The sequence below is a fragment of the Dryobates pubescens genome, chromosome 4 (genome assembly GCF_014839835.1).
Source record: "Dryobates pubescens isolate bDryPub1 chromosome 4, bDryPub1.pri, whole genome shotgun sequence".
Lineage (NCBI taxonomy): Eukaryota > Metazoa > Chordata > Aves > Piciformes > Picidae > Dryobates > Dryobates pubescens.
This window is the reverse complement of record NC_071615.1, coordinates 24,154,559-24,409,869: the sequence shown is the minus strand read 5'-3', so window position 1 is coordinate 24,409,869 and position 255,311 is coordinate 24,154,559. Positions and strand designations below refer to the sequence as shown.

Below are 255,311 nucleotides of genomic sequence, written 5' to 3'. Positions count from 1 at the left end.
TGTTTCTATGAAATATTCATGGGATTGCAGTGATTTATTGTCGTCTGCTTCAGAATAACCTGCAATGGGGAAAGAGAAAAATCTGATAAACACTTCATGCAAAATAGTTTATTCGTTATTCCCAGAGTAACAAGTTCGTAGACCTGTATCTGTTTGACTCTACTGCCTGTAAGGGGTAGAGAAGTCTTTTCCTTAATCCAAGGTTTTACAGGAGATGCCTAGTGAAGGCAGCGTAAATATGCTAATGGCAGAGACAGTCGTTTCAGATGCCCAGACATAGGTGCCTAGTGCCATTTTGAGACACTTTATGTTGCTCAAGACATCTGCACAAGGCTGTTAGATATGACATGGGACCTATAAGACACTGTCAGTTGCTGTAAGGTCACCTAGAAGCCTGGCTCAAGCTTAAGTTTCAACATGGTACCACACATATTGCCTGAATCACTTCTGATATAACTGTTCAGGGAATACATTGTCTTTTAGAGACACAAGCAGAGGATGAGCACCCAATTAGGAGCTACAACAGCTGAGCCGCTTTTTACATTCCAATAGCTGTATCTCTAACCTCAAGCAAACACTGAAATGTTTCCACTTCATACTTCCTTACCTCACCTTCTGCACTTGGGTTATAGGTCTCTTTGTGTGTGCAACTTCTTTGTGTAAGAAAATATCAGAGGGCTTGATCCCAGTCCAGCAGAGCTCCTGATATGCCTGCTCATGAACATTAGCATGCTGGACTGCAGCACTCTAATCCTTACTCAGCTGAAGTCAACAAGATCACCCAATTTCTTTGTTGTCTGTTTCTGTGCGGTGTTTACTCAGCCCTTTTGTCTGTTACCTACTGCCTCCACTCTCCCTCAGTTCTCACTACATTTGGGTGTGCAACACAAAGGAACATTTGGTGGGCACTGGTGCTGTTAACCTTTCTACGCCAGGACAGACAGATGCATCTACACGAGCTGTTGGCAGGATCTTGCTGTGAGTGATCTGACCAGATTTTTAGAAATACCAGCGTTGTAAATTTTATAAGGTGAAGACAGGGGGACACAAAGCCCAAAGGATGTGGCAGTCTGCCTCTGATGTAGTCACAGCTCAGCAAAGCTTGTGGGCTGACCGGGCAGTAAACCTGGATGAACATCAGTGATTGAAGTCTTGTAAAAGCTAATAAGCAACATCCGCAGGGTGTTCTGCTGTATGATCATCCTGCCAAAGAACACTCTTTCAGCCAAAAATGTCAGTGAAACCATCTGGGACTAAAGGCAGCATATAACTCTGCACATCAGCCTGGTATATTCAAAATGCAGGCAGCAGAGAGAGCTGAAGGTGGGATTTTTGAAATGCTACATGCATCAAACCTCTCTTAGGAGTTCATGTAATTCACTAAAGAGATGATCCATGTCCGTATCATTCTACGATTTGTTTGGAGGAGATACTTTGTTTTTGAAGAGCAACATTTCCCTCAACTGTCTCTCATTTAGAAAACACACACAGTGACCCCTCTTTGGAGCACCTGACCATCAGTAATAGCTGTATCATGATCAGAACCTATGCTGATGTTGAACATGTGCAACAGGAAAAAAAGAAATGAATGTATCTGCTGCTGAGCAACACTGCCACTGAAGTGATTCATGTCTATGAGGCAGTGAAAGCACTTGGTGCTCTAAATGCACAGCTCTGATCCCAGTGTTTTACTCCTTGAGCCCAAGGACTGGGTAGTTGCTGATGTTGCCTAGGAGGTTTAAGACCTTTTTCTCTTGTTATAGGTAAAACAAGGTAAAATGAACGCATGCCATTAAACAAGTAAGCAAACATGACTATTCTAGAGAGAAATATTGAAAAACACCTTTTTAGAATGTCAGTTTAAGTTATCCAGTAGTTTCACAGTGGTATTAAAAGAACAAAAAGATTTACCAGTCCCACAACCAGGGCACTGACCCCTGCTTTCTGCTGCTAGTCATCAGACTCCACTGACCACAGAAGTGAGTGGCATCTGGCAATCTCTATTAGCCCAATGGCAAAGCGACAGAGAGCATAGCTCTTGTCTTGTTCATCATGGAGTGACAACTTCTGCTTGGTTTTGGAGTGATCTGCTTAGTTTGGAATGCAGGACAATTAGATAAGCAAGCACTTTATTTATTTAGCAATTCATTTCTTTAGCAACATGGTACAGGCAAGCTATTGAGAGATTTGAGAAATAAGGAATTTTCCCTCAGAACTGTAGAGTGATTCATATATGGATATCAAGTAGATATTCCTCTTAAATACAGAAAGACTTGCACCATGAATAAATCCACAATGTAAAGAAGAAATAGGTAGTTACTAGTGACAATGAATAAAAGAGAGGAAAATGGAGAAATTCAGTGACAGCTGGCATCAATAGATGTGCCAAAAGCTTATGAAGGCTCCCTTATATGTTAAACTGACTGTCTCTTGAAATATTAGCAACTATCCAGAACTGGGAAAGTGTGAAAATCTCATTGCTGTATAAATTATCTGAGACACTCCTGCCAGTTCTAGGCTTGCTGTGAGGATGAGAGACATTGGTAATCATGACAGTGACTGTGTTCAAGTGTCATGTGAATATTCTTGGGCAATTATTCAAATCAATCATTTCTTGTCTGGGTAGGAAAGATTCATCACTCTTAGTACCTCTTGTCATTCAGTTACTGAACTGATGATGCTATGCTATTTCTGCTCTTCTGTAATCATTTAATATGACAACACTAGCACGCATCTAACTACTGAGGTGGACAGCTGTCTGGCAGAAAATGAGAGAACATGGGCCTGGATCCCATGAGAAACATTATACAGGTTCTGAGATCATTTCCTTTCTGCACTGAGCAAAACACAACTCAGAGGTGGATTTGGAAGTGGCAAGAGAAATGCTGACTGTTGCCACTGGGGGGACATGGGAGGGATAATCACTTGAACACAGGGAGAATATTATACATTTAATCAGTCTTCTTCCATATGGGATGGATTTGAGGTCTGCTAACCACATCTTGTCATTAGAATCCTTCCATCTTCAGTGCTTGGTGTCCCTGTCATTGAGAATAGCCTACATATTTGATGAAGTTTCTGCCTCTTTGATGTCTGAGTCAGTCCTGTGTGCCTTGAACCTACCTTCACATCTGTTGTTCTCCATAAAGAGGGGCTCCTATCACCATAACTTCTTTTATCCTCCCATTCTTGCTGACAGGAATTCCTTGAACATGGGACAGTGTCCTGCTTCTGTGAGTTACTGTCGGTAAGAGTCATGAATAGTGTGCAACATATTTGTGCATTCATCAGACTGTTGCAACCCAAACTGTGAATTTGGACCTTTGATTTGGCCTGATGCAGCTGGTTCTTACCTTGTTATTTATGTACTGTGAAATACAATTTATCAATTCACTTTTTTAATAATAATGTGTCCTATCTATTCTTTCTTCCTTTTCCCATAAACTATGCATGTGTAAAGGCCAGTTCCAGTTTGTAGTTACAAGAGGATGGATTAAGGCTGCAAATGTGACTTTGCCAAATCTTAAGCACCTGATTTTACAAACTAAATAAAATACCTCTTATGTATTACTGCTAAAAGTACCAGGTTGCTGTAAGCTGGGTTTCGGTACCATAGGGCTTCCTGCTACTGCTCAAGAAACAAAACTAACGTCAGCAAGTGCTTACTTGAAATGGCTCTTGTTCTTTAATAAAATAACAAAACAAAGTCTTCAGAGATGAGTAAGTTCCTGTTTTCTACATGTAGCTGATTGTAACAAAATAAAAGAGCGGTTAACACTTCAGGCTGGTGACAACAAATATGAAATGTGATTCACCTTGGCTTTCATAGGCTCTGCCTCTCTTTCCAAAGAGTTTCTCTCCTTTATTCACGAGCTCTGTAGGGACAGGATTTTTAACAATTCTTTCTGCCAACTTGTGGTTAGCAGAATGTTTGCTTTCCATTTTTGGACATGCATTTTGGGATGCCTAATTTGAGAAGGTGACCATGCCACTGGTTAGCTCAGGTGTTGAAGTTTAACTTGCTGATATCTGACATTCGCTGAGAGGAGCTGTCCTTTGGAGAGTCTCTCTTCAGCCATGTTTTTCAGGTCTGAAATCCTGAGGGATTATTCAGATTGGTACTGACCCATCACACAAGAGGGAATTTTTGATTGTTTTGTTTTGTCCTTTTAAAGAGTATTTCTGCTGCGGATCATCTTCACTCTCTGAGTTCCCCTCTGCACCTCTAATTACTTATGATGCCCTTCATTCATGTATGATTTTGGGGGTACATGCCCTATTTTTAAGGAAGCTTTAGGCAAGAAAACGTTTTATTTAGTTAGAATAGCATAGCATAGCATAGCATAGCATAGCATAGAATTAACTAGGTTGGAAGAGACCTTTGAGATCGAGTCCAACCTATCATCCAATACCATCTAATCAACTAAACAATGGCACCAAGCACCCCATCAAATCTCTTCCTAAACACCTCCAGTGATGGTGACTCCACCACCTCCCTGGGCAGCACATTCCAATGGCAAATCACTCTTTCTATGAAGAACTTCTTCCTAACATCCAGCCTAAACCTCCCCTGGCACAGATTGAGACTGTGTCCTCTTGTTCTGCATCTCCATAGCAAAGGTATGAGATCCAGGCATAGAAGATTCCTGCTTCACTTGACAGTTGAGTCAGTGACAGCAGTCCACGCTGCTGCTCTTTGTACTTGCTTTTCATACAGTGTGGGTTTTGTTCCAGTGTAGCACAGCCTAACATTCATCACCTTCATCTAATAGTGCATGGCTTTGAAATGAAGAGGCATTATACACGCTTCTGAGACTGCACCTTCCCACTGATTGCAGCTGAGGGCCGTGTCCTTTCTGAAAACCAACAGGAAACATCAAACCTAATGCTAAAAACTCCCTTGCTTTTCACTGCAGTCTTGCTTCAGACAGGTTCCTTCCGTGTTCATCAATTTGCTGTTCTCATGCAATTACAAATGTTGTGGTTCATGAAAGTGAGGGAGGGTGTTATGGCTGATTCCTTTGCTCAGTGATACCCACAGCCTGCCTCCTGGGAAAGTGCTGGTAGATCCACCTTTCTCCTACCACTCCTCCAAAAGGTCTTGTCCTCAGACAGGTAGACTGGCTGACACCAGTTTCAAAGTGTTCAAATCTTTCTTGTCAAAGTGACCATGACCAAATGCCCCCTTTCCCTCCTTTTCTGAGGGCTTGATCATGACTGAGAAGGAAAATGGGCTGTCCTGATTTTCTGGGTGACCATGAACCAAGCCAGGCAGAAAACAAGCATGACCACTGCCAATCCTTGTGTGGCATTACTTTGAAGTGGGAATATTTGGCCCTGTGAATTCATAGAATCATAGAATCAATAAGGTTGTAAGAGACCTCAAAGATCATCAAGTCCAACTGTCACCCAACACCTCATGGCTACTAAACCATGGCACCAAGTGCCACGTCCAATCCCCTCTTGAACACCTCCAGGGATGGTGACTCCACCACCTCCCTGGGCAGCACATTCCAACAGCTAACAACTCTCTCTGTGAAGAACTTTCTCCTCACCTCAAACCTAAAATTCCCCTGGTACAGCTTGAGACTGTGTCCTCTTCTTCACAGCTTACTAGAACTGTGATCTCCTTGGTGGCAGCCCTAGGTATTGCAGGAGTTGAAGAGAGTAGTAAATTGTGAGGTTTACACCTTATTTCATCATTGAAGCTGGCTCCTCTTGTTGGAGCCTTTCTGCCGAGAAGTTATGTTGCTAGGAGCTCAATTTCTAACCAACACAGGGAAAGAAACAGAAAACAAGACAAAGAATAGGGCTTCACTGTATTGGGAACACAGGACCTCAAGGCTGTAACACAAATTAACTACTTGTTTACTGGAGAATTTATACTCTCTGGAGAGTCTCCAGGCAACAACTCCCTGCACAATATTCCGCCCCCCCTACCCCCTTCTTTCTTTCATTTTCCCTCTTTTTTGTTTGTTTGTTTTGTTTTTCTGTAATAATGTTGTTGTTTTGTTGTTTGGTGTGGGGGTTTTGTTTGGTTGTTTGGTTGGTCTGGCTTTTTCTTTTAACCAAAACCACACAACATTTGTTTGTGTATTTGGGACAGGGGCTTTGGCTCCTTGCATTCATCTCAGAGAAAGGCAGAGCAGCTCTCAGATGGCGTGGTTTCTCTGCTCTCACAAAGCATCACTGTCTGTGAGTGTGCTCTGCCTGTCCCCCCTGATTTTTGTGCTGACAGAAAAATCACCTCCAGCCAAAGCCACTCTGTCTCCTCATAGTTACGTCCCCCTGTGAACCACAGCTGCTTTCCCCCTGCTCCCTCACCTACAGGTGACATATCCTCTCTCATTTAGATTGCTAAAATTATTTCCATGGTGTCAACTTCTGCTCCATATCTCAAATTATATAGAAAATTAAGCTCCTTCTTTTGTGCCATTTAGATTTACACTGTAGATTTGAGAACTATCCTCTCTCCTTGCTCTTTGTATTTTCCACAGACAGTACCACTGCAGCAGCAGCTCCTAGTGACTGCATTGGATGTTCAAAAAATAAAAAGAAATCACAGGCACACTGACTCATGTGGTGTTATGATCAATGAGGTGGATAATAACAAACACACATTACTTCAGGCACCCACTAGGTGTCTTTCCTTTTTCTTCAGAGAAAACCTAAAGAGCCCACTCTGTGGAGTATAGAAAGGTTGCATCAGAAGAACATCTGCATAGGAGCATAGTGATTAGCTTGAGTAACACCAGTATAGACATGAAGAAGCTTTAATCTTCCACACACAAAAATGATGCATCATGCAAAGGCATACCTACACTGAAGTTAGACTTGATGGCTATATTCCTCTTCTTCTGGTAATTTTTATGAGACATAATAATATTTGGTCTAGCAAAGAATGTGTATGCAAAACTCATCTGAGCTATAAACATCTGATTATGGACAAATTTGTGCTACAGATTATTTCTTCAAATAGAGAGTAGATTTAATGTGTAAGTATGATAGTTATGGTCCCAGGCTCTCAGCTGTGCCTTTGATAGTAGGATCATTAACTCCTAGTAGGATTTCCCACCAAAGTGAGCTTAGTTCTCTAGTCACCAAGCAATCTGTTCACAGAAACAGTTTTCATTAGAATAAAATAAGGGACCCCAGGCAGGTCTCTCACTCTGTGCAGCCACAGACAATAATGCCCCCTACTGATAATTGAACAATTCAAGTGGAAAGTGATGTCTCAAATAGCTGGCAAAGGCGACAAGGCTGGCACAAGCAGCAAGAACCTGTGTGAGCAGCATAGCTGCAGCTTGATCGTCCATACAATTTAAATGACTGGGTAGCATGGACGAAAGACTGATTCCAAGGCCTTGTTTTTTGGGGTGAAAGAGCCCCAGTAGCTGAAAGTTGAGGTTTTGGTACCCATTTCAGCTGCCACAGAAACCCATGGACTGTCCCTTCCAGGCCAAAGTAATTGTGCTCCTGTGTGGGAGTTGCAGGAGCACCATGCAGCACAGCTCACACTGAGAAACTTGCAGGTATTATAGACCCTGCTCACCTTAATTCTAGGGAAATTAAGCCAAGATGGCAGTGTACAAGTAGGCAAATGACTCCCTTCCTATTTAGGGCTTATGTAAATCTTGAGTCTGATTACCAGCCCAGCAGTTATAATCCTCTAGAGCCAAATGCTGTCAGTAATTTCATTGCCTACAAACCACTGCTTGTTAAAGATTTACTGAAATTTGGTGTTTGCCACTTGCATTGTTCTGTTATGATGCATTATTAGCTACAGTGCAGGTGTTTCCAGTGCTTCCAAGGAGAATTATTTTGCCTTTTATCTTGCACATTCATATCCATAGTTTTGGAATTACAAATCTATTTCATTTTATCTGGAAAGAAAGCTCAATTTTTTGAGCAAAAAGGCTTCTGTTTATCTTCCACCTTTTCCCAGAATCAAGGCCAACTATCCATTTGTATCTCCTGAGGGATAGCCTTAACTCAGAAGAGCTCTAAATTACGCTGCTGTTGAGATGCAATGGACATTGTGGCTTGGTGGAAGTTGCTGCACCTCCATGTGCACACCTTCAGGAAGCCTTAAATCACAGCTAGGAACCATGTCTGTATAAAAAGTACAAGTATGGAGTTTACTTGTCCCACATGTATCCATGCTCAACAAGTGATGAACAGTCTCTTCACTCCCACAGGAAAGCTACTTGCTCTCTGGGGACCAAGACAGGGAAGGTGGGTCAATACAGTCCTGTGGAGTGAGAACCTCAGGGCAAGAAATAAGACCTAGCATGGTTCTGCCTTCAGGTGAGTTATTTCCTACTGTAGATACAGCATCTCCTTGCCTATAGACTTGCTTACAGAGTCAAGATACCACCAGCAAAGCTTGCTGTGGCAACCACTTGGAAAAACTGAAATCTGAAAAGAGAGGTTGGGTTTTACTACCACTACTCTAAAAACAGGTCTGTGTACCAGAATGCCCTTGGGAATGCACTCAGACAGTAAAATCCAGTTTCTTTATCATGTGCAGTAAACACTATGATGTTAAACCCCTCAGTGGTTTCTTACGCTTTTATTGCTAGAATTGATGTCAGCAAAATAGCATGGAAAGTGTATTCAAGGGGTTATTACACACTCTCCATTGCCAAGAAGGCCAATGGCATCCTGGCCCCTGAACTCAGCACTGGTTAGGCCACCCCTTGAGTACTGTGTCCAGTTCTGGGCCACTGAGTTTAGGAAAGATGTTGAGTTGCTGGAACATGTCCAGAAAAGGGCAACAAAGCTGGGGAGGGATCTGGCGCACAAAGCCCTATGAGGAGAGGCTGAGGGAGCTGGGGTTGCTTAGCCTGGAGAAGAGGAGGCTCAGAGGATACCTTATTGCTGTCTACAACTATCTGAAGGGCGGTTATAGCCAGGTGGGGGTTGGTCTCTTCTCCCAGGCAACCAGCAATAGAACAAGAGGACACAGTCTCAAGCTGTGCCAGGGGAGGTTTAGGCTGGATGTTAGGAAGAAGTTCTTCATAGAAAGAGTGATTTGCCATTGGAATGGGCTGCCCAGGGAGGTGGTGGAGTCACCATCATGGGAGGTGTTTAAGAAGAGACTGGATGGGGTGCTTGGTGCCATGGTTAGTTGATTAGATGGTGTTGGATGATAGGTTGGACTTGATCTCAAAGGACTCTTCCAACCTGGGTAATTCTCTTCTCTTCTCTTCTCTTTTCTCTTCTCTTCTCTTCTCTTCTCTTCTCTTCTCTTCTCTTCTCTTCTCTTCTCTTCTCTTCTCTTCTCTTCTCTTCTCTTCTCTTCTCTTCTCTTCTCTTCTCTTCTCTTCTCTTCTCTTCTACTTTGATCAGGCCACATGAGGTTGTATCTGGTACCCTGTATGCAAAGGGAATCTACTTTTGATGGAGACTAATGTATGGTTAATCTGCGTCATTAGCATGCAATAATTAGTGAGTAGGGTTTATGATGCATTCCAACCACGTCTTACACGTGCTCACAAATGCACATCAGTGTGCAAAATGCAGGCATCTCTAAGACAGAGGGTGAGATAAACAAATGTAAGCAGAGGTTTTGGCCATGGGATGAGGGCTACATAATAAGCACCTCAATTTGCAGTCCAATAACATAGTATCTATGCCTCCCCACAGTCTGTACAATGTGCATATATTAAAATCTCTTCTCTTATATGCCTACTTTTATGTCCTTGAATATATAAGGACTTTCTAGGGCTCTTTCAATTGCATTATTCAGGGTCAGTTAAACAGTTGCAGCTCAAGGATGTATGCTCTGGTCATGGCAGAGCAGGACACCTCATTGCTCTCAGTTTTGTGCATCTGTAACCATGGCAACTTTGTGATTGCAGCTTTTCCCAGACTTCATGTAACCTGGTGTGGGTAAAGGCATGTTTCTCCACATAGTGCAGATGTCACGTACAGGATCTCTTAGGATACATTTTTAATAACTCTGTTCTCTTAATTACTCCTTTTGATTTCCCTGGTGAATTACTGTTCTTGAGTTTCCATGACTCATTGTGAAATCAAGTGGTATCTGTGGTGTCTTCAGTTAATGTTCAGGAAAAATCATCCTGGACCTCAGCACCTTCTCGGGGGCAACACCTGCCTGAAAAGCAATGCATCCTGATACTTTGTGCTTGTGGCTCCCCACCAAATGTGATGCTTTACAAGTGAAGATTTCCTTCATTTGGCTGCTGGCCTTTACAACCCATGCTGGAGAGCATAGTCGTGCTGTCTGAAGTGGCCTCTTAGTGCAGACCTGCTCTGGCGGCAGACCAGGTAGCCTGCAAAATGTGGTCTGCCATAGCATTTCATGCTAGGGAAGTGAAAGGGCTGCATGTTGGTGACCCCAGCAGGAGTGTAAGGGAGATGTGTGTTGTGGTACAAGGAAAATGGAGACTGTCATCACCCTCTTGGCAATCTGTGCCCCTCCACAGCTGTCACACATTTGCAGACATTGACTGCTGTGCCTGAGTGACATGGTGCCAGAGCAACAGTGTCTCAGAAGAAGTGACTTAGCTAGGCAGTATCCCCTGTAAGGACACTCTTTTTTTTTGATTGCTGTATTACAGCACACTGTACTGGGAACAACCAGCTCTGGATTTAGCCATTTATTTGATGGATAATGTTTTTAAGACCTGTAATTCCTCCCTTTAAAGGCAATCACTTCTGCTGATGTGTTAAACCCGCCCCTGGGCAGAGGTCCAAATGGCACAAGCCCTGCACCTCACACAGGTGAGAGGAACAGCACCATCATGAGCACGTTTTACAACCATGTTGCATGGGACTGAGCTTCATCAGCTGGAGGGCCTGTGCCAGACTGAGAGGGGTCGTCTTGCCCCCAGTGTCCGTTGGAGGCTTGCCCTCAATTTGGCCTTCAGGAAATGGGAAGCTATCCTGCACATTAGATTCATCAGCATTTAAAAATGCATTCTTCGCTGTGCTCTGCCACTTAAATTACACTAAACACAAACGGTAACAGCATGATGTTGCTTTTTTCACCTGGGCAGCAATATATCTTGTTTTCATTAAGTCATCCTTAAGTTAGCTGTCACCATAAATAGCAGAGCAGTTGAGGTGTGTTATTAATCACTGTCAGATGCTTAGCACATGAAACAGTGCAGCGGAAAGCAATTGGATCATCTCCTCGCCTTCATGAGCAGGCTCAGATGTGATGAGGGGGATTTATGGTTAAAAGGTGAGCTATGGAAAGAACACACAGTACTTGTTAAGTAAGGACAAGAGAGTTAGGACCAGTACTGCTGCATTTCTGACAGAGGGCAGCATCGAGGTTTTTATTACACAAGAACTCCAGCAACCCAGGCACGTCTTAGTTCTCTGATACTTACGCAGTTCAGAAAGAAAATTAAAGAAAACTGGGTTCCAGTTGTGACAGAAGCAACAAAAATGTTGCTCTTTGCTACTAGTGATGGTCAAAGAATTCCAGGTGTAGATGACCCCAAAGCAGTGCTACCATTGTAGTCAGGGAAGGGGAAATATTTATGCACAAAACATGAGTCAGATGACCGTGCTTAGTTGTACTTCCTGCAAAAACTTGGGAACCTCTTGCTGTTTGACTATCAGCCTTGCAGAGCTAATACAAGTTTGCAAGAGAGTGAACATCTCCTGCCCACACTCCTGTGCTCCCCCTCAGCCCACTGACATGCTCCTGCAGCCTCCCTCACCTCCTCTTGCAGCTGGCCTCACACTTGGAGCAGATGTGACAGCAGCAAGTGTTCGGATGAGAGAAGTGGCTCAACTGGCTGCCAGGAGCATCTGTGCATGCTGCCACCCCAGCAGAGCCTCTTTAATTTGGGCTTCTTCTTGGGCCTCTTTCCCTCAGCAGCTCTTTCACCCTTCTTTTAACAGCATTCCCACCTCCTGAACCAGCCACTGGCAAGCTTTTGTGCTGTGCTTCGAGGCTACTAATGTTTCTCATCCTGCTGGTGGTTGCTGTCTGCTAACTAGCCACCCATGCCTGCCCAGCTCTCTCCCATTGCATCCTCAAACCCTACATGCATATGATACCTGTGTCACTACCTGCTGTACATGTACATGCCAGAATGGAATGCACTGTACCACTACTTTTGTCCCTTGTGTCCTTCAGTGGCTGTTGTGAGGCAGTTGTGCAGAGCTTTGGGCTGATGAGCCCTTGCAGAGCCCCTCCTGGGAACCACCCTGCTCCTGTGCCTAGCAAGGGGACAGTAGTTTGCAAAGAACTGAAGTCACTTCTGCCTGTGCTTCCTCATGAGAAAGACTTGTTTTTACCATTAGAAATTTCCATGGGAAATATTTTTTCCATCACAAGAAATACTCTTGCTGTTCACAAATGTTTACTTCACAGGGAGACATTTCTTTGCAGTGAGAAGTCTGGCACTCACAGTTTTCAAAAACTGTGCTATCAACCAGATTTTTGCTAACATTTCCTTTTAAAGTTGGCCTTTTTTTGGTTGGGTTTTGTTTGTTTGTTTGGTTTTGGTTTGTTTTGTGTGTGTGAATATTTTGGCAGGAGGAGAGCAGGGTAGGGTTTCTTTGCTCACAGCTTCATGGAAAATTCTGCTTTCTGGTCTGCCCCTTGTCAGGGTTGTGCCTCCTTTACCAAGGCCATGAAAGCCTCTAGAGCTGGGTACTGTCTGGGCAGCCTTGCAAGAGAAACAAGTTCTGTAACTCCCAGCTGTCATTCCCCTGTTTTGGAGGACTATGAAAAGAAGGGGTCAGAAAGGGCAGAGAAAGTATCTGGAGAGCCACTGATTCCTGCTGCAGACACTGGTCTCCTGTTTTGGCTTTGGTCTTGAGTCATTGTCTCACCAAAGTTCCCTCGTGTTTTTTTAATGAAACTGGAGAGCTGCAATGGCATCTCTGCAGCTGCAGCAGGAGAGGATGCATCCTCGACAAATGGCTAGGCTCAGACAAGGTGCAAGCAGAAAGTGTTGAAGGGAGGATTCAGCTGGTGCAGTGTTAATGATGAGATAGATACCATCTCTCTCTCTCTGTCTCTGTTCAAAATGTGTCTCCCTTTCATTTCCTTGCCATCAAGGAATCAATTCCTTTAATACCTGAGTAATGCATTTTATAATTAGAAGCAGTCCTTAATTTGGAAGTTCACGACAAAGCCTGTGTCTAACTTTCTAGTGTTCCCAGCCTGTTGCTCCCCTGGGCTCTGACTGCATCTCCATTTGTTACAGAAAGGAGGCAGCCACTGTATGAAATTGCTAGGAGAGCATGTGCACCACGAACTTGACTGGACATTCAAAAACTTACCCACCTAGGAGGTATTTCTCAGTTAATGTGCATGTGTGTGTTGCCTGCTGCCATGGGCATCCTTGTATGCATTGTCATTAAAACATTGGGAAAGAGCTGCTGCATATTCCATCTTTGCCCTGTCTCATTGATATTTGTTCATTCTCTAGTGGGCTTAATGCTGCCATCTGCACAAGGGAAAAAAAATCAAATAACAAGACAAGGAAATAATATAAGAAGAATGTGATTCTTTTTAAACCATTCTTGGGAGTGAAGACAAGGATTTATATGTCCTGAGTCTGTTCTGGGAGCCCTCAGCACAGCAGCTGTCAGAAAAGGTATCAGGAATGAGGTAGCTGGCTGGAAATATTCAAATGCCTTGAAATACATCTATAAATCTTCTCACTATTTTTTTCTGCAGGGGCTAGAGAGGAGGAAAAAAGAGGGATCAGAACAGCAAACGGATCAAAAGGCCAACCTTCAGAGAAGACATCAGCCCCATGCTGATTGTTGGCAAGATGGTTGCATCTTTGGGGGTCGCTGTGGGTAGTTTATTTGTCTAAAATAGGGCTGACCATAACAAAATATTTATGTGCTTCTTGAGTGGCATTAAAAACATTTAAAGGCCTTTGCTCATGCAGAGTGAATATTTTCAAAGGAGCACAAGTTCTGTTGGCTTGCAAGATGATATGAGCACCTATGTCACCCAGCTGCTTTTGGAAATACTTCCCACAGCACAGCCAAGGCAGGCTGATGGATATAGTTCAGCTGTCCCAGCAGGCAGGTGGTGTATAGCCTCTCCAGGCCAAAGGATATTTGGACAATGAAAAGGAAATGAGAGTGTTCCTGCCTCACCCAGCCCCTCATTGACATAGGAGGAATGCAAGCAACAGCTTTACTTGAAAGTTGAATTGGACCTGATTGGGCCAGGGACCATGGAAGGAAGTTCAGCCAAGCTGTCAGGTCTCATGCTGAGGATGAGGGTCCTTGAACCACTCATTGCTCCTCTGCCATTGGTTGGGTCCAAGCAGCAGGGTTGCTCCCCAGCCATGCAGCCAGACAGCCTGATGTGGGCACTGCCAACTGTCTGTGGTGCTGGAGGCTGCTCACCATGGAGGGAGAGGCTGCTGTGCTCCCTGTCTCCTTGCACCCACTGACTCCCTCCCTGCATGCTACCACCCTCCCTGCATGCTGCCACCCTCCCTGCATGCTGCCACCCTCCCTGCATGCTGCCAGTTACTGCCTTTTTGTTGTACTTTGTGTCAGACCCTATCCCATGTCTGGTCACTTCTCATGGCCCAAGGGGTGTCACTGTCCTGCCATTGCTGTGCCTTTGATCACTACCTACCCCAAAGGAACTTTGAGCAATTATGTGCTCACAGCAACGAGACATTTTGCCTGTAGCTGCCAATAGCTTCCCTACTTTTGTCTTTGGGAGAAGGGGCACAAAGTTGTTGTGAGGATATGCAGGGAGAAAATTTGAAAGGCCAAAGCCCAACTGGAAATTAATCTGTCTTACACTGTTAAAGACAAGAAATGTTTCTACAACTACATTAGCAACAAATTAAGAACGAAGGCAAATCTCTATCCTTTTTTGGATGCAAGGGGAATTGTATTGATCATGGAGGCTGAAAAGGCTTAGGCATTTAATACCTTCTTTGCCTCAGTCTTTACTAGTAGGATACCTAGCCTTCTGAGATGGAACACTAAAGTATCATAAACCTAAAAATAAAGGTGGCAAATGTTTTCACTTTTGTTTCTAACATCCATTCTAACTGTCACAGGCTACCAAACAGCAACAATCCCATTTCACAGAGTAAACCACAAATTTTAAACAGAAGTATCCATGCCACTTTTTGAGATACTGTGATAGATTCCACATTTTGTAAACCCCAAACAATTGAAGCATTTACATTTCATATCTTTTATCTCACCTCGAGATGGCTGTGGCATTTATTGAGTGCTGGTAAGATAATGTGTGGTTGTGTAGCAACTGGAACAAACTGGGCTGCCAAGGAGCTATAATGTCAGAAGAAAACAAAACAGCACCGTCAGCAGATGATCCCACTCCTGGAAGACCAACCTTCAAAATTCATGCTTGGATAATGCAGAGGCTGAGACCAGCATGGTCCAGCATGGCCCAGACCAATGCAGGGCCTAAGTGTGTACAAGCCTTTAGCAATGAGTCACAGATCTGTGTGTGAGCTACCTCCATGCTGAGGCTGAAAAAGATTTGAAGGTTCCTCCCTTGACCAGCCTGCACACGTATCTGCATGTTTCATCCTGCCTGGCATTCAAGTGATGAGCTCCAGCAGGAAAACAGATAAAGGTATTAAGCCAACTTACTGAGAACATGCTGCTGCATCACTCTGCAGCTAATGACAGTGATCACCTTCAGTACAATAAACCTCTCTCTGCTTCTGCAGATACATCCCTCACATGCTCAACGGTGTGGGATTGCACCAGGCTTTTTCTCTGTGTCCTGCTGAAATAGGCATGCTGGCATGACTGGGAGATACTCAGACACAGTATGGCTTAAGGTAGTGGAAAGAATGGGACAGAAGAAGGAAAAAAAGTCTAAAGGGAAACATATGTTGTCTTTACCATCAGCTACAAGTGGAACCTTTAAATTATGGAGATGTTGAAGCTGGCAGATGTAGAGGAGTAGATTGACTTGGTAATTATTTAGACGGGTCCTAGTTACTGCTGAGGACTCCCATGTAGTCATTTTCTAACTGGGTAGAGGGAGAAATATACTCTTTACATATTTATTCCTATTACCATGGCCTGTCAATTATAAAAATTTATTCCTTCCTTCCTCCAGCCTCAGCTTTATCACTTCATTTCTGCTGCCACGACACTGTTATGTATGTGAAAACAGGAAGGTAAGGCATGCTTTTCAAAGCCATACATAATTCATCTTCCTAAGTTCTGACAGTTCCCCCCATGTAGAAGATAATACCATCTCACACACCACCACAGCATTACAACGTGCTTCTCTCAGGTTTGATTCAGGACAGCATCTTAGTACACACATCATAACATCTTTAAGCAAGTTGAAAGTGTTACGAGACCAGGAGTTAGGGTTTTCCACAGCTTTATAGACTGCTGCATTGAAGAGTCTGGTCCATCAGGCTCATGTGCTGCTGAGCACATATTTAAGCCCACTGAACCTGGGATTTCAGTAGGTGTAAATGCCCCACTTTGCTGAGTCAGGTCCTGATTTTAAGGCATATTGACCAAGATCTTTGGAGATGTGGGCAGGCTGTTGTCTCACAGTTCAGTGTAGCTCAGTTAAGCCTGTGCCTGGATGCAATAGAGGCTTAATACACAGCTATTATTTTCTGGTCTAAGAGGAATTGGCTTATGATGCTGTTTTCCTCAGGATTTGTGGCTATTCCAGATGGAAGTTTCTGTCATCTGTTGTTGGTAGAAATTGAATCCTCTCCCTCTCCCTCTCCCTCTCCCTCTCCCTCTCCCTCTCCCTCTCCCTCTCCCTCTCCCTCTCCCTCTCCCTCTCCCTCTCCCTCTCCCTCTCCCTCTCCCTCTCCCTCTCCCTCTCCCTCTCCCTCTCCCTCTCCCTCTCCCTCTCCCTCTCCCTCTCCCTCTCCCTCTCATCTGTTGTGACAGTGTTTGATTCCTCTCTCCAGTGCTTCACAGCTGTTTCTTATACCCACTACATACAAATGTACTTACAGATCTAGATGTGCTGATCTCTAGATCTATATAGTTCTATAGATTTATAGATACATACATAAGAGTAAGCTCTGATTATGCATTACATTTCCACATGGCTTTTTGCATTCCTTGGACTTGATAATGTGCAACATGCAGCAACTCACTGTCAGTGTAGGGGGCAGACACTCAACCCAGACAGAGCTCAGGGCCCCAGCAGGGATCATCACAGACATACATGATGTGATGCAGCCTGCTCCAAATTCCACCCTATTCCTCCCTGGCCACCACTTCACTGTTTAGGGACCATATGGGAAAGCAGGTGCTTCTGGCCCAGCAAAACTGCCTGGTTTGAATCCCAGTGGTGCACTGAATTTCAGCCTTGGGTGAGAGCCTCACTGAGTTTTAGAAAAGAGCAGCAGCCTCATTTGGTTCTAATAAATGAAGGGTGGATTTATAGGGCAGAGTTAATGAGACAAGGGCATGAAGCACCCTTCATTTTGACCTCAGTTGAGAGGCTGTGCCTCAGGCAAACCTTCCCCATCTCTTCATTCCCAGCTCCCCATCTGCCAGCACAGCTGCCCCTTGTGCCTGCTACTCCGCTTACACTGCACCCCAGGGTGTGTGTTCTCCAGCTGGTGGAGGACTCCAAAATTTGTTGTCACATGTCTTATTTCAGGACCCACGTGAAAAATGAGGCAGTTGAAGCCCCACTGTCTTGTGTGCTACAGTCAGAAAACAAAGAATGCCTCTAGTAAGCCCTGAATGACTGGGACACCCCTGCTGCTCTGAATCAGGGCCAGGGTCCTGGGCAGGGGCTTCACCATACAAATGCTTTTCACAGCCTCGTCTCAAGCAACTGCAACAATATTGAGCCATCTGTGGATTTGCCACCTCACTGCCCACCTCTTTTTCCAGATCATTAAGGCACACTTCAGACACGAGCAGCCTTCTTATTGAATTTGTGAGTCGCTCCTACAGCCTTCCTAACGAAAATGATCTCAGCTCCTTATTTTCTGCTTCCATCTCTGTTTCACCATGCTTTCTTCCAAGTGACAGGACAATTTCCCAGTCATGATTAAACAAAGTGTTAACAGTCAGGGTCCCTCATGTCCTCCACAGAGTCAGGGCTTGAACTGAGTCAGGACTCGAATTGCTTCACAAGCCTTTGGAGAGGAGCGAGTGCTGCTGCTGCGCTTGCTGGCTTCCCAGTCATGCTGCAAGTTTTCTCTCTTTGCTGTGCTTGTCAAGGTCATGCCATGCAATCTTCCAGAGACTTGAGAGGCATCTGGAGAAGTTTCCCCATTGCTGCTGGTCTGCTGTGTGACTTTTGGCAGGAAGCTGCACTGCACTTGCAGTCTGCGATAGGCTGCAAGAGGAAACAGCAAAACTGGAGCCACCTTCACACTGGGCAATTAATTCTGTTTATACAAACATCCCTCCCCCACTGTAGTTTTTACTTACCTGGTGCATATTAATTTTTCTTTCTTTCCTCTTCTTCCAAGTACATTGTGGGACCAGGATTTTCACATCCTCTGCCCCTTGCTTTGGCTGGTCAGATGCCCTTGTGGCAGGGCAGGCTGCTTGCTGGGTCAGCACACATGGGGTTGCTGTGCAATAACCAAGGCAAATGTGCTAGGGCAGGTCTGCACTACACACTTGGGTTTCCACACACGCTCCTCTGTCACTGGATGAAGGTCTTGGCTAGAGGAGTGGATGTTTGCGGCCCCAGGGCATCAAGGTGCAAAGGACTCTGAGCCAGCTGGGCTGTACTTTTTTTGGATCCAATGAATGGAAAATATTAGCCCATAGACAAAACAGATGCTGTGAGAAGGAGCACAGTGTGACATGCCTGCTGCAGGAGCCAGGGCTGGAGCACCACACTTCCCACAGGGCTGAGCTACACCAGCTATGGGCTGTCAGAGAGCCATGCCAGCGCCATCCTCACCCAGCCTGTGCTTTTACTGCTTCAAGTCACCTCAGCACATTTCAAGGAAAAGCTTAGAGTTGAGAAGTCCTCTTTGCCTTCCCACCACCTGCCCTGGAGGCCGGGAGAGGGTTTGGTATATGCCTGCCTGCCTCTCCAGTGATAACCAAGAGGCAGCTGGCAACTGGCCTCCTGCTCTGAAATTAGCTCTATTTTATAGGAAGTATCCTGCTCGTTGCTGGCAGGTAGTAACCTCAAAGCAGAAGGTGTACCACTCAAGCAGCATAGGGATGATCTTGCCATATGATAAGTATAGAGCTGGAACCTGCACCATACTGGAGGCAATAACCTAGACCAGCCCCATAGAAACATGGGGAGAAAAATTGTGGTTAGAGGCATGCATCTTGGGTTGATTTTCCATAGTGCTTTTCATTCCCTGCTTAAAATAAACCCAAAACTTACTAATTCAGAGCCTCCAGTTCTCCATGTCATCTGCTTGGAAGCCAGAATATCCGACAGTACCTGGAGTCAGCTCTCCTACCACCTGCTCCCACTGGGTTTTCCTCCTCTGGCCATGCAATAACCTTCAGTTTTCAGCCTGCTCAAACGTGATTCATTATTGATTGGCTGTAAAAGCAGAGCCACCTCAATGGACTTTTGGAGCTCCTCCCTCTCACCCATTCCCTTGCACACCCCAGCCTGGCTGAGCAAAGCGCAGCTCCAAGGTTAGCTGTGGAGCGCAAAGAAGAGCCATGATGCATTGCATCCCTTGACCCTCACCTCTAATCTCCTCTGTGGATACCCATCTGAATGCCAAAACTGGTGCAAAGTCCTTGGGAGGAGGTACCACTTTAGGGACAGTCTTGTATCCACCTTGCATGTTGGCTTAGCCTCCCTCATGCCCTGGTTTTACCAAGCCAGGCTCTGTTCAAAGTCCAGCGTTCTCCCACTTGCTGACACATCCATATTAAAGCCAGAAGAGACCATAACTATAATCTGGTTTTATCTCCTTGAAACTCAGCTTTAAATCTTCATCCAGCAATTCCTGCACTGAGCTCATGAACCCTGCCAGAGGTAGCACCTGACTTTTCAGAGGTCCAGCCCAGATTCAAATCCCTCAAATATTTTTTTTTACAAAAATCTTTGGAACCTCTTGGAAAGTTTGTAAATAATCACTGTGAGACATGCAGATGGGAAACACAGCTTTTCACCTCTCCCACAGCACTGCAGCCATCATTCCAAGCTGCTGCACAGGCTGATTGCATGGCCCCAGTGGATACATGCCAGCCCCCATGACAAACACTGCCCCTTCCAGCATAGAGTTAGTGTGCAGCAGAAAGAAAACAAATCAGCAAAAAGTCCCAGAAGATCAGATCAGGATGTTTCCATCCTCATACTTTTGAGGATGGAAGAAAGCAGCAGTTCACCAACCCCAAGCACTGTGCAGCTGGTGGGGCTGCCACACAGGTGCCATGCAGAGCCCCTCCAGGGCTCCTTCTCCATATTCAGAGGCAGACTCTGTGCCCCATCCCTGTGATGTGAGGTGCCTACACAGCCAGTGCTCCTGCTGCTGGTGCTACCACCCTGCTGGGGGATCACGGCCTGAGGCAAACCTTCCTCATCTCTCTGGGAAGCACAGGCTGTCCAAAGGAAACCTAAACCCTGAGCTTTCCAGCTGGCCTCTTATTTGTAGTCCTAGAGAGAGGATTCAGATGCCTAAAAATAACCCAGAACTTCATCATCAAGGAAGTCGTATTTTGAGATGTGTAGAGTTTCATCAAACACCAATGCTTCCTCCTAAAGCCAGAGAGGGAATAAAAGCCCTCTAATTTATTTTCTCTGTCCTCACATGAGCTGCCTTTTGGACCTGGGATGTGTTTTAATCTGAATACATTTCAGGATGCAGTGTTTTTTCCAGGACTCAGATGGTGGTCTCATGCTTCACATCCTGCTTGCTTGGGACAAGGATACACAGCTGCCACTGATGCCCTCTGCTCCTCCTGCGTCAGAGAGCTGTGCTTTGTTTCTCTTCCCAAGACCAGCCAGGGATGTTTAAACAAGCAACATACATTCTATTTTATTGAAGTAATGAAAAACCAAACCAAAACAAAGCAAACAAAACAAAAACCCCAACCCAACTCCAAACCAAAACCCAAAAGGTCCTCTTGTTTTATAAACCTGAAGCTTTTGTCTTCTGCTTTCTGACAGAGTGTCTTCAGCACAAAGCAAACCTAGAGGAAACATGACAGAAGATATACTGGCAGTTTAAATACTCCGCTCAGTTTAACGCTATGAGTTGTTGCAGCTCTGAAATACTGTTTCTGTTGGATATACCAAACCTTGCTTTTTAAACAGATTTATTCCTTTCTCACTTTTTTCCCCAGTGGCAGGTCTCTGTGCTTTGTATCCAGAGTCCAGGGCTCACTCATCCTACGAGAGCTGATGTTCCTCAGCTCTCTAAGTCCTGGATGCACCCAATGTTTCCACCAGTTATCCACTGCAGCTCCAGCCCTGGTGCACATGCCAGTTTCAGGAACAGATAGCTGCTTGCCTGGGCTGCAGCAGCTTTTTCTTTAGAAAAAGCTTTCCTAAACTGAGATAGAATACCCATCCCTTCTTTTATGCTAGTAACTTTTAAAAGCATCAAAACAGAAGGCTTTTGGGGCAGAAAATTTCCTGTCATTGGCCTACTGATGCTCTGGAAGGTGGGTTTGCTATAAGCAAGGGGTGTTGGGAAACAGATAGTCCTTTTAACAAATATTCCAGTCACTGTCTTGAAACAATTCAGTTCTGTCACCTGGTCTTTGTGCAGATGTGCAATGTCTCCAAATGCAGAGTTTCTTGGATTATTATATAGTCTTCAATGGGGTTGCTGCCTGCAGAGAGCTGAAGATATCTGATCCATACACCCTGTGTAAATATACACATGCACACTCGTGGGAACAACTCTGTAGCCACAAAGTCCCATGAAAGCAGATGGCAGCACAGTAAAATGACAATAATCAGAGCAATTTACATAAACAAGCAACTCCAGTTCTCACTAAGAATAAATTAAGTAAAGAGATGCAAGATGCAAGCGTCTCCCCAGCTCCAGGCACTCCTGGCATCCTGATGCCTGTGCCTGGGATGATGCTGCAGCCCCAGGTAATGCTGGAGCCTGGGAATCTCAGATTTGCATTCATATATTAAATATGGGCTGGAGTGTGCACCCAGTGCTTCCATGTGAGCCCATGTCCAACAGTAACAGAAAAAAAAATTTGCTTTTCTTAGATTTCAAGATTTTAAAGTTGAAGCTGAGCCTCAGTGCTAAGTGAGCAATTAACTGTGCTAAGCAACTATTGATGCGCCCCAAGCACAGATGCCTTGCCAGCAGCCCCCAAGCCTCCTGAATGCTCAATGAAGTTGGTAAGAACAAATTTAGCCCCTTTCACCTGCCCTTTGGCTGTGTGCTCTGGCCCAATTACCCAGCACAGGTAGGCCAGCAAAGCATTCACCATCCCCAGCCCTCTCCCACAGGAGATCTTGAGGCATATGAGTTAAGAACATTCAGAACAGCAGGGATGATGTGGCCACGCACGGTACACCTCAGCCCATCTCCCTTGCCACTCCTTCCATGGTTTACCTTGGTGAGGCTGCCCAGATTTTTGCCCACTCTCTCTTCTTCCCCTCTCAAAGCAGGTTGCACTCCCCTTGGATCTCCTCTGCCTGCTAGGAATGTACACGGTCCCTCTGTTATCTCCTGCTGCCCCCTGCTCTGCCAGCCCAGACACAGAGCCAACAGCCAGAGGAGACAGCTGAGCCCCAGGCAAGAGTTATGCCATGCAGCAGCTTTACCATTCAGGCGTGATTTTGAAATGATGGCCTCAGCCAGCCCTTGGCTAGACAAGGCTGCTGTACCTGAAAAGATAAAGGGTTAAGTCCAGACGTTCATTTGTCCGCCTCTGGCCTGCAGAGCTCCCCAGGGGCTTGCCAAGGCAGCATGCCTCTCCTCGTGATCCATTAGCTGTCCTAAAGGACTCACTTTGTAAGAAGGGGGGAGAGGAAGGAGGAAAATCCATTAAAGCTGCTCGTTGGACCACAAGTGTCCTCAGGGACCTCCCCAGGGGAACCCTCTAAGGGCTCTCGCAGCAGAAACTCCAGAGAACCTCTTCCCAGACAGCACAGCCTGCCTTCCCTTTTCTTTTCCTTTCTCACACCTTAATTTTAAAGAAGTTTCACCTGGGTGGTTTACTTATTTTTGTCACAATTTCTTCCCATATGGTTTAGTTTGCACCTCCACAATGAAAGCCAGCTTCCCTGGTGTTAGCAGGCAGCAAGTCTGAGCACCAAGCTACAAAGTTTTCTGGTTTTCTGTCGTCCCTGTGAGCTTAGCCAAGCTGAAGGTTCCTTGTAGCCTTGGTGTCTCTCATCCCAGAGCTACAGGAATGGGGAGCTGCAGCAATGGCAGAAAGTGTTCATTGAGTATTTTTTTTCCTTCTTTTGTCATCAAGCTGCAAAATGTCTTAGCATCAAAAGATGTCAAATGAGAAACACTGAAATACATATTGAATTTTTTGGTTTTGTTTAATTTTGGTTTTGGTTTGTTTGGTTTTTTTTTTTAATCTGCAATTGCTGCTCATGATTTTCACAAGTAGCAAAATATGCCCTTGCAAACCCAAAGCTGCCTTACTCCTGAAGTAAGGGGAAAAAACGGGTCAGAGCAAGTGAGCAGGTCTGTGACTAAACGTGTGCAATGTATTCTAAGAGTATCTTGCAATCTGCAAAGCAGCCCGTTCATTAGCATGCAATTACTCACTGCAACATTCTTGTGTGGCAGGGATGTAAATGCACTGGGACCTCCCCAAAGTGTGGGACTCTAGCTCTGGGATAAAATCCCCAATGGGTTGAGCAGGCTGACTCCCTTCAGCTTCTGCCTTTGCAGTCTCTTATTCCACAAGGCAAAACCGGCTGTGGTGATTTCACTCGGGAGGAGTGTCAGAACAGCACGGCAGGCTGCAAGAACAGGAAACAGCCCCTACCCCTTGGCCTGAGCAAGATGTCTAGAGATGGCATGAGGAAAGTGCAGGCAATCCCACCCTCAGTGAAGTCTCAGGGACTTCACTGGTTTGAGGTGGCACCCTTGTATTTAGAAGCCCTTGAAAGATTTTGCTTTCTTGAATTTGTTTAGCTGCTCAAAGCTCCCATCACCCACACCGTGCTGTGCCAAAAATCTCAAAGGGCAACTAAGTGATGAAATACCCCTTTTTTCTTCCCTGCCTCTTTTAAATCTGCTGCTGAATTAATTTATATTATGGCTTTCAATCTGTGGTTCTGTGTTATGTTTTTCAGTCTGGTGAGAAGAAATTAAAGTTTCTTCCCATTTCCCTTGCTTTTGCAGACCTCTCACATACTCACACTTGCCCTACAGCCATTTCTCCCAGGCTGATACATCCCAGCCTATTCAGCCCATCCTCCTGTAGGAGCTGTTCCCTGACTTTGCCTGCCTTTTTTTTTTTGCCCAAGGTGCAGTGCTAGCCATGTTGATCTACCTGAAGCACCCCACAATGAGGCAATGGAAGGACAGGTAGAGTCAACAACGCACAGCATTACTCTCTGCATAGAAAATCTCACTGTTTTCCTTTTGATACATGCTCAGCCATGAGGATGATGCTGCTGGATGTGACCATGAATAATATGTCACTTCCAGACTGTCCAGGTCCAGTTCCCAGCATGACCAAGCAGCCATAGTAGGGATACAGCTGAGCATCGCTTGGCACATCTTAGAAAACAGCAGAGGTGAAGAAGGAGCAGTGTGAGTGCCTCAATTTTGCAGCACATGCCCAAGAGCACCCAAAAGACAAACACAGATCTCATACATGAGGAAGGCTCAGGAGCAACCACAGAGGAAATCTTACTTCACATGATGAGAAAAGGATGCTTCTCTCCAGGAGACAAAACAGGCTGGGGCAGGGTGGGTGCAGCTCTTCCCTCTCAATGAGGAGCACTGCCCTGTTGCGCACCTACCTCCCCTCTTGCCCGGCTGTTCTTGAGCTCATCAGCGTATTTGAATTTACTTTAATTACTGCCTTTACCTCCTGCATTTGAGAAGCTGCCCACCCCCACTGCTTGAGTAAGGAATTGTATTTTACCATCATTAAACCAGGCAAGCTGGCTATATCCCATACGTTTCCACATCTGCCTGTCTTTAAATGGGGACCAGCCATGAAGCACATTGAGGACCAAACTCATACACAGTCTATCCCATACCTGGGCCTTCAATGCTGGAGACAACCTTTCTCTACTCAGGTTGTGTCTTAGTCCTGGCCACACACCACCTCTCACAATTTTGTGTCTTTTCTGTCTGTTCCCTTGATGTGGAACTGAACAAAACTAGTACAAATGCAGGCCACAGCAAAATTTGCACAGAGGTTTGCTGGCATTTTCTGGTAAGTCAAATATGGAATATGCCTGATGTTTTTCAGAGCAAAAAAAGTCAACTCCTCCCCCTCCTCCCCAGTATATATATATATATATATATATATGTATGTATGTATGTATGTATAAAAAGCATCCTGGAAGCTTTTAATGACCTGTATTCTTCCATCAAAGACACAGCCACCTAAGTGCATAAGCACAGATGCACAGCGTGCACAGCATGCACAGCAAGGAGGAGATTACAGTATCTGCAGGATCTCCCTCCTCCCTCTGGATTACTTCTAAAGCTCACAATATGCTTCTCATCCTTACAGCCTTACATTTGCTGCTATGGGTATTGCCTGGCTGTGACATCTGTGTCACTTACATCCCTGCAGTCCCCTGTTTGAAAGCAATAAGAGTGAAGGGCTGCGTGTTCCCCCCATCCTTGGTCAATCCTGCCTCCTGGTGCCCTCCTGTGATGAAAAAGATCATATTACCAACTCCTTCTTGGATGGAAACCTCTGACCTGAGCAATGGTCCTGATCCCTCTTTCTCTTTTATGCATCTTCTCCCCTTTCCAGCCTAATATGTATCCCATTCTATGATACTTTGGTGGAAAAGCCTGTTGACGTGAAGAGTGTGAACCACAGCCACGGTCTCTGTGCTTGCAGATGCATGGATGTCTGGGAGTATGCCCTGCGCGCGTGTGCTTTTGTGTACATGTATAAACACATATGCATACCTGTGAGTCGATCAAAGTATTGCCCTGGTGTATTTATCATTTATTATAATTCATGGCATTTTAAAAGATAGCATGGTGGAGTTGCTAATGCAAATGCCATATGCAAATAATTAGTGTCACAGCAAGAGTGATAGAAGACAAGGGATCCAACTCTCAGCAAATCTGCTGGCTTTACATTTTACATTAGGTACTCGCTCCATTTGCTGGAGCAGGCACAAGGAAAATAGCTGTCAGTAATACTTTGTGTGGAAGCAGATGCATCATGCAGAACTGCAAGCAGGCTGATGCAGTAGCTTTTATTACCCAGATTAAGGATGGCAGGCAATTTATTTGCTAAAGGTCAACAGCAAATAATCTTTCCTCTGTGAAATGAATTTAGGCAGCTTGAGGTGGGGCCTGAAAGTAATTAAGTATATTATTAAAGCAGGGGAGGAGATTGTAATCATACATGTGTATATTATGTACATAGATATATAGGAAGGCAAATAAGTCTGCAGCTACCTTTGGAACCAATATTCAAGACTGAAATGCAGTAAGGCTGGAAATTAAATGCTTATCTTCCTTAATGGGTTAATGGGTAATCCTCGCCTTTAATCAGCTATGTTAATTATTTCATTGCACTGAGTTTTTACATTTCTGAAAAGCAGAAAAGTTAATTTTGTTGTGGTTCATGGCTTCCCAGACTTACCTGGAGCTGAGTGCAGCAGGGATGAAGGCAGGCTAGCTATGGACTGCCTCACTTCCCTTGCAGGCACCCTGCTGACAGGCTCCTCACCTCTCACTCTGGGCTGATCCTGCCTGCCAGGGCAGTGAGATTCCCAAACCATCTGGCAGCAGTGGGATACTTATTCCATGCTGGATGCTGTCTGTTGTCAAGTAGATGTTGTCTGTTGTCAAGATCTAGAGTATCATACCAAGCGATAGTGTGGTAGACATTCACTGAAAAAGAAGCAGCTTTTAAGAAAAAAAAACCACCATCAGGAATCTTTCATAGAACACAAAGTGGTATTTGCCTCCCTTATTTAGAGGCCTGGTTTATATCTTGAGAACAGAAAACAGTAGGGTTTGTATTTGGCTGTAAGAAAGAAGCAGATTGAAACATGCTAGCTCCATACAAAATGCTTTCATAAGAACAGCAGCCATGAAGGAAGCCTGATTAAGTGCTCTCCATGACATCTGATTGCAAAAGGTAATCTCAGTTCACACTGAGGAAGTGACACTCATGGGCACAAAACACCAGTGGAACAAAAGGTCATCAGGACACAGGGTCAGGGGAACCACACCTAGTACAGGGATGCGCCTCAAAAATGTTCCAGCTCCCCCTTCCCACCCCACCAGCCTCCTGCTAACCTCCCCATTTCCATGTACTATGGCAACAGAAATTCTTGCCCTTTGGCTGAGGAGGGTAAAAGAGGGATAGGTTTTTGTTTCTTTTTATTTTTTTTTCTTTGTGGAATAGCTGATCTATGAGCACAGACATTGCTGTGTCGAGATCTCTTCAACTCTCCAAGACATCAGCTCCTCTGCAGAGCCCACGTTGCTGCTGCTGTTACCGGCAGCACTGAGGGCTGAGCCCTGACTGCCAGACTTCCCTGACTGCCAGACTTCAATGTGTAAACTGCTACCGCTTAAATTAAAAAGTTGATTTATTTCTTCTGGGCCTGTGGTATAAACTGAGGTCAAATCAGGAAAACTGAGTCACCCAGTTTCCCCCCTTCACCCCTGGACAGAAAAGGCTAAGGTTTCCCCAGTTGTTATGAACACCAAACACACAGGCTCATCTCCTTTCCTATTCATAATTAATTGCCTCAAGCAGACCCTTACCTTTCCTCTGACCAACAGATGTGTGAGCAGACCTGTCACAGGATGCCAGTGCTGTACATCTGTGTCAGTGCACACAGCAGATCTGTCTTCTCTTTTGGTGGGACTTACTGCAAGCAGGCAAAGGAAAGAGCTAGCAGGCAGCATGCAAGGTGTATGAGACTTGGGTAGGTAATGATTTGGGAAGCATCATGAAACATCTTCTCCACACTCATTCTATGCAGAGCTGAACAAAAATGTTCTGACCAAACATTTTTCTATTAGAGACTGCCTTTTTACACAAATTAAAGTGTCCTGTGTACTGATTTCGAGGGGAAAAAGAAAGAAAAAAGAATCAAGAAAAAAGGATCAAGAAAAAGGAAAAATAATTTTAAAAGGAAAAAAAAAAGAAAAAAGTAAAGAAAAAGGAAAAATAAAAAAGAAAAAGCTTTTCTTTGTTTAAGCAAAGTGTTCTGACCTTACTAAAACATCACAGATGTGTTGTTTTATTGAAAATCTTTCCATTAAATCAATGAAATCAAAATACTATTGCAAAGTAAATTTCAATTCCAGGGGATATTTCAAAACTTATCATTTGCTTTTAGATTAGGAGTGGCATAAAACATGGAAACCAGAGGAATGGACAATTTCTATATTAGATTACATGATTTGTATTAACTGCTTCAGGGCTCTATTGCAGGATAGGGTTAAAACTCAACCTAATAAATTGAGATAAGATCCCCACCAAATAATGCAACAGCTGGCACAGTGCTCAGAGCATTAAAGAAGGTCACTCAGAATTATGCCGATCCACACTGGTTTATATAAAATGCAGTGTCTCAAACTAACAGGATGCCTTTGACGAGATGACAAATTTTGCTGAAAGAGCTAAAAAGCCTTGGACTTTGTACTGTGTGACATTGGCTTAGAAACTAGAATGGCAAGAGATCAATGTGTCAATATTAAATTAAATTAAGCAACTACAAGCTGGTCAATGTCTACATCTCCAAATAAATAGTGAATCGGAATCATCTTCTCTCGAGTGCATTGTATGCAGGCCACTTTGGGCATCATTTGTTTTTGTCTCCATTTCAGCAACTGTTTTTCATAGCTTCTTAGAAGAAAATCTAATATCACTGCTGACAGTGCTTGTGGGCAACGCAGATGCTGGGGGATACACCAGTAACAAAGAAGATAACACAGATCAGCATCACCAGACAGCATACACCAGAGCAAACAAGACTCAGCTGAGCAGAACCAAGCATAAAGCATGTGAGGACCAGAAGATGTTGACAAGGCAGGTGACCCCTGCTGCGTCTGCCCTGTGAGATGAACTCACCTGGTAAGGGTCTTGTTTGCAATTTAATACCCTAGCAGATCCTGGCAGAGTCCCACAGACATTTGCATCAGCCAGCCTGGAACTTGCTCTACGCTTGGATGCCTCTTGAGTTCTTCCTCCTATTGTTTGTGGACCTGCCTGTTGCTCTATTAAAGGCTCCCTGTAGCTGCAGGGCTCTCTTTAATCCTGGTTTTGAGGTACTGTACACCCTAGATGGAGGTAGGACTGACCTCCTTTCCCACCTCAATATGTAGCTTTCCAGCAGGTTTCTCACACTCAGCTTTCCCCTCTGGAACAGAGGACATAGGTGCTCACCTGCTCATCCCTGGGGCCCAAAGACAGAGCCCTGCTCTCTTTGGGCTGCTGTTAACCCAGGAACTCTGGGGAATGTGCTTTCAGGCACAAAACGTCCTTCCTTCGAATGTTACAAATAAATCTTTGCCTTAATAGCCTCATATTTGTGTGCTATCCTTTCTGTCCTCTCAGGATTTTATATGCCAGATAAAAGATGAGAGGTCATTAAAGTGAGGAAGTAATTAGCCCATATTTACACTGAGGGGTGCAAATAAATTATGTTACTCAGATATAAGGCATCCATTTAAAAAATACTGGCTAATATTCTAGCAAATTTCTCAGGTTCTAGAGCTGGCAGAAGACATTTTATTTAGCACAAACTCACCCAAATATTTGACTACATCCAGGTAACATCACCACCGTGTGAGAGGTGACCATCCTAACACCATCTGCAAAGCTGCACTGAGGGCTTTGCTACAGACACTCTTCCAGGTACCACATCTCATAAGGGGAGCAAAAATCCTTCCACAGATGCCCATAAGCTTTGGCCCCAGAGACTGCTATGTGCTAACATATGGTGCAACCAAAATACACCCCCTGTATCCCAGAGGGAACTTACTGCCAAGGCAGAGGAAGGATATTTAATCTGTTGTCCATTAAAAGCTGAGCGCCTGCTGCTTCCCTCTTGTTTCTGGCACTCCTGGGATCTCTCCTTCACCCAGCTCCTATTTTCATGAAGCTTGTAGGAACTTGACATTCTTGTACTTTCCGTTCCTCTGTCAAATTTGGCCAAGGCCAGACATTTCCAACGTAATAGCAGGGAATGCAAAGGGAGAGAGCAGCGGTGTGATGGCATAGTTGCATTTCCTTACGAAGTAAGGCTAAAAATATCAGTGACCTTTCCAAGCTCCATTTTTCCATGGTTTGGAGCAGAGTTGTGAAATTTGGCAGATGCAAGAAGCCCTTGGGGTGTGCCTTCTGCTGTTCCTGTGAAAATCTTCCGAAATTTGTGCTAGGTATAAGCCATTGGGAAACGAGACCATACCTTAAGATACATACAAGAACTTGAGTAATTCGGCAGAATTCTCCAATAATTTTGTCCTCCCTGAGTCTTGTGCTACTTTCCCACTCTGTGCCCCTGCCTGGCTCTGAGGTCTCTATCTGGACACCCCCAGTCCCAGTATGGATACTGAAATTGAAGGCAGAAGCACAATTTCTTCAGAGCTTCCTGTTTTCACCCTGCTAACACCCACAGAGCAAGAGGATGCTCAGAGCAATTGTGTGAAGAGACAAGGACATGGAGCAGATGGTTAACCAGGGTGGCCCTGAGTCACCAGTGGACAGCCTTCCAAACCCTTTTCCATTTGGAGAGGGCAGGCTTGCCACTGTGTTCCTCTCAGACCAAGACTGTGTATGCATTAATCTCAGGCTTGTGAGTGCATGAGTGAAATAATTTCAGTTAAATGGTTTTGTCGTGCACAAAGTTGCAGGGAGGTAAAGCCTTGGTCTGAGATCTGCCTGTGTGGCCATGATGAAGAAGAGAGTGTTTTACTTCACAATGGGTTAGTTCTTCACAGAAAGAGTGATTTCCCATTGGAATGGGCTGCACAGGGAGGTGGTGGAGTCACCAGCACTGGAGGTGTTTAGGAAGAGACTGGATGGGGTGCTTGGTGCCATAGTTTAGTTGATTAGATAGTGTTGGATGATAGGTTGGACTTGATGATCTCAAAGGTCTTTTCCAACCTGGTTAATTCTATTCTATTCTATTCTATTCTATTCTATTCTATTCTATTCTATTCTATTCTATTCTATTCTATTCTAGCTGGACAGGTAGGAGTGGCTGATCCCTGAGGGGCCTGGAAAAGCTTGTCACAGCTATGAACACTTGGGAGTGACTGAGGAGTTCATAGGTGGCAGGCAGGCACTGAGGAATAGAAAGCTGATGAGGAATTGAATGACAGTTGGGATTATGTGGTCAAACAAACAATGAAATTGGAATGAAAGGTAAGGGACAAGCTAGGGAAATGGGAAAATCCTGAATTCAGGAGTGGCTACCAAATGGGATTTTCATCCTAGGCACTGACAATGGCGACAGTCCCATAGTAAAATTAGATTTGGATTAATGCACATTCAGTTACATTGGTAATTAAAGGCTGTGTATTGCAGGGGCTGTTCAATTAAAGTTGCACAATCCATGTCCTTTTAAACAGCTCTTAATTTCTGAGGGGCTGACTTTGTGATGATGCTCTGTCAGCACCATTTTCTTGACTGAACTCTAATTCTCTAGCACCAGTACAATTGGTATGTACAGAAATCACAAAGCCTGGCATACCTGGAGCAGGTGTAAAGGAATCATTAGCAAAAAGGAGTGGCAATGCAATGCATTCACCACATTCTCCAAGCCTCTCTCCTGAAGATGTCCACTCATGAGTAAAATGTTGCTTCAGCCTGGAGTGACTTCAGCAAGGGCTGGCAAGCTCCACAATCATCTCTGGCAGACACACTGCCCATGAACATCATTTGGCAAAGCTGTGGCACAGCTCAGGAGCACCCTGGCAGGAGGAAACAGGGACACTGTGATACCCTCAGCCCCACTGCTAAGGCTGCCACAGCCCTGGATGTTGGCAGGATTGGTCGAGTATCTGTAGCAAGCAGAGGAAGACTTTACCTTTGAGATTGAAGTTGGCCTTACACTGCAGGCAGGCACATGAAGTTGGGTGTTTAAGTCCCAGCTGTAATGTGGATGTAGGACAGGCCTTGTGCATCTCACACAGTGGCTGCCTCCATCACAGTGTGCTCTGCGGTCATGCTCTCGCTGAGCTGGTTGGTAGAGCTCTGTAGGGAAACACCCATCGGCTCCTGGTCCCCGTGCATATGTCTCCACAACCCACTGCACTGGGCTATGACATTGGCATGCATCTGTCACCCATCTTTCCATGTCCTACTGCAGACTGCAGATTGCATCCTAGCAGAAATCTGCATCCTATTTGTGATAATGCAAAGCCCTTCTCCTCCTGTTCACCACTGTGGAACAGCCCTGCTTCAGCTGCTTGTGAAGGAGAGAAATCCTAGCAAGGCTGAATGCAAATTTAGCCTGTCCAAATAGCATATGACTTTTCCAGGCATCACTGGCAGAATCCCACTGATTTTCAGAAATATCTGCTCTTTTAATAGCCAATGGACACATTCATTTAAAGGCATAAAACAGACTCAAGTAACTGAAGTGACCAAGATGTCAGCTCTTAGTAGCCAAAATCTGGATTCAGTCACTGCAAGCTTTCCCATGAAGGTAAGTCTGCAATCTTTGATTTCTGTGATGCTGAAGACCTCCAGTCAGCTGCCCTGCTCTCATCCTGGTAATGAGTTAGGAATTGTCTGTGGCTCACAAAAAATGTAAAATCACATTTCCTCTAGACCTTTCTTAGCAACAATGCCTTTTACCTACCCTGGTTCATTTGAAAAGACATTAAACTTGGGGGTGGCTTAAAGGGAGAGCCTTGATGCCACCTTGCCAGTCTTGGCACAGTGCAGCTTTCCTTTGAGGAAATGATGTGAAGTCTTTATGGTTGAGTGTCAGCCAAATTTGCCTGGTCAGCTGCTAACACTGACAACAACCTATTATATACATGTGAATTACATGTAGGTGGCTAAGAGTCTGAACGACTTTTTGAGCAGATGGCAAAGTGTGCATTATAACAAATGGGAAAACCAGGCAGATACAACTCTCATCTGTTCTACAGAGGTTATACCTGTCAGGGACTTCCTGTTTCTCTGGGTCTGCAATGTCCTTTTGGATTCAGAGTGGCAAGGCAGAATCAGCAAAGTCTAATACTTTCAAGCCAGGACCTGGTAGTCTCGTGGCATAGACAGCTCTAGCTGCTTTCCACACCACTGCCAGGGTGAGCTGGGCCAAAGGGAGCTAGGGAGACACTAGATCAGTTTTCCTGGTGTCTTCAGTGAGGATAGGGTTGGCTCATGACCCACCATCCCCTGTGGACCATGTGCTTCGCCCATGAGCTCATCTTCTTCTGACTAACGCTTTGCAACCTAAAAATACAGGCTAATGTTTTAACAAATGCAAACTGCCTCCTTCCCCACTTCCCTGATAGGGAGATTTTACAGGGTGCTGAGAAGATAAACTGATTAAAACTAAATTAATTCTGATTAAATTAAGGGAAAGTCATGCAACCCAGTCAGTTCATAAGAATTCAGAACAAAAGCATTAAAAAGAAGCTGCTTAGGGTGTAAGGAAACAAGCAATCTGGATCTGGGAGTGCTCTTGCCCAGGCATCATTCTGCTGGATTCAGCTGCAGAATTTGCACAGCTTGTAAGTCAAGTCTCAGGAGCAGCCAGGGACACACTGTGCTTACTTATCAGCCCTGCCGTATGCCTGGCTCTGGGACAACCTGCAAACTCCCTGGGGGACAGCTTGATTGGGAGTGCCTGGTGGTGGGACCTGTCACTTAACCATGCAGGTGCTGTGCCCAGTACCCTGTGACATCTTGTTCTGATGACCAGGCAGGCTGAGACTGCAGCAGGCGGCAGGTGGTATGTGTTAGGGAGCAGGGCAGCGCACAGCCAGTGGGTGTTATGTGTTCCTTGCCTTCATCCTTGCTGCCCCAGCAGTGTGACCGTTTTTGTGCACAGCATCCATTGCACAGGAGGGTTTGCAAGATCTGGGTCGCAGCCTGCAAGGTCTTGGAAGACTCCCAGGCATCTTTGAGATAGCACTTAGCACAAGTAATGGTGTTTTAAAGTAACAATAATAACAATCAGGCGAGCTATATTCATCTCTAATGCTATTAAAGCTATTCCATGAAACAACAAAGCTCTCCACAGGTTATCCACTCCTCCAACCTAGGGATTCAGATGATCATCTGCTTTCATATGCAGCAAGGCAAGCTTTTTTCTCAGCATGTGAAGTTAGGAGAAAAATTGCTTTAGAGACAAAATATTCACTGTCCTAAAGAGCACAGAGCCACAGATCCTGTAGTTCAGTATGTAACACCATTAATGTACATGTGCCCAACTTTCTTTTCAAGATACCTGTACTTGCATTTGTCTCTGAATTTTTGCCATTTTGTTGTTACTCTACAAATTGAGAGACTTTTCAAACTTCACAGTGAGCAATACTTCCTTCCAAGGAGGCATTCATCTCATCATAAGATGAAACAGTACATATGTAAATGCACATCAACACACAAAAACTGAAATAAGACATTAACATCTACATTTTGATGCACTAATCTGGGCCTAGTTATGTTGACACAGATGGAGTGAATTATTGGAGGAGAAAAAGCACATCTGTTAAATGTTATTGTTTAATTAAGCGATTAGCAGCTGAAAGACAAGAGGCTTTAAATTATAGCATTTTATATCTGTCTCAGCCCATGGTAAATTTATGCCTTCCCTCACACTTGGAGATTGTTGCAGTGTTTAATGCAATTGGTGTAACAACCCACTGTGAAAAAGACCAGGAAAAAAAAGAGCCCCTCTCTCTGTCTTGCAGATGGGGAGGTGAGCTATTTGCTCTTTAGCTTCTTAAGATACTTGGGGAACACACTGATCTAAGGTTAACATCATACCTCTGATTTACTTCATTAGCCTGCATGGTGGAGCCTCGCAGAACCTCCTAGGAAATCTTCATCTGGAGGTGAGTGCCCTTGAAACTGCCAGTCATTGCTCAGGGCTTTGAACCTTGACATTTGTGTACCCCTAATCGTGGAGTTTTGGGTGTACAGAATTGCTACTTGAGTGCCAAGTGTTATGTGCACAGCCTAAGAAAGTGGCAATAACCCTTCCTTCCACCCACAGGCTCTCTCTGGAAATCCTCTTCTCCTGTTCCATTTTACAGGGAATAAGTTTCCTAGCTGGAGAGAAATTTCTTCCTGTAAGATGGGACAAAGCATCTCTGTGAGACATTTTACTAATGGATCTCTTACCACACAGAGGGAAAGAAGCATGATCTTGCCCAGCTGCATGCCTGGTCTGTGTTGCTTGGTGCCTGCCATCCCCTCTTGCAAAAGGGACTGTCCCCACTTGTGCACTGTCTCCACTTGCAAAAGGGACACCACACTCTGCAGCCCTCACTCGTGGCCTCAATCCTGCCTTCCAATGCCACATGAACGGCTTTAGAAAGGTGAATGAAGACAAAATGAAGGAAGCTCTTCATCCTGTTCTGGCATGATGAGGGTGTGTGCTATTCAAGGAGAGCAACCTGGGCACTGTAGGATGCTGCAATGAGCTGCTCTGCTCTTCCTGCTATTAGTCAGACAACTGTCTACTGGCCTAGGTGATGTCTTTGCAGGTTTCTACACAGCATCCAAATCCATTTCTCAGTTTCAACCAAATTTTACAGAGGTCTAGATCACTTTGCGACATTAAGCATCCATAAGCAGTGCAAAACCAGACATCCATAAAGAAGAAAGAGACCCTTTAAGGTGGAAGGGTTAAACACCATCAGCCTTATCTTTGCCCAGAAAGCCAGGCTTCCTTGGTCCTGCTGCCCAGGCAATACCTGGTGACCGTTGTGATAGCAAGCATAAGGGTCAGAAGCAATGCCATAAACAGCTCATTTCTGTGCTATTTACACCATAACTGCCAGCAAAGTGACACATGATAAATAAAAGTAAGAAATGCTTTCAGATTTAAAAATAGAAATGTTTTTCACTTTAGTTGCTGCAGGAGGAAGGTGTGACTCTGCTCTCACTTATGCTGGTATAGACCAAAATTAACTACACAGAAATGAATGGAATTACTTCTATCAAAAACTGTGCAAGTGACAGCAGAACTGACCTCTTTTCTTTTAAACTTTCTCCTACCCAGTACTGCATGAACACCTTTTTTATGTGATGTGGTAATCTTTTAGGGCTGACTCCTGCCACTCAAACCAAAGCCAATGCCATTCAGGAACTGACACGGATACAGCTCAGAGTGACAAAGCAGTCTCAGTGATACAAGAGGTGATCCTTGTGCCAGCTCAAGGGGCCAGGGCAGAGCACTGTAAAGTGCCTCAACAGAGGGCCATTGCTTGCTTCTGCTTCACCAGAAAATGTTAAAGCACAGCACAGGCACTGGCAGCAGGGAAGGTGCTCATGCCACTCTCCAAGGATTCTCCTTGCTGGCAAGAGGAGAAACACTGATGGATTCCTGATGGTAATCCATTCAGCTGTCCTCATCCAGAGCCACTGACTTCGGCCAGGCAGGATCAAGCCTCCATGGGATCTAAGCAGTTTGGCAGAATCCATGGAAACTTTCCAAGGGGTGTGCCAGGGGAAAGATGTGGCATATACCTCCTAAAGAAAGCAGTGGTTCAAAGACAACAAATCCTTTCTCCCAGGGAGATGGATCCCAGTGTTCTGTTCTCTGAGGTGGCAGCAATTTGAAAACTAACCAAAACCCTTGCCGCTATCCCGGAGTACTGCATTGAATAATTGGAAAATGAATAATTAAATTAAAAGAGGATTATTTCCCACAGGCAAGCAGAAAATTGCTGCCTGCAGGACAAAGGATGAGGGCAACACTTCATTTTCTGCAGTTCTCAGCAGTCAGCAGTGAGGTGATGTGAATAACATCCACACTGGGCAGGAAGAGCCCCCCTGAATCATGCTGGGTTTTTGGCTCCCAGTGCATCCCAAAATTGTCTTTTGCCAAATGCAGGGATGGTGATTTCTGAAGAATGAGGAAGCAAATCAGGAAATAGGAGGCCTTTTTCATGAATGTCAGCCTTGGGGTGTGGGGACATCTATCTCCATACAGATACCTGAGGGATTTGCATGGATCAGTGACTCAGAGTTAGCTGCTACACATATTTGTAGGATACATTTCTGCACTTAGTCCTGAACATTTATTTTATTGCTGGATATGAAATGAGGAGTCATGCTTTGTTCTGACACTTTATAAGAACAGTATTTAATAGCACTATTCTTTTTTTTTTCCCCCTTAAGATGTATATATCTGTTCAAACAGATGACACCTAAGAGTCTGTATTTCTCAAAAACTATAATTAAAAATGAACAGCTCTTCACACAGGATAACAATACCATAATATACTTGCTCTCCTCACAGAAATTTAAACAAGCCAACATGCTGAGTGAAGAATGATCCTATATTTACGCAGCATTTATTTTCCCTGAGTAGCTTCAAGCCCTTGGTATGCCAATACCCAGACTGTATGAGACAATGCAACAGACTCAACACATCCAGTGGGGAATAAACTGTACTTGTCAACCCTTCCACGCTCCCAGTGCCTCAAACTCTCCTTGCCTTGCAAAACCTCTCTCATCCAACCACCATATCCTTTTGTTGTCCCACTCTCTTCTTTGTACTTTTTGTATCTGGAAGCCCTCCTTTTCTTCTCTATTTAAGGCTACGTCCGACAGCCCTCCTAAAACCCTCCCTGTCTTCCTCATATTTCTCCAGTGAAACAGTTTCTTCACTCACCACATCAGTGCTGGCTATAAAAGGTCAGGGTATTTTGCCAAGAACAGCATCCATCTTTTCATCTCTTTGTGTCCAGAAACTTAGTAGTCCTCAATACAGTGGTCATAGTTGTGACTGAGCTGTCACAAAGGACATGGCCGTGGTGGTATCACGGGATTCAGAAACACACGCATGGCACTGGGAGGGGTAAGGCTTCAACTTTTCATCCCCTTTCCTCCCTCCACTAGTAGATCCATACTCATCATCACATTTCATCATATATACCTGAAAACCGTGACCCTGTACAGGAGTCCAGAGTTGCAACAGCAGATTTTTCATTATCCACCTTGCATGCCAAAACAGATGGACAGAGTAAGTTCAGAGCAAAGCTGCAACAGAACAATTTCTGGATGCCAACCCAGGGCCTCAGTCCCAAAACCTACCCTCTCCCTTTCACACATACATCTCCAAAATGTTTTACTCACCTATTCAGATTGTGGCTGTGTGTGAGGCTAACCTTTGCACCAGGTTGTGCACTGAGCTCCACCACAACTGGGAAGCTCTCCTCACCTCTATGGAGAGTATGCATGCAGACTGCATTGTAAGAGAGGACATCTTTTGTGGGATGTGGCTTTTGAGTATGGAAGCAACAGAATGATGCTGCAACCCAGAGCCAGTGGGGCCAAGGTAGAGGAGAGGCAGAACTGACCTGGCTGGCCATGCAGGCAGCTCCATCATGCCCCTTATACAAAGGTCTATCAAACTGGGGCTAACTCTCAGGAGCAGAGAGCAGCACAACAATTTATCCCTCCATGTAGAACCATGACTAGCAGCACAGTAGAGGCTAGTGGAGGAGAGATACCAGCACGTACCTTTTAGTTAACGTTTGCTAAATACATCTCCAGTGTTTTTAAAAATGTCTTTGCTGTGACCCATTCCAGAGCCAATCATCACCAATCCAAGAATAACATTTGCACTCACAGTAGTTCAAGCTTGGTATTCAAGCAGTACCCAGCAACAATAGTCCTTTCTCTGTGTATGCAGATACTCCCTTAGCCTAGCTAACAGCCACAGGAACACAGTGGGTGACATTCCCTCCTGTCATGAAGCCCTCCTAGCCAAACCACTGTAAAGCATCTTTGTCCTGCCTAGCTCCAGCCCCAGTCCCAGCTCACTCCACCACTCTGGCAGGGGCTAAAACTGCCCAAGGGATACTCTAATCCCAGCCATCTGGCAGTGGTCCCTGGGGGATGGTCATCTATCTCTGAACTGCCAGCAGGCTGACAGCTAAGTGCTCCCCACTGCTGGAAAATTTCCCAGGTGGCCGGCTGCCGCCAGCCTCCAGCCTCTTCTTCCCACCGTCACAGAGGAAAGGAGCCAGTTCAGGAATGGGGGAGGAGAGAACTGAGCTTAGACCCTCCACTCATCAGGAAAATCTAAAGTACAAGTTTTGCAAAGATGTTACACCCCTATCATTTAATCAGTTAGTACGGGCTCTTTTCATCTGCAAAGTTCTTTACCATTGGCCTGCTATAGCCTCCTCTCAGTAACCACCATACAACTGTGCTGGGACCATTGGCAGCAAGCAGAGCTCATTCCTCTCCCAGACAGCTCAGGGCCTGCAAGGGTACCCTTGCAGAGTAGGCAGGGACAGTGCTATTATTCCCTCTGACAGACAGGGAAACTGAGAGGAGGCACGATGGTGAGATTTGCCCAGGGCTTTCCTGCAAACCTGCACTGCAAATGCATGGATTACTCAGCCCTGGGCTCCAGCCAGTCAGCTCAAACTACCTCCAGTGCTCATCACTGCAAACCACTGACAAAAGCATAAGTGCATCAGCACTGGGTCAAGCCAGGATCCTGTTTCCCCTTGTATATCATCTCTGGCAAAGGGTGTGCGCTGGCTGAAAAACTCTGCCAATCAACAGGGCTGGTATGGAATATCACCATACTAGCATGCCTTGAAACACAAGCAATTTCTTTCTATCTCGGTCACCTCTCATAATTATTACAGCACTGAATCATACTTTTTGGCTTGCACAGCTTGCATTGTGCAGGTCTGTTTGAATTGAAGAAAGGAAACACTTTGATGATCTTAATCAGAACTTCCCTCTAAACACACATTTCTGTTCCTGCCACGGCTGGAGCAAATGCAGCACTCTGCTACCTGAGAATTCATGTCCAAAATGCACTTCCAACCACAAAGGTCACCAGAAACAGAGTTAAAAATATAACCCTGCTCTCAAAATGTTAGCCAGACTAAATAACAGATTCCTCTCCAGTTCTAAGAGCAAGGAGGTCTCAGATAGGTGGTAGGGCATCAATGAGAGATCAATGAATTTCAGCATGGTTCCAAATCCCCTGAGGTCATGAGGAGCTTTTCTGTGAGGTCCAGATCAGGTCATCAGAGACCACAGCAAGCTCAGCCATATGGATCCAAGATCAAAACCATGTCACAAGAGCATATGTCAATGCTTCGAGCAGGCACTGAAGAGAGAGTTATTCACCATATGCTATTGATCCTCTCTTCCACCTTGTGAAGATGTTTTATGCACCTTGCATCAGAGGTAAAATTCACCTAAGGAATGTAATAAACAGTATTGCCACAAAGACAGAGTACAAACTTTATACCACTGGCAGATTGAGAGTCATCTGTTCCCTAGAGATTTCCTCCTGCACGCACCAGAGTAGTCCAAGTGTGAATAAATTTAACACAGATGATTCTAATCTTTTGCTTCTGGAAAATGTTGTCCTGGCACATCTGAGAGTCAAGCTATACATCTGTCACTCCCTCCAGTTAAGACCTTGGGAATCTGTATTTATAGTCCTAGGCTTTGTATAGTTAAAGTCTGTGCCAAAGCTTGCTTCAGTGACTGGAAACCTTGTGGGGGGAATCTTTAGAAATATAAAACCAGAGTTTTGAATAGAATACATAAAAATATTAGAATATTTTGGGGGAAAAATTAGATTAAAAAAAAAAGAAAGAACTTTTTGAAGGAAAGCATGTCTAAACCATAGGCTTTATAATCATAAATTCTGAAATCAGCTGTGGATGTGTTCTCCAAAACTGGTCAGAGCAGTGAGATTACCTGAGCAAAATGTATCACCTGCCATACACAGCATTCTGCACCCCTCTAGCATTTCAGCCTCTGAGTTGGGTCAGAGGGGGTTTTGCATAGCTGATTCAGCTGAACTCTGATCCTGCTATAGCTCACCTTTCTGTTAAACAAATGCTATTCTGCAACCTCACTATATGCTGTTATTAAGGAACAGGGTGGGAACATTAATTAAAGCAGGGAGATTTTTTTTCCCTCCCTTTTTGTGCCAAACATTATTTCCTGAAATAGTTTTTGGGTGATCATGTTGTGTGCAAAAGGCATCAGGAATCCCACGAGCACTGCCCAGCTAGCTCTGCTAGGAACCCAGGTGGCTACCTCTGAGCGACACAGTTTGCATTGTGCTGCATAGCTAAGGACACTGGAGCCAGAGTTACAAAATTAGGGGCTCCTCTGCCCAGGTCAGAAGAAGCTTCATCCATAACTTGGGAATCCCAGGCATAATTTCCTCTTCTGAGAGAGCAGGAATATGTGTGTCCTAGATATATGCTGTAACAAATGACAGCTTTTATCCCAAGGAGGCACTTCATGCCCAAATTAGAGCAGGGACACTTGGCAAGAGACACAATATTTGGTGGGAGAACCATAAACTGTCAAAGGAAGTTCTGCTGCAACAGCTGTGAAGAGCTCCAGAGATGGAGGCTATGGAGCAAGGCCGCTGCTAGCTTCAGCCATCAGGGTCAGAGTCCAAATTCCTAACTTCCCATCTCACCCGAATACTGGATTAGCAATTTCCTTATAAATTTTGTGTTAACTTCTCCTCTTTGTGAGGCTGATGTTGTGTACTTGCTCCTTTTACACGCCATGATGCTGTAAGATCTGTTTAATGCATTTCACAGAGTCTGATGCTAGCAACTGGCTTTTATATGCTTCACAGAGTCATCTTGCTACATGCTTGGGCAGATTCATGCCCCAGTACTGCAGGAATGACTGTTTGCAGCACATAGCTGTTAGTTTTTATAACATAAAAATGTTTGTTCACTCTTTTGGTAACTTCATGAAGTTACAAACCAGTGAAATTGAAAGCTTTACACTGCACAAATTTAGGCTGGATGTTAGGAAGAAGTTCTTCATAGAAAGAGTGATTGGCCATTGGAATGGGCTGCCCAGGGAGGTGGTGGAGTCACCATCACTGGAGGTGCTTAGGAAGAGACTGGATGGGGTGCTTGGTGCCATGGTTTAGCTGATTAGATAGTGTTGGGTGATAGGTTGGACTCGATGATCTCGAAGGTCTTTTCCAACCAGGTTAATTCTATTCTATTCTAAATCCAAAGCACACTTCCAATGTGTGTAAATCAGTGTAGCTCCTCAGGTGAAGTTGGGTCTGTTCATACTGGGTGAGGAGGTTGTATAACTGGAAGCATAACCCCTGAAAGGCCTGTGTAAGACACCATCCTGTTTTTTCCCTTTGCACGTGTATTAGCTTTGCCTCTTTGCAGATGATTGCACATTAAGCTGTGTGCTGGCCCTTCACACATGGCAGCTAGCACCAATGTTCATCAAAAAGCATCGTGTGAGGCCAGTGGGAGAAAACCATGGAGAGGTCAACAAGAATTTGTCACCACTTTAGTCCCATCGGAGCTGTTTTGACACTGGGGGTGTTTCAGAGGCTGTGACTGGCCACTCTGCACAGGCAGCCACTGATTCCTGGGTGGCAGGAATGGCTCCTGCCCTTTCCTGTGGCTTTAAGACACAGGTGTATTGCAAGTGCCTGGCTGCAGTTCTTAATAACTTGTACTGTGGGCTCTCAGAGCAGCTGCATTCTTATCCCCAGCCACTGAAAACCACTTGTATTGTTGAAGTGGCAGATTTCACAACTGGCATTTCCCCATAACCGTAGGTATTTGAAATGTGTAGCAAAATAAGATGGCATGCTGGAATGGTTCTTACAGGTTCCATGTAGTGCTTAGACAGGAGACAAAAAAACACCAGATTGGCTTTGTGCCACATGAGCAGTTGATGCAGTTCCTTCCTTCTCTCAGGCAGGATGCAGCCACTACACTCACAAAACCATGATGCTTCCTTAAGCATTGTTCTTGAAATGTTCATGTCCTTATACATGAAATACTGCAAGACTCATAACCTACTTAAGGCTGGTAATGCAAAGAGGGAAATAATTGTCCCCAGGAAGTGGGTGGCTGCTAAAAGTTCCACTGGTGTGAATAACCAGCACAATTACAGGGACAGGCAGCCATCTTCAATGAACTGGTAATGGGACACTGAGCTTTTAACTGTTAGATCAAAGTGTGAATGTGTCCCAGAGCAGCGCTGACTCACATTATTTGATGTCCTATGGGAAATGTGTTAGTTAGGCTTATTCTAGCTCCCTAACTCATCAGAACCATTGAAGCTGAAGGAGCTGGGGCTTCTGACATACTGAGACGCGGATCTACACCTTTGGAAACTTGACCTTGCTTGTCTCCACCACAAAGGCCACTACTGCCACTCATGCAGGCTGTCTCAATTTTTGGCCAAGGACAGAAACAGCATTAAAGCGAGGATCTCATTTTAGCACTCATGTCAATTATTTATTCATGAATGGTGATTTATTCATCAAGATGTCTGCCTTCAACTGTGATTTAACAGCATTTCTAAACATGAGTTTCATTTAAGTAACAAGAACTTCGCTCTGGTCCTTCGTCTATCTAATAAGGACCAGCAGGGGTCCTTATTAAATAAAGACTGCAAATGGACTGATCTGAATTCTGGCTTTAATAGGCAATATTAATAGCAAAGATTAATTTCCTCCACTGCAGGAATGAGCATTAGGATGAGCATTATGAGGAAGTCAGGCTAAATGATTGTCATCTCTAAGCCTCACTATCTCTTTAGCTAATCATTTTCCAGTAACAAACAATTCAATCCGTACAAAAGGCAGATAACACACAGCAAAATTGAATGCTCTGTGGGCCTTTCTGGACCATAAATGTCTGTGACTGGTTGCCTAAGAGTGTGTGGAACCAGTAACAGAGAGCTCAAGTGGCCTTCCCACTTCTATACTTGTACTGAATATAAAGTAGTTTATTCAGTGGCCAGAGAAATATATTACAGGTATCTCCAATTTAGATGAAAATTAGAAGCCTTTCTACAGTCACCCAACCATGAATCACCAGAACTTTACACAGTGATAGCCACATGCTGCAGGGAACTCGATACAGCAAGTCTGAATTGAGAAAGGAATTCTTAGTCTGAGCAAATTCACTCTGTAAGATGAGAACTTTCTATACAGTGTTGCTGTTTTACATTTGAACAGGTCACACTGTAATCCTGGACATTGATAAAAATGGAATAGGCAGGGGTCAATCTACCTAGAAAGTGGCTAAAGACCTAATTAGCTTGTCAAAAAGAAGCCGCTCAGTCACATAGAATAGAATAGAATAGAATTAGCCAGGTTGGAAAAGACCTTCGAGATCATCAAGTCCAACCTATCATGCAACAGCATCTAATCAACTAAACCATGGCACCAAGTGCCCCATCCAGTCTCTTCCTAAACAGCTCCAGTGATGGTGACTCCACCACCTCCCTGGGCAGCCCATTCCAATGGCAAATCACTTTTTCTGTGAAGAACTTCTTTCTAACACCCAGCCTAAACCTCCCCTGGCACAGCTTGAGACTGTCTCCTCCATGAAGGTATGCAAAATATCCCAAACCACATAGTACTCTATTTTCTCCTCTTTGGATATTGTTTACTAATTAATCATTCTGTAAGTCTGGGAGAATGACACTGGGCTGAAACATAATATGTGTTGGCAATGAGTATGCACCATGGTCTGCTGTATGCTTTGCATGCCTTTTTATATACCAGTGGTTTTCTTCATCTTTTCATTTTTTCATTTTTTCTTTTTTTCCCCCTCAAAGCCTGACATACTACCATGACAGTTTTACAGTGAGACACCAGTCCAACATGCTGACATCACAGGCACAGCAACAACTCAGCCCTTTCACTTGCTTTACAAGTATGGTGTGTTAGTGTTAAGCAATATTTGAAGCAATACTAGGCAAAATAGTTCCCAGGAAGACCTGGATTCTGACATTATGCAGGCAAAGAACTACCTGATAGAGAGATAAATCCTAATGACATTGCTCACCTAGTCAAGCTGTGAGACTGAAGTGTAAGAAATGGCCCATGAAACAGTGTGCTCTTTATTCTTTTCAGTTCATTTGCTCTACTTCTATGCTGGCAAGAGATGTTTGGTAACAGTAAGTAGTGTAATAGGGTAAGAGGTTTGCTTATTTGGCATCTAGTGAAGATAGAGAAGAAAAAGCTGTGCCAATAATGACTTGTTACAAAGGGCTGAGGTGGACAGTGGCTCTGCTGGAGCCACAATGAAGTCCAAAAGCAATGGCATGTTTGCAATATCAAAGGTCTGCACATCTCACAAAGAAAATGGTGCTTAATGTGTGGAAATGGACAGTTGAAGGGTTCAGCTCAACCTCCGCTGTTATACAGTCCTTCATCGCTACTTTACAATGTCCAATATGCAATTCACTCAGCTTCCCCCTGACTGCCCCTGTCCCCCATCTTGCCTTGTTCAGAAATGGAAATACTCTGCTGGCTTGTCTGCTGTAGCAGCTGCTCCTCTTGACATTTCACCACAGGCAGGGATACAGACCCTGAGAGTAAGTTCTAATGAAATAGCTAATATAATTCTTCCTCTTCTTTCCCAATATTTCATATGAAATAGATACTCTAATTTAGGCAATCATTCCTCTGAGAAGTCTTCCAAGTTTAGTGGAGATTCAAAACTAGTTTGAAATAGCAACAAGCAAATCGGGATTGCTTCAGGCTTTAATTTTTTTTCCCCCCAACAATTTATACTGCTTGTTAGAAGAAGGTAAATGTGTTGGGTTTTTTTTTCTACCAGGTATCCTGCAAAGCACTTCAGTCTATTAGCTATTTGATCTCACTCTTTAGATAGGTGGCAGGGTAAATAGGCAAAGATACAGAAATCTAAATTCTGGTGCTGTGACTAGGGCTGTGTCTATATGACAAATCACAAAAAGAGAGCAAGGTTTGGGCCCACTGAATGCATTTGTAACTCAAAAAGTCCCAGGGACAAAGTGTCTTTACAGAAATTATTAATATTGCATTTCTATGATAGAACATCCAATCTGAGGCTTCATTTGTTGAAAGGAGAAATAAAGAGCCATGATCTGGATAGGAAAATTCTTACAGTGATTGCGACATGAAAAAGTGGCTTACTCTTGGCAGGACATTTCTCTGAGCTGCTCATTGGGAGTGTTTTAATCACAACCAGTGACCACTGAAAGATCTGTGAGGGCATCCTCCATCAGTTCCCACCGCCCGGCAAATACACAACCCATCAAAGCAAGACCAGATCTCACATAGAAAAGCTTCTGCCATCACCATCACTGGATCATGTGTCCCTAGGTGGGAAAGGGGGAATGTAGGGATGGCTGCAAGGAATGAAGAGGGTGTATGGAGGCTTCCATTACACATTAGGAAGAGCTGTATGAGATGTGGAAGTAGAGCTTCCTGATATGCAGCAGTGAAATAGAATAGAATAGAATAGAATAGAATAGAATAGAATAGAATAGAATAGAATAGAATAGAATAGAATAGAATAGAATAGACCAGGTTGGAAGAGCCCTTCAAGATCATTGCGTCCAACCCATCATCCAACACCATCTAATCAACTAAACCATGGCACCAAGCACCCCATCAAGTCTTCTCCTAAACACCCCCAATGATGGCGACTCCACCACCTCCCTGCACCCAGTTAGGTCTTTCTGAGCTCCACTGAGACCACTGGCTAGCAAAACTATCACCATCACACTAGGCAAATTTGTCAAAACAAAAAGAAAGCTGAGTGTTAAGCAATGAGACCTGGGAACACAGATTTCTGTGTCCGGTTACACTTTTTTTGTGCTTCTGTCTATCACCTGAAGAAATGTGGGAAATACAGGAAGCAGGAACTGCAAATGCAGTCAAGCTACCCTCTCACCTGTGACAGACCAAATCTGAGTCCTGGTTGTATGGCTCAATAATTTCTTTAGGGAATGGTATGTCACAGCAAGAGTTAATTGAAAAATGGTAGTTAATTGACACGTATACTCCAACTCAGCCACTAGGAAATGTTTGTTCCCAGCACTGGAAGGAGGCAACAGTATCCTCATCCCAGGTCATTTTACAGCTCTATTTAATTACCTGCATTTTCTCCAATAGAAAACATGCCTCCTGCAGCATCTGCTTTGTCTCATGCCTGTGTACAGTTTCATACCCTGGTTCTGGCATAGCCTCCAGGAAACTCCATCAGTGCAAGCAAGTTACATCATGCAGTTCACAGAGGCACAAACCACCACCGCTTGGCCAGCTCCATTAATATCACCACGCAGTGTGCTGATACTGCTCTGTATGCATGCCTGTTTGTCAGATTGCAGGAACAGCTTTGCCATCGTTAACTAACTAAGCAGAGTATTGATGGGATGCAAGATTCAACTCATCAATTTATCTGCTTAGCCAAATCCTGTGAGAGAGCTGAGGTGGAGGAGTATGATCAGAATTCAGCATACATGGAGGGAAGACAGATGCATATCTTCCTTATTCTGAACATACTCTATTATCCCACTGGGGAGGATGGAGCTATGGAGATACCATTATGACTCTCAGCTAAAGTTGAGAGATCTATTCTAACAGCAGCAGAGTATGTCATGAATATAAGAACACATTGACCATGAAGTCACTAGCTCACCTGAGCAATTTTGCTGTCCTCTTTAAATGTCAGGTTTCATTTTGTTGTACACTAAACATTATATGATCCCACAAGTTTAGTCACATTTTGGAATACCAAAGATATGGTATGATGCTGCATCAGGGGAAGTTCTGATTGCTCATTAGGAAAAAGTCCTTCACTGAAAGGGTAGTCAGTCAATGGAACAGGCTCTCCAGGGAAGTCATGGTACCAAGTCAGAGTTTAAGGAGTGTCGTGATGATGTTCTTTGTCATATGATTTTACTTTAGGTAGTTAGGTGAGGAGCAGGGAGTTGGACTCAATAATTCTTATGGGTCCCTTCCAACTTGAGATAGTCTGTTTCTATATCAGACAGTCAATAACTATGGTCTTGCCAACAGTTTTAGAGGTAGAAGAAACTTCAAAAATTGGAAGAGGGTAAATGGAGTCATGAAACATAATGTTGATTTCTGTCATATCAGCTTTGGTGTTTGTGAGACTTCCCCTGAAAGCAAAACATGAAGGTTACAGGTTAGCTAAATCTTGTAATCTAAGAAAGTTGGGGGTTTAAGTAAATGGAAAATAAAGGTGTTTTGTGCTTTGAGAATCCTGAAATATATTATTCTATGAACCAACTACAGAATATGAACATAATTTGTTAGCATATTCTTCCAGCAAATATGTTTGTCCATCCTGCTTCAATTCTAGCTGTAAAGGAATTTTTGTTGTTGATAGTAATCAAAACGTTGTGCTTATATGCTAGCAGAACACTTCTTGATTTTACAGTGAGTTTTCAATAGTTTGGACAAAAGTCTGAATTTGTAACTGCTGGTAGTGAGTGCCTGATTTTGACACATACCTCTTTCTTAGTCAGCAAGTCAAGCATCATGAAATGAGAAATTCATTGTAGAACAAGGTATTGCACACTGTGGGAAGTGTTCTGTGACTAACAAAGGATAATTTGTTTAGTCTGATTATTTTTGGTTTTTTTTTTCCCCTCTAAGTTAAGTGACTTTTCATTTCTTTTGGATTCAGGAAAGGATATTTTATTTGAGTGCATATCTCTTGTGTGTACTGCCTGAAATTGGATAGGCGCTTGTCTGTGGACACCAAAACCAAAGGTCAGTTTGCCTAACAGTGGGATACGGGCCAGGTCTTGACTATGCTTTTCTCTCTCTCCTAATATTATTCTCATGTTGGTGCCAGGAATTAGGCTATTCATCTGCTGTAGGTAAACATCAGTTGATAAAAAAGAAAATGTAATTGCACAGATGAAGCTATGATATGTCTTGGGAATAGTGAATGCCTCTTAATTGAGCTCTAGTGAAAGCAGCAGTTGTGGCATTATTTTTATTCACCTTGTGGAAAATGATTTGACTATATTTCATATAATTAGGAACAAGAATGGATTTGGCATCACTTCCAGCAAATGCCCCTGAACATTAATCTGCTTTATTTGGCATCACTGCTGAAGCTTCTCTTGTGAAGAGTACAATGGCAACAATTAACTTGGCAATACAGAACAGAAATGGGAAATTGTCTTGGCTTTGACATACACACAGTGAGAAGTGTGACCTGTTAGCAACAAAGCAGCAGTGTCTTGAATTTTTTTTCCATCTTGAGAAGTTCTAACTAATCTATTATTTCTCCATGTATCTCAAAACTCCACTCTTCTTTTTTTCATGCTCTCCAAGATGACTTCAACAAAAAGACACAGGGACCCTATTTAAAGAACCTGTAGCTAAATATATTGGATTTAACTGGACATTGTTGAATGACAAAAAAGATTCTTTCTCTTTCCAGAGCTAGACCAATATTGAATTTCAACAGCTGTCAGTTCAGAATGTGAAATCAACAGAAGCAAGGTCTTTAGGTTACTGCACTAGAAGTACATGTCTTTTTATTTCAAGTAATTTCCTATGATCTATACATACTCTAGTTGCTGGGTTCTGTTAATTCTTTTTCACTGAGTGTTCTGGAAACACACCAAAATCCTTTCCCACTACCTTTATCCACTAGTTAAAAATACAGCACTTACAATGCATTTTAAGATTTCTAGGCCAGGTGCAGTGACAATTCATCCATCTGTAGCTTTCTTAGATCTAGTCATCAAGCTAGACAATGGTGTAGTGAGAGCTGGGAAAACTAGTCCTGCAGGGAGGATGTTTCAACGAGGAGACTTCTACTGGAAGCAGAAAGAAATTAAGTATTAACCTGGGATCTTAAATACTGCAGAGCTTTAGAGTCCTGGAGAGATGTGAGGGAACTCGACAAGGGTAAGCGCAGAGAGATCTGGTTTAGCTGAGAAAGAGATGAACAACTCTGCAAGGAGGAGTGAGTGAGGAGGATCCTGTGTACTCAGGCACCCTTAGACTTAAATCCAAAGAACACTATCAAGTGTGAAGGAAATTTAAACAGGGAAATGTTTATTTGCATTATGTGGGGCTTGTTTGTTGTTTTAGTTTTGGTTTTATTGTTGTTGCTGGTTTTTTTAATAGAGCACTATATTTCTTAGGCCAGATGTAGGACCTAAGAACACAAAAAATGCCTTGCACAAACTCATATTCTGTCCCTAAGAGCTCCTGGCAGTGAGAAATGCCATCCAGGCAAGTGTGCTCATTAAATTTTGGAACAGCCTGTTTCCTGTGTCCTTGACAGTTGGAGTGGTGAGCTAGGAACCCTCAAGCACTCGCAGCACCGGAGCTCAAGGCAGACATTTGCTTGGGCCACTCAGTAGCCCAAGGAGGGCAGCTGTGGGCCTGGGGCATATGACTTCTACACAAGGTCCCCTTTCTTCTAGGGAAGAGAAAGAAAGAGGCTGTGATCAAGCAATGTGTGAGAGAGGATGAGAAAAAGGCAATGCTGAGGTATGCTAGGTGTAGGTAGAGCACCTGAAGAGCCTCCTGTACTGTAGTGGGAACAAGACATAAAATCCTGGTGAGAGCCATGCTAGTGTTTACGACGAGTACCTGGGGTTCGCAGGATTGTATTTCAGTCATATTAAAAATCTTTCCAAACACAACAGCTTTGGGGAATGCTGTCAAGTCTGGCCCCATGCTTTCTGAAATCCTGGGAAAACAGAAGTGGCTCACAGTCTGTCCTGATCATTAACACCCCCCTCCCCACAGCCCCCAAACAGCCTCGAGCAAATACAAGGCTTCTCATAGAAACCCTCCTTCCATTATCTTGAGCTCCAATCTGTGCTCTGTCCTTTTCTTCACCAGCAGAAAAGGGATATGGTAAGTAAATCCCATGCAAGCTGTTCATATCAAAACGAACAGCTGATCTCGTAAGATTGCTGCTCATGATTAAATATCTTGTATAGTAAGAGGTAGCCGCCTGCAGCTCCTGGGTTGACTGTAGATGCAGCCCAAAGATGAGCACGTTGCAGCAATGTAGCTGTGAAGCAACAAGTAACTGACTGGCAATAGTAAGGCCACTGTGGGGAACAAACACTGTTGCAACCTTCCAGCCAGATTTCCTAGAAACTGCTGATCTGCGATTGTACAACAGGAAATCAGCTAGAGCTTCCACGTGCACACCAACAACTGGCAGGCACACATCTTCTATGAGGAGTGGAAAAGACTACTCTACCTAAGCAAATAAGTCTCTTTTGTCAGACGTAACTTCTGCCATGTCATCAAAAAATTTGTTCTTCATTAACAATCTGTGGAGGTTTTCAACAGCACCAGCCTCACCAGTTGAACCACAGAAAGGGGACAGGTTATTGTCAACACAGCTACAGTATCACTCATTTTTCCTCTTTTGTCCCCACCCCCCTCCCATTTACAAAGCTGAGAGGAGCAAAGGGCAGGTCAAATGGCACTGCACCCCGGAGGATCTGACCCTCGCTCTGGAAATGCCTGATATGGAAGCAGTGGCAAAACCAATGCCAGTCCTTCCCACTACTGCCATCAGCAGGGAACTGAGCAGTGCCCTGCAGCTGTGGCTGGTCCCTGTCCCATGTTGTGTTCCACTCCTTCAGTTGTATTCATGCTTGCCTGCTTCAGCATCTGCACTTGGAAGATGACACAGGCCACAACGCTGCTTCTTACCCAGCCCTGTGCAGGACATTTCAGCTCATTTAGAGGACACAGCCTCAAGCTGCACCAGGGGAAGTTTAGGCTCGAGGTGAGGAGAAAGTTCTTCACTGAGTTGTTAGCCATTGGAATGTGCTGCCAAGGGAGGTGGCAGAGTCACCATCCCTGGAGGTGTTCAAGAGGGGACTGGACGTGGCACTTGGTGCCGTGGTTTTAGTCATGAGGTCTGTGGTGACAGGTTGGACTTGATGATCTTTGAGGTCTCTTCCAACCTTATTGATTCTATGATTTTCCAGCACTCTTTGATAAAGTAAACATTTTAGTTTCACGCACACATGCCATTGTATCCTACTTTTTAAACTCAGAGGGCCTGGAATTCATCCTTGGCTCAAAAAATTTGAATACCCACCTTCTGGCAACTAAGTTTAAAAAAAATATGGCCTCATTCTTTTATGTCTTCTCTTGTGTCAGACACTGCACAGCCCTCTGGAAAGTGACAGTTAATATTTTGCATATGCTGCAACATAAATTTTGCGAGCAGAAAACGAGGTGTCACCCTTAAACATTAATTTCCTTCTCTTTCTCTAAAAATCTGTGTAACAACAGCTAGCACAGCTTAAACATGTACCTTACACTTTTACCGGTTTCAACCACAAATATTTTTACCTCTGCTATACCTGCAGTAGAAAAATAGCAATGTTCTTTCACAAAGGGAAAGACAATAAATCACTGACTTGTAAACTGCACCCAAGCACCAATGAAATGTAAATGGCTACAAAACAGAAAGTAGAAATATATTAAATATTAATAAGAAAGAGGAACAACCCTGAAAAATGGTAAGACTGTGTATTTAATTCCATGAGACAGAAGTGATGGAGCATGGTTCTGTGTTGGTAAAGGGAAAGAAGTTCTTGACAAACAAAATGGTATCTGACCACATAACCCTGTCCTCTAATGGCCCTCTAATGGAGATAGAATAGATCAAGTGAGTGTCAACAACTTTTAGGAACTTTAGACATCACTGAGTACAGATGAAAATGTAATGTAGTCTGCATATGTTTTAGTTCTTATATCTCCCCTGAAAGAAAGCAATCAAGCCTCAGCCTGCCATGGAAAATGTAGTATTCAGATCTTTGTGACTAGTATGTGTAGAGAAGAGAAGACGCATATCAAACCTACATCTGTGACAGGGGTCTTGGAATCTCTGGAGACAGATGAATGAATGCATATGAAGACTGACTGAAAATCTTCTAATTAAATCTTTGCTTTCCCCAGCAGTTTTTTACCCTCTACAGAGCATTTTCCCTTTTGAAGGAAAAGCTCACCAAAAAGATTTTAGCCAATATCCTCAATGTCCAGTGCTTTTTCTCCACTCTTCTTTTGCTTTTAAGAAATAAATAGGCTATTCTTGAGCAAAGATACTGTGTATACACTAAAGACTCCCCTGGAGAAAGTTCAGCCTGCTGGCCTACTGTGAAAGGTAAAAGGCAAGCCATTAATGGTTGCAGGATGACATCAGAAATATGGGCTATGAGAGAGATTTTCACCTTTGAAAAATAACTAGTCCTGAACAATAGCAGGTAAATAAAAAAGCCCTGGGTAGCTGCTTGGATGAACTCTGTCCTGGCAGTCAACATAATAAGGAAAACAGCAGTACTGATCAGTAGCCCACACTGGCAGTGTAGGTGAAACAAACAAAGCAGAGCTTCAACTTCAAACTTTTGAGCACATCTCCTGAGCTTTACAGCTAGTGGTACTATCAGCATTGTACCATCAGCAATTTGTTTTACTGCTTAAGAAAATTAGGAATAAAAAATGCAAATGCACTTTTGACATTTTCATTACTTAGGGATGTACAAAATCATGAACAGTGGTGGTAATGAAATGTCTTATGAGTGTCTTGGAACATCACAGGAGGACCCAGGAAAGGTCCCCTAGGAAACCAGAGATACACTCCAAAGCATGTGTAAACTTGGCCAGCTGACAGCCACTCAGTTGTGCTCTGAACGTTGCTGCCAGAAGGTTTGTGATTCAAGCCCGGAGTGTAGTTGATAGGATCCATTGTGGAAAGCCTGAAGGAGGTTGGGATAGGTTTGTTCCTGGTTGAATAAATGTTCAGACCTCTAAAAGAAAGAGAAGACTCATTGCTAGCTATCTAAAATCAGAGGGAGAGAGGGATGAATAACATCTTCAATTAATCTAAAAATTGATCTTAATTCCAGATTCTGCTGGTCTAAACCCCATCTAATCCTTGTGCCTACTGTTTTCCATTGGCTGGCACCCCAGAGTTTTCTGTGTAATTATTCCTGAGATGGAAGTAAGGCACAGAGCCATCAGTGGTCAACACTAAGTAGTTAGATTTATGTTGAATCTAGTCCAGACAAAATTGGGCCCTGTGATTAGACTGTGCTTCCAAAGGGCTTATGAAAGAAGATGCCTGCAGATCCAGTGCTTGGCCTTGCCTCTGAATTTTAGACAACATTTTAAAAAATGGCATTTCCTGGGAAATACAGTTCAGCATCTCTCCTACACTTCACACCTAGCACCTTGAATCTCTCATTGGGTTTGCTCAGGAGAGAGCTAAGACTGTACATGTGATCCATGAAGGGAATGTGGAGAAAACAACTACGTTGGCTCTCCTTGGCAGTGATTCCTAACCCTCTGCGGATAAGGGCAGAACAGAGGAATTTCCCTTCCAACTATGGGAGACACAACATGACTGAACTTCTTTCTAGTCACACTTTTTCTGACTCCCTTAAAGCAAGCCCCTGCATCCATCAAAGCCTGAAAAACAGTCATAGAGATTTCAGAATGTTGTCTATGACTCAGCAGTGAGTGATCTGTGGATCAAATATCCTAAAGGTCAAATATTTAAGGACTGGGATGCTTGGACTGGAAAGGGCCTGCCATATATGAGCTTTCTTAAAGAGTTTTCTATGGATTGAAGAAGCACTGTTGCTCCTGAAGTCCCATGGCTTGGTATGAGGTAGAGCAGACAGGTGTGGCTGTAACTCCAGCACAAGTAATAAATGCATTTAGCAGCCAGATTAGCATAATTGCTTGCCTAGTCAGCTAGCATGCGAAGTGCACAAACAAGTACCATAATAGTTTTATTACATGTACATGCTTGTGTTTCTCTGAGATGTGATAAACAGATCAGTAATTTTAAAACAAGCAGTAAAAAAATGCAATGAGTAATTTAACAGATGCATTAAGAAAATGTTGTCTTTAAGAAATCTTCTCCTAGCTGCATCCAAATTACATTTTATTGAGGTGAAAGAAGAGATATTGTGAACAAAGGTACTACCAGTCACAGAAGTTTACATTTAAATACCTTTTGCTTTGCTCCATTATGAAACACACTGCACTGCAGTAATCCATACTTTTCAATGTAAACCCCCCAGGTGTGATTCCATCTGGTGATTTAAAAGGGTGATTGGTTGAGAAATGTCCCCACCCTTTTTTCCCTTTCAAACAACAGATTAAGTAATGTGCCTCTTATTTTTCAAGTAGAGTATTTAGTTCTTGCTGATAAGATTGCCTTTTGAAGACCCTGAGTATTAGTGAATTATAAATGTTTTAAATACTTTTCTAACAAGCTGCTATAATTTCACAAATATTACATGAGCTAGCTAGCCAGTTTGTTAGTCAAAAAAAACAGGTAAAACATCTTTGATGTTACACCAAGATGTGCTCGGCTGTTAAATGAAGTAAAATCATCTGTTGGAGTCTGTTCATTTTAGGAATGGTACATTGTGTGTGTTACAGGGAACAATGGAAGCAGTGAGAAAATGGGACTGAAGTAGTCTGTCAGATCCTCAGATTGATTTATAGTAATGCAGCTGCATTGACATGAGAGTAAAACACAGCAGAGCAAACCACAGCAAAGCATATACTCGCTGTAATATGGACTCATTTATACACTATAGTAACATTACATAAAGTCTTGATAATTCAAAAAACAGTCCTACAACTAATGTGGTTTAGTGCCATGAGACAAAGGCAGTGAACAAACAGGACACAGTCTCAAGCTGCGCCAGGGGAGGTTTAGGCTGGATCTCAGGAAGAAGTTCTTCAAAGAAAGAGTGATTTGCTATTGGAATGTGCTGCCCAGGGAGGTGGTGGAGTCACCATCACTGGAGGTGTTTAGGAAGAGACTGGATGGGGCGCTTGGTGCCATGGTTTAGTTGATTAGGTAGTGTTGGATGATAGGTTGGACTTGATGATCTCAAAGGTCTCTTCCAACCTGGTCAGTTCAATTCAATTCAATTCAATTCAATTCAATCCAATTCAATTCTTAAAAAAAACAAACTTTTTTTTTTTTTTTAATTGCTCTGAGTTTCCAGTCCTTGGACTGGTGGAGTGAAAGGAGTTGAAACAGGGTACATTTTCCCTTTGTATGCCTGAAGAAAGACTAATCCCAGTCTTTCTCTGGAACAGAGAGCAAACACAACAGTGACTTCATGACACGCTCAGTTTCAGTCCTCAAAGGATCTGGTCCCTTCGATTCTCAGTCAGACTGTCTGCAGCAAAGGGTGAGCCTAGGACTTCAAGAAAATGTCAACACTTGCAGAGATGTCAGTGACTAATATATCTCAGCTATATAACAGCTACTGTAGGAACACAGAGAAATCCATGTGCTTGTTTTGAAGACTGACAGACCTTCCACATGAATGTTCCAATTTCATGAATGTTCTATACTATTTTTCTAATATCCTAGTTGTAATTGGACAACAAATGTTATTTACCAGTGGCTGAGCAGGAGAATCTCATTGTTTAAACATGGAAGCAGAAGTTAAAGTTCTGTATTCAGCCATGTTTGAGGCTGCCTTTTATTTGCAGTTAAACCTGGAGATTTTATATATATAAGTGGCTTCAATATTGTTTCTCTTTGTAAAATGGGAAGAATGTTAAGGAGCATATCCACACTGCTTGTAACAACACAAAGATTGGTTAAAACATAGTAAATCTTTTGGCCGTTCAAATAATCATGCATCATATAAGCACGGTTATTTTTCAGTTTGAGTTTCCAACCACTACATTATGTGACCAGAAGCTTAAGATGACACATTTCTATTTCTTCTCTTTCCTTTTTCTAAGATACATTTTCTGTGTAAAACAGTTCTTTCTTTATCTCTCCCAGAGACCACATTTCTGGAGTGTCAGAAGCAAAGTCATTTTCTTTCTTTCCAGCCTGAACTGAGAAATTCTATACTAGTAACTTTGTAAATCAGAAATCTGATTAACTAAACACATAGCATTCCTTTTAGGCCACCTAAAGAAAAGGAAGATTGAGTACAAAAAGGAAGACTGAATGAAAGAGAAAAAATTCCAATAAAATAGAAGGATTGTAGACTGGTCTTTAAGGCACAGGCCAGACTGAAGATGAGGTGTAGGTGGATACAAACTCTGCAGCCCTAGTGGAGAACCGTGGGCCAGGGCTGGAGCTGTGAATTCTTGGGAATGCACAGCTTAAATCTGTTAATCCTGGAAAGCTGCTCTGCCCTTTGCTTTTCATTCCAGAGGCTGAATTTAACTATACCACTTCAACTATTGGCTTTTACTGCACTGAGGAGGTTGTTTTGACTGCATTTGCTGTTACAAGCAGATGTGTAAGTATTTGGTATTCATCATGATGATGATGATTTAAAACCCAAACAAAACCACCCTGTCCCCAACCCACTAGTTGACATGAATTTTTAAAAATGCTTAATTTCAAAACTAAAATGTTGCACTTGTAAAAATGACACCACCTATCCTTTTAGGTAAAAATCATTTATTGCAAAGAAACACATTTTGATATGTATAACATGATTGCTGCTGTTCCATAACTACAATTACCCTCAGAGGTGCAATTCTCAAGCTTTCCTTCTAAGAAATTGCTTATTTTTAAATCCATGGCATTACACCATTGAGATGTGGTTTTACAGGTCTCCACACTGCATCTTGTTAGTTCCTTCCATGTACAGAATGCAATTAAATAGTCTTATAAGTTCCTGGAAGGAATTACAGGTATGTACTCCTAAGGATGCTTCACCAGGTAATATAAAATTGAACATATCTAAAAAATAAGTAACAATGATAACACTATAACAAACTTTCAAACATTTGCTTTTCAGGCCATGGTGATCTTATTTCATCCATTAAAGAGGCATGGTGGAATATAGGTCATATCCTAGCCATTAGCACTTACGCTTCAGTAGCAGACACTAGGGCTGAATAATTTGATTTCAATGTAAATGAATTGTGTAGTTCTTTCCTGTAGCAGCAAACATATGACTGATTTTCTACACTTCCTACCATTTTGTGTATTCAAATCCCATATTTCATAGAGAAATTGGAAGAACCCTCTCTGCCATTTATTTTCAGACAGTCTCTCCCTACAGATTTCTTTTTCAGAAAGACAACTTTTTTTAAACCCTGCCTTCCCTTCTTCCTCCTGCAGTATTGGCTGCCTTTATTTTTCTACCTGGCAAGGTGATGGGGGAATTTGAGAATCTGGTTCAAGCAAAATCTGTTCCTCAGCCAGTATGACACCTGCATGAGTAAACTCTGTCCCCCACAAAGGTCTCCTAACCTTTCCCAGAACAGAGAGAGAGAGAGAGTACTTCTGAGTTAAATTCCTGACTGCTATGAAGTAACATATTAGCAATAAGGATTTCTTTTTTGTCTGAAACTGACTCACTTTCTCCTACCCCAGATCTCCTCGAAGAGTTACTGGGAATCTCTAAATAATTTGGGCCAAGCCCAAAACCATAAGTGAAAAGGAATGTAAATCACTAACCTTAGAACCACTCCCAACTTTGCTATGTTTAATTAGTTTATCACCTAAAACTCTAATGGCATGTCCACAGACCTCGTGCCTCTGCCTTTCTACACAGATTCAGACATTTATATCCTGCTGAACTGAGGCATTAGGATGCCACATCATTCACCATTCCTGTGCCTGATGTTCTTTCAATGTTGTCTTCCTTTCTGAGGGAAGACGGAACTTGTGAACTGTGTTGTCAGCTCACCAGAACTAGATGTGGGACAAGGGTATCATACAAAAGGTGAAATTTCTGCACTACTTCTGTGCTAACCAGGACTTGGAGAGGCTGGACACTGGGTCTCAGTCTGATATTTTTGTGCCCTCCCCCCCCCTACACCTTGTCCGAGGTAATTCAGGGTGTGCTACATCACAGGTTTTGTGTCAGCACAAGGGTTCTCTGTCACTTGCATTGCTGAATCTGCTATTTATGTCAGGAGATGGATTGATTGCTTTGACTAAAATCAAGTGAGAAGTTAGGGGATGTGATACGTGCTTCCTTCACAGTGGGCAGCAACTCTCTAATCATCTTTTGCACTGACCGGAAACACTGCTCTCCACCCATAGCAGGAAGCACACACCCTCTTCCTCTACAGCACTAAAGCACCCCTGACCTTGCTTTGTGTCTCTCCTTCTCCAGTGCAGGCTGTGGGGGGGGTGTTTATGCCACTCTCTCCTTCCTGGAGGGTGGACAGACACTTTAGAAATACCTGCAGCACAGTGAAACAACTATGTGGTGGTGGAAAAACATAGAATTCCAGATGTGGTCTGAGTGCCAAGTAGAGGATGATAATCACTTCCCCCATCTCCTTGTTCTGCTCCTGATGTCACAGCCCAGTATGCTGGTAGCCTTCATTGCTGGCTTAGGCTTATGCAGCTGTCCCTGTGGGCCCTTCTCTGCAGAGCTGCTCCCCATCCCAGAACCCTGTAGAATGTTAGTCTGTCCAAGATATAATTTGTCCTGCTTGAATTTCATTAAGGTCTTGTTATCCCATTTCTCCATCCCTGAGTCCCTCTGTGTGGCAGCTCTGAATGGCTCCAAATGGCATGCCTTGACAATATTGGCTAGTCCCACCAGTTCACCCTCCCATCAACTTGATGAGAGGGCACTCTGTCATCTCCTCTAGGCGCTGAACATTAAACATGTCAGGTCCCAGGACAGAGCCCTACAGTGATTTACTTCTCACCATATTCCAGATAGAGTACAGCCTGTTAACTGCTGTTCTCTAAGCCATACCAACCAAACAGTATTTGACTTATCCAATCCAGACCATAAATGCCTCAATTTGCATACAAGATTGTAGCAGATGATGTCCAAAGCCTTGCAAAAGACAAGGTAAATGATCCTTCATCTACAAATCCAGCCACATTATTACAGAAGGCAATCAGGTTGGTGAGGCATAATTCACCCTTCGTAAATGCATGCTGGCTGTTCCAAATCACCTTCTCCTTCCTGTGCCCTGAAATGTGTTCCAAGAAGACATGGATTTCCACACAGACCATTGTGAGGCTGAGCAGCCAACAGTTTACCTTTGAGCTTTGTTTTCAAGGTGGGCCAACAATTGCCTTTCTTTAGTCATTGGGGACCTCTCCCAGTCCCCATGACCTTTCAAAGATAAAAGTGTGCCTTAAAGTGACATCAGCCAGCTTGCTCAGCACCCTTAGATGCAGTTCAGTTGATCCATGTATGTTTACATGTCAAGTTCTCCCACATTCTTCCTGACTTGATCCTCACCCAGTGCTGGTGGTTGTCCTTGGATCCTAAGCACAGAGAGCTGTAGGACCCTGAGCCAAACATGGCTCTGGGTACCACAGCCTCATCTGTTTCCATTGTTACTAGATTTGCCCCATTGGGAACAAGCCCACATTTTGCTTTTTCAGTCTTTTACTCTTGGACTTGTGGTAGAAGCTTACCTTGCCCTTGAGATCCCTTGCAAATCTTAACTCTAGTTGAGCTTTTACAGTGTCAGGGAAGAGACTGTATGTGATTCCTTTGGACATTTGCAGATGGTGAAAATGTACGGAATGTTCAAATGCAAGCACTTAGGCTATTAAGAAATGCAATATCTGAATGTCCTGCATAAGCTTCAGTATAAATTGTACTCCTCTATATCTGTCCAACGGCAGCTGCTTTGCTCTGCTTTGTCAGGGAAACTGTTAATAATTTAATAATGAAAGGGAACTAATGAGGCCTATAGATTCCAGCCTCATGTTCAGATTATCCAGTATCTAATGAAGTGTGAATTTTGACTGAAGCTTTTTCCACCCTGAGGGGAAAAAACCACTGTCGTCCTTGTAGATCCTCCTGTGACTAATAAAGGGTGAGTTCACACTGCAGCTTTTGCTGTACAGGGAATACAGGTAAGGTTACTCTCCAGTACTGAGCCCTAGTTTCACAATACTTATGAAAACATGTCATTCAAGAGATATCTACTCCTTTAATTCTGATTTGACCAGAAGGTTTGGGAATTACTAGGGGGAATGGGAAGACTGACAAAAGCTGGGCTAAAGTCATTATTTGAGCATCATGTATTTTGAAACATCCCAACATTTTCTCTGTTTAGTACTTCGAACACATCTCATTGGAAAGGTGCAAGGTGTTAAGCACTAGCCTAATTTATGAAACAGGTGGTCCATAATGATTCTTTTGAAAAACATATCCCTTCTCAAATACTGTGACATAGCAATTTCATAAACTCACAGCTCACAGGATGTTAGAGGTTGGAAGGGACCTCCAGAGATCATCAAGTCCAACCCCCCTGCCAGAGCACACAGAAACACATCCAGATGGGTCTTGAAAGTCTCCAGAGACAGAGATTCCATAACTTCTCTGGGCAGCCTGTTCCAGTGCTCTGTGACCCTCACAGTGAAGAAGTTCTTCCTCAAGTTGAGGTGGAACCTTTTGTGCTGTAGTTTATATTCATTGCCCCTTGTTTAGCTTAACTCATCTCCTAACTAGAGTATCACTATCACACTTTTCATTAATCCTCTTCTAATTCAAATAGAAGAGACTAGATGTACACAACAAAAGTGACTCTATGGCAATGGCACTAATGTAGGATCTGAAGATCAAGCCTTTCTCTGTAGATTTCTTGTGGAAACCTCTGCGTCTTCCTGTTTGTGAGTTAGTACATCACATTTATATACTCAATACTTTTCACAGATGGCTTACATTGTTTAGAATCTTGTATAAAATAAGGTTGTTTCTAACATAAGCCAGTAAGATTTCTGTAAAAGCAAACATTATTTACCATTTCTTTCTAAGCTTGGCTTTAGTGAAGAGGAATGTCATCTCATCTGATTTGCATGCACTATGCCATGAGCAACCCCTCAAATAGGTGCCTGAGACAGCTGATGTCACCTTTCTTAGACGAATACAGTCAGGATAATGACTGACAGATGAGGCATATTTTGCTGTAGCATAGCTAATGTGAATTAGCAATCTTGTTTTAAAAGTGACATGAGGACAAGGCATGGCATTTTTATTGCAAGGTAAGCCAGGTAAGGCTAAATAAAAGTAGCAGCACAGTGCTGAGCTCCCCTAGAGCCTAGCTGCAGCTTGTTTGGTTTTAAAGGCATGTAGCTACCACATTAAGATTTCACAGTGAAAAACCTCACAAAACCAAAACAAGACCCCATGGTACTGAAAACAAATGCCAGTATAAGTGACTGCATATGTGACAGGGAATTTACATTAGCCTGGTGAGGGAATGGTATCAGTCTCCCCCCAGCAAGTGGTCTAGTGTAAGCAGCAATAAAACTGCCTGAAACAAGGCAAACCAGCCTGTACTGAATTCCAGCCTACTGTGATTGCTACACTCCTTCCAATCCCTGTTGTCTCCCCTTAAGTGCTGCATCTCTCCTTGACCCTCTTCTTTTTAATCTCATACATATTAATCTACAAAGACCCATCACACTGAGTAAAGGAACTGTTGTATTATGCAGACGACCCAAAGTACAGTATCTCATAGCAGTTTAGTGCAGGTGAGAATACTAACTTTTTCTTTTTTCTAATCTGCAGCTATATCCTTGTCCTGGTTTGACCTCCCAGCTCAGAATGTAGAATTTATCCCAAAGGAGTAAATGAAAACACGTGCACAGAATTGGAAGTTAACAACAGTAATATTTATGAAAGTAAACAAAGTACAAAAGGTATTAAGGTAAAAGAAATACACACATACAAAACCAGAACTGGCAACGGACTAGGCCTGCTGATGGTCTAGGCCCTACTACGCAGCAAGAAAACAGCTCCCACCCGCAAAGCCTCCCGCCCACGCAGCCAAAACGAAAGCAGGAGTCCAGAGAGCCAAGAGAGCCTGGAGCCAAGAGAGCTAACTCTGGAAGCTCTGTCTCTCAAGTAGGGATTATACAGGAAAAAGGATGGAATAACATATTACAATATCTGATGCCTCCCTCTTGGGATGAACTTTCTACGCCCCCCAGGAGGAGTTCCACCCTATGGTATAACAGTTAATCCTTAACCTACAATAATCCTTTTCAACCCACTTGGACCACATAAGGAAGCAGACACACAAATACATCAAATGGCTAAGTATGTCTTTGTGCAACAGGTAATGTGATTTCTAGCAAATGTAAAAAAATCCTTCAGGCCAAAATATTTTGCAAAGGGAGACTTAGTGACACTGAACTGAAGCATCATTACAACTTTCATACATATATGGTCTTTGTAAGATGTGCCTTCTCCAACATACAAATGAAACTCTAACAGGAAAACAAGTGGAAATCATAGCTATACTAGAAAGAGACAGAATGTAGACAAGTTTTGCAGCACAATAAGTATTAGGTGTTATCTGATTGTAGTAGGCTCAGAAATCCAAGTGGTACATGCTGCACACTGGTACAAACTCAGACTTGAGAAACCAGTGATAATCAGCCAGTCAGAAGTGATGGGCTGTTTTTTGCAGCCTCTTGCATTAGATCCATAGTGCAAATTCTGCGATCAGTTATGTTTTATCGATGTCAAATTAGTGTAGGAGTGGTGGATCAGGCCTACTGAACAGTTCAAATGACATAAAAATGAAGAAATTCTCATACTTGTTAGACAGCAGTGATCAGAATTAACATAGCCTGAAATCTTAAGTATTTATCTCTTTTGAAACCTTGAAATATGAAATAACAGGGTCCTTTTTATTACATATGATCACACTATTTCACTTTAGTAATTTTCTGAGGTGTATTTTTCTAGTTTAGTTTATTTAAAAATGATTGGTTTCAACCTAAGAAATTCCATATTAATTCAGGAGTCCCTGATATACATACACACACACATACATATATATATATATCTCCTATTCATGCAGGAATGTTGTTCAAAGTTTGTCAAAGCATGGTGAAAGCCAAAGAGCATTTTATCAAACTTTCTTAAAACTGAGCTTCACTTTAGTGAGGTTTTGTATTCTCTCTTATCTTGCTTGGCCATTTCTATTTCAAAGGAAAGTGTGCTTTTCAAAGTTCCATTTAAAAATCTTTCATTTCCCTGGCTCTTCAAAGATTTTCTTTCCTTGATTTTCGGGGGAAAGTTTTGCATTATTTCAGTTGCTCCAATTAACCATTTTGCTCATACCCCTTAGCACGTAAGAGCCTTCCTGCATTACAGGTACAGCCGTTTCCCTCCAAAGCACCTACCAGGCTCATTCCCTGGCCTTTTTCCTTCTGTTAGCCCAAATGTCATCCTTTCCTTTCATTGCCCCTACTTCCAGCCGACCTCCACCATCTATATAGATCCTGTCCTCTTCACCACAGGGGAATTCCATGGCAGTGTGCCTTGCTGCTCACACACCATCGCCAGCACGGTGAACAGCCCGGGACACAAGGGGCACCGTCTCTGTGATCTCACTAACACGCTATTATTTCTAACCTCCCCACTTGCGGTGGGACCAGTCAGGAATCACGGGTGGCTACTCCACTGCATTACTTAGACTTTCAGTTCAGTGTGCCCTCCAAAGTGGGGCAGCGAACTCGTAGCAGAGCGGCCACCACCCAGGCGGCAGGCCAGAGGGCTTTGCCCTCTCCTCAGTCCTTCAACGGTTCGCCCTTCCCCTCCCTTACTTTTGACATTTCCAGGGGGAATTGCCCAGGATCTTTAGCAAGCCAGAGCCCAAGGCAGGCACAAATAGGACACAACCCTGCCCGCCAACTGCTGCCGATCGGCCCATCCCCTGAACTGCCCCGTCCTGCCCTCCCCTCGAGCGGCCTCTCCCCTTCTTCCCCCATTGGCCCGCCGTGACGGCAATGGCGTGGCCTCCCCGCCGCGCAGGCGCAGCGCTGCTCGCCTCGCGGGATCGCCCGGGTGTCCGTTGCCCCGCCTCGTACCGCCTCTCTCTCCCCCCCCTTTATTCCCCCTCCTTCTCCGCAGCCGCCGAGGCCGTTGTTGTCAGTTGCGTCTCGGAGTTGCCGCAGCGGCTGGGCCCGGTGGAGCGTAAGCCAACCAACCGGCCAGCCTGCTAGGCGAGAGGCAGGAGTCGCCCCAGCCGTCGCCCCCGATCCCCCGCGGTCCAGGCGAGGTTCCCCACTGCTCCCTCTGGAGTCTTCGGCCCTTTCCCTCCCTTCCTGCCTTGCTCCCCGTCCCCTCTGCCGCTCCCGAGGGCAGTCGTGGGTGCTGCCCATGCAGGGGGCGGCGTGGGGCCCGAGGAGACGCCACTGCTGCAGGCAGTAAGTTGCCGGCGGGGTTGGGTCGGGTTCAGCGCAGGCTGGGTACGCTGGGCCGGGGAGGAGGGAGATGGCCCGGTGGGGTGTGGTGGGCTCCATTTCTCGCCTTTTTCCTCCTTTCCGTTTCTCCCGGAGCCGGCCTCGCCCGCCGAGCTCCTCCCGACCGGCCCAATGGCGGCTTCGGCCCAGGGGGAGGCGGTGGGGGACGTTTCCTGGCCGACGAAGGTCGGTGTGTTTGTGCCGCCCGGGGCTGGAAAGAATAGATTTGGAGGCGGGGGAGGGAGAAGGGATGGAAGTGAGTGTTTCTGCGGGATCGGCGGGCTCCCGGCGGGAGCTTCCTTCGCTCCCCGGCGCGCCCCACGCTCTGCCGCTCCGAGGCAGTGGCGTGCGACACGTCCCCGCGGCAGGTGCGCGCGTGGCGGGGCGTGCGTGTGACCGGCCGCGCGACTGCCATCTGACCCCGCGCGTGTCTCTGCCCGCGCGTGTCCACCCGCTGTGCGCGCCCTCGGCGCCGCCCTGGGCCAGTGTGTGCACACCGCGGGGTCAGCGCCGCAGAGTCACCTCGCAAGCTCCGCCGCGTGTTCGCTGCCGCCAGGAAAAGCAGATAAACAAGCGAGGCGAAAGCCCGCCCGGTAAAGAGTCGGTCCGGTCACGGCGCGTGTTGGGGAGATGAGGGTGCCTCCTCTCGCCCCCTCGCAGCCAGGTGCACAGCCAACAGGTCTGCTCGGAAGGCACGCTGGCGCTTTCGGACTCGCAGAGCTGGAGCTGACAGAGGCTAGGAGCTCGAGTATCACTTCTTTGTCAGTCGTGGATTGCTTTGAATTTAGTGCCTGTATAGAAATTGGTCGGAGGAGTAGGTAAGTCATAAAATCATAGAATTGTTAGGGTTGGAAGGGACCTCACGGATCATCTAGTTCCAACCCCCCTGCCGTGGGCAGGGACACCTCAAACCACATCAGGTTGCCCAGAGCCATGTCCAGCCTGGCCTTAAAAACCTCCAGGGATGGGGCTTTGTTCTTTTTTCTAGGTACATTTTTGGCACATAGATAGTACTCTACTTCTTAAATTTATGGAAGATGACTTTTAAAACTGTTTGTGGTTGATACATGGTCATGGTAATAGCCGAAGGACAGATGTGTGGTTGGTTTGGGTAGGGTTTTTTGTTTTGGTTTGGTTTATCGTTGGTGGTTTTTTAATACCTAGACTGAATAAAGTGTTGGAAAACATCCACCAGGGAAAAAGTCTGTGTTGGCCAGAGGATGCTTGGCAACAAATGTGACCTATTTTCAGATTGGATATTTTTATTGGTGAGGGAGGCTAGAACACCTGTGAAGGCGAAAGCTTTACATGGCATGTAGGTATATAAAAAGCTTTGGGTTTTTGCTTGGGCATAGATTGTTTCTTACTTAGCATCTCACTTTTGAGAGCTTGTTAAGAGTATGCAAAGAAGTGGTTTCCTCAATAGCACCACTGCAGTTCCTGGGGTAGAAGTATGTTGTGTGATTTACAGCCATCTAGCATGAATGAGTTGTCTGCGTATCTGGTTGCACCTACCCTCTGTAGAGCAGTCATTACGTGGTCATATAGGCAGCTTTCTAGGGTTTGACAGATAATATTTAGGTCTTCAGGCTGTAGGAAAGGACCAGTTTAATGAATCTCAGCAGAACAAAATCTGTATGGTGTTTACAAGCTTATGATGTTAGAATTAAGCAGTTCTTGTAAGGCATGCACCATTAGGAACTGGATTAGTAAATGGTGTGTGGGGGGGTATACTAGCATATCACAGACAGGGGGCATTTGCCTGGTAGTTATTTTTGTACAACTGCTGATCCTTAGAAGGCATCTGAGAAACTTAACTAATGGTCATTTCTACCTAAACCAATCAAATCGTGCCTTGTGGAACACCTCAAAGTGTTAAATTACATAGACCAATATTTACTATGTGGAAAAAATTTCCAGATTTGTGGTCTTAATGATAAAATCTAAAGAAGAGAAAGTCCAGCCTTGTCTCATATTTCCCATGAATATTATAAATGACCAAAAAAATGCAGAAATGGTGGCATGATCTTTCAAGTGATTAGCAAGAAAGGTGACCCTGAATGCTGGAGTAGTGCCTGGCAGGCAGAATATGGTTTAAGATGCCATGTTCACGTGGCTATTTTGAAGCAATCTTTGTGATCCATACCTGGGGCTTGCAAGGAAAGGAGAAGGTGGCATCTTAAGTGAACTTAGTGATAAACTGTGTTACTTTTTTTTTAATTTTGTTTGTGTGTGGGTTTGTTTGTTTAAATACAGTTGAGAAGCGGAAAAGTGCAGAGTGTGTTTTGGATACTGGAATCTCTGTACAGGTTACTGATGTTTCTTGAATCATCTTGCTATGAGAACTAGTGTTTGTGGGGTGTTTGCACTGTAGTTTGCTTTCTGATTGCTTTAAACAAATAGCGTATTAAGACACTACTGCAGATATACTTGCAGTAGTCACCTTCCTTCTGTGTGGTTCTGACCAACCTGCTCTTTTCTAAGGCTCTAATGCCTGCCTTTGATAACATATTTGAGTAGTTCTTTTGCAGTCTAAACTTTCAGTGTGTCATTGTCCTTTTTAATCCCACTAGCAACTGTAATGCCAAGCTAGCACCTTTGTTTTGCTTTATTGCCTACCTTGCTCTCAAGAGCTCAGTGTCCTGGTACAGCAAGCTGGATTTCCTCAGAATGTGTGTCTCATGGTAAAAAATGTACTTTTCTTGGATTCTGTCTCTTTTCAAAACTCCACTGAAATGCTGTAGCTGTAAAACTTCTTGATGAACTTCTGTCCATTCCTACTTAATAGTGTTTTCTAATTATGTTTTAAAGTAAGAAACCAATGACAGGGACAGTGCCTTTTGTATACAGGGCTGAATTGCAGTTTATGATGACTATTCTGATACTGAATTGCATAATTAACTTTAGTAACCTGGTTGCACGACTTTCAAGCACTTAAGGAGAATACTACAGCTTCTGTAATAATGTAAAGCAGCTATTGTTTTAATACACAATACAATGTGAGCGCTTAAGAGGATTTGAAAAACTCTATATTCACGGTTATAGGATAACTTACCATGGCAGAGCTCTAGTACACTAGAGTTAAGAACTTAATGAGGAAAAAGTTCTGTATAGTTTTTACTCTTGTGAAATATAAACCAAAGCATGTTCAATTTCTGAAATGCTGAATCTCTCAGTTGTGCAGTGATCTTCTACAGTGGTGTTAGGGCATGAACGTTGCACTGAATCTGACGTACTGCTTTTACTCTTCAGGTAACAGTCAGTGCTTTCTCCAGCAGTCTCCGATCTAGTTGCTGGCTGGATGTAAACCAACTTTACTTGAGAGATGATAGCCTGGACTTCCACAATTTTAGTTCATATTGAAGCATAGTGAATTTCGTGTGTCTGCCAGTTCCTAAATAGTTATAAATGACAAAGTATTGAAAATGAGTAGCTGTAGGTGGGGTTAGATGCTGTTTCTTAAGGTATAGGTAATTTGTATTCTAGATGGAACACCTCCAAAGCAGCATGTCATAAAGCTTAAGTACTGAATTGATTTATCAGAAAAGATTGCTAGACGAATAAAGCTAGCTAAAACTTGAACTCGGAGGTGATTCTGAAGTATTTAGTAGAATTTATTATTGCTCATAACAGGCACTAACCATGTGCACACATTTGCATCTAAATACTCACACCTGAACATTTGATGCTTTCACCTCCACTTGATACAGAAGTGTGGCCAGCATGTTGTGGGAGGCGATTCTGCCACTCCACTCTGAGACCTCATCTGGAGTACTGTGTTCAGCTCTGGAATCCTCAGCACAAGAAGGACATGAACCTGTTGGTGTGGGTCCAGAGGAGGGCCACAAAATTTGCCATAGAGCTGGAATGCTTCTGCCATGAACAAAGACTGAGAAAGTTGGGATTGTTCAGCCTGGAGAAGAGAAGGCTCCAAGGAGACTATATTATGGCCTTTCAGTACATAAAGGAAGCCTATAAGAAACATCAGGATTTTCTTTTTGGCAGAGCCTGTTGCAGTAGGACAACCACTGATGCTTTTAAGCTAAAGGAAGGGAGATTCAGACTAGATAGAAGGAAGAATTTTCTTATCCAAACAAAACATAGTGGTGGTGAAACACTGCCACAAGTTGCTCAGAGAGGTGGTACAAGCCCATCTCTGGAAACATACAAGGTCAGGTTGGAGAGGACTGATCAACCTGATCTAGTTGAATATGCCCCTGCTCACTACAGGGGAGGTGGACTAGATGACCTTTAAAGGTTCCTTCCAGCCCAAAGCATTCTATGCTTCTGTTAATAAAATTCACGTTTGTGATTTTGAATTTACAAAACAGATGATGTTAGGTGCTACAGAAGTGGTAACTTATTAAAAGGCTAAACCAGGCTGAATCAGTGATGGAATGTTTATAGAGTTCCCATTAGTGGTCTTTGCTACACTGTTTGGTATGAGAAAATTACGTGGTAATATTAATAAATAGACACTTGAAAAAGATGAAGCAATTCTGAGAATGCATGAACATGGAGTAGGTGAGGTGATTCCTCTAAAAGAGTCCAGATAGATGTAATAGTAATCTGATGTGGTGGTTTAGGCTGGGTGCTGGCCCAGATGCCACTGCGCAGGCCACACCTGGGAGGTCCCAAGGGGTGGGCCCAGCCCAGGGGGTGGTCACAGGGACCAGGTATTCCATTCCCATAATGCCCTGCTCCCCTATAAAAAGGCCATGCGGGGTCTTCACTTCCTCTTTGGTCCCCTGCTGCTGCCTAGGTAACATGGCGTGAGCTGCCTCCCTTGGGCCTGCTCAGGCCCAAGGCTGGGTGGGGGGGGGAAGAAAGAGCCTTGGGGGGGGGTTTGGGTGTACCCCCAGGTGGGGATGGGATGTTCTTGGGTATGTTCTGGGATCTCTCTCTTTGTCATGGTGCTTGTGGGTCTCTGTAAAACTTTCATTGTTGTTTGTTATTGTTTTCCTATTTAAACTTTCCATCACTTTTTTGCAATCCGTTTGCCTGAGTCGTTATTTCTGCCTGTGGTGGGGAGGGGATCTGCCCCAACCCATTACATCTGAGTTGTCTGTTTCCGGCAGGAAAGTTTCTGGGGTAGGTTTTCTGGAAATGAAGATGTAGTGTCCTGTCTAAAACATAGTAATACCATCATGAATTGCAATAATATGACTTCTGTCTGATGTGCAAAGTGTTTCTTAATCCATTTCATGTTCTTAGTTCTTTTGAAGGGGGTGGAAGAAATGAAGTAACTCCTTAAGCTTGGAAAAGTATGGTTTTGGATTAGGGAGTCCCAATTACTGAGAGCCATCTCCATTACTTATAAGATGGTTGACTGAAAAGCTGGTTGGTTTCTGTGATCTTCAGACTACTTTGATACCAGATCTTGACTGGCTAGATTTATGAATGCCTGCCACTAAGATACCCATTTTAATTTCCTGTAGCCGAGGACAAATTTTTCCTTCAGTGGGAAATGCAAAGCATTATTTCAATTGAAACTATTTTTCTTTTAATACAATGACATCACAGGGTCTAAACAAAGTTTTGTGACTGGTCTACAGGTAAAAAAGAAAGTACTAGCAGATAGCAAATTTGGATTGAGTGCTTTTTAAAGACGTTATCATATACTACTTTGTAGAAGATAATTTAAAGGATGTGTCCATTTGGGAAGGTCTGGTGCTCTTTTCTTCCTCTGTGGTGATAATGTTAAGAGCAGCTTTCAGTTTTAAGTGGTGTATTGCTGAAGCATCTGATAAGTGAACAGGGTGGTGGTGTGTATTTGTATTACTTTTTTTGTTTAGCTGCATACTGGACTTTTGAGAGTAGGCACAAGAGAAAAACAGACATGAAATTAATTGCTTTTAGAACTGTGACTGGTATGAGGACTTTAAATGGCGTAAAGCTTTTGCTGAGTTTTAAAATCCATAGGGCAGATTGCATTTCTCTTGTGTAATACCTCTTAGAAACAGATAGTGCCTTGTGAACTACAGTGATGATCAGCATGGCTATGAAAGTATCTTGGGCTTTAAATGCATTTCACAACTGGAGTCAGCTGGAACCAATGCCAGTGATTACTAATGATGGGTTTGGCAATGGATCATAGTTCAATCACTCAGCACATCTGTCCTCTTAATAGCTTTGGTGTCTAGTCTGTAATCGTAATCTTGCTATTACTACTGCTTTACAATATATGCTGTCTGTATCCTCCCCCCCCCCCCCCCCCCCCCCCTTACCTAGTTTTTCTGGAAGAAAAAGGAAATAAACCTACTTGACTTTTAAAGTGGGGAGCCTTGAAGGACCCATTCAGATCCAGTGGCTTTTTCACTTGTCTTTATTGAAGATGGTTCTCACAAAGATGTCAACTATCTAGTGGAGTTTCGACAACAGTTCTCAAATTTTGGCTAGCTCTTTACTAGTGTCTGCAAACCGCTTATCACAGCTTTGCAAACCTATATGAAAGAGGAAAGCTTGAACTTTCTGTGCTTGATGTGACTGTACTGTCCCTCATGAAAGTAGATTGGTAGACAGCAATCTATAGGTCTAAAGGCTTAGGAAATTCCTTTCTGATAACCATATGTATTCTTTAATTGGTGACACCCTAAATTGAGCATCCTGTTTTCTAAGATTAATTTTTTCCATACATTGGAGCTGCATTGAAGTCTTGCCCTTAGATCTCAGGTGATGTGGTCTGTTGTAATTTTCTGTTACAAAATCATGTTAGTAACTTTTATTTCTTCTCAAGTCTATAATACTACCCCTCCTTGCCCAACCTTTTATTTATAGGTACAGCAACAATGTTTTAAGTCAAATGTTTCTGCATCTGGCTGTTCACTGAATAATGGACTTTAGAGTTGAAGCATTCTTGTTAACATTTTGGTTTTGTTTCTGGATTCTAAGGAGCTGTAAAACTGAACTATGCATCGGTAGCTCTGGTGCCCATGTTACAGGACAAAATAATGAAACACTAACATTTCACTGCAGGCTTCCTATAATGTTTAATGGCAAAATTTAGTCAGCAATTGGCAGCTCTCTTTTTGGAGCAAAATTTCGAAGGCTGTTTAAAACGAGGGCATACCATTAAGTTGTGCAGGTTAATTCTTCTATTTATGTTCGGAACATAGAACAGCTTGTTAACTCTTCATCTTAGGTGTAGCGGTGCTGAATGTACAGAGATTTGCTGATACATCTTGACATTTTAGTAAAACACTATGAAGTGGGGATGTAGGAGGTGACAAGGAGGCCCCAATATGAAAGTAAAAGTGCAAGTGTACCTTGAAAAGAAGTCTACTGTAGTGTTTTACTGTGGAACTTGCCAGACGGGGGGACTGTTTCTGGGGTTTGCCATCAGTGAGGGGGAAAATTGTGTGTGCGCTGTGGTGCTCTCAAGCAAAGGGCAAAATAAAGCATTAGATACCATTGTGTATGGTATCTGTGTAATGGCTGAGTTGTAACACTTCTACCCCCTCATGATTCTTCCTTTCTTCTCTCCCCCAAATGCTGCATCTGCAAAATGCTTTGCTGTAGGGCAAATTGAGTAATTTGAATGGTAGTTGTAAAGACTTAGGCCACAGGAAGGTGAGGGAGGGAAGGGCTTTGCTGGACTGTGGCATCTGTCTGTGGAAAATTAAGGAGAATATAAATTCTTGGGATCTTAAGTCTCATTGTGTCTTGACTGTTAGGTAAGTAATATTGGGTGGCATGAAGCTTTAAAAGCTTTAAAGGTTCTGGAGGAGTTGAATCACGACTAGTTTGTAGAGCATGTGGTATGCATTAAGTGTGTATGTTCTTCACGTTTCACTCCTGCAATGCTTTACAGATTCTAGACGGTTTGCTCTCCCTTATAAAAGGAAAGGTGATTGTAAACACTGTAGGGGAAAGCAGATTGACACAGTGGCTCATAGTAACACAGATTGTTCTTAAAGGCTCATGGATTAGACTGTGATTATATCTTACAGTATTATAGCAGATAAATTGCTAAGGAAAAATGTGGGAAATTATATACTGAGTTGATAAGTCCTTCAGTTTGCTTTGGGATTCTGATGATTTGTGCAAATTGTTTTCAGAGTAGAAGGCTTCCTTCTGGATCTTAGATCATTTTGTGTCAAATTCAGGTTTACTGTTTCTAGGAAGAATAGCAGTGTGGGTTGTACTCTGAACATATAATTACATAGTAAATAAGTGATTGGTATAGATGCTGTTACTCATCTTAGACAAAGGAAAGCAAAAGGAGAAACAGGGTGAACTTGTTTAATCTATCTTGTCTATCTTGTGGATGTGTGTAGCCACTGAGTCATCCTAAACTCCTCTAACAGAAAATGAAAATTTTTTTGAGAAATTATTCATTTGTTCTATGTAGCTATCTGCTTTAGGGTGCAATTTGTTTTATCATAGACTCTTATGTCTTGACTTGTTTCACTGAAACAAGAGATGCTTCAGGACATTGAGACTCTTGAACATGTCCAGAGAAAGGCAATGAGGCTGGGGAGAGGCCTTGAGCAGAGGAGGAGAGGCTGAGGGAACTGGGGTTGTTTAGCCTGGAGAAGAGGAGGCTCAGGAGAGACCTTATTGCTGTCTACAACTACTTGAAGGGAGGTTGTAGCCAGGAGAGGGTTGGTCTCTTCTCCTAGGCAATCAGCACCAGAACAAGAGGGCACAGTCTCAAGCTGCACCAGGGGACATTTAGGCTTGAGGTGAGGAGAAATTTCTTCAGAGTTATTGGCCATTGGAATGTGCTGCCCAGGGAGGTGGTGGAGTCCCCATCCCTGGAGGTGTTCAAGAGCACATGGCACTTGGTGACATGGTTTAGTAGTCAAGAGGTGTTGGGTGACAGGTTGGACTTGATGATCTTTGAAGTCTTTTCCAACCTTACTGATTCTATGACTGCATCTGGGTCAAGGCAATCCGAGGCACAAATACAGGCTGAGCAGTGACTGGTTGGAAAGCAGCCCTGAGGAGAGAGACTTGGGGGTGCTGGTGGACGAGAAGCTCAATATGAGCTCTCAGTGTGCACTTGCAGCCTGGAAAGCCAATCAGCAGGTCAAGGGAGGTGATTCTCCCCCTCTACTCAGCTCTGGTGGGACCCCACCTGGTGTACTGCATCCAGTTGTGGAGCCCCTATTACAAGAGGGATATGGATGTGCTGGAGCGTGTCCAGAGAAGGGCCACAAGGATGATCAGAGGGCTGGAGCACCTCTCCTGTGAGGACAGACTGAAGGAGTTGGGGCTATTCAGTCTGGAGAAGAGAAGGCTCCGGGGTGACCTAATTGTGGCCTTCCAGTATCTGAAGGGGGCCTACAAGAAGGCTGGGGAGGGACTTCTCAGGAAATCAGGTAGTGATAGGACTAGGGGTAATGGAACGAAGCTGGAGGTGGGGAGATTCAGGCTGGATGTGAGGAGGAAGTTCTGCACCATGAGAGTGGTGAAGGCCTGGAATGGGTTGTCCAGGGAGGTGGTTGGGGCGCTATCCCTGGAGGTGTTTAAGACCAGGCTGGACGAGGCTCTGGCCAGTCTGCTCTAGTGTGGGGTGTCCCTGCCCATGGCAGGGGGGTTGGAACTAGATGATCCTTGTGGTCCCTTCCAACCCTGGCTGATACTATGATCTCAGTCTATCGCGAAGGTAGTTGTGAATGGTTATCTGTGGACAGATGAGTCCCAGTGAAGATTACTTCAGTTTTATATGTCTTTTAGGCTGATGGTGCAGGAAAGCTGTTATTTTTTTGCTTGATAGTATAATTGTGGGTTTTTTTCAAATGGAACCTTGAATCATAATTTTCTAAGAAAGAAGCTAATACATTCAAGTAAGATGAACTAGGCTGGTCATGCAAGTAATGCTTAATACAATGACAATTTTTGAACAGGATTAATTGCTTAAAGAAAAACTAGTGCCTCTGCAGCATGCTGCTTTTCTAAACAGATCTATTAATCCATCTTTTAGAGATGAGTGAATCACCATATTGTTGTTAAGCCTCTTAATAGGCTGCATGTGTTATTAGTAAACGGCTTCTGTAGATCTCCGCTACAGAGGCTGTTTGCAGTATTTTGTGGGATAGGAAATGTAAGCTTCTCTGGGAGGAAGTATCTGTTCTGAGTCTATTTACTGGTAAATGTCTCCATTGCATAAAGTGAGTATTGGGAGTGTTGCTAAATTCTGGTTATAATTAAGGAAAACCACATTTATTTATTTCTTATACGTATAAACGTAGTTAGCCACATAGATTTAAATGCTGCTAATGAATAAGTAAGCACATTGCTTAGAAACCTTAAACACTCTAATACTGAAAAATGAACTTGTAAAGGACTTGAGATAATGTGAATTAAAAGAAAGACAGAGAAATACTTTCTGTGGTATAAATGTGTCTTAAATATTGTTCTTCAGGCTATAATTTGGCTTGCCAGCAAAGCATCCCCGGTTGAAATTTTGATTGTTCCATCCTGCAGTTTGCAGTTCCTTCATTTGGTAAACATATTCAAGAGGTCACATTGTAAACTGGATTCTGCAATGATCTATCATTAATGCTGACTCTATGTAGAGCTTGATGGTAGTAAAGTGTGTTAAATCTGGAAGTTTTGGGTGATACCATTTATAGTCAGCCAGCCCCAAGTATTTTTTACTGATGTAACTAGGGAGACAGCTGCAAAGGTGAAGTCACAAAGAGGCTTCAGCCTGAAGGTTGGTACTTTGTTAAATTGCACTCTTAGTTGATCTTTAAGTGCTTTCAAAATGTTGCCACCTTACTTTAGAGAGAAACAGAGAAAAAACCTTCTCTGAAATGCATTGGTGTAGCAACTGCAATCCTTTAGGTAGCATATTTAAATTATAATTGAAGTGTGTCTCTATATGCACAATGACAGTTTTGCATCCATTGCCTGCTACTGAACAACTCTTAATTTTGGTATGTTCACTTTGAACCCTGTGTGCATCTACAATTCTTGTCTTTAGCTGTGAGGTTATTCTCTGAAGATTTAGTTTAAAACCACAGAATTAATATTAGTTGGTCTGTTACTCTAATTTTATTTCAGCTAATGGAGCTGCAGCATTAGTAAGTGTAGCTTATCTTCCATTTCTGTAAGCTTTTTTTTCCCCCCTGTTGATTACTGTCTGATGTATTTTTCTGTGGCTTAGACATAACTGATTTTTGCTGGAATTTTGTTGACAGGTTGATGTTTGTGTATTCTGTTACTGAAAGAGAAATCACTCCTAATTTTATACAAAGATAGTTGAGAATATGCCACGTGAACAAAATAATTGGTATAAATCTTCTCTTACTGCTGACTGTTGCAGTTACTTAAATTCAGACAAGTTACAGTCTGTTACATCTGCTTGGGTTTTCTCTCTCCCTTTTGCTCTGTTGGAGATGAAATCTCCTTGAATGTAAGAAAGAAAAGCTAAGTCAAAATCACCTGAAAAAAATGTTTTACCTACATCTTCCAATAACAAAACTTTGGTTTTGCCATGCATTACAAAATCTCTGCCTTATCTGCGAGTGCTGTTTTTGAGTGTAAACCACATCTCCTCTGAGTAAAGGTGTTTAGTGATCGGGCTGGATTTGTAGGATGTGATGAATATGTGTGAATACAGTTGTAACTCTTGAGGTTTGACTTAATATTCAAGAAAGAAATGGTCCTTGAGCCACTGGAGTTTGTGGTGTTGCTAACTTCAGTTGTCTCGGGAATGATTTGTTGGGGTTTTTTGACACAACTTTTATGTTGTATTTTGCGTGTAGGGTGTTGTTTGAGACCTCTTTAAAAAAACACACTGTTAAGTAGTTGAGCATAAGGTACTGATTAGAGGGTGCATTATGGATAAACCAGATTTGTAAGAAGGGGTAATGTTCTAGCAGCGCTTGTATATACAACTACTTTAACTTTGTGCTTGTTTTTATTTCTTTCATCTAGAAGCAGCGAAGGATCTGATTAGGGTGCTGTGGAGAGAGCAGCTCTGTAAAGCATGTTTATGTGGGATGGGTTTTTGAAATTCTTGCAGTCCTTTTAGGATTGAGACTGGAGTCACACATGGGCAGAGTAGTGTCTCCCCTGTTGCTTCATACAGGTTAAGGTTAGGTGGTTAGCGTGTGTACATGGCTATCCTGCATTTTGGCAGTTAGGTCAGTATGCTGGGACAAACTACAACTATACTAAAGCATTACACATAAAAATGTCAGTGCTTCATAGAAGTAAAATCCCCCAGACTGGCTTAAGTAGTACAGAACAAGCCAGGAAGTGTGTAGAGAAACGTGAGAAGCATTCTAAAGCTTGTGGAATAACCTCTATTAGGAGTGGCAGACTAAAACTTGAACAAGATTGAACCGAAGCTAGGAAGGGAGGAAACTAAAACTGAGTTGCTTGAGGCAAGGTAAATAGAGTATGGTGGTTCTTGTTTTTGAACAGATGGTGAATGAGAAGATGCACAAGTTATCAGGAGATTAAAAACAAACAAGAGGAAGTGGTTCTTCTCACAGCACATAGTTAAGCTACTGAACTCCTTGTTGCAGGATGTTCTTGATACTAAAAGTTTCACATGCTTTAATCAACCACCTTCCCAGTTTCACAGGGAGGGATAGAATAAAGCAGCATTAAACAGAAAGGCACTACCCTCTGATGTAAAGAAGTTTTTAAGTATTTTGAAGAGGAGAGTTTCATTACTTCGTGTTACATTTGCTTTTGTACTATGTTCTTCCCTATGCATCTTCTAATGTGTCCTTACAGGTAGGTGGGTGATTGACATGGGCATTAGATTTAACGTCGCACACTCCAGTCTAGTTTTGTACTTTCTGGAATACGGATTGGATGGTATTACATGGTTAATCAGGAGTGTTAGGGGAAACTTTGTAAGATGAGGTGGGGATGTGTTGGGACACAGCTGTATCAACCTAATTTTGATGCTATGATGTCTTCCGTTGAAGTGGAGTGGGTTTTGGAAGAGCATCTGAAGCACAGTGCTTAGTAGCCAAGCAAAAAGATAGAGTAACACAAAGTCTAATGCAGTTTTTAAAAACTCGATTATTATCTTTAAAGAAAAACAAAACCCCAAACCCCAATATTTATATGGTTGTTATACTTACCCTGTTCCTTGTCTGAGTTAGGAGGTTTCAGAAGCTGATTGATTTAATTCAAATTTTACAGAGGTGGAGGTCTCAAACTGAATTCGCATGGGCTTTGTTGAAGTAGACGGCTGGATACGGAAGAGATTATACCATGGCTCCAGCAGAGAGAGGCAGTAAGGTGAGCTTATATACATAAGAGAATCCTCATAGGACCCCCAACCTTGTAATTGAATCCTTATGAAACGAGATCCATTAATTTCACTGTCTGTGAAATAACTTGTTTAGCAGGGAGTGTTTTTAATCTAATGCTTACATTTCAACTTCAGGAACAAAATAAGGAGCTGTTTGTTTGCCAGCTTCCTTTTCAGAGAGTCTTTTTGAAGTTCAGTTTTGAACCTGTGAAAATATATTCTAAAGTGGTATGGTTTTCAGTGTTTTGTTGAGTTGGCAATAAACCATCTGATTTTCATATTTCTAGCTACTTTGCACATATAGTGGGGAAAATGGTTAGCTTTTTGATAGCTACAGATTTTTATTTAAGCCTCAATCCAAGTTAAAGATGCATTAGAAGTCTTTGGGAAGCTTTGTGTGGGCAAAACAATGTCAGGGGACATAAGACCTTCAAAACCAGGCTTGAATATGAAATGTTTTACATGCTGGATCTTGTTTACTTAAATGTCACTTTAACTGGTAAGCAGGAGTTCAGCACAAATAAATTGAACTCTCAAATTCATTCCCCTTCTTTCCCACTCTTCTTCCCCTTCTCCTGACTCATTTGCAGGACTGCTGAGCATACAGAGCCTTCATCCAAACTTTTTACCACCAGTTTAACAAGACATTTTATTTATCACTAAGAATGCATCCAACCCAAATGTTTCATTTCAGCCTATAAAGCTGTGTTCATTTGTTGTAATTGCAGTATCGATTCATAGTGCTCAACCTAATTAGAGGAACAAAATTAACTCTTGTATGTCAGTCTGGGCTTCCCTGAACAGGAAGCTGTTAAAAGGGCAAATATAAAAATCCAAAGTCATTCTATTAGAACTTTGTATTAGAGCTGTTTCACGCTGCAACAGGAAGGAATATGCTAAAATGAAGATAAATGAGGCATGTTCCTTTTGTCAATATGCTGATTCCTAATGTAGCTGCAAAAGTCCCCAAAAGACTGACTTCAAGTATTTCTTGCAAGGTTTCTACCTTTGAGAACATGAATGCCACTGATTTGCAGAGACATTTTCATGATTACACTGTTGAAATTCACTTTTTCCTTCAAGCATACTGATAGTGTGATTTCTGTTTGTTACTACAGCATGGCTTAGCAAACCCTTTGCAGAAAACTAAAGAATTTCACCAGTAGTATGTAATAATATGCCGCTGTAACTTCAGGGGCATTTCAGAACAATAATTTTGCTTATTTTTGTACAAATACCTAATCTTGTCTGTTTATTTTTAGGCACCCTTGGCAATGACAGTGGACTATTTATTTGCATCAGACACTCTTATATGAAAGGATCACGTTTCCAAAGAGCTTAAATATTCCATCTTCTGAAACAGAATGGCAGGCTTCAAACGAGGATATGATGGGAAAATCGCAGGATTATATGACTTGGATAAAACTTTGGGCAGAGGCCATTTTGCTGTGGTCAAACTTGCTCGGCATGTCTTTACAGGTGAAAAAGTAGCAGTAAAAGTAATTGACAAGACCAAACTGGACACGTTAGCCACTGGACATCTTTTCCAAGAAGTTAGATGCATGAAATTAGTGCAGCATCCCAACATAGTACGACTGTATGAAGTGATTGACACTCAGACGAAGCTGTACCTTATCTTAGAGCTAGGTGATGGAGGAGATATGTTCGATTACATCATGAAGCATGAAGAAGGTCTGAATGAAGATCTGGCAAAAAAGTATTTTGCTCAAATAGTTCATGCTATATCATACTGCCATAAGCTGCATGTAGTTCACAGAGACTTAAAACCAGAGAATGTTGTCTTCTTTGAAAAACAAGGACTCGTGAAATTGACTGATTTTGGCTTCAGTAATAAATTTCAGCCTGGAAAGAAGCTCACCACAAGCTGTGGATCTCTTGCTTATTCTGCTCCTGAAATTTTACTTGGGGATGAGTATGACGCACCAGCAGTGGGTATGTCCTCTTTCAATTCAATTAGTAACCTAAACTTAAATACCACGATGCTGTGTACCACTCTTTTGTTTTAAGGTAATAGCATACAAGGAAGCCAGCTAACTGGCAGAAAATGAAATTATAACCTGCATGAGTTAATGCTGGAGCAGCTCTGTTTGAATGAGATTGTCAGAATTGCTTGAAAGTACTTTATGTATGAAATGATGCAATAGTATACACTGTTAATTTTCTGTTCACAAACATGTGAATGCAATGCATGTATTTGTTCCTGTAGACCTTATGGTCTTTGCTTAAATATTTGAATGTCATTTTATGGCTTTAACTTTGAATAGTTACTTTACTGTTAGTTTTCTGAATTTGAAAGTGCTTTTTCAAGGGCTCTAATGAGGAATTTTAGCTTTCAAGGCTATGTGTGGTTTTGCAAATCCACACTGATACCGTGATGCTTGACAAAATGATTTGGTTTTCAGGTTAAGTGTTTTTGATAAGTTCATTCTGGTTTTATTAGTGGCAAATGAGAGATTCAGACTCCTGAGTTATGTGTTCTATATATTTTGAGAATTTTCTGAAGCATGTGTGAGTGATTGCAACAGCCTCTGAACCCAGATAGAAAAGGTCATTTGTTAAATATTCTGTGCAGTGCCTTAGGTGAATTATTTCTTGACAAATGGAGTACTAGTCAAATTTTGGAGAATTGGCAAAAAAAAGGATGTTTTGATACTGCTGTGCAATCAAACTGAAGATGCTTGGAAGAAGGAAGGTTTATGGGGATTAATGGGGAGGGGGCATGGGGGCATTAAGAGCATTATGACCAGATGGTCTGAATTGAATTATTGTAGTTAAAGTGCACTTTGGCTCTCTTAATGATAAATATAAGAATGGTGGCATCATCTAAAATGTTTCTTAGAGGACTTTAAGTGATTAGGAAGGTAAACTTATGAAGAGTACTAGAAGAAAAGGCTTAAGTGGATTTACAGAGAAGGAGATCTGGCTAATAAAGAGTAGATTGAGAACAGGAGAAACATTACAAAAATGCTTAAGAATGCAAGGATGTTCTGTTTCTGAAAATATTTAATACCACTCCAGTAGTTAGGTTTTGCATTCTTGTTCCCCAGTTACTGTCTGTTACTGGATGCTTGAACTTCTGTCCTAGCTGACAGATTGCAGTGCTTGTATTCTAATGTTTTTTTTAGTGGCACAATTTTCATAGCTTTAGAGATTTTGTGGTGCATTACAAAGTACTGTCAATGCAATAGGTAGAGTAAAAGTATCAACATTTACTATGAGTAGCCAGTAATGACCTTAAAAAGTCTGGATTTTCTAACTGGGGGAAAAAAAAAAGTAAACTACGCTATAGGAATTTTCTAAATATGACTTGAGTATTTTAAATGCAGTAAAAACTAAAGAGTTCTGTAAAACCCTCCTTCCCCCAAATGGAGCCTTGAATATGACAGTTCAAAAGTATGTTTAGGAAGTTTAATTATGCAGCTGAGCAATCAGCTTGTGCAAACTTTTCTTACCCTTTAGTGGTAAAATTTCCTGCTAAGATGAGGTCTGACTTGTGTATTAAAAAGGGTGTAAATTCAGACACTTTCCAAAGAGAAATTAGTCAGGTTTTGATGCTGGTAACATGGAGGGTGTAGTCTGAAATACTGGTGAAATGCTCTGAACTTGTTTGGCTTTTGGGCAAATAGATCTATTAACATTGCAATAATTATGACTGAGAAAGGCAAAGAGTTTTTTGCCAGTCAGGATGAAATTATAACTGAACCAATCTAAAAGCTACTTGCTTATGAGAAAGGAGGTCATGATTTCTCCAGTGCAACTACATAGTCTTCCCACTTTGAGTGTCTGACCACTTGAAAACCAGCTCAATTTACTAAAATGACAAAAGGATTGCCCTGTTTATACTCTGTGCACATTAAGGTACTTGTATCTCATAATACTTTAAAAACTCCATGCATGTTTTTGCATATCCTTTTGTTTTTAAGTACTTGCAAAAATTATTGCAAGAGAAATTATTTGATCAGGCTGAGGGGTTTTGGTAAAAAGCTTTACCACAAACATGGCTTTTATGATGCCTTATGAATCATGGGTATATAAAAGAATTTGTATTTCCGTGCTACAAAGATTAAATATTCAGGACAAGTCTTTTATTAAGTTATATGTTTAATAAATGTAATTGAAAAGCTTGCCTTATGAAAATACAACTGTTCCAGCTAGCTAAGGGACTAATCTCCCCTTTCTGATGCTACTTAAAAGTTTTTCACTTAAAAAGATACTAGTTAATTTAGGTCTCTCATTTCCTTTTTGGTTTACGTCTGTAGTTAAAATGATGCAAGAGAAATATTGAGCAGTGATCATACATTATACTTTGTCCCAGTGCTGTTAAAGTTTTGTTGCTTGCTGTTTCCCATGGGATTTGTTTCATACTTTATTAAAATTTATTGCTGTCACAGGAAAGTGAGAGGACTGTTGTTGCACATCAAGGTAGTTTCATAAATCAAATGGGCGTATTGTTTTAGATCAGGCAGCTCTGTCTAGAGCAACGGTGTAGTTCAGCAGACTCCAGCAGTATTCAAAAGTGGATAAAGAATAGAGCATGCTTCTGGTAATACTTCTCCTTTGGTAGTCTGCAAGCTTCAGTAGAGATTGGATCACTACATGAATAGAAATTGCCTCTTTCTAGGTGATAAAGTTTAATTGCAGTTTTTTAGATTAGCTGATTCTTTCAGAGGAGACCAAGTTCTACTTAAACTGCTTGGCATCTCTACAAAGTTAAGTGCTATGTAGGCTACAGTGATTCTGGAAACCATTGACACGTCTGATAGGTTTTGATTATTGTACTTGGATATTCTCTATGTGATTTTGTAGATGCATGGAAACATTTGCAAGGTAAATTCATCCTTGAGGGAGTAAGAAATGGATTGTAAGAAAAAAATTGGATTGTAAGAGTGGAATTGTGTATTTAATGCAATTGGGCACCTGCTAGCACACAAGTAACATAGGTACCATCACAATTATTAAGCATTGCAGGCTCTTGTCACAGCAATAGCAAGAGTGGCAAGATGTTCCTCATAGATGATGTGCCGAACAAGGGTATTAAGGTTACTGTAGCACAGTGCTACTCAACTGGCAGTTTGTAGTCCAAATCCAACTTGCTGCCTTCTTGGAAGTTACAGAGGCCAACCACTTGGAAAACATCCAGTGCTTCAGTAGTTAGATGCTGGTTTTCTTGCACAACTGAGACCTGGATATTTTCAGCCAATATAGTAAGATAGTAATGAAAGTGTGCATTAATTATCTAGTAGTTTCATTTTTTGGTTTTTTTTTAACTGTTAAAGAAAATGGAGGATTTGTCTTGCATCCCTTTCACTTGATGACACTGCTTTTAGACTCACTTTCGTCTCTGTTGGAGTGATCCCACATTTTTTCTTCCTGCATCAAACATTTGCAAGGGCTTCTTACTTGCATGTGGTGGACTTGCTGGACTGTGTTTGGTCTTTCAAAGCTTCAGCCATGTTTACTTGGTGCTTGAGCATAGAGCTAAGTAGTCCCAATGACCCTATCTGGCCTGTGAGGAGCTAGTTTTGATGTTTCTGCATGTGTAGAGCACTTAATTCACAAAGGATGAGTAATGTGAGCATAATAGCCCATGGGTATGTACATAACCTTTTACAGTGTAAAAATGCTGAATATATAAGATTTGACAGATTTGAGCTTTAAGAAAAGTGGTAAGATACCTGCTCACTATACATAGTATTGAACCTGACAGCAGTTTGGATTTCAGTATGCTCAAAAACAGAGTACAGCCAAATTTGGCAGAAGTTATTAGCAAGAAGTCCTACAAAAGCTTTTCACTGTTGTTTTGAAAATCTCCCTTTTTAATGTTGTATTGCAACACCTTAGAAGATTTATGATTAGATGAATCAGCTTGAAGATCTGAAGGTGAAGAAAGCCAAAAGTATAATATTTAGCTGCTCTGGCATTCTTCTGTTTCATTTGCATCGTTGCAGAGGTACCCTTCTCAAGTGCTGCACTGTGTTGCATGGTTGAACATTTTATCAGCTACCTTGACAGAACTGCGATCTTTTCTGCAGGCTGCTCCCAGTTTAGCAGAGCTGTTTGTTCAGTTAGCACTGAACTGAAGAGCTTTTTCAAAGGAGGTGAAGGAAGGATACAGCTTGGAGTACTGTTGTGGAGGAAGATAATTTGATCTGCCCCTCTTTTGAGTTAGTAATTTTGGGTTAGATCAGCTCAGTCGAGCTCACTTATCTTCACCTTCCCTATGAGATACATTCATTGAGTGTCATTGCTAGTTCATTTTAGGAGAATACGATGTTCTACCTTTCAGATTCCAATGCTTTAAGTGAAACAGAAGGAGTTACACAAGTGCCTTGGCTATTTCTGTGCTGTGCTCTTCTGTGTACTGCCTTCTCCCTGTTGTGCTACCTCACACTGCTAGAAAAACTGAGTCAGATTTGAAAAATTATAATAAATGAATTTTTTTTACACTTTTAGAAGTGGCAAATGTAATGAATTGGTTATAGAATGCTTTTAGAAAGTTTCAGTCTTGAGAATATCCATACTGCAATAAAAAGATCACACTCCATAGCAATTTGTATGCAGGGAGTAAAATTTATTTTTAATGGAAGAAGAGTCCCATTGTTACATAGTATGCTATCCTTTCATTCTGTTCTTTTCCCCTCAGTCTAAGTACTGACAAGAAAATACTTTTAATTCCTCAAACTGTGGGTGTGAAGTCATGATGTGACAGGGCTGTAATGAAGTTGTAGTAAGGTGGGGGGTTGGGCCCTTCTCCTGCTCAACTTGAGACAAGACAAGAGGGCATGGCCTGGAGCTGCACCTGGGGAGGATTAGGTTGGCTGTTAGGAAGCACTTCCTCGTGGAAAGGGTAATTAGGTGCTGGAATGGACTGCCCAGGGAGGTGGTGGAGGTGCTGTGCCTGGAGGTGTTTAAGGAAAGATTGGATGTGGCACTTAGTGACATGGTCTAGTCAGGGTGGTGGTGTTAGGTTATAGGCTGGACATGAAGCTGGAATAGACCTCTGAGATCATCAGTGATTCTGTGATCCTGATGACTTCTCAGGAAATCTGTGCTGGCAGATACTTGTGAAGTATAATTTATGTTCCATTCTGGATCCATTATGTACAGATTTAACACATTCACTAGTAATCTGCTGGGTGAAGCAAAGAGTGATATATGCAAGTGAAATTACAGAGGAGAAGCTGTCAAGGTAGTTTTCAGTTACTACCATATCAGCTAAACTGTAACTTCTAAGTACAGGGATGTTTCTTAGTCATCTTGCTGTGTTCATGGGAGAACTGTTTTCATAATACTTCTAATTGCTGTTGTGGAGCAAGATTTCATTATGATAAAAATACTTTCTCAGCCAGGAATATTAATTCCATGTATCTTGCAAACAAATACTCAGATTTCTCATGTTCAGCCCATGGCTGACTAATTTGGCAATGCAGATCTGGTGGGACCTAATTGAGTGGTGTGCCACTTAGTTAAAAAACAATGCTCAAGTTTTGCATTCTTGTGTGAAGACATTAAAGTACAAATGACACATTCTACAACTAAAACCTTCAGGAAAAGACAATTTAGCAGAAAACAGGAAGGATTTCTTAGACAGTAGGAACAAATTGCCTGTAGTAGCTATATACAACAAAGCACCAGAAACATGCAGGGAAACATGTACGTAAGCTGTATGTGCTGTAGACTTTGTCCAATGATTTTGAGAACATGTGTTAAAGAACTACTGCTTATAACTAATACTGGTTTTCATCCTGGCTAATTATGTTCTGGAGTAGTACTATTGGAATTCACGCAAGACGTGTGTGGTTTATTTGTGGTTTTAACGTAGATTCAGTAACTTCTGACTTCATGAAGCAGACTAAACCAGGCTATTCTGGAATAAAGGGGTTTGTTCAGCAAGACTTTTTTCACTGTGTCCAGTTCTGGGCCCCTCAGTTTAGGAGAGATGTTGAGTTGCTGGAATGTGTCCAGAGAAGGGCAACAAAGCTGGGGAGGGGTTTGGAGCACAAGCCCTATGAGGAGAGGCTGAGGGAGCTGGGATTGCTTAGCCTAGAGAAGAGGAGGCTCAGGGGAGACCTTATTGCTCTTTACAATTCCCTGAAGGGAGGTTGTAGCCAGGTGGGGGTTGGTCTTTTCTCCCAGGCAACCAGCACCAGAACAAGAGGACACAGTCTCAAGCTGTGCCAAGGGAGGTTTAGGCTGGATGTTAGGAAGAAGTTCTTCACAGAAAGAGTGCTTGGCCATTGGAACGGGCTGCTCAGGGAGGTGGTGGAGTCACCATCACTGGTGGTGTTTAAGAGGGGTCTGGATGAGGCACTTAGTGCCATGGTTTAGTTGATTAGATGGTGTTGGGTCATGGGTTGGACTTGATGATCTCAAAGGTCTTTTCCAACCTGGTCTGGTCTATTCTATTCTGTGGTGGTGTGTTGTGTTAAATATCCTTACTGAAATGTGTGAGTTCCTAACAAATTAAGAACAGCAAGTACTAGTTGCCAGATTGAATGAAAATAGCATTTACTTGCAAAGGTAAGGCTAGGTACCGATGACCATGTCTGAGTCAAAATAACATGTATAGAACAGACTGTTTCTCACAGATAATGAATTATTGTCATAATTAGCTTAAATGCCATTTGCTATGTATGCTCTTTTATTGAGACAGGTGGAGTAAGGAAGAGCTTTAAGCATTTGAGCTTCTGCAGGCCTGGAAATACTTTTCTTGCTCTCATTTTGAAGTGCAAGTATAACAGCAATATAAAAGGCACCATTCAAACAATTCAGTAGTATGATACCAGCTTTTATTTTATACTGTAGTAGGTAATTTTTCATCACTGTTTCTAAATGAAGTCTGTTTGGCTTGTCATATGGATTTTTACTCTTAAACTGTCTGGTTTCTTTAGACAATTATTTGAAGCTATGCTATAAATGTGAGTGCTCCTTCTGTTTTCCCAGCCTAGGCTGTGATTAGGATCTTCAGTTTCAACAGGTATAACAAGCATGCTTACCACTTACTGTGGTGTTATTGGCCTGAGCTCAAGGAAGGTTCAATCTCAAAATTCCAATCCAAATAAAGCAGTCCATAATGGGGTTTTGTATCCAAGTTCAAAACAACTGTCGTCAAGTATTACCCAGGTGCTGCCAAACCCTGAACAAGGCCACAGTGCAGAGATGTTGATATATGTAGGTTAGATTTTCCTACTTATCTCTTCACAGACTTTGGTATTGAAGTGCTGGTGGATTGAGCCTCTTTCAAGGCTTGTATTCAACAGATTTCCATGATCGGGTTTTCCACAAATCTGCTCTGGAGAGGTCATAGCAGCATCACAGTAGTGATGCCATTGTCTTTAATGTCTTAAGCTGGTGCTTAGAGTACTTGCCCCTTGTGCTGGAACTTGAGGTCCGTTTTCATCAGTTATCCAGTCTGTTGGTAACCTCTGCATTGGCAAAATCACAGATAATATGTAAACATTTTACAGAGGCAACAGGAAGTTTGTGTTGTGAGTGGCTTGTGTTACTAGCTAGCTAATGTTCAGCTGTTAAACGTTGCCATGAGAAATGTTAAAACCTGACTGAATTTGCTCACATGGCAAATCACTTCAAAAGCAGACTTACTGTAGAAAGATGTGCTTATCAGCAGACCAGTATACATTGTGTAAAGTTACATAGCTCTACATTTAAAGGGTGAGGGGGAATCAAACTTTTCCCACCAAGGTCTAAACTAAATTACTTTAATAAGCAGACTCCAATTACGTTATGTAGTTAAATGCAAATATGTCTGTTCCAAAAGAAGCATGGAGTTTAGCTGCTTAAAATCCCAAATTCACATGGCATATGTAAAATGTGACAAGGGTCTGAATTCTGAGGAATGGCAGAAATCTGAGCAAAAGGTAAGCTATAAGGATCCCCTGTGTCACAGAAATTGCAGCTTTCTGAACTTTGTAGTGCTTATTTTAGGAGTGAATCAGGAGCATTTAGAAAAGAAATTAATGGCTCCTGAAACGCTGAAGCCCAGCTCAGTGGTTAAGCAGATGAATATGGATATCCTTTGTGCAGTGTACAAACTTGAACATAACAGATGTTTGACTGCCCTGTTTTTAAGGCAGGCATAGCATCCACAGCTAATGACGTAGTTTGGTTTCTATGGCAGTGACTTCATGTTATGTAAGGAAGTTGCATATACACAGCCCTGGTTGTCATGGTTCTGGGAATCCTGCCTGAACAGCCCTTTCCTGATCAACACTATTTAATGGCTTTAAAAACAATAAAATATCCTCTGCTGCAACTACCTACTAGTGCTTTTAGAAGTCCTGATGTCTTTTATTTTACTCTTGTCACAGCAATGGCAGTTTGAAATTTCTAGTACCCAATTTAAAGGCTGAATTGCATCATCGTCTTCACTGTGCTTTTGAAAGAGACCTTGATTTTGGCTACTGCAGTGTACAAATGTACCTTCCTTTGCTGTAATCATTTTAAGTCCTACAGGTAATAAGCATGCTAAATGCATGCAGCATGCTAGGCCTAAAGTCTGCTTTATGACCAATTTTCTGAAGAAAGCAAATTATGTGACTCTTGGGATGGAACTAGAGAAGTAAGCAGTTCCCATAAAGCTGTCAATGGTTAGCTACTAAAAGCAGTAAAAACCCTTGAAACTGCGAAAAATAAGTTGTTTCAAGGTGAGTCTATGTAACCCTTGTCTTCCCTTTGTTCCCTCAGTCAAGAGTCTCAGATCTGGAATTGGCACTGGCACCTGAGCTCTGAGCTTAAGGGGGAATGTAGCTGAAAATGTATGCTGAGTCATTGCTCCAAGCCAAGGAGTTTTGCTTACAAACCCTACTTCTTTATCTGACTAAAACATCCAGTAGTAAATCTATTGTATCATCTACAAGTTTTGTCTAAAACTTGGGTTTGGGTGTGATTGTTGCTTTTTTGTTTGTTTTGGGTTTTTTGAGCATTAACACAGCTAATATATTACTAGCATAGCTAATGTAGTATCTTAAAATGGTATTCCAGAGAGATGAAGAAGGAGCTAAGTTCTTTTCTGTGCATATTCTGTGTCAAACCATATTTGCATTGAACTGAAGGTGAGATTTATTTGTTTGATTTGGTTTTTTTGGGGTGGTGTTTGTTAACAACAGCCTATTTAACAGGTCTCAAATAAAGCAGTCTTGCTTTGCATTCTGATCCTGTCCATGCAGTTCTGCAGTCTTTTGTGGTTTGTTTTTTGTTGTGGTGGGGTTTTTTTGGTGTTTGGTTTTTTTTGACTCTGGAACTTGTGCAACCCTTTAGTGAACCAGTCAGTGAATGGGTAAAAATGTAAATAGCTATTATCTTTGCTTTTAAATGTGTATTTACAGCTTTTAATAGTGTGTGGAAAAGAGAAAGCTGACTCAGCTAGGTGGTTTTCTCCTGAGCTGACATAAGGTATAGCAAATTAAAACATACTGTAAGAGCTGCCTTTGCTTAAGAAGAAAAGTATGTTTTTGCAGTTGTGTGGAGATCTAAAAAAAAGCTTCTCCCTTTAAACTTTCAAGTTGTTCTTATTCCCCCTTTCTCCATTTATTAGCTTGTCTAATAAGATATGCTACTTCTACCCAGAAACTTTGTTTTGATGAAATAACAGGTTCTAATTTTACTGTTGTTCCAGCATCTATCTTTGTTTTGTCAAAGTTGATGCTTTTGACCAAGTCTGAGGCCTTTTCTGTTTGAGTGAAACCCGGTTTTATAACAGGATCTGGGCACTCATTGGGATTTAGAAATGAATGATCAATGTGCCCTGCTTGTGACAGTGATCTTTCCAGCAGAAGAAGTTATTCCTCTTTTTTTTGGTATGTGAGCAGAAATTTGCAGTAGGAGGGTAGCAGCTGAGAGGACAGCACTCAGCACAAGAGTGTTGGGCAGCACGTACTGACCAAGGCACTTGATCCAGAGGACAGATGAGTTTTCTCATTATTAATAGGAAAGAATAAGAGAGCAGTGCTGATTCTGGCAGCACAAACCAGTATGGTAAGGAACATTCTTGTGTGTGGCTTTGTGCCTTGTTTAGGGAAACTAAAATCTGGTAAATAAGTGCTATAATACAGTAATCTCTGATTCTTCTTTGCTAATTTCTCAGAGACAGCCATGCTTAAAGATCTTGCAATTTGCCTGTCAGTCAGATGGCACTGTTTTGGAAAGCAAGCATTTTCCCAAACGAGCCATGGTTATTACATCAAATGACTGAACAGAAATGTATTTTTAAAGGAAAGAAAGCATTTTTATTTCTGATTGTTTTGCAGTGTATTTTCTGAATTTAACTGCAAATTATGTAGCTCAAATAGAGAAGAGTGGAAAGTGCAGATATAGGGTTGATTTCTTTTCCCTTTATGTATAAAAAAATGGCTTAAAATTTATATATCAGGTACAAACATTAGCATTTCTTATATATGTCCTCCAGTGTCATTTAACTAATACTTTATATATTTCAAAATATGTGGGTATTAACCCATTATTTTGGAATGTGTGCTCTGAAGACTTCACCTTCTAAACCTTGGGTTTTGAATTGTGCTGAAGGCTTTCAACCCAAAATGTTTAAATTGACTTGCATCTTGGGAGTGTAGGCTACCTTTTTAAATTTAGAAGAGATATTTGCAAATAAGTAGAGGGGGTGATACCCTCTCACATAGGTAATGTTTCCGATGTCAAGCTATGAGTAGCTTCAAAACATGCAAAATATTGTAATGCAAAGTCCACAGGATTTGCTCTGAAATGACTGCTTTTTGGAGAGAGATCTGTCAGTAAGCTCCTGATTTTTATTGCATAGAGTGGTGTTTGTGTCTTAGAAAACGTGCCAGTGTGAGATGGGGAAGGACAAGATACCGTTGTTGCTGTTCTTATTTTGTTGAGGATTTCATACAGCTGCTGGCTGAATAATTGCAGTGGTTTGAAATACCAGTGAATAATTCAGTTCTTACAAACTAGTTCCATTTTTCCAGTACTCTTTCAGGTTTTGTCCATTTCAAATGAAGTTACTTTGAAAATTTGTTTAAAGCTTCCTGTTTTCCGTTAGCTTTTTTTAATCACTTCCTCTACACTGTTTGGTGTGAGTAAAAAATAGTTGTGGTTTGTAGCTGAGTGGTTTAAACCTTGTGCTGGCTTCAATAGAGCATTCAAGTTCTGTGTGTTTACACTATCAACGTTATTTTAATTCTTGCTGTGCTGCATCATGCTTGCTGTGCTTTTCCAAAATACCTACAATGTGCTGTTACATGAACTCATCTGAAATAATTCATGCTGGAAGGGTGCATAAAGCATTTTACTGGGTGGAGGGGAGTACCAATTAGAATACTAGGGCTGGAATGTGCTGCTCAGGGAGGTGGTGGAGTCACCATCCCTGAAGGTGTTCAAGAGGGGGTTGGATGTAGCACTCGGTACCACGGTTTAGTAGTCATGAGGTCTTGGGTGACAGGTTGGACTTGATGATCTTTGGTCTTTTCCAACCTTATTGATTCTATGATTGTATCACACATTAAATTGTAGGCAAAAGTGACAATCTAGGAGGGCATTAATATCCAAAAGATCACTTAATGTAAGTACATAAATTCACATATATTATGTGCTTGCAGAAACTCAGGTTTTACAATCTGTTTTGTGGTGGGAGAGAAAATGCACCAAAGGTTTTGTTCACTTTCAGAATGAACAGTAGGGCAAAGATGCAAGTATCTTTATAAAATTGAAGCTGTACCTCTCAGGTGAAATTACCTCTGAGTTTTGTGAGAGTCTTTCAAATCCTGTGCTCCAGAACATTCAGCTTTCTGGCATTAGGCTATCGAAGTGATAATGTACTTACTGAATCTTAAACATGTGAATAACCATGTTGAATTTGCAGGTATGCCTGATGTGGTGTACTGACCTCTAAATGCTCAGTACTTACAGGGTTGAGGGTGAGCATAACAGAAATCAGATAACTGTCCGAGTTAACAGCATGTGTTTACTGCAAATTAGAGCTCTGCAGGAAATTACCCTGTAGTGTTCCTCTTCCTCTGTCAGCTAAACCATACGACCAACGGGTTGTAACTGGCAAAATGAGTAACTGTTACACAGATGAAGGTGTGTGATTTACATTATTAACTAAAATTGTAGCCATCCTTCAGGTTTAAATATATGTCAGATATTTTGAGTAGGCCACAGAGAGAAAACTGGATGGGTAACTTAGTGTGGTTCCCTTTTACAAGCTCTTCCACCACAGACTTGGTGTATTCTGCTTCTTAGAGGAGCTGACAACTGCTCTCCCCGCTTTCCTCAATTCCCACAGTTCAGCTGTCTGGTTTTACTGTGCACAGATCTGTGAAATGCTGGAGTGCAGAACCCCAAATTGTCACTGAAATTTTCAGAGCATGGCCTTTTCTCTAACTGCACACTGGAGTTATTTATTTATTCAATCTGAAGTATTGCTCAAATTCAAGCTTCCTGCATTGCATGCAGTGAGACTGAAACAGTTTGCCTAGAAAAGATTGGAACTAAGTATTACCTTTACAGGAAGTAGAAACGAAAGGGTTTCATATCCAGCAGCGCTGATTCTTCTCTTTTGGTATGTTATTATATTGGGGAATAAGAGAGTGTGCTGTAGAGATCACTGCCAGTTGTTGTGTTTGAATGTTTTTAAAAAGCTAAAACGCTTCCCAGTTCATGGTATGATTGGTGTAAGAAGGTGTTTTTACCTAAATGACTTATTTACTGTTAGAGGTAGCAAAGAATTTTTTTAAAGCAACACTGATGAAGGAAAAATGTATCCAGTTCAGCCTCACAGAATTAAGGGTCTGTCTTTGTAATGTCTCTGCCTCATGGAGTAACATATAAACAATATTGATTAAAGGGATTTGCATTAAGAAGCACATTCTTCATCTTTGTCTGCTGGTGAAGAAAACGGTAATGAATTCTGAGTGACCAGATCATCTTCAGCTTTATTTAACACTTTGCTGTCAAAGATGTCATGCATTTCAAACTGCGATGCATCCTTGAAGTCATGGCATTCTGATTATTTTTCCTCTAAAATTACAAAAGTTGTCAAACAATGGAACTACAGTATTTTATACTTCAGCAGAACTGCAAATTCCATAAGTAATACTGATAATCAAGAGTGCAGCAATAACTCCAGTATTCATCTCAAGAACATTTCAGTTTTGATGGTGAAGGATGCCCATTTCCTCTGCAGTTATTTTAACATGTGTACTATATATTTTCAGATATATGGAGTTTAGGGGTCATCCTCTTCATGTTGGTTTGTGGACAACCACCATTTCAAGAAGCAAATGACAGTGAAACTCTGACTATGATAATGGACTGCAAATACACAGTGCCACCTCATGTGTCAAAAGAATGTAAAGAGTAAGTAGAGTACTAAAGAACTTGGAAGTGTTCACAGAAGTGGATTCTCATTACTTTGGGGGGGTTGCCTGTACCATCTGAACAGCCTCTTTGTCTGTTAATAAGATGTTATGCCTACTGCTTTTGCTTATTTCTTCCAGCTTAGTTGTAACATAGCTATTTCTTCCCATTGATTGAGTAGTTTCTTGGGCACCAGTATTGCTTGCTTTTGGTTTTGTTTTACTCCTTTTAAAAATTTTATTATCTTTCTTCTTACTAAAGATGAATCCCATCTTTTTTTCTTTTTGCCAATACTACTTTTTTTTTTCCCCTTCACACTTGGGTGAAACTAAAGTTTGATTTTATACAATGCATCCCTTTGTGTCTCAGTTGTCTCATATTTCATAAACTCTTGAAGAAGCTGCTTACTACTGACTTGGCTCTGGCTACCAGTCTTGCAGGACAAATTGTTGCTGAGAGTATTTTTTTGGCAAGGGTTTAAAAAGTTAGTGATTCCTGTAGATTTCTGTTGAAAATTCAAGCTGTCAAAACCTATCACGGCGAGTTTTGCTCACAGCATGCTGAAATTGCAACTCCAAATCGGCATTCTAGGCAGTCCAGGGTAAAAAATACCCTGTTTGCAGTTAGCATATGCCACGTGGGAATCATGACTCATTTCAATGTGTTGTTTTTCTGCAGTCTTCACTGCAGCTTTTTTATTTGTTTAATATGTTCCAGTATTTCCCATAGTTCTCTATTGGTTAATGACCTCTTCAGTCCTTTTAATGTGTATCTCCACTGCATCACTTAGACCATTTTACAGAGTCTGGCTGGATTCTTTAATCTGCAATAGGGTATCTTTTAATTTTTAGTATTGAAAGTTCAGAGGCCTTGTATGAATGTTTGAAAAATGCATTTACAGAATTAACCAGGTTGGAAAAGACCTCAGAGATCATCAAGTCCAACCTATCAGTGAACACCATCTAATCAACTAAACCATGGCACTAAGTGCCTCATCCAGTCCCCTTTTAAACACCTCTAGTGATGGTGACTCCACCATCTCCCTGGGCAGCCCATTCCAATGGGCAATCACTCTCTCTATGAAGAACTTCTTCCTAACATCCAGCCTAAACCTCCCCTGGTGCAGCTTGAGACTGTGTCCTCTTGTTCTGGTGCTGGTTACCTGGGAGAAAAGACCAACCCCCACCTGACTACAGCCTCCCTTCAGGTAGTCGTAGACAGCAATAAGGTCTCCCCTGAGCCTCCTCTTCAGGCTAAGCAGCCCCAGCTCCCTCAGCCTCTCCTCACAGGGCTTGTGCTCCAGCTCCCTCCCCATCTTTGTTGCCCTTCTCTGGACACGTTCCAGCAACTCAACATCTTTCCTAAACTTAGGGGCCCAGAACTGGACACAGGACTCAAGGTGTGGCCTAACCAGTGCTGAGTACAGGGGTCCAGTCAAAAACACTAGAGCAGCATCTAAGATTCTGTTATTTGACACAGAATGAAATTTGTTAATGCTGTGGTCATAACAACCATTCCTTTCTTCACCTGTCATCCATATAGTCCAGGAATCTAATGCATAATAGGATGCCATAGCTGGTTTTCTTGTCATTAGTATCTAGCATTTCCAGTAACATGGAAAAATTGCTATCAGTGCTCTTAAACGTTTGAAGAGCTTCACATACAGGAAAAGGTTTAAAATACAAATACAGGAAGAGGTTTAAAATAGAGCTCATACCAGGGAGTTGAATCAGATCTCTTGAGATGCTGCGTGCTGGTCTGAGATCAGAAACTTCTTTTGCAGCCTTTCACTTAATATATTGGCTAATGCTCATTTGATGTCTACTTTCTCTACATGGTGCATCAACAACATATGATTGGTTACCACGTCCTCTGCAGGTTAGATTTTTCTTAAGGAAAAGGCTCTGGGGATGTTTAAACTTCCTGCTTGGGATGCATAAGCAAGTGTAAAGTAGGAGGCACGTGTGGTACACTTGTAAAGAAAGGAAATCAAGGCTCCAATGTCTCACACTGCTTTTCCTTTTAGCAAAAGCAGAGATCACAGCTACTAGGTATATATTTAACAGTCTTTTAAGCTCTGTTTTTAATTCCATACTTCATCTCAGATTAAAATAATAAGAAAGCTGTGTTTTGGGTTGTGTGGCCTTGCAGTGGCACAGTGTAGTACAGTTAGGGCAGTTAGAAGTGTTGTGTGAGAACCACAGAACTTTCATCCCACGTGTTGGAGCAATGTGCTGTGCTAATTTAGTCTTCTTTCTCTGTTTACTTCAGGGAATTTATGCACTTCCTTTCCAGCACTCGTAAACACTCAGTATCAAGCCAGGGATACTTAAGAATCAAATCTCTAGTAGCTATTTAAAAACAAACTATTTCTGCTTATTTTGCCATTCCATGTTGTTGTTGACAGCAGCACTAATAGAAAATTCTATTTCTGTCATTTTACAGACCAGCCTGTAGGGCCATCTGTGACCCTTGTCCTATGTGGTGGGTTGAAATTACCATCCCCCTACCCCCAACTAATTTGGAGAACTGACCCCAAAATAAAATTGCCAGGCTATAGCTCAGTTTGGGATGGAAGGAAATGAAGCTCTATTTACAAGCAAGTGAAAATCTAGAAATATGAAATGCAATGAATATATACAAAATATACAATATATGTACAATAGAGAGACATTTTACAATTTATAACCAACACAGAAACTCCTCAGACCCTCTCCATTACCTCACTCCTCCTCCTCCCCATTACCTCACTGTGGCAAGGCCATAGAAGGGGGAGAGAGAGAAGAAAAGAGAAAAAACTGTTTGCCTCTACTGTATAGAACAGAATTAACCAGGCTGTAAGAGACCTTTGAGATCATTGAGTACAACCTATCATCCAACACTATCTAATCAACTAACCATGGCACCAAGCACCCCATCAAGTCTCTTCCTAAACACTTCCAGTGATGGTGACTCCCCCACCTCCCTGGGCAGCACATGCCAATGGTCAATCACTCTTTCTGTGAAGAACTTCTTCCTAACATCCAGCCTAAACCTCCCTTGGTGCAGCTTGAGACTGTGTCTTCTTGTTCTGGTGCTGGTTGCCTGGGAGAAGAGACCAACCCCCACCTGGCTACAACCTCCCTTCAGGTAGTTGTAGACAGCAATAAGGTCTCCCCTGAGCCTCCTCTTCTCCAGGCTAAGCAGCCCCAGCTCCCTCAGCCTCTCAATTAGTAAGCCAATTAATTATATAGACCTTATAATTTCTTTTGTATCCAATGGTGATATATTTTATTTTCAGTCATTGCAGTCAGGGACTAGGCTAAAGTTCCCCCTTCAAACAGTAACATCCTCCAAGGCCTATTAAAACCAAGCAGCCCAGAAAAGCGAGGTTTAGAATGCAAGTGTAGTAAATGCAAAGAGCAGTGCTTATGATATTTATAGTTTTTAATAAGTGAATTGTTTCAGTTCAGCAGTGTTTGGCATGTGATGGTGAATAAACAATTCTTTACTGTAGAGACTTGTAAAGATCTCTGTGGGCCAAAGGCTGCACATTTCTTCCTGCTGTTGCTCTTCCGACGGCATTTGGTTCAGATCTGGGTTTTATTTCCAGCCTGATTACACGGATGCTGCAGAGAGACCCAAAGCGAAGGGCGTCTTTGGAAGAGATTGAAAACCATGCGTGGCTCCAAGGAGTTGACCCATCTCCTGCAACAAAGTATAATATTCCTCTTGTGTCATACAAAAATCTGTCTGAGGAGGAACACAACAGCATAATACAACGTATGGTTCTTGGCGACATTGCAGACCGAGATACAATAGTGGAGTAAGTTGTCTGTTTCCTATATGCAGGGTTGTTTTGTGCGTTGTATCACAGAATATAGCTGGTTGGAAGGGCTTTCCAACGTGATCCAGACCAACCCTTGACCCAGCACTGAAGGGTCCACACTAAACCATGTCCCTAAGCACCAGGTCCACACGCCGCTTGGACACCTTGCTGGCTTTCATTAAAGAATGCTATGAGAACCTGAGTGCCCTGGTGTGTGAACACCAAGGCCTTCAGTTAGCAAAGTACCACAATCATGCTCTGAGAGAAGATATTATAGGATAAGGAATAAAGTAGATGCAGCCTTAGGAAAAACTTAAAGAAAATGTGTTGGAACAGTGTTTGATTCCTGCAGTAGTTTGCCATTTTGAGTAAAATTAACAGCTTTTGGAAATCCATGCCTCTGAGAGGGTGTCCCCATCCAGCTGTAGCTGAAATTTTCCCAGGCTTGCTGGCTTTTTAATAAAACCAAGACATGTTTGTCAAAACATCAAAAGTAAGCAGTGCAGCTTTAGGCTCTCTTCCTGCTAGGAGAAGTACAGCAAATTGTGAGAGATGCATGTCCAGCTTTTAGAGGACCATTGATGTATGGTTTATTTCATGTTTTGTGCTTTCCTCAGGGCATTGGAAACTAACAAGTACAATCACATCACGGCTACTTACTTCTTACTAGCTGAAAGGATCCTGCGAGAAAAACAAGAGAAAGAAATTCAGACCAGATCTGCAAGCCCTAGCAACATCAAAGCTCAGTTCAGGTGAGAATCTTGGAGTGTAAATTTTTAACCTGGCTTATAAGAATTGCTCAAGCACTTCTTTTATTTTTTACTTTGGAAAACACAGCAGCTTATTCATTTTAAATTTGAAATGTCTTTAAAGTGATGCAGACCCCTCAGAAGCTGTTCAGAAATCAGCTACTACTAATATTTTTCATTTCCTACCATTTTCAGGAAATGCCTAATCAGTTTGAAATCTGTATCTGAAGCAATAAGTTTTCACATCTGCTAGGATAGGGCACACTCATTGACCTTCAGCTCCTCATACAGATTGTGTGTGGGGGAAAAATTAGTTGCATAATCCATAAACATGTTAATGGAGAATTAGTTACAAATGAGAAAGTGCTCTGAATTTGATGTTCTGTTGTTAGCTTTGATCTTTAATGGGCCAAGCATCCCCTAATTCAAGCTTAGAGCGAATGTCTGTAGGTTATATTCTTTTCATGTCAGTTGATATGCCCCTTGTCTAAGGGAAACAGTTTAATTGCTTTAATCACTCTTTTAAAAGATACTGCAATAGTTGGGGTTTTTGGTGCGGTGGTGGTGTTTTTATTCCAGTTTGACAAGAAGATGATTGAAAAAACCCCACATGTTGTAGTAAGGCTCCTTGAGAGTTTTCAAAGCTTTAGCTTGTGACACAGCAAAAAGAAAGGGGGAAATGGGCTTCTGGCATCTGCTGGTACTGGTATGTTCACCAAGTCCCTTTGCTCTGCAGCCAGTTACCAAGGAAACCCATGTTTTCAGGTAGCATAGGCTTTAAAAAACCAAAGCACACGTGTGGCTTCTGCCTGTATGCTGCTATTGGAGGTTACGCATTTGGAACAGTTACTTTCTGAAACATTTTGGTTTTAATTTCCTAAGTGTTAGACTCTAACCAAGAGATCTGCTGGTATCGAAAAAACCTTGCCTGACCCAACTTGACAGTCTTTCCAGTGAAGATGGACATTGTGCAGAGGCACTACCATTCATTCTTTTTCTACTTAACCTCTAGCATCTCTAAAAGTTGCCTTTTAGGTTTTGGTAACTGTTACCAAAACTGACAGTTGTTAGTAGCTAATCCCATTAATGAGAGGCTTTCATAGGAGTCTCTTCTGAATACCATTCTATCTACCTGAATAGTAAGAAGTTGTTTTTATGGACCTTACAGTGGTTCTCAACATCTCCAGATGACTGCTGTGTATTAGAGTAGATTAATATGGTTGCTTGGGCAAGAAATTTTGTCATGTAGTTACAAGTACTTGGAGAACCTAAATGGCCTGGAGCTTAGACTTAGCTTACCTCTCTTTAGAGGTAACTTTCACTCGGAAGTTCTCCTTTAATGGATCATCCTCTTGTGTCAATTTCTTCTTAAAAAGAAATCCAGACCATCAGGTGTCTCTCGAGCTATGTGTAAGTTATAAAACACATCATTTTAGAGGAGGACTTGGAGTTTACCTTCAAATGAAAATTCTAAAACTACAAAGTCTGCTTGAGAATAGTTCTGGTGTTTCCTTTGTGCCAGTCCCTCTTTCAGTGGAAGTGCTGCTCTGTCATACGAGGAACTGGAACAAACAAGTTCATTGCATCCAAATCCTGATACAAATTTGTAAAGTTGAAAGGAGTAGTTGCAACCTGCCTTGTGAGGATGACAAGCACATCTGCATAAACTTGGGAATTCTTGCCCTTAATGGTCCCAGGTCTTGAGTGTTTATATGGAATGACCTCAGCAAGGTAGTGCATTTCTTTGATACTTTTTTTTCCTGAGGCTTCAAAAGATCTAGTTAAAAAATAACAATTAAGCTTCTCTTCTCTCCCGTTGTCCCTTCTGGCCTACTGAGAAGAACGGGAGAGGGAGAAAGGCAGAGGGGCAAAGATGGGCTGCTATGAGAGAGACACATACTAGAGTGAGGAGGCTTATTGCCTGGAAACTACAGTGCTGTATTTACCCTTTGTTGTGACAGCCACAGAACTCTCATTAATATTTTTTTGGCTGACAAACCAGTCTGTTGTTAAAGCATAATAAGTTCTTGAAGGATTTAGGTCTTCATTTTCTGTCACTTTTGTCATTATGTTTCTAATTTATTTAAGTCCTATTTGTTAATCACAGATGGTGGCTTGTGTTTAAAATACCCAGCATAGCACAAGTCATCAGAGAACTAGGTCAGCAGTTCCCAGTGTTTCTGGAGTCAGCTAGGGCCTAAGGGAGGATGCCAGTGTCAAACCAAGGAGAACCACAGTCTAGGCTTCATTTCTTGTGTGGACAGCTTGAGCTGGAGCTGTTGGTTGTGTGACCTCCTTCCAGGCAGAGCTGTTCCTTAGTGGTAGGGACCAGCAGCTCCCAGAGCCCAACAACACAGGAAGGAGCCTGTGTGGCTCCTCCTAGAGAACAGACTATACCAGCTTACATGGGTGTGTTAACAGCCAGGTCCTACTGATTGGGAAGGTAGCTGTCAGTTGTTACCTGTGAAGACAGGCATCTCAGGCTTCGGGGTCCTTTACAGAGGGAGCTTTGAGTGCAGGTGCTTCTATTAACTGTAAGCACTTAACATCTTTAGAATAAGAATAGCAAAGAGGTTTCTGGCCTCTTCTTGTTTATTCAGCTTGACCTCTTAACAAAGCAGAGATCAGGAAGCTGGAATGATCCTCCTGCCTTCATATGCAGGCTGTCCAAACATACCTAGGGTCACACCTGGTGTGAAATGTCCTCTGCTTCCTCTCCCGCTTTCCTCCTATATCTTGCTTCTAAACTGCACCACGCAGTCCTGTAGCCCTCTCTTTTAGCACACCCAAAATACTGTTGGGAATACACTACCCCTGTGTGAGCAGAGGTCTCTGCTACAGCCTTTCAAGAATATGATGGAGCATTTAAGGTAAATGATGGGAAAACTTTTGAAATTAAAGGTAACTCTTTGAGAGGTTAGAAACAGTTCCTTCTTCCCCACAAGACCTATGGTTCTTAGGCTGAGTGAAGCAGCTGAAGAATTACTCAGTGTTAAGGTCTTAGTCCATAGATATTTTGGATTAGGCCATCAAAATAGACTGATAATTTTTTTGTTCTTCATTTACCCTGGGAAAATTATGATATGTATTAGAATCTAAAGCACAAATCAGGAGATCCCAGCTTAGATAGTGAATACAGGAGAGCAGCTGCTAACTGTTAAACTGGTTGACACTCAAGTGTGTCTTCCGTTTTGATTTGAGCTGATGCTAAGACATGGTCAGGCATTTTGAACTTGGATTTAGAGTTTAATCAAGTGTTGTAGTCTTAACCAGCTCCAGTCCTGAATTCATGCAGCTGTATTATTCCACTTGCTTAGCTAAGGACAAATAAATGTGTGTACTTAAAAGGTCTGAATGAGACTTACTGAAAATGAAAGAGTGTTTCTTCTGACTCAGCTTTTTGGTCTCACTCATGCTAATTCTGGCCTAATTTTTATATTAAGACTACTGAGTGAAGAAGAATAACAGAAGCTTCAGATTAAAAGTAGTTTGCAATACTGTCTTTAAGTTGTGTCTGAAGCAGCTAGTGTCATCTTCTAGGTACTGGCACTACTGGTGGTAGTGCTATACCTACTTCAGATTATTTCTCTGAGATGCAATTAGAGGGTTGTTTAATTGCTTCATTTTCTGAGAGCAGTGAAATCTTAAGATTTCATTTGACAGTAACCAACATAATTTCTAAGCTCTGCTTTTGTATATACAGTGTTCCTGTCAAATAACAGCATCTGTAAAGCAATGCAGGTTCTGTTTCCTTTCCCTCAGTTACTCCATGCCATTATTTACAAACATGCCACTCGGCTGCTAATCTGTGGCAGCATTTGTGCTGTTGTCGTGCAGATCTTACATCATCTTATGTGCTGTGAAATGCTTGCCATCATCTCACTCTTGTAATAATTGTTTATGTAGGCAATCCTGGCCAACAAAAATTGACGTACCCCAAGATCTGGAGGATGACCTCACGGCTTCTCCTCTCTCCCATGCAACTGTTCCTCAGTCACCAGCTCGCACAGCTGAGAACGTTCTCAACGGCCACAGAAGCAAGGCCCTCGGTGAGTCAGCAAAGAAGGAAGATATCCCTGAATTAGCTGGACCAGCACTTGCAGCAGTCCCATCGGTGAGCTTGAAACCCACTACAAGTGGCCGGAAGTGCTTGTTCAGAGTAGAAGAAGATGAGGAGGAGGATGAAGAAGACAAGAAACCCATTTCTCTTTCCACTCAAGTTGTTCTGCGCCGTAAGCCTTCAGTTACAAATCGTCTTACTTCAAGAAAGAGTGCACCGGTCCTCAATCAGATCTTTGAGGAGGGTGAGTCAGATGATGAGTTTGACATGGATGAGAACTTACCCCCAAAGCTCAGCAGGTTAAAAATGAATATTGCTTCACCTAGCACCGTGCACAAACGCTATCACCGGAGGAAAAGCCAGGGACGAGGCTCTAGCTGCAGTAGCTCAGAAACCAGCGACGATGACTCGGAAAGTAGGAGACGCCTGGATAAAGACAGTGGCTTCACATACTCCTGGCACAGGAGGGATAGCAGTGAAGGGCCACCTGGCAGCCAAGGAGACGGTGGTGGGCAAAGCAAACCAAGTAACGGAAATGGAGGAGTAGACAAAACGAGCCCAAGTGACAACAACAAAAGCGGGGGGAGTCCCTCCGGCAGCTCTGGCGGTGGCACCAACAACACTTCAGGTTCTACTCGGAGATGCGCTGGATCTGGAAACTCAATGCAGCTGTCGTCTAGAAGTGCAGGGGATGTAGTTGAAAGCCTAAAGTTAATGAGCCTTTGCCTAGGTTCACAGCTTCACGGCAGCACTAAATACATTATTGATCCTCAAAACAGTCTGTCCTTTTCCAGTGTAAAAGTGCAGGAGAAATCGACATGGAAAATGTGTATAAGCTCTGGTGGCAACACAAACCAGGCCTCTTCGCTGGGCAACCTAAAGCTTTTTTCTGAGCGGATGTCAGACACAGCAAACGAGCTGGAGCGGATTAAGAGCAGGAACTTAAAGAACAGTGTGCTACAACTACCTCTCTGTGAAAAGACGATATCTGTGAACATCCAGCGGAACCCAAAGGAGGGGCTGCTGTGTACCTCCAGCCAAACCAGCTGTTGTCACGTCATTTGACGATGACCTACCTGACTTTAATAGCTCAATCTACTTGACACTATCATTCTTCCTGTTCAGAGCTGTGAACACCTTGTCATGGACCCCCTTTTGTTGTCTTAAGGTTTTTAAGTGGGCTTTGAGCAGTTATTTATTACACTTTAATTTTGTGTTTGCTTGACAATGCATGGTCTTTGCATGCTGCTAGCCAATATGTCTTTTCTTTTTCAACAAAACAGAACATTTTATTGTGTAATTTTTACATTTATAATTTTACTATGGAAGATCTGGATTAAATTAAAATAAATATCTGGATCCTAATGTAAATGGAGCACTTAGAAGTTTCCTGTTCTGCACTTGAACTAGAGAGAAGCTTTTGTTTGCTTGTGAAATGTTAATTCCTGTTCTGACCTTCTGTGATAACTAACAAAAATACGTGATAACGTGGTATACTTCCGTGTGTCTGAAACAGAACCAAAGCAATAATGTTTTGATGCTGAAAACTCTTCAGGGAGCTTTCAGATGTTCCAAGGCTTGTACAAAGCAAAGATGCACTGACAATTCGTGATCTTGAAACAGGATTTTGAACCCACGCCTGTTTGTCTTAAGCTATGATGTGGATAAAGTCGCGTCACAAAAACCAAACCGAAAAGCTCTTGTTTTGTTTTGCTAGGGGCAGTTTACCTTTTTTCTTCCTTTTTTTTTTCCTCTTTTTTTCCCCTTAAGAAAAAATAAAAAAGACAAGTAGGTTTGTAAGGCAGCTTTCTCCCATAGAGAGATGTTAATATTACAAGCAGACAATCTTCTTTTTTAATATAACAAACTACTAAGTCTGCTTCTGAGTTTTTACAGGCTCAGTGAAAACCAAGTATTTGTATGGGTTACTTTTGTTACTTAGTATATCAAGACAAGTGATGTTTCACCTTGTAAACCTTTCCCTCTTCTCCTCTCCTTCCCTCCCTGACATTTCTAAAGGAACAGAAATCCTTTAGGTAATTGGATTCACACTGAAATTCTTGTCATTTGCATTTTCCACATGATTTCTCTTTTAAGACTTAAAATACTCCTGTTCCCCACATGTACACCACTTATTTTCTCTCAGTAATCATGCTTTTTCATGAAGTCAATTTAAAGTAGCATATAGGAAAGTATTTATTTTACAGCTCTCAGCCTTACTGTCGGGTTTCCCGTTGCCATGGCAAGGTCTTGATTTAATTGAGTGTTTCTGTACAAAAGGATACTTTTGACCAGATGAAATAACTGTGTGGAATTTTATTATCTAGAATAAACTATATTGCAGATTCCTAGTTTTGGGAAGGGCAAGAATGTTTTTATTTTTTCATGTTGTGCACTGGGTCTTCTAAGCAATGCCAGTGAAACTGGTGGTATTATGTAGCAGCACCCTGGGCAGACATTGGATGTCTGAGAGGAGTTTCCACCGTTGAGCATCTTGTAACACTTGCAGAGTGGGGCAATACGACGCCTTTCATGTCCGCTGCAGAGAGAGCAGAGCACCAAAGAACGGCGTGACGCTTGGCTGTCACTTCTACAGCTCGTGACAGCTCCTCTTGGTTAGTAGAGGACTTTACTAAGGGAGTCCAGAGTGCGTGGGGTATTCTTACTGGCTGAACTAGGCAGGGATTTTACAGTCTGCTTCGTAACAAGGCAGAGGATAAGTGTTTTACTCCTCTAAGTTCTAAACTCTAGTTGCAGTTTAGTCAGCAGTGTATTTATAAATGAGAAGCTACAAGAAATAGACGTGTGGGTGAAGCCATAGAACATATTATTTGCTTGAAATTTTTGAGCAGGGATCTTATCAAGGGCCAGAAACGTGATGTGTGGTTCACAAAGAGTGAGCGTAACATCCAAGTAGGAGACAAGTTTATAAGGGGCATTGGCAATAAACTTATTTGTTGCAGCTTTTTTTTTCCAAGTATTGTAAATACTTTCCTGAATATTATGTACAGCCTTGGAATGGCACCTTTTGACTAACCCCAGGTGTATTTTGTTTCCAATGTTTTTATATACAACTGTATATATGGTGCTCACTTTAGAACAGCAGTGTTGACCATTTATGCTGCATAGTTGTATTATAGCCTTATAGTTGTGTGTGGTTGGTTGAACCTTTGGGCGTACAAATGTTAGTCTGAGTGGTGTCCCTTATCCATTTGTTGCTAGGTGAATGATTGTGCATGTGGTGTATGTTGTATTATGTTGTCACATAAAAGGAAGGGCGAGAATAACCACTACATTAAGGTAATATTGGACCAAACTATCTAGAGCAAGTAAAGAGTTTCTTGTACCCCTTAAACGTGTCTTTAAAAGTTGCATTATAGTTCCAGTAGTGTATAAATTAAATATTGTGGGAAAACAATTAGTCTTGTATTTTTCTGTATGTGTGTATATAAATATATAAATATATACATATATATAAAATGTACCTCTAGCCAACTTACTTAATCTGTATTTAAGATGGGACAATCCTGACACAGAATTTTAAGAGTAGCAGTATAAATAAGCAGAATTAATGAACAGAAATATAAAGATTTCTCACCAAGAAAGACTCCGTGTGCGTGTGTGCGTGTGGTAAGAGGGTACAGATTGCTTCCAGCAATGTTGGGCTCTTTCATTGTATAAACATTCATGGCGTGTGACAGAAATGGAAAATGCAGTTAATAAAAGTGATGTCCTGATTGATGCATAACCTATGATTTGCATGTCAGTGCAGTTCATTGCTCCTGGGGTTCGCTGTTCACAGGGCAGCGCAAGCGTCAAGCTGAGTCCCCAGGCTGCAGCTCGGAGGAGGTCAGACCTGGACACGCTGGGATGGCATCCTGGCCTGCATCAGGAATAGTGTGGCCAGCAGGAGCAGGAAAGTCATTCTGCCCTGTACTCAGCACTGGTTAGGCCACATCTTGAGTACTGTGTCAATTTAAGAAGGATATTGAGATGCTGGAATCTGTCCAGAGAAGGGCAATGAGGCTGGGGAGAGGTCTGGAGCACAGCCCTGTGAGTTGAGGCTGAGGGAGCTGGGGTTGCTTAGCCTGGAGGAGAGGAGGCTCAGGGGAAACCTTATTGCTCTATACAACTACCCGAAGGGAAGTTGTAGCCAGGTGGGGGTTGGTCTCCTCTCCCAGGCAACCAGCACCAGAACAAGAGGACACAGTCTCCGGCTGTGCCAGGGGAAGTTTAGGCTGGAGGTGAGGAGAAAGTTCTTCACAGAGTGGCCATTGGAATGTGCTGCCCAGGGATGTGGTGGAGTCACCGCCCCTGGAGGTGTTCAAAAAAGGATTGGAGCCATGGTTTAGTTATCAGGAGGTGTTGAGTGATAGGTTGGACTTGATCTCTGAGGTCTTTTCCAACCTTATTGATTCTGTGATTCTATGGATCACATTCTCAGTCATGCAGACATTGAATGGCTCACACAGTGCTCTAAATCAACACAAAGTAGTAGAAATGTAAGCTCACACTTTGTGCCTGGATGTATGGTAGTTTGCAAACTTTAAGTTCTCTTGCATAGATCAAAGTCATGGTTGGCATCTGCTAAAATAGCTTTTTGTTTGAAGGTTGAAATAGCTTCAGAGTGATTGAAATGATTTCATAACCTTTACAAGCTGCTGTTCAGCTGGAGAACATTTTTGATACACTTGTCCAGCTTACCATCTTACTAAACCCAGTGCTGTTCTGGCAGCTCATGCCTGGCAGCTCTATGTTCTGTACTCCAATGGGCTTCAACATGTCAGTCTAAGTATTTGCTGTGCATGTGCCCAAGTCAGTCAGGTGAGCCTTGGCCACGTGTGTCTGTTACAGTCAGGGGAGGGATGTCATCCACTCCTGCAGTAACCCCTGAGGAAGGTAAGGAGCTTTTACTTGTCCTAGGTTGTTCTTTTTGGGTTGTGTACCAGTTGGCTAAATCTGCCTAGGTAGTGTGTAAACTCATAGTTGTTTTATGTGAAGATGTGTGCCAGTTATGTTTCACCCATATAGATTGACTGATTTTAATCCAGACTACCTATTTCTGTTCTTCTTTGTAATGTAAAATGGGTAATAGCAAAAAAAACACAACCCAACAATGTTGGCATCAGAGCTGCTACACATCAGAAGTGAGTGGTGTGGCATGCTCTCTGTGAGCCAAAGGATAGGTGTCTTAAACAGTTGCCACCCAAGCTTCCTAAGATCTAAAACCACAGTGCAAGACACAGCTCTATCTGCTTTTTCTGTAGCAGGATTGCTAATTCCACTTTACTGCATCTGTTTCACAGTGGACCTTCTACACTTGTGTTCTCTCTGGCAGCTGGAATACATCTGCCCCCGAATATTTAGTCTAAAATTATCAGTATAGAAACACCTGAGCTCAAATCCAAGTGTGTTCTCTCACTGTCACCACTTACACACTCCTGTGCCTTAACGTGTTGTCAGGGGAGTAAATGCTGCATATCCCTCTGTGAAAAGGGTGGGGAAGGGGTAGAGCAGTGCTCACCACTGCTGGAACACGTTCTGCCCATTCTGCCCCACCATAGAGTACTGTACTGCTTAGAGTGGGTGGTATATGGTATCTCTGCATGCATATTACTACCCTCAGAGGTGTCTCTGGTGACCTGTGGTTGGAGCAGCTCAGGCAAGGATTTCAGGGGATGGCACCATGCCTGTGCCAGGAAAGATGTAAAAATCTTGTAATATCCTCCTATTTTTTTAAGACCACAATGCTAAGCCACTACATCTTGGGAGTTAGTACACAGAGGTCAGAGTTCTTTAATGTAATTTTCATTAGCAAATGAAGAAATGTGCTGGCCAGGTCTAGAGAAATCCTAATATGGAAGGCCAGCAATAAACAGAGAACAGGAGTGAACTGGAATGTCCCAAACCCTGGAGACAACCAAGCTGCCTGCCTGCCTTTCCCACAATTAAACTTATGCAGATGAATCAGAATGGATCTGTCACTAATTTCAAATTAATGTTTGCTTTTAGTAAAAGGTGTTTGAGTAATAATGAGTTGGCATGACTGAGCTTGGGAAAGCATAACAGTAAGGCACTTGTTTAGTTGCCTGCTGACTGAAGCCAGCCATGTTCCCTCATAGAAATCATGCAGGTCCAGTGTTGGGGGGAGAGAACGCTTTGCTGAAGCAAGGTCTTTGTTTCTGTGTTAAGCTGCTCCCTCCTTAAATATCTAAGCCTATGCTTCAAGAGTAAAATTGTAAATGCTTCAACAAGCTGGCTCAGTTTGGCCTATCAATTGCTTCATCTGGGGAATCCTGAATTAGTGACAGGGTAAAAGTCTGTTATGGGGGGGGGGGAATAATCTCTATTTACTTTCTTAGATATTGGAAGGATTATGTCATATGAAAAATGCCATTATACCTGACAGAGGAGTCATGGAGTTTTTGTAAGACCTTCACTAGCCTCTCAGACATGCCATGTCAGATTTCCTTAGCAATTAATTTTAGCAAGCCCTTGTGTAACATCTTTCTGTTTCTTCCCTCCTGCTAACTCTCTTGAGAAATACAAGGCAGGCAGGAGGGAAAGATCTGGTTTTCACTCTGGGCTTATGCACCACATGCACTCAGCTTGAGTGTGGCAAGGCCTGGGAGACATTTGGCTTGGCACTGCAGACCTGGAAGCAGGCTGGATGAGTGCCCTTGCCCAGGGCCAGGATCACCCTCACCACACCAATGACAACAGATGCTGTTTCCTATCAAGCAGCAGAGTGCAAAGAGATCCCTTCTCTCTAAGGACACCAACTATCAGCGTCAGCTCCAGCCTGGTGCTGGCAGTCACCCCTTGAACTCCTCGATGAGGTATGCAAGAGCTTTCCTGGAGAAAGCACAGGGTGGTCAGAGGATAGTCCTCACTGGCTTTGCTGATTTCAGTAAGGAAGTCAATTCAGTGAGTGCAAGTATTCCTGAATGAGACTGATTCCCTCAGCTGTGCAGAGGCTAGAATACCTGGATTGCCTGTCTGCTTGCTTACACAGGAACCTTTTCTCATCTAGCCAGTCCAGTATTTTCCTCTCCTACTGTCTTAAGTTCACACAAGGTGCTACAGTTGGGCACATGTAGTAGAGATCTTGAGTCAGCAGATGCCTCCAATCCCTATAAAACAAAGGATTCCCATACTCTTACAACTCTGGAAGGTAATAATTCTTCCAAACCTACCAGCTTTAGGTGGAGAGTCCATGTAAAGAACAGTATTATCCCTGTTACTAGAAAAGGAAATGCAGCACAAGTAAAGGGGCTTGCCCAAGGCAAGGGTAACAGCTCCTGTTACTTCTGTCGCTGGTTACTTAAAGATTTTCCTGGCAGTCCACAGAAAATAGAAGGGAAGGACCACAAGGATAACTACTGAATCAGTTTTGCAGAAGACTACTACTTTTTTTTATGGGCTTACAGGTGAGACACAATTCTTAGAAACCTGAGGCAATTGCCATCAACAAAACACACCTGTTCTAGATCCCAGACCAGCTCAAATTGCCAGACCAAGAAGATGCCTTCAAACTGGCTATGACAAGCTCACAAGAATGTGTTGCACCAGGAACCCACCCCACAGATTTTTCTTCTTTTGAACTGTTCACTCAGAACACTGACTAGGCAGAAAGAGCATAAGCTGAACAGAGGTGAGCTACCTCAGAGGGCACGTGGGCAAGAAACTGCAAAGCTGGGGAGCTTACACAGAGAAGAGGCTAGTCTCTCAGTCTGGGGAATCACTACAGGGCTAGAGGAAGGGTGATGCATTTTCCTCAGAGATCACGTCTGAATGCTCGGGGCAGAGCTTGGGAAGCTGCAACCTTGCCATGACTTCAGGAGCAGGCTGTGAAACAGCAGCAGCCAGCGAGATATCCCTGAAAGAGCAGTTGTGTGTGGGGACATAGTGGGAGAAGCAAAACCAGAAGCAGCTGTAGCACAGTTTTGCTCCTCTTTCCAAGGGAGGGGAGTAGTTTCTTACTGGGTCATGATTGCAGTTTCAGAAAAGCTAATTTTGAATTCCAGACAGAATACATTATTTTGGCTCAGTTCTATTACTCTCCTGTGGGGGCCTTGTGGCAAAAGTCTGAAATGTGCAAAGTAGGCAAATACCTTAATTATTGTAGCAGCAGATTTCTCTAAACAGAATTCCAGCAAGTACTGCATAGATCTTAAGTTACACCTACTGAAAATGAAGGTCAAAGGAGAAAATAAACTGTCTCAAGGTTGCAGGAGCAAACACCCTAGATGTCAGTTCTTTTACTGTCAGAAAACAATGAAACATTACTAAAACCTTTTCTGTGTGCCTGTGAAATCCAAGAAAACTGAATTCACAAGTACTGGTATATCAAGGATCAAGTTTAATTGGTCTGTTACAGTCAGTTCATTTAACCACAAGGTCTGCTCATACAATACTGCAGTGCAAGAGCCAGGGAAGTGATAACAAAAAATCTACTGTAAATAAATATGCTTCATAAATTACTGACCAGCAAACTGTTGCCTTCTGACTGCTTTTTACCAGCTTTTGAAAAGCTTTTAGCTGGGGCCTATTTAGATAAGTAGCATACAGGAGTATACAATGCATACCTTTATAACACTTAATGTTCAACTGTTTCTCAGATCATGTATTTCATTACACAATCTATAAAGTATTTGAACTCATTTGCTACGTACAAAGAGGAGCTAACAAGCAAGACTTGCAGGACTGATCAGCTATTGTAATAAAGGCACAAAAGGGGGGGGGGGTGGAACCCAAAGGAATGGTACACTGTGAATTAAATACCAGTCTAACCTCTTTTTCTTTTCTTATACAGTTGCATTTGAAAACTCCAGTTAGCTTCTGGAGGCCCGCTCACAGGATCTGTTTTCAATCACTTCAAGCACAGCGAGTCTGGCAGATTTCAACCTGACCTAGCATAAGCTGGAGTACTTTATTAGGTGTTAACTTCACAGAGAGTTGCATATAAGAAACAAAGGGTGCAGGAGAAAATACCTTTTTTTATGGTGTCTGGCAGTATCATATAAGCAGGTGCCACCTACTGAATAGATGGTAGAGTGCACAATCTGAGAGCTACACATCATCATTAATACTTGAGGAGTGCTCGCATTCACATGTGACTGCTTTAGTCATCCTTGTTCCTTCATGTTTACTCCTTCAGTGACTCAGAGGCAAGCTTCATTTGCTGTGAGAGAAGGGAAAAAAAACCAAAAGGTATGCTAAGTGCAGCACTTTCATGACAAATTACACAAAACAGCCAAAATCTGAAACCAGGACACTTCTGAATCCCACTGAATAATAAAACTTCAAGGAAAAAAAAACCAAAACCACCGAGTTGGGCTTTGGTAGTTAAAACCAAAATCCTAAGTCTGTTATGTCTGACTCCTGTACCTGCCACTGTTTCAACAGAGGTATTGTTTTTCCCACCAAAAGATTCAATAAATGTTGATGCAATTTGTATGTTAGCAAATTACTTTTGTGATGAATAATGCCTGATGCTGAAATTACTGGGCCCAACAGAAGCCAAAACTCCCTCTCCCTCAGACTCATGAGCAGGGGGAACAGCTATAGGAAAGGCAAAATAAAAATCAGGGGGACTTCACTGCCACATTGGAACTGTCCTCTGCTCGTGACAGTGAACTGTGGAAGTTGGCACTGCCACTGCTGCTCCAGCAAATCTCCAACTCCTCTGACTCTGGCCACACCTCTGTGCAGAGTAAACTGGCAGCTCTTCTTAGGCAGCACTGGCTGTTACTTAACAGACTGCTGTCAGGTCTCCCCAGAGCCTTCTTTTCTCCAGGCTGAACACCCCTAGTTCCCTCAGCTGGGGCCCTCCTCTGGACGCTCTCCATCAGGTCCATGTCCTTCTATATTGACTAGATGGAGATCAGCCCAAAGGACAAGGCTAGGGGCAAAGATGAGGAGATTCACAAAACTGCTGGAATTCAGGAAGCCATAGGCTAACATCCAGGACAACCATCACCTTTAAGGCAATTTGGCATACAAGGAAAGTAAAAAGCTGGACATGAAAAAATGTGAGTGATCACATGAAGAAATAATTTATGCAGCTTCCCACTTGTGAGCAGCTGCGAAGTTTCCACATCGCCCACCTAGTAGTGGATGGATGTGTGCTCCTAAACAACTTTCTGTAGGGTCTTGTATGCTTGTACTTGATTTCATACAAACAGCCCAGTACTGACAAGCTGTTGAAACAGCTCTTAAAAATCATATTTGGAAACTGCAGCTGAAACAGATACTTTCCTTCAGTTTCTATCTTGTAACATAAAGATGTTAGATTGCTTTAACAAAGCACATTAGAGCTAGCCTGTGCCTGAATCCATTACAAAGCATCACCCTGCATGATAAAACCCACCTACAGTAACTCCTCTTTCCCGTTTTTATCTGTATTTCCAAGCCATCTATAAGGGAAGTAAAATTAGTTTGTGATACAAATATTTATATGCTTCTCCATAGCAATGGCGCAAAATAAAAGCCACGGCTAGATGCTGAAGTGCAGATTCCTCTTCTGCATCCTGATTCACTTACTTAAACAGATGTCTGTATAAAACTACAGCTCCTTAATTAAAGTGGCTTCTGCCCCCATTGTAAAAACATTAACAACATACAGAAGACAGCAACTTAACTCAGTTCACAATTCATCAAATTCAAACTTATTCTCTTATTTTAAATGACCTTCCCTGTTGTAGCCATACAGGGATTAATGAGGAATGTATGAAACTGGAAAGGTACTTTTGGTCTCTTATTTCTGCAGGGATTGCCAAAGCCTGGATAAAGAAAATGAGCACATGACTATTAACAATGACTCGATGGCAATCCGTACAAGTGCAGCTACTGTCCTTTATCTTTGAATCACAGAATTTCAGGGGCTGGAAGGGTCCTCGAATGATCATTCAGTCCAACCCCCCTGCCAGAGCAGGATCACCTACACCAGATTGCACAGGAACACATCCAGATGAGTTTTGAGTATCTCCAGAGAGGGAGACTCCACAACCTCTCTGGGCAGCCTGTTCCAGTGTTCTGTCACCCTCACAGTGAAACATTTTTTTCCTCATATTTATGTGAAACTTCCTATGTCTCAACTTCCACTCATTGCCCCTTGTGCTGTCACTGGGCACCACTGAGAAGAGCCTGGCTCCATCCTCTCGGGACTCACCCTTTACATATTTGTAAACATTGATGAGGTCACCTCTCAGTCTCCTCTGAGCTAAGCTAAAGAGCCCTCCTAGTTTTAAATGAGCTGATCTTATGCCAGCATTCTCTGACAAATTTCCCAGCTCCTTCTGTGGGCCAGTGAGTAGAAAAACCTCTTCAAATAACTTCACATGCTGCCATGGCACAGCCAGCCTGGGCAAAACCAGTTCAAATGCAGTCATTCACCTATTTCAGGAAATAAATCATAAGCAGTGTGAGAACTTCAAGAGCTGCATATTTGATTTCCTCTTTATAATTTCTAATAGCAAGATACGTTTTGCATGAGCTGGCAAGCACCAGGCTTCTCTAAGAGCTATCACTTTGGAAAGCAACACGTGGTGGCATCATTAGACACTGCAATTCTTTGCCAAGTTCAAGCTGAAGAATATTTCATTTTTCTGTTCTTTTACTGCGAAAGGAAATGTTTCTTTTTACTGGGAAATATTTCTCTAGGACAACACAAAGGGAAGGGAGTGTAATTTTTTTCCCCAAATGTACATTTTCAGATCACCTTCCCCTTGATGGCCCCAACAAGCTCATTAACAGACCTGTGAGACTGAATGAGCTACTCTTCCATCCATCTCTGGAGACTTTCAAAACCCCCCTGGATGCATTCCTGGGCAGACTACCCTAGGAGATCTTGCTTTGGCAGCAGGGATTGTACCTGATGATCTCTGGAGGTCCCTTCCAACCTCTAACATTCTATGGTTCTATGAAAAAGACATTTCTTTGTAAGCTTTAAGTGATAATTTTAAAATACAGAATAAGAGGTGTTAAGAACTTCTCAATCTACTCTTCAAACATAATGGCAAAGAAAAAGAATGTTCATTTGAGGCCTATTGAAAGCCTCTCTAAGCTAGCCAAAGGCATAGCTGGCAAATGATAGTTACTAGTAAAAGGTTTCTGTTTCTGGTTAGCAAAACAGGTGGCTGGTGCAGGACAATTGATCACACAGTCCTGCTCCCTAGCAAGCTAGGCCTGGCTCTGTGCAGCACTTAGGATCATCTCTCTCTCTCTCTCTTTCTCTGTGGGTGGACCACCTTAACAGTCTGTTTGATGCAGCATGCTTAGCCAGTGCAGCCAATGCATGCAATGCATAACTGAAGAATATGTTTAAACAAATATTGGTTTATTGTAGTGGGGCCATAGTGTAGTTAAACCTAGAGATCTACTCTTAGGAATTACTCTATTTATATCTGCTGTAACAGAATAGATTTGCTATTTCCATTTAATAAGTTTAATTTCTTTGTAATTTACACATAATATAATTAGACAGTACTTGCTCTAAAAACAGCAAAAATCCTTCACTGTGATTAAGAAATAGGTTTTATCTATTAATTAGGCTTCACTACATTTCAACACTAAATTTTCTGCAAGCACTTTAATAAAGCACGAGAGATAATTTCATAACACAAATACAGTTGCACACCAAGCCTGGGAATCAGGCTACTGGCTTTAGGTATTTATAACCAGAAACACAACTTTTAGTGCACAGGGTATGGACTGTAATTATGAAGAACCAATGACTCTACAGTTAGAGGGTCTACAGAAGTCTGGTCTCACAATTTAGTGCTGTGACCAATGCTACTTAGCATATGCAAGTAAAGAAACAGTTATGAACACAAGCTAACAGAAACACACAGCAACATCACAGAGCTCAACCAAAGCAAAATCAGTTCAGTTGCCAAGGGGTTTACCCCTGTCAGTATTAGGGCTTTGTTCAAGTCACAGCCTTGCTGCAAATCCAGGACTCTTCCCCGTGGCATAAGGAGAACCATGGCCTGCCTTCAGTCTCAACCCCTGTGCACAGAGCCCATGGATGATGAGATGCTTCGCATCTCGTTCTGCACAGCAGGCTGCGCTGAGCATTACATTGCATGTTCCGATGTAAAGTTTCTTTCTACCCATGGCTGAGAAGTGTGAGCTGCTTTGCACAAACCCTATCTTGCAAATCCATCTGTGACCTCCTTTCTGCATGAGAGAATGACAGCGATAACCCAGCACTTCTGCTGTTACCAGTGCTCATTTCACCCACACATAGCTCAATCAAACACCCTCAACTTTCCTACATGGTTTCTATGGGACAGCCAACAGTTTATCAAGTGACTAACACTCCCTGCATTCCTCACTTCTGGCTGTCTGTTTAATGTTGATTTCTTGCACTTGATGAGCTCTGTGACATCTGCTTAGAACACTGTTATTTTCCAGTTATGCTTGGTCTTGGTAAGCCAGCCTTTAACTGCTCTTAATTTTACCACTGCATGTGTTAACACCCATTGACGATTCAACCACAGCCTGAAAGAAACAAGTTTTAAAAATAAAAAGCACCTAAAAGTTAAAATAAGTGAAATCAGGAGTTAATGACTCACTAATTCTGAGCCTTTCTATATGCATGCTCAATGCACACCTATGTTTCTATGTATGGAGACATGCAAATAGCCATACAGTTAAATACAACAAGGCAGATACTTCTAATTAGCAGCTCAAATCTTCTGCTTTCCCTGTACTCACCCTGTAACAGATCATTAACACTTTACTGCTTAAAGAAAGTGTGGTGTTACATGGTATCTTCCCCAATTTCCCTCATTTTAATATGACATGATAGATATGCACATATAAATTATTCTTTCATAATAGTGCAGAGTCACAAAGGGCGTTGAGCTGTATGTTGACAACTGCAAGAACTCAATCAACTTAAGCTCAATTAACATGCAAGCACCAGCTAGTTACACAGGAAACAATTTAACACCAACTCAAAAAAAATTCAGTAAGCCTCTTAAACAGCTAATGTTTTATTCTGTTTAGAAGTGTAAAAACTTGTAATGGAAAATTGTTCTTGCAGATTATCATGGTGGAAAGTTGTGGTAACTTCCCATCTACAACCACAAACCTCCCCCTCAAGGTTTTCACGCGTGGCATCGAACAGCCTCTGCAAGGAGACCAATGGCCCCATGATGCTGCCAACCAGAGAAAACAGCTCTCTGAAAAGAAAAGCCATACATGAGCACTAACCACCCAAAACACTGATTATGGAAGGACCTTCAGAATGGCAAAGGAACCACTGACAGAACTGCTTCTTCCACCAAAGTCCCCTGTGGAAAGGCAAATTCCCCTTCTGCCCAGTATCATACTCCTTGGAAAAACTATGCACGTATGGAAAGAGAGGCAATTTGTTTTCCCTTAGTTAAACATAAGTGTTGATCATTCACAGGTACTGATTTGCTTTTAAAAATACATTTAAGTTGATGCCTATCTGATCAGATAAAGTCACATACCTATTCAGATGAAGTCAATTACTCAAATTAGTTATGGTGGATTTATGGTTTGAGCTGCCTCAGGAAGTTCTGGAGCTAATTGCAGGGAAGAGGATGGGAAAATGTTATGGCCAAATAAACATTAGCCCTGCTCTTTGCTCGGTCCTAGGCATCTACTTATTGCTGCTCTGAGGCCTGGGCTGGAAAAAACCTTGATTTCACCAGCCTTACACAGGCAACACACACACACACACAAGGACTCACATAGCTTATTAAACTTGCCACTTTCATTGAAGATGCACAATGTGATACAAAGCACTACTCTTAAAAGAACGACAAAAGATGTCAAATGAGCATGTAGGAGAGTCAGAAAAATATTTGAGTTAGCTTGTACAGATATTTTGAAAACTAGTAGAAGACTGATTTGCTGATTTATAACTCTGCATTTCTTCAAAATGAGTACAGTTATAACAGATGACATAGTCCTAAATCATGACAATATTTATACATTACTCTGCAATGCCTGTAGTGATTTCCACAGAATCACCAAGGTTGGAAGAGACCTCAAAGATCATCAAGTCCAACCTGTCACCACAGACCTCATGACTAGACCATGGCACCAAGTGCCACGTCCAATCCCCTCTTGAACACCTCCAGGGACAGCGACTCCACCACCTCCCTGGGCAGCACATTCCAATGGCTAATAACTCTCTCTGTGAAGAACTTTCTCCTCACTTGAGCCTAAACTTCCCCTGGTGCAGCTTGAGACTATGTCCTCTTGTTCTGGTGCTGGTTGCCTGGGAGAAGAGACCAACTCCCTCCTGGATACAACCACCTTTCAGGTAGTTGTAGACAGCAATGAGGTCTCCCCTGAGCCTCCTCTTCTCCAGGCTAAGCAACCCCAGCTCCCTCAGCCTCTCCTCACAGGGCTGTGCTCGAAGCCTCTCCCCAGCCTCGTTGCCCTTCTCTGGACATGTTCAAGTGTCTCAATGTCCTTCTTAAACAATTCAGTGAAAGATAAAGGTCTGGTTTCCTTGAAGTCAATGGCAAAGATCTGATCTACTTCAGCCATGCCAGACTTTTCCTTTACATGTTTCCTACTTTACCAGTGAACAAAATGCTTTTCTTTTTTTTTTTTTTTTCAAATTAGCAGGGAAAAAGCCCTCCTTGCTACAGGTTCTGTACTGCATTCGCTCATAGTATGGTCCTCATTTGGTAAAGCTCCTGCCTGTTTGTTTGCTTTTTCACTACTGCAACAAAATACTCTGTATGTCACATCAATGAGTACTGCCATGCCCTGAGTGCCCTTCCTCCACAGCCACCTTTTCAGAGTTATTTGCATTGCTGCCAGAGACTCTTACACATCATTGTGGTTTTCCGCCTCTAATACTATCAGCAATTTCTTTGCAAAGAGTTATGAAATTATTTTGTAATAGAGATTAAGCTATGGAAAACTAAAGCTGTATAATAGCTGCTATTTTCAGGCTGAAGAGATGTGATATTTAAGCAGCTTTGTACCATGAAGATGAACAACGATCTGTAGATATGCTAAATGTTAGCATGCACCGTTTCTGAGAGCTGCCTTAGAGCCTGGGAACAACCTACTCTACACAACTGAGCAATTACAGAGAAAGATTTTAGGATGAGGTTTAGTTTGGGGGGGGTGGGGGAATGTAGGAATGATTTTTGACTACTTATTTGTGTTATTTTCAACCCCGCAATCCCAGGTTCTCTGTTAATTTTGTGAAAACAATACCAGGCGAACATAAGGAAAAACTTCTTCACTGTGAGGGTGACAAAACCCTGGAAGGGGTTGCCCAGAGAGGTTGTGGAGTCTCCTTCTCTGGAGACATTCAAAACCTGCCTGGATGCGTTCCTGTGTGACCTACTCTAGGTGATCCTGCTCTGGCAGGGGGAGTTAGACTAGATGGTTTTTTTGAGGTCCCTTCTTACCCCTAACATTCTGTGATTCCAAAGGCAGAAGCTGATTGCTTGTATTATATACAATACATATACATTTATAAGAATTTATTTTAAGAACATTGTCCTTTCTAGGTTTACAATTTCACATTAAAATAAGGTGTTATCTTCTAAACAAAACTTGAATAATTGTAAAAAAGGGTAAACATACTGCAATTATTCTTTCACTTTTTCATCATGAAACTTGTGTCTACGCAGCCTTTCCATGCACAGAAAAAGTAAATTCTCCTAAGCCTTGGAAACATTCCTCCTTACTGTCTCTGCTTTCTGATTTCCATCAAGTATTTTTGCTGGCCTTATTAAAGCATTTATCTTCCTTTCCTTACTTATTCCTTGTTGCTTCCCTGTTCTGTGTTCTGCTGTCCTAGTTGCACCCTCTCCCTTAGATTTTCAATTCCAGTTTCTTCAAACCAAGAAATTGCTCCCTTCTGCATCTAAATTCACTGGTTGGGGTAAGGGTCAAACTTGCTGGCAGAAAAACTGCCAAAAGGACTGGCCCTGGAGGCTTGCAGCTCCCCAGTGGGAAGAGAGCCACACTCCTCCTCCCACTCCCATCAGCTGCTCTGCTTTTCAGGAGCAGTGGGAAGGAAAGGAATAACAAAGCGCTACTAACGCAGCCCCAGTTTGCTGCTCTGCTGTGAGGGGCTGAACAAAGTCTGGCAACAAACTGAAGCCTAGAAATAAGTATGTTGAACAGATAGATACTGCTTCAGTTCAGCCAGTGCTCTAGACTGACCTTCTTATTTTGCTTCAATGGAAATTAGAGCCAATGGTGCCAGCTTCAGCACGCACTGAGGGATTAACTATTGTGATTCATATAAAATTGCCACGCTAATTTAATTCTATCAGACCTCAGGGCTTTGCTTTGAAATGTTTCTTACACACTGCAAAGTACTTTTACTGGGTACCCAGGCTACCAGTACCACCACATTCCTATTTCTCAATTTTAATCTATCACAATAAATACATTATCTAGTATGCAACCACAAATATCTCAAATGATTCCTCTTCAACACGTTATTAGCTGTAGCACATTACAGCTTTGCCCTATTGCTATAGAAACACTGTGCCACATTACTGCTTGTCATAAAATGTGTTGTCTTACAAATTTTACAGCAAGGCCTTTATAAAATAAGTTGTTACATCTGTCATACAGAGCAGATTCTTTAAAACAACCAGGCCTGTAAGTGCAGTGAAAGGACTTGAAATAAATGTTTGATACATCAGATGACTTTGCACCAGTACCTTGAGTTAAATTTATGTGATGGTATAAGATGGAAGGTGAACACAAGCTTCCACAGATCCTTGAGGGCAAATCAAATACGCAAGCTGGGACAGGACAAATAATTACAAAATATTAAGAAGTTGCAGAAATCCATTTTCTGCACTTTGAATTTGATAACATGTCAGTGCTCATGTGTTCATGACACTTCTTGACACTGGAGACAATCCGAAAGCAAGGAGTGAAAATGCCATATGCTGAGATAGAGCCAACAGAACTGCAAAACCTGTGCCACTTACATCCTTTCATAAAAGAAAATTATAACAGCAGCAAAAGATTTCTCCAGTAATCTAAGGCACATGCCTCTCACAGAGTGCTTCATTTTCCACTAGTTACCAAATGTTAGTTACAGGGCAGTAAGAACAGACCTTTCCACAACCCCAAAGATGACCAACTTCTTTTTTCAAGAGAGACTGATTAACTTGACACCACCTCTCAAATCAGAAACAGGAAGGACCAAGAGTCTTCAAGGAATGTACCTATTTAGCAATTTACTACTCCTTTATATAATAGGAGTACTCTGATTTTTTTTAAGAAATCTTTAAAAGCTTCTAAAAATTGCTGATAAGAAGCCTCATGCTTTCAGAGAAGCAGAACTCCTTTGGTTTTCAATTTATTTCAAACTATTCAGGCTAAAAGGGCACCAACACAGAGCTTCTCTACAACAAACATCCAGCAAACCCTGTTTGGTTTCAGGCAGCCCTGCTCTTCCAATAGCATGAGAAGTTGTCTTAAACATCTAGGTGTGTGCTGTTGTCCAAGTATTTTCAAATCATCTTTTGCCTCATAAGGTCACTAAAAGCAGTTCACAGGTAGAATTGTACGAAGCTTTTGGAGCCTGCATGGCCAAGCAGACAGTAACCTGCTTATACACCTCAGGCATCCAAAAAGACCTCTGGGGCAGAAATTTAACATTTGGCACATTTTTCTAGAGAGCTAAGGCAACAGAAGTTCTAACATGGGTAAGCCCTCTAAGTGTTACAACTATATAAAGAGTACGATATAAACAGTTACAAACCACACACAATTCTTTTGTCCCTGTGTCCGACCTGAACCTTAGAAACCTGAGCCATTCTGGCAGGTGTACAATCTCCTGCACAAGAACTACCCAAATAGTTAGGAAGACTTTTCAAATGTTTTTAAATGCTGCAACTTTTTCCTGTTTCTTTCTATCCAAAGCTGTGGAGTCAGTATGCACGCACGTGTCTGCTAAACCTCCAAAATATTTTCTTTCCATTGAAATTTAAACTCCTCTTAACATGTCTTTCAAAGTTTGATCAGCCAATCTGGACATCATTAGAGCAATACTGCTCAAAATACACCACAGTTTTTCCCTAGCTTTTTTAGGGCTATGCAGCCCTAACAAAGACTCAAGAAGGAGAGCAATCTCAGAAGGAAAAGGCAAGTGCAAAAAATGTAAAAAAAGAAACAGAGCAACTAAATACTAAACTTGGGATTCTCCAAATGCTTCTCAGAAAAGCAAATCTTTTTCTTTTCAACGCATTTCACAGGACATACAGCTATAAGTAGTAGACATGCCTACTGCAGGCATATAATTGCTCTGAAATGATTTCTGAGGCTTTACTTGCTGTCATCAGAAAGAAAACAGAAGTGCTGTAACACCTTAGTTTGTCAAATACTCTCTTTGTTTCTAGTCCTGTTTTTTCCATTTAATCTTAATTTATTTGACTAAAACTTCTGCTTTAAGAAGTATCTGTCTGAATTTAGTTCTTCTGCCAGGCATTTTCCTCCTGGCTTCGCTAATCTGTTTTATATGAGCTGGCATCTTAAAAGCATGCTTTGGTATGCAGCGCCTAACAGCACCATTGAAACTCCCTGACAGGCTGCTTCTCAGAAGCAAAAAGGCATTATCTCACCAAAAGACCTGCTCTAAACAGCGTTTGCTTTTGCACATGAGCTACCTATTACTGCATGCCATATTACTTGTGATTTATGCTGAGTATATACAGGAAAACTTACTCTTTTTTTAAGGTATGCAGCTGTTTATATAATAGTATGATGCTTTCCATGAACAGAAAGGAATTTGGTTTCCATGAAAATTCCCTTGGAATATTGGAGACTCCAGTCTCATTACATCAACAGGGAGCAGAAAAACAACATTGCTTTGTAACACAGTCTAATACATATGTAAAGATGGATATATGCACGTCTGTAGAAAGCTACAGTACATGCCCCATAACTCTTAAAAGTTCCTAGCAGAATATTCTATTGACTGGGCAAAAATGTATATGTCAGACACCTCAATTTAATACTTATCTCAGAAGAGAAGGTTAATGGAAGTCCACTGCTGCCTACTTTCTAAATTACCTCAAAGTACACTCTAGTACTTTATAATCTTCTATAATCCCATCTGTATGAACAATAAAAAAGGTTACCTATGTGTTGGCATATTTTTCTTGGAGGTCTTACAGCACAGTATGTAATGAGTTAAGTACACACAAGGCAATAAGAATATAATACAACTGAAAAGGATGCTCCATACTAATTAATGACTGGCATGCTCTATGACCCTGACTATCCTTCTTTGAACACAAAACCTCTGGAGTTTCCCAGATGTCAAGACTTGTTGCTTTCCATAGAAGTATATGGGACTTCAAATGCAGCAGAAATGCTGTGTTTATGATACATCATAGGAGAATGAGAGGAAGAACAGGCAATGCTTGTTGACTGTTACAGACATTCAGCTTTAAAACAAGCCAAATACCATTCGTTCTTCACGAACACATCAGGCCTCATTTGCTCCACTTAATGTGCTCCCTATTATGCCTACCTGTTGAAAACCCCTCATATTAACATGGTTAACCTTCTTATATTAATTTTTCTTTGTTTAATCACTTCACAATTTAATAATTTCATAGCTCAGTGTTCTTTCAGTGAGATGGTCTGTAACAGATTTGCTGGCAGTCTGAACTACTTTTATGTTCTGCCTAAAGTGGCATTTTCCTAATCTTGTGCTGATATAAAGAGAAAATGCAATGGTAATGAAAACATTTGATACATCCATTTCAAGTACTTTATGATCATAGAATCATAGAATCAATAAGGTTGGAGAAGACCTCAAAGACAGAATAGAATAGAATAGAACAGAATAGAATAAACCAAGGTGGAAGAGACCTTCAAGATCATTGCGTCCAACTTATTGTCCAATCCACCTAATCAACTAAACCATGCAACCAATCATCAAGTCCAACCTGTCGCCCAACACCTCATGACTACTAAACCATGGCACCAAGTGCCACATCCAGTCCCCTCTTGAACGCCTCCAGGGATGGTGACTCCACCACCTCCCTGGGCAGCACATTCCAATGACGAACAACTCTCTCTGTGAAGAACTTTCTCCTCACCTCCAGCCTAAATCTTCGCTGGTGCAGCTTGAGACTGTCCCCTCTTGTTCTGGTGCTGATTGCCTGGGAGAAGAGACCAACTCCCTCCTGGCTACAACCACCTTTCAGGTAGTTGTAGACAGCAATAAGGTCTCCCCTGAGCCTCCTCTTCTGCAGGCTAAACAATCCCAGCTCCCTCAGCCTCTCCTCATAGGGCTTGTGCTCGAGGCCTCAACCCCAGCCTCATTGCCCTTCTCTGGACTCGTTCAAGAGTCTCAACATCCTTCTCAAATTGAAGGGCCCAGAACTGGACACAGTACTCAAGGTGTGGCCTAACCAGTGCTGAGTATAGGGGCACAATGACTTCCCTGCTCCTGCTGGCCACACCATTCCTGATTTAACATCCTACTCTTGAGTTTCTCAGTTCCCTAAATTTTTGCCTTTCCCTCATGTTTGTTTTTAGCAGTTTCATATTTTGTACACAGAGCAAACATGTCTACATGCCCCTGCTCATGGAGGGGAGGTTACACTAGATGATCTCTTCCCTTCCAACCTAAGCTATTCTATGATACCTATGTTCACAGCACATGCATGCACCCACATTGTAATAGGCATCTGAACAAGCAACAAAAATGACCATACATTTGAATTGACAGGATGTATTACTATAGGATAATGATTAAATAATTCTTTAGAGCTCACACTAGTCACTGAATTTCAGTGGTGGCCAACAATTGTCACTTAAAATCTTCAGCTTTCAGAGTGGCAGTATGCTTCTGCAAATGCAACTCAATCAGATGTCTAAAGCTCCAGGACCATGAAGGAAGGGACTGTGAAGTAACTTTCCAGCTACCAGCCAATTTCAATAAAAGGTCCCAATTTGCCAAGGTCTCAAGGATAACAAATACCTCTTCATTTTATGAAAATTAGCAGTTTGATGTGAAGGGAAACTCAAACTAACACCTAAATGTTGAAAACACAATTGCAACTCAGTTCCTACTACTGTCCAGCAAGTAGCTGGTAGTTGTTCAACCAGGACATGCACACAGCTGTATGTAGGTTCAGGAAAGACAGAACATAAATCCCTTAGGAAATCAGCCTTCATGAGTTCTTCCACTTATAAGCAGACTGTGTGTAACTTGAGAACTTGCTTAGCCTGGAGAAGAGGCTCAGGGGAGACCTTATTGCTGTACAAGTACCTGAAGGGAGATTGTAGCCAGGTGGGGGTTGGTCTCTTCTCCCAGGCAACCAGCACCAGAACAAGAGGACACAGTCTCAAAGCTGTGCCAGGGGAGGTTTAGGCTGGATGTTAGGAAGAAATTCTTTACAGAAAGAGTGACTGGCCATTGGAATGGGCTGCCCAGATGAGGGAGGTGGTGGAGTCACCATTACTGGAAGTGATTAAGAAGAGACTGGATGAGGCACTTAGTGCCATGGTTTAGTTGATTAGATGGTGTTGGATGATAGGTTGGACTTGATGATCTCTAAGGTCTTTTGCAACCTGGTCTATTCTATTCTATTCTATTCTATTCTATTCTATTCTATTCTATTCTATTCTATTCTATTCTATTCTATTCTAACATACAAATGGAAAATATTATTGCATAAGAAATCAGTTCAATCCCCTATCTGCCCTTACACAGACTTAGGTATTTTTATTCTCTTCTCTACTTACAACCTGTGCTTATCTGAGAGGTCTGCTATTTTCACTAATCTCTTAGCATGCAGGTACTGAATTTTCTGCTTTATTTGTTTTTCTTTTATCTAAAAGCACATGACAAGACTCCATAAGCAAAATACTTTCCCACTTTTTTTATCTCTTTAAATAAAAGTTATTGTTCTGTTTGAGAGAGAAAACAGGTAAAGAAGTTTTGGGATATATTTGAAAAGATTAAAATTAATGCAAGCATATGACATAAGGAAACTGTCAGCAACAACAACAGTCAGTGACTAGAGCTTACTGCTTTGATAAACTTGAAAACACTCACAGTTTATAGAAATTTAGCTCTCCAAGGAGCCAGGAGAATAATATCTGCCATGGCAACCAAACAGAGCAGTCTTCTGGCACTTTCTGAATGAGCATTTAGGAGGAGATTAATTCAATACTCTGAATCATGAAAGGGCTCTTGAGATCCATAACTGTCTCCTACAAATTACCCTTATTGTACAACTGGATGTTTAGAACAGATTGCACATTATCTATATTGAACCAGAGCTTTCGTAGCGAATTTATAGGAAACAGATTAAGCCCACATGATGTGCCACACTATTTTCCCCCACTCCTTTCAGGGTGCTTACAAAATTGGGTATTTTATTAAATGGATTGCTGCAGTTCTGCAGGGTTTATTTTTAAGCTTACTTATATTTAGAAGCTCTGTAAGCCTTTTTACTACAGAACTCTGCAATTTCTGAAACGCGTGAAAACATTAAAAGCCACCAAAAAATTCACAATATAGTATACAAGCAGACAGCAGAAAGATTGCCACTTAAGAGAGCATTACAGTCTTTTTATGCATGTCATGCTATTTGGAATTCATAGTAATTCAAGTGGTGACATACCTCAATACATCATTGTGCGTCTTCCTACTTCTAAGTATCAAACCACTTTTTCTCCTCCCCCTCCCCACCCCCCCCATCAAATGCAGCATCTGATGTGCCCCAGATAACTCAATGAAGACAAATGTCTTATCAAAAGCATTTCAGAAGAGAATATTAAACACCTGGCTGCTTCACCAGAATTTACATTACTATGGAATCTTGCCTCCCAGGATAAAAGTAATTCAGCATTTTGTTTACTGGTTTCCTTATGTCATGAACAATTGTACTGCACACCACACAGCACAAAAGAAACTTGTAATGAAGTAAGATTTATAGTGCAAACACTTGTACAAATGATTACATAAACGATAGTCAGAGAGTCCTAAGAAAGCAGAAAGGTTGCTGTCTAGCAACATTTGAGACAAAGTATTTCACTTGCTGTATTACGTGAATAGGTTTCCACACGTTTGCAGTTACAAGTAACACCTGGACTGCACAGACTGTTATGGAGGATGCTCACCTGAAAATTAGTCTTAGTCAGTCTGACAAAAGTTACTTAGGGTTAAAGCTTATAAAATAACATGGATTCAGTTCTGTATTTGGAAACTGAAATGAATGAAAGGCCAGCTTTTAAAAACCTTCTGAAGACCACACAATTTGTAATGACAGGCAATGGAAATTAGACAATCCATCCTCCTTTCTGCTAATCCCACTTTGTCTTTCGATTACATTATCACAGGATGCTAGGGGCTGGAAGGGACCTCCAAAGATCACTGAGTCCAACCCTCTTGCCAGAGCAGGACCACAGAATCTAGCACAGGATGCACAGGAACGCAGCCAGATGGGTCTTGAAAGTCTCCAGAGAAGGAGATTCCATGACTTCTCTAGGCAGCCTGTTCCAGTGCTCTGTGACCCTCACAGTGAAGAATTTTCTCCTCATGTTGAGGTGAACCCTCCTGTGCTGTAGTTTATATCCATTACCCCTTGTCCTATCCCAGGGTGCAAGTGAGCAGAGCCTGTCCCTTCCCTCTTGACACCCAGCCCTCAGATATTTATAAACATTTATTAAATCCCCTCTCAGTCTTCTCCAGACTAAAAAGCCCCAGGTCTCTCAGCCTGTCCTCATAGGGCAGTGCTCCAGTCCCTCCATCATCCTGGTATTTCTGCAGAATCCCTGCATTCTTCACTCCCAAAACCAGTGAGTGTACATTTCAACATTTAGCTACATAACAGGAAAGTTACACAGGTTTTAATGCCTATACTACAGAAAACAATTGAGGCTCTCAAAACAATTGTAAAGATAGCTCTCAGAGCAGCATAACTGCTTTTTAATAAACCTCCAAAACAAAACAATGTTTTCTGTATAAAGAGAATTAAATAAGTTACAATTTAAGTTAATGTAATGTTAATGTAATTTGAGAAATCTGTCTCCAAGGATTTGCAGAAAAATAGCACTTATAGTATTCAGCATATCACTTCTCCACAACAGGGCTGCTTCAAGGTAATCATTTTCCAAACCTACTCTTCACAAACAAGCTGCAAGCTGGACAAATCTCCAGAATTTTAATCTGCACATTCAGGAAATAAAATATGTAACTAGAAAGCAAAAGAACCATTCACAAATGCAAAACCTGACCCAACACCAAATTCTTGTCTCCATGTCAGCTGAACCAGAGTTTTTATCTCTCCCTCTCTTTCAACAACCATGAAATATCACTGCCCAAAAGCCAACAACCATGACAGTCAGTTAAAATATTAATTCTAATTTGTCCCTTTATTATCATTCTTTTTGCCTGGAAAAGAGGAGGCTCAGGGGAGACCTTACTGCTGTCTACAACTACCTGAAGGGAGGTTGTAGCCAGGTGGGGATTGGTCTCTTCTCCCAGGCAATCAGCACCAGAACAAGAGGACACAGTCTCAAGCTGCACCAGGGGAAGTTTAGGCTCGAGGTGAGGAGAAAGTTCTCCACAGAGCGATTGGCCAGTGGAATGTGCTGCCCAGGGAGGTGGTGGAGTCACCATCCCTGGAGATGTTCAAAGGGGGATTGGACATGGCACTTGAAGCCACGGTTTAGTTGTCACAAGGTGTTAGGTGTTAGGTAAAAGGTTGGACTTGATCTCTGAGGTCTTCTCCAACCCGGTTGATTCTATGATTCTATTTAGCTTACCTTTTGTTTGCTCAAAACTAACTTCTTCTGACTTCCAGAGTTCTATTATCTACTCCTCATTCACTTGCCCCACTGTGATATGGCCTCACTGCTTTGTCAAAGAAATGCTGTCAGTGTTTTCACGCTAGCACACTTCTCCCTCAAAACCCACTGTTTGTTCTTTCATGTTGTCACGTAAGTATGGAAAAGCTCTCCGTGAGCATCCATAAAAAGTATGCTGAAAAATAACTTCTGATGTATAAAGAACATTCCATACACTAATTCCAGTCACTAATGAGTCATGCCTTCCCAGGGGGCTAACAGCTCTTCATTAGATGCATGATTAGATCTGCCAGAATACCCAATTTTATTTTATTTTTTTTCTAACCACATCCTCCAGAGCCTAACTTTTGCTAGCAGTCTAATATCATACTTTAATGTAACTGAAAGTATTGGATAATCTGAGCTATTGATATCACAACTCAACTCCTATAACAGTCACAGTGAGAAGCAGGGACATATTTAGAGCATAATGTTAAGAAGGGAATGTGTATTTTACAGGAGTGAGTTCTTGTCATGACTGAGTAAAGATGTATTGAGAGCTGTACTCCACACTGGGAAAGTTTCATAGTTCCAGGTATTCTGAATGAACATAAAACTCTAAATAAGATGTTCCCTGAAGCCAATCTTGTGTATCCTTAGGACACAAATTTTCTTAGGTCCTTAGGATCAGAGCTGATTGTGGCCTTGAAAATAAGCCAATTCGAAGTCACATTTCCAACTGCTAATTTTAAACCTTGCATAGGTGCAAAAGTCCTTAAGATCAAACCAGAAACAGTTCTCTGACAGCAGTGTCAGCAGTGTACCTCTTTTTGTTTTTTTTTCTCCACTGTCCTCGGTGAACTACATCACTCTCAATATATTTATGGATGATCTGGACGAGGAGATTGAATCCATCATCAGTAAATTTGCAGATGACACCAAACTGGGGGCAGGGGTTGATCAGTTAGAGAATAGGAGAGCTCTGCAGAGGGACCTTGACAGGCTGGACAGATGGGTGCATTCCAACCTGGTTAATTCCATTCCATTCCATTCCATTCCATTCCATTCCATTCCATTCCATTCCATTCTATTCTATTCTATTCTATTCTATTCTATTCTATTCCATTCCATTCCATTCCATTCCATTCCATTCCATTCCATTCCATTCTTGCATAATATTCTGCAGGAAATTCAATTTTATACTTTCCCTCTGTATAAGAGGGGGATTATGATAAAGGAGGAAATAAACATAAAAGTGAAAATGGAAAGACCTTTAGGTGTAAACAAACAGGTAGACAAACAGAATTTTGTTCCTAGTCTTCTTTAAACTGATCTAAGATATTCATAAAAAATAAACAGCATAAGCAAAACCACTCTTTGCTGGTTTTATGCATAGGGCTTTTTTTATATGCATCTATGCTTAGACAAAGTATTTGTGAAAGGGAAGACTATCAGAGTATCACAACAAAAGACATTCCACTCATCCATTTCAGTCACGTTGTACTGTTTAAACAAAGCTTACTGGCTTACATGAGTAGACACTACCAAGCCAGATCTTTGACAGGGACAATACTCATGTTTTCTGAAGCTCAAATTCAGCCTTCTGCTAATGAACCCCATTATTCACCCTCGAGTAAATGATGACATATCTAATTTTGTCCCTTGCTTGGTCATTCTAAAAGCTTTCATTTTCAAGTAGGACTTATACTATGGACCAAGTTTGTTGCTGGCATTTATCCATGAAGATTATTCATGCTTTACCCTGAGGAGACCTGTCCAAAAATGCTCCATGTACAGTTAATGGAGTGAGGCAGGTGCCTTCAGAGGTTGCAAATAACTCAAATTTATGTTTCTGTTCTAAATTACTTTACAGAGTAACCTCTTTTTTGTCTTTTTCGGTTCTTCAAGGACCAGGGAGACTAGCATATCTAAACCAAATTCTCACAGTATATCTACAAAATATTTAGTACAGATATTTTACTTTTCATTTTATTAGCTATGTCAGCAAGATGCTAATACTATACAAACCTCCAATTAGTTATAGGAGCACTGAGCTCCTTGACTTCTATACCTGTCCACTGACTTCAGTGATTTTTAGGTCTATGGCAAGTATCTGTACATGTGGAGATACTAGGCATTAGGATTGTCCTCAGTGTAGAAATGTTATCTTTTATTCAACAGCCAAAGTAGCAAATATCTTGAGAGTATAAAAGTACACAAAGTTTATCCAGCAATATGCATCTTCTCAAAGCAATATAAATGTCACGCTCGTTGCATTTGTTCAGTGATGCTTTTCTTATTTTAATGGAGCCATGTTTGGAAAATAAGATTCTCTCACACTGCTTACAGAGTCACATTGTTAAGGTAATTCATTCTTTACTCCACATTTCAGATACTGCGGCTTCCGCTCAGCTGTAAAAGGATCGCTGGCTTGACCTTCTTAAATCTGCATTCTTTATTTCCAGTTGGTGAAATTAAATCTGATTCTATTCCAACATACCTGGGATTAATCCATCTAAAAGTTTCTCACGGCTGGCCTAGCCTTTCTATTCAAACTGCAGAACTTCTATCTCAAAAAGACACGTGAAAGTGAGGTGGGAGAGCTCATATAGATAAATTTGTATTTCCACAAAATATGCAGCACCAGGGCTATAAGCTACACACATTCCTGGAGCAGGGGTGGGAAATCACAAATCACAAACAAACAAAACATACAATGAAAACCCTTAGCAAGCACACACACACACACACACAAAAAAAAACCCAAACCCTCCTCCTCCTCCCCAAACAGAGTTAAATAAAGTAGTTACAGCATGATCCAGTATCACAATTACTGTTCAACATTGTCACTGACAAGCTGATTGAGTATTACCCAAAACCAACTATAAAGAACGTGGGTTATGTAGAGACCCATGTGTACATGCAGATGTACCCAGCAGTTAGTGTAGTAGGAAGATATACTTAAATAGACACGATAAAATTCACAGTTAACATAGATTTCACCATGATAATAATGGAAGGAATCATTCATTATTTGTTCTACCATAATTACAATGAAGTTGCTTGATTTTGGTATCAATGTGAAATTAAAAATTGAAAGAAGGAGCATCTAATGAGGGTGCCATATGCAACTGTCACTCCTCCACCTCCTCCCAACTTTCATCTTCAGGTTTCAGTGTTCAGTTGTGTTTGTACTTGGCTTTTTTCCCCAAATGAGAACATTCGGTTTGCATTGAAATGAAGGCCTTCAAGAACTGTGCATTTTGAGTGCTACAACCAAAATGTGTGTATAATGAGGGTAAATTAAAGGCAATTTAATCTAGTTGAGAGGCTGGGAGATTTTGTTCAAATACTGAATACTTTGATGAGTGAACATAATAATTCAGAATAGATTCTTTTCTTCCTTAGTTCCTTCTTTGTGTCTTAATAAAATCAATGTAAACAAACTGCCTAGTGGAACAAGGCTGGCATGGGAACTTAAATTACTTTTTTTTCAGCTCCTTTCTTTTTCTGGATTAATTCTGTTGCCACTGTGTGTAAAGCTGTGGAGCACTCCACAGTGGCAAATAAATGGATATTTTCCAAATACTCACTGAACTGCAACAAGGCAAAGAGTACACTTATTAAATCAGGTTCATGAGGGACACTATATGCCAGCTAACATCATCTCTCCTGTGGACAGTACAAACAATAAAGTAAAACAAAGAAATGAAAAACTGCCAAGATCAGAAAGGTCTACGCATCAAGATGAATAATGACAAAAATTCTCTGAAAGAACAATGGACAAAATAAGAAGAAAAGCAGGTATCAAATTTGAGAGAATAGAGCAGAAAGAGGAGAAACATTTTTATACTTAACAGTCCCCACAAACCACAATTATTTAATAGTCAGGGACTCTTTTTGTCAGATAAAGTAACAGTCTGGCTTCAGATTGAGGTACAGAACACTGAGCTAACTCATTTGTCCCTTCTTTACCTACAACTCAAATGCTAAAGAAACATTATTTTACTTTAACTGTTTCTTTAAGTTATATTATTGTACGGATTTTGCTAGTGATACATCTGACACCCGTGATCATTGTGGTCTGGCCACTCTGAAGACCTAACTGGAGAAGGAACAACCAATTCCCCATTTTGTTATCAATGAGGAATCTGTAAGATATAAAACTCTTCCATGGTAAAAAATTGGAGTGCAGCACAATGAACATAGGGTATGCATCCTGAAGAGCAGCCTATTACTTACTACAACACATAAGTAAAAGACTGTTCACAAATATCTCACTCTCAGTGACCAGCAGCGAGATACCATATGGACAGGATGTGTGAGAAGTGTTCATCTTAAACAGAGACTTCAGGAGGGTTTTAGTCTTCCTAAGATGTGGGAAATCAGAACAGATATCTTCCTCAAAGAAGAGACACAAAACTCAGTCTGCACTAACAAAGCAAAAAGCAATTGGTTACAAACTAGAGAATAAGATCCCAGCAATTGTGAGGTGACAAAGTGTTCTTTTATGGAACTAAAGTGGAAAACCAGGTTGCAGCAACTTCTGCCAAATGCTTCTTTATAGTTCATGCAAAGCTGCCATTGCTCCAGGACCAGCCAACAGGCTGAAGTAGCAGAAAGCTTTTTGTAGGAGGTTAGTGATCAACATTAGACTTCCAAGGGACAGAATTTCCTTCATTTTACTTAGCAGGTCAGTCTATACAACTTCATGTTTCATGGAAATGAAGGTTCTGACTTGCAGCTGAAGAATGGCAATGAATTGTATTGATTCTACTGTAACATGCCAGATGTAGCAATGCTGATTGTGAATGCAGATCTTAACTGCAGTTCCGTGAAGCATTATCACAGTATCACCAAGATTAGAAGAGACCTCAAAGATTATCCAGTCCAACCAGTCACCACAGACCTCATGAGTAGACCGTGGCACCAAGTGCCACGTCCAATCCCCTCTTGAACACCTCCAGGGATGGTGACTCCACCACCTCCCTGGGCAGCACATTCCAATGACGAACAACTCTCTCAGTGAAGAACTTTCTCCTCACCTCCAGCCTAAACTTCCTCTGGCGCAGCTTGAGACTGTGTCCTCTTGCTCTGGTGCTGGTTGCTAGAGAGAAGAGACCAACCCCTTCCTGGCTACAACCACCTTTCACGTAGTTGTAGAGAGCAATGAGGTCTCCCCTGAGCCTCCTCTTCTGCAGGCTAAACAATCCCAGCTCCTTCAGCCTCTCCTCATAGGGCTTGTGCTCAAGGCCTCTCACCAGCCTCATTGCCCTTCTCTGGACACGTTCAAGTGTCTCGATGTCCTTCTTAAACTGAGGGGCCCAGAACTGGACACAGTACTCAAGGTGTGGCTGAACCAATGCAGAGTACAGGGGCACAATGACTTCCCTGCTCCTGCTGGCCACACTATTCCTAATGCAGGCCAGGATGCCACTGGCCTTCTTGGCCACCTGGAAAAGCTGTGTGCTCCAGGTGAGGCTTATCAGGCAGATAAGGTAACCATAGCACTAGACTTGCATGTTAGCAGAGTACCAGCATAATCTGAGTCATGGTAATGGAGCCCTAGGCAGATCCTCTTAAGATTTTCAATACCAGTGTGATTACAGGATGCAACATCCAAGGCACTAATAAAAAAATGTGTTTAATTAGATGTTTGACAGATAGAGAGCCTTCAACTTAATGGTGAATATCCCCAGTCCAAAGCAGAGTGTCTGGACAGAGTGGAACCGATACTGCTCCTGGTTTGTTTGGACCGTGAGCTCTATCAGCACTTTGCCTATGGAGCCTGTGGAGAGGATGTTATCTGCATTCCAGAACACCTGCATGAAAAGAAGTTCCTTGCAAAGATCCCATGCCATCAGCATAGAAGTATTTCTGCCAGCTCACCATCTCCGAGTTTTTGAGCGCAAGCTAAGGGATGAAAGAAGAGTACTCCTTTCACAAACCTCAATTCAACCTTTCCAATAACTTAAGGAGAAAATAATACCTTGTAGAGCTCTCATCTGTTACTTGTTATAGTTATTAAATACAGTGATTTCAGCCATTTAACCTGTAACATAAAATAAAATCTGGCACACTGGCAAGAAAGTGGTGCAGCTATCTGACCAAAGCATGAAGAGTTGAGCTCTTACTGCTACCATTAAAATGTTCTTCAGAGTGTTAAAAAGGTTCATCACCATGAGACACCTTTAGGTCTTGATCTTAAACCGATGGATTAGAGGCCTCAGCAGATCTCCCCCCACCTTTTTTATCTTCTCAGATAAATACCCACACTTCTGTTTGCAGGAAAACTCCAGTTACATCTACAGAAGATTTTGCTAGCAATCTCAAAGAAGCTAGCAAAAGCTGAGCTTTTTTCCTAATGGAAAGAAATGGTTATTCAGATGCTATGTAAACAACAGGTCCTTCCTGCTGTTCAGAAACACTTCTTGTTTAGCTTAAATAAGTTTTAAACAGAACAAATCACTTCAAGATACAATGTTGTGTGCTTTAGTATGCTGTTTGCTTAGTTTTACTTGGCATCAGTAGCTGGTTTTGCTGAAGCCTTAGGCCACAAGCTGTAAGTTTCTGCTAAAGTTTACCAACCTGTACCTACATAGTCAAAACAAGGTCTCCACAACCAGTGCAAACCAAAAGATAAGGAGGCTTCAAGGCTACAGCCATCAACTGCTGCTGTTAAGATAACAGCCTGAAGACAGTGAAGCACTGCAGTAAGGAGTCAGAAGGTACTGGATGATCTCAGAATCACCATTGGACCTAAGGGCTCAGGAAATATGCAAGAAGGGTATGTGCATAGGCTGTAAAGGTGTAAATGCCCAGGGATTTCTTTGTTCATGGTCCCTCTCCAGTGGCACCCAGGTCAAGCTGACCCTGTTGCTGCACCATCCTAAATATTAATTTTCCTGAGCTTCTGTGCCTGAGACTCTGCTTTGGGAAACCCAGGCTACACTTCTTGAATACTGCCAGCCCTAAGAACTCCCCAGTAGTGCACAGCACTGAAACATATTCCACAGCAATGCAGGCTTTTGTATGTGGTCTGCTCTTTTACAATGGCACTCAGTCAAAATAAAATTCAACTCATTTCTTAGGGGCATATGATTTTGTTCTTATTACTTTTGAATATACTCATATGTGTATCTCATGCAAACATGTTGCCACTGCTTTGAAAATAATTTTAGATGAGATGCCAATTTTCTGAGTGTGCTGTTGGTCTGGTTTCAGGAGGGCAGTGGTTAGTTTTGGGAAGAGCAGCCGGTGCCCTGGAACACAGGGGAGCGCTTACATAACAAGCTTATACACCTTATGTAACTTTCATTTACTGTGACAGCCAAAACATCCCTCAGATATTTGACTATCCGACAGCTCTTCCTCTCTAATTCTCTCACTATCCAGCTTTTAAGGAGAGATTTAAAAAAACAACAAACACAAACCCCAAATCCAAACAAATAACAAAAAAACCCCAACCCAAAACAACCAAAAAACCCCACCCACAAAACATAACAAGCCTCCCTTGCTCCCTGCACCCCTCAAGCTCCCCAGATTACAGACACTAACAGAATAGAATTAACCAGGTTGGAAGAGACCTTTGAGATCATCAAGTCCAACCTATCATCCAACACTATCTAATCAACTAAACCATGGCACCAAGCACCCCATCCAGTCTCTTCTTAAACACCTCCAGTGATGGCAACTCCACCACCTCCCTAGGCAGCCCATTCCAATGGCCAATCACTATCTCTATGAAGAATTTCTTCCTAACATCCAGCCTAGACCTCCCCATGGTGCAGCTTGAGACTGTGTTCTCTTGTTCTGGTGCTGGTTGCCTGGGAGAAGACACCAACCCCTACCTGGCTGCACCTCTCTGCTGGGTTGATTTTTTTCCTAATACACAAACCAGTTTAGAAATCCTGTTTAGCACAGTACAGGCAAAAACTCTGAAAGAATGCTATCATTCAAAACCAGATCTGTACAATCACTGTATCTTACTGAAGATAATCCCACACAATTCCTCATCTCTTGCAATCTCCACCACACTCTCTACGGAATAATTTGTTAAACCAGACATTCCCAGTAGAAAAATCTAGTTCCTGATGTTTCCAAATGGCTTTGGAAAGCTTAAGTAGATTGTAAATACCATTTTATTTATGCAATAAATGACAATATTGTATGAACAGTAAAATAAAGCAACATTAGCTTTCCTTCATACATAGTTAGTTCTCAACACAATCATTTCAAACACGTTCTTCCTGTTTACAATATCTGTTTAATGCTAGATCCAAGATAACTGGGTGGGTTTTTTTGTGATAGTATTTCAGCAATGAAAGAAGTGTTGCAGCAACAAACACCTCCAGGGCTAAAAAAAAATGAGGTTTGATAGAGCAAAATGTTCTTTAAAAGTGACAAAATAAACAAAGTATGTTTGCATGCACAAGGACCACACACACCACACGTTGCTACATTATAGGACAGACCAGGAATTTCAAGCTGTCTGAAAAGGGAAAAAAGAATAATAACTTTCCAGATGTTGACATGTGTTGTGTTGAAAGGACAAATCAATCTTAAAACTTCCAGCTCTCTAATTCACTTCTTATGCAGTGATGGATTATCAGAAAAATGAAGCAATATCTGAAATGCTACAGTTTACACCCTGTAAACAAATGCTGGTTTCTATGTAATACTCTGTGCTGTACACTGTACTACCAGTGACTGTTCCACATTCCACTCAGCTATGACAGCTCTGCCACCACAAGCTGTGGGGTAGAGCTGAAACAGCTTTAGATAGCTAATCTTAACATATTGCAAAAAGGAATTTCAACCCCCCAGGATTTACATATTTATCCAAAAATCAATACCTCCCTAGTTAATTTTTTTCTTCATAACACCAGTGCTTTTCACTGTTCTACATGTCAGTTGCTCTTACCTGTTGTTTGAGAGCCTCTAGAGATTCAAATTCCAATTTTGCTAGTTTTATCTGGATGTCCCTTGGTTTATCCGGAATAACAAACGCCATGATAAACTTTATTGCTAGTAGCAAGTGCTGGGGAAACAAAAAAAAAAGGAAAAAGAAAACAATTGTTTTACAGAGTTTGAAGCACAGAGAGAATAGCACAATGCTATTTAGACTAGACTAGAATTAACCAGGTTGGAAGAGACCTTTGAGATCATCAAGTCCAACCTGTCATCCAACACTATCTAATCAGTTAAACCATGGCACCAAGTGCCCCATTCAGTCTCTTTCTAAACACCTCCAGTGATGGCGACTCTACCACCTCCCTGGGCAGCACATTCCAATGGTCAATCACTCTTTCTATGAAGAATTTCTTCCTAACATCCAGCCTAAACCTCCCCTGGCACAGCCTGAGACTGTGTCCGCTTGTTCTGGTGCTGGTTGCCTGGGAGATGAGACCAACCCCCACCTGGCTACAACCTCCCTTCAGGTAGTAGTAGACAGCAATAAGGTCTCCTCTGAGCCTTCTCTTCTCCAGGCTAAGCAACCCCATCTCCCTCAGTCTCTCCTCATAGGGCTGTGCTCCAAACGCCTCCCCAGCTTTGTTGCCCTTCTCTGGACACATTCCAGCAGCTCAACATCTGAGGGGCCCAGAACTGGACACAGGACTCAAGGTGTGGCCTAACCAATGCTGAGACCAGGGGCACAATGACTTCCCTGCTTCTGCTGTCCACACTGTTCCTGGTACAGGCCAGGATGCCACTGCCCTTCTTGCCCACCTGAGCACACTGCTGGCTCGTGTTCAGACTACTATCAACCAGTACCCCCAGGTTTCTCTCTGCCTGGCCGCTCTCCAGCCACTCTGACCCCAGCCTGTAGCACTGCATGGGGTTGCTGTGGCCAATGTGTAGAACCTGGCGCTTAGATGTATTAAATTTCATGCCGTTGGACTCTGCCCATCTGTCCAGCCTGTCAAGGTCCCTCTGCAGAGCTCTCCCGTCCTCTAACAGATCAACACCTGCCCCTAGGTTGGTGTCATCTGCAAATTTACTGATGATGGACTCAATGCCCTCATCCAGATCATCGATAAAGATATTAAAGAGCATGGGGTCCAGCACTGATCCCTGGGGCACACCACTGGTGACTGGCTGCCAGCTGGATGTGGCACCATTCACCACCACTCTCTGGGCTCGGCCCTCCAGCCAGTTCCTAACCCAGCACAGAGTGCTGCTGTCCAAGCCACAAGCTGACAGCTTGGCCAAATTCTAGTAACAGAAGTACACATTTTTTGCATATGACCTGTACAATACAGATAGCATACTACAACCACATGAAGCCTCTGCTACCCCATAATTTTTCTGCTTACAGCAATTCATTATTTGAAAATAAACACATAGTTTGGCTTATTTTCTTAATAAGCCTATTTTCATTCTGCACTCTAAATTTCTAATTCAGTTTTGTAACTGTGATTCCGTAAAAGAGAAATAGCTTTGACAACATATTACTGGTGCCTACAAATTGTATTATGGCACCCAGCACATGTAGTTTCATAGTGAAATTTTTACATATATATGCACACAAAGAACTACAATTGTATATAATTAGAAGCAATTATAACAACCTACATACATGCATTCACACAGATGAACGTCATGATACAAATGGAACAAGAACATTGTAAAACATACAAAAAAGAACACAGAGTTTCTCCATTCGAGAAGCTGTTGAAACCTATAAGAACTTCTGAGAAAGCATCAGAAGACTACAAAACAAAATATGAGCAGAAAAATTCCAGGAAATGGAGAAGCATTCCAGATGTAAAATACCAGATTAGTCATAATCTTAATATTACTTAAGATGAAAAAAGCATGAAGTTCTGCTGAACATAGCACTTGACCAGTCTTTAAATATCATTAAAACAAGTACCTTTCCCCTCATCTCAATAAAAACAAGTGCCAAATTGCTCTGTTTCTTCCTTTATGTCCTTTATATTCAAAAAACTCTAAACAATAATCATTAAATCTTGTTTTATTAATGGCTGAGTGTGTTGCATGTTTGCAAGCAGGAACTTGCTCCTAGCTCAGAAAACACAGAATCACAGAATCAACCAGGTTTGAAGACCTGAGAGATCATCAAGTCATACCTATTACCTAATACCTAACACCTCATGACAACTAAACCGTGGCTCCAAGTGCCATATCTAATCCTTTTTTGAGCACATCCAAGGACAGTGACTACACCACCTCCCTGGGCAGCCCATTCCTCTGGCCAATTGCTCTTTCTGTGAACGCTGACCAGTATAAAGCAACACTTAAATATACATGCTTAACTTTAAGAACATGCCTAGTTCTACAGACACAATGATCTTTACAGACTTGTTTAAATTTAGAAAGCATGTCTAAGATACTTATCAAATTTCTGTTTCATAAAACAGAACAGATCAGTGCTCCTCTCTGAAATACATATTGCTGAGCTACATGAATAACATAACAGATCAAAAAACCCCACTGACATTCTGGAACTGTGTGGGCAAGAGGCTAGCAAAAACACTACTGTCTTTTACTGGAGTGGAGGTGAAGCTCTAAATAAGACAATTCCAGTAAGAGTTAAAGGAGGAAATCGGATAATAGTAACACAAGCCCTATGAGCACAAGCCCTATGAGGAGAGGCTGAGGGAGCTGGGGTTGTTTAGCCTGGAGAAAAGGAGGCTCAGGGGAGACCTTATTGCTGTTTACAACTACCTGAAGGGAGGTTGTAGCCAGGTGGGGGTTGGTCTCTTCTCCCAAGCAACCAGCACCAGAACAAGCGGACACAGTCTCAAGCTGCACCAGGGGAAGTTTAGGCTGGAGGTTAGGAGGAAGTTCTACACACAAAGAGTTACTGGCCATTCGAATGTGCTGCCCAGGGAGGTGGTGGAGTTACCATCACCGGAGGTGTTTAGGAAGAGACTGGATGGGGCACTTAGTGCCATGGTTTAGTTGATTAGATAGTGTTGGATGATAGGTTGGACTTGATGATCTCAAAGGTCTTTTCCAACCTGGTTAATTCTATTCTATTCTATTCTATTCTATTCTATTCTATTCTATTCTATTCTATTCTATTCTATTCTATTCTATTCTAACAAGTAACAAGAAATAATCATACATTAAATTATTTTTTAAATGTGTCACAGAAAAACAGTAAGCCTAGGTAACAAACTGTTAGTTCAAGGAATAATACCTTAAAGAAGTAAAAGGAAAGATGAAAATGAAAGCAATGCTAATACAGCATCAGTGAAAACCTGAACACAGATTGAGAGGTTAATGAAGTAATTAGCATGTCCACTGTGTAGTGCAACTGGTAAAACTGCATTATTAAAAACATAATTAGGTCAACAGTAAAAAGAAAAAAAAACAACCAAAACATTCTCCCACTCATGCAAAGTTTCACTTCCCACTCAACTTAGTGTCTGCTACTAACAAATTCTTCCTGCCAAAGAGGAGAGGGGAAGAAACAAAATCAGCTATACGTTTGCTTAGCATTGGAGTAATCTCTTAAATGGAAAAAGATAAATGCTGAAGACAGTAACAAAACCAAGAAAAACAATACTCTTATGCAGAATACCATCCTAAGCAATCAAAGGTTGAAGGGGGGGGAATAAAATAATAAAATTATTATTATTGTGGATTTTTGTGGGTGTTTTTTTGTGGGGGAGAGGAAAGGGATTGGTTGGTTTGGTTTCATGTGTTGGTTTGGAGATTTTGTTTTGTTTTTCTTTGGGGTTTTTTTGAGGTTTGGGGTGGGTTTTTTTGGGTTTTGTGGGGTTTTCTTGGGTTTTGTGGTGTTTTGGGGTTGTTTTTTTTGTTAAATCAGATTATGAACCCAACCACTATTTCTAGCTGCAACCATTAAAAAGTGGTGTTGCTTCCAAGAACTTGCCCTTCATGATTAAAGAGGACTATTTCACTTCAAGTAAAACCCAGGATAATATTCACACAGGCTGTGAGCTCTCCAATGCCAACAGCAAAGTCCTCTTCTATTTTGCACTTTGCCAAGCAGGCACAGAGAGAAACAGCAATGAGTCTCTCCCCCCTTGATAAATGCAGTGCCATCAAACTCTGCAGTCTTGTGCCAGGTGCTTAGAGAGCCAGAAGGACTCTTTTGTTCTGCAAAGCCACCAACAAGAGTAGAAGCAGCAGCTGTGTTTTGCAGCAGTGGGTCCCCAACCTCATCTCTTCTAAAACAAATTATACAAATCAGGGTTAAATTCATGAAATCTTGAACACCTAATTTGATTTCTATAGTGGTCTTACAGCAGCAATTCCTGTCAAAATCTACTCAACTGGGGGGGAAGGAAAAAAAGAGAAGAACATTAGCAGTTGCTGTGTTACTGGTTAGATGATAAAGTGCATGCCAACTGTCAGCTTGGAGAGACTTAAATAAAATGCTGTATCAAAAGCCTATTTTAGAATATTTATGACAACTTTCAATTAGAATCAGAAACCTGGATACAGTCCAGCCTAGAACCAGCACATACTGTAAAGTAAGATACTCACTGGTTACTAACTCTACATTGGTAAGGAGCCCTACACACCAGCCAAGACCTGAGCACCTGGGAACACCACATTGCTTTGAACTTCTGTTCTCTACTTGTACATGCAAAATGCCTTTGCAAACGTAAAGGAAAATAGCACTGCAAGATCATGTTGTTGTCAGAGCAGAAGGCAGGGAGACTATTAATAGCAGAACATTGTGATCCAGAATCTAAACTAAGCTATGGTCAAACGGTAAGAACAGACCAAGGGAGCAAGACAAGCAAAAGCAGAATTTCTGTAAAGCTCAAGAAGTTCAATCCAATTAAATTATCTCCAACAGACAGCAATAAATGCATGAGCAAGTATTTCTGTAATGTACATACAAAGCAAGCACAACAAAACCTTCCTTACCACTTTTAGACAGATCTGATTTCATTACAGTCTTGCTAATAGAGCAGAATCATCACATCTCAGGGACTTTAAAAAGGGCCTTTCTTCTGTCACTCCAACAAACTCTGCTTTTAGAACCTCATATCCCATGTATTATCACGGCATTTTTCTAAAATGGGATTGGAATCTGCCTTAGTGAAAACCTCTGGTATTTCTTTCAGAATTTCATTTTATCCACAGACATGTCCAAAATCCTTGGGGCATTAGGGAGCAGGGAGTGATTTAAAAAAAAAAAAAAAAGTTATTTTGAGTTGGTCCTATTTCAAGGCCTCTTTTCATTTCCAATTCCAGCTTTGGACTCTGTTTTCTCTTCCCACAGGCATATCCATGCACATGCTTGCAGTCCAGATGTCTGCCACAATCTGCATGTTCCATCCATCTCATTTATCCCCAAACCAGCATAACCCATCTCTCCCTTATTTCAGCCAGAAGGAGCTTTCTCCTCCCAGTCAAAACTCCAGGAAACCAACAGGACCAAAATGTAGCCTTCCTGCCTCAGATTCAATGGCTCTGGCCACAATGAAGTCTGTCTCAGCTCTCAACTGGAATGTGCCCAGTACAGATGAAATGTTCATGAGGGAGCTTTCTATCAGCCTTCACCTTGCTACTTCAGAGCACAATGAGACTTTGCAAAGTCCCAGAAAGAGTGATTGGCCATTGGAATGGGCTGCCCAGGGAGGTGGTGGAGTTACCATCACTGGAGGTGTTTAGGAAGAGACTGGATGGGGCACTTGGTGCCATGGTTTAGTTGATTAGATGGTGTTGGGTGATAGGTTGGACTTGATGATCTCAAAGGTCTTTTCCAACCTGGTTAATTCTATTCTATTCTATTCTATTCTATTCTATTCTATTCTATTCTATTCTATTCTATTCTATTCTATTCTATTCTATTCTATTCCTTAGAGTTCCACTTCAGAAAGGGTCTTAATTAGTTCAGAAATTCTGGTGCCTATTTTTATTTCCAATCCACTATAGAACCTGATAAGTATAAATCTATGTTGTATAAGATACCAGGCTTTAATATGCAGTTCTGAGGTCTATTTCAATCATGAAAACAAGTATTATGCTACAGCATGAGAACAGGGGTTTGTTTCACACAAATTAGCAGTACTGGCCTCTAGTAGCACTAGTGTGTCTCTCTTTCCTGTTAATTCTTGGCCTTATGCCTCGACTATTGAACTGTTTCAGAAGAAGTAAATTTATTCTGAATAGTGCAACTGCTTCTACTGTGCACTGCTGAGAGAAGAAAAAAAAAGGAGAGGGAAGAAAAAAGAGGGGGAAAAAAAAGAGAAAAAAAAAAGAGTGGAGGGAAAAAACAGTCTCTAAGGAAGCAGATTCTGTGCTCATGTTTCCAGAAAGTTACTGCAAAAGCAATGAGTTAGGCAAAGAAAAAAACCACCACCACAACAACAAAACACAAACAAAACCAAAGCCAAACCCAAATACAAACAAAAACATCGCAAAAAAAACCCCACCACACACACAAAACCCAAACCAACCAACCAAAAAACCCAAACAAACCACCTGCAGCAAACATCACTTCCTAGTTCTGCTTTACATGTTTCTGTACTTTTCTGTTTACACAAAAGCTCTGCAAGGCTGGTTGGGAAACAAGAAAAGCAAGCCAGTCCTACTTCTGAAACTTAGTCCTGAAGAGACAACTTTAAATATAAGTCACTAGGGGCAATCTGTTACATAAATATTGTATCAATGTGTATGCCACATTTGAAAGCACAAATAATCTGATCAAGTCATAGTCATGACAATTCTGTCATCTTACAGCACCATTTTACTTTCTAGTAAGTCAGTATTGTTTTTATCTGAATGTTCTAATGATTTATAGACTGTTTCTTACCAATGTTTAAACCACAGCTGTTATGTATCATATTCAGTCAATAATGAACTGAAGGATTATATGGTTTCGTTAGTCTTTTGGAAAAGATTTAGATGCCTGACTGTTCTCCGTAATTTTCTCCAACAATAACAATCAAGTTGTGAGGCAGCCTAGAAATCCAATCTGCCACCAGCTTACACAGTGCTGGATAAAAAGCCACTAGTTCTATATTTCTCATTATTTACATATCTGTTAGAGCCTTTTTATAGATCTTTTAGACTGGAATTTTTAAGTCCAGTTTCAGATTACATTTTCAAGAGTGAAGTATGAAAAAAGAGGAGCAAGGGCTGGTAAGGTAGCGTGCTTTATTTACACACCAAAGTAACACTTTCCTCCCTCTCCAGGCAAACTGCTTTTTTTGCATCTGTCACTATAAATTACACATTCAGTAAGTTCTAGAACCACCTGCTGAAAGAAAAAGCCTTAAACAAAAGAACTCTTGATATTAATCTGTACACAGATTCCAACTGCAGCAAGGAAAAAAAACCCCAGCTACTCTAATAATCTTGTTTTATAAACACAGCATATTCTACAACCCAAAATATTTTCTAATACAGCACAGTTGCAAACTGTCTCCATAAATACCTCTCTAAACCCACAATATACACAACTGAGTGTTTCAGAAATTTTAAGAGACACTATTTTTCTCATGTTTGTTTCATCCTGTAGTCAATTCAAAAGACAGAGAAAAAAATGTATCCTAGACATAAATTTCTGTTGGAGCTTCTAAGTATTTGCTCATGGTTAATTTTGCAGTAGCCCAACAGTTTTGAAAGTAGCATGAACGTGTGCCCATCTCTCTGCTACCATTTGATATTCCTGAAATGTTTTGGCACAACTCTTATCTCAATTTATGGCTATCGTCTAATAGGGACTGTGATAAGAGCTGCCAAATGTTAAATTAGCTAATGGTGAAGGTAATGAACAGCAGAGTTCTGAACATGCTCTGAAATAAAGACTAAGTGAAAAGTGGAAAGAAGGATCTCCATGGAATTAAAATTGACAGCATGATTAATACCAAGCCATATGAAGTGCCTCTTAGCTGATTGCTAACATTACATATTGGCTCCTGTTCTGACATGTAGTTTATTGTCAAAATGCCCTAATGTTCCACATAAAGGAAGGGAAAAAAAGTTTGCTTACAATATTTTTACTTCTTTCCACCTTTAAGCTATACATTTTTCTCTAATGAAAAAAAATTAATTAAGTAAACTACAGCACATGTTATTGTAATTATGTATTGTAAGGTATTCTGTCAGAGCTCAGAAACTGGTTACGTGACTGGATGAACAGGAATTGGTATGGAGAAATGAAGCATTGGTTCTGGTAGGTGTGAAAACACTCTATGTGATGTCAGTTCAGCAATAAAAAGAAATTATCTCCTAGTGTAGGCAATACAGGTTTTGAGACATCTTTGCTCCTGCCTCAATCAATCCTCAGTTGTCCTACTGCAAGCCAAAGAGGACAGGTGTCAGCAAAGACACCAAAAGGTACAGGTACAAAACCAATCCTTCTATACCTTATTAAGCCTTACAGATGGTTTTCCCCAAACTGTATGTTGATTCTGTTGATTGAGAGACAACGAGACTTGTCAATCTGACATTTTTCTTCAGTTTATGCTAGGAAAAGTTGCTGTTGCATCTATATTAGAATTTAAGCTATTTTAAAGACTGAAATTTGTGGCTTTGTCTGTTGCCTTGACAGCAAATAACACCAAATGTAACTGGGGTTTAGTTTTAGGAGTGAAGCCTCAGCCAGTTACTCTTCAAAAATTATCTCCATCTAAGATTTTACCTTTAAGTATTGAATAAAAAGGTCCCCAACCAGCTGCATTGCATTGTAGTTACAGATATTTTCACAGAATCACAGAGTCACCAAGGTTGGAAGAGACCTCAAAGATCATCAAGTCCAACCTGTCACACAGACCTCATGACTAAACCATGGCACCAAGTGCCACATCCAGTCCCCTCTTGAACACCTCCAGGGATGGTGACTCCACCACCTCCCTGGGCAGCCCATTCCAATGGCTAACAACTCTCTCAGTGAAGAACTTTCTCCTCACCTTGAGCCTAAACTTCCCCTGGAGAAGCTTGAGACTGTGTCCTCTTGTTCTGGTGCTGGTTGCCTGGGAGAAGATACCAACCCCTTCCTGGTTACAACCACCCTTCAGGTAGTTGTAGACAGCAATGAGGTCTCCCCTGAGCCTCCTCTTCTCCAGGCTAAACAATCCCAGCAGCCTGGCTATACTTACAGCTGTCTGAAGATGTTTTCAAAGCTGATTCACAAGAACATTTTACCCGCTGAAAAATCTGTTTGACTCACAAAACTAAGTAAAGAACTATACCTGAATCAACATATTTAAAACAAAACACAACATTTTTGTGAAGCACACAGCTCTCTACTCTGTATTCAGTGCAGTGTAAGTGGCATGTTTTACTTCTGTTTGAAGCTGTAAGTAAAAGCTGTAGGACAGGTCACATTTTATTTTGTTTAACCTGGACCAAAACATGAATCATGCAGTGTTAAAATAATGAAGAAAATGTTTCAGCCATGACTCAGAGAAAAAGAATGGCATTGAAATATATCACACCACGAGATTAATTTTGTTTCTATTACTGTGCAACTTTAATTTAAAAAACTATATTTGTAATTAAAATGGGTACAATAAACTAGTAAATCTGAAACAACTTTAACAATATGCATACTGGAAACTCATCACCTGCGTTCTTCCTGTTAAAACTAGAAGCCTTTGTTCATCAGAACTATGCAAAAATCAAATAATACTTTGCCTTTCCATAAAGGTCAGAAGAACAACTTTCCATTCAGCTGGAGTATTTTAATTAAACATTGCAGCATGTGTTTGGATATGCTGCCAACTCCTGAAAAGCTTGCATAAAAACTGTGTATTAAAAATATATAGAAAGACCTGTATAGCCTCAAACCCTCTTTATCTGTCTTTTCTGTGAATGGGTATTCACAATATTACATAGTTCTTTCTGACTTGGAACATTGGTACCTGCCCTTGCTATAAAAAGAGTTCTTCATCAAAGCCGCTGGAAGCTAGCCATGCAATTCTCACATCCACTTTGATGGCCATAGCAGATCTCTGCAACTAAACACAGCCCAGGGTTTAGCTGACAAAAACAGAGCCAAATTAACTTTTGAGACAAAATACTGCAGTTAAGGCAGAAGCTTTTGTACATTGCACACATGCAATCAAGTTTTTCTGCAATGACACACCACCCAGCTTTAGCTCTCCAGGAACTCACAGAAAAGTGGCCCACAAAACACTTCAAGAACTGCTTACATTCTTAAGGAATGCAAAGTCCCATCAAAAGGCGAAGACTCCAGGAGAGAAGTGGGAGGAAACAGAGTGAAAGAGTTCCACAGCAGTGGTCAGTGACTCTATCATCAAGTCACTACCAGCTCAGAACATGAACCTCAATGTGAACCCCCAAATAAAGACTAGAAAAGCAGTAACTACTATACATTGAGGTAGACACAGCTGCATCAGAACAAGAGGACACAATCTCAAGCTGCACCAGGAAAGGTTTAGGCTGGATGTGTAGGAAGAAATTCTTCATAGAGATAGTGATTGGCCATTGGAATGGGCTGTCTAGGGAGGTGGTGGAGCTGCCATCAGTGGAGGTGTTTAAGAAGAGACTGGATGGGGTGCTTGGTGCCATGGTTTAGTTGATTAGATACTGTTGGATGATAGGTTGGACTTGATCTCAAAGGTCTTTTCCAACCTGGTTTATTCTATTCCATTCTAAATACCATCAAGTCTGAATCAGGAAGAAGTTCACAGATACATTCTGATCTATGAGGAGAAAGGAATACAAGCAAAAATGGTAGCACAATAACAAAGACTGTTTTCCACTTAGTTTTTTTTCTGAGACTCAGTAGTTTGGCTTTTTGGAACTACAAGCAGAGCAGAAACCCAACTGTTTAATCTCAGCAGTACAACAGCTTTGGCAATATGCAGTGAGCACAACTAATCATCTTCCTACATACAGCAAGTCTAAAAGAAAAGGAAAAAAAACACAAAATGGAACTACTTGTGGATTCAATTAGAATTTTAGAGTCAACTTGCAGCAAGGGCTCAGCATCACTTTGTTGCTATGAAACATTATCACTGAGAATAATCAGCCATAAAAACCTGCAGCTGATTCATTCTTGGTCTGTAACGATCTCAAGAGGGAAGGCCACTTTCAGTTTGAAATGAATTAAGTAGTAGTTTTGAGTATGGCTCTGAAAGATGCCTCAAGCATCTCAAACAGGCAATGCTGAGATGACAGACAAGATCTTGGACCAGTGAGCAAATCTGAGCAGGTCCTCAAGTAAGTATAACATGCAAGCAGAAATAGGTGGGAAGCTGAGACTTTTCACACGTGAATCTCAACAGAGCTGAGACTGAAACTGGGTGAAGGGAGAGCAGTGGATATTGGCTACCTCAGCTTTAGCAAGACATTTTACACTGTCCCCCATAACATCCTCACAGGTAAGCTTAGAAAGTGTATTAGATGAGTGAACAGTGAGGTGGATTGAGCAACTGGCTGGATAGCAGAGCACCAAGGGCTGTGCTCAACAGTGAAGCATCTAGTCAGAGGTTTGTGGCTAGTGGTGTTCCCTAGGGGTCAGTACTGACCTGGATGAAGGAACAGAGCGCACACTCAGCAAGTTTGCTGGTACAAAACTGGGAGGAGAGCCGGACACACCAGAAGGCTGTGCTGCCATTCAGCAAGACCTGGATGGGTTGGCAAGTTGGGCAGAGGGGAACCTCATGAAATTCAACAAGAGCAAACATAGAGTCCTGCATTTGGGGAGGAACAACCTCATGTATCAGTACAGGCTAGTGGTTGACCTGCTGGAAAGCAGCTCTGCAGAGCAGAGCTTACAATGAGCAAGCCCTTGTGGCCAAGAAGACTAATGGTGTCCTGGGGGTGTATTATGAAGAATGTGGCCAGCAGGTCAAGAGAGGTTCTCTTCCCCCACACTCTGCTCTAGTGAGACCACATCTGGAGTACCGCATCCAGCTGTAGGCTCCCCAGTTCAAGATAGACAGGGAACTACTGGAGAGAGTCCAGTGGAGGCTACAAAGATATTGACGGGAACGAAGTATCTCTTTTATGAGAAGAAAGCTGACAGATCTGGGGCTGTTTAGCCTGGAGAAGAGCAGACTGAGGGGGAATGTTCTCAATGCTGATCAGTACCTAAAGTGTAGAGGTCATGAGGATGGGGCTAGGCTCTTTGAAGTCATGTCCAGTGATAGGACAACAAACCAGCACTGCCAGCTTCGCTGCCTCCAGATAGCAATGTAAGCCAGCTTACCATCTCCAAGACCTGCTGCCTCCAAAAGGAACAAGATGACTCCTGGAATTTAGAGGCAGGTGATCAGCTCTAAAAATCCTGAGAAATTAATACAATTTCTGTCTTATAAAAGACATTTATGAAAGTGAGATCATTTAAGATCATTCCACTTCAAATCTCTTATCCAAACAGACACCCTCAAGAGTCACATGGATCTTAACTAGCACAAACTAGCACAATGAACAGGAAAAATATAAACAATCTTTTTAAGAGCTATTACTTGAGAGAAGACACCCCTAAACCCTCTTGGCATAGTTTTGTTACATATATATATATATATACATACATATATCCTTTACCAGGTTTTCTTTGATAATCCAGACACTCATATCCTTAAGTATAAAAGAAATATTCCCCACATACTCAAGAAGGTTAATAAAAATACAGCGGGGAGAACTTGACCTAGAATATTTGAGAGAGCTGGCAGTGCTTGAAGTTGTATGGGTTTTTCTGATGTAACAATTACTGTGTTAGAAGATAATTCTTTAAATTGTCATAAAAATAATCTTAAAAGGTCAGTCATGTCAGATAGCAGGCTCAAATCATTTTTGCTACTTCCCACACTTCTCCCAGCATCTTACGTAGTATTTTTACTGGGAGAAGAAATATCAGTCTGTTTCAAAAATAGGAAAGCAATTTCTCATTCAAACAGTATTCAAAAGCAAGACTATCCAGCATGACAGAAAAAGCATTATGAGAAAAAAATGGAGTATATTTTTCTTTCATCTCAGAAGAATGTTACCTTTTTTTGACAGTACTGAATGGTCCTAGTTTAGACAAAATGACTTTGCTGCACATAGCAATTTAAAATCCATTTCTATTATTTAGTGTTACAGATCACAGAACTGATTCGGTTGGAAGAGACCTTCAAGATCATAAAGTCCAACCATTAGCCCCATACAGCCAGGTCACCCTTAAACCATGTATCTCAGTACCATATCTACACAGCTGGAGTCATCAGGAATGGTGACTCTGCTTCCCTGGGCAGCCTGTTCTAGGGCTCAACAATCCTGTCAGTGAAGAGTTTTTTCTTAATGCCCAACCTAAACCCCCCCCAGCACAACTTGAGGCCATTTCCTCTTGTCCTGTTGCTCATTTCTTGGGAGACCAACCCCCACCTTGCCAGAACCCCTTTTTGGGTAATTTTAGAGTGATGAAGTCTTCCCTCAGCCTCCCTTTCTCCAAATTAAACAACTCCAGTTCCCTCCATTGCTCCTTACAGGACTTGTTTTCTAGATCCAGGAGAGGTTTAGGCTGGAGGTTAGGAGGAAGTGAGAGAGAGTGATTGGCCATTGGAATGGGCTGCCCAGGGAGGTGGTGGAGTTGCCATCACTGGAGGTGTTCAGGGGGAGACTTGATAGGGTGCTTGGTTGCATGGTTTAGTTGATTAGGTGGTGTTGGATGATAGGTTGGACACGATGATCTTGAAGGTCTCTTCCAACCTGGTCCTATTCTATTCTATTCTATTCTATTCTGTTCTGTTCTGTTCTGTTCTATCCTTTCCCTGCCCTTCTTTGGACGTGCCCAGCACCTCAGTGTCCTTAGAGTGAAGGGCCCAGAACTGAACACAACAATCAATGTCTGTCTGTGTAAAGTACAGGGGGGCAAACACTGCCCTAGTCCTGCTGGCCACACTGTTTCCAAGACAAGTCAGGAGGCTGTTGGCCTTCTTGGGCAAACTGCTGGCTCATATTCAGCCAGCTGTTGACTAACACCCCCAACACTGTCTTCTCGCTGAAAAATGAACTTTTATCACACTAGCGTGAGGCTCCCATCAGCAGTTTATCTTGTTCTTACTGGTTTAGCAGCCCCTCAATTACATGGCCAAACCCTCCCCCACCCTGAAATTACAGAGAAACAAACACACAGAAGTCCACTATTGTAGGAACAAGGTCTGGATTACAAGAAATTAATTCTAATTAAAAGAATCAGGAGTAAAAGTAGTATTATGAAATTGCTGAGTAGTTGTTCAAAGAATTTCCTTGTCAGATGTGGTCCATGAATTCCAGATCAAAATATTCAAACTGCAGTATCCCCACAAACTGCCAACTAACCTCCCTTTAGCCTACCTACTCTGTGAACTCCCAGTGCAGACTAGTCATGGAGTCTCCTCTGGAGACTTTCAAGGCCCATCTGGATGTGTTCCTGTGCAACCTGTGCCTGATTCTATGGTCCTGCTCTGGCAGGGGGGTTGAACTCAATGATCTCCAAAGGTCCCTTCCAACCCTTAACATGCTGTGTGTGTGAATAAATGAGCTTAACTGACACACAAAATTAGGAGTCTCATACCTTTTCAGAACATTCAGATCAATTTACCAGTAAAGCCCCCTTGGCACTGATATTTCCATTTCAGTATTTCCCATCAACATGTCAAATGCAAACATTAAAAGCTTCATTAGCCTTGAGCAATCCCAAATGCCAGTTTCTTGATTATTTAGTAGGTTGTTATATACTATCCATCTCTTAAACTGGAAGAGGGATTATGGTATTATAAAATTGCTTAGAACTTGCATCATAAACTATTCATACCATCTGTTATAAGAGAGCAGAATTGTTCTCCCTGCTCTATTGCTTAAAAAAAAAGATTGAAGTTAATCCACTTCTGCAGTGCTGTGCAGCAAATCAGAAGAGCAGACTAAATGACAATGCAGGAATCTAAGGCTCTCCATTTCATGACAACCCTATATGATCTTTCCATGAACCCAAATGCTCAACTGCTCCAGCACATCACTCTCACATCCTAAGAATTCAAGGACTCCTCTTCCACTACTTTGAAAACCACTTCAAATAAAATAAATAAATACAGGACATTGTCTATTATTAACTACAACATTATTACTTCGGTGCCCAGGTAGTTAAGCTGAAGAATCCAGCCTCTGCATGAGATGCCTGAGACAGTTATTTCAAGTGCTTCAGGTCAATAAGCCAGTATTACTGTACTCTTGTAAATGAGGCCAGGAGTTCTCATGAGGTTTTACTAATAACTTTTGAAATATTAAGGTCTTCCTTTTTTGTCTTACCTAACACTGCAGATCTCATGATAGAAGGTGTGTTTTTTTGTCATTCTAACTTAATACATATCCTGCTGGCAAATGAAACTTCTTCTACATTGCCATCTTATTTATTGTTTGCAGAATGCAGCAATTAGAATTTAGAATTAATATCAAAATTAAAACCAGCAATCTTACTACACAAGCAGTAAATTAGTTTTAAACGGGAGTGTTATGTTCTCATTTCATTATTTTCTCACACAAATATTTTGACAGCTTGTTTAGGGCCAAACTCCCTCCCTCTCCCCTCAACACCTCAATTTCTGATAATGAGCACTGAGGTAATGAACATTGGATTAGAATGCCCCAGCAGGACCTTTCCTACAAGAATGTGCTGTATTTAAGCTTGCACAAAAATACCCCCCAAAAACAAAAATGTGGAAGAAAAGGATAACATGTAAAAACTGTTGTCTATATTAATCTTCAATACAGAGTGAAAAATCCATCTCTGAGCAGTTCCAGTTGGATGCTCTGGTCGACAGTTACTATGATGAAGGAGGCAAAGAAGGCTCTTGCAGTCAACGCAAAGATTTATTCTGGGCTCAAGCCCACTCATCCATTACCACAAAATCTGTAAATGCTACAGATACTTTACTTCTGTAAATGGAGCTCTTGGCTAGTTCATAAATAAGAGGGGGGAAAAAATGAAAAATAACACGGTCCAGGAAAGTTCAAAGGAACACAAACAAACAATAATAATTTTTTAAAACCCCATCGACAATTCTGTGTGAAATTATCAGAGGAAAAAAAAATCACAGCTTTTAAGAAATTATTGAAGAATTTTAGTTGCTTTAACACTTCAGTATACATTTTTGGCTGAAAAATAAGAGCTAGGACTATTTAAGTATTCGATTAAAGGCACCAGGAGAGGCAGAGGAAGATAAAGCTTATAGAAGTGCACATCTCATTCTCTCACCCATATATTGTCCTCAACAGATATTTTAAGATCTACTTATCCCACCATAAGAAGACCAAATGTAACCACAGTCTTACCCATGTCACTGCTGCACGTACACAAGTCTGACAGATACATACAAGCAACTCTATGTGACTTCAGTGTAAGCTTCAAGAATGTAATATCCAGAAGGCATCTCCCCCTTAAAAAGTGCAAAGCCACCTTAAAACCTTCCTCTTTACTCTGGCTGCATATTCAGGTTGCCTACCACAGCTCTCAGCTGTGTGAGCACACCATCAGGTAATGATAAAATCCAGAGCTGTTATACTGTTTACAGTGACTATATATGAATCAAACAATGGCTTTATCCAAGTGTGACAGAACTCCTATGAGACAGAAGCAGCTCAGTGAACCATCTCACACGTCTAATGAGTAAACACCTTTCTGTCTATATTAATCTCTACAATAAACACCAACCAGTAATTCTAAGCTCTCTTCACACAATAATTCCCCAAAGAGAACTGTGATTCTTCTGACAAAGATGACACAAACCAAACAGCTAACCTCAGCCAGAATGCTCCCATATTGCCAATGAAAGCTTTTTCCCCAGCCTAAAACCACAACTGGCTCTATAATCAAAGCTCTAACATATAAACTCTATCTTGAAAAAGATTTTTGTTTTTCATCCACTACACTTATGTAGCATTGAACACACACCACTCACGGATAAGAAGTATATTATCCAGGTATATACAAATACAGACTGAAACTATGCAGATTTAACACACATGAACCTGCTGGTTTATCAGAACTATAGCAATGTGCAGCATTATGTCTTATTCCCTGTGCTGCCTATCAGGTGTTTTAATAGGGGGGTTTTAGAACACACAGAATATTTTTTACTTTTAAATATAATTATGCTCTCAAACTTTCAGTACTGCACTGCTTGCTTCAACATCTTCAAAATGTTCCTTTCTTGTTAAACCTATAAGACAATGTTGATGAGGGTATGAGGACACAGTCTCAAGCTGTGCCAGGGGAAGTTTAGGCTTGCAGTGAGGAGAAAGTTCTTCACAGACAGAGATGTTGGCCATTGGAATGTCCTACCCAGGAGGTGGTGGAGTCACCGTCCCTGGAGGTGTTCAAGAGGGGACTGGACATGGCACTTGAAGCCATGGTTTAGTTAGTCATGAGGTGTTGGGTGACAGGTTGGACTTGGTGATCTCTGAGCTCTTTTCCAACCTTATTGATTCTATGATTCTACGAGGTACATGTCTATAATAAAATTGATCAATGATTCCAATCACATTACCACTGTGAACAAGATAAAACATGATGGCAGACATTTTTTCCTCTGAATTTTGGTAGAAAACAACTGTATCCTATGCCAAAAGCTAGTAAAAGCTTTTTTTTTAAAAAAAAAAAGCAACCATACAGTCACAGTACACAACTATATTACTTTGGACCTTAATTAGTTTGATAAACATAACTTGAGCTGTCATGACATTTTTGAGGCATTAACTTATGATGTGAATGCAGCTACAGAATTTAATTATTTCCAGATTGTTCAGACTTAACATTTAATGGCAAATAAGCAGCTCAAATATTTTGTTATGTGATACATTCCCTCTAATGATGAAGCTAAACATGTTACCATCTTAGGACAGTGAAGCAACTTCTGAACCCCTCCACAGCATTCTGTTTGATAGTCTATTGCCCTCCCAAACAGTATATGAAGGTTTCATGTGACACGTTACTAATTTCAAGGATCATCTGTATGGTATGGAGCACTACACTGATATCTTTTGGTAGCAGAACCGAAACCTTAACCTTTGATGAAATCAAGCCAGAATTCATAGGTTTTCATGAAAGTGAAACCATACAAAAGAACTATTGAAGCCATAAAAGTATGACCCTCTCTTCAAAAAGGAGATCTTTTAAAATGCCTCTAACCAGTTTAACAATGAGACAATCTCCTTAAACAGTCTTGGTTGAAATCAGGGTATTGGGCTTTGTTCAGAGAAGATGAAGGGAAAGGAGCTTTTATTCCAGTGAAGAACTGCACTGCAATCATTATCATGTGGTTTACCAGCAAACCAAAATACTCCTCATGTTAGCATCTACTACCTCCTTTTACTTAAGTCTTTTTTCTTTTTTTTGAGAAGATGTAAATATACATACCAGGGCTTTCTGAAAATAAATTCTTGACATGCCATCAACAGAGAATAGCCTTTATCAATTCTTTCATCAAGGTTTACATATTATTAAGTGCCACCAAAGCTCATAACAAGCCTTGTAACATTAAACAGAGGGGAAGAAACAACTACAGAAATGCATGTGTGTGATACAGACTACTGAGTTCTTTGGGAATTTATTTATATATACAGGTTTCAGTCTCCTGAAGTGATTTTAGAAGCTCACATTTCAAAACACTGTTTCTGTTTTTCTTCCCCTCACTATGAATGGTAATGCTACTGGGACTGATTTTGGGGGGTTATTTTTGTTTAAAGTTTCTCAGACTGGCATCAAAAGGTACTTTAAATTTATACAAGTGCTTCCTGAGCATCCACGTCTAGCATGTCTAAGAGGAAGTACTGTCAATCAAGTCTGACTAGCAGTCAAACAGGTCATGAAAGGAGTTGCATAAACAAACAGAGTGGATAGAGCTAATGCATTTAGGAAATATAGTATAGTAGGTTTTAAAGCAACAAAAGCAGGTGTGTGTAAAATCTTAAGTGAAAATATACCACATCTACATACTTTAATCTGGGAAAAATACCAAAGATCCCTTTCCTTCTTTTATAAAGACAAAAGAAATCCAGTGCAATAGGGAAAGACTGCTTGTTTTGTTGTGCTGCTCTGGTAGTTATAAACACAATTTCCAAGGCACTGCTTCACCTCCTTTGTTGTCATGAAGTGACAGCTGAGAAAAATGATGATGCTAGCGATATGTGTTATGAATATACAAATAGGTGGGAACCAACTGATCCCCATAGACAAGAAAGTCCACGCATTTCAGTTAACAAGTGCTTTCCTCCTCCTCTATCCTTAAATTCAGCAACCCAAAGTGTCTTACCAATGTAAGCACAGGATGTGCTTCTGGAATTCTTTTGGTAAATAATGGTGCAGACATTATTATAGCCTAAATACACTCAGCAGTTTTAACAACAACATCAATCTCACTGTTGTAGAAGACACCAATCCAAGGTTTGTGATCCTATTGCAACACTGAATAGTCATCTCCAGACAGTCCTGCCTTGTGTACACAGAGCAAACAACAACTGATGTAATACTTGTTATCTTTTTAACAAGAAACTGTAATGAAGAAATGTAGTGAAAGCAAATGGACCTACCATACAATATATAAAGAGTAACTCTCTTGAGAAGTAGCCCATCAAAGTAGCTTTAAGATTTTTAGAAGCTTTAAAATACTATATAAAAGCTTCTCAATAATATTGAAATACCTATTGCATTTCTACGAATCTGGTGTTGGTGACACATATACCTGCTAATACAAAAGATCCATCATGCAGAGGAAAAGGGCTTAAGATATTTCTTCTAAGAGACAGGTCAAAAAATACCCAGCACATTGCTTTTTCCTGTTTCTAAACATGAGTCAAAAGGCCAGTTACCTGTGTATGACTCTTAATTCATACCCAAAGGATATGGTTTCATATCCATAAATAGCATGCTGACAATTTAGCACATGATAGAAAGAATATCAAAACTGTGAACATTCTGGTAGCTAGACAGTGGTAAAACTACAAGGGGTTTTTGGTTGCTTTCTGGGGTTTTGGGGTAAGCTTTTTCTGCCCCACACTCCAGTATAAAATGTTACAATGGCTCTTCAGGAAAGATCTCAATGATGGATAAACTTACGCTGACAATTCACAGTCATTTCAGTTTTTGTTGTCTCCACTGACTTCCTAGTAATCCACTTCAGTACAAATGTAGTCTTGTTTTTATTTATTAACTTCTTAGTTAATACAAAGTACAAAACTACAAAAATAAAGATTCCATAAAATACACAATTATTAAAAGAGGCTAAAGTGGTGAACTGAAATCAAGGGCTACCTGTTCATACATCAGCAATTTTTTACAGTCACTGCAGAGCACAGTTACAAAGGTGAAGGTGGTGTGGACATCACAATATTCAGTACCTACAGATAATATAAAAACCTCTTTATGTGCCACAGCCAGTCTCAGAGGTCTCTTGTACGTAAGTTCAGGAATCCCAAAAGGAATGATGAGAAGTTCTGCCTCTGTTATGGTGGTCCCTATTATTAGGCCAGGTCTTGCTCCCCCCATCAGTTTTTCACAGAATCATGGAATATTAAGGGCTGTTACTTGAAATTTGAGAGGGTTTGAAGTAGGCTGTTGTAGCAGTGGAACTGGTGGTATTTTTTTTTATTGTCCAGTTTTGCTCTTACTTATCACCCCCTGAAAGAACTGAGCTTTTGAAAACAACTTCAAAGAAAGGACATCTAATCTGCAGAGATGACTCATACAGAAGACAAAACATTTTATATGATGAACTGAGGACTTGAGCATAGGTAGCCACCTTTAACTGAACAGCTAAATACCAAGAAAATGTACCAAAGGAAGACAAATTTAACATCTTGTTGAATGTGTGGTAGTCCCTAACAGGTATCATATAGCCCTTGTAAAAGGCAATTAGCTTGGAGTGGCTTAAAAAATGGTCTAAATTCAAATTCCACCTGCTTACATAACATTAACATGCAGTAGAAAAAACAACAACAAACAAACAACACACAAGAATAACTTAAGAAAGTCATTAACACATTATATAGCACAATGCAGTTAATATGTTGCTATATAATAAATGCTCAGGTGCACCCTGAAGTCATTTTCATGAGCAAAGGGATCTGACACATCCCAGTGTTCTTCTGATCTTCTGTTAGTAAAACATGTGATAAAGAATGTTTTCAAGGAGGAGGAAAATGTGAGCAGATAAGGACCTAGAATGCTTTAAAAGACATAAGATGAACAAAGCATTCTTTCTTTTGTCAATTCCCATATTAAGGCAAACTATACACTCCCATTCTAGGATTAATTTGCAAGCAGGTCAAGCTAGATACTTAAGAGACCCAAAAAGCAAAACAGAAGAAAGGAAGCTAGCACTTCCATTAACTGGTTACATTCTCCACTTTAGAATGAGAGCAACCTGTGAGACATAGAGGAGTGTGTCTCAATATGCAATCATAGAGGAAAAAAAAAGAAGCAGTGAAATGGCTGGAACTCCCCACCAGAATTCAGGTGGTATTACATGCAGCTAAAATTGGCAAGGTACTTTATTTTTAACTTGAGAAATGTGACTCTTTTGTCATAGATGAATTGAAGATCCTGACAGCAATGAAGACTAGGAAATAAAGCATCTGTGAATGAAAATTATAAATTGCAAATGCTGCCTCCATGAACAGTTTATCCTGCAGATAAAAACTTTTTCACAGAATCACAGAATGTTAGGGGCTGGAAGGGACCCCTCTGCCAGAGCAGGATCACCTACACTAGATTACACAGGAATGCATTCAGGTGAGCTTTGAGTATCTCCAGAGAGGAAGACTCCACAACCTCCCTGGGCAGCCTGTTCCAGTGCTCCCCTCATATTTACATGAAACTTCCTATGCTTAAACTTCCACCCATTGCCCCTTGTGCTGTCACTGGGCACCACCGAGAAGAGCCTGGCTCCATCCTCTCAGGACTCACCCTTCACATATTTATAAACACTGATGAGGTCACCTCTCAGCCTCCTCTTCTCTATGCTGAAGAGCCCCAGCTCCCTCAGGCTCTCCTCGTAAGAAAGATCCACTCCCACCACCATTTTTGTGGCTCTGCACTAGACTTCTTCAAGCAATTCCCTGTCCCTGTCTGTTCCCAGAACTAGACACAGTATTCCAGATGTGGCCTCACCACGGCAAAGTAGAGGGGGAGGAGAACCTCTCTTGACCTACTAACCACTCCCCTTCTAATACAACCCAGAATGGCACTGGCCTTCTTGGCCACAAGAGCACATTGCTGGCTCATGGTCAACCTTCCACCCACTACGACCCCCAGGTCCTTTTCCCCTTTACTACTCTCCAACAGCTCAGTCCCCAAGCTAAAATGATACATGGAGTTGTTTTTTCCCAGGTGCAAGACTCCACACTTACCTGTGTTGAATTTCATTCAATTTTGCCCTGCCCAACTCTCTAGCCTGTCTAAATCTTAATGAATGGCAGCACAACCCTCCAGTTTGTCAGCCACTCCACCCAGTTCTGTGTCATCATCAAACTTGCTGACAGTGCACTCTGTTCCAACATCCAGGTCATTGATGAATATATTGAACAGCACTGGTCCCAGTACTGACCCCTGAGGGACTCCACTAGATACAGACCTCCAACTAAACTCTGCCCCATTGACCACAACTCTCTGCCTTCTTTCCTTCAACCAGTTCACAATCCCCCTCAGAACCCAATCATCCAGACCACACTTCCTCAGTTTAGCTGCGAGGATGCTGTGGGAGACGGTGTCAAATGCTTTCCTGAAATCAAGATAAACCACATCTACTGCTCTACCATCATCTATCCACCTGGCTATGGCCTCATAAAAGGATATCAGGTTGGTCAAACATTACTTCCCTTTGGTAAAAGTATGTTGACTTGTGGAAGACTTATAATATGCATAAAGCTATCAAGGACCCTCCTCCAAATGTCTGTGGGAAACCAAGCTATCTTTTCCTTTCGAAAGTAGGTGGTAAGTTTGAGTCATACATTCTGTTCTATATTAAAAGTGGCATTACACAACCATAAAAGGATTGCTATGTTTACTTTGAGAACAGGAAAAGTAACCAGCAACAGCCTTCATAGGAGTAAATAATAAACACAATAATAGCTTTAGCCTTTCTCTTCCATTCTTCTCAGCTTAGTGGAAGGAGGCTCATTCAAACATCTTAAAAGTATTTGATATATGTAGTGTCACAATAGCTCTATGAGGCAACCAAAGAATTACCCAAAGAATTAAGCCAGAGGGCTAAGTCTCTCATCCTAGTCACCCTGGAACTTTCAGGTTCCTGTCATTCTCCACTATTCCTTGTCTATATTTCTCTCAGAAGTAAAGAACAGGTTTGAAGAATAAGTCAGTCATAGAAATAGAGTAAAAGAAGATATGCACAAAATTATTTAACATCTGGAACTGTTTAATCCTTTGTTTTCAGAGTTTTCAGAGGTTAGCCCAGGTAATTACTATGCTATTTCAACACACTAGTATTATTACTTTTTCATCTGGATGAGAACTCATTCTCATTTTCTTATAGAGCTGTAAGAAGCTGTAAAATTATCTATTAATTTTTCTTTTTCTTGTAAGTGTTTTCTATCTGTTCATTAATTCTATCCATGAAAAAATTTAGGTTGTTTTATTACCATTCCATAAAATGCAACTACCAGCAATGCAGGAAATCAATCTAACACGTGCATAAACCGCTTGTTACCAAGCCCCAGCAGTTTACACTGGACTATCTGTAAAAATGCACTGAAAACTCTTCTTTTTATAAATAAGGTCTTTCTCTTACTTGCTTTCTCTGGGCCAGTTAAACTACTGTCTGCACTCTAGTGCAATTTTGGTTTCTGTAGGCAGCCTAAGCCTCTTGGTCTGGATCTAGATTTTCTAGTAAACATTTATCCTCTCTTTTAAGCCATGAGCTTATGTATGAGGTTCTTAAGATCTGGCATAAGTGTTACTAGTCTAAAGTTTAACAGTCAGACACAAACCAGGGAATTGTTGCATCTCAAGCTGCACCAGGGGAGGTTCAGACTGGATGTTAGGAAGAAATTCTACACAGAGAGAGTGATTGCCCATTGGCATGTGCTGCCTGGGGAGGAGGTGGAGTCACCATCATTGGAGGTGTTTAGGAGACTTGATAGGGTACTTGGTTGCATGGTTTAGTTTGGGTGGTGTTGGATGATGGGTTGGACGTGATAATCTTGAAGGTCTCTTCCAACCCGGTCTGGTCTGGTCTATTCTATTCTATTCTATTCTATTCTATTCTATTCTATTCTATTCTATTCTATTCTACCAACATTAATTCTAAATAGAATTTGGGACCACCTGCAGCAGCACCTTTTCCAGCATCCCCTACAATGATCACCATCTATTACACTTTATTAGTTACCAAATTCTAGGAAAATTAATGCAAAGGCATTTAATATAGTGGCTCAGCTATATTTTAAATGTCACATAGAACTGAAGAGTGTCACAGAAATAAAAATGCACATGTCTCAAAAGTCTAATCTCTATGCATTGATTCAAACACATTGCCACAACAACCCCATGCAGTGCTACAGGCTGGGGTCAGGGTGCCTGGAGAGCGGCCAGGCAGAAAGGGACCTGGAGGTACTGGTCGATACTAGGCTGAACATGAGCCAGCAGTGTGCCCAGGTGGCCAAGAAGGCCAATGGAATCCTGGCCTGCATCAGGAATAGTGTGGCCAGCAGGAGCAGGGAAGTCATTCTGCCCCTAACTCAGCACTGGTTCAGCCACACCTTGAGTACTATGTCCAGTTCTGGACCCCTCAGTTTAGGAAAGATGTTGAGTTGCTGGAACATGCCCAGAGAAGGGCAATAAAGCTGGTGTGGGGTTTGGAGTACAAGCCCTATGAGGAGAGGCTGAGGGAGCTGGGGTTGCTTAGCCTGGAGAAGAGGAGGCTCAGGGGAGAACTTATTGCTGTTTACAACTACCTGAAGGGAGGTTGTAGCCAGGTGGGGGTTGGTCTCTTCTCCCAGGCAACCAGAACAAGAAGACACAGTCTCAAGCTGCACCAGGGGAGGTTTAGGCTGAATGTTAGGAAGACATCCTTCATGGAGAGATTGGTCATTGGAATGGGCTGCCCAGGGAGGTGGTGGAGTCACCATCACTGGAGGTGTTTAGGAAGAGATTGGATGGGGCACTTTTGTCATGGTTTAGTTTATTAGATAGTGTTGGATGATAGGTTGGACTCGATGATATCAAAGGTAGTTTCCAACCTGGTTAATTCTATTCTATTCTATTCTATTCTATTCTATTCTATTCTATTCTATTCTATTCTATTCTATTCTATTCTATTCTATTCTATTCTATTCTATTCTATTCCATTCCATTCCATTCCATTCTATTCTATTCTATTCTTTTTCCTCCTGTTCAAGGACCCTGTTTTCATATGGGATATACATTTCTCAACATTCCCCATTCTTTTTTTAGAACTTACCACAAAATCTTGGCTCACTTTTCCTATAGATAACTTGCTGACGTTCATAGGTAGCAATAAATAGTAACAAAAAATGAATGTATAATTGCAGTAAATAAGCAACCTTGCAGTAAATGCATAACCTTGATTTACATATTTTCCAAACATCTTACCTATTATCTATCCTTTAAAATCTGATAATGCAAACTTTTCTGAGACAGAAATATCTTCTTAAGCAAGACAATGCAATCATACTTAGCTGCAAATCAACTATTAAGCTCTTAATGAAGCATACATCAGCCTTTATGCCAAGTTACTTTAATAAGCACTGCAAAATATTAGGATAAGAATGTCAAACCAATTGACCTCATGCTACCTATTTTGCAATAAATTGTTCTCTTAATTTTTCTTGAATTAAACACATGGACAGTTTCAGCAAAAAATTATCATGATCTGCAAAGACAAAATTCATGTGAAGCCAAAGAAAACATCAGCCCAACACATGGAAGGAAGTTTAAATTGCATTTGCAATAACTGCAATTTAATTTTTATTGCTGCTTTGGTAAAATAAATTAACTTTAAAAAAAAAATCCATATTTGTCACAGTAATTGCAGTGGTCCAAGCACATTTTAAACATAGAAAAGCTCCAAGCTGATGGTGCAGACTGTGTTAAGTATGCAACATATAAAATACTCCCACTAATTAAAATAATCAAATGCCTTTAATTTTGTTTCAGTTTCTGCTGGGATAGTCCCTTTTTCAAGAAGAAAAAAATAAATACTGTGTGTCAGAACACAGAACACCAAGTAGACAGGGAAATTAAAATGCCTTGTTTCTATTTTAAAATGGGAAGAAGGATGAAATAAATTCAATTTCTCATTTCTGAGAATTACTATTTAATGATTTCATTGGTAGCTTGGAGAATAAACAATCTTTCAGAGCCCAGGCCTTGTGCTGTTTGCAAAACACAGAGAAACAACAATTTTGTTCTCTATTCCCTCAAGTATTACACGAGACTGTCTGATACCCTTTGCCTGCTTACTTGAGCAACAGATGCCATAAATATATTTAGATCTTAATTTTCACCTTCTTAATAAAAAATAAAAAAGGCAATACAGTCCTGAACCAAAAATTCATCCACTGGAAAGGCACATATATACAAAGAGCTTTTAAGAAGTACTTATGACTTTTAAGCTTTTAAGAAGTACTTATTTCACACATGTAAATAGATAATGTGGAAAGTCTGTAAAACAGTCATATATTTGCTGATAAAAGTAATTCATGCACTCTAAAGGAGTAAATTATGTCCCTTTATAGGACCCTGTTTGTTTTTGCTATTCACCAGGAACTGTATGAGCTACCACTCCAAAAGCTCTTTGTCAGCAGATGCTCAGGCAGTTCTGTGGCAATATTACAGGCAAGATAGAGCAATGGACAGAACCAGCAGCAGAGCTGCTTCAACAAAATTCCAAAAATTGTGAGGACACCAGCAACAAAGATAAAGGCTTGAACACCTGTTTGCTGAGATGTCAGGAAGAACTTCATGCATTTCTAGGAATTCAGTGTTAAGCATACGAAAAAGGAAACAAACTCCACACCTTTGCAGAAGGACTCCTAACCACCAGGTCTATATGCTATCCTACTCAGATCCTACATGTTGCACCTCAGCTCTTCCTCGCAGAGCCTAAATTCACTTTTGCCCTCAGATGCACGTCACAGTGCATGCCACCTTTCTCCCCTTGCCATAATGCACTTTGCACCAGTGCTCAGCTTTCCTCAAACCCATAGTGTTCAGTCTCTGCCTAGTGGCACTGACTGGGGAAAGGCAGTTGCTCCTGCGGAAGCACAGCAGCCAGTCCCACAGCAGCCATTCCCAAAGCAGCCATTCCCACAGCTTATTGTCCTTTGTCCAAGTTCAATCCTCATTTGATTCTGTTTCTGCCCACAGAAAGGTGTGTCATTTTTCAGTTCTCTGCATAGCTCTGCATGAAAAAAACCTGCAAACCACCTGCTGGGTCTACAACAATGCTCTCTGAAGAAGTTGGTGCTGACAGTAGTGTCAGACTCCAGATTACCCAGAAAACATGTGGTGAAGCTTTATCTTTGCCCTCACCTCAAACCAGACCATTTTCCTTTGCCTTACTCATTTGACAGTGGTTTTAAAATTGCAGAATGTGAAAGCTGCATTTAGAAAGTTATGAAAATAAATGTAATACTGTTACTTGAGTAAAGAACATGCAAACATCCAACAGTCTGTCCCTGAAAGAAAGCTGAGAATAAAAGACAAATGGATAATGATAGCTTTTCACAGTGAACCTCTAAGAAACTGCTTCAGGTCTCTTATGTTTAGTCTTTTTGTTCTACAAAACGTTCCAAAAAATGTAATTGAAAACATAACAAATCTTTCTTGCAGCCTGATCACTGTGCAGCACTGTTGGGGGGAAACAAATCAAGTAAGCTGTTCCCACCAAAAGGCTTTTTTTCACCCTAAAATGAAGTCCATATGTGGATGAAGCATATCCCTGACCACAGGATCTAGCCAAACAGCATCTTAAAAAAAAAAACCAACATAAAACCTAAAAGCATTACCTTCAAGCAACTATTGAAAAACAACTTTGACAGCACTGATCACAGCTACTGTTTCTGCTTCATTATCTTCCTTTAAAGAGATGGACTTGCACAACAACTAGAATAGAATAGAATGGAATGGAATAGAATAGAATAGAATTAACCAGGTTGGAAAAGATGTTTGAGATCATTGAGTCCAACCTATCACCCAACACTATTTAATCAACTAAACCATGGCACCAAGTGCCCCATCCAGTCTTTTCCTAAACACCTCCAGTGATGGTGACTCTACCACCTCCCTGGGCAGCCCATTTCAATGGCCAATCATTCTTTCTGTGAAGAATTTCTTCCTAACATCCCCTATTAATATATTTGTAGAAGGATTTTAGTGTTGTCCTTCACAGCAGTAGGTAGTCTAAGCTCTAAAAGGGCCTATGCCTCTCTTTTTCTTGCAGGACCTAGCAACATCCTTAAACATTCCATGGGTTACCTCACCTTTCTTCCAAAGATGATACACCCTCTTTTTTTCCCTTAATTCACCCAGAAGTTCACTGCCCAACCAGGCTGGCCCTCTACCCCAGCAGCTCATCTTCTGGCACATTGGCACAGCCTGTTCCTGCACCTTCAAGAATTCTTTCTTGAAGTAGGTCCAGCCCTCCTGGACCCTTTGTTTTTAAGGGCTGTTTCACAAGGTACCTTCTGAGTTAGTTCCCTAAGTAACCTGAAGTCTGCCCTCTGAAAGTCCAGAGTGGAGGTTTTATTGCTGCCCCTCTCAGCTTGACTGCATACTGAAAACTCAATTATTTTATGGTCACTGGAATTATCTTTTAGATGTTAAGAAGAGTAATCTGTGCTTTAATAAATACACTAACTCAAAACTGCAGGGGAAGAGAGCAGCTCAAGTGACCCCATTGGAGTGCCTGCCTCTGCTGTTTTGCCTGTTTTGTTTTTGTTTGCTTCTGTGTGATATAAATATTGAAACATTTGGCTCAAAATACTCCAAAGTATACACAGGAGACTTGCAGAGCCAATGCAGTGTCAAGCAGAGGAAAAGCAGAGCAAATGACACCCCATCTTTTTATGCAGTATTTTTGCCAAGGTTTACTCCCCACAGTCAAGACTTAAACCACCATATTAGCTGCATTATAGAAGCAGAGTTAAAAGTTCACAAGAACCTTATCATTTAGCAATAAATGTGTATCAGGTAATTAGAAGGAATTAATTGTCCTGTACCAGATTCTAAATCCATCATTACATATTTTCCATATACTTTAAATACTTTAAAACATGACTACAAGTGAAAAACGTAACGGAACACTGGTCTTTGTCAGACCAGTTATTTGTGCTTAGGCAACTTTCCCAACAGCCAATACAGTAATGTACACAGGGAGCTGGGATTGTTTAGCCTGGAGAAGAGGAGGTTCAGGGGAGACCTCATTGCTCTCTACAACTACCTGAAGGGAGGTTGTAGCCAGAAGGGGGTTGGTCTCTTGTCCCAGGCAATCAGCACCAGAACAAGAGGACACAGTCTCAAGCTGTGCCAGGGGAAGTTTAGGCTCCAGGTAAGGAGAAAGTTCTTCACAGAGAGTTGTTAGCCATTGGAATGGGCTGCCCAGGGAGGTGGTGGAGTCACCGTCCTGGGAGGTGTTCAAGAGGGGATTGGACGTGGCACTTGGTGCCATAGTTTAGTAGTCATGAGGTGTTGGGTGACAGGTTGGACTTGATGATCTTTGAGGTCTTTTCCAACCTCATTGATTCTATGATTCTATGATTACTACCTATATTGACCCAGGATTAAAATGTTTTTCTTCACATAAAGTGTGTTTTTGGTTCAAAGGATCAGCAGCCGAGTTTTACTATATTGCAAAACAGTGTCTATATGACAACAAAACAGGCATTGTTCCGTGGGCACAATTCAGAAAGCTTTCAATATTGAGTGAAAAACTGCTTAAGTGCTCAGATGACTCATTTCAAGTTATTTCTTTTCCATCAAGCAAAATCATTATTTTGCTTGTTCTGGCATCTGTTAAAACTATTTTAAGTCAACTTTGCTTTGTTTATTCTCCATAGACCAAATGGCCAATCACTAGGGAGATATCTGCAGGCAGGAATGCAACATATCAATTATATCTGGGAAAGTATAAAAGAAACAAATAAATAAATGTCTTTCTTTTTCAAAAAGTATACAATGAAAACATTTCTGAAAACTGGTTCCACAGGTCTGCTAGACTGAAACAGCTTTGAGTTGTTTCTTTGTGGTTTTGGGGTTTTTTTGCTTGTGGTTTTGTTTTGTTGGGGTGTTTGTTTTTGTTGTTGTTGGTTTGGTTTGATGGGGTTTCTTTTCTTTGTTTTGTGTGTGGGAGGTTGTTTGGGTTTTTGGTTCCCCCTCTCTGTTTAGTGTGTCCCACAAAACACACCAAAAATTATCCTTTATCGGAACTGAAATACATTTTCAAATGTAGTGCTGACCTGGACTAAAATACCCACCCTCCCAAACAATACTAAGGAATTTCTAAAATCCATCTAGTTTGTGAATATGGTTAAAATGCTAACACAGAGAATTTAAAGCTCTAAGTCTAAGCATGCAGAAACCATTTTGAGTAACTTGGGAAATGAATAGGGAGAAAGGGCACCTCCCAAAACAACAGAATGCATATTATAAATGTTCAGAGCTTGCCTAATCAAGAAGTGACTCCAATAGTGATTTGTTTACATCTTTACTACTTTTCTGTTCAAGATCTGTGAAATATTTCAAAGGCATAGTCTAAAACTACCACAATATGGAATAACATGTACATTCATACCACTAATGAGGTCAGTATAGTTCCTTATAGATATTTTTATTCTGGTACAAGAACAAATTATGTCACTTCAGAGGCTTGTCAGAATTTTAGTTCATGCAATATACTGGTATAATTGATGCACCAAATAGAACAGAATACAATTAACCAGGTTGGCAAAGACCTTTGAGATCATCAAGTCCAACCTGTCATCCAACACTATCTAATCAACTAAACCATGGCACCAAGCACCCCATCCACTCTCTTCCTAAACACCTCCAGTGATGGTGACTCCACCACCTCCCTGGGCAGCACATTCCAATGGCCAATCACTCTTTCTGTGAAGAATTTCTTCCTAACATCCAGCCTAAACCTCCCCTGGCACAGCTTGAGACTGTGTCCTCTTGTTCTGGTGCTGGTTGCCTGGGAGAAGAGGCCAACCCCCACCTGGCTACAACCTTCCTTCAGGTACTTGTAGACAGCAATAAGGTCTCCTCTGAGCCTTCTCTTCTCCAGGCTAAGCAACCCCAGCTCCCTCAGCCTCTCCTCAAAGGGCTTGTGCTCCAGACCCCTGGCCAGCCTTATAATTATATTTGTACCATTTAAGCTTCCTTAGGCTAAAACTCAGGGAAAAAAAAAAAAACCATCATCAAAAAGAAAAATTAAATAGCTGTTTAAACTTGAGGTAACATTTTCCCAGTCAAACTCTCTCTCTTGCATTTTAAGATATAATTTGGAGCTATAGATGTGAATAACGTTTGCATTTATTCAACATCAGAAGCTATTAAAAAAAAAAAAGAAGAAGAAGAAACAGCATTTTAACAAACTCATGTGGTTTTGTCTGACAATTTATTTTCCTGCTTGAGGAATTCACACATTGTAAATGAAGGTACCAGTTTACCTCGTCTCTGCATGGTATTTTTCTTTCCTGGTATGCTGTCATATTGCTTGGTAAAAGAATATTGGGTGCAGATACCTGGAATCAAATAGAGTGTAACTGGGGGAGGGGGGGAAATAATGTAATAAACACTTTGCAAATTTAATAATCCCCAAATTAATACTTAATTACAATATGCTTTCTTGTGGTCATCCAGAGCAGAATGTTCATTATGAGGATTTAACTATTTTTTAAATGCAAAAGTAATCAATTGATAGATGATATCTATCCTTAAAATTGATTTAAACTGAAATGAAATTTTGGGTTTGTGAGCTAGAAAACAGGATTGGATGTGTTGGGTTTTGGCCTGCTGGGTTCTTGTGGTTTTTTTGTTCATTTTGTTGGTTGTTTTGTTTGTTTGGATGGTTGGTTGGGTTTGGTTTACATCAAAAGTAGGTAATTATCAACTTTGGAATTACTGAATATGCACACAGCCAGGACAGATTTAAGTTCACAGAGGGCTTGACTGAGGACTGACCAAAAGAAACTCCTAAAAAGCAACAGATGCACAGAGTGGCAGCAGTTACAGAAAGTTAAGAAAGCATACATTTTTAAGTAGTTGTCAGTGCTCAGTGGTAGACAGCCAGAGGCAATAACACAGGGATGAAAAAAGCACAAATACAAGAAAATCCTTTATGTGAAGCAACATTTGAACAGATCTAGTTGAGGATGTCCCTACACACTGCAGGGAGCTTGAAACTAGATGACTTTTTGAGGTCCCTTCCAACTCAGCTGATTGTATGATTCCCCTCATATCACAGGTGCACAAGAAGTCAAAGAATTCCCAGCATTCATTGTATCCAATATTAAAAAAGCCTCTCCTATGCAAAACAAAAGCAGTGATCTGTGTCTTGATAACACTAAAACCTAGATTCAAATATGCATTCACAAAGATTCAAAACCCTGAAACCACATTAAAACATTTCCAGAAGTCAAGAGATAAAGATTTAGGCTATTAAGGGAATAGATAGATCTGGAGGTGAGTCTGGACAGAATTTTAATTTAGGAATATATCTACACCTGGCTAATAAAAAGAAAATTATCAATATGTTAGAAATTAACACCCAAGGTCTCACAAAACTATATACTCATTAAGAGACAAATCAGTAACACTAAATCAGTTCTGGATTTACTATGCACGTAGAGTAAAATCTGGGTGTTCACATTTGCATTATTGAATTTACTCTTATTTTTGTTACTAATGTTTACACTAAATGGTAAAAACCAAAAAGTGGCTACAGCATGGAACTAATTTACTCATGTAAACAGCAGTGCATGTTTCTGGAGATTTTTACAAAGTTAATACATGGTTTATGAATTATGGCAAATTATTGCATTATAAGCAAATATGCTTTAATAATGCCAAACAGAAGGGCTTTGATCTAGTTCTTTCTTTCTCCTACCCTTTGCACAGTTATGCATCCAATAGTCTCCATCTACAAAAAGTTCCTAGGTATTGAAATGACCAGGCCTGAATTGCACAGAATAAATTAGCTCTACCAAGGCCAAGCCAGGCCACAAACCTCTCTCACAAGATATAAGGTCTGGCTGGGAAGAGAGAAGCGTGGGAAAGGGGCAAAACAGCCCATGTTGTCTGTTTATATAAGGGAGATGCAGGCATGATGGGATGAAGCAATGAAACATTACACTTTTCAGGTGTCCACCTCCCTGCATCACACTGGTACTTGGAGGACTCTCAACTCCACGGTTAAGACACCCAGTCTTAAACTCACAGCAGTAACACATCCAGTACTTGCTGGTCTTCAAATTATAAGCACATCTCTTAAAAGTTAATTTCAACCATGTCTCAGGCACACTTGCTGTCTACAAAACTGCTGAAATATTTCATACAACAGAAGTGCTATCATTCTCCTTACCCAGAAAGCTAGTACCAAACTAATATATCAGGGATGGAGGATTACTGTTATTTAAAGTCAGACTGGTTTTATTCCCTAATAATGAGAACTGAACACTTTCTTATTTACAGTAAGAAATTTTAAAATCAAATATTTGTAATCACAGCAATTTGAAAGTTTTAAAGAATTCACACTCTTAGCATATCTTAAAAACATACAGATAATTTTCACTGAGCAAAGTCTGAGAGAAGTGGCAACACCAAAAATAAAGCAGAATCCAAATGAGTTAGCTTTGCATCAATCAGCTCCACAGCTGCCACAGCAACAAGCAAAGGAACCAGCCAAAAGACCAGAAAAGAAGCCAAAGAAGAGGTCCAAGGCTTGGGAGCCAGAACTTGGCATCTGGGTCTTACAGCTGTCAGGGACACTCATGAGAGAAGTCACTGTTGTGCACAGGTTTTAGAAACAATCAGGAAAAACAAATCTAAAAACAAACCCAGAACAACAAACAACCACAACAACAAAACCCCAACAACCCCAAATCTTTATGTACAACTATTAAGAGCAGAAAGGCAACACATGCCACCATTTGTTTTGTCACAGCATGGAGATATCAAGACACTACACCAAATGAGAAAAGTATTATGTGTACAGAAGGACAATTCTGTACTAGTGTGGTAACTTCCAGAGGGATGGTTTCTTCTGCAAAAGAAATACCAGTGAACAAGAATGGAAATAAAAACTCAACAGCTACTGGGGTTTTGTGTTTCAAAATAGAAAATTTTCCCTTAAAATGTTATTATTTAGAAGGGACATAGCCTGTCAACTTAGACTCCTCATTGTGTAATTACTACCAGCAGAAACTCTGCAAAACTGTTGATTACATACCACAGTTGTATGCACTTTTTATTAACAAAGAATAAAATCAAACCAAACTGACAACGAAAACCCCACAACCCACCAAACAAAATGAAAAGGCCACAGCAGCCAAAACAAACCTCTGCATACCTAGAGACTGAGAAAATATGAAGCTGCACTGTCTAAATTAGAGATTCCATAGCTGCTAAAGACAGACAGGAAACGCAGGATGACACCTCCAATACACATTTTAACACTCATTAAACAGAATTTGCAGGATCCCTAAACAAAAGCAGAGAACCAACAGCAGAGACCAACAACTCTAGTTTTGCAAAAATTAATTTTAAGTGCATATGCACACAAAACCCCAAAGCTAGTAGCAGTTTTCAGGAAAGCTGTGCCACAGATTCTGCGCTGATGAGCCAAGCAACTGCTAAACAATGTTTCAAAACAAAAAGAGAGGCTCTTGGAAAGTGCCAAAAGAGATGTTACATTCTGTCATCACCACTCAGGCTTTTAGGAACAGGAAAGAGAGGATACTTGTACCAGGATTCTCACCGCCACTGTGATTGAGCCACATTCCATACTAAGTAGATTCCCAAGGAAATAGCTTGCATGCTAGTGTGCATTGCCAAAATGAAGACATGTGTAGCTCTGATGAAAAGAAATCAGATGTCAGAAGATGCATGGTTCTGTTAAAGAGGTGCTTTAGGCATAGGTCAAATAAATGGCAAAGCTCTTGAAAAGCATAATTTGATCAGCTATTTTAAATTTATTTTCTGTAATCTTTTCTTACAACTATCAGCCTCTATGTCTGGTTGTAGACTGAGATACAATCTCCAATTCCATCTTCTGAATTACAAAGAAATAGTTTGTAATAGTCTAAACTTTGTAGCCTGGTATCCACCTCCTCAACATCACACTTGCATATGTGGAGCTTTTTCTCTCTGTCTCTGGGACAGCCTGAAGCACCGGAAAGCTGTTTCAAGGCAAATTTCTCGAGCAAACTTTTCACTGTTATACAAATAAGCCCTCTAGTGGTACAATAACCATATTCTGAGTTTCTCTCTTCTATCTTTCTTTTTTTTTTTATCTTCTCCAGGAAAAAAAAAAAAAATCCTACTCTTGTAATACCTTTTACTGAAGTTGAGTCAGTAATGGCCCACCTACAACTTCATTTGAAAGCTCTTCATTGAAGATAACAATCTTACTTTATCTTGTGTGGCTTGGTTATTAAATCCAGGGGTAAAACCATAATAATCAAAGAATAGAACTGTCAAAGGTACAAAACCAGTTTTGTATAATGTCACAGAGTTCTCCAGATTTTACAGATTTTTGTGTATACCAATACATAAACACACTAGCAATTAATTCAATCCTTTGACTACCAGAATTATAAGCAAATGCTTGTGTTCTTTCCATTCTAAGCTACTCCCTTTCCTTTCCCTTCCTTCAGGATATTTATCATCAACTTTTAAATGGTAGTCAGTGAACTGAAAACAGAAATATCACCAACCCTGATCTACATTTGCAGCAGTGACTTGCATTTTGATTGGCAAAATGCTGCCACTGCATCAGGGATTTTATTTGTAATAACTCAGCTTCAAACGCTGCCAGACTTAACACTGTCAAATATTCCTAAATATTATGTTACCGTTTCTGAACAGAAAACTAGCAGGCTATGTAGTTTTACAATAAAATAACTGTATTTTCGATTAGCAGGTATGGGTAAAAAGCTCCCATCCGCACACTTGCCCTCTTCCTGTTCATCAGGAACAACACTTTTAATCAACAGTTTTCAAAGAAAACAGAAAAACACTGCAGAATTAAGGTTACACATTGTTTTAACCCACTTCCCCAACTACACTCCAAATGTCTTGAGAGTAAATTCGTCTTTTTTTACTTCAACTCTGTGTAAGAAGTCAGAGGTGATTTGGAACAGTTTTCACGTAACTACAGATGCTTGCTTGTAATGCTCTGCTTTGCACCTGTGCTTCATATCCAAAGCGTTTATTATAAAGCCTGAAGAACTAAATATACTATGGAATATAACTATCTTAAAATTATGTTAATAAATGCTTATAATTTCCTGCTTTAAGGGCATTCATCTACTTCCCTGAAAACTGCACTTGCTGCATTCAGTTAGCATACATTCATTAAGAGGGGAGTTTCATGACTCTGCTCCTGGTTCAAATCACGTTGCCATGGAAGCAGATGAAAATAGGTCAACTGTTCAGAAAAAATAAATTACTGATTTCATACATAAAAATTATTCTTAAATATAATTTTATTGCTTGCCATTATTGATTATTAAATGCTTAAATATTTTATTCTCTTTAACTAGCACTTACTTTGCTTACACAATACATATTCCCATCAGAAGTGTAGACAGTAGTGGAGTTATTGTTAATTAAAAAAATAATTATTTTGCATAAATTCATAGAGGCTAGATACAAAATGTTTACAAGAATACTGCACACAGTGCTTCACTACACCTGTACTGAGTGATGTCAAATGTTTCCAGATAGACATGCTTCCATTTAAAGAGTAATAGTATTATTACTAAAAAAGTACTAACATTTTTAAAATAAATCAATAAATGCCAGGACATTGACAATACCTGTGCTTGGTTTTGGTATGAACAGGGATTTTTCTGTTTAGTTTTGCACCAAAAATATATAAATAGTCAACTGGAGTCTCAGTTTCTTGAATCTGATAAAAAGTAGGTTACCCTATCAACTGAACACGTTAAAGCATAGGCTACTAAAGGAAATTTCACCTGTTTAACACATTCATGCTGCCTACCAAGCGGCTGTCAAAACATCATAGACACACTGTAAAATTCTCATCCTCACCTGCATAAAACACCAGAAAGTGAAATAATTCCCCTGTACCATATTTCTGCATTCCTACTAGCTGATCTAAAATGCTTTTCTATCAATACCCTGACACATCCAACAGATTTTTTTTCCCACCTGGGCACTAATGCACTTAAGATGCACTATGTTTGTCCTAGAGGTTTAATGCGATATATTCTGCTCCTGAATTTTTCTTTGTAACTGAAATGCACAATTGAATCATTAATAACTACAGTAAACATAAACAGTATGTAAGATTTGTGTCTCTCCCATAGTTTAGGGATCTTCCTCCAGAAGAAGTAATACTTACAGAAGAAAGGCTCAGTGGTGCAGAAGTCCCACAGATTTAATCCAGCACAATCCCACAACACTATTGTGCATCTTCCACCCAGCTACCTCTGCCCTGCTCCCTTTTGCCAGTGAACTGGGTCAGACAGCTTCTCCCAGATCAATTCCCTAATCTGATTCATCATGCACCAGATAAAAGAAAGAGCCAGTGTAACAGATAAGATGGGGATAACCAGGAAGCAAAAGCAAAAATAACTTCATCTCTTTTAGCTGTCATAAATCCAAACTGCTGCTGTTAATAGTCCCACAGCATCCAGTAACCCTCTCCTCTTTCCACCTACTGTAATCAAAGTTTTAACCTGAAATATGCACAACTATCAATTAAAAAACCAAAACAACTAGCTTCTGTAACTGAGAATGTTTAACTGTCAAGACAAGGGAAACTCCCTCCAACAGAAGTGAAAAAAATCAATCATTGTGCTCATTTTCAGACTTTTTTTTTTAAACATTATAAAATGTGTTTCACTCTGGAGAACGTTTTTGGACTCCAGAAAGTTGGTAGCTTGTGGTACCAAACTTTGTGCAAGATTGTACAACCCGATCTACAAAGGCAAAGTGCTACAATCTCACTTACTGCATAAAATGCTCATAGACATCCCTCTTTGGTAAAGAATGGCACTCAAGAGTGTATCACACAGAATCAGGAAAAGAGGAGATGTAGGAGAAGGGCTGGTTTTGGATAGCATTGGAACAGCTATGTTTTGCCCTTAAATTAGGAAAGCACACTTTATCAGTAACTGAGAGAAAGAAAGAGGGGAAGATTTCCCTTTGCTAGAATTAGAGAAGGTTATGTATGGGCTCTGACGTAGGATAGGATAGGATAGGATAGGATAGGATAGGATAGGATAGGATAGGATAGGATAGGATAGGATAGGATAGGATAGGATAGGATAGGATAGGATAGGATAGGATAGGATAGGATAGGATAGGATAGAATAGAATAGAATAGAATAGAATAAGCCAGGCTGGAAGAGACCTTTGAGATCAAGTCCAACCTATCATCCAACACCATCTAATCAACTAAACCATGGCAACAAGCACCCCATCAAGCCTCTTCCTAAACACCTCCAGTGATGGTGACTCCACCACCTCCCTGGGCAACCCATTCCAATGGCAAATCACTCTTTCTATGAAGAACTTCTTCCTAACATCCAGCCTAAACCTCCCATGGTGCAGCATGAAACTGTCCTCTTGTTCTGTCACAGGATGCCTGGGAGAAGAGACCCACATCTTGTAACTGAAGGGAGAAATTTGGCAGAATTTGATTGGATGTGTTAGAATGTTGTTTTGTTATTTTGACCTATTGTATGCCTTAATTACATGCATGCCACTAGAAAATAACCCAAATAAGTTACCAAACAGAAAAGGACCTGGGGGTACTGATTGACAGCCAGCTGAACATGAGCCAGCAGTGTGCCCAGGGGGCCAAGAAGGCCAATGGAATCCTGGCCTGTATCAGGAACAGTGTGGCCAGCGGGAGCAGGGAAGTCATTGTGCCCCTGTACTCAGCACTGGTTAGGCCACACCTTCAGGGCTGTGTCCAGTTCTAGGCCCCTCAACTTAAGAAGGATACTGAGACTCTTGAACGTGTCCAGAGAAGGGCAATGAGGCTGCTGAGACACCTCAAGCACAAGCCCTGTGAGGAGAGGCTGAAGGAGCTGGGATTGTTTAGCCTGGAGGAGGCTTAGGGGAGACCTCATTGCTCTCTACAACTGCCTGAAAGGTGGTTGTAACCAGGAGGGGGTTGGTCTCTTCTCCCAGGCAATCAGCACCAGAACAAGAGGACACAGTCTCAAGTTGTGCCAGTGGAAGTTTAGGCTCGAGGTGAGGAGACAGGTCTTCACAGAGAGAGTTAGGCATTGGAATGTGCTGCCCAGGAAGGTGGTGGAGTCACCAACCCTGGAGGTGTTTAAGAGGGGACTGGATGTGGCACTTGGTGCCATGGTCTAGTAGTCATGAGGTGTTGGGTGACAGGTTGGACTTGATGATCTTTGAGGTCTTTTCTAACCTTACTATGATTCTATGATTTATACTCATCACACATACTTGCTTCAGATAAGCCTTGCAGGAAACACTCATAAAGATCATGTAGGAGGTCTTTATAAGACATACTAGGGTCACAAGCCAAGTAGAGAAACACAGAGTTCACAAAAATGTAATTGCTTTGCCTCTTGAAATGCCACTGTTAAATTACTGAAATACATGAAGCCACAAACACTCTTCCATACATTCCCAAGATACTGTGTATGACAACAACATTTACAGTACACAAAAACACAGAAAAAAATCAAAAGCCAAGATTTTGAAATGCTTCTTTGACAGAGAAACATTAATTACCTTTTAACATAACAGGGGCTGGGAGGGTGAGGTTGTCTACTGGCATCACTTCCACTTATGTTCATGTGATTTGATACTGAAACACATGCATTTTTGGAAGGCGGACTTACCTCTACCAATGCCACAGTGAGAACGAGGTCCATTTTTGAGTCTGGGAAAAGCGCATTCACTTGTGGAGACATTCCAATCAGTATACAATTAGTTACAACTGATATTACACTCATAGTTTCAAAAGCCAGCTAAAATAAAGCACAAATATATTTGTAGTTATTACTCTTATCTCTCCTTTGCCAGCTCCTAAATAGCTCTGAGCAACATCTCTCTGTTAAATCCTCAGAAGACCCACTATTTTAACTTTGTATGTTCCTTCATCTTTTGAATTCTATGATATAAGACTTGTTTGGCAAGCAGTCCAGATTTCATCAGCTTTAAGAACATGCATGGGCAAGACCAGAACAAAACTGCTTGGCATTCTGTATTTTTCTCCAGTTTGATTTCTCTATGTGCACATATGTGTGTTTGCTCTAAAGAAGTTAAATGGTATTTTTCCACAATTCCAATGTTAAAATGCAGTTTGATTATAAATTACACATTTTAATGACTTAATATTAAAAAGACTTTTCCTATAAGTCCACTTCATCAACACCTATGTACATGTCTAATGACCTTTGCTCAGAATTCTTGGTTCACACCTTTTCTCAGTATGTTTCATTTGAGGTTTCTCAATTTACTTTCTCATCTTCTAGTTGTTTCATTTGGTACCAACATTTACAGTCTCTCCAAATTAAACAATCCACAAGTTTATTGTGCCTTTTGTCTCTATTGTATCTTACTAGAAAACTTTTAAACTAAGGCTAGAATATAGGTCATCCCCTACAAATTTCCTCCAACCTACTTCATGGTCCTTACAAAGCCACTGCTATTACAGAACGCTCAAGTCTCTTGGATGCAACTTCATAGCCCTCTTTCTTTTCAGAAAAATACCTCTTTTTTATTTTTGGAGTAGTTTTACAAGGCTATTTTTAGTCAGAATCACTTCACTGGTGCAACACACTCAGCAGGCTCCACACTAGCTGGGTCTAGCATGATTGCACAAGCAAAGGACTGACAATAGAAAATCTGTAACCTAGTACTACTAGCATGAAATTGTTTAGATAGACTACCATGCTCCTGCTCACAGATCCAGGTTATATTAAAATTAGTCAGCTTGAGTTTCAGGAATCACAAGTGCACACAACTAAGCATGGCTTAGGAATTCAAGTACTCACCCACCATTTTTCAAATTTTCTGAAGCCCCTGCTGCTCTCAACACTTCTGAGACTGCATCAGATGTTACCATTTCTAAAACACCTTGTGTCTGAAGACTACCAGGCAGTATCTGGCATCTCTGCTTTGTTGCAGTTGCAACAGGACTACAATATTACATATACAAGGACTACAGGAAGGATTTGTTTTCTTGTCACAGGCAGCTGAAAGACACTTGGATATACAGATGGATAGATACTATCCTAAGGCATTGAAGAGCACAAAGTACCTACTAAAGTGACTGATGGGTCAAACACACAGTTTAAATACATTTTTTGAAACCACTTTTAAAACAAATTAATAGAAAAAGGCATGAAAATTACCTGCCAAACACCAATATTTGCTGTGGGTTCTGCAAATGGACGCTTGTAAACTCTACACATCTTTAAGGCATCAGAATATATCTCTGTGATGTTATTTAATACTGCAAAGACAGCTGCCAGTGGATAAACACATGAGAAAAGACTCACATAGCCAAACTGTAAGAACAACTCCAGGTAATCATCAAAAGTACCCTGAAAAACAGAGCAAAAACAAAAACAACTTTAACCCTCCAAAAACCAAAACAAAGAAACAAAAACAAACAAATAAACAAACCCCACACCGTAAGACAGAATTAACAATAAAAAGACAAGTCCTCATTCCAAATCAGTTGTTTGGGAATAGCTGGTGATAGAAAAAAACAAGCCATAACAAAAAAAAACAAAACAAACAAACAAAAAAAAAGTCCTACTTAATTAATCTGCAATTATTTAATTACTCAAAACTTCTTAATAAGGGAAGGCCACTATGTTAACGACATTTCAGTGTGTCAGGTTAAGGGTTGGAGACTCAAAAAGCTAGAGGAAAAGAGGGCAAACAAAAAAATAGAATTAAATGTTAGAGTAAATGAAGGAACAAAAACATAAGAGAAGAGCCTGAAACATAATTCTGTCAAGACACCTGCCAAATTCCCCAGTTATTAAACATAGTCAAATGCTTCCCTCTTGTGACAGATTTAATTTTATAAGTACTCTTGCCTGCTAACAGCACACTGCTTGCAAATAAAACCAGTGGCACAATAAAAGTATTTTCACTGAAAATAAAATTAAGGCCCTGAATACACAGTGCCTTGAACTGAAACCAAATCTAGCAGTGGATAACTCCAAGGTAAAGTTGTAACTCTGCAACTAACCTGTTTGGTCCCCACAGAATATTATTCTGGGCAGAAGAATACAAAAGGTGCCAGCTCTGCACAGGAAGCATCCCTCAATCTGACTTAGAGACACCCTGCTAGCTTTGGATGTGCCAGCTGAGAATCAGAAGGCAACTCAGTTCTAAGAGATAGAGCTTATCTGGTGGGGTATATCAACACTTTCTGGAGCTATGCTGGCCTATCTGCAGGTACAGTGCTGGATTGTGCTGATTTACAATTTCAGACACTAGCTCTGGGATTTCTGCTGTGTTTTCCATTGTAAGATAGACATGCTCCCTAAATCTATATCCGTATAAAAACCTTCCCAGAGGAACCTAAGTATTAACTTTAGTATAGTTTGTCAATTGCAAAGGTAGAATTTCTTCTTTCTATTCCCATTTTGTGGCACTTTAAGCAGAAAGAGAGGATTCTGATACAGTCTTAATATGAAATTTCACACTGCTATCCTCTTCTATTTAAAAGGTACTCTATCTACATATAATTATGATTCTGCAAAAGTATAAATCATACAGTATTAAGACTCTTTTGACTATACTTCACCTGACCCATCATCTGATCAAGCAACTTATCAGTCAGTCTGTATGGCCTTAACATACACACTGACGTCTATTTTGTCAACTTCCTTTACAACTCCAAGTAATACATTTTACAGGGTAGAAGGTGGTCAGGAACAGAAGCAGGATGCCAGCAAATGCTGAATTTACAGTCACAAGAAGAAAGCTTCCAGCACTAGTACTGGTTTGAAAAGCTGGTCTCTTCTGCCCTCTGTGTTTCTGGCCCCATCCAGACATTAGTGCACTCTCTCAAGCTATAGTTTAATTGATAGTTTAAGCTACTACCACTGCAAAAGTGAAATGAACTAGAAACAGCCTCCCACTTCCCTATGCCAGGCTACTCATCCTAGTAGCTTTCAGGCTTGGAGATTAAAGGCATATTACACAAATACTTCCTCTAGTGATATGGGGCATTAGGTAGATCCAGATTCAGATGTTCATTACCATCCAGTCATTACAGTGTATCTGGAATCCTGCACTGTATCAGTTTTATAACCCAGTGCACTGTATATCTCTATAAACAACACTACTAGCAAAAATGATGAAGGTGGAAATAAGCTGCCAAACCAGACAACCAGAAATATTTTAGGTGTCACCAGCTAATGTCTCTTGTCAACTACAACATAGAAAAGGAGTTTTTACAGTAGTAAAACATACTAAATAGGTGCCCATTTCTTTCTCCAGGTTGACTTGTTCAACTAATGACAGGTCTGTGTCTGTTTTCAGAGAACCCATGCGTTTCTTCATCCTCTTCTTATGTCTCTTCTGGAGCCAGTAAGGAAGCAAGGATTCTGCAAATTGATTAAGGATCTGCGAAGTTATCAGCAAAGTGGCCAAGCTCTACAGTTAAAAAACAAACAAACAAAAAAGAGAGTAGATCTGTGACAAACCAATGACCATTTCCAATTTTGTACATTCTAGTAACACTCTAAGTTGTTATGCTATGACAAAAGGTGGCTAGCCTAACAAAACCAGCAACAGCACATGGGAGGTGCTCTAGTTCCTATTCTTCGCAAGTGATGAAAAAGGACAAAATAGGAGTTAGATGTCTAAATATTTTGTGGATCTGAATGGATCTTGAAGGCAATACAGAAAGTCCAATAAAGATGCCCACTAAACATGCCAAGGACAATTACAGACTTATACAAAGAAATAGTTGTTTCTATTTTAATTCTTCTGGCTTTTTACCTTTAAGTATATGAGATGTCATGTGTGGCAAGAAGTTTCTGTTGTTTTGTTCCTTGTATTTAGAGAGAAGGTATTTTCTTTATACCAGATTTTCATGCATTTGAGTGTGAAAGATGTTAACAAGAGACAGATGATTCAAAATACCAACTACAAATTATTTTGAATTTATTTATTCACAACTCCTCACTGTAGTTGTAAACTTAATCATACCCCTATCCTCAAAAGTCTCTTATTATGAACTCTACACAGAAACTAATTTTCTAACGTAAAGAAGGAGGAAATGAAAATTCTCCAGAATTATCTGTGTGAGGGAATAATTTATTTGAAAACAGTACACAGGGAAAGGACAGCTCCACTCTGTTGTTGTGATTCTGCAACTGTGCTAGAGGAACTGAAATACAGGAGCTTGATTTCTAACAAAATATATACGAAATATATTCATTATGAAATTAATGTATTAAAAAAAAACAACAACAAACAATAACAAAATGTGAAATCACAGTTAAAAACTGAAGTCTTCCTTCAGTCAATGCTTTACTTCCATAGATTCATCAACATTAAGATATTCTTGGAACTCACCTGCCTCAAAAGCTTCATATCAAACAGTACAAAGGCAATGTAGAAGAGAGATGCAAAGCAATTTAAGAAGTTGAACTGCAAATAAAAATAGATGTCATTAGTACTCAAGCAAAAGTTCAAATGCAGAGTACCTAACTTAACAGTTACATTGACTGAATAGCTTCCATGCAGATGTAAACTGTTCACTAAAATTTTCTGTACCATTTTTAAAACTTCAGTCAGAAAACTCTCATATTTAGTATTGTTCTTATTCAGATTTTCCTTTGACAAGCTTAATGCTTTCCAAAAGCATGCTATACAGAGAGAATTGCAACTCACTTATGAATTGTGGACATTAAAAACACATCATCCTCTACTAAATTTTCATCTTCTGGCAGCTTCCTCATAAGTAATGCACTGAAAGGGACATACTGATCTTATTTGGCTTTGGTTTGGTTATGTTTTTTTATAAATACTTCATAAAAATATACCCATTGGATAACATATCTCTCAATACGTACAACTGTTCCTTGATATATATTACTTGAGCTTTATGTTTAATCATTTCAAGTGGTTTTAAGACCAAGAGAAATATTCCCTGCTTCTATAATGGGAAATAATCACGTTATTGTATCTCTGCTTTGAAGCTCTGAAGTTTTCTACTTACCATTTGCTATCAGTGCTGGAGTTCCCTTTTTGGAGAGAGCTACTCAAAGGGTGAAAGTGAAAAACTGGAGAGGGACTTACATTTGAGAATTGAGAATTATTTTTTGTTAATGTAAACTTCCTATGGGGAAGAGGTGGTGATACATTTTGAGAAAGGCAGAGAAGAGGAGAGGCTGAGGGAGCTAGGCTTGCTTAGCCTGGAGAAGAGGAGGTTCAGAGGAGACCTTATTGCTGTCTACAACTACCTGAAGGGAGGTTGCAGCCAGGTAGGGGTTGGTCTCTTCTCCCAGGCAACCAGCACCAGAACAAGAGGACACAGTCTCAAGCTGCATCAGGGGAGGTTTAGGCTGGATGTTAGGAAGAAGTTCTTCACAGAAAGAGTGACTGGCCATTGGAATGGGCTGCTCAGGGAGGTGGTGGAATCACCATCACTGGAGGCATTTAAGAGGAGACTGGATGAGGCACTTGGTGCCATGGGTTAGTTGATTAGATGGTGTTGGGTGATAGATTGGACTTGATGATCTCAAAGGTCTTTTCCAACCTGGTTAATTCTATTCTATTCTAAAACTGTAAGTGATATGTACAAGAGCCTTACTTCTACAGGTTACCGGCAACAGAAGTATAACTAGCCATTTGCATGGCAAGGGTAAAAATAAGGAACTCTGGAAGATGTTTAATCTTCTCCAAAAGGAAACAAGAAATCTCGAAATCAGACAATCTTTATAACTGCTTTTGCTAAATATCTTGTATAAGAATTCCAGTTTTACAGTGCAGTTCCTTAGAATCAGTGTTCTATCTGGATGGCTGCTCTTTCAGGTTTCTAAACTTACATGCGTACAGACAGAAAATCTATTTGTTCAGGGACAGAGAGTAAATAGGCCAGCATGTACTATACACTGCCCAGGAGCAGACGGACATGTATCTCCAGCCTCCTCTGACTAGTAGTCTGAATGGTAGAACAGGAAGAAGCTAATACACAGACTTCCAAAACAGTTTACCATGAAGTCTTGCAAAAGGTGAAAGGAATAGTTCCAAGCTGAAGGCAGGACACCAGTTAACAGAAAACCATACATGTACAAAATCCTAATGGAAAAACAAATAGATACAAATAAAGCCTCTACTCTCCACTAGAAAGAAAGGCATCTAAAACAGTCTAGCAGCTACTGCAACCACAACAGTAATACTGTTTACTCTGACATTTGTGCTAGTGTTTGGCTTTGAATAAAACTGTAGGGGCAACAAGGCAACACTAGGGAAGCTCTAACAAAACTCATGACAAGTTCTCTTTCTAAATAAACATAAAAGCTACTTATACTACATACTTACCACTAAAACCTTTAGAATTAAATGATTTTGATAAGAAGATTCCAGCCTGTGATTTTCTGAAATATCAATACAATATTGATTAGTAAACAGCAGAAACACTTATCATGTACTAGACATTATTATACAACGAGTAAACAGAGATTTTTCCTCCATTTAAAAACTGCTTAACCAGTAGTTAATGGGCAACAGTTTCTCCATGACTTTATGGCAAAAAGAATTTATACTGTATCACTACCCATTTAACCTATGAAACTAATCTGATGCATAATACAGATGTGTGCATTTTTGGCTACAACTCTGCTATTTTTTTCTACTGCAAAGGTTTTTCCTTAAACATCTTTGTTAGAAGAGCTGTTTCATAACAGAAAAATCATCCATCATTCTTAGGTCTTAATAAAATGTGCCTAGTTTTTGGGTTTTCAAATTACATTTTTCATTATGTTATGAAAAGTAACAATACCAGGTTTTATTCAAACCCAGTAAATGCTCACAGAAACCTTCCCATCCACCTCCAAGGAATTGAGATTCTAAACTCTAATTGAGTTCTAAACTCTAAAGCAAGATTAGATTACATGAAGCATTACTCATTCTAAAATTAAGATTTTCAGTTCATTCAAGAGCAACCATCAGAAGTCAATGTTTGAGGAACAATGGTTACTAGTGGGGAGGAAAGTGAAGTGAATTTCCCATATCTTTTTTCTGATTTATCATACTGAACCTTTAGTCCTGGCTAAGCAGTAACTGACAAAGCAGCATGCTACCATGAGCTGTGTCAATAAGGCTGAAAGTAAACCTTCCTTGGGACCAAACAGCGTTGTTCTGCTCTGACAAGGGTGTGAAGTTGGATTATCTTTTGAAGACGTTTTAGTCTACCTGATCAATACAATGGGGCATTTTGCATAAAGGGTTTTTTTTTTGCAGTATAGTGTTAAGGAAAAGAAACAGTCAATTGAAACCTAGTTCATCATTTAAAAGCTATTATTTAAATGAAATTACTTGCTTTTACTATTGCCACTGTCAAATTAAATTTGCTGAGAAAATAACTTTGGCATGCATAACCATTCCTCATTTCAACACCCCTTCTTATTCTGTCTTCTGCATCAATCTCCCTTTTGCTTAATCTTTCTTAGGTTAATTTTCTAGGTCTCCAGCTTTAGCAGCTTGGATTCTGTCCCGTAAATGTATGCCAAATTGAATTACATAAACCAGTCAACTCTCCATTAGTTTCACCTACTAACTTTGTCCAAAACTGACTGCGTGCTGTAGGAGTGCTAAAATTCAGTAGAAACACTAACATTTCACTACCTGTTACCTTAGGTTATAGAATGTAAGGCCCAATCTGTTAAATAAGTCACCTGCACAAGGGGAAAAAAGGCAACCTCTTGTAACCTATCTTCTCTTCTGAGAGTGCCCAAAGGAAAATATTTTGATAGGGATGTGAAATCTCAGTCATTGTTATATATATAACATACACATTCTCATATGACCTTTAGTTGGTGTTTTTAGATTTTGTTTCATTATTTCACTGCCCCACATCTCTGCAGAGATATCAATAGATGCACTCATGTTGTGAGTGCAACCTGCCAGAATGGTCCCTCCTGCCATCCACCTCTGGGCTCCCATCTTCATGTTTTCACTTTGTCTGTTTTTCCAGATCTACAGCTGATACGGTCAAACAAATAATAGAATAAAATAGAACAGAACAGAACAGAACAGAACAGAATAGAATAGAATAGAATAGACCAGACCAGACCAGACCAGACCAGATTGGAAGAGACCTTCTAGATCATCGTGTCCAACCCATCATCCAACACCATCTAATCAACTAAACCATGGCACCAAGCACCCCACCAAATCTCCTCCTAAACACCTCCAGTGATGGCGACTCCACCACCTCTGTGGGCAGCCCAAATAGGGGAAGGAGGACTTTGGTACCAAAGGCAAGATACAAGCTGAGGCTGAAGGCAGGGTCACTCTTTCTGGTGGTATACTAGATTCAGACCAAATTCAACCCAGCATGAAACTGCAGTCTCAGAACATTCCAAATAAGCAAAAGTTAAAACAGCCACTACTTCTACCCCACAGTAAAAAAACACTTAAGGAAAGTGCTTTCTTTAGCATTCCATTAAAGAACAACTCACAGTAACATATTCTAAAAAAATAATTTAAAAAAAAATTTAGAAACCCACACCCCAACAAAACCAAATTCTAATCATCTGGAATTTTAACTTCAAGGCAGAAGATTAAACAGCTTTCTTACCCCACGATGTTAAGAATTCAGCTGCATACCGATAGATACGGTTCATAATTTCAATCACGACAGCATATATGATACTGGGCACAAAGAGCATCAAGTTGCTGAAGTTAGATCCATTCTCTTCGTGATAATCCAGAGCCCACTGTTCCAAGTCAAAGTAAATCATCATCACATACAGTGAGAAGTAGAGGCAAAGGCACACAAATGGTAAAGACACCAGATAAATCCGTAACTGTCTCTTAATACTTGAGTACACTGGTTCTTCCCTCCCAGTGACAGGATTGATACCCAGGACACCATGGAAACCTGGTCTTGGCTCTTCAAACTGTCGTTTCATCAACAGTGTTCCCCAATGGTATGTCATGATGGCGCAGATCCGCTTCCAAACTTCCAATATCGCAGTGGACCAGAGCAGATTGAACGTGGCAAACATCACGTATTTGTCATAATCTTCCCATGCAAACACATAATAAGGAATCCCAATGACAGCCATTGGAATCAAAGCAAAGGTGAAGTACTCTAAGAAGCCAAAGTAAAGCGCAATGGTTTCACCAAAGTAGCAGCGTATCTCATCTGCAGAGAAAAATGAATCAATCAAGACTATACTTAACAGGTATCAGTATAATATAAAACTTGACTTTACATGAATCCCTTGGTCCAACTCTTTTTTCTAAATAATAAAATTAATATTACTGGGTTTTTGTTTCTCCTTCTCCCATGTTCCAAGAGCTCAAAAGGTTATTTGAAAAAAATAATAATTAATGTTATATATGTAAACACATAAACATATTCAGATGGTAGGGAAGTCAAATACCTTAATACTTTCCATGTCAACATCAGATATGGGTGCTCAGAGTCCCAGATAACCTGACCTGGAATGGTTCCAGGCATGGGGCATCTACCACCACTCTGGGCAACCTGGATCAGTGTCTCACCACTCTCACTGTCAACATTTCTTTCCTTCTACCTAGCTTGAATCTTCCCCTTTTAGTTTCAAACCACCACCCCATGTCCTGTCACAACAGAACCTGCTAAAAATCTGTCCCCAGCTTTCTCATAGGCCCCTTAAGTACTGAGAAGCAACAAGAGGGTCTCCCTGGGTCCTTCTCTTCTCCAGGACCAACAACCCTAACTCTCTCAGCCTGTTGTTTGGGGTCTACTTCTGGACCCACTCCCACAGGTCCACATCCTCCTTGTGCTGTCCTTAACTCTTACCTGCTCTTTCTTGCTGTCATCACCCTGATAGCACCTGGGGCACTCCCAGGAGTTGGGGAGATCACTGTTGATCAGCCCCTCCCCATCCAACTCCTAAATCTTTCTTCCCATTTTAAGCTTACTCAGTATGTAAAATACACTCAAATGATGCTGGCATGCAACAACACCTTGAGCACAGAAGCTTGAAAACACTGAATCTGCAGGCTGAGCCACCAATTTCACAAGTCTTTTACAATTTCAGAAGGTTATATAGGAAATACTGAAAGAAGAAAAACTTGCCTAACTGGTAAAAGATCAGTGGTCTAATTTCAAAACTGTTAAATAGTCACAGTGCAAACGCTAAGCCTTTGAGACTTCCCCCGGCTCCAACTTGGAAACCATGACCAAAGGCCTATCTACAGAACCCCTGCAGCCACAAGGAAGGAAAATCAAGAGGCAGCAGCCTGCACATCCAGCTCTTCTCCCCAGAACAATTGTAATGCAAGTCATTATAGTGAAAGATTATCCTGCAGCCATACTAGAATCAAAGAACTTGATGAAGAGACCTTAACTGTACTTGTAAACAAGTTTGGAAACAGAGCCTAAGCCACCTTGTTGATTCCAAGTCCAGTAAAACCACCAGTGGGTAAAAGAAGGACATGAGTTCACCATGGCCAATAAAGCAACTGGGATGAAAGGTAATGTCAGAGGAAGTCAACTGCAATGTTTAATTTGGGATGTGAAAAGGCAAACTCTTAGTGAACCAACAGACTTCTACTTACCCTCCACACAGGGGGTTCACTTCTATGGAGGCTAAATGCTGGAGAGAAGTTAGATAGGACCCTTGGATTTCTCACATGAACTGACAAAAAAACTTCTCCAGAAGAAACCCTGCACTTTATTTGTAGTCAGGTAAGTGTTCACATACCTAAAGGTTGATAGCCAACTTTCACTCGGCCATACCAGGTATAACGGAGCTTTTTCAACTCTTCTCTGTCATGCAGTGGGAAAATCTGAACTAGAATACCACTGGTCAATAATCTTCTCACTAGAAGGAAAAATGGAAAAAGTACTTGTACTTGTTCAAAGAACTGTGAAACTGATATGAGCAAACAGGTTACATAATGTACTTAGCAAGCCTAAAGTTCCTTTGAAATAAATCTAGCATTTAAAGCCTAGAAACAAATTTGTCTGATTCTTAGTTACAAATTATTCATTATAGGAAGCAGTTACACCTATTCCTACAAAGACTGTGCTGTTCACTGGAAGAGAAAGAGTAACTTCTAAGAGTGCCTCTATTAACTGGTCTACAGGTTTTCAATATAATCAGTTGCAGCCGGTAAAGTCTCTAGAAGTTCTACAGGTCAGAACTGAACCTGTGGGGAAGGGTCTGGCTCTCACATTTGAGCAAAGAAAGTCATAACAAATGAAACTGACATAGTAAAAAAACAACAACAAAACACTAAATTGTTGTCTTAATTATGGCAAAATAATGAAATATTTTTAAATTACCAGTTTACACATCTTCATTTCAAACAAATCAAATCTTGCACAATTTGTGGAATAGCTTTGTTATGGAAAGTAATAATATCCATGTGGATAAACAGTTAAGCTGCTTTGGAAGCAACAATGATAGAAATATTTTGTAAAGCAAATCGATTCATAAGGGAGGAACTGGAAGTTGTAGGATAGCTTTTTACCATTTCCCATCAGCACCTACTTGACATAACTAGAAAAATACCTTAGCTGTATAAAAAACTACCAATGTATACTCATCTGACATCTACATTTATTTACATTTCACAAATCACTGATATGCACAGCTCTTTGATGACCAGCACCAACAAATAGACACTGTTATTAAAAGGACATATATGTATACATTAAGAAGTTCCCTAAGAAGCTGCAGCACCTCTGCCAGTGAACCAGTTCCAGACACCATAAAAACAGCACTAGCTCTCATTGCCTCTTTCTTCCATGAAAAGGAAGAGCTCTTGAAACAAAGAAAATAAATGAAAGCAAATAAGTTAAAGAAAACTTACTTACTTCATATTGTCAAGTTTTTAGCTCTGGAACACTCATTCATTCCAGTATTTTTATACAAGTACTAACTATGAAAATAATGAATGACATAAATTAATGTGAAAATTAACCAATTGTAAGGCCAGGCTCAGCCTCACAGAAAGACTCAGGATGGAAGGCCCCCTGGGAGTCCAGATTCCCACTCAAAGTATGTCCCAGTTAAATCAGGCTGCTCAGGCCCTTGTTCAGTGAAGATTTAAAAGTCTTCTGGGACAGTCACCACAATCTCTCTAAAACCCTGTTCCAGTGTTTGATGGTGGAAAACATTTTCTCATTATCTATTCAGAATTTTCTCTGGTTGCACTGTACATCTATTGCCTCTTGTTGTATCAACATAGAGCAGCGAGGGTTAAAAAAGTTGATTAAAAATAGTGAGGCTTTTGTATGAAGGATTTCTCTTTATTGCAGGAAAATTAAGGTTGGTTTTTTTCACCATAACATTATCCTGCATCAAAACAATGAGTAACAGGCAACAAACTATATTGCTTACCAATAGATTTTCCTGGATACAGCTTTGCCTGAGGATATCCAGGGATCATTTTTTCATCTTTAGCTCTCAAATTTTCGAGTTCATGTTTGATGATATACTGACATTCTGCCATTGTCAGGAAATTGTGATTGTCATCTAAATCAAAAACAAGGTAGGATGAAATTCTGCAGCATAGAAAGAAAACCCTGACAGCAAATAACTATCAAAAATTACCAGAATGACACAAAAAAGGGAAAAAAATAAATTATGTGCCAATTACTGCCAACCAACATCAGCTTTTAGAATCATAGAATCAATAAGGTTGGAAAAGACCTCAGAGATCATCAAGTCCAACCTGTCACCCAACACCTCATGATTACTAAACCATGGCATCCAGTGCCACATCCAATCCCCTCTTGAACACCTCCAAGGATGGCAACTCCACCACCTCCCTGGGCAGCCCATTCCAATGGCCAGCAACTCTCTCTGTGAAGAACTTTCTCCTTTCCTCCAGCCTAAACCTCCCCTGGTGCAGTTTGAGACTGTGTCCTAAATAAATGCCTTGGGAAGACATTTTCTCTTACTGGCCACTTCATTTTTGACTACCCATATGAAATAAGAGAACCTATCACTCAAGGAGAAATGACATCCCTGAAGTACAAGTCATTGAAGTACACCAGCAAGTACTCTTGCCCTTTCTGACATACAGTTCCTGAAGTAAGACGTGAGGGCAAACCTCCTTTTTATTAAGCATTTCACATCAAATATCACAGTATTTTGCTCTTCATTTGCCATACAACTTAATGATAAGCCACTGAGGCAATAAACTCTGGTAAAAATATAGAAACAAGGTAAAACTGTAAGAAATCTTTAAAATACCCCACATTAAGAGTTACAGGAACAAACCTACTCTCAACCCCAAAAATTTATTATCAAGGAAACAGTCTAATTTCCTTGAGACAAGAACAAATTGATTTACTTTTTTTTCTCTCCCTTAGGGATAAGAAAATATAGGGATGGTCCTAAATAAACTAAGAAGATGAAACAGCAAGAAATCTCCAATACAAAGAATAGGAATATAGTATCATTTAAACTGGGGAACTAGATATATTAGAAAGACAACACAGGCTGCAGGGTTTGTTTTGTTAATGACACATTTTTCACCACACCTAGGCTCATCTAAGTCAGCTAGTTTATCCTTTAATTTGATATGACAAAAGTAAAATGATATTAGTGTTTTTAAAGGGGGAAAAAAAAAAAAGACCAGGAAGGGTTTGGAGCACAAACCCCATGAGGAGAGGCTGAGGGAGCTGGGCTTGCTTAGCCTGGAGAGGAAGAGGCTCAGGGGAGACCTTATTGCTCTCTGTAACTACCTGAAGGGAGGCTGTAGACAGGTGGGGGGTGGTCTCTTCTCTCAGGCAACCATTGACAGAACAAGAGGACACAGTCTCAAGCTGCACCGGGGGAGGTTTAGACTAGATGGTAAGAAGAAATTCTTCATAGAGAGAGTGACTGTCCATTGGAATGGGCTGCCTGGGAGGGTGGTGGAGTCACCATCACTGGAGGTGCTTAGGAGGAGACTTGATGGGGTGCTTGGTGCCACAGTTTAGTTGATTAGATGGTGTTGGATGATAGGTTGGACTCGATGATCTCAAAGTTCTCTTCCAACCTGGTTTATTCTATTCTATTCTATTCAGCAAAAATTTTATTTTAGATTTACACTACTTGGGAGTTCCAGCTGCTAGTAGGAAATCTGTAAGCAATGACAGATTAGCATTAAGACTGTAAACACGTGAAAGAGAGAGAAATGGCACTTCTGCAATTGACAAATCTTCTAAGCCTCCTAATTTCAGGAAAGCCGGATCACAAAAGAAAAAACTGCAACATTTAGGCTCATAGCAGTAGTGTTGTGTTGAATAAACTGACACTAAACAAAATTAAACCCCCTCAGCTTTATTATTGTTTCAGACAGGCACAAGAACCTTTATATTGAAAATGTGGTGAAAGGCATCACCTATACAGGCATACAAATTATTATCAAGATTTAGCTGGAATTCCAACATCTACTTGAAGAGCAAAATAAGTTCTGCCACAGTAGGGGATTAAATACTTTACAGATAGTACATTACTGTGTTAGCATTTCCCCAAAACAAAAAAAGCAAAGGAATTATTTCTCTAATCCTGCCCAAATTCCATTGAATGGCTTTAGAGTGTTATTTAATTTTGTTGGATGCATAAATATAATAGACAAAAATGTTTCCTTTTCTCCAGCTAATTATAAGATAATTAACCTCAAAGCTGGCTCACAGAAATTGAATCACTACACTCATGTTTATCACCTACTTGCTCATGTCTTATTTTCAACAAAATATCTTTAACACAAATAAGAGACTATTTGGAGCACAGAAAAGCACAAGCAAAAAGTGAAAGCCATGTCAAAGGAAAATAATTTTATTTCATTATGTGATCTCAACTTCCACAAGTATTATTTTCATGGCTTGGTCTGCCTATTTCTGGTCACTGTTACTATTCCAAGGAATGGAAAGATTGTGTAAGATTTAGCAGTGTAATCATAGAATCAATAAGGTTGGAAAAGACCTCAAAGATCATTAAGTCCAACCTGTCACCCAACACCTCATGACTAAACCATGGCACCAAGTACCACGTCCAGTCCCCTCTTGAATACCTGCAGGGACGGTGACTCAACCACCTCCCTGGGCAGCACATTCCAATGGCTAACAACTCTCTCTGTGAAGAACTTCCTCCTCACCTCGAGCCTAAACTTCCCCTGGCACAGCTTGAGACTGTGTCCTCTTGTTCTGGTGCTGATTGTCTGGGACAAGAGACCAACCCTCTCCTGACTACAACCTCCCTTCAGGTAGTTGTAGACAGCAAGTAAGGTCTCACCCTGAGCCTCCTTTTTTCCAGGCTAAGCAAGCCCAGCTCCCTCAGCGTCTCCTCGTAGGGCTTGTGCTCAAGGCCTCTCCCCAGACTTGTTGCCCTTCTCTGGACATGCTCAAGTGTCTCAATGTCCTTCTTAAATCGATGAGCCCAGAACTGGACACAGTACTCAAGGTTTGGCCTAGCCAGTGCTGAGTAGAGGGGCAGAATGGCTTTCCTGCTCCTGCTGGCTGCACTATTTCTGATGCAGGCCAGGATGCCATTTGCCTTCTTGGCCACCCGGGCACACTGCTGGCTCATTGCTTATGAACTTTAGCCACAGCTTTATGATGACAAAGACCCCTCAAACTGCTTACCTGCAAAATCTTTGAAAGTTTTTCTGCTGCTATAGGTAAAAGTCCTCATTGAGTTATCATTGCACTCCTTCACCAAACCCACAGTTTCAGCTCCCAGCAACAGCCTTAAGTGAGAAGCTCCAACTAGATAAATAGTTTCGTCTCCATCTTCTGTGGCCAATGGTTTAACCAGCAGTTGTGCACCTTTAATGCAAAGAAAGGCAAACTAAGGAAGAAAGCTTACTGCAAAAATGGAAGGATTCTAAGGTTCAGCAGACAATATTGTCATTAATAACTGGGTTAACAGGCTTCTGTCATCACATTTTCATGACACCAGTGTGAAGCTGTTACATACAACTTCAAAAACACAAAATGGAGTGGGATCTGCTAAACAATTACATCACAAATTACCTGAAAACTAATTTTCTGCCTGTCTTCATATTATGATAGAATAGCCAATTCGATTTCAAAGTGTTACAGAAGGTCACAGTGTACTCACCTCCATTTGCTTTTTTGTCCACAATTCGTTTAGTGAACCATTCCACGGTTTCCTTTTTGGTGCCTTTTGCAAGCTCAATTACTACAAGAGGCTTGAAGTTAGGCTCAGAAGTATCCAAAAAAGACCAGCTTTCTGCCATCTTGTGAGAGCTTGCTAAGTACAAAAACACACAAGTTAACCTTATTAAAAAAAAATCTGTATCAATTTAAAAATCACAAAACCTTACTGTAGAGAATTACATATGTCTGTGCTTAACAAAGCAGCAGGTGCCCATTTCTGAGGGCCTACTGAAAAGAGCAGTTTGAGTAACCTCTCCAGTTGTCACTTGGAAAGACGCTACCAGTCTTTAGTGGCATGAAAATAGGAAGATTGTTGCTACATACAGCAGTGCAATAGTGATGAGAAAGCAAATAAATAAAGTAATGAAGAGAAACTATCATCAAAACCCAACAGCTTACAACTTCCTACAGTGCATTTGTCAACAAATGAAAACATAAACAGAAGAGAATGTTAGTCAGATAGAGATCCCAAACAAATAAGCTTCACCTGTTGAGAGTTTGCAAACATATTACATGTTTAAGCAAGAACCCTCTCAGTTAATCTTGTGAAACTTCAACCATACCAAAGAAACTTATACACCCTTAGGTAGGTGAGCAGGAGACTTATCATGTAGATAGGCAAAGTAGACATAAAGCATTAAAATGACTTCTTGAAAGATATAAACCAAGTGTTCTGTGACAAAGTCCAGATGCAAAGTGTTGAGCATCAACATAGTTCTATATGCAAATAAACCAAATTATCTAAGTGCATTTTTACAGAGCCATTTAGGTCAGAAAAGACCTTCAAGAACATAGAGTCCAACTGCAAACCCAGCATTGCCAAGTCCACCACTGGACCATGTCCCTAAGTACCATATCCACACATCTCTTAACTCCAGAGACAGTGACTCAACCAATTCCCTGGGCAGCTTGTTCCATGGCTTGACAACACTTCCAATGAAGAATTTTTTTCCTTATATTCAATCTAAACCTTTCCTAATCTAACTTGAGGCCTTTTCCTCTTGTCCTGTCACTCACTGGGAAAAGAAACAGCCTCCTTTCAGGTAGCTGTAAAGAGTGGTGAGATCTCCCTTGAGCCTCCCTTTCTCCAGGCTAAACAGTCCCAGTACCCTATGCAGTTCCCAACATCTTGTGGACACTGCGCCTACAACTTCTGTAATTCTGGAGAGATCATTCTTCCTAACATCCAATCTGAATCTACCCATTCCTACTTTTTTCCATTCCACCTAGTCCTATCACTATCTGACACCCTAAAAAGTCCTTCACCAGCTTTCTTGTAGGCCCCCTTCAGATACTGGAAGGCCACGATTAGGTCTCCTTGGAGCCCTCTCTTCTCCAGACTGAACAGCCCAATTTCCCTCAGTCTGTCCTCATAGGAGAGGTGCTCCAGCCCTCTGATCATCCTCATGGCCCTTCTCTGGACATGTTCCAGCACCTCCAGATCCTTCCTGTAATAGGGGCTCCAGAACTGGACACAGTACTCCAGGTGAGGCTTCACCAGAGTGGAACAGAGGGGTAGAATCACCTCCCTTGATCTGCTGGCTATGCTTCTCTTGATGCAGCACAGAATGTTATTGGCTTTCTGGGCTGCAAGTGCACACTGCTGGGTCATGTTGAGCTTCTCATCTACCAGCACTCCCAAGTCCTTTTCTCCAGGGCTGCTCTCAAGCCAGTCACTGCCCAGCCTGTATCGGTGCTTGGGATTGCCCTGATCCAGATGCAGGACCTTGCATTTGGTCTTGTTGAACTTTGTTGTTGTCATGGGACCACCTCTCCAGCCTGTCAAGGTCCTTCTGGATGGAATCCCTTCCCTCCAGTGTGTCTGATGCACCACACAGCTTGGTCTCATCAGCAAATTTGCTGAGGGTGCCCTCAGTGCCACTGTCCATGTCACCAACAAAGATGTTAAACAAGACTGGTCCCAGTACCGATCCCTGAAGGACTCCACTTGTCACTGGCCTCCACTTGGACATGGACCTATTGACAGCCACCCTTTGGGTGTGGCCATCAAGCCAGTTCTTTATCCACTGAATGGTCCATCCATCAAATCCATACTGCACCAGCGCGGAGACCAGGGTGTGGTGTGGGACAGTGTCAAAGGCTTTGCTCAGGTCCAGGTAAATTATGTCAGCTTCTTGACCTTCATCTATTAATGTTGTGACCTTGTCATATCACTTTCCATAATCAGTTTTATTTCTTTAAAAAGATAATGCTTGCCATGTTGTACACCTTGCATATTTCTAAAGAATTTTTAGAATTAAAAGAACTATTATCTAGGAGTTATCTAGTGAACAGCACCATTTCTCACAACAGTTACCTTCTGAAAACAAACTCTGTATATAGCACGCTACTCTGTAAACTCAGCTCCTGTAATTTATTCAGGGTAGTTGTGCTTTGTGTGGTGGCCAAGATACATTTTTTTTCATCCTACTACTGCTGAAAACCAGAACAAGGTTGAAGCACTACTCCAACTTTAGTTTGTGATTTCTTACTGGGGTAAGTAGTTCAATGACTAGCACAGACCTGGCCTTAGCCACCTCTAACAATCATACACAGTATAACTTACTACAAACCCAGAAGGGTGAGGAACAGCGTCAAAAAGGACTTCTAACCCCAACAGTTTTGTTCTCAGTCAGGAAACCGAAGCGTGGCCGCCCAGGGCGGTGTCCCGGCCAGCGTACGCCAGGGCAAAGCTGACTCGCGGTGCTCTGCCGCCCCGCAGCCCCGCTACCAGCCCGACGGCCCCTGGAAGCCTGAAGCAGCAGTGCCCCTCGCCCTGACCTCTCTGAGGCCAGCCATAGCCCTAGGGCTGCCTGGGTTTCCTTTTACAGGAACCGAGCGACCAGGGAGGAGAGGTTCGGTGACTAACTCTCCGCCCCCCCTACCCCGCCGGCCAGCGCCGACTCTCCCCTGCGCCGCCGTCTGGAGCCCACGGCCACCGAGGTGCGCGAAGCGGGCATGATCCCGCGGGAGGGAAGGTTGCGCAGAGCTGTGACGGGCACCACGCCGAGAACGGGCAGGCTCCCGCAGCCGAACCGGTCCCGGGGCCAGCCCAGAGCCCCCTAGGCAAGCATCCCCCCAGCCCCATGAACGCTGCCACACCAGCGTGCCTGGGCCATGGGGGGGCGGCCCAGCGATGGCTCCACGGCGAGGTGGGCGGGCAGGGGGGAAACTCCTCCTCCTCGCGGCGACGGTCTGCGGCACAAGCAGCGAGAGCCCCTTCCCGCTGGGTAACGTTCGCCCACACCCCCACTCACCGCCAGCTGCCGGCTCCACATCCGCAGGGCAGGGCGGACCGGGGCGGGGGACGGGAGGGAGGCGGGCTGCTGGCACAGGCAGCCCACGCTGGCAGAAGGGGCGCCCGGGCGGCCCAGCGTGCCACAGCTCAGCGTGCCACCGCCCAGCGGCTGCCCCTGTCCCCGCCTACCGTGGCTGGCTCCCCTGCTCCTCCCGAACGCAGGCGGCGCTGCCCGGCCTCGCTCCTAAGGAGGCAAGCGTGTGGCGGCCGAGGCGAGGCTGTGGCCGGGGTTGGGGAGCCATTGGTTTAAGGACCTGATGACTGTCTGTTTCCAGTTTTGTTTGTTTGTTTGAAATTTTGTTTCTTTCTTTGTTTTACCTTTCCGTTCCCTGTTGTCTTATGCCATGCCAAATCTCCTTCCGGAGCTCGAGCTAAAACCCTTGCGCTTCAGGTTGTTCAGATTTACTTCTAAACATAGTTTTCCCCTGGCGAAGTAGGACATTTTGATAACAAGACCCTTTTTTGGTAGAAAATACAATTTTACACGTCTATTTGTAGCTGAGAAGAGGGAGCGGTGACTCAGAGCCGGGATGGTCTGTGAAGAAGCTGGCCAACAAAGTATGCTCCCTTGCTAAGTCTCCTGGGAGCTTTTTAAAACCAGGTTCTCCAGGCTCTCTCAAATCAGGTTAACTTACAGATGTGAATAGTGTATACACATCCAGAACGGTTACAGAAGCTGTTCCTCACAGTTTGAAAGGCACCGTGTAGGAGTTGCACGATCTTTGTGCTTTGTGTAGTGTACGTGCACACCGCATTGCTTAGCAGCAAATGGCTCTGTGCTACGGGATAAAACGAGACTGGTGCAAACCAGTCGGCCGCAAGGCAACTCCGTTTTGGCTTATCCACTGGAATTTGGGCCTGATGGCAGGAAAAAGCTCCCTAGGGTTAGAGGATTTTTTAGAGACAACATATATACCCCATATAGAATACAGCTGCCAGAGTTATCCTTCAGCATCTATTATTCAACAGGCACCCTTAAGCATATTTGGAAACACATATGGATTTAATATTTGTAAATATTACAGTGAAAAGTGTAATTTGTATTCTGTAGCCAGTATAAAATACCATTTTCTGGTGATAAAGTTTTCTGTTACTTATAACAAATGAAGTAGTGAGGGACTAGGGCACCTCAGAAAATGAAAATGTGTGAATACTTGAAATTCAGGTAGATACAGACTGCAATGGAGAGTAGAAGACAGAATTTGTATCAGATAGTTTGGGTAGAATGTAATATTCAGACTTCATAAACCACGTCTTAGTCTCATCCTGCTCCCAGGTACCTAACCATCACTGAATATTACTGTGAAAACTCTCACCTCCTGAAGAGATAACGTGGCAATAACAAAGACATTCTTTTAGACACATTTTATTCTTGTGTTTTACATGTTGGAAGTCTCTAGTTATGATGCATGTTGTGAGTGTCTACTTCACGGGCTTTGGTCTTTGCTTCTAAGAGCTCTCTGACCCTCTTGGTCTGACTTCATTCTGCTAGCAGCGTACAAAAGGTCCTTTTGAAACAATCTCTGACACCTTAACTTCTGAACTTTTAGTGGGACTTTCCATTACTGAAACACTGTGCAAACAGTCATTCAAGATCAATACTTCTTCTGATATAAAATGCCATTGTTCTACTGGATAGGGTCGTTTAATGTCAATACTGCTTCACGGGACTGCCATAAGACATTTCTGCAATGTCTTATCCACTAGGTGTCACATTCTCGCTAGGCAATGAATTCTTAACTGTTACACTCCCTTTTTTTCTGAAAGGTTGGCATTTTGCTAGCCATGCATAAACGTTATCACATAATCCCATGCTCATAAAAGAAAACTAGGATTCATAAGCGGATGATGGTGGGTATGTCTGTATATGCATACACTGCTGGTGCACCTGATGGCAAAAAGTAAATTACTTTGTGCCTAGCACAGTGTCACATTGGATAGAAATTTTCCATTAGGATGATTAGCTAATTTAAAGGTGGGTCAGGTATGCACACCCTGAATTGCAAACTGCACTGTCACTACAGCTAAATATAAATCCCAAGTTGCATCTGTTTGTGACTATAGTCTAGTCTTGTGATTCTGTTAGCTGCATTTTCATGGTCTGTCTCTTAGTCACAATGCAGACTTCAGCCAGAGCATAATGGTTGAGGCAGAAAAGAAGAAAGACAAAAAAAGGAATATTATAAAAATTTAAAGAGGAGGGTATTTTTATTCTGTGGTTAACCCTACTCTCCCTGGACTAATAACTACTTTAGTTATTAATTAGCAAACAAAGTGAAATTCTCTTTTACACTTGGTTGAAATTCTGCTTGAGTTTTGGATATAGTTTAATGACTAGCTGAGGCTGTTCAGTGAGTGTTGCATTGTACATCACTCATTTTATTATTTAATTAATATGATTAATGTTGTTTCTTCTTGCTTTGTAATGTTCTGTTAAACTCTATCTCAGTCCACAGGTTTTTGCCTTTTTCTTCCAGTTTTCCTCATCCCACTGGGGTGGGGAGGAGTGAGCAAGCATCTCATGGTGCTCAGTTGCTGGCTGGGCCTAAATGTAGTATACCATGAGCCATTCTGAACTGCATTAGATGTGCACAGGGTGGGGTTTTATTACACTTCATGAAATTTCTCATGTGTTCTTACAGATAACTTCATGAAACCAGTATATACAAATTGATGCCACAGCTTTACTTTATATGGTCGATTTTACTGTAACTTTTAAGTAACCTCAAGCATAACTTGGGAACTGGTCTTTTATGGATTATGAAAAGAGTTGTGTAAGTTTTTCTAGCTGATTCTTCAAACTGTCACAAATTGATTTCTCTAGGGAAATACATTGGTTTATATGGTAAGGCAAGGGCTGTAGCACTGGCATAGTGCTAGAAAACACTCATAGATTTGACAGCTATCCAACAGTTTTAAATCTAAAGACTCTGAGACCTGCTTCCCCTTCATACTGTATATATGGTTGTGTTGTATGTTACATTTCCAAATCTGCATTTATTTGTTTATGTATTATTCCCTACTATGAACTGTACATCTGTTCATTTGACTGTTCTCACCATTGATTGGAAAATGACAAAACTAATAAAATCCATTAATTGCTTTAAGGGCCCAAGCTTGTCATTATTACTCATGTCAGTCTAGTTTACATAGTACCTCTGCATACTCAGAAACAGCACCTTCCCCTTCATTTTCAGATGACCCCTAATTGATGCTTACAGGTGTCTACTCATCCAGGATTTCCAAGATTTCCAAACCAGAAATAAAAATTACAAGCCTCAAATAAACCATTCTTTTTTGTTGGTTGGTTGGTTGTTTTACCAAACTGTAAATGTGATCACTGGACTTTGCAAAATTATGGAACCTGTCCCCTTAGAAACCAACACCAAGATCAAATATCGACCTAGTGAAAACAGACTCATTTGAAATAATCAGTGAAACACTGCAAAGCAATCACTAAAGTAATTAGTTATTTAAGAAAAAGTGGATGAGTCAAAAGAGAAACTCTTCTGCTTGTGATCCCGTCTACAGGGCCAGCAACCAATCTACTGACAGAACAAGGAGGTGCATATGTTATTGTTAAAAGACTGCATGTGCTGATCTAGTTCAACATTTACTTTTCATATCTAGTTAGTTCATTGAATGCAAAATCTGGTACAGTTTTTCACCATCTGAATCCATGTAGGTCCCAGTGCTGTCAGCAAATGTTCAGAGCATGGGGTAATAAAGATACATGGTATATTCTCTCACTTCAGGTGAACATGAGACACAAGGCACCCTGAGTACAATTGAAAAAAAAAGTTTAACCTGATCTGTCTGCTATAGTTGTACATTCAGAAATACCAAAGACATGATGTTTGAAAATGTAAAGAATTCGTACACAAATTCTAACTAAACAGAGACTAATATATTATCTTTATTAGTATCAAGTGGTCCACTTCAAGTTTAGTGCCATAAATCTGTACATTAAAAACCTTGATTTTATCAAAGTCATTGAATTTGTCTTTTCTTTGTGTAATGTATAAACCTATAATCCGATTTGAAGTACACTCAGATGTATCAAACATAATTTTTAGAAGTTTTTATTTTAGTGAACATCCTCTCCAATCAGTGATGTGGGAGAAAACAGGAATCCTATTTCTGTTCTTTTCAATTAATTCCCTCTGAAGCAGATGTCTAGTGTCTGTCAAGATGGAATGGCAGAAGAATATAGGATTCGCCCCATTTTAGGCTGCAGAAGGGACTGCTCCTTTGTGCTAGTACTACAGTGAAATAAACTAAGCAGAACATTATATTAAAAAAGGATTCTCCATTCTTAATATCAAATGTCAAGTGAAAGTCAAGAAAAGATTAACAATTAATATTTCCCTTAAAAATCTTTTTCTCAGGGGATCTGAAGTGATATACTGAACACTGTATGGAATGCAGGTTCCATTTGAGGTCTCTCCTTTTTCAGGAAAACTAAAGTTGTATTTTGGTATTAGGTAATCAAGAGTCTGTGTTTACTTCAGATGCGATGAGAATGATGGGTGTCTGGGTGCTGGCAATGTCCAGCCCTGGGTGTGCATGGGTGTATTTAAAAACATATGTGAGTCACAGTGAATGCTGCTATATTGCATGTAAGGCCCTGGAACTGATGGGAGTATAATGTTTTTTATATTACTGCAGTACTGAAGGCTCTACATTAAGACACACCCTGCCCATGTCAGCCTATGTGGCAAGAGCATGCTCCCTCAGAGGTCAGTGAAGCTAGGCAAGTTCCCTGGGCTGTCATACAATGGCATGGACCAGCAGTAAAGGCAGAGACATAGCTTTCTTGGCTTTTAGAGACAGCCAGAGTTTCTTCCCAGGCCTATGGAACTGAAGACTGAGAGAAGCTGCAGTGCTGTACTAATAGCACTGGTTCCCTGTGCTACAGCAGGGAACTACATGGTGAAGGCTGACATCGAGGTGTGGGAGGGTTAAGTCCTCTATTGCTTTACTAAATCCACACAGGCAATAGTGTCTATGATTCTTTTTGTCTTAACAGTGAGAGAACTTGTGCTCTTTTCTGGACAGTCTGGAAATGCTGGGAAATATTGGGTGACTGTCATTGCTTATTTATGTCATCACTCTGAAGCTGGCAGATTACTGACAAAAATCAGAGTAAGAAGCAGGGCTGGTCCTGTGTCCCTGCTTAGCTGGCTTGTCTGAATCGAATTCCCACCTCCAAACTGAGATGGTTTCAGGTGTCCACAAACAGTCACCATGCTGGTGTAAGCACACAAATAACACACTCCTTCAGGCATTTATAAATGGCTGGTGGTAAAGGCTGAAAGGCTGCCCTTAGTTGTATATGACAACCATGTTTAGGGAGATGTTTCTCCACATGCCAGATAGGTAGGACCTGCTGGGAATCATCATCTTTGTATGTCTGGAAATATGAATCTGTGCAACAACTGGTAGAACAGGCTGTTCTGGGCCTGTTGCCGCTTAATGTGGTTGTGTACTCTGAAGCCATTGAGAATGTGTGCAGCTGCAGAGCTTTATCAGTTCAGAAACATTTGAAACTCAAACTAACCTGGGTTTGAAACACTCCAATATAAAACATTATGTGCATTTAACATTCTTAAAAGTAGTGAGATTGGTAAATGGTAGAATTAGGATAAGTACTGGCAATGTTAGATCATGTAATTAGTGTCTCGCATTGAAGGTAATGATCCACCTGGCAACAGTGCTGTAAGACTAGAGCTATCAGAATCCTCTAGCCGGATGAAAAACATCTTGTGAATATAGTTAGGTTTTCCATATCCCTTGCTTAGCAAATATTAATAAGAAGCAATATTGAGTTCTTAGACACATTAGACTTTTTCCTTAATCATTAGCAATCAAACACATGTCACTTCTGCCATTTTTCAAAAGAGCTTTTGAGAGACAAAGGTGAGAGGTGTTTTACCCTCAACAGACAACATTTGTGCCTCATTTAGTTAAATAACCATTCAGGAAGTCTCAAAATACTCCAGGGATTTTATTGTATGACCAAAGCAATGTTGTGTGATAAATACTAGGAAAAACAACATGTTAACATTTATTTTAGAGATGCAGAGATCTTATAGTAAGATGCAGTATTATTTGTGTAATATTATTTATTGACTATGTGTCATTATTTAACTCTCTGAGGGATGCAGTGGATGATAAAGCTAGTTCACCATTTTTTTTTCTTAATTTCCAAAGCCATATACCTTTATTTGCTATTTTAAATGTGCTATTTGGTACAGGACAATTTCAGCAGCATCTGAACATGATTGAGTAGGGAGGAAAATGGCAAATAAATGATAGTTCCTTAAAATAGTAGAAGAAAAACATGCCTTAGCATTTAACTGACCTTTATTAAAGGTTCTTCCATAATAGATACCAAAATCAAGTAAAAATTTAATCAGTACTGTACTGCATACAGTGTGGAATCTGCTCATGCATAATTCACACATACATGATTTTTTAATGTCATTTATTTGTATTGACTCCTTTAAGTTCAGCCCCTGCAACAAAGGTATAAACTTTTCTATTTGGGTGACTGTACTACAACACTCTGACACACCTAGGTGAAGAATTGGTTCCCCAGATAGCTTCCTACACAGTTCTTTTACCTGAAGGAGTGTCAGCCAGAGCCCCCCCCTCCAGGTGACCTTTCAGCTGCCATTTACAGAGATCACCTGCATCATGAAGTGCCACTCGACACACCTTTGGGTATCAAACATATCTGCAGAGGGCTGGCATCTAGATAGACTACACGAGTAATGATAGATCTGCAGCTTTCTGAAGCAGGAAGAGATGTACCCAATAGCAACTAAAATAGTACTAGACAGCTATGTTTAAGCAGCTTGTTTAGCTTTTTGCTTCTAGTAAGGTGAGCACTATTTTAGACTAATTCCTTGTCAGACCAGTGTTCTGCATCAGTCTCAAAAAGCCCACAATTTTTTGCAGGAGAAGTTACCCATCATGAACATGATTATATTTTATTCTCCTTTTGATTGTAAATAAGCATGTTTATTAATTTTCTTTTACCCAGCCCACAGTAACATCTTCATACAAGGAACAGTTGGTAATACCGTTCATGGAATATCCAGGTTGCTTCCACAACCCAGGACCTGCTCTCTTCACAGAACTCTAACTCCTTAATTTCTATTATTTCTCCGGTAGGTTGGACTTGATGATCTTGAAGGTCTTTTCCAACCTGGTTAATTCTGTTCTATTCTGTTCTATTCTATTCTATTGTAAGCATAATGAAACTTTGGGTACACCTACAAAGAAAATAAACAGTACTACGTCACGTCAGTGGGATTACTTAGCCATTTACTGGTAAGCACAGGGAATGTGGAACATTTCAACAAACAGTGAAAGTCTCAGAATTATTCTCCATGTTCAAAACACCCTACAGGGCAAAATCAAGATGTGCCTGTAGAATAGGGAGATATGTGTGTGTGTGCTGTTTTGGAAAACTGTGTTGATAGTTTAGGACTGAAAACAGTGTCGATAGATGCTTTTGTTATTGCTGTGCAGTGCTTACACAGAGTCAAGGCCTTTTCTGCCTCTCGTACCACCTCACCTGCAAGTAGGCTGGGAGCACACAACAAGCTGGGAGGGAACACAGCTGGTATAGCTGACCCCAGCTGACCAAAGGGATATTCCATACCATATGATGTCATGCTCAGCATGTAAAGCTGGAGGAAGAAGAAGGAAGGGGGGATGTTTTCAGTTACAGCCCTTGCCTTCCTAAGTAACTGTTACACTGTTACAGCAACTAACAGACACCTTCCATTACAGCCCTTGCCTTCCTAAGTAACTGTTACACTGTTACAGCAACTAACAGACACATTCCATTACCCTATCTACTCTTTTCTTTTTTATAGTACTGCCTCCTTAGTCTCCAACAGCATCACTTTCCACTATTTCTGTTACATGAAGAAGTACTTCTAATGTTTTGGGTTTGGGTTGTTTGTTTTTTTGTTATATCACACACACACACAGAGAATCACCAAGGTTGGAAGAGACCTCAAAGATCATCAAGTCCAACCTGTCACCACAGACCTCATGACTAAAACCATGGCACCAAGTGCCACGTCCAATCTCCTCTTGAACACCTCCAGGGATGGTGACTCCACTACCTCCCTGGGCAACCACAGGATGCTCATAATTCTTGAATTATGATATTAAGTTAATGCTACTTCTTTACCTTTCCACATCACCTATTGCTTTAATAGTTTTTTTAATGTTCTGCTTTCCATCACTCTTCTAGGCCAAGAATTCTGTCCTCTTTAACTTCTCCACACATAGTAGCTATTCTCTACTTCTTAAAGTCTCTGCCACCATTCTTTCAAAGTTTTCTTGTTCTAGTCTACTATACCTTTGTCAAAGTAGTAAAAGCAAAACTGCATACAGGACTAAGAATACTCTAGCTCAAATTAAAATGCTTTTGTTTATTGTTGTTATATACTTTTATGACCCCAGGGCTAAAAGAGGAAGAGGAACTCATATAAATTGCCCCAGGAACTAATTTGCAACTACAGTACACATACTCTCTATCCATATTGCCCTGTTTATTTATGAATATTAGTATTCCCATGACTTCTGCAGTGATTGCCTTTTACTCAGCATAAGGGTGTCTTTTTTTGTAACTGATTGTAAAGAAAAGCAAGAATGGCAAGGTATTCAGTGTCACACAGTATATACTGTACACAAACCCACATATCTGCAAAGACAAAAATCCTGCTGAAAGTAAGGTGTCAAACAAACCAGGTACATTTAAAAACCTTATATATATATATATGCACACAATAACCATTTATACTGCTTAAAGCATGGGGAAAAAGATGAAACTAATTGCCTCAGAAAAGCGTTTCCAAGCAACAGCATTAAGACTTAAAAGAAATGGGTCATGTGAAGAGAAGCACTAAATTTAGTAATCAAATGTATATTCAGCAGCAAAGATAAAGAATGGTTAGTGAAGTAACTTGAGCATCACGAAAAATGAAAGAAATTAAAAGATCCCTGATCAGAATATTTTCTGAATCTGGGAGACATTTGAGGCAAAAGCTCTGCACTTGCTTATGACAGTGCAACTGAAAAGAAATCCCCTGACAAATCATTGAGATAAATTTGTATTAATAACTCACAGCAGAGTTTGGTCCAGTATTTTATTTTTGATCAGCTTTATCCCAGAAGCTTGGCAAGAGTGCTAGTTGATACACTCTCTGTGCACATGCTCATGGAAGTCACAATAAGAAATGCATACAAAAGTACAATGGCTAAAGTTTCACTGTCATCATGGGGTCTTGCAGGCAGCCATTAGGATTTGGTTTTGATCCTTACTGAGTCAACAACAAAACTCCCCTACATCACAAAGAATCATATGCTTGATTTAATGAAAAGGTATGACCACAGGTGCTGTTGGCATCCCATCTGTCTCTAGTCAGTTCAGCTGAAGAACTTGCTCACCAAGGAGCTTACCCAGAGGTGTGAGTGATAGCTAGCTGTCTTGAGGCACAGATGTAGTTACATTGAAAGAATAACTCTACAACCAGTTGGGAAAAAATATACACTATTCCTCGACAAAAGATTTTTACTTAATTTCAGAGACTGTCCTATTAAATCCTTGAACTTGTATGGAAAGCATTTGTTGTAATAGTGGAGTTTCTGCTGCTTCAGATGTACCAACCTTGCCATTCACAGGAGCCATTTCTTCCATTGCTGAGCTTCAGACTTTCCCATCTTTGGACAAGCTCTGCACACCATGAACACTCCCTGCCCAACACAGATGCAGATCATGCAGCCATGATAGATAGCAGCTGTGGGACAGCTGAACTAGAACCTCAGCTGCAACAAAGAGACTCCCAGCATCCAGGAAAGAAAAGGGCTGTCTCCATGAGCAGTAGAGTGACTTGGTATTTGCTTCTGCTTAGCCATTCTGTTGCTGTGGGTAGCAGCAGTTTCATAGAATCATAGAACCAATGAGGTTGGAAGAGACCTCAAAGATCATCAAGTTCAACCTGTCACCCAACACCTCATGACTACTAGACCATGGCACCAAATGCCACGTCCAATCCCTTCTTGAACACCTCCAGGGGTGGTGATTCCACCACCTCCCTGGGCAGCACATTCCAGTGGCTAATGACTCTCTGTGAAGAACTTCCTCCTCACCTCCAGCCTAAACTTCCCCTGGTGCAGCTTGAGACTGTGTCCTCTTGTTCTGGTGCTGATTGCCTGGGAAAAGAGACCAACCCCCACCTGGCTACAACCACCCTTCAGGTAGTTGTAGACAGCAATAAGGTCTCCCCTGAGTCTCCTCTTCTCCAGGCTAAACAACCCCAGCCCCCTCAGCCTCTCCTCACAGGGCTTGTGCTCAAGGCCTCTCCCCAGCCTCGTTGCCCTTCTCCAGACACATTCAAGAGTCTCAGTGTCCTTCTTAAATTGAGGGGCCCAGAACTGAACACAGTACTCAAGGTGTGGCCTAACCAGTGCTGAGTCCTGTGGGAAATGCCAGTGAGAGAAAAAGCCCTTTTCCCTCAGAAATGATGGTATCTTTTCATCCAGAAGAAAAAAAAAAAAAAAAAAGATAAAAATGCAGCATACATGCTGCCATATCTTACAGCACTGTGAAATCATCACATAAATACATATTTAACTTTTAATACAAATTCATTCTGTAGAGTTGCTGTCACTAGGAGTAGCCACTGACTTTGCTCTGTGGTCACTGCTGAAAATAGCAGGCAGAACAGAATTATACAATCATGTTAAAATTGCACAGTAAAAAATACTGTCTGAAATCCAGCCAAGCATGATAAGGCTGGGGTAGGAAGTAAGATATGTGGTATAAAGGGTAGCACTGCGGTTTGAATGCAAATGCAAAGGTTGAGTATAATTGGGAAGGACAGTTTGTATCTCTGTGTCACCAGCACCCAGCAAATTAACAGAAAAACTAAGCCACAGAGAGCAAGAGAAGCAACAGTGGTATGTGGCCAAGAGAAAATCAAAAGAACTGTTAAGCAGACAATCTGCCTTGTGTTGTTTGATCCTCCCTCTTTTGAGGGAAATAGGGCTTTGTGTACATTTCTTGTAAATACAAAGCAGCACACCACAGACATAACTGCATTCTCTGTCACTGCATTCACTAATTTATTAAAACTCACAAGGCTGAATCTGGCCAGTGACAGAGGCTACAGAAGTGGGGGAAAAGAAAAACAAACAAACAAAACACAAACAAACAAGCCCCCCCTAAAAAGTATCTTTAAACTGAGTTTCATTAATTGTTCATCTTAACATTGCCTTACAAAGGTGATCCTTGTGTTAAAAAGGTCAGACTCTAAGAAGTATCTTTTCACTCTAATCTTTACTGCTACTATTTTCTACCAGCTGGAATCAGCACAAACCCCAAATATTTCCTTTTTTGTCCTATTGAGCCCTAATGATTTATTATTAAAAGGGAACAAAACAGCAATTTCTCTCAAAAGAAGAAACAACAACTAAAAAAACAATGTTTGCTGACTTGAAATATTGCTTTCACTATTTTCGTCACACACACAAAGCGAAGGATTTTACTAGTAAAAGAAACTCTTCTTTATTCATGTTGATACATAAATAACTGGGACTCAATATGGCTGGAAATTGGTCAGGTATTTTTGTTAATATGGTTGAAAACATTAAGGTTTTATGATTTCAAGGACTAAAAAAGCATTAATTTTTTTTTTTTTAAAACAAAAAAAAATACATAAAGCCTTTCTCAAGAGTAATGACTAGAAATGTTCAGATTTGGAGCTTAGCAGATATCAAGTACAACACCCAGAAGACACTTACTGTATTTCCCCATGGCAGATGTTTGTTGACCAGCAGTGCGTTACAACATAAATTGTAAAGTTAAAAAAGAGAGATGTAGCTTTGTGTAAAAAGAAAACTCCAAAACATTGCACAAGCTTTTACTTACAACTAACAGGATTAGGATGAGATTAGGATTATACCAGAGAAGTTGCACTGTGTTTCATAGGTAAACTAATGTAACTAGGAGAAGGATTATGAGAAGGATTTGGGGGGGTTGAAACATTCAACTACTATCAAGTAGAGTGGCATGAACTTCAGGACATGAGATGGGACAATGAGTGTGCTGGTGGATAGGATCCACTGTTTTACTGAGTGATAGGACAAGAGGCAACCACTGAAAAGGGGTAGATTTAGATTTAATATAAGGAAGAATATTTTTATGATGATGGTGGTGAAACACCGAAACAGGTTGCCCAGAGGAGGTTAGAAGGGGCCTTGAGCTGCCTGATCTAGTGAAAGAGGTATCTGCTAATTGCAGGGACTTTGGACTAGATGACCTTTAAAGGTCCCTTCTGACCCAAACCATTCTATGATTCTCTGACATTAGTAACAATAGAAACATATGGCTGGAGTCCACAGAAAGTCACATTGACAGTCTCTCTGCCTCCAGGCAGCTTTACTACACTTACTAAATTTCTACTTATGAAGGATATATATGTACCCTGTTCTTAAAGACCTTAGTAACAGACTCTGACCATACTGGCAGTCTTCCCCCTCCACCAAGTACCTCTATCCTTCACAAAAACAATTGTCCTAACATCTACATGTCTACATGTCCTAACATTTACAGGTGGGGACTGGTCTCCTCCCAGGCAACCAGCACCAGAACAAGAGGACACAGTCTCAAGCTGCACCAGGAGAGGTTTAGACTGGGTGTTAGGAAGAAATTCTTCATAGAGAGAGTGACTGCTCATTGAAATGGGCTGCCTGGGGAGGTGGTGGAGTCGCCATCATTGGAAGTGTTTAGGAGGAGACTTGATGGGGTGCTTGGTGCCATGGTTTATTTGATTAGATGGTGTTGGATGATAGGTTGGACATAATGATCTCGAAGGTCTCTTCCAACCTGGTTTAATCTATTCTATCTAACCTAAAACATCCTGGTTGCGGTTTCTGCCCTGAATGGACACAGGAAATGAGTTATTCCCATCTCGCCAGTAACTTCTCACATATTTGCAGACTGTTGTCATTCTCCTACTCATCTTATTCTTCCCTAATTAACTAATCTGGAATAACTATTTCCTCTAGGTCCCTTGACATTCTGGTTGCTCTCCAGGTGGTCCACATCCTTACTCGCATGCGACATCCAAAACTAGCTTTACAACTGCTAAGCAAAGCAGAATTCCTTGCCAAATCTTGCAAACTCTAATTGTAATAATCACAGCAGGACACTTATCTTTTTCTTTTTTCAGTAACAAGACATGGCTGACTCACACCAAACCTGTGACTACCCAAAGCCTGAGTTACTATTGTACAGAGCTCCTACCTAACAGAGGAGGCTCAGAGGAGACCTTATTGCTGTCTACAGCTGCCTGAAGGGAGGTTGTAGCCAGGTGGAGGTTGGTCTCTTCTTCCAGGCAACCACCAACAGAACAAGAGGACACAGTCTCAAGCTGCACCAGGGGAGGTCTAGGCTGGATGTTAGGAAGTTCATCACAGAAGGAGTGACTGGCCATTGGAATGGGTTGCCCAGGGTGGTGGTGGAGTCACCATCACTGGAGGTGTTTAAAAAGAGACTGGATGGGGCACTCGGTGCCATGGTTTAGTTGATTAGATAGTGTTGGATGATAGGTTGGACTTGATGATCTCAAAGGTCTTTTCCAACCTGGTTAATTCTATTCCATTCTATTCTAACAAGTTTTCCTTACCAGCTGATTATTGCTGCCTAGGTCTGCAGCTGTTGTGGTTGACTAGGTTCCCATTTTTTTCACATTTCTAACTGAAGATAATTTTTTATTCTGTTCACATCCTCTAGCACGCTTACTCCTTTCCAGCCTGATACATATGTGAATTCAATAAGCATTTTCCCTTTTCTAATCATTCATCCAGGTCACCAGATTCTGGTGCAGTCCAATTTGATACACATTTCCATTTACTGGTCTTTTGTAGTGAAGTCGAAGGCACTGCCTTCCTGACATATTTTTGTTCTCTTGTTTTGCAGGTAGAGAATCCTTTCTCCCTCATACAATGAGTGGGCTTCTAGAGTGATGTGGTTTATTTTGTTTCCGAGCTGCATTTCATTTCATGCTTGTGTCTTTCTGATTTTCTTCCTACCTTCTTCCATTATATTTCTATTCTCAGCCCTAATAGCCTAACCTGTTTTCTCCTTCCCTGTAGATTTTTTTCTTCAGTTTGAGTTCATCTGTTTTCCTAAGTACAGTTGCCAACTTTACTTCACAATGTAAACAGGTACTTGTACTCTTAATAATAACAAGAACTCGTGTGAATTCACGAGAAATTTTCCATTTACTTGTTACACAAGCCTCCTCAGGGACCCCTGCCTTCCTCTTCTCCAAGTTAATTGAACGCTGCATTCCTGACTTTCATGGGATTCATGTTGATCCTACTCCTCATCCCACTACTCAACAAAGCTGGTGAGGGGTTTGGAGCACAAGCCCTATAAGGAGAGGCTGAGGGAGCTGGGGTTGTTTAGCCTGGAGAAAAGGAGGCTCAGGGGAGACCTCATTGCTCTCTACAACTACCTGAAGGGAGGTTGTAGCCAGGTGGGAGGGTGGTCTCTTCTCCCAGGCAACCACCAACAGAACAAGAGGACACAGTCTCAAGCTGTGCCAGAGGAAGTTTAGGCTGGATGTTAGGAAGAAGTTCTTCACAGAAAGAGTGATTGGCCATTGGAATGTGCTGCCCAGGGAGGTGGTGGAGTCACCATCACTGGAGGTGTTTAAGATGAGAATGGATGGGGCACTTGGTGCCATGGTTTAGTTGATTAGATAGTGTTGGGTGATAGGTTGGACTCTATGATCTCAAAGGTCTTTTCCAACCTGGTTAATTCTATTCTATTCTCATCCTGCTCCTGCAGATCACTATCTCACTCTGCTATTTCATGGACAGTCTCATCTAATCAGCCTTTTCAGCTAATTTCTTCTTATTGGTTGTAATCAAAACTAGAAAAGCCTCATTGTTCTGTGTGGACTTCCCCAGGAAGGAAGGCTCACCTGTCTCCAGCTTGTGTATTCACGTATGCATTCACAGCTGAGGGAAACAGAAGGTTGTGGCACAGGGACACTGCATAGTCAGTACAGCTGAATGTCTTATCAGCATGGATTCTTACAGCTAGCACATATGACCTAGGCAGGCACAGTCACAGCACCCTTGATGGAAGCAACCTCCCACCCACCTGAAAATGAGACCTAGTCTCTCCCCAGCCACTCCTGTATCCAGGAGGGAATTTCAGGCTAATCACATGAGTCACATACTCTGGGATAGCCAAGTATGACGAGATGGAGGATCTGGCTAGCAACACTGCCTGTCACAGCCTCATCTGTTGCTGATACTCATACATCAATAAAGATGTATCTAGGGACCCTTCTTTGCAGTTCACTTGCTTCTTAGAGCACTTAAACTTTTCTTGGCCTTGCCATAGCTGACTCTTGCTCTCATTTACTCAACTTCCTATCGCAACCATGGTGGGTGTGGTTTTAAAATGGTGCTATAGGGGCCCTGAATGCAAACCCACTCTGAGATGTTGTAAACAGCAACTTAGGACTGCTGTTTACTTTGCTTGCATGACCTTGGTGAAGAAACCAGCAAAACTGTTCTTGCAATTCTCCTCCAATGCACCTCTTTTGTTCAAGTGCCAGGCTGTCCCCTCACAGTCACGGCCACAATGTCCTAAGTTTCCCAGTCCATACACAGCCTGCTCCCAGAGTAGTATCAGACCTGACTCATGTTAGGGGTATGAGAAAGTTTGCCCTCCTGCACAGCAATGCTATGAAGGGATAAAAAGATGAGGCAGATTGTTTCTGTATTCAGGGCTGGCCTCAGGCACAAGGACCGTAACAAAACACTAGCCTTGCTTCAAGGAGAGTCTCCCATGTCACCAATATCCCTCACAGATTCAAAGACTTTGGGAATCTGTAGAAACAGCCTCCTTACGCTCATCAGAGGCAGAGACATGTTAGTTGGAAGATGCTGGCAAAATTAATGTGAAGGACCTCCAAGTAGTTGAACACTTCCTGGTCAGCTGACACAGATTTTGAACTCTTCTCCCACATCCAGATATACCTAGGAAAAGGTCACACTAGAAACATAGCAAGCATACTACCATTGGTCTCAGACTGCCACTCCAATTTGCAGAGGAGTACTGTGACAGAATCTACAATTAGACATAAGCTGAACAAGCTGTCTGTGGGCTGCAGTGGTCCTGTAGATCACTGGAGTGCAAGTGCCCAGTAATATGTCTCCAGACTCTACCAAAGCCTGACACGGTTATGATTTTTGTTTTCTTTACCGACATTCCTTTCTTCACTGACTTAGTCAAGGCTGAAACATCCAGCTGCCAGAAGCCACGATACTGAAGTCTGGAATCAGGCAGGAGAGGCTCAGATAATGTTAGAATTCCCAGCAACACCAAGAGCTCTTCTCAGAGAAACACTGAAAACAGAACTTGGGGCAGACAGGAAGTCTTACACATCCTGAGAGCTGTCTAAATCTTCTGACCTCCAACCGTATTTAGGTTTCTGCTCAGACTTAGCCACAGCTTGCTCCAATACCTGCAGCTCCAGTCCCTGAGACATCTGACAAAATATTAGGCTTCTCCCCTAAAGACGCACGGCAGATAAACTAATTTCTCCAGTGAAGCATGGCATAGATAGAAGCTGCCCAGGGGCATCCTATGACAGCTTCAAAGTTCTCTTGCCATCATGAACACATTCATTTGCAGAAATGAAATGGCTTTGTTCTGCTTCTTCCTTGTTGTCCTGAGTCTCCAGAAAACACCAAAACAAGGTGGCGCCCCTTTTCAATTTGGGCTACCTGGTATGCAAGGCTCAGATTTTCATCTGGAAGTTATGCCTAAACTAAAAGATGAAGAACACGTGGAGCAGGATGTTCTTGTGGGAAGAAGAAACTAAGGGCTTCCAGAGGCTGTATGATAACCAACTGCATGCTTGCTGAAACACAAGGATGCAACTGGCATGAGCACCTTTGCTCATGAGCTGGTTGTTGCTACCAAATCAAAATAAGCATAGTATATGATGTTACTTTCATCAAGCTGCCATTTTTATCACTTTCATATAAACAACAAGCATAAACAATCTTTTCCCCTCAGACAGTACACACTTGGCCAGGTCTATCTTGGCTATGGGTTTTGTGCAGACTGATTTTAGCAAGCTGTTTATGATGTGATTTGGAGAAGCAGCTTATTAAGTGAGTCATTATAAGAAACATGGGTGCTAAACACTGTTGCTCTCTTTTTGTGCTTTTTAAAGTCACATGCTGTAGCTGACAGGTAGCTACTTCTGTTTGAAAGTGGGATCACAAGCATAGTACCTCTAATAAAGAAATGCTATCTTTTTGAAGAATATTGTTATAGACAGTAGTACAATCCCAAATATTAAACAGTGAAGAACAATGACAACTACTATGAACTGGCCCCTAACATAGATAGTCACAAAGTTATGTGAAATCTAGAGTAAACAAGATAGCTTTGACACTCAAAATTCTGTAATGGCCTCTGGAGTATTTCTCTAGCAAGGAGATTGGATTTCTTTATCACATTCCAGGACAAGGGGAATTTGTGAGATCAGCTGGATTACTTTTCTTCTCCCAGCAAAAGGAGATTGCTTTATTCTTCTGATACTAGCAGGAAAAGATGCCTGCCCTGAAAAAAAATGTATAACAAATGATGCTGTAAGGGTAACAATGAAGCAAACAGACATCTGTTGTGTCTTGGTATTTTTTTACTTTGTCACTGTGAGAGAGGGGGGGTCTTGCTATTTTAACCTGATATAGGTTAGGCAATGGGATATGAAAATAAAATTCTCTTACAGTAGCAACACTGGGTAACCTACTTCTTATTAAAGAGAATGGCATTACACTAATTCAATAAAGAAGGCCAGATACAAGTCCCACTAAAAATCAGCAGAGAGAAGTGAGACATTAAACAGTAGCACGGACCACTCCCTTAGAATCAGAGAAATTTTTAGTGTTCAGAAATCCCTCTAAAATAGAAAAAAATGGAAACAGTACTCTGAAATATTTGCTTCTCAATGATACTGCTGTCCGTTCATTTACACTGCAACATCAGCCAACTGATGCATGACCCTCTTCTGACAATCAGCATTATTGCAGTCATTTCTTCATGCACAGAAACACAGCTAATTTAGCCACATAATCAAATCAGCTCTAAAGAATTTGACTTATTTCTCAGTAAGGGCTGCTAAGTCAAAGTGGGCTACTTCTACATCTACATTTAAATCACTAAACAAGTGTAACCAAATAGTGCTTGTGTGAGCACCACTGCATTAAAATCACATATATAACTGTCTGTGAGCACCTGTATGTTCCATGAGTAGGGTGTAAATCTTGCTTATGAGCTTTTAAACTTAATATTCCATTGAAATCAAGAACAAAGCAAACTAAAAAAACAGCATCCAGAGCTACTGTTTCATGCTGACTGCAAATTCTAGAGACCATCAAACGTTTGCCAGTGATCATACACTTCGGCACTCATCAATATTCTCATCTTTAGTAAATAATTTTCAGAGCAATAAAAGATAAATACACTCTTCAGAGAAAAATATCAGATTGCCAAACCATTGTGACACAGCCAAACAAGTTTTAGCTGAGATTGCGTAATCTCGGCAATCACCGTTGTTAAAATTGCAGAATGGGTTTAGCTAATTTCAGCTATTACCGAATTAACCTTATGATAAATCAAAGGATTTCAGAAACCCAAAGAAACAGTAATCGATCTTCTAATCACTTCTTCAACTCACTGCACCTTTCTGCTTTATTTCAATTATCGTTTGTCGCTTGTTCAATATAAATGTAGCTCTTACGCAGCTGAATAGTAACACAACCTATAGCATGAGTCTAAATGTTGCCTAAAACAAGCACATCCCCTCCCCTAGCATTCTCCTCCCCATAGGCATGGCTGCACTTAAGTCTCTCGAAACACTTGGAAATGAAAATCACAAAAGGTGTTGCCCTCGCAAATCATCTGAGGGACAAATAATTTGTAAGTTACATCCAAAGCTCCTAATTTTCTTCCATGTCAAGCCCATACACAAAGCACGAACCTGAAAATCTAGCGCTACCACTGCTGCCGTCTCTGCTGACCCTGCTAAGCAAGCTGGCGAAATGATCTGTTTGTGGAGCCGCTGAGCCTTGAGTTGGGGTTCTGCTCCCGCTTCTGCTGTACTTGTCAGCTGTGTGCTGGCACGCAGGCTTTGCTACCCCTGCGGTGTACGGACCTAAAGATCAGCCTCGCGGCCGTTCAGCCGTGCTGCGGAGCGGGGAGGCTGAGGGAATGTCCTCGCTCAGTAGCCACGTACAGGAACCGTGCTTCAGTGGCCCCCGTGACCACAGCAGAACACTAACCCCGACAGGGATTCACCCACAGCCTGGCCCGCAGGTAGCATCCCTTCTGCACAGGTGAGGGGGGTTGGGGGCCCACAGAGGCGACCCCGGCAGTCTGGCTCCAACGGGGCCACCGGAGGCTGGGAGGCGGCCGTACCCCCAACGCCGCTCAGGAACTCAGATCGGCGCCCGTACGCCGCCGCGGCACACACCCCACCCAGCGCCTGCCCCTTCGGCCGCTTGGGGGCGCATGCACACCCCCCTCACCCCCCCGCCACCGCAGCCAGAGACGGCATCCAGGCCTTGCCCGGCCGCGCGCGGCGGCGCTGTGATCGCTGGTGGCCTCACTGCTTTATGATGTGGGGATGACGCAGAGGACGGCAGGGCGGGCGAGCAGGCGGGCGGGAGGGAGGAGCCCGTGATGGCTGGTGCCGCTGCCGTCGCACTGTCCCTCACTGCGCTGCCGGCCGCCGCCGCCCCTCCTCCGCTGCCAGCCCCTGGCCGCCGCGTCGCTGTCATGGCCGAGGAGGAGACCTCCAGCGAAGGGTGAGTAGAGCGGACCCGGGCTGACCCTCGTCTTCCCCATAGTTGTCTTCGGGAGAGGGGAGGAAGCCTGCGGGGGCGCCCCGGCCGGCTATATGCCGCCGCTGCAGGCTGTGCCTGCCCGCCTCCTCCTGCCGCTGGCGCGTCTCGCCGCGGCTCGTACAGGCGGGTTTACAGCTGGAAGACGGGCGCTGGCTAGCTGCGTGCCGCCGGGCTACAGATCGGGATAGGTTCTTTCGTCCCCGAGCGTCCGCCGGCGTTCCCGCCCTGCAGCGCCTCCGGTCCCGGCCGACCCGCCTGCCCCTGAGTGCTCCGGGGTCGCTTCGCGTGGCCTCTCCTTGTACGGACACGCTGGCTGCCATCTTTCCCCGGCGCACGGACCGCCTTCCCGCTATGGCTTCCCCGTGTGGTTAGAGATGTCCTCGCCGGAGCTGGCTCACAGGAGGTTTTGTCACCATCTCCGTGCAAGCTGTGTGCCTCTGCTCTGCTGCTTCGGCCTACGAGCTTCGCAGCTCCTGCCCCAGCAGCTATAATGGCGCACCTGCCTGCGTGCGTACCTACACTTTTGCTGTCTTCATTGTTTGGGCTAAGTGTGCACTGACGCTGTCATCTGCCCGTCCTGTGCACCCCGAGTCCAATATGCACGCATCTGGATGTGCTGCTGCCTCGTGCCTTTGTGACTTCACCTGCACATTCAGATATCTTCTCATTCCATCCATTCCTAGATGTAGAGCAGGCAGTAAGGTTTGCCAGCCTCTCTGCCACTCCATCCTTCTGTGTAATGCTCCATACAAGTAGGAGGTGAGAGAAAGTATTTTAGCTCCTTTGGCATAAATTATCCTGCTTGTGTTCTTAACATACATCCCTAGTACTTGTTTGTAACTTCTTTCTCACACCTCGGTATCTTCATTATAGCTATTAATCACTCTTCTGCCTGACATGACATAGTTCTACACTTTTTGTCTGTGTACATTCAAATGATTCCATAATAACAAAGCTTTTAACCAGTGGTCTACTCTTCTTGTATCCATATACTCTTTACTCCTGTGTCTTTCAGTATGTTTTAGTTCCTGTTTCACACTTAAGCTTGTGGTTCAGACCTGCTCTTATACCCTGTCATTGCTCCCAGATATATTGTCTGCCCTCCTTTATCCCACTACAGAATTGTACAGTAGTCCTATCTCCGAGTCTGTTCACCGAACATATGTAGTAAGTGTTCTGGTAACTTACTTCCCATTTTGTTCCATCATATTTTATGGGTCTAGTCCAAAAAATACTCTATCAGAATATACCTAGCTGTGTGCTACTCATACATGTGCTTCTTTCCCCCCCCTCGTCAGGTGTGCAAATATACTTTGTGTGCATTGTTTCCATGAATTTTCCCCAGTTCTCCATCTTTTAAATATCAGACGTTGCATCACATTGCTGATTTGCCCTTCAAAACTAATTTCTTGCCTTTTCTTCTCCATCTCCCTTCTCTCATAATCAAATCCTGTATTATTTTGAGAAATTACTCTTGAAATTCTTTAGTTACTTTCATGAAAATCATGCTGTACATTCATGGCTTGATCTCAATGATGATGCTCTTTGCTTGTTGTTGTGTTGTGTGTCTGTTGTGTTTCAAAACTGCCTTCTCAGTCATGTTCTCTTTTTAACCCTTTTTCCAACTTTAGGCTTTGGTATTTTGAGTTATGTAGTTTGCTGCTCTGCCAGCTCAACCTGACCAGAACTGGACTATTCATCTTTTCCAAATTCCCTGTTAAGTCTTTATTATTATATATAGAGAGCATTCTCTTTTCAGGTTTAAACTTCCAAGGCTTCCCTTTCAAAGCACTTTGCAGTTTTGTCTACTCTGTAACTGTGCACTCCTCCTTTCCTCAAGCTTAAAATAGCTTTTCAAAATAATCTCCCCCGCATCCCTCTTCTTCAACATTATCCATTTGAAACTAGAGTCTCCTCAGTACTGTGTTCTTTCTGACCCATTCACGAAGTACATGTCATTTGTAAAGCCTCTTGTTGATGGTTTACGTGTTTTCTAAGTAAGACTCTTAAAATAGCTTTCCCTCAGCATGTTTTGTTTGCATGTTCATTTGGCGCATTAGCCTGAACTGTATTAGCTGTCTGGTTTGATCACACAGAGTGCTGAGTGCTGCTGAGATGGTGCCAAGCACCCTCAACTTCAGTAGCCTGCGAGGATTGCAGGATCAGAACACAGGGCTAGGAATCTCTGGCTAAATTTTCAAGTTCCTCATCATGGTTTACTCAGCTAGATAGCTTTAAAAGGGAGTTGATTTTCAGGATGCTGTCAGTGTCCACCTTCTGAACAATCAGGCCATTTGATTTGAAATCTTACAAAGTAATGGTTTTCCTGTCCTTGTATGCATTTGGGAAGAGGAGATCTGTGTTCATCAGGAAGATCTCTCTTCTCTCTCAACTCAGACTCACTGGGGAGAATGAAAGATGGCAAAATATAATAGGGAATATCTTCTCATTCTAGTGAAAGAAAAGAAAAAGATGGGCATGGCCCTGTTCCTGTATGAAGAAGAATCTCATCTAAATGCACCTGTGAGAAGCTTGGTTAAACATGATAGGGTGTAGAACAGTTATGTTCAGCTTTTTCTGACTGGCAACCATAGGCAAACATTATGTAAGAAAGTTAAAAATAATTAATTGCAATGAGTGTATTGAAGTTGATGATCTGTTCAGCTCTTCTTACTCAGTCTGACCTCCTCTTTGAATTCCCTTGTTTATTAGATATTCTTTGACTCATGCTTAGGGCAAAGATTTAGAGAAGAGTTTTCTGTTTTGGTTTGTGTTTGTTTCTTTTTCCTTTTTTTCCCCCCTCCTCAATTTTTTCATTTGCTTTACCCATTTTACATTCTTCTCCATGTTTATGCCTGACATACTTACTATCATGGAGGGACTTTTGGGTTTCAGTTAGGCCCATTTATACATTTACTTACCACTTTTTTTCTCAGCCTAGCAGGAAATTAGATGATGGGGATGATGGCAGGGAACTGCCAAAGGACTACAGCACTGGTCGAGGTTTGTTCATGAGGCAACAGAGAGGCCCCTGGACATTGCTTCATGGCTTGAAAACAAAATAAGTAAAATTTGGGCATCCCATACATCTACTTTATAATTCAGTAAATATGTTTATGGGGTTTTTTTTGAGAATTCTTTAGTTCTTCATAGATCTTTATGATTTCTAAGGAAGACTGCCTTAGGAAATATCATCTTGAGGTTTGAATGCCACAGGCTGGACATGTCTAAGCTGAAAAGTTTTTTTCCTCCACTCTTTCTGAAACTTGGTCTAATGTTAGACTGTAGGAGGAGGGGCCACACCAAGATGCTCTAATGAGCTGTCAAGATCATAGAATGATAGAAAGCACTGGGTTGGAAGGGACTTCTAGAGGTCGTCAAGTCCAACACCCCTGCAATAAGCAGGGATGTCCCCAGCTAGATGAGGTTGCTCAGAGCCCTACCAAGCCTGACCCTGAATATCTCCAGGGATGGGGCCTCCACCACCTCCCTGGGCAACTTGTTCCAGTGTTCCGCTACCCTTATAGTAAAGAGCTTCTTCCTATTTTCCAATCTAAATGTACCCTTCTCTAGTTTAAAACCATTGCCCCTTGTCCTAGTTCCATGTGCCTTTGTAAATAGTCCCTTCCAAGGTTTCTTGTGGGCTGCCTTCAGGTACTGGATCTCACTCTCTGAGTGCCAGGACATCCTCCATTGCTCCTTTCCAGTGGCCTGTAGAAACACTGGTTACCACCTTTGGTGAAGCAGCTTTCAAGTGCATGGCTTCCACTGCCACCACTGGGCATGCAGGTGATCCCATGCTGTGTGTGCTTCATGCTTTGTGTAAGCAGTAGCTAAACATAATTTTTTGAAAACAGATAGTTTTAATGTCTGGCCTGAAGGTTTCTGCTGCCTCCTGTAGGTACTCCTCCTCAGTAATTACCTGGCCAAGACAACTGTGATGGAAATACCCCATTAAAAAAAAGTCTGGTTAGATGAATCAGCCATTTGGCTCAGGTCCTTGAAGAAGAAATATAAGCAGAGGTTTTAAGCTTACATTTAGGATGTTACTGGTGCAGTAACAGGTTAAAGAGGCTATTAATTGTCTGGGTCAAGTGTAAACTTTCCACATATCAAGCAAAGACTTCAGTACAAAAGCTGTCAAAGTAGGGTAAGGGTACCAGTGAGTGAGAGGGGGGTCATAGACCCAGTGGAAATTGAAGTGGAGCCATAAATCACAGGGGCAACTAGTTGTGGGGTTGCCATTGTGTTGGTGACTCTGGCTCATTGGGGAACAAAAACTTCAGCCAGTATTGCATGCATTTGGATATATTAAAAGTTTATAAAAGACTGCTAGGGGCCTGGTAAGGCCCAGTTAGAGACTGTCCCTCCGAAAGGGACAGTGTCTATGCCAAGAGAATCTCTGACTTTTCTGAACTCTTATGGGGAGAATCTGAACAACTTTCCCAACTGATAAATTATGAAAGCATGTTCTTCCTTGATAATTCGTGGTTTGTTAAGATTGCATGTTGAGGAAATTTTTATTTTCATGTTTCATAACTTTTGAGTATTTACTTGCAACTCTGACATTCTTTCATGATAGGTTTTTTTGTACATGATTTGTATTGACAGCCAGAGAGAAGAGGGCATGGGAGGAAAGGTGAGTGTCTGCACTTGCATGGACTCTGAAAGATCCATATGAGAAGTTGAATAGGAGAGGGTTCAGTGAAGCTGTATAAGGGAATGAGGTCAGTCTGGAATAGGGTTAAGAGGGTAAAAGAGGAGGATTTTAAGTGACACCAAGAAAACATGGTAAGGAATGGCAGAAGAGGGAAGATGCTCTGAATGAGTTGTAACAAAAAACTCAGGATTGTAGGAGACAGCAGGAAGCGGGGGAAGACAGAAGTGCAAATTACAGAATCACCAAGGTTGGAAGAGACCTCAAAGATCATCAAGTCCAACCGGTCACCACAGACCTCATGACTAAACCATGGCACCAAGTGCCATGTCCAATCCCCTCTTGAGCACCTCCAGGGATGGTGACTCCACCATGTCCTTGGGCAGCCCGTTCCAATGTCTAACAACTCTCTCTGTGAGGAACTTTCTCCTCACCTCGAGCCTAAACTTCCCCTGGCACAGCTTGAGACTGTGTCCTCTTGTTCTGTTGGTGGTTGCCTGGGAGAAGAGACCAACCCCCTCCTGGCTACAACCACCCTTCAGGTAGTTGTGCATTGTGTGACAAAAAAGGCAGGAGTACTTCTTGCCATTGAGAATGTCCACTGATACTGAAGTGAGAAAGAGTATTGCAAAGAGAGGAAAAAAAGAAAATTAGGTAGGTTAGTGCTAACTATTGTAGACTTTACTTTTCAAGATTATGTTTACTGAATGTCACACGGACACTGAAGGCTTATTATTTGCATTGTACTTTTGCATAAGGTGACAGTTGATGCAATGGCTTTGTAGACCCATGTGACTTCTCACCCATTTTTAAGACTACTTACACTTCCTTGACATCTAAAGCATTTCTTGTGTAGGCATGTACACACAACAATCTGTTGTGAAAATGGTTGTGCACTTCCTAAGTTTTTTTTAGAGGTGGAAATGATGCTAGGTAGCCCCAAACATTGAGTACCAGTTCTTGAAGTTTGACATAGGGAGCTCTTAAGTCTTGTTATAGATGGCTGTAATAAAGGGACACAAGGTGGAAGCAGTAAATGATCTGTAGTGAAACAACCTGTTTTCTGTGTATTCACACTTGACTACACGTGGGGGTTTGTGTATAGCATGATTGGAGCTAAGGGAAATAATCATGTGCTTTGGATAGGTAGAAGAAAGCTGACAAGGTTTAAGCAAGGCTGAGCTTACACAATGTCTGAAGGGCAGCAGAAGTACATCAGTAGGTGGATGAACAAAATGAAAGTAGTAGGAAGTTAACATTAGAAGAGCACCAAGAGGGTATTTTAATTTTCTTTATTTTAATTACTTATTTTCTTCAGAAAGTGCAATGTGTTGTTTGTAAAAACACTTAACAGCTGTTAGCAACGCCAAGTCCTATCAGATGTGAGTTTACTGTGGAGGAGGCAGGGGGATGTAGGTCCTCAGTGGTACCTAACCTGTGTGTTAGACATGATCTCCATCACAGGGTTGAGCAGTTTTAGTAGGACTGTGCAGCTCTCCCATTTCCTCTGCATCTTTCTCTGTGTTCTTCCATACTTTATTAATAGGATTTTTTCTATAGATCATGTTTGATTTTAGCTTTTAAATTAAAATATAAAATGATGGGCCATAAGAATAGATGTGAGATGCGAGGAAATAACAGCTTGCTTAGCTGGTTACTATTAGCAGTTTGTGGACCATGAAGTTTTTGAGGGAAAATGTCTGCATGTTAGATTGTGTTCTAAATTACAGAGGAACAGTTGTCATGGGCTCGGCCAATTGAATCTACTGATGAATATTCATTACTGTGTTCAGGTCATGCCAGCTTTAAAATGAAAGTGCTGGCTGGAGTGAATTGTCATGGGGCTTGGAAGTTCAGATTCTGAGATGAGAGGTTTCCTCTTTCTGGTTGCTGTTTCTGGTTTTGGGGTGTTGGTCTTTTCCATTAGGCTGGCTGCAGACTTGGGGGTGGTAGGGTCATGCTTTAGCTTTTGCTTTTCTGTGAAATAGCTGTGGTAATTGTACACTGAATTATTTTCATTGAACTCTATCTCAACCACAGGGCTTTTTGTGTTACTTTCCCTCCTGATCTTTGCGGGGCTGGGGAGGCTTGCTTGTGGGGGTGAGGCATACGTATGACTGAGATCCAGTATGCAAGGGAACAAAATTGTAGGTCAGCTCTACTGCTCAAGTTGCTCAAGTGAATTTTAAACTCAAATATCAAGAAGAAACTGGGTGAGGCACTTAGGTCTAGTTGGTTAGTTAGGGTTGGGTGATCAGTTGGACTTGATGATCTTGGAGGTCTCTTCCAGCCTGGCTGGTTCTGTGATTCTGTAAACTGGCCAGAAAACTCTCTGCTTGTAGATTTGCATTCATTATTTACATTTTCAAGTTAATTTTGATAGTGTTGGTGATAGAGGCAGGAATAAAATTTGCTTCTGAAATGTTACTTAAATTCCAGTCTTGAACGCTCTGAATACAGAGTTCAAGATGCACATGAGGAATACATTGTTTTTACCTCTGACCTAGTGTAGCAGCATTCTGCAATAACCTGTCACAGGCTTTTTGTTGGGATAGGAATGATGTGCATTACACTTCCTAGAAATATTATTAAGAGGTTTTCAAAACATTCTGTTTTAATGTTGCTCAAGTATCCAAGAGTTTCACAACATTTAATTGCATGGAACTTCTTGGCTCCAAGCTCATCTTAGCAGAACTTTATAGGCAGAGGTATAATGTTATCTGGGGGTAAAAAGAACTGGTTTCCTTTTTAACTGATTCACAGCAGTTTCACACTTCTTTTTTTTGGGGTCACCTCCTGCAAGTGGTAAATGCAAGAGACTTGTTAAAGGCTTCAAGTCTACTGTGTCCATACCATATTCCTAATCCTTGCTTCTGAGTCTTGTCTCTTCGGTATGTTCCTCAAGGTCTTTCCCTGAGGATTACAACATTTTTGGTCTTCTCATGCAATGATTATGAAGTGGAACATAAAATATTTTTTGTTCTGAGGTTTGTTTGCAACTGCCAGAGTCTATTTTTTTTGTCCTAAGAACGTCTAATCCAAATTGTTGTTGTGGTTACTACATCTGACTTCTACCAGAAGCTGTGCTTCTGGATATACAGCTTTTGCAATAGCAGTTATTGTACACAGATTTTGTATGCTTGAGTGATTCTGACTGTATTCATTATTCTCAGAAAATTGGAGTGCTAACGAACATGCAGGGCTTTGGGGACAGGAATGAAGGATTGCAATTACTCCTAAAATTGGCTGTGCTCTTAAAGTTCTCATGAAACCATATCCTGAGCCTTGTTCCTGAGACATCCTAGCCTAGTTAAATCCAGGCTGACAAAGGTCATAATTACATGTTACTCTTTGTCACTGGCTGCTCTGACTTAAAAGCTTGCTGCCCTCTACTTTGCCTCCCTGGTCTGTTTTTGCACCTTATTAGCCCCTAGGTCTGATGGTTAACTGTTTGGCTTCTTTGTAGCTGGGTCCCCATTATTAACTGGTTTAAAACAGGTTTTTTTAAGGCTGAGTCATTTCATCAATCTGATAGAGAAAGCAGAGAGCAACCTGAAAATTCAGGCTGTGCAACCCCCGGGTTACTGCTTACTAAGCCCAACAGAGAAATGAAAACAAAGAAATACAGTGCTTCTCAGGTGGGGACTAACCCATGGACTTCTCTGGGAGTTTTTTCTGTCTCATTTTAAAAAATTGCCTTCCCTTGACTTAACAGAGACTAGAGTTGAATATTTGAATATTAACTGCAGTCAGCTACTTCTGACAGAGGTTTAAGTCTATACACATTTGTTTGCAGCATCTTCTTGTCAGTTTCATGTGGTTTGTGTTGTTACAACATGATAAACAGTTTCATAATTTCCTAAACTTTCAAAATTTAGTTAGGAAACTTGAGTCCTCTTTCATGCTAATCAGTAATGCATTCTGTCATTTTCAATTAAATGTGCTTTGCTTTATAGTTTTGCTTTATTTTAAAATTAATGAAATCTCACTTTTACATTCTTGTATGTTCTTGGAGCAAAAGGAGCATTTAATTGTAGTCTTAAGAATGTCATGTATTTACTTCTCTACATTGAAAATTTTCCACCCCAGATTTCTCTCTCATAGGAAGATTTCTGCTTTAAACTACTACCAAACTTGAAGGTGTCATTTGGGGGGGATTTAAAATTATTACAGGTTTTGAAATGCTGAAGAGACTGCTGGCTTGTCTGAAACCACATAGGAGAACTTGAACCTGTTCATGATAGTGAATCAAGAAGGATAAAGTAATATCCTAATTTCAGTGGTACTACATTATGCATTTGAAATTTCTTAGCACTGCTAGTCATTTACTATTGTGCTACCAAACAGAAAAATGTTACCAAATTTGATTCAGAGGTATGCAGTTCCAATATATAATAGTTTTTAAACTTCCTGGAGTTGAAAATAGTTGTCCTCAAGTTTACTTTTCAATTTACTTGAGTTCTAGAGACATGTTTTCTTGTAATTTAATGTGCTAGTTTGAAATAGGTTTATTGCATTTTTCTCTAAAGTTTTTCGGGGAGGGTGAGGGTGTTTGGGTTTGGGGTGGGTTTTTGTGGTGTTTTTTTCTTTTTTGGGGGGGGTGTTGTGGGTTTGGGGTTTTTTTGTTAGTTTGATTTTTGTTTGTTTGTTTGTTGGTTGGTTGGTTGGGGTTTTGTTTGTTTGTTTATGTTTGTGGTTAGTTTGTCTTTTTCCTGTTGGGTTGGTTTGGGGTTGGTTCGCTGTTTTGGTTTTGGTTGGTTTGGGTTTTATGTTGGTATTTTTGTTGTGGGTTTTTATTTTCTTCCCCAGAGATTTGTTAAACAACCTATATTCAAGATAAATTCTTGTAGTAAACAGAGAATAGAGAGGCAGCTCCATTGCTCATGCTTTCAGTTACATTCCTGTAATCCTTCGCCTGTGGGTATTGTGTAATTGTTGTATAGCCTGAGCTCTGGTTTCCCTATTGATAGCATTTTTAAGTCCAGGTAATCTTCATGACAGGGAAGTCTACTCTCCACACTGCCACTGCTGCATGTTTCAGCATGCGTTCTTGGTCTATATTGGGAACTTTGTTTACCTTACTAACTTCAAGATTCTTAGTGACTTCCCAGTATTGTAGAAGGATCTCTGCATGCCCTGTCTCAGTGGGTCATCAATTTTCAATAGATCATCAGGAGGCAAATGGTTCTCCTTTCATTTACTCTGATGTAGTAGAGTTCTGTTTACAGTTTTCGTGTTTTGCTTTTTAGCCACACAGGCTTTGCAAGTATTATTAGAACTGTCTCTGTAGAGGTGGTGTACATGGAAAAATAACCTCTGTTGAGTGTGTCTTGGAAGCATGCATTTGTACAAATCCAATGTAAGTAAAATATAAGCTTGAAAAGTGAGAGAATGTGCTCCATGTATGTACATTTTTATCACTTAGAATTCTAAGCAGCTTTTGCTGAGTATTTGTGGAACATCTCTGTGTGGTGGATCTTCCTTTTTAAATCCACATTACAAACCAGAAATCAGATAGACTGTTCAGCTGTTTGACTGTATACCTCACTGTTAGAATAGATGCTTTCAATTCTGTAGTATTATCTAAGCTTTCCTGAGCATTTTTGTGGAGCATGTAAAATTTGTAACTGGCTACAGATCCGTCAGTTGTCATGCATGTAATCAGCTGTCACAAGCTAGATAGGATTAATCTAGCTGACAGAATGGTAGTATCCAAGTTGCCTATTTGCCACATTCTTCATCCAATTTGACCTAATTAGTGGAGGTGGATGGGTGGGTCGGGTTCACTGTGCCTCTGCCTCTACTTGATTCTTAGTTATTTTGAAAGTTACCCTTGGGCAATTTAAGCTGTGCAGTAACAGCAAGTTCTTGATTCAAATTAACATTCAAGCAGCTAGGGAAAAGTGGTATCATCCTTAGTTACATTTCACACAATGCTCAATTATTCTTTACTACGTGGATGTCTAAAGATAGTAATATTATTTGTTTTAAAATAATTTATTTAAATTGCCCTTTTGGGTTTTTTTAAATCCTTTCTTGGTCCCAGGGAAACAGGATCCTTGCTCCAGTCAGCCAATGTGTTAGGTCCTCTCCAGAGCTTGGTCCCTGCATATAGTGGTTGCAGCTCCATGTTGTCAGATGCCTGTGCTTGTGTCCCTTTTGTTTTCATTCCTAATTACTGTATTTGATCGTCACTGATCATTTCACTAATCTAGCCTCACACTAATCCAGCCTCACACTAATCCCTTTGACTTTCTCCATACCTAAAGCTATTCAGTGTGTGGCTTTGGGGCTTTCCCTTACCTTCTGCTCTTCTCTCCAGAAGCAATACAAGAAGTCTGTAGGTCTTTTGGCACAGAGTGTGATTTTTTGCAGGTCAGCAGCCCTCCACATGGTGCCTCTGATCTTTCTGGCCTCTAGTACTCCAAGCTTTATCAGGTGGCTGTGAAAAGCATAACTGACCCTAAATAGGAGACACAGGGAAGCATCTTATGGCATGCTCATGCTCTGCCCTACTGATGAGTGTTCATTTTAGCATGGATGTGCATGCTGGTTTATATTACTGCATGGCCACAAACTCACAGATTAAATTCCCCTTGTTAATATGTGCCCTGGTGATTTGACATGTAATGCCCATATGTTCGGTTTAAAATGGATAGATAGAAATTTGGGCTTTAGAAATTTGGGTTTAGGCTGGAGGTTAGGAGGAAGTTTTACACAGAGAGAATGATTGCCCATTGGAACGGGCTGCCCAAGGAGGTGGTGGAGTCACCATCACTGGAGGTGTTCAGGAGGAGACTTGATAGGGTGCTAGGTTGCATGGTTTAGTTGGTTGGGTGGTGTTGGATGATAGGTTGGACACGATGATTGCAAAGGTTTCTTCCAACCTGGTCTGGTCTATTCTATTCTATTCTATTCTAGTCTAGTCTAGTCTATTCTAGTCTATTCCAGTCTATTCCAGTCTATTCTATTTTCAGTTGCCAGATTTATTTCACACTTTTTGATGTAACAAGCAGCTAAATTTAATGGATTTCTTAACTCCATGAAATACAAGATTCCTCTGAGTTTTCTTTCAGTGAAATAAAGATAGAGAGTGTCTGGGAAATGGTGAGTGATGAGAGCAGAGCAAGGTCTGCCTGGTCTGACAGTGAGTAGTGTGCTTAGAATGTCTCCATTGCTAATGAGCATACTGTCTTGAAAGGCCCATTGCTTCTTTTTTGACATTGCTTAGCTCTTAATTCTACATCACAAAAATAAAGATGATAGAACATGTAAGCAAATGCCATTCTTGTGTTTGTTTAGAGGACATTGTGTCCAGTTCTGGGCTCCCCAGTTAAAGGGAGACAGGGAACTACTGGAGAGAGTATGATGGAGGGCCATGAGAATGACTGGGGGACTGGAGCATCTCTCTTACAAGGAGAGGCTGAGAGACCTGGGGCTGTTTAGCCTGGAAAAGAGAAGACTGAGAGGGAATCTTAAGAATGCATACAAGTATCTAAAGGGTGGAGGTCATGAGGGCTGGGCTACTTTCAGTTGTGTCCAGTGATAGGACAAGGGGCAATGGGTACAAACTAGAACACAAGAAGTTTCTTTTTCACTTAAGGACAAACTTCTTTACTTTGAGGGTGCTAGAGCCCTGGAGCAGGCTGCCCAGAGGGATTGTAGAGTTTCCTTCTTTGGAGACTTTCAAAACACTCCTGAACATGATCTTGTGCAACCTGCTCCAGGCGAACCTGCTTTAGCAGGGGGGTTGGGCTAGGTGATCTCCAGCGATCCATGCCTTCCAACCCCTGCTGTTCTAAGATTCTGTGATTATATAACACATTTAGTCCAGATGCACAAAAGAAGCGATACAGCCACAGTCTGGTTTTCCAAAGTTATGAGAGAAATTACTCAAACAGACCAAATAATTGATTGCTCTCCACATGTGAAAACCATCTAGCAACATAGCAAATATTTTTTTGGAGGAGGAGGGAAAAATCAAAGATCAAAGTCTTGTATATAGGTAACTGGATTCCTCAAAAATAATTTTCTAGAAAAGTTTTGGGCTTTTTTTGTTTGTTTTGAGTCTTTGTTTGTTTGTTTGTTTTGTTACAGAAAGCCTTCACTTGCTCTTTTATTTCAACAAGTACAGAATGACTGAAGTATTTCAGCTTGTTGACTGTCAGGCTGTGTATATGTGGTATCACTTCTGAGTGAAAATCTCTGTGTTTATAAACACTGATGAAAGTATTGATAACTTACAAAAGTAAGAGTGGGCATCAGTTACAACTTTTTCAGTCTAATACAGTTTTCAAAATACTTTTTCCTGAGTAGGCTGGTGTCTCTCTGACTGGGAAATAAAATTCTGTGGACTGTAGATTTCACTGTGGTCATATCTCTACGCTATCTTCATGTTGACACATTGCAGCTATATATGTCTGTAGTAAAAAGTAATATGTAAAGAATTTTCTTTGCTAAGTCAGTGGGTTTTTTCCAAGAAGAAACATTTAATATAGTTTTGGCTTGAGTTAAGTAGTCACTGGATTTGTGCTTCTGACCTAAGGGTTATGAATGAAGATGCAGAAGGATTGTTTCAGAAGGCTGGTGACATAGCTATTCTTTAGTACTTTACCAGAGTAGTTCATAACATTGAACACAATTAGTGATATTGTGAAACTCAAATTTCACAGTTCTTTACTGGCAAAATTGCTTTGGGCTAGTGCCAGCTTTAATCCCTTAAAAATCTTAAATTTTAAATAAATATGTTGATTAATGTGGAAGCAAAACACTTCAGTGCCCACTCCTGTAAGCTACTGAGTTCCTCAGTTTCTCAGATTGCCTGAAGAGACGATGTGGAAGGATATAAAACTGTGCTTTTCCAGTCCCTCAATACACCACCATAATGACTCTCACAGTCTGATAGTTTTGGGAGGTATTTACAGAATACTCAGATGGGTGTGTTTCTCAGAGGAGTAAATCATACTGGGTAGCAGTGGGCATGGGTGATGGGATAACTTTTTTGGTTTGGGTTTGTCGCGTTTTAATTTTTTCCTTTATATCCCCTAATGTGTTTCTATGAATTTGAACAGTGCTGCTTGCAAATGCACTGTGTGTCCTCAGAAAACCTTCCATGTTGTGTCATAAACTTAGGAGCTATGCCTCTGGGGTAGCTCAGCCCCTTGAAAAGGTCAGAAGAAGGTACTTTGTGTAAGGAACGTTGGGAGGCACGTAATAACTGATTTGTTACCAGTGCGTGTTGTACGCTCTGAAAAGCTGAACATTAGTAACCTTATAGTCTTTTAACATTAATTGTTGTACATCAAATACTTGCAGTATTCAGTTCTGAAAATACTAACAGGAAAGCAGTTCAGTGTAGGAAAAAAGTGTTAAAGTTGATTGTCTCCATAATAAGGGATGATCTGAGCTCCTACAGTAGCAGCCTTTGCACTGATAGTCTGAGCTACTTCAAAAATAGATGAGAGGGGAAAAAGAGGTTTCCATCTTGAAAATAAGGAAGAGCTGGACCCAGTTGCTGTGTCCTTTGAAGCACTGCTGTGAGGCAGTGCTGCTAGCTGAGTCATTCCTCATGCTCTCATGTTCAAGATAGTACTACCAAGATAGTAACTGACAGCTGGAAAATCAGCTTCTGTTCGTGGAAAATGCTGTTCTGTTTTCCTCAGAGACTTTATTCCAAGTTGTTAATGAAGGCCCTAGGTTTTTGCTTAACTTTTTGCTTAATAAACCTGTTTATTCTCCAAAGTTTGTCTAGTGTGTGAATCAGTTCAGGTTAGGCTGAACAGTTTATAGCTTTCTTGGAAATAGTAGGTGCATGCAAGGTAATGTGTGTGCAGGCAGATTTCCAAGGGAACTTGAGTCTGGAAACCCCAACGATTGTATTATATATATCCTGCCAGGCTTGTCAGGTTGGCATAAGGGCTGATGGTCTCTAGGTTCTCAGAAGCAGCCTACTCTGACAAATGTCTATGAGTAAACTGTGGTAAAGAACACAGAGTGGAGAAACAGCATGCTGTTCAAGGAGTGCCTCTGATCACGACACCAAGCCAGGAGAAAATGAATTTCCTTCTTTCTACTGTTCACTCCTGTCCTGAATGGTGTGTAATTTACATGGGTTCTTGTATTAAGAGCAGCAAAATATGTGTCTTCATAGTATCAGATGGTGCAAAAAGTTGCCATCTTGCTCAATAAATTTGTATTCTGTTGTAGGTTAGGATGGTTATTCAGCTGGCTTCCCGCCTGGTGTCCCACGTCACTGCTTCACCTTAAAGAAGCTGAGGATAAAATGCTAAAATGTAAGTATTTGTATTTTAATAAGATGTGTAGATATAACTAGATTTTCTATACATTTATATTAGCTGTAATCAAAGCAGTGAAAGAAATAGGCTTAAAATTAGATTTTTGTCATTCCCTTATCTAAATATTTGATTGTAGGCTCTCTCCTTTGAAAGGAGCTCTTATTTAAAACAGTGATTACTGTAGACTGCGTATTTTTTCAGGCATATCTAGCAACATCTTTGTTGTTGCCTTTTTTTATTCCCCTCCCCACTCTTTCTTCAGGTATCACAAGGACATACAATAAACGATACGTGTATATATCTAAAGGAAATAAAATATGGACACTGACGTTCTCTCCAGACCTTTCACATAAAACTCCTCTTGTTCTGCTGCATGGGTTTGGAGGAGGTGTTGGACTGTGGGCTCTCAATCTTGAAGATCTCAGTGAGAACAGGACCGTTCATGCTTTTGACCTCTTGGGATTTGGACGTAGCAGTAGACCACAATTTGACACTGACGCTCAGGAAGCTGAAAATCAGTTTGTGGAGTCCATAGAAGCATGGAGAAAGGAGATGGGGTTAGAAAAAATGATTTTACTTGGACACAACCTAGGTGGATTCCTGGCTGCTGCTTACTCATTAAAATACCCATCAAGGTATGTGAAAACAAAGCATTGAAGGAATTCATTTTCTGTATTTGAATACTGATTTTAACATGTTTAATTTCATCAGTCTCTTTATAGATTCTATTAAGTAAATATCTATTTTCTTTAAATCAGCATAGTCATTGAATTTTAAGACCAAACTGTTTGTTTCCCAGGTGAATAGAAATAAGTTGATGGGATAAACATGCTGTTCTGCATACTTTTGTGTTCCTCCCTGGTTTTGTTCAGTTCCTCCTTGCCATATTACAAGGTTGAAATGGCAAAGATCGTATTTATGAGTGTGTGTTTTGTGACATCTCTGATTAAACATAGTGTCTGCCCAACTTCCTCTTGTTATTGAGACTTCTGAACAGAATTCCCCTAGGTAATTTGTGCCTACATGGTAGCGGTCAGCACGTGCCAGCATGATGATGTGAAAATTATTTTAGTGACTGATTTAAATTGTCTGTATTCCACTTCATATTTGACTGCAAAACAACCCAGCTGCTGCCATCCTACAATGGGATTGCATCAGTGTTTTTTGTGGTACATTGTGGCCATCAGCTAATCCATTTTTCCCCTTAAACCAATATTTTTTCTCCTTTTTAACTTACATGGTTATGTAGCTCTTAGTGAGCTTAGGATCCCACCACCTGAGGTCATTCTGTATCCAAAAAAAAGACATTGCTTTTGTTTTGATACACATAGTGGACTGCTGTGAAAAACTGAATGTAAATTTTACTTTCCACATCATATGGCAGATTCTGTACTACACAAAACATACCTTATTATTTTATATTCACATTGATTTATGGCATATACAATATTTTTCCCCCCTATTTGGAGATTTTTGAGTAAATTCATGTGCAATTTTTTCCTAAAGCACTTTACCTTTTTTATTTCTAAGTGGATGAAGGCTGCCTCATGTGGGTGGGTCGCATATGAAAGTGGGTGTACATCTAAATCCATTGTTGCAGTCGAGAAATGCAGTCCTCTGCTTGTAGGGATACAAACCTGGTATTCTTCTGAGCATAAAGCAAATTCTGGCTAACTGTTTTGTTTCCTGTAGGGATTATTTACAAGTCTCTTACCCCTTTTTCTGAAATATCCTTTTGGATGGGGATATTGTTTCTGCCCCCTGCTGATACACATCAAAAGTGGGGTTTTTTCCGTGCCTCACTGTGCTTAAGTTTGGGTTAATTCATTTGGGGGTGTTTCAGTTTGTGCTCCCATATTAATGTTTCTCTGAAATTGAAGTAGCACCTCAAAATTAGCAAACTGACTGGTAGGGTCTTAAGACAGCATTGAATCAAGTGATAAATATAGCACAGCTTTCAACCAGATTATCTAACAATGCATTAGAAGCTTAAGGGATTCTGGATACATATTGTTAGGAAAGTAGATCTGTTTCTTCAAGCACAGATGAACAGTTAATTTACTATGTTGTACCAGCATTGCTCATGGGACAGCTGAGGTTCCTAATCAAAAAGATGCCTAGTTAGAATATTCCTCTGTGGTGGTGGGTCATGATTTTAAAATACTGCAACTTCTGGACCACTACTTTTGGAATGACTCTCATGGTCACCTTCCCATTAGCCTGGATTATGTTTTAGACTTGATTACCAAAAAGATGAATGTCCAGTAGAAAAGAAAGTGTTGAGAAAGGAAACACAGAAAAAACCTTACTCTGTTTTTATTCATGTTTGCTGTGTTCTCTTTAGTGGCATGCTGCCTTGTTGCTTATGCTCATTTAGCCTCTAATCTCTCCTGCTTAGTTAAATTCTACTGGTGTAGTTACATTCTACTCGTTCGTCTCTTACTATTGATGTTTGCTGCTGCGTGCAAATGTGCTCATGGCTGAGCTGACAGCCAAGACACATCTTTGTGAGCTTAATCCTTTTCAACCCCTCATTTCAAGCACAGATTTTTTGTTTCCCAACTGTTTATAGTCCAGAAATAGTCTTTGGAATCACTTCTCACATAGTTTTAGGGCACTAAGAGCTCTGCTTTATTAAATATCTAATCTTGTGGCTTTGAAAGAGAATGAAGTCATGAAAAAGAAAGTCAAGATCATGAAGCTTGCATAGAAAATCACCTTAAACATGCAAAACTGCAGTTAAAGTAACTTCTTTTTTTTCAGAAACTGACAGTATCTAGGGCAATTAGAATAGGTGGACAATTCCAAAATGGAATTGTCTACCAAAATGAAACAGATTTTTTTGCTTGAGGGGGACTCACAGCAGGAAGCAGTTAGTAGTTGCATGTGCTGGAGACTCTATACTGAGATTTCCTTGAGTAATATTTTTTATGAATTGTCTCTCTAATGTCTGTTTCATGAGCTAAACCAAATAAACTTAGAATATATCTGATAATTTTGCTCTGCCTCTCTCAGTCCAAATTTTACTTTCAGAACATGAATTTTCAGATAAATTGCATCTCTTACAATGGAGATCTTAAATGGCTTGGAAAAAGATTTCTAGCAAGTTTACTTAAATGAAACAGATGTAATTGTCTTCTTTTTATCTCAAATTAAAGTGCTCCTGCAAGTAAAGTGAACTCAGCATATAGATTAGGCTGGTTTTAAAAACAGAAACAAGATTGGCCTTTTTCTCATATGTGTGTGACACTGGGTATCTGTTGAATGCTTTGTCACACGTGCTTCCAAGTTCATACATGTGACTAACTGCAATTCAGTCTCTCTTTAAGTAGCAATTGAAAACTGTTGATGAATCAGAAACTAGGTAATAAGCCACTTTGATAGAAGTGACTAAAACAGGTTTCATAGTCTACAGATAGTGCATTTCCATGGTACTCAGTTGAAGAAAAAGTAACGTGCTCTAAACCTCTGAACCTTTTCTGTCAACAGGGTAAAACATCTTATCTTAGTGGAGCCGTGGGGTTTTCCAGAGAGGCCTGACAATGCTGAACATGAAAGACCAATTCCGATCTGGATCAAAGCACTAGGAGCTATATTGAGTCCATTTAATCCATTAGCTGGGCTGAGGATAGCAGGACCCTTTGGTGAGTTTTAGCTACTCTTAAATACCATTTGTTCTTGTTAAACATGGGGCAAATACACCATTCAGATAAACTTTGTTGCAAGGCCCCATCACCGGCTGAGAAAAGAGTTGGAGGAGAAAATGGAAGGGATTGAGGAAAGATGAACTCCTTGGGACAATAGGGCAAGCTCTCTTTCTATTAGAAATACTAGTATGACAGTTTATAGCAAGCTACATTATATTATTGTAGGCTACAGTAGTGAGTCAGATGATGCAGAAGCCTGACAGAGGCACAAATGTGAAAAGGTTTTTGGTTGTGTTTTTTTTCTTTCTAGTTGCCTCTGGTCAGAAGTGCGTTTAGTTTCCCTTCCAACTGCAGTTTGGTCAAACAGGATTTCCAAATTTGCTTGATCATAGAATCATAGAATCAATTAGGTTGGAAAAGACTTCAAAGATCATCAAGTCCAACCTGTCACCCAGCACCTCATGACTACTAAACCATGACACCAAGTGCCGCGTCCAATCCCCTCTTGAACACCTCCAGGGATGGTGACTCCACCACCTCCCTGGGCAGCACATTCCAACGGTTAACAACTCTCTCTGTGAAGAACTTTCTCCTCACCTCAAGCCTAAACTTCCCCTGGCACAGCTTGAGACTGTGTCCTCTGATGCTGCAAGGTTCTCTCATAAATTTATTTACCTCTGGCATATGTTTGGAGACATGAAATTAAAACTGGAATCTTTCCATTTCCTGTTTTCTTACTACTCTAACAAATTTTGTGGGTCTCATTGAGATCCTGCATCAGAGTGGCAGTCTGTCATTTCTATTTCTACATTTCTTCAATGGTACTGATGAGATGTTAGATAAACTTCATGTACCCTAGTGCTAGGAGAAGGGATGTGAGAAGGGTGTGCTCAAATCTTAAATTCCTCATATGTGTCCCTTCTAGTGGGGAAGGAAGTTACTTGTCTATCACTGCCTGTACTACAGGAGTATCTGGTGCAGAGGCTGAGATAAAGATATCCTGCAGGCCACTCACAAGTTACTCACCTCTTCATCACCTTTAGTAATCAGTATGAAGATAAACTACTGACATTTCTAGGTTTTTGGTTACATTTAAATCACATCTGTATGTGAATCTCTTTTGCAAAATACGTGTATTTTTAATGTCCTGGTCTATTTGATTGTTTGCTGGAGTGTGACAATGTTATCATTTCAGACAAGCAAGAGGTTTTGTACAAACTTTTTTTTTTTTAGGTAAAATGGTAATTCATTTAGCAACAACCTGAAGCATATTGAGTGATAAGCACTGATTTAATGCCTTTTATCCAATAACAAATGCTTGCATAAATCAGTTCTTGTGAAAGAATTCAAAGCTGAAACTGTCTGCCTTAGCAAGTGAGCACAGTCAAAACCATGCTTCAGAAATAGACCCTGCCTTGGCAAGATATCCCCAGCCTACCCTTGGTTGTATGTTACTGTGGAACATGAGGGAGACATGGAACCCAGAGATAATCTTTTTCTTTGAGTGCTTTCCAGTTAATTGATTTGCATGTTATCCTTCACTTAACTGGAGCAGTCACTCAGGAGGCTTGTAGTATAGGGGTTTCGGTGCTTAGATTGGATTTGTGAATTTCATTCCTAGAGCTGAATGCCTAAAAACTCCTCAGGTCAACAGTAATGTCACTGTGACCAAGCCCTTTTGTGGAACTCAGTCTTCAATGCTAGTATTTCTTCTAGCATTTCTGTAGACATAATTGAGAGCGTCTTCAATAAACATCACAGGAATGAACAAGTAGGATTTCATTCTATATTGGTTCCGAAGTGCCTTGACTCCTTATTCTCCCCTGTGAATTGTCATGGAAGGAGAACAGTTTTGTAATTGAACTCACAGGCACAACCTTTTATCAAAACAGAAAGTGAATTCTAAAACTTGGTAACTTTCAGTCCCCTAGTTATTGGTAATGGTGGTGCTGTGGCCTCTGTACTGATGGCAGAATCGGTCTCTTTCTTCCAGGTATTGTTATTTCATCTTGGCTGTATTGTTTGTGTTGACACAAACAAACAAACAAAACCCCAGCAAAAAAGACAGATGTCCAGCAATTGAACTCACCATAGAGAAAATACAAGCAGCAGAGCAAATTGTAGAACATTTGCAAAATGTTAATTGTTTCAGGACTTAAATGGCTGATTCATAAGGGAATTACTTTATCTTGCACTGTATTAGCTTTCTGAATTGATTTAAAGCATATGTAAGGGCGTGTTGCAATAGTCTAATCTTAGTTTACAAAAGCATAGATCACTGTGATAAGGTGTATATAACTAGCACCAGGCCTTTGGCCAGTGACAGAAGGAAAAGAAGTGACATCATCATAATTGCACAGATTAACAACAGTCTTAATAGTCAGTAAACCCAAGTGGTAGACAGTGAGCCTTTCTCTTCTTCAAGGATGACTGATATTCTTAGATTAATTAGGCTTTTTGAGGCTCTTGTCCCAGAGATCTGTCTGGTCAACAGACTTAAAGAAGTGATCACTTCCTTAAAGAAGTGATTCAGAATAGGATCTTAACTTTAGAAACCTGAACTGGCCTGTGAGGGGATCTGCTTCTCTTCTTGGGTCTTAGTCTCAAGTTGAGATTTCTACACCTGTCTTTCAGCATAGACTTCTTTCATCTGGGCAGTAGTTAGATGAACTAGCTTCAGAAGAACATTTATATAAAAGGAGACCACAGATTAAAAAATAAGGCCCTGCTTTTTCAACAGTTCCTCTGGTTCTCAAAGGTGGAATGCTTTGACCTACCCATAGCTGTCAGAGCAAGGAGAAAGACAGTTTCAGTATTGTGTGAGACTGAAGTGGCAGCAAAAGGACAATTCTGCTTGGCCCTGTTGCTGGTTCCCATTGTGTATTTCTTCTGCAGCTTCAGTAGCCCCTCTCAAATATTCCCTATATGTATTTAGCAGAGATTGAATTGGCCTTTTCTCATGCAACATAAAATCCTTCATTCCCATTTGGTGTGATGCCATCATTTTTTCTAAATACATGCAAGCGATGAAACTACACGTTGGTTTAGAAGTCATCAAGCTTAGCCATGAGGTCCAAAGGTACATGGTTAAAGGGTTGTAATAGGAAATGTTAGGCAATCTGATGAAGTTGTATAAATTCCTTCTCTAATGAATCTTTCTGTTTTAACAGGATTAAGCCTTGTTCAGCGTTTAAGACCAGATTTCAAGCGCAAATACTCATCAATGTTTGATGATAACACTGTGGCTGAATATATCTATCACTGCAATGTGCAGTCACCCAGGTTAGTATGAGCTTCCCAGTGCATGTTTTGAAGTCTGTCAGGCTGTCTTTCATTTACTGAGTGCCTGCTACTCCCTCCAATGGCCCTGGCAACAGTGTGTTTGTTTGGGTGCAGTTTTGTTTTGGTGGTGGGCATTTTTTGTGGGTTTTTTTTTTGTTTGTTGTTTTGTGTGTGTGTGTGTGTGTAATGGGTTGGGGCAGGTCCCCTCCCCACCACAGGCAGAAATAACGACTCAGGCAAACGGATTGCAAAAGTGATGAAAGTTTAAATAGAAAGCAGTGAATGTTACAGAAAACCCAAAGCGCAGTGACAAAGAAAGATCCCATCCCCACCTGAGGGTGCATGCAAAACCCCCAGGGCTCCTTCTTCCCCCTCCCTCTGCTGGGCTAGTCTCAGCTGGCCAGGCCTGAGACTGCCCATCCCCCTGTGGCCTTGGGCCCAATCAGGCCCATGGCCGGGAGATCTCTCCCCCAGTTACCAAGTCTCGGAGAGGGAAGGAAAGAGGAAGTGCCAGACTCCGCACTGGATCTTATAGTGGTGCAAAGAATTATGGTAGGAAATACACAATTTCCTGTGTCCATCCCTCTGGGCTGGACTTCTGGACACAGGAAGTGAATGCACCAGGGGGGCACCCAGCTCAAACTACAACAGTGTGAAAGGTAACATTTATTGTATTAATATAAGAGGGGGAAATAAAAAACAACCACAAAACAGGCATTGCACTTCTGAATTCTGGAAACTAATAAATGTAAAAGTTATCCTAATCCTGTATTCCAAACTACCTGTGTGTTAATGATCATAAAATCATAGAGACAATAAGGTTGGAAAAGACCTCAAAGATCATCAAGTCCAACACATCACCCAAGACCTCATGACTACTAAACCATGGCACCAAGTACCATGTCCAGTCCCCTCTTGAACACCTCCAGGGATGGTGACTCCACCACCTCCTTGGGCAGCACATTCCAATGGCTAACAACTCTCTCTGTGAAGAACTTTCTCCTCACCTCGAGCCTGAACTTCCCCTGGTACAGTTTGAGACTGTGTCCTCTTGTTCTGGTGCTGGTTGCCTGGGAGAAGAGACCAACCCCCCCCTGGCTATAACCACCCTTCAGGTAGTTGTAGAGAGCAATAAGGTCTCACCTGAGCCTCCTCCTCTCCAGGCTAAACAATCCCAGCTCCCCCAGTCTCTCCTCATAGGGTTTGTGCTCAAGGTCTCTCACCAGCCTCATTGCCCTTCTCTGGACATATTTAAGAGTCTCAATGTCCTTCCTAAACTGAGGGGCCCAGAAGTGGACACAGCACTGAAGGTGTGGTCTAACCAGTGCTGAGTATAGGGGCAGAATGACTTCCCTGCTCCTGCTGGCCACACTATTGCTGATGCAGGCCAGGATGCCTGTTTGGGTATTAATTTTTAATAGAAATATTGTTACAGTAGTTTAATTTCTAAATAATGTCTTCAAAAACTTAAAAAATAAGGAATTTCATAGTTTTAATGTTACCAGTCAATAGTGTGAAAACATAGAATCCTTCCATTGAAAGTTACACACAAACCTTGAAAACTTAATCATACAGAAATCTCAGCCTCGTGTACTGTTGCGTTCTGTTACCAAAAGGCACAGATACTCCAGTTTAGAGAATAATGAAGATCCTATGGAACTTTAACTATTTTTTTGCACTTTTGAATTACTTGAAGTGGTGAAACAGCTTTCAAGAACATGACTATCCCTTATGGATGGGCAAAAAGACCAATGCTGCAACGGATTCCGCAGATGGCTCAAGACATTCCTATCACTGTGGTCTATGGAGCACGTTCCTGTATAGATGGTAATTCTGGCAGCACTATCCAGTCTCTGAGACCAAATTCCTATGTGAAGACAATTGTAAGTTGACTTTTAAAGCAGTCTTTTTTTTCTTCTGTGGCTTTGTTTAAACTGTGTCTGTGGTTGGGTATTTTCATACCAGCTGTGGAAATGCTATCCCTTCTGATTTAAAGCCTGAAGAAATAACTTTTGATTTCTGTAGAGACAGTGGGAGAAAACAAGTGCTGCATCACAGAAAACCTAGACAAAAGAGTATTGAGTTCCCAGAGTAAGACAGAAATACTGTAGCACTAGAAGCTAAAATAGATAGAATAGAATAGAATAGAATTAACCAGGTTGGAAGAGACCTTTGAGATCATTGAGTCCAACCTAGCATCCAACACCATCTAATCAAATAAACCGTAGCAAAAAGCACCCCATACAGTCTCTTCCTAAACACCTCCAGTGATGGTGACTCTACCACCTCCCTGGGCAGCCCATTCCAATGGCAAATCACCCTTTCTATGAAGAACTTCTTCCTAACATTCAGCCTAAACCTTCCCTGGTGCAGCTTGAGACTGTGTCCTCTCATTCTGGTGCTGGTTGCCTGGGAGAAGAGACCAGCCCCCACCTGGCTACAACCTCCCTTCAGGTAGTTGTAGACAGCAATAAGGTGTCCTCTGAGCCTCCTCTTCTCCAGGCTAAGCAACCCCAGCTCCCTCAGCCTCTCCTCATAGGGCTTGTGCTCCAAACCCCTCCCCAGCTTTGTTGCCCTTCTCTGGACACGCTCCAGCAAGTCAACATCTTTCCTGAACTGAGGGGCTCAGAACTGGACACAATACTCAAGGTGTAGCCTAACCAGTGTGGTGTACAGGGGCAGAATGACCTCCCTGCTCCTGATGGTCACACTGTTCCTGATACAGGCCAGGATGCCATTGGCCTCCTTGGCCACCTGGACACACCACTGGCTCATGTTCAGACTACTATCAACCAGTACCCCTAGGTCCCTTTCTGCCTGGCTGCTCTCCAGCCACTCTGACCCCAGCCTGTAGCACTGCATGGGGTTGTTGTGGCCAGTGTGTAGAACACGGCACTTAGATGTGTTAAATCTCATGCCGTTGGACTCTGCCCATCTGTCCAGCCTGTCAAGGTCCCTCTGCAGAGCTCTCCTACCCTCTAACAGATCAACACCTGCCCCAGCTTGGTGTCATCTGCAAACTTACTGATGATGGACTCAATGCCCTCATCCAGGTCATCAATAAAGATATTAAAGAGCATGGGCCCAGATCTTTCAGTAAGGACATTTTTCTGCTCTGCAAAGTACTTTCCTCTACAATGTGTTAATACAAGTAGGTTTTGTGGTCCCTGGTAAGTATCTGGAGGTTTGTCTGTGTTTTAAACCACAGCAGTCCTAATCCCTGCATGTAAGTATGACATAGTGAGCAGACTCTCATAAAGTGTTCTAACCTGGCTGTGTCAGGCTTTTGTTTCTCCCATAAGAGAATGGTTTGTACCTGGTCCTTAGGTTCTTGTTAGTACCTTCTAAGTCAGTAAAAAATACATAGTGTTGTCTTCCTCGCTTAGCATTATGGCATTATCATTTAAAATGTGTGTTCTTGGACCTTGATGTGAATGTGCACACTGCATTTTTTAATGATTTCTATAAAAACAATTGAATTTAAAAGTATTCTTCATGCATTGCCAAATCAGTCAGCTGTGGTAAGTGAATATTCACATAGTTACGACGCTATGAGGTGATAAAATGTTTGAATATACCAGCTGACTTCTTACTGATGCCTGGCTCTGTCTGGACAGAAGTATGCAATATGTCATGTTGATTGTATACTATGAAAAGTCATTCAGATAATGTTTTATGATCTTCATATAGATATCAGAGCTGGAACACAGAGAAGAGATGTTGAACTATGTACACGTGTTAAAGAATACAAATACATTTCTGAAGTGTTGACATTGAGACCGAAAGTGTTACTGAGCAGCTTAACCAGAGAGAAAGTTGTAACAAAGTCAGTGTTGAGAAGTGTACAATATATTGCTGGGATAAGCATATACCATTCAGGCAGGATTTTCCACTTTGTCAGTGGCCTTCAGAAGGGGCTGTGGAAAACATTATTGTATTCCAAATTAAGTTTTGTCAAGCTAAATACAGATTCCAAAAGGTAAATTAGAGTGGGAGAAATTATAGGGACATTGAAAAGACAATAGGAGGGAAAGGGTTCTCATGAGGCTGATACGTGGACTGGCAGTGCATCCTCAGTGAAACACACAGAGCTTCTGGGGGCTTATTATGTGTGTTTATTTCCAATTTATTTTTTTACTTAGAGTTTGTGGTAGATTTTAACACAGTAACATATCTATACAATATTGGCTTCAATTAGGAAGTTTAAGGAGTGTTTTAATGGAAGAGTAGATTAATCTTGGACTGATTATAAAATGGAAACACAATAGGTCAAATACCTTTGCTATACACTATGGTGTGACCCTATGTGTGGTTTTACTTAAGCCCTTAGTTTTGTTACAGAATTGCTGTGAAACAATCAAGGTCACAAATGTGGGGCTTTTTCCCTGTGTTTTGTATCATTTGGATTTTCCTTGTCCCTGCTTAACACAGTTATTGTTAATTATGGGAGTTGAAATCTGCTTCCACAAGCCTAGAAAATCCACACCAATTTAAGCTTCTGAGTTCTTAATCATTTATCCTAGTGCCTTCTTTAGTCTCTTCCAGATGTTTTTTATGATAAGAGAATACAAGTTATTTGAAACACTTGCAGAACTAAACAGCAGCCTGGCAGAATTACTAGAGTGGTGATGGAAATGAATCAGAATATGCTATGTAAAGCAAATTCTCAGTTTGTTTTGCAGTGACTTGTTTTAGTGGCGTTTCTTTTTCAACGAGGTGTGCAATTGAGTAAGTAGCAGGTTCACCCTCTTTTTCCCTTGGTAGCAAAGGTCCTTCAACATCTGAAACAAGCTTGGTTTTCCTTATAATTATAGTCCTTTTTAGACTGTGTGATACCACCTCCTGGCAGCAGTTGTGCTAACTGCGTTAACACAGCTTGGGTGCGAGGGTTCCAGTTTTAAAATGTAGCAATGTATCAAGTAGGTGGTGTGTATAAGTTGAGTTCTTTGCATGTCCCTTTGCTTGCTTGTTAAGCTCTTGTGAGTTTGACCTGTTTATTCACCTTTTCCCCTAGGCTATCCTTGGTGCAGGTCATTATGTGTATGCTGATCAACCTGAAGACTTCAATCAGAAAGTGAAAGACACCTGTGATTCTGTGGACTGACTGACTTCTGTTCTTTAGGAAGTTACAGGCTAGATAGCATTCATAGCAATACTATTTGGGAAATCACTAAAAAATGTGGAGCTAATGGAACAGGCTCTGTTTGCACACTGTTTCTTCTAAGAAGCCATTTGCACACTTAAATCACTTAGTGCCTTATGGGGGGGGTGGGGAGTTGGGGCTTTATAGGGAGATTTGAAACAAATTTTGTACAGTTTTGTTTGAGATTGGTCTTTAGATTATTGGTTTGTCACATATGAAATTGCATATAACTTTTTAAACTGGAACTTTCTTCCAAATGTAATTTAATTTTGCACATGTTGAACTTCTAAAGATGTTGAATTCTCCACTAACAGAGAGAACTCTGTTGATACGATGTATAAAATGCAGTTTGGTCTCAGTGTAAGCATCCATATTTTTTTAGTTGTTGTTTCATAGCAAGAATATGAAATTGCTTATACATTTTTATTTTTGGAATCCAGAACTCCATATCCAATATTTTAAGAAGGTCTCTCTTTTTGGTTTTGGTCTTTTTTTCTTTTTTTTTTCAATTGGAGTGGTAACAGCTTATGAAGCTGATTCTAGGAGAGAGACAGGGCCAAAATAGTGAGCAGTGTCCATCAGTACAATGTGTGTTATTTTGTAAGGAATTTGGGCTCAATATTAGGAAATCTCTCTTCCTGCTCTTGGATTTTATTTGCATTTATCTCAAGGATCTTTTTCCAACTGTGCAACGTTTACAGAAGGCTCAGTTTGTAAGAGTTTATGATGTCACCAGCACACATGCTCCTATAAATATTTAATATGTAGATTTCAGTGATTTAAAATACAGAAGATGGCTTGTTAGTTACTCCATCTGTTTTTAACACTTTACTGCAAGATACATTACTAGGTTAAACCTAACAATGGTAGGTAAGTTGACAGGATTTGATTAGGGCTGAGGAAAGACTGTGTGGAGAGTAAGCATGACACCCTGTTTCTTTGGGTAGAAAACCTAGTCTGGTTCGGGGCAGAGGAGAAGCAGAGGGAGAACATTGATGTTCTCTGGTTGGGAGCTACCGGTCAGTGTGTTTTACTTAAGATTCTTCATAGGAAGGATTATTACTGGAATGAAGAATATCACTGTAACAAATTGAAATATTCTATATGTGCTTACATAAGGAACCTCCAAATCATATGATCTCAATCTCAGACATAATCCAGTCTCTTCTTTTATTTAAGTTGTAGTTCGCTATTAGATCTTCACATGCCTAGTAAATTATATTAAGCAGAAGACTGTGTCACTTTAAAGCCAAATTATGTGGTGGTTTGTTTTTTTAACAAGTTTACATAAAACTATTGATCTGCTTTTTAATATTAAATGGACTGCTGAAGAGTTCTTGATAGTTGTATACACAAAGAATTGGAATTAATGATAGCACCTTCTTAAAGCTCAAGTGGAATTCTGTGCTTTTTTTTTTCTCAAGAAATTGTTGCACATATTTTTATGATGTGAAAGATAAAGACAACCAAAATATTCATAAAATACTCTGATTTATGTTCCCAGCTGAACATGATCCCTTTCTTTCTGAAAGAGATATTTGTGTGTATCGTGCTATGTAAGCATCAAACAGTCTTTCTGACTGTCTTGACTGGTAGCACTTTAATGAAAGTCAACTATTGAATTAGATTATTTTTTTCAATTAGCTGATGCCAGAATTTTTAAACAAAATTTTGAGTTAATTGCTGATGTGGATAATCACAGTATCAATTACAGTTTTTAATATAAAACTGTCAGTCATGCCACCACTTGGGTGGACGCCTTCAGTATGTATTTTTTCATGCTTTTTCAGGGCCTTTAATTTGTATTTACCAACGTAAACAGCTGTTCTAGTTGTGTGTAAAAACCTAATGCAAAAATACATTCTGAGTTTCCTCCTCCAAATACAAAAGGTGAAGCAAACTGTTGATATTTGCAGATAGCACTTGCCGATGGGAATTCTGAATTCCACATCAAAAGATGGAAGCAGGGATATAAATTGCACACTGAATGTGAATATTGTTTTAAATATCCTTTGCTTTTTGAGTTTATTGTACTAATAAGGCTTTTTGCTTACATTTTGCACAATAAAAATAATCTTAAATGTTATATTTGATTAATGTTAAGACATTCTATTGCTGTTGTAATAATGATGTGTGTTTAAGACCTGGAAATCAAAAGAAATCTGTAAGTTAAGCTAAACTATCCAGAAGACATTAAAAATATGTTAATGCTTGTTTTCAGGCATCTCAACGTTCTCAGGTTTTCTTGTATTTTACTGAACTGGTAAACATTTGCCAACAAGTAACTGCAGGCTCAGAATGCTGATTGTATGTACTAAGAAACTGTGTGTTGATTGTCTTCCAGGCAGTATCAGATACTGCTGTGAAGGTCAAGATGGAATTCTGAATATCCTGTTGCATGCAACATAACCCAATAAAGTTATTTTAATAAACATGGTAGAGGTACTGGACAAAAAATGAATGTCACATACTGAAAAGACTTGGGAAGTCGACCTTTTGTGACCTATTACTCTAGTAATAGGCTCTGTTTCTCCAAAGGCTCTGTTTCAGTGTGATGACTGGTTGCTGGAATGTACCACCATGAGCACTGAACACTGGCAGTGCTATTTTTGTTACAGCACTATAAATTAAGACAAGAATTGTAGGCATGATGACACCCAAAGATCTGTTCTAGTGTCAAAATGAAGACAGCAGTGTACCAGAGGCCTAGGACATAAAAAGAATCCAAAACATTAATAAATATGCAAGATTAACTGAATCTCCAGGACATGCTCTTCTTCCTGAGGCTGTTGTGATAAAATTTGATTAAAGTAACTTAGTAATACTTTGTTTGCATGGCTGAGTTTTTGTCTTGTTACTTACTGAACCCTACCAGATTAAATTTTAGTTCTGAAAAACTGATTTTCAGAGAAGTAATTTATTGATGACTGTAATAAAGCATTCACAACCATCATGAGAAAGTCCTTGTTTGTATTTGATTGTGAAATGGAGATGGAGAATGTGAAGTCATAGGCATTGAGCTTAGAAGGGTCCAAACAGGAAAAAATGATGTGATCTGGTTTCTTTTTAAACCTTTGTCTTTTTTTTAAGGTTGCCACAACTGTTTGTGCTGATGTAACAGTCTCTCTCTGAAATGCTCTCTGCAGTCCATTGTGGCTTCTCAAGCACCCATCCCTTCCAGGTCACAGTTAAGCAGCTTTTTGATCAAGACAAGGTTAAATACACTAAAACTATCTGGAATCAATGTATGGGCAGACATATTCAGGAATGCCTGTTTTGCTAGTGTTCATTAAAATGCAGGCCTCTGGAAGCTTATGGCTGATGGTTAACTACTGTTTAGATGAATGATTTCTTGAGGGTCCTCCACCGTGTCATTTGGTTGGGTTCTTTTACACTGGACAGTTCACCATCAGCCTATCTTGCAATGTTTAAGCATGGCACTGCACCACAGTTGCCAGAAACTTTCTCCTGGGAATCATTTTTTGGTAGAAAATCCAAATGAAAATTGTCCAGGAGTGAGTCAGTAAAGGTAACTGGAGAGAGAGAGATGTTTAGTGGGGCCTGGTGAGAGCAAAGCAGGACGCAAGTGTGTGCAGTAACTGCTTTCTGGTGTTAGTGGTAATAGATGAAAAGGGATGGAAACTTCAGGGGTTTGGGCAGGTGATGGATGAACCAGTTGGTAGAGCAGAGGCATGTAACCAGAATGACTGCATGTACCACACCACTAAGCCAAGAAGGAATGAGGCAGCTGAAAACAGCAAAATGCACCTGAAGAATGGGGCAAGGTGTTTACTTCAAGACTGGTTCAGCTCTTGGTGAGGATAAGGAAAATGCTGAGAGAAAGGTTCAGGGGCCCTAGGGTATGGAGAAAGGGAGGGCTGGCAAACAAGGAGAGAAGAAACCATCAAGGTTAGTGAAGTTCTGGGCTAGAGCAGAAGTCTGCTGCCAAGGGAGCACCTGCAAGGAGATGAGAAAGCCCCAGGCTGCCACCATCTGTAATCCAGTGAAGCTGTAAACTGAAGTATCTTCTGGTATAGTTAATTCTTCATTGCCTTTGTAAAACACTGCATCTTTCTCTTAACAATGGCTTTCTATCTGGGTGCGGGTACCAGACAGCAAGATAGCATTTCTACCTCCAAGATCCCTTCAGTTTTAATTGGTCTAATTAAGGCTGCTCCACAATATCACAGTGTACCAAGTATGGAGGATGCCTGCAGCACCAGCTAGAGGGAAGTCTGGCTGGAGAGCTTGGATCTGCACTGTGTGGGGCACTGTAAAGTTTTGGTACCCCTGGTTTGACGGAAGCTTGTCTTCTGAATGCAAGTGCTATTTCACAAGCCAAATGTGGTTGCCTCAAACTGGTACTTGGATGGAAAAATTTAAAGAATGGCTGTTTCCTGCAGGGCTTGGGAAAACATGAGAAACTATATTCCCCCAAGTCAAACATTAGCTGATGGCAGTGCATGAGATAGAGGGAACAGTGGGCTACCTGAGGTAAGATGAAAAATCAAGATGTACAACAGCAATTGTCACTAAAGATCATGAATATCTATTTTACAACAGGAGTGGAGGATCTTGGCTCCATTCCAGTTTGCCTCATTCTGTTTTCATCACAGGAATACTCTGCCTTAAGATTTGGGCATGGTCAGTAGAATGCAAAGCCATAAAAATACAGAAATATTTGTTGCACGTATTTTCAAAGTGAGTGACACAAGTAGCAGGGATGTCTGTGCTGAAATTCAGACATTTTTGGATGGTACATAATTTGCAAAAGCACTTAGCAAAATGAAGGAGGTGAGAACACTGAAAGTTAGCTGTTTACTTGTGGTTCATGCTTCACTTGTAAGAGGAAACTAGCAAGGTGAAACTGTGAAGCTGTGAGGTGGAGTGTGACCCTAAATATATGCTAAGAAGTAGATGTGCTTTGAAAATGAGCTACTGTAAAAGCTGCATCTCTGTGTATTTACAGGTCTGTTTCTGCACTCTTGAACTCCCCCTCTTGATATGTAAATGGCTAGAGCTGTGTGTGGAGCAAGATGAGGCTATCACTTCCTTTGTATCTTCGTGATATTTAAATGCTTGCCTGATACCCAGCAGCCTTTCTGCTTTGACTTTATTTAAAGACAGTTGCATTCACTCAGTGCTTGAACCTAAAATGGAGGCTAAACAGCTCAGTGGATGCAAATCCCCCAGATAGATCCCCTCTGAAAAGGGGATTATTGCTCACATTTACCCAAGGTTCATGTTCTCCTCAGCCCCTGCCAGGAACAGGATTCCTGTCTCTCAGCTTGTCCACGTGGAAGCTGAACGCTTGTGTTTGACCAGGCACTGGTGGTCAGTTTTGCCTCATGAGTACCCCCAGTAGATGCTTTGATAGGTACAGGGTTAAGGAAAACAACCATTCTACAAAACACTCTGCTTAGCAAGGGTGTGTGGGTGGAAGGAAGACTCTGGTAATGGAGTCAGGCATGGACCAGCACATGATGCCTCCTAAGAACAGTGGGATGGTGAGCTTCATCCAGCCCTTGGCTCTGTCTTGTTTCCAGGCTTGCAGGGCCTGAGCACTGTGCTGCTGTCACCATTTAATTCCCTGCATCCAGCTGCCCAATCTGCAGGATGAAACTTTTAAGCCTCTTGGGCATCTTAAACGTACCTGTGCGAGCAATCCACTGGCAGTTAGCCTGCTCGCAGCTGGAGCCGTCAGGAATACTTGGCTGTTTCTACACAAAACTTTACACAGTAATTGTGGGTGTAGGTATGGCACAGAGAAAGTTGAGGAGAAAACCTGCCAGGTGGCTTATTCCCAACACTGACTCCTACCCAGTTTTCATCCCCTCTCTGTGCCCTGCAGGGAACCTGGCATACAGCAGTTGGGAATACCTCATTCTGAACACAAATCCTCTCCTCCTGGAGATCTGCCATGCTTCAGCCCCGTGCTGGTGGGTAATTTTCTCTTCTGCACAGGCAGGATCAGGCCATTCTGGGACTTCATGTCTCACCTTGAAGCAGCTTCAAGGGTGTATGGCACCTGCTGTGGTTCCTGACATCAAATGCCCACCCGTGAATTAGGGTCATGCCACATTCATAGAAAAAAAGATTTCAAGTGTGCCACAGAGGCACTTTGTCACCAGAATGTTGCATAAACGATTTTATAATTTTTAAATACTGGCAGATTTCAGCAGTAGTTTGGGGGACAACAATGAGTAACCACACAACAGTGTTTGCCTACCGTAGAATGAGTACAGATTTGTTTCCAAAAGGGATCTAAAAATAGTTTTTACTTAAATGCTAAAGGGTTAATGAGAAGCTGAGCTGACATTTCCCCTGGTGCTATCTTGAATGAATCCAAACCCTCTTAGAGTCACGTCTTTAATTACTAGACAAACGATTACAGAAGCATTTTCCCTGTCTCCTTCAGTGTGATCTAGCTCCCAGCTGGGGCTGTGCATCCCTACCACGACCATATCCCTGCTGGCCACACAGAGGGACTCTGCAGTGCTGCATCGTTGTTTTATTTATCCTAATGCCTTCTCACAAGGCAGAAATGAAACCCACGAAGAAAAACTAGACATTGGAAAGAGGAGGGGGAAGCACAAATGAACCTCCTCTGTTGTTACAGCCTGCCCCCGGAATGAGAATAAATGTTGATAAGAGGAAAAATATCTGCAACGGAATTATTAAATAAGGGATAACTTTTAAAGTGGCTCCAGTCTGGCTTCTAATTTTGTTCCTGTAATTTGATTGTGGGTTTAAATGGGACTGCTTAGACATTAGCTACTTGATCTGCAAGCACCAGCAGGTAAGCAGTGCAGAAGTATGCACTGGGGCACGGCCTGCCTATGGCAACAGAAGCTTTGAGCTTGCCAACCCCTGAGAACGAAGGCTGCTGCCCCCTGTGGCTGGCGAGGGCGGGGAGAAACGCCCTTTTTTCCAAGGAGTCTGTCACCAGCAAGTCCCCAGGGGCAGCTGGGATCCCCCAGCCTGTGTTAACCTCTGTACACCCTGCTTGCTCCGGGAGATGCAGCAAAATCAGTGGCAGCTGTACTGCGGCTTAGCCTGGTCTCCACAGAACGTTTTGTGGGGGCCCCTGTGTGCTTGCATGGGCCTGACAAAAAGGGAATGTGAAGGGAACAACACTGTGCAAAGCAAGCAGGATTCATTAGCGAGATAATATTGAACCATTCATTTGTAGGTGCTGTAACTGGTACAGGCAGCTTGGGTGGAGTACAAGGGTATCCCCAGCCTCCGTTGTAGCATGCTGCCACTGCCTGTCACTGCGAGGACTGATGACACAGGAAGGGTTGGCTGAGGTTTGTGCATCTCTGACAGGGACACACACCACTGTCCCTGAGGGAGGGATCACCTGTGTGGCTGTGAGAACCCAACACCCAAAGTCTGCTGCCCCAGGGAGGGGGCAAAGCAGCCAAAGGCTGTGTGCACTCCGCAAAAACAGGTTGTCCCCAAAGTAACAGAAATGAGTTGTCTGAGCTACATGTTAATTAGAAGGATGGGGATTTTTCTGAGCAAGGCACCTGAGTAGCATCGGGTATTGATAAGTGGGGACAGGGGAGTAGGAAGTTCCCCTCTGGCCATTCCCAGCCAAGCCAGCCCCTTGCTGAGGCAAGTAGGCATGTAACAGCTTCTACTGAGGGGAAGGGACAGTTCAGCAGGCATTGCTGATGGAGTTGGTGGTAGTAGGAGCTGGGACAAGGTGAAGGTGGTGACCAGCCTGTGGTGGGAAACAGGGTTTGGCCATACCTTGATAGGAGAATAAGGCTGGCCAGGATACCAAAGGGTGCTGGGACAAACCAGTCATGAGGTCTGTGGAGACAGGTTGGATTTGATTATCCTCGAGGCCTCTTCCAACCTTAGTTATACTGTGATACTGTGATACTGTGAAACCTGTGAGGATGGCAGCTCACCCCACAGTTTTGGGGATTATTACCAAGCCCCTGTGGGTGTTGTGCTGCTGGATGTGGCTGCTGGACACCTGCCTTCCCTGTCCATATGCTGATGGTGTGATAAGAGACAATTCCACTGCTCATGCCCACACCCTCCTCTGCACCTATTCTTCTGATCAGAGGTGGGAGCTGGTGACAGACTGCATGAGAGCTGATGTGTCTGCTCCAAAATTGCCTCTTACAGAAAAAGGAAGTGATTCATGATTCAAAGGGGAAAACTGAAATGCCACCAAGTGCTGAGCATCAGTCAGCAGGTCACACAGGTCTAAGCAAAGGAGAGGCTCTTGCTATCTGCCTTCTCACTCCAATGTGCTGCTAGACATCTAATGACACCATCTAGGAAGAGGGAGTTGTGCTGAGTGGGGAAAGAGAAATACCTCAGGCTAAAGCAACATCATTTCTTATGATGGGAAGAAGTGACATTGCTGCAGCCAGGAGCGCTTTTAATGCACAGATTCATGGTGGCTAGCAGTGTCATCACACATGAAGCCATGTTTTGTATACCCAGCACCTATATTTGTCACCATGCAAGCCAGCTCTAGCTAAACAAAAACATTCTAGTGCCCAGGTAGCTTTCATAAAGATCACATGGGAGATGTCTGTGGAATCCCATCAGCGCTAACCATTTCAGAGCCAGTAACATCGTGTCCCTGTCCTGCTGCAATCCCTGCTCTCTCTTGTCTGCCAACACCAAACCAACCCAGACACTGTGGCTACATCCTGTGCCTCTGTTGCCCCTGAGGGAGCCAAGATTGGGACAAGAGCAATCTGGAAGCCTAGCACTTGCTGCAATGCTGAATTTCTGTCCAAAGAAGACATTTGAGCATCTTTTAGGCTGAGATGCTCGAAGACACTCATCTGCTTGGCAGATCCCCCCAGCACATGTGTACTGTTTCTGTCAACAGGATATTAAAAAGAAGAGGTCATAAAAGCGAGGTACGATACGAGATGAGGCTTAGCTGGCAGTGCTGACATTTATCTCCTCTCCACAACTCATGTTCAGCATGCGGGAAACATCTGTAGCCCCCACTGTCCCCTACTCATACCTCCTGGGGCTGCCATGCTTCCACCTTTAGCTGGCCATATTTTATGAGTGTGTGGAGGGACAAGTTAAGATAGCTTGCTGGATGGCACCTGATCCCAGCCATCAGGCACACAGGTGCCTGAGATTTCTCTGCCATGGCTGACCCCTCTAATAGTTGTTTATTCCTATTCCCTGCCACCCAAGTAATTTTTTCTTCTTTCTCCTCGCTTCTGGTTTTACAGTCACCAGATAGACAGCCTCGCAGGCTATTTTTAGGTCTCTAAATTACTTTTCAGTCCTATTCTAAATTTATCTCCCAGTAATCTGAAGTCTTGACACAGCAGCAGTGGGAATCATGTCTGCAAAAGAAGAAGGAAAAAGTTTAAAGCTTGACTTACTGGGCTGGACCGCTTTGCTGCTTTTACCTTTACCACTGCCACTACATGTCCCCTGGCTGTCCCATCGAGCCTCTGCCAGGGGTGAAGGGTGATTATTCCTACCCAAACTGTGGCAGTGGGCCAGCGGTATCCTGTTAAGGTGAAGGGTGTAGAGGAACCCAGGGGCAGAGGGAGGCAGCCCCCCAGTTTCCACATTAACTGGGTGTAAAGCAGAGATGCAAGTAGACAGCTGTTTGTGTGTCTGCAGTGTATTGAACCCCCTGTGGGGGAACCTGCCTCTGGAGGCAGGGTAGGGGAGGAACGAAAGAAGAGAAGGGTGAAGTCCCTGGTGCCCACTGTGCACTTGCTTCAAGTTGCTCTTATGCAAGGCTAGAAACTAGAAAAACTTTCAAGTATGTTTTCAGGGCTGGGAGCCCTTCAAGCTGCTGCTGTCTCCTCCCTGCAGCACCTGAAGGATAAATCTTTTCTTCCTGCTTCTAAATGTTTCACCTCTTCCAACCAACCAACCAACCCTCAAATCCTCAATAACTGTTTCTTTCAAAATCCACGTGCAACTGATTTTATCTCCTGGCCTCAGAGAGAGGAAACCTCAGGCTGTAGGTGCAAAGCTGCATTCCCATTACTGTGAGCCACAGGGCTGTGAGGGCTAAATGCTCTTAAAAATAGATCTTTCCCTCCCCTCTTGTTCCTCACAGCCATCTTCCAACCAAACCAGCAGGACAGCACACTGGGCTGGGGTGATGGTGGGAAGGGGAGAGAAGGAGAAAAGGAAGGAAGGGGAGAGAAGGAGAAAAGGAGGGAAGGGGTTAACCCTCTTCCCATGGTGAAGCACTGAGGCTGCCTGCCAGTTTTCAGAAAAGCTGCAAGTCATTCTGCCAGGACAGGAGGAGATTTAGAAGTCTCTGGGATGCTCTCACAAAAGTGCCACAGCAGGAGCCCAGTCAAGCTGGAATGGTAGGTGGGGCTGGAGGTGGGGAGGGACCTACCCAAGCTGGGGAGAGGGGAAAGAAACCCCAAGTAGGTGCAACCCGGCAGGACTGGAAAAAGACTCTTGTCTTCAGGTTTTCTTCCTCACCTTCCCCTCTTCTTTGTCCTTCACCCTTTACAAGTCCCAGCCCAGTGTCCAGGGCACTGCCCACTGTGCCAAGAAATCTGGGAGTGAGATGGTGCCACAAGCCCAAGGCAGGAGCGGGAGCAGCCACCACAGCCCTTGCTGCCAGGTGCACTGAAAATATTGGAGCTTTCAAACATTGTCCCATGTGAGGAAAGGTCTGCTGGAAGTGCACCAAGCACTGCCTGCCTGTCCTGAAGGGAATATCAGGGGGTGTATCAGGCCCTTTTCTCCCCCAGTCCCGAAGAGTCCTGGGGCATCCCATGCCAGTTTTCACAGATAAACATGCTGGAGTTGATGGGACATAAGGGGCACTCTTCTATCAACACTTGTTTCCTGGGAGGAAAAATGTTTTCTTGGAAAAATGACAGCCTGTGGTGCATGCTAGGTGGAGAGAAAGTAAGTAACCCACCAAGGTATAGCCACCAGTGTAACTTCTGGCTTGTATTTTCACATTTAGAGCATTTTACATCCAGCACAACGTGGGCTTTTGAGGGAAGCTTTGATCAATTAAGATTAGCTGTCATCTCACATTTATTACCATCATTTATGAATTCTTCTCATTGCCACCAGGCAGAAGGAGAAGATGGTGCACAAAACAGATAATTGACAGAGAAGCTTCTCAGGGCCCTGATTTCTATCCCCCACTCAGCTCTGGCTCAGCTCTGCCGCATGAGTCAGCTCTGGAGTGCTCTGAAAAGCCACTGCTGTTTCAGCACCACTATTAACCCGCACACATATTCTCCTGCCAGCACTTAGCTTGAACTGGGGAAGCATGAGCAAGGGCTGTGTGCCAGATGGGGTGTCACTGCCCCTAACCTAT

General features: G+C 41.5%; 3 protein-coding genes across 6 annotated transcripts; 2 read left to right on the top strand and 1 right to left on the bottom strand.

The window, feature by feature from the left end:
- The first annotated feature begins 64,882 nt into the window (after positions 1–64,882).
- Positions 64,883–104,175, top strand: SNRK (SNF related kinase). The gene is made up of 7 exons (XM_054160955.1): positions 64,883–65,177; positions 78,330–78,428; positions 79,704–80,394; positions 93,675–93,816; positions 97,409–97,621; positions 98,242–98,376; positions 102,280–104,175. The coding sequence occupies exons 3-7, from the start codon at positions 79,806–79,808 to the stop codon at positions 103,496–103,498; spliced, it is 2,298 nt and encodes a 765-aa protein (XP_054016930.1). The 5' UTR covers positions 64,883–65,177; positions 78,330–78,428; positions 79,704–79,805; the 3' UTR covers positions 103,499–104,175.
- A 6,575-nt stretch (positions 104,176–110,750) lies between these two features.
- On the bottom strand, positions 110,751–197,113 carry ANO10 (anoctamin 10). 2 transcript variants are annotated; one of them, XM_054160952.1, is made up of 13 exons: positions 196,959–197,113; positions 193,643–193,795; positions 193,165–193,347; positions 189,929–190,063; positions 188,285–188,404; positions 186,166–186,735; positions 183,906–183,961; positions 181,935–182,009; positions 180,825–181,007; positions 178,742–178,933; positions 177,224–177,352; positions 137,154–137,270; positions 110,751–111,617 (listed from the first exon to the last, which is right to left on the bottom strand). In XM_054160952.1, the coding sequence occupies exons 2-13, from the start codon at positions 193,779–193,781 to the stop codon at positions 111,582–111,584; spliced, it is 1,935 nt and encodes a 644-aa protein (XP_054016927.1). In that variant the 5' UTR covers positions 193,782–193,795; positions 196,959–197,113; the 3' UTR covers positions 110,751–111,581. The 2 variants fall into 2 exon arrangements, with proteins under 2 accessions (XP_054016927.1, XP_054016928.1); XM_054160953.1 differs by having other exon boundaries at positions 193,643–193,791.
- Positions 197,114–216,785: 19,672 nt separating this feature from the next.
- Positions 216,786–244,126, top strand: ABHD5 (abhydrolase domain containing 5, lysophosphatidic acid acyltransferase). 3 transcript variants are annotated; one of them, XM_054160949.1, is made up of 7 exons: positions 216,786–216,931; positions 231,834–231,919; positions 232,185–232,557; positions 235,412–235,566; positions 238,740–238,851; positions 240,548–240,734; positions 243,866–244,126. In XM_054160949.1, exons 1-7 carry the CDS (start codon positions 216,807–216,809, stop codon positions 243,953–243,955), a joined length of 1,128 nt encoding a protein of 375 aa, XP_054016924.1. In that variant the 5' UTR covers positions 216,786–216,806; the 3' UTR covers positions 243,956–244,126. The 3 variants fall into 3 exon arrangements, with proteins under 3 accessions (XP_054016924.1, XP_054016925.1, XP_054016926.1); XM_054160950.1 differs by lacking the exon at positions 216,786–216,931 and adding an exon at positions 217,427–217,477; XM_054160951.1 differs by lacking the exon at positions 216,786–216,931 and adding an exon at positions 221,564–221,609.
- The last annotated feature ends 11,185 nt before the right edge of the window (positions 244,127–255,311 follow it).

What these genes read in the sequence shown, in the direction of transcription:
- ANO10 (XM_054160952.1), bottom strand. Translation starts at nt 193,781, where the DNA reads ATGGCAGAAAGCTGGTCTTTTTTGGATACTTCTGAGCCTAACTTCAAG. An exon ending in AGTTGGCTATCAACCTTTAG is followed by an intron (nt 186,736 to 188,284) that starts GTATGTGAACAC and finishes TTTTCTCTGCAG; the next exon opens with ATGAGATACGCTGCTACTTT. An exon ending in ATATGAAGCTTTTGAGGCAG is followed by an intron (nt 181,008 to 181,934) that starts GTGAGTTCCAAG and finishes TTTTAACTGTAG; the next exon opens with AGCTTGGCCACTTTGCTGAT.
- ABHD5 (XM_054160949.1), top strand. Translation starts at nt 216,807, where the DNA reads ATGGCTGGTGCCGCTGCCGTCGCACTGTCCCTCACTGCGCTGCCGGCC. An exon ending in GAGGAGACCTCCAGCGAAGG is followed by an intron (nt 216,932 to 231,833) that starts GTGAGTAGAGCG and finishes ATTCTGTTGTAG; the next exon opens with GTTAGGATGGTTATTCAGCT. An exon ending in TGCAATGTGCAGTCACCCAG is followed by an intron (nt 238,852 to 240,547) that starts GTTAGTATGAGC and finishes AATTACTTGAAG; the next exon opens with TGGTGAAACAGCTTTCAAGA.
- SNRK (XM_054160955.1), top strand. Translation starts at nt 79,806, where the DNA reads ATGGCAGGCTTCAAACGAGGATATGATGGGAAAATCGCAGGATTATAT. An exon ending in GTATGACGCACCAGCAGTGG is followed by an intron (nt 80,395 to 93,674) that starts GTATGTCCTCTT and finishes ATATATTTTCAG; the next exon opens with ATATATGGAGTTTAGGGGTC. An exon ending in GACCGAGATACAATAGTGGA is followed by an intron (nt 97,622 to 98,241) that starts GTAAGTTGTCTG and finishes TGCTTTCCTCAG; the next exon opens with GGCATTGGAAACTAACAAGT.